Source organism: Microplitis demolitor, chromosome 4 (assembly GCF_026212275.2).
Source record: "Microplitis demolitor isolate Queensland-Clemson2020A chromosome 4, iyMicDemo2.1a, whole genome shotgun sequence".
NCBI lineage: Eukaryota > Metazoa > Arthropoda > Insecta > Hymenoptera > Braconidae > Microplitis > Microplitis demolitor.
The window spans coordinates 19,564,974-19,798,103 of record NC_068548.1 but is presented as its reverse complement, the minus strand read 5'-3'; the positions used below and the strand labels follow the sequence as shown (position 1 = coordinate 19,798,103).

Here is a 233,130-nt window from a genome sequence, read left to right as displayed (position 1 = left end):
CTGTTTAATTATAATAATTTAAAAAATGTCTGAAAACGCGTTTAAAATTTTCGGTAACAATAATAATAATTATTAAATGAACTGCCGGAATAAATTATTTAACAGACGTGAGAGCTAGTTCGTAATTTTAATTATTTACTTTTTTTTTATATTATTTTGATAAAATATATAAAAATTTTCAACTCTAAGTGATCTTCAATATTAATCAAGTGTTATTAATATGTAATATATATTTAAATACGAAAAAAAAGTATTAAATTATTTAAAATAAAAATGAGAATTACGACAACGCGAACTCGAGCGGTCTAAATAGAGCGAAGTGAAGTCAGCGCGGAACAGCTCTGGTAATTTACTATCGATTATCGCTATCGATTACTTTTAAACTTGCGTTAAGCTGCGACTTCATAGTATACCAGCAACAGAATCGTTTGGCTAATTTCGTTAGATGGTGATTAAATTTTTAAATAAATCTAATAAATCTTTAAATATTCATTAATATTAATCGTTAAAAATCTTAATTAATCATGATAATGAAGTCAACTGACGTCTCATAATATTGGAATTTTTTTTTAACACGATAAATTACAAAAAAAAAACATTTTGAAAAATTGCACTCGTAGTTTTTTTAATTTTCTACATGTGCAATTTTTTATTTATTTTTTTAAAATCAAATTGTCGAAAAATAAATTCGAAAATTAATTGGCTGTTAATTTTAGGATCGTAATTAATTTACATGACTCTAGTTAGCAGACAATTAAGAATTTTTGGATTTTTGTTTTAACAAATCAATAGAAATCATATAGAAAATTTTAAAAACTACAGGTGCAATCATTTGAAATATATTTTTTTTTATCATTTATAATTTAAAGAAATCCAAAAATTATTATACATCGGGTAACTTCAGTTTCATTTAATTTACATGTGCAGTTCGTAACAATAAAAAGTTTTAAAATAAAAAAGTTTGTGGTAATTAACAGTGTGTGAAGTGATTTAGTGGGTTCTGAGTAATCATCAGTACAACACGTAAGTTTTTTTCAATTTTTATTAAATTTATACATGATTATAAAATTAAAGCAATTAAATTACATATTTAAAACCATTAGTGATAAGCAACAAAATTTTTTTATGCCCGTTTCAAAATTCAAATATCAATAACAGTAAAATATTAAGAAAACAATTCTTTGAATTATTTTTGACTGATTAACAAAAAGAATGAAAATACATTCCGTATCAAACAAATTTATTTATTAATTAAATTATAAACAGAAATAATACATTTAATTGTTGATAACTCGGTTAAAAAATTTTAAATTTTAATATACATTATATTAATAATTTAAATTTACAGTTTAATTTATTAAAAAGACTAGAAGTAATAAGAAATTCATTTAATTTGGGTAGAAAATATTAAAATGGCCTTCAATAACTACCAAATACGTATATAATAATAATAACAATAATAATAATAGTATCAATATCGAGAAAAAAAAATTAATTCTTATTCTTATTACTTACTATTAAGAAATACTGATTGATCAAAAATATAACTCTATAACTATGAGTCTAAAATTGTTCCAAAAATTAATTTTTTTTATCTCTTCAATAAATACTATGTGTACATACATAAATATATACACATAAATGATTAAATATTAAAATATCTATAAAAAAATATCATTCAAACAGCCATAGGTATACGATATTATTATCATCATAATTTCACTGTAACAAATCCAAAGAGCTAGCAGCTCTAACTACTCCACCACTACCACCCCCACCCCCACCACCACCACCACCACCAGCAACAGCAGCAGCATTAAATGGATCATCAGGATTAATAAAAAAATCTTCTGGTGATAGAACTTCAGAGGCAATTGGTGATGTCGTTAATGCTGTTGTATTTGTTGATTGGCTTGTTGATTGTCGTTTGCCTTTACGGTTCGGTGATTTCGGATTGTCTCCTTCAAGTTCACCACGTCTTGCTGGACACTCAAAGTGGACACAATGAAATACTTCATTAGCCGTATTATGCGTACCGACAATACGTATAAATACAACACGCCGTGGTGGACTGAATCGCAATGTTTGCCATGACCGGCAATTTTCTTCACTCTTATCAATAACACGCTCCCAATTTCTTGAGTTTCCTGATACTTCGATGTAGTATGAGTACGATCGGTCGTCGCAGTCCCATAATAATAATCTGTAATAATTATTTGATAAATTTATTTAATTTTACTTTAAATAAATAAATTAAATTAATTACCGCATTGAGTCAATGATGTAGGGCTGTCCTAGTTGAACTAAAATAACTCCAGATCCTATCTGATGACACGTGTAACCAATATCCCAATCGTAGTTTGAAGTTTGACCATTTAATAATGCATTACGTGAACGACTTACTCCTTCAATCACACAAGCGCTCCGATCCATTGTGGCAACATTTAGAGTGGGAATTATAAAACCCATTGATAAATTTTCTGTATGATTTGTGTAATAAGCTTCAAAGCTTACTACGTGAAATACCTATTTAATCAATTGATAATACTTCAGTTTATTGAAAAAAAATGATAAATTAAAATATTTAATTTTAAATAAAGAACGAGATTTAAATCATAGTTTTAAAGCCCATGTAAAAAAATTCGATGAGAAAACGAGATTCCATATGGTCAATATATTTCTTACTGATAATTTGCTCAATAAATTCTTAAGAAAATATTTTTTAGTAGTAAAATCAATTGAATCAAGATATTAAAATTAAAAATTAAAATACTTGAAAGAATAAAACAATTTGAAAGATGTGGTGAAAAAAAAATAAAAACTTGAGAATATTTTTTAATTAGTAAAAGTAGATACTGATTCATGAAGTATTAATTAATGTAAATTGCAATTAATTACCTTATTTACAGTGTTATTGGTTCCAACAATACGAATAAAATATACAACTCGTGGTTCAAAATAAAGATACTGCCAGCTACGACAAAAATAATCCGAGTAGTCAATCAATTTTACCCAATCTTTTTGATCATTAGAAACCTGAAATGTTATAATATTTTTTTTAAAATAAAAACATAAATTTAAACATTTAAATAAATAATATAAATTTTAATTACTTCAATATAATAAGAGTATGAACGTAAGTCACGATCCCACAGTAACATTTTAATATGATTAATAATACTTGGTGTCCCTAATTTAATAACAATACCATGATCTTTCAAGTCAGTGATAACATGTCTCGTGTATCTAAAATTAAAATAAATTATTAAAATAATAGAACAATTATAAAAATTAAAATACAAAAAAAAATTGTAAAATACCCTTGCTCCATATCATAACTATGAGTATCACCGTCGAGAAGAAAACTTCTCATTTCTCCCTGCAACACATCAGCATCGTAATCAGGATGAGCAATATTTTCGTCAACCAACAATCGTCCGCGGTAATTGAGCTCTGAGTCGCGTGTGTGGGTACGTGCAGCTATCGCATCTAAAATAGCTTCAGGTGTAACAAGACCCGTAGGTCGTACGACATTTAATAAATCCGTGATTGATATCAAACACAATCTAACTTGCCCTAAACATCATTGTCTAATTAACGTCTATTATCTACACCATTTATTCACTTGACAAAAATTTTTAACAAACCTAAAACTTGGTTGACATCAACATCAGGATTTGCTTTAACCCATGACTGCACAGCAAGAAATATATCTATTTCAGGTGCATAAAATGAATCACGGGATATTAAATCATTTAGTGCACCAGCACTTAATTGAAGAAAACTGTCATGTTTTATAATATCTATTGCATGGGTATCCATGTATTCATAACAAACCTATAAAATTTTTATTATTGTTACTATTATGATCTTAAGGATATTCTTAGACAGTGCCCCCACTTTTTAAAAATTTTCAATGACTTTCGATTGTCATAACCGTATTAAAATTAATTCAATTAATTAAAATTTTAATTGAAAAACGGACAACTTCCCGGGTAGTACAGTCGAACTTTATTAACTCGGACAGTTCGTCTACGGAGAAACAGAAATTTCTTGGAAACTTCGACTTATCAAATGTCACTTTTTCTTTAAAGAGTAAACTACAACCCATGTGCTCTTACATCACATATATAATGAATATATAAATACACACATACAGTCGAGTCTCGTTATGAACCCGCATAAAGGGGTGTAGGGGAATATAATTCTAAGAATTTGTGTACCCCCACTCTGTCAGCGCAGGCGACAGTCGTGAGTTGAACTTCCTCACTTTTTAAGCGTGTGAGTGTGTACGTGATTGTTTCCAGTATCTCGTTATGAGTCCGTTTAACTTGAGTGTTATGTTTCTTATATGTAAATAGGAGTAATATGATTAATAAACTCTTAATTTCTTTTCATGAATATACGGTCTCATATCGAGACTCTGAAATTAATTTTTTTTTCACGTTGTGGAGGGGGAAGGTCTTCCGTGGAAATCCTGGTTCACGGACTCATAACGAGCGGACTCATAACGAGACTCGACTGTACATACAAATGTACAGCACTCGGTAGGAGACAGCGTAACTCGTAGTGGGGGTCAAGATTAAGAAGAAGTTCTGAGATAATAGACTCCTAGTTATAGTGTTCGACTGTAGTAATTTCGCCGATATAAAATTTTTAAAGAATCACTTACAGCAGCTATCAATTAGGGGTTAAACAAAATTTCTTGAATAAATTTTAGCCTATAAAATTTTTAAATTGTAATTGTGAAACTAACATGAAGATTTTACTGAAATTTATTTTCCAAATTTCGTTCAACTCCCAACTGATATCAATTTCAAGTAATTTTTTTAAAAATCTATACCTCGGCAAAATTACTTCTACCTTGTCCTTTTTTAATAAAGGTTTTAAATTTTTTTTAATCAACTGATAAAATTTTGATGCTTGTGACAATTGGAAGTCATTTTAAATTTTTAAAAAGAGGCTCAATGAAGTATTTAAAAATGACCTCCACTGAAATTACCCAGGGACATAAAATTTGTCTAAACATTTCAGTAAAAATTATAAGATATCCGAGACTTTATTGACTACATAAATTACATTGTCGAAAAGGTAAAAATCACCGTACAGTAGGCTAAAAAAATTATTTAACAATAATAAATTAAAAATAAAAACTTACTTTAGTTAACCTACTGAGCTGATATAAACGAGTAGCATCAAAAATAAGACATACATTTTTAATATCTAAAATTTCTTTAAGATAATCAGATATTGCCATTTCTAAATCAACGAATCCATATTGATGAGCTAGACTTAAAATATCTAAAATAGTCTGCAAAAATAATTTATAAGAAATTACAACTGAGTGATATGAAATTTTGTAATATTAAATACCTCTTCGCGTTGATTGACAAGAGACAAATGTCCGGTATAAATATACTTGAGAAGTTCTTTGAAAGCTGGTAAAGTTGTTTCTTTTAACTCAATCTCAGTTTGCTCAGATTCACGTAAACCTCCGTACAAAAGTGCACGGAAATACTGGCTACGAGCAGCAAGAATTAGCTTGTGACCATTAAATCTTTGACCAGCAACGATTAATGTAACGTCAAAGTAGTCATCGGACAGATAGAGAGATCCAATGTTCTCGGACAGTTGATTGATATGTACAACCTCCCCTGAAGGAGGATTTAAATGGTGATGTGAGCTCATTTGCAGGTGAAGCAACGTTTTTATTTTTTATGATGACGATTCTATATTAGGTGACAACAGACTAAGTCAATAAATTGTAACGTGTTGTTGAGAGATGTTGACATGTGGATCTGTTTGCGTAATAAACATTGACTGACAACTTAGATCCTAACAATAGTCTGGTGAAAAATGTCTGTATGTACGTATGAACGGATAATTTAATGGTAAAATACAATTTATATGGATTATTTATAATTTGAGCACTTACGAATAAGGTTGTTGTTGAGTATTATTACTCAAAATTTATGGAGATTGTTCACAAGATTGGGATATTATTATCGGAGCGATGAAGAAGCAACCATGATGGAGATGAATGCAAATAAATATAGTCGCTAGATAACGTCTGCTCGAGAGATCAATTAAACCAGTGAGAGTTTCTAGCTTATCATCAACTGGTAACAAAAATAGCTACGCAACGATCAGTTAGATATCAACAATATCAATGCGCAATATGATATATATATATAATATAAAATATGATATTGATGAATGTTTATTCAATTTTGAAATTGGCAGCATACTGACTAATAACGAAATTTTCATAGTATATTAATTGGTGATCAGCTGATAAGAGTTTCGGGGTTCCGATAGTTTTGAAGACCTGAAGTCCTAAAGCCGGAAATTGATAAATCGAATTATTTACAGTATTTTTGGGGAATAGAGCGAATCCTATAGCTTTTCATAGTTTCTCCTAAAAATACATGGACCACCCTCTTAGATTCTTCCTTATCCTCCCTTCTCAGATACTCCGTCATACTTCGAAAAAATAATTTTTCTTAGGACTTTTTAGAGTTTTTCCTACTAGAGGACATCATAATGAACAAAAAATATTTATATTGTACAAAGTTGTCCCCAACAGAAAAAAGTTACAGGCCACTCTTCGTAGAAAGACATGGACAATGTCATCCATCCTCATTTATCCTCATATAGGTCTGGAATCAAAAAATAAATTTTTCTCAGGACTTGTTGGAATTTTCCTTATTATATAGAGGACATCGAAATGACCTAAAAACGTTTGTATTATGTGGAGTTATTCCCAACAGGGACAAAGTTAAGGCTATTTTATATATTTTTCTTTGTTTTCAAGGATCTTATTAATTGGAAAAAATTTTTAGACTTCGTAATGTTTTTTTTTTTAATCACTCCAAAATTTTATTTAATTATTTTAATCCAATTACATAGCATACAGTTTAGTGTTACATTTTAATATATATTAATGACGAATAATAATCATTATTGTGTGCTTTATTATTATGAACTAATAGAAATATCTCAAGGACAGATTGTGGTACGACTGGGTACCTTGAAAATTTTATAATTGTGCAATCACTTTTATCGTTGAGTTTTTACCACATACTTCATAAATATGAAAGCGATTCGAGTAACACAGGCTACTAAAAACTTTCCATAAAACAGGAAATAATTGTTTGGAGTACCCGTTTTTCGTAAGGAAAAGAAATCTTCTGATTAATTATATTGAAGTTAATCATAAATGCATTTAATATATGTATTATAAATTTATGTGCGGTGATTAAAATCAGCAGAAAAACATTACAAAGTTAAAAAAATGTTTGTTATATTTTTTTTTACTTGGTACCCTGTCGTGTCCTGGTCTCTCCTTTGTACGGTTTTCGACTATTATATATCAATGAAAACACTTTAAAATCAATTAATCACTTAAATGTAATAATATTACTATTATCTCATCATTTGTCTAAGTATATAGTTCATTATTTGACGCCACTTAAAAATAATAATTCCAGTAGGTATTAAAATTGAACTCATTTCAAGTGTTCGTATCATCCTTCTTTTAGTTCTGTAAATAACGATAATTTTTTGAATGGTTATTTCAATAATGAAGCAAACGATTGAGCAGAATAATCCAATAGCCAAAAGTTTAAAAGCAAACTTTAAATCATTAATAATCAAAGGACGATAATAGTTGTTTAATTCATCTTTCTTCATTTGTATTTTTTTATTTATTCGTCGATTAAATATTTCATACCATTTCATCAAAATACCGGACTGTGCTAAAGACATAATAATTTTGTCAATACGTGATGCCAATTGCCATTCATGACGATATAAAAATCCAGCGTATCTAGTAAGCAGAGGATTTTTGGAAACATGTAAATCGTATGCGTAACTAGCCTCAAGCATATTCATATCAATCGCAATACAAGCATTAGAAGTACTGTTGTGAATAAAATCTCGACAATATTCATCACTGAAAACCATTTTATTTATCAACAATGGATCGTTTATGTATTCTTTCAGTGCATTATGAGCATAAACTTTTGGGTAACGTGGATCTAGAAGATCATCAAGTGTCTCGGCATTTTTACGATACACAGGTTTCGTTAAAAATGAGGCTAAATGGCCGGAAAATGTCGCTTGTATTATTAGAAAATAAAGAAATATAACAGAAAAAAATATTCTCACTGCCGGCTTGTCCATGCACATGTGAAGCGAATGATTTATCAACAAACGTAAACATTCAAAAATTGCAAATGATAATTTTTTATTTCCATTATTTTCAGTATTTTTCATACAGTAGATTAAACAAAACGTTAACAACAAAATTATAATTGTTGAAGAAATGATCAAATAACCGTAATAATCATACATTTTCTCTAGTGGTGTTTCTAATCCACGATTATGCGTCACTATAACGTCTGTTAAATATCTTAGAGGGTATGATACATGGACTAAAGTTGACTTCATATTCTTTTCAAATGTAATCAGAACTGAATTTGCAATCATATCTATATCTTTTCCAAAAATCAAGCTGTCAATAATGTCCAAATTATTTTGGATTCTATCTGATGTTGGTATATATACTATAATTATTTTCAAATTTAATGCTTTTGAAATGGCACGTAATACCTTCATGGGTACAAATTCAACTGAGTCAATCGCATCGACATCACTTGTATCTACGAAATCGGAACTTGTTCGAATTTTCAACGCTGTTCTTATTTTATAACCATCAAGTTTTCTAGTACGATCAAAATCAAAATTATAGCATATACTTTCTGTGTGATACCATGAAAAAATAATAATATATATCAATAGAATTAACAAAAAACAATTTAACCGTCGTTCCCTATTTATGAGTCTTCCCATTTATTTAAAATTTTCATCTAGGATAACTATGTTAGTTTTTTAAATTTCTTTTTACAGTTATTTTTGAACACCAAGTATAATGAAAAACGAAAATCTGAACGATCATATTTTGGAATACTAAAACCATTTTGATTTTCGAAAATTCTTTTTAACTAAGTATATTTATATACCCTGGACCGAAAACAAAAATACGGAACGAGGGTTACGTTATTACATTATTGTTTTTTTTACTCTACTCACCTTCAGTATAATTACGAAAAAAAATTTCTATGGGTGAAAAACGAGGATTTGTCGGTTTAAATTTTATAATTGCAGACCATGGTGGTGGTGCGTAATTCATGTACATATTATAAGTATATACTTTATAAATTTGATCAAACTGAATAAAATTGTAATCAAAGCAAATAAGATATGCTGAATTTATATTCATGCGTAATGTAGTGAAAAAAAATTTCATCATATTAACATTGCATTGTTTCTTTTCCTCAAATATTATAATCATCGTTTTTATCTTTATTACTGAATTTGAAGTCCAATCGCTCGAAATAAATAAACTAGATGCTATTAACTCGGAAGGAATTATGATAAGTAAATCTATTTCTTTGTATGTATCTAATTCATTTGTAATATTTTTGTTACAATTTATAAGTAAAGTATGATTTTGTAATTCAATCAATGATCTTATTATATCTTCGCCATTGCAACTATAAATTAATATAGTTTTCATTTCTGGATAACAATTTTTCACAATATTTACCTACAATTTGAAAATGTTACGAGTGTATTTCCGTGTAAATTTAAAATAATTCTAAATTATTTAAATATAAAAGTATATTTTCAACTTACCATTATCTCGCTCTGAGTATTGATGTTTTCAGAATTCGATATTAAACTATTTTTTCCCATTGTTGAGTAAATTAATAAAAATAATACTAGTATTATGGTATTCAGTTTTTTAAATACAGCCATGAAATTTTTAGTTTTTTTCCAAATTTTTTTTTATTTCTATCTACGCAAGCTTTTAGGTACGGAGCTAAAATTTAAATGCGTTTAGCCCATAAGTACTTTCGGGTTTTATATTAACGTAGGGTGTTATCTGAGTACTCTTGCATTATTATAATGACTTACTGTCAAATTTTGTCAACTAAATAATGAGCATTGGATAAAATACTTGTGTTGACGTTGTCTCATACTTGACGATATTTATAGATATTTATTGTCAGAAAAACGAAAATAATTATTTGCTTTTAACTCAAGTTGACGAAAAGAATTTAAGACTAAGGGTGCATAATACATTACTAAGGTATATAAAATAAAGAAAATTTAATCCTTTTGTGAACAAATTTTTTTATTATAAATTTACTCAAATAATTCAAAGGCTTAGTAATTAAAAAAAAAAATTTATTTATTTATTTATGACAGGTATTTCAGTCACGCATAAAAAAAATGCAATCAAAAATATCTTTATTATTTTATAGTAAAAAAGGGTTCCTTGATAAAATAATTCTGTCAGTAGCAATAAAAAAATATATATTTTTAAACTAAACTCATTATTAGATCAATGACTTTAACACATACTCATCTTTATATTACATCAGTTAAAGAAAAAAAAAACTGTATACAAAAATAAAAATACTTTCAATAAATCCACCTATTTCGCTTCCAAGACCCAAGTTTAAGTATTTCTTCACTTAACTCCGTGTTATATATTTAGCCAATGAAAAATGTATAAGCACGTTTAGAAGCTCTCGAATATCATCAGATCAGTGAATCAACTGAATATATCTTTCAACACATAATACACGCAATGTTGAGTCTAAATTTTTGACACATCTCTTTGAGAAGTATCGAAAAAAAAATAAAAAAATTTTAAACTAAAATCTATATATCCATAGGCAATATAATTTAAATATGAGCTTTCGAAAATGAATAAAAGTATACCATTAGCAAAATTATATTAAATACAACATGACAGATCATAGTATCCAATACTTGTACTAGAATCAGTACTTAAAACTTTAAGATAAAAATTTCCAAAACGTCGACACCGCAGCTGTGTAACGAACCGTTGGCACGTGCCTCAGTTTGTCTAATTAACACTCAAAGATTTTAAAATCTACAACCTTCTCACATGATTAATGAATATCTTTACTTAATAATTAAATGAATAAAACAAACAAAATATATCTGTAACGTTTGTCAAAAAATTATCATACATTTAAAATGATTAATTATCAAACAATTAATTATAATTGTTTTTCATTTTTTCCATAAAGCTTTTCTGTTTAAATTTGGAAACATTAAGTAGTATGGCTCAGTGCCTACGAATCAACGACCATGACGTCCGATAATACTTAGAGACGAGCATAATTCTAAGTTATATTTATATATGACAGTTAAAATTTCTCTATAATATTAAGTTTATATAATTTACGATTGCTACTTTATTTAATTATAATATTTTTATTTAAATATTATTATTAAAAATAAAAGTTTATATTTCGCGTATACTAACAATAACAACAAATATACTAAATATAATATCAATGTTTATATAATAGTATTAAATATAAAACATAAGCAGTAGACATTGACAATCAATTACTTAAAATTTTTCACTTGTACGTGACAATCTCGGACTATTGTTTGTTTTCATAATTGAGTATAACATAAATCATATTCTTTATATATACATATATTCATACATCGAAATAGTAGTAGCAGCTGCAGTAGAAGTAGTATAATATATGTTTATAAAGTGTAGGTGGATATAGAGATTTAACTTTGCCAATCAAATGTCATAACTATCAAGACGAGTGTCGTCACGCCCAAACATGAAACATTAACTCAGCTCATGTCCACATACATTATATATATATAAAATATGAGAAGTAGAAAGCGAGCCAACTGCAAATGTTCACGCGCGAAAGCAAAGTTTATCTTGACAACTTGATATTGTATGATAATTTACTATTTTTTGTTTTTTTATTTAAATAATTAGTTATTAATATGTTCAAAAGCAAGAAAATTTATTTTTGATTCCAGAAAAACGAGAAAGGAGTTTCCTGGACTTGTACGCAATTTATCAGCATACCGTACATACTGCAAGTTGTTTATGAGGTAACTATATTCTGTTTTAATTATTTTTAATTTTATTACCACGATTTGGTTTATTTTATTTTTCTGTAAGCTTCCAAAAGAACATTTGATTTAAATTCGCGTCGGCGTACATAGACATTATATTATTGTAACACGGTTGTGGAACGTGTTTCTTAAAGCGAGGGCGGCTAAAACACAGTACAGCGTCTACTGACACTCAAACGTGTGACGGAAATACCCCGAATACGAAGTCGGGAATAGGCCGTTAATCCTAACGACGATAGGTTCTCTCGAAGGCTCTCATATGCATCCATTTATATATATATATATATATATATATATTTAAACTAAGCCATTTTGATACATCTCTACCTCCTTAACACTAATTCTTAACGGTATTAAAATTAATAATAGTTCTTCGTGTCTTTTACTTTACACCCAAAATTCTAATTAAAATTAATTTCATTTATTTATACCCAATTATTCTCATAATTTCCAATTAAAATTAAATACCCAAATATTTTATAAATTTAAAATATACTTATCTATTTATAACTATTTTTTATTCATGTAATTTATGGATTGATATTAAATTGGTAGTCAAGTAGAAGAAGATCGGCCTGTTCCCCTTTGCTGGCGAACTCAAATTTCAGCGGCAGCAAAGCGGAAAAAGACAAATCCTCATCAACCTTTTTAGTTACAACAACTTCTTTTAACTTTGAATTTATTATTAATAATAACAATGATAATTTTATGTGGCCACATTATTTTCACGTGAGACGTTATTATATTTACACATCACATGTAATCACCATAAAATATTATGAGTGAAGGCTAGAATAATTATTCCAAGATTTACAGCACATTTCAAACGGTAACAGCTATGTTTCTTTTTGGACGACGCTCAGTCTAACAATTCAAATGTTCAAACGTACATGCTTGCAGTTTCTACGAAAACATTAGCACTACAAATTAGACCACCTGGTCGGATCAAAATTCTTACTTTGTAATTTAAATTTGAATAATTGCCTATTATTGCGAATGATTTATTTTATAAATGTATAAACAATGCACTAGTATCTATATAAAGATATTTGGGACAAAATGGATCAAAAAATTTTATTTACAAAAAAAATAACTTTAAACTCAACGAGAGCTTAAAAGTTTTTTAAATACTTATAATTTTGGACCAGTTTTTTTATTCATTAATATACTGATTACTTACCGTTGCACAATAAATTAAATTTATTTAATGACTAGTCTTATCTAGTATTTGGTTCGTTCAAAGAAATAGAAATTTAACACTTCCGATACGTTAATTTTATGGGTACGTCAAAACGCACAGGATATACATAACTATATTTAGATTTAGCTTTTCTAGTAAAAGTTTATGTATGTACGTAAAGTAATGCAACTGCCCTAGAAATTTAATGTGCATTTTCATTCAGTACATTTACAATAAAAAAAAGAAAATTCAAAATAATTAAAATAATAAAAATCCTTATGAATTATAAATTTTTAAAAATTATCTTCACATTAAATGAAATAATTTTCCAATTAATAAACATGAGTACTATTAAATTTCGATAAAACTGTATATATATATATATATATATATATATATATATATATATATATATATTTATATATATATATATATATATATATATATATATATATATATTTATACCCTTGCCTGAAAAACTTGGTCTACTTTTGCGTGCTTTCTTAAATTCAATTGTTTATCCTCAGCGCGGTTCTGGCTTGACTCTTAAATTACATTACTTCCAGAAATGTTTTATTTGTTTGGATTGGCAGTCGACACGTAGACGGCGAAATTCCTCACGCCCGCTACGTCGTGTCCAACTCACATCCCCAACGATTATCTGCTGTTGAACGCAAAAAGCTCACTACGCATTTCTCAGTACTCTACTTTTCTCATTTTCCCTCATTATTTTCTATTCATTCTCTTCTCGTACTTATAATTCCTTGTACTCTCCTTTATTTTTTCTTACATTTATTTGTTCCATCTTTCCATTCTGTTATGATCAGCATCAAGTCACATTTCGGTGGTCTGCTTGTCGACTAGATGAAATTATCTGGAACCGACTGTCACTGACTAACTATATGGCGCCTCTTTTTTTAAAAAACATTTTTTTTTCTTTAAATAAATATCATCTATCAAATATTTAACTGTCATAGTTAAGTTCTATAGTTAATTTACTCATTAATATTTATTATTTTAATAATTACAGCAAATCTATTATTAATTAAAAACATCTATTAATTTTCTAAAAATCTTAACATTACATTATTAACTATTACCATTTTTTTTTATTAATTCGTGCAATTAATAAATAAATAATTAATCTCGGTTTTTAAAATTTAATGTCAATCAATAAATATCATTAAATACATTAATCATGTTAATTATTAGTTGATTTATAAATTAAATTGAAAATTTAAGAAGGATAAAATAATTAGTCAATTAGATTTGTCAATTAAATTGTCATTTATTTATAAAAGTTATTGATCATAATAGTAAAAGCAAATTATTATTTAATGTTAGCATAAGTAAAAAATGACTCATTACCCCAGATGAAGAAAAAAAAAACATTATCTTCTGTACAAACTTTTTCTTGATGTAAAAAAGTATTTTCGATGTTGTGAACTCTCTTCGAGTAGAGGAAATATTATTAGATACTGAAGAAATTTCGAGAGAGCAAAACTCAAAGACGAATGCCAGCTGCGTACTGACTGTTTCTCAAACTTCATTCACGAAGACATGCGGGTGTGTTAGATCGAGCTTTCGAGCGTTTACGCAAGCGCGATTGTGCTTTTAAATTTGTATACACATATATAGATTCATTTTGTCCCATTGGGCTCTCACGGACGTGCTTAACCCCCTCACGATTTATTTCGATTCATTGAAATATCTTCTCAACTGTTATTAATAGGACGCGCTGTTACTTTTCCGTTTCCGGATAAAAAGAAAAATTTTAAGTGCCTACGTATATTTTTAATATTTCATATTCATTTTTAACGGTTAAAATCATTAAATTTTATTTTTAATTAAGAATTTTGCACGACTCATGATGCGAAGCATCAGAGAGTGCTTTACGATCAAAAAATTTTTTTCGCCTCACTTCGGCAACTATTATTCTCCTACAATTGAATTTAAACAATTAAGTGAAAAAAAAAAAAAAATAATAATAAGGTAGACCTAGTACTCGAACAGGGAAATAGTACCCGATTACCCCATGCATTAGTATATCTATATTTAGTAAAATTTAGTAAATATAGATATACGAGTACATGAGTGATCGGGTACTAGTTTCCTAATCGGACATTAGGTCTCTTACCTTAAATAAATACCTTGCCCTCATTCAGAAAAACGTTTCGAAACGATTTGCAATGTTGAGTGCCCATAAAAAGGGTGATTCAAAAGTATTCAAAAGCATTAAAAAGTATTTAAAATTTTTTTTTTCTACCGTTTTAAATCGTCTCTTTTAATAAGGGTGGCTATTTTAAAGTAATGATTTGACGAAAACTTTCTATTGTAAAATTATTTTCATTAGACAGATATTTTGACGTTTGTAAGCACTAAGAGGAATCTTTTGGCATGAATCCAGGTTCACTTGTACCATTCTTGTATAAATATTATTCCACTTTAAGGAAATACATACTATTTTTTAATATCATTTTTTTTTAATTTTATCTTTGAAATTATTATCTACTCAATCTCAAAAGGTTCGATAATTGATTAATGATAGATCGTAAATATTTAAATGAATAAATATTATGATTTTATTCCCGCAAAAATAAATAAAAATATTTTTTCATCATTTTTATTGTCGTAACCAGACTAAAAATAAATTTAATATCTTTTACTGTATGATCAAGCAAAAATTTTCAAACAATCTATAGTATTTTGAATAATAACTAAATCTCAATTAGATTAATAGCATATTCTGATAAATTAATAAGCAAATACGAAAAAAAAATTATAACCAGACGTCCGACATGAATTTTGTCAAAAAGTCTAGTAAATCTTGAAATGTCATCAGTCTTATAAAGAAAAATTTTTGGTAATTTTTAGTCTTGATATTACTTTGATGTTGAGAAGAGAAGTAAATTGAATTATCTAATTAACTTTTAGGTGACGAAATTATTTAGTAGATTTATAAGTGTGAAATATAATGAAAATGAAATATTCGCGCCGTTTGCTTTTTAAATGGTCCATGAATTAACTTAATTGTCTAATAATGTAATGACAGTTATTATTATATAAAAGTATGAACAAACATGAAAGAAATATACTTAAAATATTAAAAATATATAATGAAACGTAGAGTGAATGGATTAATTAATAAAATAATTAATTACTGTGGGATGAAAAAAAAAAAAAAAAAAAAAAAAATGTATCAAGAATACGTCGGATAATGATCCGATTTTACCGGTAAGCGCAGCAAAATTTGACGAGGGGGCGGTATCTATTCCGGGTGCGTGTACTTCCAAAATTAAACGACGCAAAACGAGACGCCACCCGCCATTTTAACATAACCGTAGGCAGAACATCTTCTTTCTCTTTTTCTCCTACTCATAGTGATACTTATTTCTTGGATATATATTATCCTCCTCTCTTACGCTCCTTAAACACGACGTATTCTCTATATACACCGTTTCCTGTGTTTCGCGACTTACTCTGCCATCACGCAGATCAGTTCATTAGCTGCGACACGGTTTGAGTTACTAAAAAAAATAAATAAAAATCAACATCTAACGGTTACTACGAATAAAGTGCTTAGGAAATTTAAGAGGTCAGGAAGATATGCTGAATTATGGAGACCGAGCTGTTGCAGAATTACACACCGGAAGGCAAAAAATCTTTAATAGTTTAGTTGCTAGACACACAATAATGTCAACTTATTCGGGAAAGTTGACTTTTTATACTTTAACCGTACACATCGAAAGGAAGCCTCGAACCCTCGTGAGGGGAGTTCAAAAGTTCTTGCAATACTCTGGCACAAGCTGGCGCAAATTGATGGAGTAAAAATCTGGAGCAATAATTGTTCAATACTTTTGCGAGTATCACGTCCGTCCACATACTGAGAGGACCTTCGGGGTCTTTCCTCTGGATTTTCGAGAATCCTGAGGCCTGATGGTGTAATTTTTACGTAAACAATCAAATTTTGATTCATATACCTAACAATCAGCTGTAGTCAATATTAAAAACTAAATAATCAAATCAAAAGCAATTTTTCGTTTAATTGTCAGGGATTTCAAGTAAATTTAAATCTAAAATGATTATTGACTTTTCCTAGCCATTAATGTTTTTCGAAATTGCGTAAATAAAAATCCTATAAGTCCCCAATAAATTTTATCTGAAAAAATGACATTTATTTACTTGACCTATAGATCAATGTACCCATTGTAAATTAATTATTTTTATTTCTCAAGAAATAATAGAAATATAAACTTTCATATATTATTTTCATCCTTCTTTTTGTCCAATCCATCGCAGTGTTGACTATCACAATTTATCCACAATTTGCTCGCGGCCGTTTATGGATTACTACATATATAAATACAATCATAGATCTTAGCCGGTGACTCGGACATAAACACGATCATAATTCAGTTGGATGGATAGCAGTCTTGGATACAGCGATTGTTACGTTTATCACGTAGCCTCAGGCCTCGGAAATCTCCAGTGCAATATAACTATGACGTATTTTAATCTAATTCAAATAAATAAAATGTTTATTTTTTATCTCTACTCCCATATTTATTAACATTTAATTTTTTTTTTTTTCATTTACATGGCTATGCACTGAATTTTACTCAATGCAAAATAACGCCCTCGGGATCAGAGATCTCGTATCAAATGACACTTAAGAATTCTTTCTAGCGTAATTGGCACACATGACAAGACACTCACCAGTAATAGTTTTGTTTGGTCATTAATGATTAGACTGGTATTGTAGGTCCTTACATATCTAATAGCTCGTCAGCTTAATCACAAAGAATGAGAGATATGTCATGTAATGAAAGGAAGTACTGTCGCAAAAGATTGTAAAGAACTATAAGGATTTACTGGATACATTATACTTGATAAAAAAAAAAATTTCATCAAGCATATATATATATATATATATATATATATATATATATATATATATATATATATATATATATATATATATATTTTATGATGTTTACGTAACTGTCCAATGATATTTGTAACAGTGAAAGTACATGTATAAATTTTATTTGGAGACATGTGAAATTCAAGATGCGTACAAGGAAATTATTGTTCCAGTCTAGTACGGATTAAATTTTATCATAGATAACTTATATTATTTTTTTATTATTTTTTTACCTTTCATTTTTAATATTATTTTATATTTGAGTATTTACTATAAATAAATCACAGCAAAACTATAACGAAATACAGAAAAAAAATAAACTTTGAAAATTAGTGTTCTAAGGAGGGTCTGTAGAATTTTTTTGCTCAAGCTTTGCTGACTTGAGTGCGATAGAGACCAAAGTTCAGACCTCTCTTATTATAATTCTAAATTATGGTTTAAATATAGGGAATTTTGAAATTTTGAACAAAACATTTTATATGTACAATACATCAGTCACAAAAAAAAATAAAATTATGCACATGTAGAAAATTAAAAAAACTATATGTGCAATTTTTTCAAATATTTTTTTTTTTTTTTCAATTTATCGTTTTGAATTAAAAGTCAAAATTATTAGGCGGCTAATTTCAGTATCATTAAAAAAAAACTTTAAAAATTAGTGTTTTAAAATATAACCCGGAACTTGGGTGTCAATATAGGGAATTTTTAAATTCCAAACAACAAATTTCATAAATTTTTTAAGTTTAATTTACGACTTTTAAAGTTCAAATATTAATTTTTCCTATATAGACAATAATTTTGAATATTTATCTTATAATTATTTACGTTTTAATTATAAATTAAAAAATTACTATTTATAATGACAGTATTTATTGATTACTTTATCATTATATCACTTGTCGTTTCTCAACTTTTCTAGTTGATTTTTTTCCGTACAATAAAGAATAAGAGTTTATCTTACCCAATGTAATTGCTCCCCTTCTATTATCTAGTGATAGACAATAGATCATCGATTGATTGATCCCAAATGAAGGTTTTTTCGTGACGAGTGAGTTTTTAAAAAATAGTAATTTAGAAAGGCTCATAATATGACACAGTAAATATAAATATTACATTGTTATATTTTGTACTATTAGTAACAGTGCAATAATCTCTGTAGTGTTATTGACAATCGCACGGTATGTAAGTGAATTTTGTTTCTCTCACGATTCACATCGTTGTCTTTACTACAGACTCGATTTCGTCACATAATCTATCCCCCGCATGAAAAGTCTAGACAACTTTAGTATAAAAGGGGTGTGTCTAGACTATTTCTGCATCAGTTTAGACCCAGCTATCATTTGTGTAAGCGTCGTTTGATAAAATCAATCTTTATCTCTCATACCATGAATACTCTGGTAAGTAAATTTTTAATTAATAAAATTATTGTACAACAAATTTAAACTTAATTATTTGATTGGTAATAGGCAATTATCATGCTCTTTGCTCTTGCTTCGCCTATTTTTGGTGAGGATGCTGTAGAGCCGAAAAAACAAGAGAAACGTGGAGTTATTGGTCTAGGATATCCAGGATACTCTGGACATTATGTCGGTGGCCATGCTTATGGATACAACGGTAATTTTAATTTTTCTATCTTTAAAACCTAAATGAATTTAGAAAAATTTTCGCTATTAAAATTATGATTTTTAAAAATATCAAATTTCAAATAATCATACACAGAAAAAAATTAATTAACCTGGGTATAAATATAGGGAATTTTTTAAATTCCAAACAATAAATTTTGTAATAAATGTCATAAATTTTTAATGTTTAAATTTCGATTTTTTAGACAATTAATTTTAATAATTATTCTATAATTATTTACATTTTAATTATAAATAAAAGAATTACTATTTAGAATTAGAGTTCATTTTTTTCCATGAATAATTATTTTTAAATAAATTGTTGATTTTAATAGCCTCCAAATCTCGAACTTATTATTTACGACTATTATATAATTAATTAATTATCAAGATCAATTAGATTTTTTTACTGAACCACACATTAAAATAAAAAAGTGACCAATTAATGACTTTGTATTTCTATAGGACTTGGACATGGTTATGTACATTCTCCTTACTACCCAGCATTGAGTCACGGAGCAGTATCACCATTATTAAGTCACTCAGCCTATACAGCTCCTGTAGCACCTGTTGCATCTGTAGCTCCCGTACACGGCTACAATGGTTACCATTCACCTTTGTACACTTCTCCACTTCGTCTTGGTTACCACGGATTAGGACACGGTTTAGGATACTACAACAACTGGTAATTGGTTCCACATTATTTGGCCAGAAGAAGACAAATCTTCATTTTTCCGGATCACTTCTTCTCACTTCTGCTGGCTCTTGGTCTACTGAAGGCCAGGTGTCACCAGTTTTCGAATGATTATAATTTAATTAAAATCTATTAAAAAGAAATGAATTATTTATTTTTATTTTTTCTTATATTAATTAACAAATTTGAAATTGTAAATTTTCATTCGTTAATCATTTACTTTAAACTGATGACTTTTATCGAATAAATTGTTTTCTGATACTTCAAAATGAAATACTGTCTATGTATTTTTAAGTTCTGCTCTTATAACTTATAATTTAAAATTTTGTATCTCAGTTACTTTCCAGTACAAATTAATAAGAACGATAGTTAAATTCAAAGTTTTTTAAATTTAAAAATGCGCAACTCAAACGATTGTCTCATAATTTAAAAATAATCAGATACATGTGAAATACAGCGTCGATATTATTGAAGATTAGAAAATCTGATCATTTAAATGTGAGAGAGTAGACTCATTTGAGCTCTGGAAAATTCTATTTTCCAGATGTAAGACAACAAATCTGTTTTTTCTTTATTTTTCCTCCTTCATTCTCTAAGAAGAAATATTTTTAAAAAATTAATGATTAGAATTTTTATTTCTAGCCCCCGGGAACATATAAACCATTTCAGTATCATATTTATAAAATTAAGAACACACGAAAATATTAAAATTATTTATCTAATAAAAAGTATAATAAATATAATTTTTATAAGTTTTATTATTAAAACGGGGCTGCGCTCAAATCGTCTAAATAAATATATACACATAATCTAGCGAATAGTTTGATGATGAGTGAATTGTGTAATTAAATTCAATGGCCATTCAGGTTGATCAGTGAGTACCAAGTGCCCCGAATTCCGAACAAGTACTTCAATTAGATTATGTACAATTTTTACGTAATCAGCAACTTGGCCATTAACTCTCCAAATATTACGTTGAGCTTTTTCATAATCATCGGTTCCAGGCCACTGTAATTTTTTTATGAAATTTACCAGAAATAAATAAGGAATAATGATATCAACTTGCCCACTCTAAAAAAGAACTTTATAGTGCGGAAGCAAAGCAGTGACTGTATGAGCATGTGATTCTGAGAATTCGTGTCTCAAATAATTTCCTACTATTTTATTCGAAAATGCAGACGGGACACTGCCAACGTGTATCGCACGTCGGAAATCAATTTGCTGCATTCACTCGGTCAGCCTATTGAGGTCATGACTTTTTTCGATTAAGTAATTTAAAAGAAAGCTTAATCCAGTTAAATTCGTAAGCAATGATGGCGACTTTACAAAAAGCTCGTCAAGTATATCAACAGAATTGTTGTGTTCATTTTTATTCATAAAAGCTATTGCTTTTTTTTTCATACTCATAGAATTTCTCTCTGCCATTAAAATCTACCACCCAGCTCCCTCAAGTTGGCGTGGGGAATTCAATTTTTGGCAAATTTTTTCTAGCAATTCGTATGTTTGTTGATTGTTCGTCAATGTTCGCTATAAATAATTATTTGTTCGTTTTTTATTTTTTTAAAATAAATTTTTAAAAATTAATTTGAAGTTAGCGGTGACTATACTCATTTTCTATTCTTTTTATTATTTTTTCCGTTCATCTTGATTTGTTTGTTAATACTTCACCAAAAATAGCGTTTGTTCGTTTGTTTTTATATTTATAATTAATTATTGATATTTTAATTATTCCCGTTTATCTAATAGTAGTGTTGCGCATGCGCAAGTGTCGGCTCTAGGTTTAAAATTTTTTATTGTTTTCAGTATTATTTATGTTTTAATTAAATGAGTAATTTTATCAAGTAAGTTTCAAATCCTGTTGATCATTTTAAACGTAAAGAAGGATCTGGACTACTACTGCCGTTGTCGATGATACTGGCTGCCGCTATCGAACCGTCAGTTAATACAAAGCAATCGATTTTGCGATTTCTCGACCACCCCCATACAGCGAATACAGCGACACGCAGTAGCGCCAATCCTTTAAAAATGATAAATTTAATGAGTATGAATGTAGCAGAGATCAGGAAAATTTAAAATTATGAATAAGTAGAGTAAATAATTAAAAAAATAATATTTATAAAAAATGCACTTGTTAATTTTTTAATTTTTTAAATGCTCATTTTTTTTAAATTTTAAAAATTCGTTAATTGTCTGCTAACTTCAGAATCATTGACCTTGAGCTGACACTTGAAAATTTTCGAATTTATTTTTTTCAACAAATCAATTACAACAAAAATCTAAAAATCTGCGCATGCAGAAAGTTAAAAGAGCTATAAGCGCATGTTTTTAAATATTTTTTTTTGTATAATTTATTACTTTTAAAAAAATTCAAAAATTATTAGACGTCAGCCAACTTCAGTATTATTTAAAATATTTATAATTTTTAAAAATTTTGAGAGTTGAGAGAAAATAATAAAATAAAAAAGTGTCAATAATTTGTACTCTGTCAACAATTGGGTCAATGACCTTAACTTGCAATTCAAATTTACTGAATGATTGAAAAATCGATGGTTTTAAAAACATCAAATATTAGAATAAGATAAATAAATATTAAACAGGTCGATAATAAAGAAAACACGTGTTATTTAAAGTTTAAATTTCAAAATGGCCGATTGTGTATATTTCTCTTATGTATATTTACTGATTACTCCGTTACAATTCACAATAATTTTAACATCACATGTAGACCTTTAATATTTAAACTAAAATAAAATATCCTAGCTTTAAATAATAGACATTTTCATAATTAATATGTGAAAATAAATAAAAATAATTGCTAATTACGTATCATCAAAAGTTATTTTTATTTTTTTTTATACTTAATAAATCAATTAAATGGATTACGAGTGTAAATATAACCACAAAGACGCCACAATGTAGACAATATGGTTTTTTTTTCATTATTATTTATTTAGCAGCATACTCAAATAATTTTTTAATGAATGGGCAGTTGGTATTTTAAATTTATTAATTAAATTAGTAAGCAATTAATTGATAATGGTCAGGATGGATTTTAAAAATTTTTGGAATAAATATTTTGTTTGCCGGGAAAGTTAACCTTTAGTAGGTATGTATTTTATGAATAACAATGTAACAGATGAGATTTTATGAATTTTAAATAAATGTATAAATAAATTAAAATAATGAAATTTTAAAAAATGCGCGCACGGATTTTTCATTCATCTAAATACGAATTTTAAAATTTTTATTCTACTTGAATTTTATTTATTTATTTAAAAATTTGAAAAATTTCCACTTGTCAGTTATACACACTCATATATATTTTATATATTTATATATTTGTCTGCTTTTATTTATTTCAGCTGAAAATTTAAACTGAAGATAAGTTTAAAAAATTGCAATGATGTCAGAAGATATGACAGTTGACACATCATATTTAACATATGAAATAAATGGATCGCAGTTTGTATTTCAAACATCTCCGTCGACACTCGTTGACGTTGGGTCACTCGATGTAAATAATAAAGACGTCAACGTTAATTTTATTTCTAAAAATCAATTAAATGATGTTAATCATGTTGACAATCATGACGGTGATGATTTAGAGCCGGTTATAAATAGTAATGATGGTGAGGAAGAATCAATTCCTATTGTTTGTGTTGACGGAGTCATTTATGCGCTACAGGATGGACAGCTGCAGGAATTAGACCTGTCAAGATTGCAGAGTAATGGTAACATTGATGATCAAGTGTTTATGGTACCTAAGGCTGATAATCAATCAATTGATTTCAAAGAAGAACCGGAAATAAATTTAGATAATTATTCTCTGCATGATGGAATAAACGTTGACGTAAATAATCGTAGTGTTGAAGATGATTTTAAATTAGACAGAGAGTATGGTGATGACACACTGAATGCTAATGATTTTGTTGAAGTTGTCGCTGCTTTTAAATGTAAAATATGTCCATTTACTACCCAAGATCGCGGGCAATTGTTGAAACACTTTCAGACCGTTCATGCTAATCCTGCGTCTCTCAAAGTTGAAGAGGAACCTGGTAAAACTGATGATGTTAAATTGGTTTACATGTGTGGAGAATGTTCGAATTGTTTTCCGTCTATGGAGAATTGCCGCGAGCACATGATTAAGGATCATCAGTTGACTGATGGCGCAGTTGATACCGAGCATGAGAGTGCTAAGCAAGAAATTAAAAGTTTTGATGACTTGCTGAGTAAAAAAGTTAATGGGAAGGTCAGTAGGCAGGTTAATAATAAAGTTAACAAAATTACCACGAGTACGGATGATGAGTACACTAATAATAAGAAAAAATTAGAAATAAAAGAACGTAATGTTAAGTGTAATTATCGGGGATGTATTCATAAGTTCAGTACTGAGGAGCTGATGCAGAAGCACGCGGTCTGTCATATCGAATCGCAAAATCCAAATGTATTTAAGTGCAACGTATGTACGGACTTGATGTTCGCCAAGTGGCGGACGTGTTGCATGCACTTGTGGAAGAAACACAGCATTGATATTGATTTGTTGTGCTGCAGCATCTGCAAAAACTACAAGAGCGTTTCCAGCGTCAAGTTGTTGACGCACATGCGGGTGCACAGCGAGAATAGAGACTACGAGTGCCCGGACTGCGGAAAATGTTTCAAACAGTCGAGTCAGTTGAGAAACCATCGGGTAATGCATCTAGACCGTAAGTCTGTTGAAGTACCGCGTTGGTACACTTCCAAGACCTGCGAAATGTGCGGCAAGACTTACGCAGACTCAAAATGTCTGAAGAATCATATGCAAGCAGTTCATTCCAAGTTGAGACCGTACGTTTGCACTGTCTGCGGACACTCGAGTGCTCGAAAAGCTATGCTACAAATGCACTTACGTCAGCACACTGGAGATAAACCTTTTAATTGCGACAAATGTCCTTTCAAAACTGGCGACCATAATTCTCTGAGGCGGCATATCATGAGACACACCGGAGTCCGTCCGTATAAGTGCCCTCACTGTTCTTATTCTGCTATTCAGAGCAGCGCTTACAAGAATCATTTGCGGGCTAAACATCCCAAATTATCAGGATTGTTTACTTGTGAAATTTGTCCTTTTAAAACTGTTAAGAAAGAAAGTTATATGGAACATGTTGGCAATCATGAGAAAGGAATTATCAAGACGACTAATCAGAAAAATGGTACTCTCATTTACAATTACTTTTTTTTTTTCATTTCACCTGCATTTAAACTGCGAATTTAAATGTCTGTTCAAGTCGAAATCTCACTTCTAAATAATTATATAATTTTAGTTTTAAAATTGGTCTTAAACTATCTCATTTTGACAGGCCCCAGACAATTAAATTTAAAGTTTTATTGCAAGTAATTATGGCACAGGATAAAACACGATTTCAGACTGGGTGATTATTAATATGACGTCTGAAATTATTGTGTGTAATTTCTTGCGATAAAATAGTATTTAATTTTTGAAAATGATTATTTGTTGGTATGGTTTCAGATGCAAATAACGTTGAAGTATTTCCTGGTAATATGGCTGCGGCTCAACTAATTTATAGTTGTCTAGGCGCGTTTTCAAAAGAAGAAAAAGAAATTGAAGCAAGTTTGATGTCATCGTCGACATCAGCTGATGGAACATCACAAACGATAACGATACAAATACCCTCAACACATTTAGAAAACACTCTGCCTATTGGTGATAACGCTATTAAAAATAATATAAGTATAAATAATAATATTAATAATGGTAATTCGACGATTGAGCAAGAGGATGACGAAACAATGCACTGTTTTTTAAAAATCCCTCACGAGGAAGAAGAAAATATTGATACTGGCGGTATCACTATTCCAGCCGATCCTGAAGATATTGAACCAACGATTCTAAATGTTGAATCTTAAAGTGATATTAATTTTAATATATAAATATAAAAATATTATATTTTATTTTGAATAATGAAAAGAAAAAAAAAAATTCACTGACTATTTTAATTATTAAAGTAACTAGTCAGGCAGTTTTTGAAAGTCAGTGGTTTTTCTAAAAAAAAAAAAAAAAAAAAAAAAAAAAAAAAAAAAAAAAAAAAATCATGATTTTAGTTTAACGTAATTTATAATAACTAGTACGTTTTGGTGATTAATTTATTTATAATATAATAAAACGATACAAGTTTACAATAAAAACTTAAAATAATTGTTTTGGAAGCCGTTGAAAGTATTTTTTTTTTTAAATGTTTGTGTGATGGAATACTTACGTCGGTGTAAATTAAAAGCATATTGTACAATTTTGAGGACATTGAAAGATTTTACAAGCTATCATTAGATTAGATCACTTGTAGTTTTTTTTCGTTGATATATTAACACTGAGATTAATTAATTAATTAATTATTGATATTCATTAACAGTCCCTGAGAAGTTCACCAAAATATGCAGTCAGAGCAACGAGTTTTCGATCCAGAAAATTTTGCTCAACTTCTACACCACCTCCAGGCCCTGCTAAAATGGCGAGCTGAAATTTTAAAAAATTAATTGATTAATTAATTAACTATATATTATTAGGGTGTCATTTTAGGGTAGCTTTTTAATTTTACCACCAGTTTCTATACTTGCAGGAAGGTAAAAAATGTTCTGATCGATTTTAAAAGTTTGACACTAAAATGAAAATAACAACGAAATTATGCGGAATTTTAAAAAACTTTATCAGAGATAATTTGTAGGAAATAAAACTGTCTACAAAAAAGATTCTATAAAATTTTGTGATAAATCTGATAGTTTCGATAGAAAAGTAAAAAGATCTTAAAATTTACTTTAAATTTGACTTCAAGCTCCGATAACTTTTGAACAGATGGATTTATCAAAAAATGATAAGAGACTTTTTTTGTAGAGCATTCAATTCCCTACTGAAGTGTATCCTGGACTTATTTGTACAGTACGTCAAAATTCCAAACTTATTATTTTTTTTTCCCATGGTATTTAAATGGAAAATAGAAAATCGTGATGAGCCAGCTGTTAATATTGAAATCAAGAGCTCTGATTTTACTTTCCTGCAAGTATAAAAGCTAATGGTGCGTTAAAAAAAAAGTTGCCCTAAAATGACACACCCTAATAATTATAGATTTTTAAAAATTACCTGTATCGTATCAATGTTTCGTGGTAAAAAGTAAGAAATATTTGGTGAAATTTTTTGAGCTACACTAAACAACTTGGAACCACCAGTAGGACTTAGAATATTATTCAAATTAAAAGTTTCATCGTGTGCGTACTTGGGGCCACCCCAAGGCGGACTTAGAAAAACAACATCGGCGATCAATTTATCAGCCAACTTAAAAAAATCACCGACGATGAACTCAATTCTGTCTTCAACGCCATAAACACGGGCGTTATTGCGCGCCAATTGAATTTTACTTTCATCAATATCAATGGCGATAACGCGCTCGCAGGTCAACGCAAATTGTATAGCGTTCCCACCAGCGCCGCAGAAGGCATCTACGATAGTATCACAGCGACAGCGCTCAGCAATGTGCATCGCTATTTTTTCAGGAGTAACTGAGAACCAGCTCTCGCGATCTAATTTAATACCCTGATCAAATTTACTAAACAAACGATAACGTTTTACCCAGTACTTCATCAGTTCGCGATCATTATCCACCTCGATCGGAAGACTTATGTTTCTTTTAACTTGCTTTCTACGCCGTTTTTTCAGAGACTTTCTTACGCTATCATCGTCGTTTGTCGGTTTATAGTTTATCACATCAGTCTGACCCTGTTCTTTAATTAAATTATTGGTCGTTTGAGCTGGATCGGTAACTGGTTTATCATCTATAATAACGAAATCATCGTCAATGCTCGTTTTAATATCACATTTATTATCGATCTCTGTCTCGAACTGAACAACTTCGCTCTCGAAAACGTCATCTGTATTTTCGCAACTGTCGAAGGTTGCGTTCACATCAGGTGGCGTTTCCATAGAGCTTGTGCTGGGCTTGCTGAAGACGAGACGCTTTGCGTTCAGCTTAGCAGTATTGATACCAGTATCACATTCTTCGTCCGAGCTCGAGGTAAACTGGACTTTGGTATAGGAGCCTTTGTCATTCGGCTGCAGCTCCATTTCTGCGGGAAGAGTTATCGGGCAAAAGGACAGATATTGCTTGACTTTGTCAATAGTGTCTGTTATTTCGAAACCGTTTTCATCAAAGTATGTGTGCTTGTTAGCCAGCTTTGAGCGGTTTAATTTCATTTTAAGCTGTCGGTTGGGTAATCTCACATGTTTTTTGCGATAAATAACTTCTCCTTGTAATTTTAAATTTTTATTGTAATCACTAAATGTGTAACCCATCACTGAAAAGGCCTTTTTAATTGTCTCTAAGCCTTCTTCAGTTTCTTCGACATCTAGAGCGTGGGAGCGTTTTAGTGCAGTGGGTTTATTTTCGTGAGGTTTATCGCCGTCATCATCATCATTGTCGTTTAATTTTATAAAAGTTGAAATAGACGCTGCTGAAGGGCGATTTGTAGTGTCATCTTGATGAGACGATGATGAATCCTTTGGTTTCTCTCCCTGAGTTTTGTCTAACACAGATTCGCTTTCAATTATCTCTGTATCAGGATCCGATGACTTCATAGTTAAATTTCGCATCAGTACACCAACAGAATCGATTATTTTTTTCTTGGAATCCAATCGTCGTTTTGACATTGATTTTCTGGTCCCAGTTTTACTTTCAGTTTTGTGCGATTGATTTTTAATTGGTGTTTTTAATTCATTTGTATCAATGATAATAATGTCGCCATCATCGTCATTGTTATCGTCATCATTATCATTGTCATCAAATGAATTATTTTGATGTTGATATTGTTGAGGTTGTTGAAGTTGATGTTGAGCATAATGATGATGATTATCACCATGGTTATCAGTCATTGATGAATTATTAACGCTATTTCTATATTTTTCAAAACGTAATACAAAATTATCATAATGTTTTTCATACATAACTTGAAAATTCATTTTCCAAAGATACTGCCAGTATTTGTCGTTGTCTGTCGATGGTAATTCGTTGTCTTGATCCAAACTACTGTTGGTCGTGGCATTGCTCTCAGTAGAACTAGTCACTGAGCTGACGAGACTCAAAGACCGCGCTGAGTTTGAATCAAAACTTGACTCAGACAAAGTCATTTTAGTCACGTTGGTCATAGAGTCAGACATGGTCGCGTACGTTTTTGCGATTGACCCATTGGTTGAGTCGCAACGTGACATTGCTATTAGTCTTTCATCCTCAGCGTTTGACGTTTGATTGTAACTGTCCTCGACGCTGTAAGGACTCAGCGGGTTCCAGCCGTCTCCAGTTATTTCACCCTCATCGTAACTGCCTATTCTTTTACGATTTTCTTCAGCGTCTTTGTCGTTAATCATCTCCTGGACATCAGTTTCAAATGAAAAACTCACGCTGTTTCTACTTCTTCCGCCCGAGTCACTTGACTTTGTTTTCAAAAATATCCCTTCGAAATTCGAACGTTCTGAAGCGCAATTTTTGTGCGCTTGGCTTGGAAAACACGTATTCTGTTCGCTGAATTTTTCGATAGAATCACTTCGTGACTGTTTGCTTTCAATCGCCGCTGCTGTTGCCGGGTCAATATTTATATCTTTTAAATATTCCGGATTTATATAATCCGCGTACTTGGAAATCCATGATGCCCAAATTAATTGCTCGCCATTTTCAGCCCAAAATTTTTCCCACGATACTTCTACGAGACTTTTTTCTCCATTACCATACATTATATCGACATTTAAGTAGGGATCATAAATATCTGAGTCAATGTCACACGTGATATTAAATTCGCTATAATTATTCAGCCATTTATTATTTAACTCACGTGTCTTAGCAGTAACTATTGGCTGAAGGGCTTTTGGTGACTTTGATTTATCACACATTGTTGATGCTGATGTTGTCGTATGTGTAGAAGTATTTTTAGATTCATACTGTTCATGGTACTCAGATAAATCAGCTCCTGAATCAGACTGATGTAGTCCCAATTTGTGGGTAAAATTCTGTGCTGTTGATCTTTGGACAGAATCACGAACTGAGTCATACTCATCTGTTGAATAATTATTGTCCGTATGCGATGCACTGCAATAGCAACTTACTGGTTCTTCCTAAAATAATACAATTAAATCAGCAAATAAAAATATACATAAAAATTATGTGTCTTTGTCAGAATTGTGAGGCTTTGAAATACTTTTTCAAACAATTCCAATAACACAAATTAATTATAATAAATTATCTAAAGATAATAATTTAAATCCTACATCATGTTTTTCAGTTATTTGGGCTTCAACTAAATTTTGCTTATGACTATCGAGCATTTCTGGTAAACAATCATTTTCATTTTGATTTTCATCTCCAGCTTCATCATCTTGAACTACTGTATAAACCTCGGGATTTCTATTAAACAAAAATTATTTAAATTAATAAGCAACAAAACAAAGTACACAGGATAATAAATAAATGCCAGTGAACAAATCAATAAGTACAGTATTATACAGTACATTACATAAAGGACAAATTTTACATTAGAAATAAATAATAAATAACAATTATCAAGCATTACATAAACGACCCTTGACATTTATTAACTTGTTACTGATGTCACGAGCCCACATAATAATAGTTCAACTTAATCATGTGTTCACATTACAAATCGATACCGCATCAAAAATAAACTACTTTTTTTTATCGATACTCGAGATATTAATTTATTTATTTTTTTTCCTGAAATAAATGAATGAATAATAAAAATTTAAATTACCTGATGAAGACACGACTACAAAGACAGTATGTGTAATTATCTTCATTGAGAAATAGTGACTTCTCGGCTATATAAACGTCTGCAAGCGGTTCCCAGTAAGGCTCACACATGTTATTGAACTATGAATGCTCTTTGGTTTCACACACTTTTAAATTTTAGTTGCTGACTATAATTATTATCGGAGGGTTAAATTGACACCATTTTTGGAAAAACTTTAAACTGATTATTCATGTAAAAATTATTAAAACATTTAATAACTAATACTGATACTGATAATTGATGGAAGGACATGAAACAATGTATTGATATGTGCTAATACTGTGCTGAGTTGTGGAGCTGGGAGCTTTTATTATGGTTGCTTCTATCGACTCAAGTTAAAGTCGATGTATCGATATATATGTATATATATATATATATACATATAGCTATAGAACTCGGGCTATTGTCCCGAAGACTAAAATCCCGAATAGCACAGTGCTTAGAAATGTCCATCAACTTCGGGCTTTTCCGTTTTTGCTGACAATTTGTAATGATCTTGAAGTTAGCAGATAATTATTAATTTTCGAATTTTTTTTTAAACTAATAAATTACAAAAAATCAAAAAGTAAAAATATACAGGTGTTGAAAATTTTAAAAACTGCAAGTGCAATTTTTCAAATATTTTTTTTTATAATTTATTGTTAAAAAAAAATCCAGAAATTATTGGACGTCGGCTAGCTAGTATCATCAATTTGTATACAACTTGCTATACAATTTGACGTAAATTTACTACGCGAATTAAAATGAAAATTCACTTCAAAAGTTGTATATGATTTATTGCTGTCAAAAACGGAAATGCACAAATTTGACGGACATTTGACGAAAAATTAACCGCAAATTTTTATTTACAACTTTTGCTATCAAATTGTCGGCAGCAAATTTCGGTAATTTCAAATGTCAAATTATGCTGTCAATTTGAAGCTAAAGTGGCTGTCACGGGTAATAGGTGGAAATGTGATGCTCATTTAAAAAAAAAGAAGAAGTAAACCGCCCTGGTAGCCAAAGTTAGTCTACATGAGTTGCGATCAACTTAACGTCAAGTTATCAGCAACTTTCAGCTTTTGTAACTGTTGGCTACAGATTACCGCTAACTTTCAAAGAAAATTGGCGCCAGTGAGCAGCCATAAGTTGACAGCAGGTTTTTAAGAAAATTGAAGACAACTTTCCATCAATTTATGGAATTGCACACTTTTGCCGCCAAATTTCTTAGAAAATTGTCACCATAGAAATGCAAATTTTTGCCAACTTCAGGGGAGGAAATTTGAAAAAAAGGATCTGGCTATTGTTGATAATCAAGTTTTCTTCATAAATTTATATAAATAAATAGAAAATTTGTATCTACACCAGGAAAAATAGGTTGGATGTTAATATATTTTCCATAAAAAATAAATCCATGATTTCATACAATGATAATTTATAATAAATAAACTTTAGTATTTATTTTTAACATACGAGGGCATGAAAAAATGTTTCGTAGCATCATCTGGAGTTGATTGTGTGGCAACCGGCACGTGCGGTACTTGGATTGGTCATTGTCATCAATGAACATTTAATAATTGTTCACCATTTAATAAACATTATAAAAAAACGTAATTCAAATATTTATAATAACCATTATTACCACTTACTAAATGAATTACAATCCATTAAAATATATAATAAGTTAAAACAATAATTATAAATACTAAGACAGTAATTAATTATATTTTGACTGACTGTTGTGGTTTGATTGTTTATAAATCTCATTAATTTATTTTTTTTAAAATTACAGATGTGGTACTTTCGTATCATTTGTTTGCTACTAATATCATCTTGCATAGCAATCGTTGATAAAAAACATAATAAATATGTTACGACACTAATTAATGGAAAATGGAAAGATACTCCGATTGTTTTAGAAGTCGCTGAATATCTTAATGATGAAAACACAAATTTGTTTTGGAGTTTCGTTGACTTAATTTCTAAGCAAGATGATGATTTTATTACCAAGGGTAAGAATTATTATTTTTATAATTAAAAAACAAGACATTAACTCTGCTGTCCTATAATTTTTTTCAAAATGACAAATTATTTTAAAAATTGTATCTGTTGTTCATTTAATTTTTAGTTTTTTGTAATTTGCTTAAAAAAAATACGGAATTTTTTAATTGTCTACTGACTGGAGTTAGCAGATAATTAACAACTTTCGAGTTTTTTTTTTAAAATTTAATTATTTACTCTATTAATAATTTTAAATTTGTCTAATGTCTGCTACATTCAGTCATTCAGAATCACGATTTCAGACTGCAGGTGATGTCAGCCAACTTAACCCTGCTCTGAAATTGTTTTGTTTCATCCCTTGTCACACAATACATTTTTTATCTTATAATTTATAATAAAAATAAATAACTTTTGAATGTGTAGGTACTGATAAAGAAATTTATGACAAAGTAATGTCACTAGCCGAAAACTTTGTAACACCAACTGGTTTGGCGGTTCTCAAGTTGTCTTTGTCTTTGAGAATTTACTCAGCTCGCGTTGAAATGTTTTCTCAAATGGCTGAGAACAAAGAAAAAATTCCAGATTGTAATAATTTTATTGACGTGGGTGGTAGTAAATTTACGTGCTCTGCTGATCAAGTTGAAGAATTAATTAAAAATTCAAAAGAAAACTTAGATACTTACTCAGTAGACCATCAGTATCCTGGATCTTCGAAAGTTAATAAAAATGTAATACTCTATGGGCAAATGGGATCGACGGGATTCAATCAACTCCATAACAAACTTAAATCTATAGCCGATTCCGGTAAAATAACATACGTTCTTCGTCATTACGTAAAAGACAGACCGGATAATAATTTACGACTGTCGGGTTATGGAGTTGAGCTGCAAATGAAGTCAACAGAATACAAAGCAACTGACGATGCTGATATCAAAGATAGTTCTGGAAAAGAATCAGAAGAAAATAATGAAGGAGTTGAAGAAATTGACGGAATTAATTTCGGTGTATTAAAAAAATTATATCCCGAAAAAAAGTCACAGCTTGATGAATTGTTGACTCACTTGTTGGACACGAGTGATGAAGTCAGTGCATTAAAAGTTTGGCAGTTTCAAGAATTGAGTCATCAAGCTGCTGAAAGAATCATGAAATCACCGCCGTCGGAGGCTGTCAAAGTATTTACAGACATCGCTCAGAATTTCCCAATGCAGGCTAAATCATTGATAAGAACCAAAGTAAGTAATGAAATGAAGAAAGAAATGAAGCGTAATCAAGAAATATTTTTCGGTAATCTCCATATACAACCAACAGAAACAGTATTATTTATAAACGGTTTATATTTCGACATTGATGTGATTGATATCTTAGCATTACTCGAAGCACTGCGAGCCGAATTACGCGTAATGGAGGCATTACTAAAAATTGGATTTAGCAATAAAAAAATGGATAAACTTGTCGCGTTAGATTTGTCCAGTAATTTAGATAATCAAGATTTTGCAATTGACATCAGAGACTCAGCAATCATGTGGATAAATGATTTAGAGACGGACAAACGTTATCAAAAATGGTCATCAGCATTAACATTATTAATAAAACCAATGTATCCTGGTACATTACGTCAAATACGTCGTAACTTTTATAACTTGGTACTAATAATAGACCCGCTTAGTGATAAAATAAAACATTTATTAAATACAGTTGATACATTGAATAAACATACGGCCCCAATTCGTGTGGGTTTCGTTTTTGTAACGAATTTTAATACATCAGTAACTGGATTTACTGATCCAAGTGTTGCTGTCAATAATGCGTTCCACTATTTGATGGAAGAAAGAAATTCAATGGAGGCATTCAAATTTTTGTTGACGCTACAGAATTATATAAGCGGTGACAGCATTGATGTGTCGGATGTCAAAAAAGCTCTGCGTATACGCGATCCCTCGGCAGATATTGATGACATATTTGGTGAAGAATCTCAGTATGATGTGGGACGTCATCTAGCCATGGATTTCGTCCGGCGAACTGGGTTTAAAAGTTTTCCCCAAGTTCTTTTGAACGGAGCGCCACTGGGAAATATTGATGATGCGGATGCTTTTGAAGAAACTGTTCTTACGACAATAATGACCCAGACTCCGATGTTGCAGAAAGCTGTTTACAAGGGCGAGGTTGTAGAGTCTGATGATATTGTTGATTTTATGATGAGCCAGCCCAATGTCATGTCAAGATTAAACGACAGGATTCTCCAGCCAGAAAATAGTAAGTGGCTTAATTTGATTGGTGATTTGCCGAAAAATGATGAAGTATCGAGCTGGAGCCAGCAGGATACCGCCACTTGGCTGATGAAAAATTCAAATTATTTGGTTATGCCGCGACGAGTTGCTAAGCAACATCTCTATTCTTATTGGATCGCGGTAGATCTCGAGGATAAAAAAGGACGAGAATTATTACGCGATGCTATTAAATATTTAGACTCAAATGCTGATGTCAGGATAACAATTATCGTTAACAGCGCTGATAAATCGGGTGATACAGATTCAGATGTCAATATTAATACGATTGTTTTAGCGGCAATGGAAGCACTGTCTCAACAAAAAGTCGTTAAATATATCGATAATATTTTGCAAGAAGACAATGTCGCTTTGATAAAAGACCGTAAATTTGATTTAAATGACGACAGTGTAAAGGAAAAATTAAATAACCAAGAATTTAAGCTAAAAGTACACAAACATTATGCTAAGACTGCATTGAAATTAGTCCCTGGAGATCGGGCAGTGGTTTGCAATGGCCGAGTTCTTGGACCTCTTGATAAAGATGAAGATTTTACACGTGATGACTTTTCTCTGCTCGAACGTTTTAGTCACAATACTTATGGTGAAAAATTGGTAAAAAATTTACAAACACTTCAGTCAGCTGATGACGATGATGATGATACTGAAATTTCTGATGACGTTATCATGCAAATAACGTCACTACTTGTATTGCGTCCACAAACATTAAACCGCTATGACGTTCCATACAGTGGAGATGAGCACAGTGTAATTAAAGTACCAGCAGCAAGACCTAATGAAGCTGCATTTAATTTGATAGCAATTGTCGATCCAGTTTCACGCGGTGCCCAAAAACTCGGTGCAATTTTGAGTACATTACAGCAATCATTGAATTGTAATATTAAAATATTCTTAAATTGTGTTGATAAAAATAGCGATATGCCTTTGAAGAGTTTCTACAGGTTCGTTTTTGAACCAGAGTTACAATTTAATGCTGATGGACAACTGATGGGTGCGCAAGCCAGATTTACTAAATTACCAACGTCGTCTTTGCTGACCCAGTACATGCACACTCCCGAGAACTGGCTCGTCGAAGTCGTCAAAAGTGTTTATGATCTGGACAACATCAAGCTGGACAACGTCGCGATGGGAGTTCACAGCGAATTTGAACTGGAACATTTATTGTTAGAGGGTCATTGCTTTGAAGCTTCAATGGGAAATCCACCAAGAGGATTACAGATAACTCTTGGTACTGAAAAACAACCTGTTATGGTCGACACCATCGTGATGGCTAACTTGGGATACTTCCAACTGAAAGCTAATCCTGGAGAATGGTTACTCCGATTACGTCAAGGAAGATCTGCTGATATTTATGACATTCACTCGGTCACTGGCCAGGATGTTATCCAAGATAACAACGAAGTTAAGGTTCTTATCAGTTCTTTGAAGAGTCACGTGTTGAAACTTAAAGTCTCGAAGAAACCTGATAAATTGCACACAGATCTACTTGCTGATGATGATATACAGTCGGGCATTTGGAATTCTATTTCTAGGTAAATTTATTTAGCAGTATTATTTATTTTTATTTAATGTTTTTTGTACTAGATAGTTTAGCGTCGACTCAATAATATTTTATAGAAAATTTATGTTCATATTTAAAATTTGTTCTAGCTTTTCCGATTATTGGTAAGCTTTTTACGCGTATTTAGGTATAAATTATAGCAATTAGTTTGATAATAATAATAATTTATATTTGGAATATACTGTAAAAAGAGCGGTGTTAAAATACCGGTGTTAAATCGGTGTAAAAAAATTCAACTTATAAAAATTAGAAAAAAAAAGTGTATTAGATATAAAAAAATATAAAAATTTAATTAATCAGTAATTGAGTAAGTAAAAATATTCACAAAGTAAAACATTTTAACACCGGCGTGGTGTTGAACTTTAACACCTACACCATGGACTTACCCCGGTTTCTTTTACAGTGTAAAAAATATAAAATTTGCTTTAAATGTATATTTAAAAATAAAAAAATACTTGTAAATATTTTTTTTATGTTGTCTAGGACATTTGGCTCAGATGACACTGAAGATAAGGATGAAAAAATAAATATATTTTCTCTAGCATCCGGTCATCTTTATGAAAGATTTTTAAAAATAATGATGGTGAGTGTTATAAAGCACACAAAGTCACCCGTTAAATTTTGGTTCTTGAAAAATTATCTGTCGCCGACATTGAAAGACTTCTTACCGCACATGGCCAAAGAGTACGGCTTTGAATATGAACTAGTGCAGTACAAATGGCCAAGATGGCTGCATCAGCAAACAGAAAAACAACGAACCATTTGGGGATACAAAATTTTATTTTTGGATGTACTGTTTCCATTGGATGTTAAGAAAATAATATTCGTTGATGCTGATCAGGTTGTCAGAGCAGATTTAAAAGAACTCGTTAACTTAGATCTCGAAGGCGCTCCGTATGCTTACACGCCGTTCTGTGATAGCAGGAAAGAAATGGAAGGATTTAGATTTTGGAAACAGGGATACTGGAGAAATCATTTGCAAGGACGTTCTTATCATATTAGTGCGCTGTATGTTGTTGATTTGAAACGTTTTAGACGCATTGCTGCTGGTGATAGACTGAGAGGTCAATATCAAGCTCTCAGTTCAGATCCCAACAGTCTGTCAAATTTGGATCAAGATCTACCCAACAATATGATCCATCAAGTTGCTATTAAAACCCTACCTCAAGAATGGCTTTGGTGCGAAACTTGGTGCAGTGATGGGTCAAAAAAAAGTGCTAAGACTATTGATTTAGTGAGTATTTATTTATTTACTTCTTATCTTTATTTATTTATTGTGATTTTAATTCATTTTTTTTAAATTTAGTGTAATAATCCAATGACTAAAGAAGCTAAACTACAAGCGGCGATGCGCATTTTACCCGAATGGGTTGGATATGATGAAGAAATAAAAGCTTTGCAACTGAGGATAGAAAATGAAAATAAACAACTTGAAAGAGAAGAAAAAGATGAGCATGGTAAATAAATGATTTTTTTTTTATCAATTAGCTGGTAATTAATTTTATCCAAGTAAAATAATTATTTTAATTTTTTATCTGTCGGATTTTGATTACGTTCTCATAAATAAAAAAAAATTGCTTTCAACTCCACACTTAAAAAAAAATTACTTTATATTGACTTCCTACAGATAGTGGGAATGTGCGAAATTTTTATTTTTAATTTCAGTCATTCAAATTTTCGGGAGATAAATTTTTTATCATAAGGAAATTGACACCTTTTAGAATTAAACAAAATATTTATACATAAATATTACACATGTTTAAATATTTTATTTAAATATTTAAACATGTATTAAAACACTTGAACAAATATTTAAAGTCGAAGAAAATTATTTAGAAACTTTTGCTTCCGCGAAATTTTTAAAAATTGAATCGCAAGATTTTTTACTGATAGATATCAGTAAATATTTCATGCAATAATTTATTGATCAATTAACTCATTATTATTTTTATTTTTTTTTTTTTTTTCAGTTTCAGAAGATCATTCTAAACATGAAGAGTTGTAAATTATAATAATTTAAATACAATTAAAAGAATAGAATAAAAAGCCATAAAAAGTTGTACAAACTTAAAATTTTTACATCCCGATTTAAAAAGTTACTACAGTGGGTCGGGAATTGTCATTGACTGATTTAAACAGCAGCATTTATAGACCGCAGCGAGTGTGATTCAAGGTAATAAGAGTATTAAAAAAAAAAAAAAAATGTTCATAAATCAATAAAAATACTCTGTTCTAATTTTTTGTAATTTTAATCAATTTAGATAAAAAATCATTGTTAATTTTGACGATGTTTTATTTTCGTCACATCGCATTGTACAATATACGCTTTAGTTTTATAATAATTAAAATAAACAAACACGATTCTTACCAATAGAAAAAAAAAACTCATACTCAGTTTGTTTATTCTCATCAACTGCACTTACAATAATTACAACTAATCTCTATATTAATACTAATGGATTGTTTTCATCAAACAACACGGATTTATTTTGCTATTGATAATATAAACCGGAAATAAAATATAAACTTAGTTCGTGTCATTGTTAATCTAGACATCGTGTGATTCACGTGTGTGATTTTATTCTATCAGCGTACAATTTGTATTACATTAGATAAAATAATTTTCAATTAGTGTCACTAATTATGGATACGTCGTATTCAGATCTGGAGTCGCTTGAGGACAGTCCTAGAGAAACGTAAGAAATTATTAATAGCCTTATTATCAAACAAATTCACTGATTAATTGATCATATGTCAATAATACTATCATCATATTTATTTATCTCCTAAGCGTCTGTATGTTTTACTTTATTTTTTTTTTTTTTAATCAAATCAACGTCACTAATCAATTGTGTTTTTTTCTGCCTGTTACTTTTTTTTTCCATAGGCATAAAAATATTGTTCGCATAAATTTTTGTACTATCGGACTTATATTATCATCTTTAATTATTATGTCTATAATACATTCCAATTTTATCGCTTGAACACATTAAAAAAAAAGACAATAAACTTGATTGTTATCAGTTTACTTAAAACGCAGATTGTTCTTATGGACAAAAATTATAATTGTAAAGAAGTTTTAAAAAAATCGTTTGCTCACACCGTGATATTGGAGCTAAGGTCTTTAATAAATAAAAAACATATATATTTTTATAGAATGAAAATAAAAAAAAAGTTATCAAAAATACTATCCCACTTATCGTGGCGGTAATTAAACGTATAGGTCATGGGAAACAAAAATATTTAAAAGACTCGTTAGTTAACATTAAGACATTACTATCCAGTATAATTATTACAGTATATCGATGATATTTCCATAATAAAGTTTATTCGACGACAATATTCACGCAATTTAAATCGTGCTATTTATACTCAGCGATTAAATTTTCTCAAGTCAGTTAAGCAAACGCTTTCCAACAAGACGTTGCGCGCGGTTTTAATAACAACTTTTATCTATTTAATTAACGTTACTTAAACGTTTATTTTTTTTATAACATAAAACTTATATAAATTAAATCAATTATTTTATTTTCATAAATAATTAAAATTTTTAAATTTTAAAAATAATTATTTTATGAAAAACATAATAATTACGTGCGATTGATGTTCTTAATAATTAAGTAATGTCATAGTGTTTTATATATTATACATATAGGAAATAAAACATGGAAAATAATAATGGGTATGTATATTATTAATTATACGATAAATAACGCTTGCTTTGAATAAATTGATTGATTAATTGATCGATTTAAAAACTACAATAGATTATTCTGATGTTGATTATTCAAAGGTCTACTGAATAATATAAATTAATTTAAATAAATATTTAATTTTATAATTAATTAAATAGTTAAGGAGGATTGATTTTTAGAAGATTTCATTGAAATCTAACTTGTATTTGTCCTCGAGAAGCAACTTTCAAAAATTTTTATCATTTTTGTCTCAGATAGTCAAGTAGGTTCCAAAAATATCATTGGTTCAAAAGTTTGTATATGTATTTATATGTATGTTAGAAAAAAAAAAGTTATCTATTTATTTATCCATATAAATAGATAGTGACTTTCAGCAATTGTTGGATTTATACTTTAAATCCTAGGATGTATTTAAAATGATACTGAAGTTAGCCGAGGTCCAATAATTTTTGGATTTTTTTTAAAAACGATAAATGATAAAAAAAATATCTGAAAAAATTTCATCTATAGTTTTTTAAATTTTCTACATGTGCATATTTTCGGTTTTTGTTTTCTTGTAATTGATTTGTTGAAAAAAAATTTGAAAATTTTTAATTGTCTGATAACTTGAGGGTCATATTTAAAAACTCGAACTATTGATATAAATTTTTCATAAACTATCAATTTTATAAGAATATCCAATAAATAATTTTTTTTAGAGAATTTAATTATAGAATTGTACCAAATATTCCACGTGTATATTAATATGTAGTTTAATAGCCTTCAAAATTTTTGAGAATGAAAAAAAATTTGAAAATCGCCTTACTCAGCCCTAAAACTTCTCGCTATTTTTGAGCTCTTGAGCTTAAAGGTTACAGAATATTTACACTCGGACATCACCTTGAAATAGTCAGAATATCTTCCTAAGACTTCAAAACATCGAGATCTGATAGAAATTCGATTTTTGAAAATCCGACTGAAACCAACAACTTCCTTTTTTTTTAATTTTAAATTTTCTTAGCGGGAAGTTAACAATTTTTTTCAATAATAAATTTTTTTTTTTTTGAAAATAAGTAACAAGAAATCCACTTCGATTTCGGATGCCAATGGTCTCTTTAAATTTACTTTCAATGAGAAGATAAAATTTTATTATTTATTTTTGATTTTATTTACTTTCATGGCTAAACCCAAGGAGTAAAATAAATCAGGAAAAATATAATATTTATTTTTGGAGTGACGGATGAGTACTATCATCCTTACTGATCAAATATCGACAATCAGTTCTGGTAAATGATAACTCCACAGAATTAGATTGGTCGAGAGTAAAGATTATGATGTAAAGAAAACAATGAGGGGAACTAGTATAAAATAAAAAGTGTCAACTTAACATCCAAATTAATATCATACATTTGACTGAGTACTTGCTTAGGTGACTGACTCGACAATTATTATTATTATTTATTTATTTTTTTTTTATCTTATTACAACAAATCATTGGTCATTCATTGAAGAAAAAGACGAGAGAGTAATATGTCTTCGTTGGATTTTATTTATCATTTAAGTGACGTGTGCACTCATCCTCACCTTACAATTCAAAACGATTGTATCGAGAACTCACTTGAGAAAGAACGGTCACATTTAGGTATTGTGTTGATTCCTTATTTTAGAAATATAACCGATACTATGGATACTGAAAAAATTAGCCTGTAAGTTACCAAATAATTATTTAAATAATTTAATACAACTAATTAATATCAATGTTCCATACCTGTAATGTCTTGATTATCTTCTTGTAAAATTAATTTTTTATCTTCATTAATTTGACTCATCATTTGTTAATTATTCACCTGTAATTTTACATAACGGATAATAAAAAATTATAAGTCATTTTTTTTTATTGGTAAATCTGCAGAAGTTGAGTTTGATAGCAGGTATACATAAAAAAATTACAAGGTGAAATGATGAGTCGCGTGGGAGTTGAGTAGTTTTCTGGTTGAAAAAAAAATTGTGGGGATTTGAAGCAAGTCCTCTCGGGTCCTCTCTGTCCTCCTGACCCCTTCTAACTGAGTATTATAAGTGAATGCCAACTGGTAAGTCCGCATGCAATAGCTGAGTTTAAAACTTTCCATATCGTGATGTGCTACTGTAGCTAAGGCTGTTAAACTTTCTCGGGTTAATAAATTATTTAAATCAACCTGATTAAAATTAAATAAATAAAACAAACATTAATTAGTCGTTTTAAAATTATAACATATAATTTAACGTGATATATAATTATTTTAATTGTAAGTATGTGCTGATGGAGATAATTAACTTGGTATGATGACACAGGAAGCTATAGAAAGATAAAAGCCTCGGAAGAAAGGGAAGGCCACTGAGGAGGCGTATAGACGAGTTTTAAATTATACTTTAGTGTAATGTGTGTCTAAAAAATTAGAAAAGAACAAGTAATTAGTTGGTAAATAAATATAATTATCACGGTTGTGTTTACTTACGTAATATAAAAATGCCTGGATACTCAAGACTTGATGTGGATGTTAGTGAAAATGAATCGAGATCGCGGAAGATCAACAAACTGGATAGTGTGAAAAATCAAGAAAAACCGATCCATATGGCGTTGGTATTTTCTTCATATTATTTTATACTTTAAAATTCATACATCGCTTGCAAACTATATCTGAAGAATACTAAAAAATTTTATTACATCAATGACATTTAATATCAATAACGATCTCGTAATAAAAAATTCAAAGACATGCGTGACTATTATTTTAAATACTAACAATTGTTATTATTATTTTTATTTAATAAAACTTATGATAACTTTTTTTTTACCTCTAATTTCTTGGCAGCCTTGATACTGTCCTTGAAACTGTGGCTATTAGACCGTAATGCTGATTTATTTTAAATATATATTTAACTCCCGTAATGATGATCTGTTGATTTTAAATTAATAAGTAGTTAGAATTATTTTTTTTTTTATTATTATAATTGTTTAAATTGTCAGGTAAAACAACTTACTCATATTTTATTATTATCACAACATTCTGGTTCTGATTCTACATATTTATATTATTACGTGAATATACTTAAAACTCTCAGGTAAAAGAAGAAAAAAAAAATGATAAACGGACGGTACCATCAACTCATTTAAATTAAATCTATTATCCATTTCCTCTGCTATTATTTTTGTTTTTAATTCTGTCTTTTTCATAAACTAATTTATGATAATTCATATATATTTATATATGTAAAAAATATGTTTGTTTTATACTTGCCTACTAGAATTAAGTAATTAAAGAAAAAAAATCTTTAACAAATTAAAACCAAGGCCGCAGTATTCGCTACCGTTATCTTTATCGTAAGATGAAGAAAAAAAAATTAAAATAAATAAATAATGAAAACAGACGATCATAATTTAGTGTTTGTTACACAAACTCATTTGTAAACATAAAATATTGCCGTCTGTTGTTTATATTTTTTTTTAATTAATTAATTAAAACATAAATATTTAAAATATTTCATTTCCTGTACATTTTATTATAAATAATTTATTATAGATTAATACTTATGACAATTGATTATTTATAATTATAAAGTATCGTGAATGGTAATTGATCAATTACAATGATCGTATGTTAATGTGCAGCTTTGAGTTATTTTAATTAAACATAAAAACGTTATTTAAATTACATAACTTTGAAAAACTGATATTGATTTTTTAAATAAAATAAAAACTTGATAAATTTTTATTTGAACTATTTTTTCATTGAAAATTTTAATATATTTCTTGTTACATATCTGCGATAAAGTTAATGTTTATTGTCATTATTTGAAACTACGTGCGATAACTTTTTTCTGCTGATAACAATGAATAATTTGAAATTACATGAACGCTAATTAAATTATTTAGTTTTTTATTGAAGACAATTATAATATTTTTATCTTCAGATACCAATAGCGAAAAAGCTAGGGAATTTTTAATTTTTAAAAAATTATTTAGTCGCAAAATATGATCCTGAAGTTAGTAGACAATTAGTAATTTTTGAATTTGTTCTTCAAAAATTTATTTAAAAAAAAACTAAAAGTATGCACATGTAGAAAATTTAAAAAACTACAGATGAAATTTTTTCAAATATTTTTTTTTATAATTTATTTTTAAAAAAAAAGTCTAAAAGTTATAAGACGTCGGATAATTTTGGTATCATTACAAAATAATAAAATATTTAATTTTAATAAACGTAAATATATATGAGGAATTTATGAAAAATTATTAAAAGTATACAAAAATTAGTAATAATTTTTAAAAAATTTTTTAAAAAAATCAGTAGCAGGTCAGTTTTATCAAAAGAAATAATTTTTGTCCCGCGATTGGTATCATTATGCTAGAGATTATTATTTAATAATGTCCTTATTTATTTTTATCAATGGATAGTAAAAAATAATAATGATAAAAAAATGAATTATATTTATTTTTATTGGGTACAGATTCAGAGACCAAGCAGTCTTCGGATATGGAACAAGTATCCCACCTAACAATGAATCAATTTCGACTGATGCGTCAAGTAAAAGAGTTATTTTTTGCGTCCATGGAAAATTATCTGGATGCTGTACAGTAATAAAAAACGCCGATGATGAAGTATCTTCAATTGACTACCAAAATCATGCACAAGGTAGGAAAAATAATTAACTCAATATGACATCAAAAATTATTATTTTTTTTTTTAATAATGGGGTAATTGAATACTTTCAGTGGAAGATCATTGTCACAGGGAAAGAGACGAAGCTATTGACAAGAAAGCTAGACGTAAATTAATAATTGCATGTGTACTGTGTGTGATATTTATGATAACTGAAATAGTTGGTGGAATATTGTCAAACAGTTTAGCAATAGCAACTGACGCTGCTCATTTACTTACTGACTTTGCGTCATTTTTGATATCATTATTGTCACTATGGATTGCAAGTCGACCTCCAACGAGGAAAATGCCATTTGGCTGGTACAGAGCTGAAGTAAGTAGTATTTATTAGTAATAAAATTAATTGAGCATAAAAAAAGTTTTTGCAAATAAATATTTTTAATTATCCACGTAAAGTACTTGGCTTTGTGACATCTATAAGATAGACGTTTTGAGGCTGTTATTTGACATCGATAAAGTACCAAAATGTTGGCAAGACAATCAGAAATTTTTCAGCAAAAAAATATCTCGTTAAAAGACTTGACACAATTGACAACAAAAAGTAAATTACAAATAATTGTCAAATAAGTCATCTAAACGATTTTTTAATTGAAATGACTTTTTTAAAAAGGGAAAAAAAAGATAAATTTTCTATGACTCCTAGGACCAACATCTGTACCTTTCATTTATTTAACAAAACTTGACTTTGAGACAAAATAAGATTAGTCTTGTTTTTTTCAAAGAGATCTTTATGACATCTTAAGTTGTCTCTGTGCTACTCGGGACATTCAAATAAATATTTTCTCCTTAGAACAAAATTGATGCAAATTTAAATAAACAAAAGAATGATGATTTCAAATTTTAGTATTCGATTATTTTTAACTGTAAAATAATTTTTTGAATATAAAAAAAATAGCGAGACAAAAGTATGTTTTGTTGAGAATCATCAAGAAAGTAAATTCTTGGGTCAAAAAATATTATCTTGTTGAAAATTTTTTTCGCTCAGTGTAGTAATGAAATTAAAAAATATAATTTTTTTTAGATCATTGGAGCGCTTACCTCGGTCTTATTGATCTGGGTAGTAACTGGAATACTTTTTTACCTCGCTGTTGAAAGAATTATCAACAAAGACTTTCAACTGGATGCTGAAATGATGTTGATAACTTCTGTGATTGGTGTAGCAGTAAATCTCGTGTCAGTTCTACTTAAAATTAAAATTCAATAATATACAACTAAATGTTTATTAATTTTTTTAGTCATATCAAGTAAAAACAGTTTCTTATGTTTTTTTTTTTTTTTTTACTATTTTTTGTAGAATGGGATTGACACTCCATCAACATGGCCACAGTCATGGACACGGCCATGGACACGAGCACGGACATAGCCACAACCATGAAAAAGATCAGAATATTAATGTCAGAGCTGCTTATATTCATGTTGTTGGTGATTTTATTCAAAGTACTGGTGTTTTTGTTGCTGCTATGATTATTTATTTCAAGGTAAACCTTTTTTTTACTGAATAAAATAATAACTTATAATTATCAATAATAAAGTTTATTATTTATTATTATTTTTCTTTTTAGCCAAGTTGGAATATTGTTGATCCTATTTGTACATTTTTATTTTCTATACTCGTATTATTCACAACAATTGCTATTATAAAAGATGTTATGAATGTACTGATGGAAGGAATACCCAAAGGTTTTGAATATTCTGAAGTTGAAAGTATTTTTATGCAAATTGAAGGAGTTGTCAAAGTTCATAATCTCAGAATTTGGGCTTTGTCACTTGACAAAACCGCACTGTCTGCTCATCTTGCCATAAGTAAGTTATTATTAATTAAAGGCACTTTCAAGCAGTGCCCTCCACTTTTATAAAATGTTCAATAACTTCCAACTGTAATGACCGTACTCAAATTTTGATAATTTATTAAAAAAAGTTGAAGCATTAATTGAAAACAGGATAATGCAGTTACACTTTTCCCGAGACATAGATTTTAAAATAAACTTTTTACAGTTGATTTTTTTGAAATTAATTATCAAAATTTTAATACTCTTGTGAGATTTCAAGATCATTTAATATTTTTAAAAAGTGAGAGGCACTGTCTAAGAATGCCTTTAAACTAAACTATTTTTTTACAAATAGTTCTATAAAATATTTATCTTTTTTTAAAGATCCTGGTGCTAGTCCGCAACAAATTCTTCGTACAGCCACAAGAAATATTCACAACCGGTATAATTTCTTTGAGATGACGTTGCAAATTGAAGAATTCAATGAAAAAATGGAAAATTGTAAGCAGTGTAAATCTCTACCCCACTAGTATCATTATTTTACTGTAAATTATAAAAATAATTGTAAATTTTTGGTAATCGTTAAATTCTTACAATTGTAATATAAATAATTTAATTAATAACGGATATATTAAAGTGCTGAAAAAAAATTTAATGAATGTAATGCATGAATGTAAGATAAATATGTGATGATATTTAATCCAAAGTTTGGATTTACATATTAAGTTTTTTGCTCAATGCCCAGTTTAAATTTGGGCAGTATTTACAAATAGATATATTTATATAAATATAAGATAGACCAATTTCTTCTTCTTTACTTTCTTTATACTCTTACGATTACGATAATTGCTAAAATCATAATAAATATAATACACTTTATTTAAAATAATTAATTATTTAATTATTAAATAAAATTTATACAATTTATAATTATATTTACTATATATTATACAATATATGTATGATACAGTTAACGTGCAGTATTTTTGGTCATATTAAATATAATTATATTTTAAATTACCACACTGTTAATTTTTATCTTTACCGGAAGTCCCACATTCTTTATCGTCTATTTTTAATTCACTTATTTCATAAATTTCATCTTTTTTTTTTGCTTCTTCTTTTTCTTCTTCTTCTTCTTCATCAGATTCACTGCTTTCTTCACTCGGCGGAAAATCAGGCATCGCTTAATTTATAAAAAATATAAATTAATTATTATCAATAACTTATTATATTATAAATTAAAAAAAAAAATTACCTAGACGATCTAGTCGTTCTTGTCTCGCATCAGCCAAAAATTTATCCTGAGCAGCAATTATTTCTTCGCTGTTTTTACACGCGGCATAAGCAGTAAGTAATTCTGAGTTAAGTTCTATAAACGCGTGACCCCATGAAAATTTTCCGAGATAAAAATCAGCTTCTTCGGGGAAACCGGTTATTATTAATGTTGCTGCAATAGCTTCTACGCAACTCAGTTGACATGGTTTTCCATAATTAATAGGATTCGCTGCAACTAAAAATGGAAGTAATCGTGGATTTGGACTCTTCATTCTACTAAAAGGTGTATCGTCTAATTTTGCCCAACTGCAATCTACGACTGCACATCCATTGTCTTTAACTATTTCTCGATCCGTAGGTGAAACACACTTGAGAAAAAAAAATTCAATTGTTTCAAATTAAGTAATACTTGATTCTTTTTTTTATTATATAAATATATATGTAATTAATTATTAATTATATATATGTATACATTAGAGTGATTCAAAAAAATTGTCTATAAAACGCTCTACAGAAAAGTTTCTTATAATTTTTTTTTATTCATCTATTCAAAAGTTATTGGAACTTGAAGTTAAATTTATCGTAAATTTCGAAATCTTTTGACTTTTCTAATGAAACTATTAGACTTATCACTAAATGCTATTAGACTTTTTTTGTAGAAAATTTTATTTCTTACAAATTATTTCTGATAAAAATTTTTAAAATTCCGCATTGTTTTCTAGTTATTTTAATTTTAAAGTCAAGCTCTTAAAAAAAAGGGTCCTGATCGATTTCAAATTCTTGACATTAAATTAAAAATAACACAAGTCTAGTATACATACTTTTTTTCCAACTGGAGTTAAAACTAATCCTGGAAATCTAGCATTGAGTTTTAGAGTTTTGATAAGACCGTGTCTTGATAATTTTCTTCCAGAACATTTTTTTGGGTCGCAATGTTCTAAATCCCACATTGCAACTGGAAAAGGTATTGGTGACTCAACTTCTTCTGAAAATAAATTATCTATTTAAATAAAAAACAATCTAATAATTAATTAAATATTCTTAATTAATTTTTAAAAAATTAATTCATAGCTTGAGATTAAAAAATTTCAGACAGACTCCCACTTTAAATATCAATTATTAAAAATAATACAAGATAAATCAATATGTTTATCTACACAGCAAGAATGTCTGCTATTATTTTAAAAATAATTCTTATCGTAACTAAACAAAATTTAATAGTAATTACTAGTCATAAATTATAATTTATAAATAGATTTCATATAAATCAAATTACTGTTTTTTCTCATGGCGCCATTTTCAAAAAATTTGAATTTAATAAATTTTTTCAATGCAAAACATTAATGAAATTTTACTTTAATCGATTGATCTTTAATTGAATATCTATCAGATGATTAATTATTTTACCTTTTATATATTTTATAGTTTATTAAAATATATACCGCAGAATATTTTTCTGTTTATTTTAGTCTCTAAATTTTACATTTTAAATTCGACTCCATTATAAAATTATTATTTATTATTCATCAATTTCTTTTCAAACTATTACATTAACTTTTAAAAAAAACTACAGCTGTCTGATTTTTTTTTCGTCTTTGAAATGACATCAATATTCAAAGATTAAAAGTATAGCTCAAATTTTCTATTCTATTTCAACGACCTTCTTTAAAAAATAAAATAAACATGTTATGTCAACAAATATTTTTATATAATGGATACATAAATTTTATATGTGCATATTTAAATATATATATAATAGAATAGGTAATTGATAAAACTAACCTGTCTGTTCATCTTCATGATCAGATTTATCCCTTTCCTGTCTATATCTCTCTTCTTTTCCAACGACATGACGTTTACGTTTCTCAAGGATTTTATCCCGATTTTTTTTCTTACTTGACATTGTCAATAAATAAATATATATATAAAAAATAAATCTAGTTATTACAGTCCTATTGATATATTTTCGAATTGATGACTAAGAACTCTACTCTCACTTTGCATTAAATTGAAGGTTATGAAATTTTAACAATTAATAATAATCACAATTACAAATCACGTGTTATTATCTAATATTACAATTACAAATAAAATTATATACATTGTTTAATATTATTTATTACTGAAAAATACATATATATATTTATAAAATAGTATAAATATTTGTTCTATAAGAAAAATAATATCAATTTAAAATTTCTATGATACTGAAATCAGCTGACGTCTAATAATTTTTTGAAAAAACGATAAATTAAAAAAAAAAAAAATATTTAAAAAAATTGCACTTGTAGTTTTTTTAATTTTCTACATGTGCATATTTTTAGTTTTTTTTTTTTTTTTAAATTAAATTGTCGAAAAATAAAATTCGAAAATTTTAAATTGTCTGCTGACTTCAGGATCTTAAATGTCAAAAGTTTTTTTAAATAAAAATTTAAAAAATTGCGGCATAAAAATTGAAAAAACAAGTGTTTAAATTTTCATATATTCAAAATTTATAAAAAAATAACTTTTATTAAAACTTATAAATTGGCAGTTGTCACATTTTATATCAATTTTGAATTTTCATGAATTTAAAAAAAGCCGCGCAAAGCGCATGTGTGTTTATTAAAATTGTGTAACACGTGTGACATTTAGCGAATGTTGTGTAAGTGAAAAACCACTTGTAGAACATGTTTTTCATATATGTATTAAACCAGTAACGTATATTTAATTTACCATACCCTCGTTGATAATTAATTCCTCACTTATCATTATTTTAATTATCCAAGTGACTTAAATGATTTGACAGGACATTTACTGAAAAATTCTTATCAATAATAATAGAGTAAATTTTTTTCTTTGCATAACGATAACTAAAAATATATATGTAAATAACTTAACAAATGTCACTAAAAATTACGCGTGTGTCAAAACCTTCATTGATGTGGGGGAAATTTAACAAGTGGCTGTTCCAGTCTCTCAATAACTTTGCGCACATACAAGTCATTTGGATCACATCATATACATATTGTTTTTTTTTACCATTTATTAACTAATAAATAAACAATTTTTCAATCATCAACCAGACAATTTTATTGGCGACAATCAATTATTATTATTATTAAGGTAAGACAATTAATCACTCGTTGCTTAAATAATATTAATTAATTTATTGATTGAAGTAAATTAAAAATTTTTTTTTCATACCAAGGCAATATGAATAATAAGTAAGACAATTGTTTGTCCTACATGACTTTTGTATGTTAATCCGTGTAATTTTAAAATGAACCTTTTTTTTTTTCTTTTTTTACGAAATTCAAATGTTTATGCGGCACAGGATATGATAGATCCAGGTACATTATTATTAATGAAAGGATATTAAACTATTAGGACTAAATGTTTACGCCTGTTACTTTTACTTTAACTAATCACAATGTCAATTATTTGTTATTTATTATTTTCAGAGTACTATTATACTTTTGCACTGCACAATCTTCGTAATCCGATAAATATCTTTACTATCCTATTAGAAAAGAAAAAAATCTATATCGTATTTGTGAGCATTTATACTGTAGTTATGAATATTAAACTTTTAATTTGAATTTATAATGAAATTATTTGTGTCAATTTTTTTTTTTATGATACTGAAATAAACTGACGTCGAATAATTTTTGAATTTTTTTGAAAACGGTAAATTTAAAAAAAAAATTGCACCCATAATTTTTTTAATTTTCTACATGTGCATTTTTTTTTTTTATATTAAATCATTTTTTTTATCTTTAAATTTAATTTATTTCATGACAAATAATTTAAAAAAATTCAAATTTCATTTACGAGATAAAAAAAATTTTAATTAAAAATATAAATGTGTGTTGCTTTGATTTTATGTTTAGATTTTTTATGTACTGTTTAAAATTTTATTTTAATAATTAATTTTAATTAAAGTATTATTATTATTATTTTTTTTTTTTTAGAAAACGTTGGTAAAGAGGCAATAATAAGAGTAACAGACTGGTTAAGAGGAATCTGGGAGATGAGAAGGAACGGCGGACCAGTGCAGCAATGGGTTGACTCCATTCCATCTCCGACAAAATCTTCAATTGACATCCACGTTGAGTCTCATGAAAGTTCATCGTCATTAGTACCTGAGGACCATCACTTTAAAAAAGTGTCATCACTTAAAAATCCAATCATGACTTTATCAGCACCAAGCTCACCAGCAATTACAATGTCAGGCATTCCAAGGTTTGTTATTATTACAATACACAAATATTTTAAATATTTTTTTTTTAAATCATTACTCATTAAGAAGTAATTCATGATAAATTAATAATTAAGGTATCATAAATAAACTTTTTTCACGCAGTAGATTAGTACGAGATCCAAGTCTACAATCTGACAGCAGCCACTGTAGCAGCGTGGAAAGTCTTCTGGAGTTACGTAAACCGGATCCGGAAGCTATTCTTCTGGGTCTAGGATTCGGTGGTTGTTACAATAATGCCCAACCTGATGGACCACTTTCGCGAATCCCAAAAAGATTTTTGCAGCCTTCTAAGCTCCGGGGTATTGTTATAGATGACTTCGTAAGACAGCAGCAAGAGACCAATGAGTCAATCGATACTGCATCGTTGGGATACCGCGGACTCACTGGTAATTTTATTTAAAATTATCTAAATAACTTATCGCGTAGACTTAAAAGTTAAATTAAGTATAACCTTGAGATGCAATAAAAAATAATTAAGTGTAGGTCTAAAAATAAATATACGATTAATAAATTTTGAACGGAAGTGACGAATAGGCTTTGGGCTATTGGTCTGTATTTGTAAGCTTATGGTGATTTTGTAGGTAGCAACGACACGCTGAGCGTGCCAAAACGCGTGCAACGTCGTAGGTACTCTGGACCTAATGATTTAGTAAGTCTCTTTAATGATGTTGGACGTCACAATATTTATAAAATAAATATTTTATTCTCTTTCAATGTCATTATCTTTTTTTTATTTCTATTTATTTATTTTTTATTTCGCTTTATGATTGATGAAAATCTCATCATCATTATTTATTTTTAAATCACTTAATTTTTATTTTTTTGACCTTACATTTATTTATTAATATTTTTTTTTACGCCCAACATATGAGAGATAAACTATAATCTTTATTTTATTTAGCTATCGATTTATAGTTTTTAAAATGTCTGATTCATTTTTATTTACTTTATTTTGCTTCAACTATTGATAAGTTTTTTTTTCCTGTTAAATTTATTCTGTTGTGTGCTTTGGCTTTAGCATGTGATTTTTAATTTATTTATAAATATAAATGGAATTTTCCTTCAATAGTTTTATGTGGAATAAATTGTAATTTTATTATTATTTTAATTTAGGATCACCATATGTAGCGCCATCAGAAATAGTTCAAAAAATCATGGAGCGTTTACGGGAACACGAGAGTCATGAATTGGACCTACAAACAAGTTACAATAATAATAGCAACAATCAAAATAATGATAGCAATGCAGAGTCATACAATTCTCATGCAATGCCGGAAGTTCGACTCTCTGTACTGTCACCCAACAATAGACAATTTCTTAATAGAGAACGTTCACGAAGTCCTGACATGCGAAACAAACGTATGATCATAGGTAAAGTTTGATTTTAAACAATGACATTCAAGTAGAATAACAAGTTTGATTAAAGTTTTTAAACTATTTGTATTATTTTAATTCAAATGAATAACTTTATATGCATGTAATATTGGCATTATGACAAGTCGCTCAGAATCTCTCTATGCAGGGGCTTCATAGCGTTTCTTTATCGTAAAACTATTCTTGAATTTATTTTTCCGACATCTTTACCCAAAGCAATTCTCTTCAAGCGCGAATTCTACTTAGAAACTTCTATTTAATGACAAGACTGTCCGAAATAGCACTCCATTATTGGATGACTCATCAAGTCGCTTTTGAACCCGGGATTATTAGCGACTATAAACTGTTGGGACTTAAGGATTTTGAAAGATCGACGTTAGACCGAATCTCAGAAAAACGATTTTTCGATCAACACTGAGATTAAAACCCATGTCAGGCCAGTTACTGAGTTCGAAGCAAGCCTACTTACCCCTCGGTTATTGTGACTGGTTGTCTTGTCATTTAATAGAGAAGTTTTTTAGTACTGAGTTGTCTGCATAAAGAGGTTCTGTAGTGACTTGTCATGCTGTCAAATTAATCGTAAACTTTGAATGAGTTATCATTGAAAGGTCAGTTGAAAATAAAATTTAAAAAATAATAAATAAGTTAAGGATTTTTAAATATTTTAGGACAAAAATCATTTGCTTTTAATGGAGACGGTGAACTTATAGAAATAATAAAACCTGATAATCACCAGGATTGTGTACCAAGTGACAACTCGACTGACTCTAAAACTGACATAAAAAATTCCTATAGATCAAGCTCAATTACTGATAATAAAGAATTTATTTGTCAGACACATGATAATAAATCATCAGAAAAATTAAAAAGAAAAATAATAAAACAAAAATTTATTGATGATACTTTTGATTCATTATCTGGATCGGGTCTAAGTACAATTGAATCTAAATCAACCGCAGATGATTTAAATTCAAGTAGTAATATAAATATATCAGTAAAAAATAGTGGAAGGAATTGTAGTTTAAATTCAAGACAATCACGTAAACTTACACGGGATAATAGACATCAACAAGAATGTGATGTGACGTCAAATAGCTTTCGAAGAGCCAGTGATGGTTCGCATTATTTTGATGATAAACATTCAAGCCACAGTAGCGAGGAAGGTCGGCGGTTCAGTGACGGAGTTATAAAACAGGCTTCTGATAGAAGACGGAGTTTTCGTCGTCAAGCAAGAATTAATGACGTCGAAGCTGCGTCTTATGAGAATGAAATCGATGTTCCAGTTGACCAAGAAAGTATAAAATTACCATCTATAACTATCAGTTCGAGTGAACGTTTAGAGCCAGAGCTTAAGTCTGACACTTGTAATTCAGAACGTAGTGAGCTTTGCTGTACAAGTGACCAGTCGGAACAATTATGTAGACATGATGCTGATTCTCCAGGCTGCTGTTATCATGCCAGCAGCACTAGTTGTTGGAGAAAAATGCGGAAAATAATGAAGAAAAATCAAAAACTGGAGAACATGGTTGCCAAAAATAGACAAGAAATGGCTGAGATTCGAGGGATGCTCAGCAACGTCTTATCTGTGAGAATGGAACCTGGATTTTGATTGCTCAGATAATCAAAAAAAATAATTATTTAATCAAGTGCCAAGAGTTCTTAATTATAGCGCCAATTTAATTTTTTAAGTATCTATATACGTAATTAGTTAAATTTGAAGCCTAAATACATAATTAATTAAACAAAGACCTCATTTGCCTTAAATATTTTGGCTGTTTATAAGTAATCTTGTTACTTTATACAAAGTTTACTTACAATCACGTAATTGTTTTAAATAAACTCGTTATCGTCTGGTTAAAGAAACTGATATCAGTAAATTAAGGAGGTTCGACCGACACTAGTAATTCATTACTTTAATTTATAATAACATAACGAATTCATAAATTAATATTTATTACTTATTTGATTAAAGAAAGTAATTAAATGACTTGGTTATTTTTGACTACATAGATAAAGTACTTCTTTACATGTACACTAAGTTTCAAATCTTAAAGTTGGAAAATCCTTCCTACCTTACATTCAGTCGAACCTCCTTAACAAGAGAAAAGTTTGATAATAAAATGGAAAGAAAAAATTAAGTGATAGTCTTCCAATAATTAAAAAGTAGTTTCTTTGATTCCATTTGTTTTTATTTTTTGTTATCAGACAGAAAATTAAAATAGTGCCTAAAAAAAAAAAAAAAAAAAAAAAAAAAGAAATGATTGAATATATTTATTTTATTAGAAATTCAAAAATATTTTTTAGGAAATTTAATAATAGAAAAAAAAAATATGATACTGACATTAGCCGACGTCTGATAATTTTTGGATTTTTTTAAAAATGATTAATAAAAAAAAAAATTTCAGATAATCGCACATGCAGTTTTTAAAATTTTCTACATGTGTATATTCTTAGTTTTTTTTTTTTTTTTTTTTTTTTTTTTAAATTAAGGCCATTCTCAGACAGTGTCCCTCACTTTTTAAAAATATTCAATGACTAAATCGTAATGACCTAATTAAAATTTTATTGGTGAATTGCAAGAAAATTAAAAAAGTGCAATGCAGTCACACTTTTGCCGAGGCATAGATTTAAAAAAAATTATTTACAGTTGATATCAATCATGAGTTAAACAAAATTTGGAAAATAAATTTAAGTAAAATCTTCATGTCAAAATTATTATTCGAAATGTCAAATTTTTTAGAAAATTTATTTACTAAATTCCGTTCAACTCATAACTGATAACAACTGTCAGTAATTTTTTAAAAACTATCTGAAAATCCCTTTAAATTTTTGAAAAAAAAAAATCAGAAAATTGTTTACTGTCTGCTAACCAAGATCATATTATCGGTCTAATATTTTTTCTTGACTGAATATATAACGATCAAGTTTGTTGAATCTCTTGGAATAATTTATAAGAAAAAAAAATTATCCAATTAAATACATATCATATCTTATTCTACTTACCATAGATACTTACAACAAACTATATATATTTTAAAATTAATTTAATTTGTTACTTACCTTTTATAGATTTAAATTTATAAAATAAAATTACCGTAATTCATAATACTTTACTTAGACTTTAAAACTTCGACCATAAATTTATCTTGTAAAAGAAATAAATCAAAAACCTACTGGAATTTTACCAAAAACTTTGTCACAATAAAGTATAATTAAAAAAAAAAAAAAATAAATAAATTTTATTCCTCTGATATAAGCAACAGCTGATAATTCTGCTCAATAAATAATTAAAATATCGTATTGATATTTCCTAATAGGATTAAATTTAAACTTTAATGTATTAATTATGAGAAATTAAATACATACGTATCAATTGTTTTGTTTTAAAGATCGCAATTCAAGGTTACTTATAATTAAATCATAAATCAATGCATGTTAAGTCGCCATAATTTTATTTAAATAACCATTATCATAATGAACGACAAAAAAATTTGAAGACCACACTTTTTTTTTTCTTCTTTTTTATCTTTTTGCACTTACACATTATAATTACAAAATTTTATCAGGATTTCATTACATTTAACTAACGTAATTTTGTTTTATAATTATACATTAGAACACGTTGCATTACAGATTAATAATTATCGAATTTTTTTTTTAATGATAAATAGTATATGTATATGTATATATATTTATTTATTTATATGTTAAGTTAATGTTTAAAAAAATTTTTACTTATAATTTTGCAAGTATTTTTTTTTCTTTTCTTTTCTTTTTTTTTTTTTTCAATTAATAATTTGGAAATTATTTACCCACTAAATTAATGACTATCGTCAGCATGGTCTTCATGTTTACATTTTTATTTGTTTAAATAATAACGATTTTAAAACTTATAATTTTACGACAGATATTTTATTGACAGAATAGCAAAGACCGGGTCGATAAATGCATGAAAACTTTAATTTTTTAATTAAACTTCAATTAACTATGTAACATTAAATCCGTTTTTTTCTTTTTAATGATAAAGTAAAATAAATTTTTGCCGTAGAGTTTTGAATAATTAAAATTTTTTAATCGATAATTTAAATTTAAATTAGAAATAAAGAATTATAATAGCTGGAGAAAAGTATAAGTTTAAATTATTTAATAGACATATCGATAATTATGATTATTTTAATAATTACGAGCCTCATGTTCTCTCATAAATTACGATTGCTATAAATATGGTAATTGTTGCATTGGTAAAACTTATAACAAAGAAAATACCAGTCTACAATCTGGAAATATTCATTCCTTTGCTGTATTAGCGGTCGAAAAAAAAAAATAAATAAAAAAAAATCCAAAACAGAACGTCATGTTATGTTTTAGTCAATATAATTATTGATACAGAGAGACAGAGGACTGTTGATGATGATAATTATTAATTATAGAGCTTACTTTACAACTTCTTGATGTTGTTGCTCGTCGAGATGAAGCTCGACGATTACTTCATTTTTGTTTTGCACCTTGAAGGTAACCTGGGCAGCTAAGTATTTGTCTTTATTACTTGCTGACCATCCCGAGTACTAAAAAAAAAATTTTATTAGAGATACAATATGAATTATAAAAACAAACAGCGTGTAAAATAAATGGATTTTTTTCAAAGATTTAGGTATTCTTACCGTGGATGTGCTTTTGTACAAAGTTTTGCCTTCTTCTTTAAATGGTAAATATTTTTGCAACAAAGCTTTGCCGTCTATCCTCCATAAAGTTGGATCATTGCTACCACCAACATCAGCTTTAGCAACAACAAATGCCCCTGACTATAATTAAAAATAAATAATTAAATAATAATAATGACTCGATGAGAAACTTTTCAAATTATTCGTAAATTTTACAATTATCCAAAAGTTTTTAACTTTTAACAAAAAATAATTCTTTCGTATATTCGTGTCTGAGCTCTTTTTACTTCTGACAAAAATTTGAATTAATAGAAAATTTATTACAATTTCAAATCATTGAAAATAAAATATATGAATTCCAAGTAACAAATTTGACTTTGTGCAATCTATAAGATGTCAGTTTTTAGACACACTGATAAGCACAAAAATGTTGACAAAACGATCAGACACTTGTCAGCGAAAAAATATCTATTTAAAAGACTTGATACAAGTGACGACAAAAAGTAAATTACAGTTAATTGTCAAATTAATCATCAAACAATTTTTTAACTGAAATTGCTTTTTTAAAAAGAGAAAAAGAAGACAAATTTCTTATGACTTCGAGGAGCAACATCTGTACGTCTTATTTACATAAAAAAAAACTTAACTTTGATACAAAAAAAAATTTGTCTTGTTCTTTTAAAAGACATTTTGAAGTTGCCTTTGTGCTACTTGAGTCATTCAAAAATTCAAATTATTTGATTCGAAGTTCGAATCGATTCGTAAGTTTACCCCTAAATAATAATAATAATAATAATTAATTAATATGAAATAAACATACTGTGTAGTCCTTTGGTGGTATACCAGACGACTCATGGAAACTATTGTCATCAGAGTCTTCATATTCATCCTCTTCTTTTTTAGAACGTCGTCTCTTTTTAGATTTTGTCGGTGAATCAGAGTCAGAGTCCTCATCCTCATCTTCTTCTCCTTCATTATCCTCGTCATCTTCATCTTCTTCTTCCTCATCTTCAGAGTGCTGTCTCTTCTTGTTAGCAGCAGCTCTTCTTGGCCTCTTTTTAGCTCCACCCTTAAGTAATTTATATTTTTTATAAGTACATATATACATACATATACACATATATAAAGTAATAGCTCAATAACAATTAATTAAATTTACGCCAATGGGTGACACGACGCATTAAGATTATTAGTTATCACACAAGTTATCAATTATTCGTTAATTTCAGTCATAACAAATGAAATGTATTAATTATTATTAAAGGAGTTAATAAAACTTAGTAAGATTAATATATTAAATAAATATATTTAAATGTATCAGTGGCGCTACTGTGCTGCCGGCAACCCCATCTTGCCGCTAAACTTTAGTTGTGCGAAAGAAAAGTAATAATCGCTCTATACTACAAAATATGCATTAACTAACACAAGATACCAAGCATTCCTGCCTTTATAATCTATCAATACATCTAGAAATGAAGCCTTCGCCATTTATCATCAGACTTAAAACTTATAAACAATATATATATTTATTTAAAACGTTCGTTCCACTAAGATTTATAGTAGCCCCATATTTTTTCAAAAATTACATTAATTCAACTCAATATATCAAACAATAACCTGACAAATAATTTAAATAAATAATCAATAATTGTCAGCGAGACAATATAAGTGCGTATTGATTGATACTATCATAAATATTGATGCTAGTATCAAGTATTTTAAAATTTCAATACCCAAGCGACCATAAATTTTTAAAAATTGAAAAACCTGCTTCTAAATAAAATAAGAATTTAAAAAATTTTTTAATTTAAAAATGTTATTAATTTTTTTTAAATTATTGATAGCGATGATAAGTAAATGGCATAATAATTTTAATAAAAGCGTCAGTACCTCTGCCCCTTCTAAATCTTCATCAGATGCTTCTTCACCCACTTCTTCTGGGTCATCCGCTGAATATTCGTCCTCGTCGGACACTTCTTTGTTTTTCTTCATATTATTGCCTTTGCGCGAAATTTTTGCGATTTTAAAATAAACAATATGAGGATATTTGTATTTATATTATTGATGCTTTGCTGTGTAAAAAAAACACGACGTGCGTTAATCACTGCAAACAATATGGCGGTCAGAAGGCGCCGAACGCGGCGGCTCGTGATCTTACCTGTGCGCAACAGTTATTGCGCATTTGCCGCGCCTGCGCGCGAATATTTTTCAATTTTTAAAACCGGGAGTTTTGAATTTTTTTTTTAATTATTTATTCTGTAATAAATTACTTTTGTTTCAATAATTAACTTATTACTTTTAATTGTCATTTTATTTTCTTACTAAAAATAAATTATGATTTTAATCGAAGATTTAAAAATTTATTCCTTGAATATTTTATAAACTTTTTTTATTAAAAAAAAATACTTTTATTAGATAAATAAATAAATTGAGTGGAAGGACGACAATTATTATAACTAAAAGTTAATTATAAATTTTTATGCTGTAATTTGAATAATTTAACAAAAATTTGCAGTCGACTAGAAGATTGAATTTCAAAGTTTTTAATTTATAGTTTTTTTTTTCTTTTTTTGTTAAATGATCAATATATACATGGGCCAGGCGCTTGCGTGGATAATACATTCTTGCAGGATATAATAAACGCGGTTTTAGTATTTAGAGGGTTGTTGGAAGATCGACACCAGAGGAAGTGGTAGATAAAGTGAAAGACAGGGGAGAGAGTAAAGACAGGGGAGGAGAGTGAGATAAATAGAATAAGAGAGAAAGTTAAAAGCAATTTCACTTTTAAAATAGCTAAGCCATAAGACAATGTTTGAACTGTATGGGGTGAGCAGAGATGGTATGGTTTTTCACTCCCCACCTCCTAGACGAAAAGACGTTGACATACTTGAAGTAAGTACTGCTGCCGAATTTAAAATCACAGTAACTGAAAAAAATATTATTAGTTTTATTCAGACCCTTATTCTATATATAAATGATTTTTCAGAGGATGTTATAGGATCAGGTGAATCAGTTAATATTTATTACTCTTTCACGCGACGTTTCGCAATAATTTACTGCTTCAGGCGTTATACAAAAAATAATTAATATTTTAACATGAACTGACAATTATACACATAAAATTATCATACATACCATCGAATATCATGTTAACATTATCAATGTATAACAATGCTCTGCTAGGAAAAAAAATAAACTATATAAATTGAAAACAACAAGTAATTTAATGACAATTTGATCAGCAAATGCTATCATTTTAAATAGTAATCTTTTCATTTATATAATTTAAATGTGAATAATTAGAGGATAAGTATGAAAATTTATGAGAGTGTGAATGTAGCAGACATCAGACAAATTTAAAATTACAAATAAATAGAGTAAATAATTAAAAAATAATATTTACAAACAATGCGCATTTAAAAAATTAAAAAATTAATAAGTGCATTTTTTAAAAATATTTTTTTTTTAATTATTTACTCTATTTATTTGTAATTTTAAATTTGTCTGTCTGCTACATTCACACTTATAAATTTATTGTCTAGGCAAAAAAAAATTATTATTTAAACTTTAAAATCGTAACGGATACTTAAAAAATTGACGACACGTATTATGAAATTTATTATTTGAAATTTTAAAATTTTCCATAATGACACCCAAGTTCTGGGTTGTAACTTAAAACAATAATTTTTAAAGTTTATTTTTTTCCGGGTACATGTCATGATAAATATTTTTCACAGCAATCTATTATTTGAAACAACTTTGTAAACAAAATACTTTTTTAAATATGTAGTAAATCATATTCACAAGACTACTGAAACTAAAAATACTAAAAAATTAATTTTTTTAAATTTTTCCCTTATGTTTTGAAATTGGGCAGCCGAGATGGAAAATTTGAATTTGTAAATGATTAAAAAAAAAATGTTTTGTTTATAAAATTAAAAATTATTCAGTTGTGTTGTAAAGCAAAAAAGTATTTAAATAAAATTTTTTATTGCAGACATGTCTTCAATTATCTTCACCGGAATTAATGAGAAAATTGCCAAACGGTGACGCTTTGCATCATCTTAAAAATAATTCACGAGTCTCTACGTTAGTTGCTGATAAAGACAAAGAACCAGCGCGAGAACGAGGTAATTTGAATGTAATTTTAATAAATAAAATTTAAATTGATAAATTTTATCAATAATTAAATTATTTATTGTATTTTTTGTTACTTACATCACACAGTTATTATTCCATTTACTTTCCACTTGTTATTTATGCAATAAATAAAATTTACTTTCGAGATTAGCAAAAAAATAATTTATTCAATTGTTAAAGACAAAATTTTCCGCAAGTTTGCATTATGTTCATTGACCACTAACTTACATAAAGTAAAGCGTGACACCGCGATGAACTTAAGATTTTCATGGATTTCTTTTTACGGATGATTAAATTGTAATTTATTCCGGTAGAACTGTCATTGATACCAAAGTTATTTCCTTTAGTTATACTAAATCTATTAACAATAATTTGAAAATAATTATTACAAAAAAAAATAACTATTATTTGACTGTTAATAAGATGCTCTAATTATTTTTCAGGCCGTAGTACAGGAAGACGGTGGCTCGTAATGTGCGGAGTATTTTTTCTAGGCTGTGCTTTGGTAGCTGGAGTAGGTTTACCTTTAGCCTTAGAGTTACGTAGCTCTCATTTACTTGAAGCAAGACTCCAAGTTGTCAAAAGAATACTCAGCGAAACTCCTCTGATAGATGGACGGAATGATTTCGCTTGGAATCTTCGAAAGCACCGGGGTACTCATTTACGGGATTTCCCATTCGATAAAGACTTATCATTGAATGCTAGTTTTGATAACTATTGGCAGACTGATCTTGTGAGACTTGATCATGGGAACATGGGCGCACAGTTTTGGTCAGCTTACGTTCCATGCGAATCACAATTTTTGGATGCCGTTCAATTAACTTTGGAACAAATAGACATTGTGAGAAGACTGACAGCTAAGTATCCATCAAGAATGAGACTCGTTACTTCGAGTAAGGAATTGGAAAAAGCTCACAAAGATGGTGTGCTTGCAAGTCTTGTTGGTATTGAAGGTGGCCACAGCATTGGAGCATCAATGGCTGTATTACGGAGCTTCCATTTACTTGGCGCGCGATATATGACATTGACACATAAATGTAACACACCGTGGTAAGAAAAATATACTTATATTTTACTATTATTTACAAGGTTTTATAGAAATTATAATTTACTCTACTGGCCTTCTTTTTCTTCTTTTACTTCGGGGTAGAATTATTAGTTTCTGGACACTAAGTACCTGTTTTTGACAGTTTGATAATTTTGATAAGATAATTTATACAATAGGCAAAAATATCACAAATCTTTCTCACATAATCAAGGATAATTCAATTACACATATTGTCGTGGTAAATTTTTATATTCTTTGTATGAAAATAAAACATCGTGTCGACAAATGGTGTCGTGTCCAAAACTGGTTCTTCTACTCTATAAATTTCAAAAAATTTTGGCTCAATTCAGAAAAAAAGTAAACTGTAAAAAAGTAATGACATCTTCATGACTTTTTTACTGTTTCAAATATTAATAGGGCGGCAAAATAGCCATCAAGATTTACTTATGGTAAAAAATGAAATGTTAAAATTTACAGGGCTGATTCCTCTTCAGTAGAAGATCCAAATGAAGACGCACCGCTAGACTTTCACAGTGACGGTCTATCTACTTTTGGTAAATCAGTTGTGAAAGAATTAAATCGATTAGGAATGCTTGTAGATCTTTCTCATGTTTCTATTCGTACGATGAAAGACACGCTGTCGATGACTAAAGCTCCGGTAATATTTTCTCACAGTGCTGCTCGTGCACTTTGCAATTCATCCAGTAACGTTCCTGACGATATACTCAGATACTTGGTAAAAGTTTTAATACTAAAAAAATATAATACACTGTAAAAAATTTGAAATGATAACGGATTTTATTCACATCCGAAATCACTTGGAGTTTTGGAGTTTTTTTCAAAATTCTGTCCGCATACGGAGTAAATTCGGAGCTTATTTTTCAGCGGAGTGATCTGGACTTTTTAAAATCCGCATTCACTCCAAATTTAACCCGCGTTCACTCCGAAAATTTTTTACAGTAAAAATAATGATTAAAATTTTTTTTACTCAACTAAGATTTAATTTTTTAGTCACTGAACGGTGGCCTGGTGATGATCAGCTTCGACAGCGCTCATCTTAGCTGTGGAGACGCAGCTTCTATGCATGATGTAATCGGTGAGAGAAAGATATTTACTTAAAAAAAAATAAAAATAACTAGACAATACTTTTTAAAATTTTTTCCAATTTATTTTTTCATCCGTTTTCAGCGCACATAAATCATATAAGAAAAACCGCAGGGGTTAATCATGTAGGTCTTGGTGCTGGATATGACGGTATAATGAGGTCAGTTAAATTCAATGAAACAAAGAAACCACAAACAAATGTTTGTTTCAAGTATTGCAATATAATTATTTTTTATTTTTATTTTCTCTTAAATTATCATAGGCAATTAGTATTCAAGCAGTAGCTTTTCTTTATACATATTTTTAAAAATTAGTAAAACAAAGGAGATTCCATATCTATTTTATATTTAAATATGTCCTCCAGTCCACCAACAGAACTTCCTGATGTCTCTGGTTATCCTTTATTATTGGCTGAATTAACGCGAGATCGTCAATGGTCTGCATCAGACATAAAGAAACTCGTGGGTGGAAATTTGATTAGAATAATGAAAGAAGTTGAAAATCACGCCGCTTCTTTGTCCAATCAGTCACCAAATGAGGAATGGATACCTCAAGAACTTATCGAGGACACGTCTTATTGTCGTTATCACGATGAATAATTTTTTAAAAATTTTTACTCATCAATTGCAATGTAAAAAAATTAGTTTAGTTGAACTGTTTACTATTTTATAATAAAAATAAAAAATTATTTACTTTAAAAAAAAAAATACTAATGATAATAATTAAAATTTTAATTATTTCCTTCCATATATATTTATATATATTTTTAGATACCCGATTATTGAGATACTCTCGATAAATCTCATACAATATAATCGGTATCAATTTAAACATTCAAGCGACTCGGGTACGCTCTAGTGAATTGAATCGATCTTATAAATAGAGTATTAAACTTGCAAACTAGACTCGGAATAATGAGGTGATGAGTTTGTTTTTAAAGTCGATTAGTAGCGACTTTAAAATATCAGTATTTGTTATTTTATTTTTTAAATTTGAATTATAATACTTTACATCTATTATTTATCAGTAGATTAAATATCTTTGCAAGATATTTGGCATTATTCCAGTTTAAAATAGTCTACTTTCTTCTGACAATTTACGCGTGACTCGTGAACGTTCGAGAAAGCCCCAACCGTATCATTGAATTTAATAATTGATGTTAAAGTACACGCGCATAGCAAATAAATATTTATCTAATAGTTGTAAAAAATTTGTTCAAATTTAAAAGTCGAATAAACAAATTGATGTTTATTCATAAGTGTTACAGCTTTAAGACATTATTAAGTAATCAAATTGTGTGTAATTATTTGGCATTTTTAATTAATTAGTTGATTAATTTTGTTGATTGATTTTTTGTACGAAAGCTTGTAATGATGATTGAAAGATTTATATAGAGGATGTTAAATCGGGTAATGTTAACACGAATTATTAAATTAATCAAGTACTTTGGACGAATTGTTTCTTGGTAGTCTCAGACAGTTAATAAGTTTGAGAGATGAAAGCCGAAAACCCACACATTATTAATAAATATATTGGACAAAGAAAAATAATAGTCGGTATTTTTTTTTTATTATAAAAAAAAATTATTAGTGAGGGTAGTGAAAATGAATGATTTCCTCTAATATATATAAATATATATATATATATATATTAGGGTGATCCTAAAAAAACAACCTATGAAATTTATGGCTTACAAATGACCTATATACTGAGAAAAAAATTCTACTAGGAAAAGTTTTTAGCTCAATTTTAAAAAGTATCCGTAGCGATTTGAATTTTCTCATTTAAATAACGCGCCAATTTTTTTTTTTTTTTTTTTTTTTTTTTTTTTTCATTAAAAATATTGTAACTTCTGGATCGTTTGAGATAAAAATCTGCTCTAGAATATTCTTGTAGGGCATTAAATTTAATCCCAAAAATTTTTTGTAGTGATATTTTTAATAATAGAGCCTTAAACTATAATTCCGTTACTCTAGATTTTGATGGCCTATAAGTATACGAAACATCGAGTTTGGAAATTTGACTACCAGGACTTTTTTTTGGAAATTTAATACTCTACAAGAATATTCTAGAATCAAATTTTTATCTCCAACGGTTCAAAAGTTATAATATTTTAAATGAAAAAATTAAAAATGGCTACCGACACTTTTTAAAATTTTTCCAACAGGATAATTTTTTTTTCGGTACGTAGATCTTTTATAAACCATGAATTCGATAAATTGATTTTTTTTGGATCACCCTAATATATGTATACTATTATTATATATTATTTACCTGTATAGTGGGTAATTTCCTATTGTTACAATCCCGGGATGAAATTAAAAGCTGCGCAGAACCGAGCGCGTTATTTGAGTGTCAGAAGGGGGTGTGAAAGTTGAGGCGGGAGTATAATGAAGTGGGGGCTTTTTAAGATTACAGACTCTTTATTCCTCTGCACATACGAACTTTATTGCAGTTGACAACCGGTCCATCGGACCGCGGTCTTCTACACGTGCGCGCTGTAGTCTCAATCTCATTTTAAAATCCGCGTTTATTTTTTAAAAACAATATTAATCTTCTTTCGTATTACAGCAACATGTACTAATCACTCATCAGCTCTTACAACTTTTTTCACGATGGTAAAAATAAGCCAAGTTAACAACAACCAAAAGAAATGTGATCGTTAATTTTTCACATAGTTTTTTTTTACTTTAATTTTTCAAGTTAAAAAAATTTTAAGTGAAAGTTTATTAATTTATCATAAATATTTAAAATATTCATCATATTTCTGTTGACTGTTGATTGAAAACAAAATAAATAGTTGCTATCAGACATTGCAATTGTAATTTAAAATTCAAAATAAAATTTGCTGGTACTGAAAACGTAAGTCGATAGTTTCTCTTCTTTAATCACGATAAAACTTGATCTTATTTGCACTTTTGTATTTTATTTCATGCACCGACGAAGTCTCCATGGAAAGTGTATGTGATAAACTATATATCACATCACTTCATTTAGTTTTATTTAATTGTTAATAAAAAATAAAAGTTAATTCAAAGTAACACATCAGTTTTGTAGATACTACCGATAAATAAATTAATATCAGCCGGTTTTTCCATGCAATGCAATTTATTATTTCTGTCCTATCATTCGATCTTACTGACACACTTATAACCAAATGTATGTTTTTTTACAAAATAAAATCACATATATATATATATATATATATATATATATATATATATATATATATATATATATATATATATATGTATATACATATACATGTAAATACATGAATATGTCTATTACAAGTTGGCATTATTATTAGCATTTAAAAGTCCAGCGTGTTGATGCTTTCGAGAGCAAAACTCATCGGGATGCGCGTCGTTGATTATGATCCTCATACTCATCAGTAAAGTGAAATCCTATAGACTAGACTGTTGTTATTTATTTTAAAAAGTACAACCGTTTAAAATTTAATAGAAACACTGATTAAACATATTAATGACGTAGCAAATTACATTTTTTTATTAATAATATTTTTATTTTAAATAATTAATAGCTTCCGTATAAATTTCTCCATAAAGTCTTCAATAATTAAACCCGCTAATTTGCCCTCATTTAATTTATTACCTGCAATAATATATAATAGAATAATTAATAATAGTGACAGATGATTAAATAGAATAAATAATTATTGACTATTGGTTATTAATTTTTTAATTAATTAATGAACGAATGGATAAAAAAATAAAATAAAAATTTGGACGATACCTCGAATTTTTGAATCGTGTATCTGTTGCCTATTGTAATGATTAGATGCTAAATAAATTAATGCGTGATTCAGCGTAAGAGAACCCATCGTATAGTAATATAATAAAATTAAAGGCTTATGTATACACATTAAATGTAATTGTACTTGGTAAAGTTTAGCGGTGTGCAGTCTCCTAGCTAATAAATGTGTACTTGCTTTTGTTCTAGACAAGTGATTTGCACATTACTAGTTGCAGATAATACAAGCACAACAGTACGGTTGAATTTAAATTGAGATTGAGAGACAACATTCGAACACAAAGATGCGATACAAGGTGAGTAATACATTATTGTCATTATTTATTCATCTTTCGTGTGTAATATCTTCTTAAGATCTTGAATGTAATTTTTAAAATTAGATCAATTCTATGTGTCAATACTCTCAGGTAACTGGAATCCACATAATTCTAGTCATCTACAATTAAATTATACAAGCATACATTTACTATTGAGAAGACAATATTCATTTTTGTGTCATCACCATGTGGACTTTGTAATGACGTAAATTATGGACTTTTTTTTTTTTAATTTTTTTATAGACGTCGTACCTTAATGTCTAAGTCATCTCACAGCTCATGATATATTTACATGCAAATCTACACAGTAAAAGAAATTTATAAAATTAATTAACACAAAAAAACTGTTAATATGTACACGGAACAAAATGATGCTCAAAAATTTAATAGTTTGTAGTTTATTTTCGACTTAAAATTAGTATATTCGATACTAATATCAAGCAAGGATCATTATATATATTACAAAATGGCTATTATTTATTTTAAAATTTGATACACATGGAAATCGAAATTTGTAATTTCGTTTATTAAAATTAATATGAAAGAGTATCGATAAATTGGTATCTACAGTTATTACTATTCAAATAAACATAACAAAATTTTTAAAATGAGCAACCGAAAAATTAGTAAACGTACATATTAATATATAAAGATCTAGTATACGAATTTTTCATTTTATTATTTATCACTTATTCGATATATGTATATAATAAATTAATTTATAATAACGAATAAATAAGATTTTATATTAATTATTAGTCAATTGGATAGAATTTATAAAATAAGAGTTTAAAATTTTCGGTATTTTTATGAGCAAAAAATCAATATCTAGTATACTAATTTTTCATTTTATTATTTACCACTTATATGATTTATGTATATTGTAAATTAATTTATAATGATGAATAAATGATATTTTAAGCTAATAATTGATCAGTGATATCGAATTTATAAAATAAAAGTTTGTAACTTTTGGAATTTTCGGCTGGAAAAATCAGTATCTAAGATAGCAGTTGTTAATTTGACCAATCATTACTTTTAAATAGATTATGCCATAAATTAATTAACTTTCACTAATAAGTCACGTATTATACCTAAAAGTAATAATATTTAGTTACTTTTTGAAATAATTGATAGTAGTTTTTAGGAATCTACAAAAATTAGTAAACTACTTTGCATTAAGCACATAATAGTACTAATTATTGATAACAGATTTGAATTTTTACTATTATTTATGAATTTTTAATATTTACAAATATTTCATATTTGCAATACGAAAATTTTTTTTTCGTATTGCAAATTATAAAATATATAAATAATAAAATATAAATTATCAAGTACAAAAAGTTGTACTTTGTCTTATCCGAAAACATGATCCTGTTACCCTTGATAAAATTTTATTAAAATATCGTTATAAGTGTGAATCATTTTATATGCGTTTAATGTATAAATTGAAATTGACCAGTTGTTATGTTTAGTACAACGTACAACTAAACTGGTACGTCTACCCCGATATATGAGTGACGAGTAGGAAGTAGAGTAGATGTATCAGAGAAGAGGTTTATGATTAGTATAGTAAAGAGAGATGAGACAATGAGAGATGCAGTTGTGCAGATATGCACGCAACACCTCGATCCAAGGGTTCATCTAACGAGAATTACGTTATCAGAGGCATTGACTCTGATTGTCATTCTACTGATGTGTTAAAAGTTTATACTTTTAGAATTGACACACAACTGAAGTTTAAGCAAATAATATTTTTTCTTTCTCCTCACGTTCTTGCTTTTGTGTAGATATGTATCAGCATACATACATAAATATATACATATATATTTAAATTTTTCCTATATTTCATCAGTCTTACTCTTTTAACAAAATTTTATTTTATCTATCCCAATCTCGTGTTCTTGATACTTAAAACCTCCGCCTAATATTATCATCTCGCCTCAGTAATTCACAGGAAGTCATCTAGGCAGTACTTCTCTCTAAGAGGAAAAGAGTATAATTCATCTCTGTCTCTTACAAATTCTACAACTAATTTTAAATTATTCATTTTTCATTTCCTACTTTGTTTATTTTACTTTTTTTTAAACTTTGATAAAATATTTTTAAACTAAAATTATATCTGCTGTTTTTAAAATTCCCGCACTTTTTTTTTTCTTTCATTTGAATAATTTATTTTTCTCTGCAATTGAAAATGAAAAAAAAAATTAATTTAAATGTCTACACTTTAATTTATGCATAAGTAAATAAAGACAGAGTTAATGTATATAAATTAATTTAATTAAGGGGAAAAAAATAATTAAATAAAAAATATCAACGTTGATAAGTTATAATTTTTGACAGATAATAAAATTACATGTATGTTTAAAAAAAAATAAATAAAAATAAAAAAACCGCACGTATTTTTAGAGTTAAGATAAAACAATCAATACACGGATGATACGTCGCCACACGGAAATAAATCAGCGATTGAATTATTCATTTAACTTTGTCAGTCACGTATATATATATACATAGATATATATTTATATTTATATATAATTCACCTTGACTAGTGAAGTCTCGACAGGAACTGAATGTTCCGATAGTAAGATTATATTTATTAGTAATTGATAGCAAATAATTATCAACAATAGAGTCCAATTATCCTGGAACAATTAATATTAATTATAAATCATGATTATATATATTGTAAATAATTATAAATAATTTTATTTAATAAGTTTCATATAGACGTCAGAGATTTATGATAAAAAAGAAAATATGAAAAATCATTAAAATTCTTTCTCACGGACAAGAAAAACAGACGGCGCATAAAAAATATCTTCAGTAGATTTTTTTAGACCTACACTTTTGGATGAGTTCATCAGCAAGAAGTTCTTCCGTTAAGGCAACGTCAAATAAAAACAAAACTATAGAGATAAAATATGAGATATCTGAGCACTTGTCAGAAGTCAAGTCTCAGAGAGCTGGTGGTATTTAGAGATGAGACTAAATTAGAAAAAATAACAATCAATATTTATTTCCATATATATAAAATATCACTCCAAGGTTTGAGTTATAATTTATAAGAAAAATTAATTGCCTTCTGTAGTTGGCATTGACAATTCATATATTTAATATTTTCTTGATGATGACAACATATTGAGAGATTTATAATTTAGTAGTGGCTCATTGACATGGTCCTTCATTTCATTATTATCATCATCATCATCATCTTCTTTAGCGTAGAGATAATTTTATCATTACTTATCTTTTTTCTATTCTAATTTTCTTTCTCTCTTACGTACACTTACCCGTCATCATCATCTTCTATCACAATGGAATTATTGTCTAGGGACTAGTACAGGATATTGAGGGCAATGGTTAGTTGTAGTTGATGACATCGTGATGATTCCAGGGCGAGGTGAAGCCTTCGATCATCGTTCTAAATACACTTTGACCCTGGTCTACATATTTTATTTATTATTTTTTTTTTCTTACTCATACACACAGGAAATTGATACACTGCACCTACAATTATATAATTGCAATGATTATTCAGCAACAATTAATTAATGTATTGCCCATTTCATTTATCGTTACTGTTAAATATTTGCGGAGTGAACCTGGGTCAAATCTGGAGTGAATCTCAATCGCGTGAAGTTTATTTATTTAGTCCCTGAGTGAAGTTCACTCTGAAGAAGAATTTATTTTAATCCTGACTGGAGTTAGCAGATAATTAACAATTTTCAAATTTTTATTTCAACTCAATTTTAAAAAAAAAAACCTAAAAATATGCACATGTAGAAAATTTAAAAAGCTACAGGTGCAATTTTTTCAAATATTTTTTTTTTTATAATTTATTGTTTAAAAAAAAGTCCAAAAGTTATGAGACGTCGGGTAATTTAAATATCATATTTTAATATGGAAAAAAACTCCGTATGCAGAGTGAATTTAAAAAAAACTCCAGAACTCCGAGTGAATTTGAATTTAAATAAAATCCATAATTACTCCGAATTTGCTCCCAATTTTTTAGTGTACCGTTGCTACTAAATTAATAATTACTTATTTTTATTTTTATTGTAATATTTATTAACTTTATTCTATCGCTTCACTTGTATACCAATTGCCGAATGTTAATTTAAATATTAATGTGATTTACCGATAGGTAAACGACCCAGAGAACAATGAAAGGAGTCCCGAGGAAGTGAAACAGTCGGATGTTCCTTGGTATGTCGCCTGATAAAATTTTTAACTGTAATTTATTTAACTACTGAATAAATAAATATATTATTTAACTGATTACAAGAAAACTAATAAGTTTTTTTTTCAGGTACACATGGGATGAAAAAAAAACGAGAAAAGAAACCCGACTAGTAATTGTGGTAGGCTTGTTGGCTGTTGCTGTGATTGCATTAGTTGCTACACTGACCTTGCAAATGGCTGTTTTCCGTAAAGAAGAATATAAAGAGATGTGTCAGAGTGATGAGTGCATAAAAACAGGTAACGATTCATTAACTTTATTTAATCGACGTGTTAAAAATTAACGACCGTTATCATGTAATCTTGTCTTGGTATAATCTTACTCTTGTTAAGTAACGAAATCCTTAAGACAGATGATTTTTTTTTAAATTAAACAGTAAGGAATAAATTACAATTTTATTATGAAATAAATCCTTGAATTTTATAATTACTTTATTTTACAGCCGCAAGGATAATTGAGTCAATAAATAAAACAATAGATCCGTGTGATGATTTTTATAAGTTTGCTTGCGGGGGATGGATTTCACGTAATCCTATTCCGCAAAGTCAGACTTCTTGGGATCAGTTGAGTCTTCTTCGAGAAGATTTGCTTGAAAACTTGAGGGTACTTCTTGAAGAGCCTGATCAGGACAATGATTTACGGCCAATTAAACTCGCAAGATCACTTTATAAAACGTGCATGGATACTGGTATTTTTTTAAAAATAATAACTATCTCTCACTATAAAAAATGTCGGAGTGAATGCGGGTTAAATACGGAGGTAAATAAACTCAAAATTTACTCCGTAAGCGAGTGATTTTTTTTAAAACTCTGAAATTTGGATTTAAATAAAATCCGTTCTCCGAATTCACTCATAATTTTTTAGAGTGCATATATATTTTATTGATGAAAGTTCAATAATATAGAGTTTATATTTAAAAAATGTACAGATATGTATTGAATAAATTATTTGAACAATTTAATTTTAGCAAAGGTCGAGAGTCTAGGATTAACACCAATATATAAAGTTTTAAAAAAACTAGGTCTTCCTAAAGAGCCAATATTTGATGATGAATTAATAGACCTTGATTTATCAACAATTGCTGGTTCAGCACAACGACACTTGGGTCTTAATATATTTTTAAATTTCTACATCAGTGAAGATGTAAGAAATACATCGCGGAATCGTATGATGATGGAACAAGTATCTCCAGGATTTAGCGAACGTTACTTGCTGGACCCAGTCAGATTCAACTCAGAGCTGACTGAATATAAACACTACGTTAAATCTATGGTCGAGTTAGCAGGAGTCAGTGATAAAAGTGCTGACTTTGCTGATGAAATACTAAACACAAGTACTAAAATCGCTAAGATAATGGAGACACCGGAAGAAAGGAGAAGTTCAAATCATTTGCTCCATGATGTAAATATCGATGAGCTTCAACAGTTGACGGATCTTCATGCAGTGAAGGTAAAAAGTTTTTACTATGGCAGCATAGGAAATTCCCCTTGTGAACATAAGAAAAATTATCATTTTTTTGTCCATGTACTTAAAAGATTTATTGCGTAATTTTATGTTATTTTTTTCTATTCAAGTGGAATTGGACGAGATATGTTGATGCAGTTTTTGAGAACACAGATGTTGTTATTGACCCCAAAGAGGATCGTGTTATCGTAATGGATCTTCTGTACTTGCAGCAGCTCCCGCAGCTTTTAGCAGACACACCTCCTTCGACTATTGGTTAATATCAATGGAAATTTTATTTATTTATTATAAACTTATATAAAATAATAGAGATAAAGAGAAATAATAGAGCACGTGATTAAATTTCTCTTTATTTGTCTATCACTATCATTAGTAAGTTTTAAAAATATTATGCTACAATCAAGGGGTCACATGGGTCATCAAAAGCTATCTAATATTCATTTTCGCTGCGTATATTTAATGTTAATTTATTATTGCCATGGTTTTATGACCGAGTTTATTTTTTTTTTTTAATAATCCAGCTCGCTTTGTTTGGTGGACCGTTTACTCAACAGTCGCTCCTCTGACATTACAAAAATTTCGTGATCTTGGTTTTCAATTTTCACAAAAAGTATTTGGATTGAAAGAAAAAACATCTAGATGGAAAGGATGTACGGGAAACGTAAATTCTAATTTTGGAATGGCTCTCACTTATCTATATGTGCAAAGACATTTCAATGAACAAGCTAAAGAAAAGGTCCCTATTCACTTGAATAAATAAATACTTAATTAACTATAAAATAACAAATTAAAAAAATTCATAAATTTTTTAACAGGCATTAGAGATGTTACTAGACATCCGAGCGGCGTTTGACGAAATGGTTACAGAATTAGAGTGGATGGATATTGGAACGCGACAAAGAGCTCATAAAAAACTAAATGCAATGAGACCTTTCGTCGGATTTCCCGAGTGGATAATGGACCCTGAAAAATTAGATGAATTTTACGATGGGGTAATTTGATCAGATTATTTAAAATACAATAAATATTGTGTTCAATTAACAGCACATTTTATTTTTTTCAGGCCGAAGTTATTGAAGGACAATTATTTGACACATTTTTAAGACTCACGGACGTGGGAACTAATAAAACACTCAATAGTTTAAGAGAAAAACCCGATAAAGACCGTTGGATATCTACTGGGACAACTGTTAATGCATTTTACAGCGCTATTTTGAATTCCGTCAGTAAGTATTTATTTTTTTTTAAATATATATATTTTTTAGTTTAATTAGGGACAAGAGTTTGCCTTAATTTCGAAATGAATGATGTAAATTTTGGATATTACGGCGAAAATATTGGTCTTATAGAAAAAGTTTTCAAACAAAAGTTGTAGGAAATTTAATTTTCATTAATTATAAGAAATTTAATTTTGAAATTACGGTTTTTTTATTAGTCTTACGAAAAAATTGTAAGAGACATTTTTTTTAGAAAATTAAATTTCCTACAACTTTTATTTGAAAAATTTTTTCATACGACCAATATTTTCGGCGTAATTTAAAAAATTTCACACCATTAATTGTTATTTTTAAATTAAGACAAAAATTCTGTCCTTTGCTCATAATAATAAATATTTTATTAACTAAAAATAATATTTATAGCGTTCCCGGCGGGTATCCTGCATCCACCTTTTTATGGAAACGGATTAGAGTAATACATATTTATATAACAATATTTCAATGTTATTTACACATAAATATATGTTTTTTTTTTTTTTTTTTTTTTTTTTTAACAGATCTATCAATTACGGAGCGATGGGGGCGATAATGGGTCACGAACTAACGCACGGATTCGACGATCAAGGTTTACTCTAATAATAATATTAAAATATATATACATATGTATATACTACTGACTATTTTAGTGAGTAAATTATCGTAAATGCTAATAATATACTTTGCGTTAATACACCAGGCCGCAGATACGACGAGAACGGCAATCTACGTCAATGGTGGAGTGATGAGACATTACAACATTACCACGAGAAAGTTGAGTGTATCATTAAACAATATAGTAACTATCATTTACCAGAGCTCAGTAATAATTTTACGGTAACAAGACACTACTGTCATTTGATAAAAGCCTTGATTTAAGATGTCAAGAGTATAAATAATTTTATTGTTTATTTTTTTTTTAAGGTCAATGGGATAAACACTCAGAGTGAGAACATTGCTGACAATGGAGGGATTCGCGAAGCCTATCGAGCTTACCAGAGATTGAAAGCCAGAAATTCAAGCCCGCAAGCTCTGCCAGGGCTGGCTGAGTACACGCAAGATCAGTTGTTCTTTCTTGGATTCGCTCAAGTTTGGTGCGGAAATTATACGAACGGCGCTTTGAAGTCTAAACTTATTGAGGGGGCACATGCACCCAATCATTTTCGTGTGATTGGGACTCTGTCAAATAATTTAGACTTTTCAAAAGCATGGAAATGTCCTCTAGGAAGCCCAATGAATCCTCCCCACAAGTGTATACTGTGGTAATTGTGCTCTACAAATTATTGATCGTAAGGACCAATTGTACATAAACGTAAAATTATTTAAACTGTAAATATTTTATGATTAATAAATAATTATGTAGATAGAAATTTTTAGATAAAAATTTGTATTATATAAATAATGTCGTACATTTACGATGTAAAATTATTATCTAATAAAGTAATTATTAAAATTATATCAAAGTCATGCAAGTTATTCTCGCATCGCACGTTGCCTTAGTCAAAAATTTCAACTTTTGCTTTACATATTTCCAGAGTTTAACCTCTCCAGAGCTCGAAGCTGAAACAATATATTTTCCTCTATGGCCAAGACACTTAACACGTGCGTCGTGACCTATAGTTGATAAGAGTTCCGTCACTTGCTCTATGTCCCAAATTTTAAGTGTACCATTTTCCTGCCCGATAACGATAACATTGTCACTGATAAATTCAACGCAAACAATTTTCGAGTCAAGTGTAATCTCAGCACAAAGACCAGCATTTTCTACTGTGTAAGCGTCCAGCTGATTGTTCGCCGCCATCAAATATTTCATACCGTCTGGACTCCATCGTAAGACCGTTATGTTTTTGGCATTAAGTTTCAACCTGGGTACCAAGTTCGTCGCGTAAGCTTGTCGTCCTTTTACTAGGTTCCAAGTACGCAATACTCCGTCAGTACCAACTGATAGCGCTAATTTACCAGTAGGGTGCACTGCTAATGTATTTACCTCAGAGTTCTTGTGAGCTGACGTCCAATTTTTTTCCAATTGCCAATTTCCACATCTTACCACTCCAATATTGCCATCGCTGCTGCAACTGAGGAGATGAGTTGCATCTGGTGTGAATGTTACACAATTTACTGTACCTAGGAACGGAGTTTAAATATATATTCCACAATAAAATATATAATTAAATAAATAAATTACCATTGTGATGGATCAATTTTCCAGATTCTGTACGACTTTTCATATCATAAAGATTTATGCAATCATCCGCAGCTCCTGATGCCAAATAATTTTTTCTAGATGATACTGTCCTGATACTTGCAGTATGATCTTTTGTGGCAAAACTACGTTCTAGTTTATATTTCTGTAAATAAAAATTTATTAAATTTCATTTATTCAATGTTACTCATAAATAATATATAAACTTAACCTATTACTTAATTACTTTGTAATTACTATTGATATAAAACAACACTTACTTTTTCCTCCTTGTGAATTTTATAACCCAGCAAAAATTGCTCGTAAGTTCCAACAATAATTTCAAAATCTTCTGTCATTTTTTCTTTAAATATTTAGTATTTAACTCAAAAAAACAATATTAGAATATGCACGTGGTGAAAATATGCATTTCAATCAATCATATGATCTAGTAATTTATTGCAGGTTGTAAAACTTTTTTTTTAAATTTACTAGTTACTTAATATTTTTTACTAGGCAGTTGCCGGGTCGTCTTGTGAATTATTTAATAAACTTATAGAAATAATTCCGATAAAATGGTAAATATTATTGATTAATAAATGAAGACATACTTTTAATTTACTTTAATAATTATTGTTACTTATTTTTAATTGATTTAAATGTATGGAGATATTATTTATTTATTTAACCACATGTTTATTTAAATTATCATGTAGAAAACTAGGTTATGTTCCCGTAAATTTATCCTCATGGTTAAGCATTTTTTATTTTTTTAATTTACTTCACCTTTTATTTATTATTTAAAAATAGTTATCTAATTTTAAATTAATAAAATAATATTTTTGTAAAAATTATTTTTTAAGGAATTATTGATTTATATTATAAGTATTTTTTTAATTTAATTTCTTTAAAAAACATGATGAAATTTAATGATCCAAGCTAGCAGAAAATAAAAAATTTTTGAATTTTTTTCAACTAATTAATTACAAAAAAAAATTAAAAATATGTAAATGAAAAAAATTAAAAAAACTATGGGTGCAATTATTTGAAATATATTTTTAATAATTTATTATTTTGAAAAAATTTTATGAGTGAATGTAACTGGCAAGTGAACATTTTTTAAATTTTTGAATTAATATTTATTTTGAATTGAATTTATTTATTTTAAATTTATGAGTTGTCACATGTCTGTTGAATTCACACTCGTTCATAATTTAATAATCTTAAAGTTAACATATAATTAAAAATTTCTGAATTTTTTTTTAACTAATTAATTACAAAAAAACGAAAAAAATGCAGGTGCAGAAAATTAAAACAACTATGAGTGCAATTATTTGAATTATTTTTTTTTAAATTTATTGTTTTGAAAATTATTAGACGTCAGCTAACTTTAATATAATTTAAATTTATTGTAATGTCTTGGTAATAATAATAAATATAAATTTATTACAGTTTCGGAATCTCACAGCATGCAGATCCAGTATTGCAGGTCTTGCAAAAGCAACACAAAGAAGAAAAAAAATTTATTATGGTTTCAAAGAATGTTCATTGATAGGACGACCTGAAGAAAAAATGCCATGTGTAGTAGATGCGACTTTTCAATTAAGACATTACTCGAGTCAGGGAAGAAAGCCGTCTTTTTTTTCTAAATTTATTGATAACATAAAACAAGAAATGCAAAAAAATAAAGAAATGAAAGAGTCACTTAAAAAATTCCGCGAAGAAGCTGATAAACTGGAGCAGTCAGACGCGCTTAAGTCAGCGAGACAAAAATTTCAGTCTGTTGAGTCCGAAGCTTCAAAGGGCTCGGAAGTATTGAAAGAAAAACTAGACGTACTTAAGGAAAAAGTTCAAGGAGTGCTGGATGAGGCCAGCAAAACAGAACTGGGTAAGAAAGCAGGACAGTTGGGTGAAGAAATAACAAGATCAGCGAAAGGTGCCGCCGAATCTATATCAGAAAAAAGTCAAGCTATCGGTAAAAGTAGCGCTTTTCAAACAATATCGCAGACTGCTGAAGTTGTGCGCAAAGAATTAGATAATAATACTATTCGTGATCATGTCTATGAGCCGTTGAAACAGTTGAGGAAACGTAAGCAAGTCTTGGAGAGAGAAGATAGAGAAGTCGAAGCTAATTTCGAAGCAACTGGTGTTGAGTTACACAAAGACTCAAAGTTTTATCAGTCATGGCAAAACTTTAAGGTATTTAAATTTATTTATTATTCAAATCAGTTTTTTAAATTTCATAAATAATTTATCTATTTTTTAGGACAATAATCCTTACGTCAATAAAGTATTAGACTGGAAAATAAAATACGACGAGTCAGATAATCCAGTAATTCGTGCGTCAAGGTTACTAACAGATAAAGTAACGGATTTGATGGGCGGTTTGTTCCAAAAAACGGAACTTTCGGAAACACTAACGGAACTCTGTAAACTAGATCCGAGTTTTGATAAAATAAAATTTATAAGAGAGTGTGAAACTGATATTATACCCAACATATTGGAAGCTATGATTCGTGGAGACTTGGAGATATTAAAAGACTGGTGTCACGAAGCTCCATATAATTTAATTTCCCAGCCTTTGACTCAGGCTAAAAAACTAGGCTATCGAATGGACAATAAAATTCTTGGTAATTAAATTCATTATTGATTATTAATTTATATTTGCAATTAATTTTAAAAAATTATATTTTCAAATAATTAGATATCGATAATGTGGATCTCGTGATGGGAAAAATGATGGAGCAAGGCCCGGTACTAGTGATAAGCTTTCAGACACAACAAATAATGTGCATAAGAGACGCTAATGATAATGTAGTGGAAGGAGATCCTGAAAAAGTCATGCGAGTTAATTATATTTGGGTTCTGTGTCGTGATCCAAGTGAAATTAATCCATCATCAGCTTGGCGATTACTTGAACTGAGTGCAAATAGTAGCGAACAATTTGTCTAGCGAAAATTAATTTATCATTTATTTGTTTTTAAAACATAATAAATAATTATCCGATTTAAAGAAACAGAACTTTCTTAGAGTATCGCGCGTTGTAAATTATTATTGAGTTTTCCGTAGAGTTTAAAATTTACGACAATTTAGATGACATTATTGTTCCGTTGACATGTAAAAGATTAATTAAAGTTTATGAGTTTTTCTTTGTTGCCATGCATAAGTTTAGCACGATACTTATATTTTAATTGGTTGAAAAACCAAAAAAACTTTTCTTTTGTATTTAAAATGACAACAATTTTTACAGCCGGGTATTTTTTTATAAATTAAATATCGCGTATATTATATGTAAAATATATACATATATATTTAAATAACACACTTCCTCTGTATATAAGAAAATGATTGATCAACCGTATTAGCGTAATTAATTTTATAATGTACAAAGTAAATTAAGATAAAAATAAATGTTCATTAGAACGAGTTTATACTTTTTGTTTTTATTTATATGCACTTCTAGTTTTCTGTGAAGGAAGATGACAGATATATTTTTATTTCAATTTAACGATTTTTTAATTGAAATGACTTTTTTAAAAGGGAAAAAGAAAACAAATTTTCTATGACTCCTCGGACCAATATCTCTACGTCTTATTTATTTAACAAAACTTGACTTTGAGACAAAATAAGATTAGTCTTGTCCTTTTCAAAGAGATCTTTATGACATCTTAAGTTGTCTCTGTGCTACTCGGGACATTCAAATAAATATTTTCTTCTTAGAACAAAATTGATGCAAATTTAAATAAACAAAAGAATGATGATTTCAAATTTTAGTATTCGATTATTTTTAACTGTAAAATAATTTTTTGAATATAAAAAAAATAGCGAGACAAAAGTATGTTTTGTTGACGATCATCAAAAAAATAAATTTTTGGGTCAAAAAATATCATCTTGTTGAAAATTTTTTTCGCTCAGTGTAGTAATGAAATTAAAAAATATAATTTTTTTTTAGATTATCGGAGCGCTTACCCCGGTCTTGTTGATCTGGGTAGTAACTGGAATACTTTTTTACCTCGCTGTTGAAAGAATTATCAACAAAGACTTTCAACTGGATGCTGAAATGATGTTGATAACTTCTGTGATTGGTGGCGCAGTAAATCTCGTGTCAGTTCTACTTAAAATTAAAATTCAATAATATACAACTAAATGTTTATTAATTTTTTTAGTCATATCAAGTAAAAACAATTTCTTACGTTTTTCTTTTAACTATTTATTTGTAGAATAGGATTGACACTCCAGCAACATGACGAAGATGGCTCAGATAAAATAAAATTTGTCTTATCCAGGACAAGTTATCTTTCAAGGCCATCTCTATGACATCTTAATGTTGTCTCTGCTACTCAGGTCTTGTTTTTCTTTTATTTAATAATCACAAGTACCAGTAACTCATTTAAACACCCGCCATTTTTAAAAATGACCAAGTAGCTCTCTCTGGCGGTAAAAAAATTTAATTTCAAAATCAACGAATGAGAGCGTGTTTAAAGGACCGTTACAAGTTGCGGCGTGGTTGGGTTTGTGACAACAAAGGAATCGCCGGCGAGATTTCAGTGAAACCCAGTTTCGATTCATTTTATCATCGTACACACGCTAAGACACATCATCTTATTCTTCTGTACCACCAATAAATTTATCAAAACTCACACCAGTACCAATTAAATACCAACTTATTCATCAATTAAATATCACCCGCGATGGAAGACACTACTGACACAAAGACAACTACGCATCAATCAGACGACGCACTGGCATTTCGTGCGACAATTAAAAGTATCATGAAAAACATCAGCGAGTCTGTTAGGTGAGTAATTAAATTTTTTAAATTTCATTTTAAATAAAATATATATTCAATGCTATTTTAAGTCATATCATTTTTATGTATCAATGTGAGCTTTTGTCGAGATAAATCCAACGGGACGCGTAGTGTCATTTGATGTCATTGGCCTTCGTGGTTTGCATACTAATGTGTCCTATAAGTTAACGCTTGTTCACTCACGTGGTCGGCATCAGAATTTTAAAAACAATTCATAATTAATTTTTTTTTATTATACGCAGCATCATCATTAAATTACATATATACATATTCGTGATAAAACAATTTATATGTAGTTGTATAAATTGTTTTATAAATGTGTAAATGTATATCGTAATTTGTCTGGGTTGAGACTACTGCGTTTCCGTCGTTCACGCCTCACCGCATTCTTATTCTTCCGCTCGGTTTAAGTTTGGCCCATTGTCCAATCTCAAGGGACACGCGAACCTTTACATTAGTTGGTTCTTATGTATTGTGTTAGTATATATATATATATATATATAAACGAAGAACCAACCAACCAACCTAAAACCTTCACTCTCCCCATGCCACTGGTACACGGACGGATCTTTTGACTACTGTGTCGGGAACTCAGGACAAAGAATCCAGTTGGCCAGAGTAGAGGCTCTCAAGCACGTTCGTGGTTTTGAATTTTAGGTCTGGTCTCACGATCATCAACAGAAGAGAGTCGGTTAGTTGGATATGGTACAGTAGCTGATGCTGCTACAATATAATGGGAGAGATATGGAAATAATAAGTGAAGAAAGAAGAAATAAAATAACCGGAGCCAAGAAGACTCATCGGTGGTTATCAAACGGGTTTAAACTTGCTCCGTTACTTGGATGCCCGGAAATTAAATATATACATTTATTATATATTTTTTAACTTGAACTGTACTCTTCCTACGCAATCAATTGATTTATAATCATCCATGTCTGCTTACATTACATTATGTTACATTACATTAGAATGGATCGAGAAACGGTAAATTTGAATCTGCAAGAGGAAGAGAGAAGAAGAGACACTTGACGTGGTTTTATTACAATATACATACATGTATAAGTATGTATACATATATATCGGAAAAACATATATACATACGAGGTCTTCGGCCTCCTTCGACCGTGTAAACGTGCTCGATTAGGTCTGGATATATGCAATAGTGTTGTTTTATATCACATTGCACCTGTCCCGGCCTGATCGCGCGCACACATTCATCTAAATTCTTTATATATGTATATTTTTCATATAACTGAGGATGGCTTCGTCAACGTCTTGTTTAAATTAACATCCAGATGCATTGCAATAGAGAGTAACTATTTAGTAGATCGGGAAAATGGAAAAGAAATGAAATTCCGATAAAAAAAAAAAGCTGCTGCTTTCAAGCTTGAAGCCATGAGTTTTGTTGGTTGACTGAGAGAGTGTGTAGTCGAAACCGACGTTCTTTGTTTGTATTTGGGACAAAGAAAAATTCGATCCCGGCGATTATGTTACAGAACAGACATATTGAACTCAATAGAAGAGAGAATGAATAACAAAAGAATATCACGATACAATCTGCGACCATTTTTTTATCTTATTTATTTTATTTTATTCCTTCGATAGTAATTCTATGAAATATATTTACTTTTTTGCTCTATAATGAATACAGATTGATTGCATTCTTTATTACGTTGATAAGTATCCGGATTTGATTACAGAAAAATATTTTATTACTTTGTAATATTGATTTTTATTCAAGTTTTATTATTTATTATTTACTGTACTAATTTATTTATTTATTTGTCTGTAAATGTATGAAATTTTTTTTCTATTTAAGTGAGGAGGAATTCGCGCAATGTCTCACGTACTTAAACTCAAAACCCCTGACAGTAAGAAAATTACACAAAGCCATGGCAAAAGATTTATACGAGAGTATGGATTACGACTTGGAGGAAATATTAGCGGAGGCAAACTTAGCTGAGGGACTTGGCAAAGTGAAGGAGTTGGTAGCAGAGACATTGCAAAGTCCAGATAAAATTGCATGGTAGTTATTTTTTTTTATTACAACCAATAGCAGAATTTATTTTTCCGTAGTTGGTGGATTTTTATTTTAACTGGTTATTTTTATAGGAGACCTCCTGGAAATGTAATAGAACATTTAAGAACTCCTGATGCAATGAAAATCAAAGCAGAGCAGGAGAGACTGGAAAAGATATTGAGTAATTTAGAAGCTGAAAACACTTTATTGCTTGAACGAGTTGAAGAAAAAAGAAGTTTAGCTCATAAAGTTGAAGATCGAGTGACTCGGGCACTAAAGTCCGGTTCTCTTTCACTTTCACATATGGAAAAAACATCCGAGTCCATGCAAAATTATTTACAAATGCTTGGAAACTAATAAAATTATTGTTATTTAAAAAATGTAGATACTAGTTTCTAAATGTATCATAAATATTTAATTAATTTATTGTATTTTATCCATCAGTGAGATTTTTTTGTACAGTATTACTAGATTATAAATTACAATTTGATATATGTTTCGTTACATAAATTTTTGGTGTTATTAAATAACTTTTGAATCCCGCTTACGCAGATTTAAATTCTTCGAGCTTAGATAATATTTCTTCACTGCATACTTCTAATTTATTGAATTTATTCTTGAGTTGCCAGAGAGCTTCTTTTTTCTTTTGCTAAAAAATAAATTACGTTTCAATATACAGTTGTAAACAAAAAAAAATGACTTTACTTACTAAGTCAGTGACTGAATATTTTATTTTATTAAATTCACTTTCATAATTAATTTTATCTTCCATTAAATTTCCAACTTTCCCAAGTAAATTATCAACAGATTCATTAACTTTAGTATCAGAAATAAATTTGCTCATAATTTTATAATCCTCATCAATATCACGAGTTCTTATCCAATAGTCTTCATTTTTTTTATTGTTACTTTCAATAATTCTCGTTGCTTTCTCAATCAACATTTCAATTTCACAAATCGATTGTTCGATTTTCAAACGTTTTCTTTGATTTTCTTTAATTTGAACATTATATAAATCAATATCTTTATCCATTGATTCAATAGCTTTTTTAAAATATAAACTTTCAGCGTCCATATTTATTTTTTAAATAAAATATCCTGAAATTAGCAGACAATTGGCAATTTTCGGACTTTTTTTTTCAACAAATCAATTACATAAAAAAAAAAAAAAACTAAAAATATGCACATGTAGAAAATTTAAAAAACTATAAGTGCAATTTTTTTAAATACTTTTTTTTTAAATTTGTCGTTGTTAAAAAAAAAATACAAAAAGTATTATAAAAACTAATAAGTGTATTTTTTATAAATATATTTTTAATTATTTACTTTATTTATAATTTTAAATTTGTCTGATGTCTGCTACATTCACACTCGTAAAAAAATTCAAAAATTAATTGCCAAGAATTTAAAAAAGAGGGCTCTGAAGTCGAACAATTTATCCCGCGCAAAGGACCAAATTATCTGATTGGTTAAAATAAAATCCAATGAAACTCTTCATACAAATATAACGAAGAAAAAAACCGGTAGATGGCCTCAGTGTGTCCGTAGTGGCGCAGTGCTACAACGCATTAAATGACTCGCCATTGCGCCGTCGTTGCTGTAGTTGAAGTTTTCGTGTTTTTGTGAGTGAGAATTATCCCGAAATCATTGAGCTTCAACTTTCAACGAATATCATACGTAAGTATTAATTGATTTTATAATCACTTATTATATAATAAAATGACTAAACTTTATTTAAATATTTAAAAAATAGCAATAAATTTACTGCGCAATTTAATGGTGATGTGTTTAGGGGTTAGTTTTATCGCGCTTGACCGGCCCTCTTTCGTACGCGTGGTAAAATTGCTATTTAGATGCCACTGCCCTTGCAGCTATTCTCGTTTCATTTATTATTGCTTCTTTTTTTTCTTTTACTTTTTTCTCCGCACATTATTCTCTAGAGACCGAGCTGAAGTTTCCACATCAACCTGTTTGCCATAGTTTTTTTCACGACATTTTTAAATTTTAAATGAGTCGCAGTCTTGGTAATGATTTGAAATGAGTAATATTTTATATTTTGTACGCAAGAAAATTTTCTAGTATTTTCATCCTGAAATTGCCGGGCATCGTGTCGGATATACATGGCAGCCTGGAAATATCAGTCTCTGTAATATCGGGACTCTTCTGAGCAACTCAATTCAATATACGACTGAGTGGAGCAGAAATGATTGTTCGTTAACATTCGTTCTCCCTCGGTTCGCTAAAATGTGTGGAGCAGGAGGACGCTTTATTTTCTAGCACTACATAACAATGTCGTTCGACGCGTTATCGAACCGATAACGCTCCGTTTGCTCACAGACGCAAAGCGTTGGGCGAATCACTATGGATTATCCAAGATAAGCTTTGTTAGATAACGGCAATTTACTTACGCTCATTTACCAATCAGCATTTATTTTATTTATTATTTATATTTAGATTTTAAAAGAAAATAATAAATCTGTTGACGTAAACTCGATTATTTTAATATGATACTGGTTAGTCGACGTTTAATAATTTTTTGATTTAAAAAAATATTTAGAAAAATTGCACTTATAGATTTTTCAATTTTCTACATGTGCATATTTTTTTTTTTTTTAATTGAATCGTTGAAAAAAAAATTCGATGATTGTTAATTGTCTGTTAACTTTGATGATACTGAAGTTAGCCAACGTCTAATCTTTTTTTAAATTTATTGAAAACGATAAATTATAAAAAAAAAAAAAAAATATTTTAAAAAATTGCATTTATAGATTTTTAAATTTTCTACATATGCATTTTTTTTTTCTTTTTTTTTTTTTAATAAATAAATAAATTGTTGAAAAAAAAAATTCGATAATTGTTATGAGTGTGAACGTAGCAGATGGACAGATGTAAAATTATAAATAAATAGAGTAAATAATTAAAAAAATAAAATTTAAAAAAATGCGCATTTAAAAAATTTTGAAATTAATCAGTGCATTTTTTATAAATATTATTTTTTAAATTATTTATTCTATTTATTTATAATTTTACATTTGTCTGTCTGCTACATTCACACTCATATTTCAGGATCATATTTTAGCGATACTGAAGTCAGCAGACTTTTTTTTTTTTTAATTTCTTGAAAAAAAATCTCTGAAAATTATTGATTGTCTGTCAATTTCAGGATCTTATTTGAATAATTTTTTTTCCAAGCTGTTATTTATTTTATGCTTATTTACGAGGAATTTTTATCAGTCTACGCTAAATAAGAAATAACGGAAGTATTAAATAGATTGTTAGCTTGTATAAACATCCTTTAGTAAACGACAATTAATCATGAGTCAACACGAAGCTTTAGTGACAGAAGTTACACCTCAATAAGATGATTTTAGCGGTAAACTATCTCACGTACTCAGTAATTTCATTATTCATTTATTAATGACACCCGAATTTCAATTAAAAAAAAAAAAAAAGAATTAAAATTTCTCATTCAATTCGATCGTAATAAATCTTTGAAATGAAATCTTCCGTCATAGTTTGTGGATTTAAGTAAATTAAATATATTGAATTGAAAGATGAGGGAAATGTTGAGACAATTATCTTGACAACTGCACTTAGCTATTACTCCACCTCTTTTCATTCTTCACCTCCTTCCTTCTCTTCTGTCTCTTTTCATATATATCTCTTTGTTCGACGTTTTACGTCGCGACGGCACAACAAAGCGTTGCCAGGACGACAAAATAGCACGCGGTTGCCATCACAAAACTTTGAACTTGCGCTAAAACCAACACATACTACCGGGCATTGCATCTATGCAAGGAGCTAAGTGACGCTATATTACGCCCATTGAACACGCGACCTGGTCCTCGACTTTTTCTTTATCCCCAAAATCTTCATCTTTCGATTTTCCAAAAATTCTAAAAACTTATCACTTTTTTTAAAATTAATGCCTCAGTATCACTTCATACTGGCAAGAAAATGAATCCATTCATACTTAAATATCAATAAAATTCAAGATAATATTTATTTTCATATTTATTGGCTTCTGAGTAATTAATTATCTCCTTTATCGGTAAAATGAAAGTTAATAAATAATAATTAAAGATGTCGCAAATCGTTTACAATTGAAATTTATGTCAGTAGTTTGTGTTGGCAGCAGCAGCACGTGGATAATATGCACATAACTTTACCTTTTTTGTCATTCACTTATATTACATTAGTGACTTTGAGCACGTGTGTGCAATCGCTTCTTTCATTTTCCAACCCACACTATTTTCATCAACTTCATATATATGCACATACTCAAATTTATGTTTCTATATACATATATGTATATTTACATATGTATAGTGTATAAAATAATTGAATAATAATACATCTAATGTAACATAAGTAAGCTTGAGATCTTAAGAGACAGTCAGAGTATGTCGCACTTATAATTGAAAAAGAGATCAAGAAATCCTTAAGAACGCGCAAGGTCATATAAGAAATCATTAATGCTATTGCACAAGGTAATTGCAACAGCTGTGGTCTCTTTTGCTTCATTCCACAGATATATATCCAACATCATTTTTTTTTATAATTATTATTGCTCTATTTTATTGTCCTGCGTGTTTATTAATTTCGTTTTTAAATTTAATTATTATTTTACCGCGTTTATGATAGCAGTCTTTGGTATAATACCGCGAGAGCGTCTTTGGGTTAGAGTTTAAAAGTTAGAAATGCAACTCGCGGTTCATCCGCGTGCAGAACTTGTCCACCTGCTTGGGAAATTAATCTTCGAGTCACGTAATCGCAAAACCACTTTTCCAACATTCTTTATCTTCTTGGCAGTCATTAGGAGTAGACGTTACTTTTGAAAAACCTAAAATAAGAGACAAATTTATTGGTCGCAGTAAAGTAGACGATTGAACGTTGAGATATGCTGATGGTGATCTAAACTGAGACTTGATTGTTAGTGTGTATAAATGTACGGACTTTTTTTTTGTATTACGTGTAGAAAAATATTTCAAAGAGGCTATCAACTTTTTTGTTTACGTAATAGATACATTCCAATCTCCGGCTGTATTATACTTGATGCATACTAAGCAAACAATTTACGAAATCCTGTTAAGGTAAATGCATTATTGATGGATGCACGCTTTAAATTAGCTAAGTAATTTAGCCAGTTATCTTAAATTTACATAGTAATACTTTTTCTAATAACTTGATTGAGTTTATTTTTTTTTTTAATTAATGATCCTTGATATAATTACACACAATTACATAACAAATCCAGTTTAGGTTTTTTTACGGTGAAAATTAAATTTATTTTTGAAATCAAAATTATTTCAAATCATTTTGATGTTTAGATGACCCCAAATTAGAAGATTATTAATAATTTTTGGATTTGTTTTTTTAATAAGTTAAAGAAAAACTGAAAATATGTACATGTAGAAAATTTAAAAAATTATAAGTGCAATTTTTTTAAATATATATTTTTTTATAATTTATCGTTTTTAAAAAAAATCTAAAAATTAGTAGACGTCGGCTAATCTCGGTATCATATTTTTAGACATTCGTATTCATAACAATTGTCGATATTCAGAGTAATATAAATGAATATGCAAACCAAATTTAGTCTCCTATCTTTTAAATCAATTGGCTGAGTCGTACAGTTTTTTTTTGAGGGGGAGGGTAATCTGGTTATACTTGAATATCAATTGGTTAATTAGTTTGCTTTTTTTATCTATGATGCCTGTGAATTTTTTTCAGAAATTACGGCTAAGTATAAATCGATTGTTGTTAATGGTTTATTTTTTTTTTACAATAACTCGTGAATTTTTACTATGATCGACCTCAAACCCAAGCGATTTAATAGTTTTTTATGAGTCATTTTCGTTGCAGTATGATTTATTCAGATCGATTAATTAATTCAAGACATCATAAAAAGTCAGATGAAAAAATTTTTGTTTTTTTGCTTCTGATTTTTTGATATTCTTATTATTTATTTATTTTTTATTGTTGACTGCGGGAAATTACATACTTTTCTTGACTTAATCAATTTTAACACCTTTAATTAATAAAAATAATTACTAGTAAATCAAATTCTATACTTTCTAAGTCATTTTAATAAATTATTAGCACGAACATTTTTTAAAATTTTAATTAATAAATTTCTTCTCGTAGAAAATTAATTGGTTTTGTGTATAATTGAAAAAGGAGGGGGGGGGGGGTAGTCAATTTTAAAAGTAAAGTAAAATCATTTTATTTTTACATCAATACTCAGTTGGATTTTTCATTTATTAAATTAAAAACATTAAACTTTTTTTTCGCGCCAAATTTAATATTTAAATATTTTATACTGCATTAATTACCGATGCATCAAAAATTTATTTTCTCTTTCATTAAATAACATCCAATTATTAAAAAAACAATTACACCTAAAAAATTTTCGTGTTGCCACAATGGATTACAATAATAAATTAGAGCAATTAAAAAATTGAACACAAATAGATATTCCAATTAATAATATTCTGTAATAACGAGTACTGATTATTTCATCAGCTTATTACGATTCCAATTGATCGGTTATTTTTTTGACATTGTCCGAAGCAATTGAGGATAATTGTTTGATATAACCTTGCTCTCTATACCACCAAGCATCAATCTAAGTATCTTATCACAGATTCCAAAAGACAAATCAATAAATAATCTTGAGTTAAAAATACATCAATAAAAAAATATCCAAGTACGTAGAAGATAAAGGTTAGAAGCCGATGCCCTGAAACCACAACGACCACCTGTGAATAATTCGTGGTGAAGACGACATGCTGGGGTTGTGAGGGTTGGATTCCAATCGACACACGCGATCTTGGCACATTGACCACGTCAATTGATTTTACCCTTAAATTTAATTAATTTATTTTTTTTCATCCACAAAAAAATATGCGACATTTTTTCCCATCAGAAATTCTCTCCCACACTTTTTCTCTTATTCATTTCCTGTAACATTACCAAAATACCAGACTTTTCATGTCTTCTTTTCTTCGACTCGATTTTTTTTTCCTTTTCATCGTGACTGTCTTTTATAACAAACCTTTGTACTAAGTCATTTTAGGTATCATCCTATTGTGTTTCGATACACCAAAGGTTATTGACATTTGTCGTTTATATAGAAATATATAAAATAAAGACAAAGAAAATTGCCAGTAACGTCAATGCGTAGGTGATATTCTATAGACAATTACTGTTATATTATATAGAGAAAACTTTTAAAGCATATGCAAGGAAATAGCTGTTTCAATTTTTACCTTTACCTTTATCGGGAAATGTAATAACAGTCTTGCTGTGACCTAGCCGTACTATACCGTACGTATATATACATATATAAATACGGGGTCTATAAGATAGATCCATGAATGAATTATTGAGTATAGCGTGCGGTATAAAGGCTATATGTGCTGTATAGCATATAGTTTAATGTACAGCTGTATAGAGAATATGCTCGCGAGGTATAAGAATACAATAATACACGATAGGGTAGAATAAAATTCAAGTTTCCACTGTGAGAAGGGATGATGTCGCATCGGCGACAGCACGATTTGAAAGCAGCGCCACTACGTCTGCTATTTCCACATGTCTGACACTGTGTGTGTTCATGTGTTTCCCCTAAGTTTATAAACCTGCAATTTTACGCGGGACGCTCAAAACTTTTATCCATTTTATAACGTTTTTTCCTTACAGCCTTTAAATAATAAATTACTTTTTTTTTAGTTTCCATTGTTGTCTAATGCAGGCTATCTAATTGAGGTTGTCATATAAACTTTTTTTTTTTAATAATTATGTTACACGTCTGAAAGTTTTGCTTCACAAGGCTGAGACGTAGTTGTAAGACGTTAAATTATTATCAAGTACAATCGATTAAATGCAGCTCATTTAATTTTAAAACATAAGTCCGCGGTTTTTTTTTTTAAATAAAAAAAAACTAAATGGTATTCTCAACATATCACTTAAAGTATATTGTAAGTCGAAGCTACTATTTAATGCTTTTTTTATCCAGACTATAAAGAAACTCATTATTTATTTACAAATGGTATCATTTAATTTTTTTTAGTTCATTTTAGACGTTTTAAATATTTAATTAAACTATAGGAAAATTATTTCAGAAAGCGAGAAATTGTTTTGATTTTTTTTCTTCATTAAATAAAATGATGACAAAAATAGACATTAATTTTTCCATTACTGGATGTCAATTATAAATTTTTTTCTTAATTTAGTTACAAGAAATTTAATAAACTTAAAGTTGTTTAGGATAATAACTTTAATTATAATGTAAATAAGTATTACGTTGGAATTTTGACAGGTATTTTAATTGGAAAAAGTTTTTAATAAATTTAAAAACTTAAGACATGTATCAGCAATATGTTAATCAATTGGTAATATAGTTACAAAGTCGGATTTTAAATTTAATTTTTACTCTAATTTTCTTTCTCCTCAATTTTTCCATTAAGATTTCTTTTTAATGATGAAGAATTTTTATTTATAAATATCAACTATTTAAAATTCATAAGTAAATTTAAAAGTTTTAGTTACGGGCTTTAATAATAAACGAATGGAAAAGTTTTTTTTTTCATGTCGAGGTCTTATTTAAAATTATATAATAATATTCCGTAAAGTGAAATAAGGAATAGAGAACAATAGAAGCTAGAGACTCTAGGTGGGTTTATAGACCCGAGCAACAACTTCAGGTTTCGCTACACCAGCAATCAAATATGCTTGGACAGATGCGTTGTCCCCACAGTAGTTTGCTATTCTCTCGCGAAGCGGTGCTTCCTCTGACGTTTTTCCCCCTTGGTCTTATATATGCTGGTTTACCGGTCTCTACATACTACCTATGGCTCCACTCTTGTCTCAACCGGCGTCCTTCTTCGCGCCGGTCGCCACGTAATTGTAGAGAGCAACCCCCGCGCAAAGTTTCCACCCTCAACAACTGTCAAGCTTTCTCTTTTTCTTCCCCTTTTTTCTTTTTTCCGTATATTTTTTATTTTTATCTTTCCATATGTCTGTGGTTACTACTTATACAAGTACTCCAAGCGCTTTCATCACCGCCGAGTTGCTTTGTCCTTTCAATTCTTTTTTTTGCCCTCAATCTTTTTTACTTCAGTCTAAAAAAGATGAGGTGTAAAATTTCAACAATTTTTTAAATTCATGCATTTTTTTTAATAATAAAGTACTTGGATTTTTTAATAAATGCTGATTGAGTAATATCATATTTAAAAAATATATATGTATGCAAAGTAGGGTCGAATAAAGTAAAGGGAGTTCATTAAAAAATTTTTAATATTGAGGTAGATATTGATATTTTATAATTTTATTTTTATTAGCTTGTGAGTAAACAAGAAAATTTTTTTTTAACACTGACAGTCGATTTGTCTGAAAATTTCATATTTTTCGAGCAATCAAAGGTTCTTAAAAAAAAAAAAACGAAATCATCTAGCTAATGGTAACATCCGAAAAAAGTTATAAAAAAATAATTTTTACAAGTTTTGCAAAATGAAAAAAACTGATGTAACTTGAATGCTTAAGAGGTAGTTGGAGGCAGCCTGAAATTTTCGGCTGACATTTCTTTTTCTTTTTTTATTTTCGTTGCATGAAAAACATTCCGATTTTCAGGTACATACAGAATAGGTATCCCAAAAATTTTCCATTTTTTTTTTTTTTTCCAATGATGAATTTTCAAAAATGAAACTCATACATTTTTCTGTAATATAATTTTATTTATTTATTTATTTATTTATGATAGACATTATTTTTTAATTTAAAAAATTAATCATTTATATTTTAAGTATTTGTAATAACAAATATCGGACATTTTTTTTTTATATTTTGCGTACAAGAAATACAAATTTTTTTTTGGTAAATCTCTTTTTGGCCGTCGTTTTGCTCTTTTTTTCTTTTCAATGACGAGGTCATATAAATATGACATCGTTATTTGCCGACTAGAAAGAAGTAAAATAGTTAAAAAAAAAAAAAAAAAACATCAATCAGGAAATTTCCTCAGGGAACTCATTTTTAGTCCCTCGTTTCCAATAAAAATTTTTTATCGTTGTCTAATATTTTTTCAGAAAAATATATAAATAACATTTTATTTTAATCGCGGTCAAAGAGATGTTACTCGCTGTGCTAAACCACGTATACCGACCATAAAACATTAATTATGCAACTAATACCCACGATCGATTCATGGTCGAATGAATCTTCGTGAAATATTGATAGTACCGCACAATTTACAGTCCTCTATATATATCTTGATACAAATTGCTTTGACATATATCATTTTTTACATTTAAAAAAATGAACATATTTTATTTTGATTTTTTATTCCAAAGCGGGCGTTATATTTTTAGAAAATTTTACAATATTATCAATAATGATAATAATAATAATAATTATAATTTTATTATACAGTACAGAGCATAGAAGGTCATTTCCCTTCTAAGAATCGGAAGACACCGGCAGAGACCATTGTCCGGTTGCGCGGCATCTTAGCAGCCAGCCGGTTTTGCTGCCGCGGAAAAAATTTAAACCGCGTGTGTTAGGGCCGGTCTAATATAAGTAAGAGTAGTATAGTACACAGAGTGTTGTGGTATCATACAATAAGGAATAAAGGGTTACTATAGAGTAAGTGAGAGAGAAAGTAGATGCGCGGAAAACGAAGAAGGAAGATTACGCATGGAGACTTTGTGATCGAGAATAGAAGTATGTACCAAGTGAAAGGAGAGAGTAAATGATAAAATAAGTTGAGAAGAAGGAGATAAACAAGAGCTGGATCTTCTCACGAGGGCGTTCAAACCACAGGATGTATTTTATTTTTTCCTTCTTCCTTCTGGTAATCCGTTCGTTCACCCTTTTCTGTAACATCCTTTTGCTTTTCTATTATCTGTCATTTTCATTGACTTGAGTCTGCCTGGCTCTTTAATTCATAAGAGTATTTTTATTTTGGTTTTTGAATTTTGAAAAGTCTTGGATATTTTTAATTTAAAAGACAAGGAAAATATCGTACCCCCACTGGGGTTTTACCGGGGCACAAAGTATAGCATAAAAACAGCTAATGTTGAGTAAAACAAGTACAATAATATCGACCGTGTTAGATTGTTGATGCAAATGGTAACCCAGGGTGATAGTAAGTTCGTCCAATCAAAACCCTTGGGGTGGCCGTAACCTGACCAATAGGCGTTCATTCTGCTGTCGGTTTTTTGATTGGGCGATCTAAGGGATAAGAGACGAGTTCGAGGCCATCAAGACCCACAAACGGGCCGCGGATCACGTCAAGTGAACAACTCGAGGCAAAGTACTCACTTTACTCGCGACTTCTTCTTGTACTCTCTCACTGCTGTTCTTCTTCTTGTACTTCTCGTACAAATCTGAGGACTCAGCTTTGGTGACCGGCGTGTTACCTCGTGTACAAACTTTCTTCCTGTAAGAAATTTTTTATTTTTTTATTACATCGAGTGCACTATTTTTTACTATTTATTATGAGACATTCAAACTTTACTCTGTACTTGACTATAAGAAAAAAAATTTCTTTTGAAAAACAAAAATAAAGTAAAGTGAATTATGTCAAGATTCAAGTTCAATTGTAGTAAGATTTCTACTTACACTTGCCAACGAAGCATTTAAATTTCTCACACTCGGCTAATGTAAGAGATGACAATACTCGCGTACTATAATTTACTCTTTTACTTACGTATTTACTTTAGTATTCTTTGCGACATGCAATAGTAACGAGGTTAATTTATTCCGTTGTCGCGGTTATTTGTGACGGCGACTTTTTAAAAAAATTAAACGCATGCAAAAAGTGCTTCTGACTTACATTCACTTTAAACCATAAATTACATTTTTTTTATTTTTTTCATTGAAATATATATAAACATATATATATTTAAATTGCAAAGGTATTTTAGAAAAATGAAAAAGTTTATATACAATAATTTATAACGATAAAAAATTATCATAATTCATTAAAAATAAATAGATAAATTATATAAAATAATTTGTAAATAAAAAACAAAATATTTATGAATTTATTTTATTAAAAATACTTGAAATATTTTTTGTTGATAATTAAAAAAAAAAAATGTTTTCTTTTAATTATCAGTATTATCACGAATTATGTAGTACTTAAATGCGGAAGGTGTAATAGTTGGTTAGAAAGTGCAACGAAAAAAACATTTCTAACGGATTTTGCGGGTCGTTTGTTTGCAGGAGTAAAATTAGCTGAAAACACGCGTGATACTGAAGAGGTGGAGGAGAACGCGTCTACTTCGAAAGAAGAAAACAACCATTGAAGAAAATAAAAAAGTAAGAATCAACAAACCAACAAGAATAGAGTAGAGGTTATCCTTCGACTAAAGAATTACACTTCCTTCCGAGTTGGTAAGTTGATGCACATAAATTCCATTTTAGCTGCTTTCCCTCTTATTCTTTTACGAAATTTTTATATTTTTTCATCTCCATCCGTTTCGAGTTAAACGCCTCACTCAATTCATACGGAATTTTCGTTATGCATCGGCTCAAGTGTGCATATATTTTGATAAACGTATAAATGCATTTATGCCAAGTATTACATTAAGATATTTTCTTTTATTATTCGCGTGTTTGCATAATTATCTAGAAATTAAATCTCACAGTCGCCGACAAATTATTCATTTTTATCTGACACTGCAAAAATTTATTTTACAGTAATTCCTTTTTTCACATTTATTTATTTATGATCCTGAAGTCAAAAAACAATTGACAATTTTTCGATCGTTTTTTTTTTAAACAAATCAATTTAGAAAAAATAAATAGAATATAGAAAATTTAAAAAACTATCAGTGCAATTTTTTGCAATTTTTTTTTAAAAATAATTTATCGTGAAAAAATTCAAAAATAAAATTATCTACAGCTCACGTTGCATTCACCCACAAAACCACAAATATAAATATTCTTATCTATCTCAGCTCGTATTCATGGCCTGTTACGAGTCATCATTTTTATTTAATATTATAATAACTAAAAGACAATTCTTTCGTTCAAGTACCACACACACAATAACTTCGTTTCGTGTACACCGTTATCTAAATATTTATCTCTCGAATACTAATTTACCTATTGACTATTTCCCAATACTTGAACATTTTATTTTTAAAATTATCATTTTAAAAAGTAAGCTAAGTAAACAATTTTATTTAAAATATTTTTATAAGAATTCACTGTCAAATAAAATGACTTACTCCGAAATATTTTAGTATATGAGATAAAAGTTTTTAAAAAAGTATATTAAATTGAATCTATAAATTAATGAAACAAGCTTACAAGTACATTGTAGCTATCAAATCGATTTGATCTTTCATCCTTTAATATCCTTGTCTATTGGTAAAGTATAGACCGTAACATCCAAGTGAATCTCCTGAAAATTTCGTTTACTCAAGGGATCTCTGTATCCTCAGTTAAATTTGGTTATATATAACCCCCAAACCCCTAGAGTAAGAAAAGAAATTTTCTCAATCTTTATTCTCTACTTTTTTTTTTTTTGCAACAACTTCTTTAATTTTTTTTTTTTTAAATCTTACGATTGGAGTAAGCAAGTGGGTAAGAGAGAGAACGATTAAGTGTATGTGCATGAAAGAGTACAGTAGACCGTAGAAGTAAAGTAAGATAAACAATAAAATAAAGGATAAAAAAAACTGACAAGACGAGTGAGCATTTTACAACGAGGTCGGGAAATATCGGGTAAAGAAGTTACGCGCACGCGCTTTTATATAACAATAAGGGGTGAATTCCACGAAGTGGTTCAGTATCCACCCGACCATCAGCTGATCAATATACCCGCCGGCACGACACGCGCGCGTCACATATTGTCACGCATTACCGATTGTGTTGAGATTAAAGTCGTGTTCATTTTATTATTTCTCTTTGCGTTATTATTTTTTTTTTTATCGTTAGTCTGTCAAACAATTACAGAAACAGGAGTTTTTATTTTTTTTTTTTAATTACAATCTATCAATTCATCTGACTCGTTGCAACATTTCAGGTATGTTACAAATAAATTTCACTGAAAACTTTAAATTTTAAATAAATTCCTACTGTTTTAACTATACGCTGTAAAAAATTTTCGCAGTGGGGACTCGATGATTTTTTATTTATTTAGTCTCCTTAAAGTGAAATTTACTCCAAAAGAGGGTTTATTTTAATATTGAAACTCCGAATCGGAGTAAATGCAGATTTAAATAAAATCTAGACCACTCCGAAATCACTTCGCTGACGACAAAGTCTATTTACTCCAGAAACTTCAAAACTCCAATTGACGGAGTAGATTCGAATTTAAATAAAGTCAGAATTGACTCCAGGTTTTTTACAGTGTAATGATATGTATGATAGTGATACATTGTAATTAAATAGAAAAAAATGGTTAATATTTTAGTAATTTAGTTGATGGAAAAAAAGTAATTCGTCATGTCAGCAAATTAGAGATGAGATCCCTCAGGTAGACTGATACTTGGTCGTACCATTGTCACCGCACTGCGGTAATCCGACCACGAGGTTTTATCGCAGGGAATATTCTCACTCGTTTTTACATTTTTTTATTTTTTAGCACTAACCGAGAATCCTATGTAAAAATGTGTTAAACATTAAATCTTTATTCATCACTCTTGCTGTGATTCACAGCTATTTATTTTTATTTTTATTACTTTTTCTTATTTTTTACGAGTCTTTTTAATTTTTATCTTCAAAATCTTTTTTTATTTATTTATCCTTTTTTCTTGGGAGTGGTCAAAGTTGTTGAGTTAAAAAATTATTTCTAGAACAAATTATGTAATTCCTTTTTATATTTAGTTTTTTTAAAAAATATATATTTGAATATTTAAATAAAATAAATTAACATTTGTTACAATTGAATAATTTTAAGCCGAGTGCTTTGACGTCTCTTATTTTTTTTTCTTTTTTGTTTAAATATTTAAAATGAATAAATTAATTAGTGACAAGTGGATACTTTTGAATAAAGAAATATGGTGTGAAATAATTATTTCGTGCTGATAAACTCAATACCCACTGAAATTTTAAGTACATATATATATATATAATAGTCTGAATAAAAATAAAAAAAAATATTTGTATGATAGTATAACGCGAAATAAGCACGCACTCGGTTTGTTCCCAGTTCACAAACATACGTGCTTACGCTTGAACTCTTTTATTGCCCCCTCTGTTTCTCAGTCTTGGTTGTTCCCCTCATCTCCGTACATATTTCTCTACCATTACACACTACAACTATACTATATACTCCTTCCATTTCGCTTACATTACATTGCATTAGCTTGAGCTCTATCCATTCCATGTTGTGTTGAAGCTCGTCGCGTCGGATCTCGCGGGGCCGCGAGTTATGTTAGCGCTCGGGTATGGAGGGAGCGCGGAATAAACAGAGACCGTCAGAGAAAAAGGAGGAAAGTTGAGTCGAGTTGACTTGAGTTGAGGAAGAGAAGAGAGAGCCTCAAGCTGGATGAAGGCAACCCAAGTAAAGTGACTTTACTCTGTCTTGGCGTTCGACTTGGACTCAACTCGAGTCAAGTTCAGTTCTTCTTAAACTTTTAACGCTTCGTGTGTATTTACAGTTTTATCGATAATAATAATAATAACTTAATTATAATTACATTCTGTAATCTCATTGTTTAATTTCATCTACTTAATTTACTACACCGTAAACTTTTTTTTTTTTTTTTTTTTTCATTATTGCATTAGCTACGTTTTTTATAAATTTATTTTTAGTTTAAATTTACGGCGCGTTTTCTTAAAATTTAATTTAAAAGATTATACTTGTGTCGTCGACTGCACGAACTATATGTTCAGGAAGTTTTACAGGAAATATAGTAAATTGTGTATGTAGATACTCCCACGACGAATGATGACGATATTCTTGCACTTGAGTTTATGTAGTTTAATTTGAGTTACATTCGGATGCGCAGTGACCTACCGCACAAACATTACACGTGTATATGATTTTTTTTTTCTCAGTGTTTGCATCGAGATACTTACATGTGATGTGTGTTGTTTTTAAAAATAAATAACTAAATCGTTACATAGTTTTTTAAAATTTTTTAACGTGGGTATTAAGAACCTGTAGGTGTAGAATTTATTGCACCGTTTAAATTAATAGGGTAAACACCTGGTCACAGTTTGTTGCTTCTTTAAATTCCGAATCATCTTGATGTAACAGTACAACTTTAAGACGCGTAAACGAAAGTAATGCTCACTAATATTGTGTAGTATATAGTTTTACAGTTTTTATACTCCCTCTTTCTTGAATTTTTTCATTTTAACCCATAGTTTTTTTTTTATATATATAAAAGAAAATATTTTTATTAATACATGACTTTTAGTGTTGCGTCAAGCTGGTTTTTGATGACTCGTGTGAACTTATACGACCTCGTGACCTCACTTGTCTAGTAGACTCCAAGTTACTCCTTTTGCCAATTCAATAGTGAAAATAATATTCGTGCGCTTGTGTATAATGTCATTTGATATATCTCTGTATAATAATAATAATAATAATAATTATGTTGTAGTATTAATGTTAGACCATTAAAATATAACAGTGAGAAAATCTTCTGGAATTTAATTAAAATAACTTGAATTTAAATATTATTTAATATAATAATTTAACTTTATTGTTTATTAGTTTTAATTTTTAGTTATTATTACTATTAAAAATGACAATTAAATAATTATTATGACACTGAAACCGGTCTTGAAAAACGTGTTTCTCTAGAACGGCTCTACGTTAGTAAACATCTGGATTTTTGTATATTTTTTTTACTCATTTATTTAAATTTAACTTTTTATTGTAGTTATCACAATTTCATGTGAATGTAATTTATAATTTAATGACTGAATAATTAAAATAATTGTAAATTAAATTTTTTATTTTTTTTTTTCAGGGTGTGTAGTCCATCCCGGAGGTTAGAGAAACGCGAGCACCATTACTGGTAAGTAAAAGCCCCCTTTTTTAAAACACTCCAAATAAGAATAATGTACTTGCCCGGGAATGTGTGAGTTTTCTCTTCCGACAAATTTCCTCCTGCATTTACTTGTTTGTTGTATCATGAGAGTAGACGTAAAAACGAGGCAGAAGAGATGGAGAGTTGTTTGCACTTTTTTTTTTATTATTTATTATTATAAATTATTTTCACTTGAGTATAAATTCATATATATAAATATGTCAGAAAAGATTATTTTCACAAATCATGAAATTTAACATCTATGTTATTTCCTCAATAAATATTGAGAGTTTAATATCTCATAAATATTTATACGTTTGGAAAAAAAAAATGATAAGAATATATTTTATAGATAAATATATTTTTAGTAATTATTCAAAAACATTTTTATCGTTCGTTTAATTAAATGAAGATTTATTATTTAATTTTTTTATTTATTTATCGTATAGTTAAATATTTTTGTCATTTAGTAGCTTTCATGTCTTGAATTAAGCAATAAAAATTATTTATCAATGTTTAAAAATAATGAATTTTTAAAAAATTATCCAAGACACGGAATTTATTATTTCATAAATCGAATTTTTGTTGAAATGAAATATTGTGAAATATTTAAAAACTGAATTAATATTATAATCTATATGTCAATAGTAATTTATAATTTATAATAAAAAAAAAAAAATTAGATATCAATTTAAAAATAAAACTCGATAAAACATAAATTGAATTATTAGACAGATTTAAATAAACTAATCAGGTCCATTGATTCTGCGGCTATTAATAAAATGAAACTAGCAAAGCTGGGCGGATATTACAAGTATTCTAAGAATGAAATCCAAATAGAAGCTACGAACGGTGTATTATTGCCAAGTTTAAAATACAGAGTAACTGAGAAAATTTAAATGAATGAATTTACTTTAACGACTCGCGTGTAAACTCTGTGCCAAGTAAATTTTACATTTATTTTATTACTATTACCATGTTGCTTAAAAGATTGATTTAATCTCACGCACTAGTCACTGATTATAATATTTCGACTCAGATAAAAATTACTAAAAATTATAAATATCAACTTTGACTATTTATCAATATAAATTTTATTTTTTATCTTCCTCAACTTAATAATAACGTAATTTACCTTTATGATCATCTCAAAACATCACAAGATACCTTCACTCGGCCATTCACTTCTCGAGGGATAATAAATCTCCATTTTGCTTACAGCAATCTAGCTAATTTTTTTTTTTATTTTATTCATTTATTTACTCCAAGGTATCTTGACTTAATTGCATCAATCTTCAAGTTTCAAATGCTAATAGCTTTCAACTATTTGTACCGTAATATTAAAGCTTCTGACGTAAACAAAAAAAAATGAAATTCTTTTATTTTAAATTTTCAATTATTGCTGATAATTTTGTATATTTATATACTCTATTTTTATCTCGATTTAATCTTATTATTAAATCGATAATCGACTGGTATGTACACCTGTTCAATCATCAGACATCGAAGTAACTTGTCAGATATTCATAGAACTGGTTTTATCCAGGCTTTTCGAGTCTGTTATCGATTCTATTTAAAGAACCCACTAGTTCTGGCATTAAACTCAGCGTAAATATTATATAATCTACTTCCCATTTTTATTCATAAGTACTCAGGATGAATTATTTAAAAAATTTATTTTAGACGACCGTTTTATTCACTTGCTAGATTAATAAATACAAATAATGGATAACTCAATACTTGACAAGAACATAAAACGTTAAATTAATTTTTTTTATTTATTTTTATTAGCTCGAAGGAAATTCTGTTTTAAAAAAATAAATTTTGCATTAAAAAATCTGGGCATTTTTCATATCAAACGTCACGTGTTAAATTTCTTGGTTCTTAAAGTAGTTTTTATGTATATAATTTTTATTCTCACTTGACAGAAACATTTTTCCCTAGTTATGCTACATAACATGCGGACAGAGTTAGCGTAGTGGAGTAAAATAAGAGAAGATAGTTTACAAGTTCGCGTGACTCAAAAGGGTACTGTATACATTATATTCGCGGTAACTTGATAACGATGTTTACCCATTGCTTTTAAAAATAAATTGTTAAATAAATATTGCTCGGCACATAAATGAATTCCTCGTATCTAAATATTTTTTTATCATTTTTTTCCTTGTTCAAATGTAAACAAATTAATTTATGTAAATTTTTTAATTATACTCTGTAAAAAATTGGGAGTTAATTCGATCCGAATTCCCTCTGTCACTTGGAGTCATAAAAAATCACTCTGCATTCGGAGTAAATAAGAATTTTTTTTTGAACGGAGTGATATGGATTTCATTTGAATCCGCATTCACTCAAACCCAGAATTTCAATATTAAATTAAACTCGGAGTAAATTTAACTCCGAGGGGATTAAATAAATAGTCATTTACTTCAAATTTACTCCGCTAATTTATTAGAGTATACTCATATATTCAAATTAATATATTTACATCGTTCATTTCAAAATTTAAAATTCACATAAATATTTATCAAAATTTTTTTTTTAAACTAAATTTAAATTCATCTTCAACACACGAAATTTTTTACTTTTATTTATTAAATTTACTTAATTATTTGCATAACATTTGACCTTTTAAAGAAAATATTTAATATTAATTCTAAATATTACATATTTTATCAAAATTTCATATTTATTTTTAAAAATCGTTGAAATATGGACTCAATAATTTAAACAAAAAAAAATACGAAAAAAGTTGATTCAGCAGTTGCTTAATAAAAACAGTATTGATAAAAATTATAAAAAATTAAATATTGATTGATTAATAATTGCACTATAGGTATGCATTGCATGTGCCGCCACATACCCTGTCTTTTTTCCTGTAGCTATGGCGGACTTGATGGCGCCTCACGCTTTTTCCCCGAGACTTGTTGGCAACCCCTTTCCTCATTTCACTCTCTCGTACTATTTTCGCGTTTTCTTCTCTTTCTATTGCTCTACATTTAGCTATTATCATTATTATTATTATTATTATTTTTTCTGGTTTTAACTCATTGGCTGTCGCAATTCGTTGTCCAAGCTCACCCCCAATCTCCCTTAATACACTCATCGTAGACACGCCACCTTCATATCACGCACGATAACAATTGCGCATGCAATAAAAAAATATTTTATTTTTCATGTTTAATTACTTTGTCACAACCTAAAATTACATTTAATTACATATTTTGTGCGCCGAGCTGATAACAAAAAAAAAAAAAAGATTTCTATTCACGCGGTATTTTTCTGAAAATTCCAGTAACAGAAAAAAAATGATATTTTTTATTTACTCCTTGTGTGGAATCGTCATGACCTTTAGAGCGGTCAATTAAAACTAATTGCTGTACCCATATTCGTATTTAATATTATTTTTTTTTACTCATTGCCATAGTGTCGTTGACATCCTTAATGAGTCGACCTAGTTTATTTTATTTAATATAAATAAAACAAAAATTACTCATTTATTAAGTAAAAAAAAAATTCAAATAATTATATTTTATTGCAAAAATAAATCGTCATTTAAATAAAAGAGTCAATTAATAACTTTTATCAATTGCAAATGAATACTTCATAATTAATAATAATGAATGTTGTAAAGCTTACGAGCCAGTCAATATTAAATATTGAAAAATAAAATAAAATTAATGAATAAGAGAAATGTGCATAGTAACATGCTTGCAATGCAGACACTAGTTTATTCAGTACAGTAAAAAAAAATAAAAGTAAAAAAAAATCACGTGACTCGGTGATGACGAGACTCCCGGATAATTTAGTCTTTAAGCAAATCCAGTTCACGATTCTCTGATGCTTGATAATGTCATACAATACCACACTAGTAAATACTTGATTCTATACACTGAAACAATTATTTATACAGTAGATGATGACGCGTACAGAATGCAATTGTCCTCGTGCATAAACATATCCATACATTGTCTTCTCATTTGTACATAAATTTAACGTCTATCGTTGTATTGGGTTGCGATCTACTGTACACTGAACTACTATAGCTGACTAGATTTCCCGATACAAAATTGCGTATGCTACTCGTGCTGTTCTGATTTCTATGCTAAACACGAATTGATACTATATTCTACCGACTATACTATATATCCAACTACATGCATCAATTTCCGTTTTATATACTCTATTATCTTCATTCGTTATCCGGTATTAAATATTTTTAAATGATACATTTAACAGTTCATTAAGCCGTTTCACGCATTTTAATTATCTATATAAATTATTTCAACTTAATGATCATTAATATATTTATTTTCTCATACATCACACGGACAAAATTAATATTTTTAATTAAAAAAACTATTTATTGATTGAAAAAGTTGATTTCTTGGTAATTATAAAAAATTAATTGATATTAGACACTTGATCGGACTTCGGGTTTCATTTAAATTTGAATTCATTCGAAGTTCCGGAGTTTTTAAAAAATTCACTTTGTATACGGCGTAAATTTGGAGTTTGTTTTTCAACAGAGTGATCTGGATTTTTTCTAAATTCGCATTTACTCCAATTCGAAATTTCCATATTAAAATATGATACCGAAATTACCCAACGTCTAATAATTTTTGGATTTGTTTAAAAATAACAAATTAAAAAAAAAATATTTTAAAAACTTGCACTTATAGATTTTTTAATTTTCTACATATGCATCATTTTTTTTTCACGTTGTCCAAAATTTTTTTACAGTGTCACGTATAAAATTGTGAGTGAATTCGGAGTGATTAAGAATTTTATTCAAATCCGAATTGACTTCGCTACTTGAAGTTCCGGGATTGAAAAAAAAATCACACTGCAAACGGAACTGTTCGGTAATTTTTAACAGTATGCAGTTCATTTTTAACATTATCGAGCCTGTACAGCAATAATTTATTTATACCAGTGCGCAAATTATATTTAAATTAACATACATACTCAGAAAATTATTCGCGGTATTCAATCATATAAATTTAAAATTAGCGAATAGATTTCAATTAGAGTTAATTTTCTCACGAGTAAATTAATCAATTATTTAGTTTTATGTTTTTTAAATGATGTTTGCTAATATTTCCTCAAGAAATCGTGAGAACTGATAGCCTTTCCGGTGAACGTTGAAATAGTCGTAAATATAAAATAGCTTGTATTAATTTTTTTATGTATGTTAATTCACTGCATTAAATTTTATTTATTTATATTTTTATTATTGAATTTACGGATGTAAAAATATTTAAAAAATCCTGGCAATTTTTTTTTCCATTAAAAAAATACTTAAAATATCGAATGACACGAATTCCGTAGGAAGTAGTAGTTTTTCATGATCCATTGAGAAATTGGTCTGGAAATAACGTTGAATAGCGTCTTTCTGAGCTCGTAAAAGACCACTCGGTTGTAAGTAGTGAGAAAGGAAGTAAGAATGCACTGCGATAAGGCGAGTGAAAAAAATATAATAAAGTAAAGTATAAAAAAAAATGAAACATCTTAAATGATTGCAAGGTACTTTTAAAACTTTCGAAGACTCAACGTTTCGTATTCCTGTTCATACCGATGCAAAGCAGAAAAGTATAGAGTAGAGAGATTACTCGAGTTAAGGTATATCTTCTTACAATAAATCGCACAGTGACTTGTATAATAGACGAGAAGGCGCGCGCTCGTTACGCGATCAATGCTTCCGTTTATTCAAATACCCACTTGTCTTTTTCGTCTTCTCCTTCTGGCTCTTCTTCACCTCCTAGCCTCGGTACTCTCAACCATCATACAGATTAAGTATGCAATTACCCTCATTAACGGTGTGTATACTCTTCTCTTATATCGACAGCCATTCATGGTGTTTCATCTCTTAATTATTACTTCGGAATACTCAACTAAAATCACTCTGTCAATATAACTTTATAATTATACACTTACACTCTAAAAAATCGGGAGTGATCCCGGAGCTCCCCTTCGGAGTAAAATTCACTCCAAGGAAATTAAATAAATAAAAAATCGTCTACTCCACGTTCACTCCGCAAATTTTTTTAAACAGACTCTAAAGTTATTTAATAATTATAATTTAATTATTTTTATCAGTATTTAAAAAAGCAAATTTTTTTTCGCAAAATCTATTAATTAAAAAAAAAATATATAGTGATCATCAAGTTATTAAATGTGATATAATAATTAATTGTTACAGACATAATGAAGAGGGAGGCAGACACGATGGGCGGTCAAGGGGGTCCGATGACCCCTCACAAGCGATACCGTCAAGGAGATGACGAGTTACGACTCCTTATTCCAAGCAAGGTGCGTCATTTGAAGTTAATCATCCAACAAAAAAAATCACGAGCTGTAACTTAGAATGATTTGCTCTGGTTCACTCAACGTTCTCGATGCTCAAGGTTGATCGTAGATCACCCGCGAGCCTGACGTGAGAGCGTGTAAAGTGACACGTCACTTTTATGTATCCACCTAGTGCAGTATATTTATATATAAATACATAGCATCACAATAACGCAAATCTACGCGCTAAGTACACGTAGGACGTATTAAAAGAAGGAGGAAAATAGTTCATTTAAATGAGCCCTCGATTACTATTTCTTGCAAAACACTTATAACCTCGTCGATATTCAGTTATATTAGCAATAGCTTTAGGCAGCAGCTAAACAGGGACACGACATTCCAATGCACATGTAAATTACATATATATATGTATGCATTTATCAGCATATATTTAGTGTGATGAGAGTCTACTGACTTTTGCTATTGATGATTTTATTTAATAGATACCTATTTGTATACATAACAGATAATGTCTGCATGCTTGATACGATCAATGAAGATCACTTGGATTTAAATCGTGAGAGAAATTTTAGCCCTTCACTTGCTACAGAGACCTTTCGAACCACCTCACAATATATCTCCAATCTCTTTATATATATATATTGTTTAGGAAGATGAGGAGTGGCTTGTTTTGATGCAAGAATCATCGGATGAAATGAACGATAGTACAATGCCTGGTTTGTTTTGTAATGCAACTAATCGAGTCATCAATTACATTTTTATATAACGGCCATTGTTTAAATTTTTATAATTTTGTTTTAATGAAAAATTGTACGGAGCTGAAATAAAGAATCGGCATTAGGTTTCTTAAGAAATAAGTTATTGTAAATTATCGACGTATTGTATTAATAGTTTAATAGTCGTTGTGAGTATAAGAGTTGTGGGATAAAGTTATGTGAGTCGGATGTCTCTACAGCAAATTGCGTGTTCAATGAGCCACCAAGCTCTTCTTCCTCCTTCTTTGGGTCATTGTGTTGTTGATACTACAAAAAACACCCATCCGGTTTTATTTTATTTTTTTTTTTACACAAAATAGTTTTAGTAATTGTGATTTTTTTTACCCGTAGGTTGCTGGCTCTATAATTGGAAAGGGCGGACAGAATATCACAAAACTCCGTAGTCAGGTGAGTTTTTCACGCTTTTAAAATTTATTTTAGTAATTAATAAATATAAATATATATATTTTTTTTTTAAATTCAAAACTTCTAGTCTTTGAAATTTTTATACTGAATATTAAAGATTTTAAATTTATTTTTTTAAATTTATTTATACTTTTAATTCAAAGTCGAGCTCCAATTAATTTTTTTTATTGAAATTTTTATAACTTCGATTAATGATAAATTAAAATTATTTATAATCAGTTTACTAGTGAAATATTTAAATAAAAAAGTAAATAAATTAGAATGGATAGAGCCTTGAAAAATGAGTAACATTTATAATTAAATATTGAAAGCTCAATTTTTTGTTCTTTTATATTTATATTAAAAAAAAAAAAAAAATTACTTGCTCGTGTGTCAACTAGGCTACACAAATAATAGAGAATAACTCCGTTATTACTCGGTGTATACCCTATAGCCGATGTTGTTATTTATATTTAAAAATAAAATAAAAAATATATAATTATATACAGCACAGTAGAATCATAATAGCAGTAAAGCAAAAAATATTGATATCCATGTATATACATATATATCATACATATATACAAAAGCTGCATAGGAGAAAATGTGGCATAAGATAATTTAAAAAAGCAATCGCCTCGATATTTTATTTCTTTAATAAAGAAATTTAATTATTTTGAATACAATTATAATTTTTTATCATATTAAATATTAAATAATTTTTTCAACGTTAATTAAAAAAAAGGAAATAAAAATACGAGGCGATACGTATATATGGTGGTCGTCGTCGTCGCCGTCGTTGTCATCATCGTCGTCGCGACGTCGTGGCCCTAGAGAATAAGGGTATTTTAAATATTGTAGAGAAAAAATGATAAATAAAAAAAAAATATATATTTATAAATGTAAATATAAATATCGAGATTCGTCTCGATATTAAAATATATTTAAAAAAAAAAAAAAAAAAAAAAAAACATATGAGGTCTAACTTGGTTGATGGTTTGTGCCCTGGCCCCGCCCCGACCCCGGCGTTGCCCCTTTGGTGTTGCCCCGGCGTTATCCTGTGCGTCGTTGCCCTGCCGGTTGCCCTGCCCGGAACGACGGACCCCGACGCGCGATCGGCAATTGTGTGGACCACCAACCCCACCAACAATCGACAACAATCAACCACCAATGAACCACCAACTACCATGGCCCAACAGTACAAAGCCTCAATCATTGTACCCGATTGCCCCGGACCCGAACGGTAATGCCAAACACCAACTACTTAATGTCTTAATTCTCTCTTCTTTGTCTCTAATTAATATACGATACCATACAATATCAGGGTTTTCTAACTCATTCATTCATCCTACTTATTTTAAATCATATATTTTTTAGTTTCATTTATTTACTTGTTAACAACTCTGTCTATTTTTTCTTGGTTTTTTTTTATTTATTTGTACTTAATATATTATTAATATCTTTCATGCTCGTTAATGTCTTTTTCATCATATCCACTATTTATTTTTATTTATTTTATTAACATCCCTATCATAGCTTTTAATAACAACATAAATAATACTTGTAATATTAATATTAATAATAGTAATAATAATAATTATAATTATACAAACTTGTGACAGACGGATTTTGAATGCTCTCTGAGATTTTATGTTTAGTTTATTATTTATAAAGTTTCAAGTCATTTATTTTTATTTAATTACGCCCGGATTTCCTGGTTATCGTAAACTAAAGTCGTAAATATTTTTTTTTTATTTTGTTTTTTTATTCTATTCATCCGCTGGATTTTAATTAATTAAAGTGAATTTTTTTTTCTCGTTTTATTCAATTGCCTTTGAATTTTTTCATTAAAACTGTTTGCTATTCATAAATATTATTTCATAATTCCTGCATTCTTTTTCACTATCTCTATTGCTATGATCTGTTAAATTTTTTTTTGTTTATTATTCTGCTTTAATTTTTATTTATTAATTTATTTATTTTTTTTACATCTTAATTCCCCGTTTAAAGATTAAATAATACCAGTAATCAAGTCATCTCACCACTATTAATTTAATTATTTGTCATTATATTTTTTAAAATTTTTTTATAAAATTAATTTGAAAAGAAAAAAAAAATATCGCGTAGAGAAAAATTTTTTTTCAGATTCTTAAAGCAGAAATGACATCGTCCATCCGCAACAGGACCCAGCTAAAATACACCAATTACTAACACACAATAAATTAATACAGAAAAAATAAAGCAAATATTGATCAAGACTCCAGGAATGGATTAATCATTATTAATTAGACTGGTGTCTTTGTACATCTTCAACCGTAACGAGACTGTGATAACTCGACACTGAGTTTTAAATTTAAAAATTTGTCGTTTCAGCGGATTATTTAACTGAGTGACAGAAAGAGTGAGACATCCAGCAGTTTCATCAGCGATATTTATTTTTTAATTTAAATAATTGTTTTAAAAAAAAGTAAATTTTTTACAGTAGATGCCCTTTGTTCGAGATAAGTCAACAGTAAAATAAAAATAAAATAAAATTCATTTAAGAAAAAGTATTTCCACTTCTGTTCTAGATAGTCGAGATGAGCAATGACAAGTTTGTCATTCATTTTGCCACGATGCTCATATATTTCCTCGCTTTATTGCTTGAGAACGAGCGACCTCATTTACAATTTTGAACCATTATTCAATGAACATACTGTAGCAGTCTGTTACAGTTAATTTTCACTTTCACAATCAAATTAAACTCATTTTAATTTTATTTCAAATTCATTTTTATTTATCGAAAAAATTGTTTTTATTCTCAATTTAAAAAAAAAACCGCGAAAATTATTTTTATTTTCCATCATGAGATTGACAAAATAAGGTACGGATGTAGAAAAAGTAATGTAGGATTTTTTTTGTCGAGTACTTAAATTTTAGTATTTGTAATTGATAGGTATCATTAAATATTAGTAATTTGTTGAGGTAATAAATTCCTACAGTCCACTTTGATAGTATATATTGTATAGACCTTAAACTGTATAAAAAATACCGTAATAAGTAAAAATAAAGATAATAATCGGTGGACTTGTTGATTTTGTTTAATATTATTTTTCATTTGCATTTTCCTCTCAGTCGGTATGAGCACAAAGACCGTAAAGTTAAAAGCAATGGCTAGTTTTCACAAGCAAAGGTAGAGCCTGGCTTATTTTTTATTTTTATTTTTATTATTATCATTTTTTTTTTTTATTTAATAATTTTTCCACGACTGTCTGATGCATTCCCTTCTAATATGGAAAGGTTTTAAATTTATAATTAAAATAACAGAAATGTTGGGGATGGCTGTCTAGAAATATTAATTAAGGATATTTAATGAATGTAATTGTAATGTCTTGTACTTGTTTATATATTTTTTTTTAACTTGCCATTAAAAATTTTAATAACTCGTTACTCTTTGATTATAGAGTCCTGACTATCAGTTCGGATTTGGATACAGTACTCCAGGTTCTTAATAAAGTTGTACCTAATCTTGAAGAGGTAAATTCGATTTATTTATTGTTATCATTAAAAAAACATAAACAATATTTTCTATGATCCTGAAGTTAACAGACTTAAAAATTTTCAGATTTTTTTTTCTACAACTCAATAGCAAATAATCAAAAACTAAAAATATGCACATGTAGAAAATTAAAAAAACTACAAGTGCAATTTTTTCAAATATTTTTTTTTTATAATTTATCGTTTTAAAAACAATCCAAAAATTATTAGACATCTGTTAACTTCAGTATCGTTATTTTCTTTATCCTAAAACACAAATAAAAAATGAATTATTTATTATATAATAACAATGAAAATATATTTTCCGTGTAATTGATTATTGAAATAACAGAAACTAATTGAATAAACATTTATTTCAGAATGGAACAAAACACGGAAGTGATGAAATCGATATTCGCATGCTTGTCCATCAAAGCCAAGCCGGTTGTGTCATCGGCAAGGGTGGACTCAAGATAAAAGAGCTTCGTGAGGTGAGTGTTATTTATCTCAATAAAATTATTATAAAAAATTAGTAATCGTAACTTGAACCGAAGATTCGCGAAAAACAAAAAGAACCAATGACAAAAAATAACAATAAAAGCATACATTTTTCATTTACTTCTTTGAGATTCTATCTCAGCAGTTACGTCATGGCATCATGCCAACGTCTCGGGTATTTTTTATTGGTTGTACACTATAGGGTTTATCCAAACTTTAGGAAGCTAATAATTCATTATGACTCGCGGTTTTGCAGACACGCGACAAGTTAAGGCAATGAAAAAGATCCAGGACCTAGAAACTATTTGTCATTACTTACTTTTGTTTTTTATTTTTTTAACATTTTAAAAACTTGTATTTGACTTTTAAAAGATAAATTTCCTACAAACTGATTGATAAATCGTGTAATATCTGTTGAAAAATAATACGTAGATTTATTGATTGAAACGTAATGAAAGATGATACAGTAGTTGGAAAATTTTTTTAAAAATTGTGCTGTTGTATACAAATTTAAAGTGCTTTCAATCATGTTCACATTTTATATTATTTTTACTCTATTTTTTTTTAAATCAAATATACGAGTACGCAAGTTTTCTCGTAAACCCTTCAATTACGAGTAGTTAATCTATAGTTAGATTTTATTAAACCTCTGCTGCCATTTACACGTCACTAATAAAATCCAACTGTAGTCGAGCTTACGAACTTTCAGTGATATATGTGAGCATACACATATATATATTCACTCATTCACGTTACTCTCTTTATCTATGTATTCTCGGTACTTGGAAATATGCAACGTAGCCAAGTGGCTCGTTACAGTTCACCAGCAAGAGACAAAACCAAACGCGAGAACAGTCTCTTCAGGTTACGTTACTCTACTCTTTTATTATTCATCTTTACATGCCCCCATTGTTTCATTCTTCCACTAAAATTATTATAAAAAATTATTTTTCAACAGTTTTCTCATCTCTGAAAAGTTTTTAGTCTCACAAAAACCCTATCCTCTGTACAAATGAAAACCGTGTGATAATTTTCACTGTCTTGCAAGGTGTATTCATTAAAAGGAAGACAATAATTCCAGTGACATGGTCATGTTGTAAGAGGACGTTGAGGTTGGGATGGTACTTGTCTATCCTATCGACCTTTTTTTACCAGTGAATCCCAATTGCACGAGAGTAGCTGAGCAGGCACGTCAGCCAAGTAAGGGAGAGCTTTAAAATGGCAAGACGTGGCACCACCACTCAGCGACGTCGCCGAACCGCTTTATTTCGATTCGAGGTCGCGTCTCCAAGACTTTATTGATTCCCCTCACGATACTGTCGTTTCTTGCACTATTTTTATTCCCTATACTCCCTGTCCTCCCGCGAAATCGGATTCTATTTTCCGGCATGATCGAGATTCGTGACCCAACACCAACGACATACGAGGACTCACTCATCTGTCTTGTTGACAGCCGTATGTCATTGTTGAAGATATTTAAAGTTAACATGTTGCTGTTGAATATTCTATTTATTTATAAAACTTATCATCATCGTCATCATATTGCTCGTCGACTTTTGTCTTTCCTTCGAGTTTTGTCTTTAAATTTCTCAGGTAATTATGTACCCTTGAGTTTACACATGAACAATTATTTAAGTATTTGAAATTCATGAATGCCTGGAGCTGTAGAACTTTAAGTTTCACCTTAACTTCCAACAAGTTTGATTGATCTTCTCTATCCGTCTCAATTATAGCACATGTTATACATATGTATATATATATATATACGCTGATTAAATGTATTCCAGTTAATTACTATAGTAATATAATAACCATTAAACAAACATCATTAATTAACAATGCAAATTTATACATATTTATAAATTTTGAATTTCAAATTTAATTAAAATTTTACAAAGAGATTTGAAATAAATTTATTTCAATTGAAGTTGATTTGCTAGAAATTCCAGTGCTTTGGTGGCATTCATTGAAATTTTATCAAGCTCTATAACAAGAATTTGTTTTCAATTGAATTAAAAATTTACAGTTCAAGTATCAGTGACGATTGTTTTATTTTTTTTTATTTATATATCAAAATTATCAAAATCTGTTTTATTTTAATTCTCAAATAAAATATAATAACTCATTTAGAAGGTACATTCCAATTAAGCTTTTCGCGGTCAGAGTAATGAATTTCCTAATATTCATTTTGAATTATAAAGTTTATTGCTTCGGTATAGATAATTGCAACACAGATAATTTAAATTAAATACTAAATATATTAAAACAAAATATCAAACTTTGAATTTCGAAATATAAATAATTCGTTAAAAATATTACGAGCTATATAAAGTTAACATTTTTATTTAAAATTTCTAAGAGATGCTTTAGTAAAAAAGAAAATAAAGGAAAAAAAACAATAATAAAATAGAAATTAACTTCCTGTGGCGTTGACTTAAAATTTGCATCTGCCAATAATTTGATTCGTCACTCATGGGAAAAAAAAATAACGATCTTCTGTTGTCCATTGACAAGACACATGTCATGTTCATTTTTGTATTCGTGTATTGTTCCCATATACGCCCCTAAGGTCCGATCACTGACATATGCATCACCCTCAATTATAATCCATACACGCAATATAAAATTAACTACAACACGTTTACATTTTCATATTTTTATTTAACGTTTTCATATTATGTAAAGTTTTATCTTCAATTGTTACTTATTAATTATATTTTCCCCCGTAAATGGGAAACGAGTTACGTTTAAACATTTTAGTAAACGGCGGGAACGCGAATTTCATTTAAACTGTTATTAAAACTATTTTTTTTTTTTTTACACAAAGTAAAAGTTAAAAAAAAAATAATAAACAAAGAGAGTTACAGCTCGCAAATAACCCAAGCTTCATTATATTTCAATTAGTAAGAGTGGAGTTTCCCAAGCGCAGTGTTGAAACCTCTCGGACACGAGGGTAAACTCGTTGGAGAGATCGGAAAAAATGTACCTAATGTACTAGACAAGTGTTGGATGTACAGTAGGTTTTCATACATCCACAATATGTGGTACATATACAAATATGTATATATATGTGTGTACTACATACAGACGATCCTCGGCATCCTCGAAAATTTAAACTCTAAAACTTGGCGAAGGGAAGCCGTTCGAGCTTATAACCCGGGAGGCATAAAGGGAACGAAACCTCCGGCTTCCGGTCGGCCGTAAAATCCGGTTAGGTGACTGCAGAATGTTCTTCGGTCATACCATCTCTGTCTTTCTCACTCTCATCCAATTACTTTATCGTCCAAGGTAACATCCAAGTTTAAAAAATATATCTTTTAAATACGTATCAGAAAATGGAATAAATTTCTCAGCGATTTTACCTTAAATTTAAATGCTGTCATTATTAAATGAAGCAGATTCGGTATTTCAACCATGGACGTAAATATGTGTATTAAGTTTATGCAGCCGAGATAAGATGAAGGGAATAGGTCGTGGGTTGGATCAATATCGACAGCCATAACTAATACCGCAACTTGCGCGCACAACCCATTCCAAATATTCGCCATTACGTTGTCATGACTCCACATATTTATATTTTAGATCTATTACCTCTATAACAATATATCTTATACAATAAAGTGTAAATAATAATAACAATAAATTAATTTAATTTAATAATAAATATAAAAGTATGAAATAGATTTGTTGAAATTGCTTTGTAGGATATACTGTGAATGATTGTAAAATTGATCCCACTTGTATATATATATATAGATTTACCAAGATAAAACTACTGCAATCTCATGGGATTTTATTTTTCTTGAACTTTACTCTCCGGATCGGCGAGCTAACTTCCCTTCTTACTCAGTTAAATTTTCTTAAAAGTTTGTTCGATAAAAAATTTTAAATCTCACCACGTACACCTTGTTCTTAATTTTTTATTATTCTTTTTCATTATTTTTACATAATTATTTTTTTTACATTTTCTCAATTATTAATTTCTTTCCTCTTAAACTCAACAACATAAAAACAATTTTAAAAAATGATAAAATTAAAATTACGTTAATGGTTTTTTAAAATTTATTTTTTTTTTTTTTTCATAAGCTAACATCAAAGCCCGCGTTCATTTTTTTTGTATTCATAAAAGAATCATTTACGTCTATTTAACTCATATTTTTCTCTCGACGATTTACTAAAAAATATGTATATTTTTTTCTTTGTCTATTTTATATTTTTCCCTTGATGTTATTCGCGAGTGGAGTAGATGCGGCCGTTTTCTTCGCCTGGTATAAAAATTTATATAGTAATGAAAAGAAGGAAGACGAGAGACGTATGATGGTAGATGATGTAGATGGGAGTGTAAAGTCAAAAGCTGGCTAGTGTAATGTAATGTAGTCTTGTATGTACATTAGTATGTCGGGATAAATGTGAAGATAAAGAAATAACGTAAAAAAAGTATATTAAAGTTTGTATAATTCTCTCAGTGGAGTATGTAGGCGAGGGAGGCCACTGAATTTCTCTTTGGTGACATGTGTTGCTATGGGGGTTCGAGTTGTAAGACACGCAACCTCAAACAGGTGCTAGACCAGGTAACGGACGTCCATAAACAGCTGCTACACCAGGTGCATTAATGTCTGCTCTCTTTGGCTCAGGCAAAGTCTTCTTTTAAGTAAAATGAGAACCTTTGGCTTTACCATTACTTCTTCTCGAGGTTTTATTCCTTCACCTTTTCACAGCTATACACTTTTTATGACTTTTACTTTTATTCCATTTAAATAAAAAAAAAAAAAGGTTGATACTACCCGCGGATAATAATCATTTTTTTTCTTTTCTTTATTAACAATAAGAAAAAAAAGAAATATTTGAATTATGAAATTTTTAAACGCACAGCTGATGTTCGTCCATTTAGTATTTTTCCTTCTTTTTTCATCCCCTCCATATCACCGGAAATACGAGCTAGAGAGGAAAAGAGAGAGAGAGATGGACGTCAAAAAAAATAAGGTCCCAAGGGTGCATTCAGGGCGCGCACGAGACATCCAGTCAGTTGACACTGAACCATTCGAGCGAACGGTTCACCCGCGAATTATTATATTTTTTTATTTATATATTTTATATTAAATATGTCGTACATTGCGTCAATTAAACTCTCGTATCTGATATTTAATAATTTCATTAAATATATCGAGTGAGATAAATAATTTTATTTAGTGGCCATGTATTTAATTGCGAGGTGAGTGGTTTTAATTAAATTATTTACGTCATTTAGGTCGTTATTTATGCCATTTTGGGATCGTTTATAATTTATTTATAGTTTATTTTTTTTGCTTCTGTATAATAGCAGTAAATATTTTTTTATCATATTTATTTGCTCGTGAAATTATACTGAGGTAAAACACGCGAGTGTTGATTATTTAAAAATAACTACAGGGTGTGTATACGTAGATGAGTCACGAAGATCGAATTCCCTATTGGAAATAAGTATTCAAATGGGAATTGGATGATGTCGAAGGGATTCCGTAAAACTTGATAAAATTCACAAATAATCGTTTGAATACCTGACAACTCATGAAAGTCTTGAAAACTTTTTATTACAAATATATATATTAAAATTTTGTATAGTTGGATTTTCATCATTATTATTATACATTTTTTACTTTTAAATTATCAGTTGATATCTGATAGTGAAGATATTCCATGATTATTATTATCACTATTATATATTTGGAAAATACACTAGACGTTTTTCGCTCTCTTATTCTATATTTCAATATTTTTTGTATGAATTTCACTCCCTACTCAGTGAAAGTACCAACTAGTGTGTGGATTGTTAAATTCTCTCGCTCCAGTTGTCTGACGCAAATCGTCACCAACCCAAGTTTCTCTGCTCTGGCCAACGACTCACTCACTCAATCAGTAATTAGTGCCCGAACTAATTTACAAGTTTTTAAAATTTTTATTTAAATAGATAAAATTTAAATATTATTATTTAAGTACAGAAATAATTATTTTTACAAATTCATTTTTATTTTTTAGTGCTTACAATAAAATTTTTCCCTTAATTTTATTTATTAATTGAAGCTGTAATTAGGTATATTTTATACAACAAATTATTATAAAATAAATTCAAAAAATTATTTTTATTCGATGTTGAAAATTTATCTTTTAATAGACTGTAGTTTTTTTTTGTCAGTTTTTTGGTTTTACTCATTCGCGGGTGTAAGAAGTAGGCGCTTTTTTTGCAATAGCAAATTAATATAAAGTCTAATATTATTATTATTATTATTATTATTATTATTATTATTATTATTATTATTATTATTATTATTATTATTAATATTATTCTTATTATTATTATTAAAAAAATTATTCACCGAGTTGGAAATACCAAGCAGCGATTAAGAAAGATAAGAAACCTCCCGTAATCATATAAAAAAGAAGTGGAGGTCCTTCAACTTCTTGTTTTGTTTTATTTTTTTGTCCAGTAGTCCAGCCTTTTTTTGGCGCACTATTTGTCCGTTCCTCTTTGACTAGTTCTCCAATCATATATTTTTTCATCAATTCTTGAGCATCAGCTGAGTGACCGACATCATCAAAGTCCTCAGATGCATCTACACCTTTGTGGTCAAGTAGAACTTCTTCACCACCCGGATGTTCATTGAGAAATTGCGTGACATCATAAACTTTGTCATGAATTATAATCCTCGTCAATTTACGGTCTGTCTCTGAAATTTGAGCTCTTGTAAATTGCTTTAATTCCGTCATTTCTTCTGACAAACTCCAAAAATTCGATCTGAAATTATTATATTGTTATTATTTTCACTTATTCACTTGTAGCTTACCAACTATCAGAACAAAATTTTTTTATCTTAAACCCTTTTTTTTTAACCGGAATTTTCCAATAGTCCTAAGCACCAATAAAATTTAAAGCTGACAATAGTAATAAATAAATACATTTTTTTATTTTCCATGATTAATTTAAATTGTCAAGATATTAGCGCACTCGAGTGGTTTTATTGTCAACTAAAAAAAATATAAATCATAATTGATGCGTACATCAATTACGTAACTATTTTACCAGCCGTAATTAAATTCTATCAATAGATTTTATTATTTTTTATTAACTTCCGTATTTATTACAAATTTATATTTCTCAATATTTATGATTTTGTAGCTGTCACACATAATCTACTTTTTACATTCCAAAGTTTCAAAAAACTCCACATTTTCAAAATTTATTAAAAATAATTAATAAGTAAAATCCCATATTTAATTTGAAAAATTTTAATTTAAAAATTAAAAATTGCCATTTTTTTTTCTGTATAATTTTTATAATTACCCATGATTGGATGATTAATGTAATTGACATTAATTTATTTATTTATAATTCAACATTAATAATAATGAATACGATGATTTTTTTTCCGATCGCACTATTTCGTAACAACATGGCGTTGAGAATATTCGCGAAGGAATAAATAGTATGTACGTCATCCACTTGTAAGATAAATAGTAAAACTTTTATTTAGTTATATATTTCATTTAAATAAATAATTTATCCTTATAAATATTTAAAAAATTAAAGCTAAAATAATAATAATAATATATTTTATTCGTTTGATGTAATAAATTAAAGGGAAAGAGAAGAGGAAGAGGAAGAGAGAAAAATTTGTCGACTCACCTCAGTTTCAAGAGTCTTGTCTTCAACTATTTCTCTCTTTCTCTTTACTTGTGCATTAAACCACGTGATTTTTTTTTTTTTTTCTATTTTATTTTTTATTTTTCACGCAAATTTACGTTTTATGAATATTCATTAACATCAACCCTGATCTCACTGGCTCTCTATTTATATACCCGTTAATCTGTTCACTCACCAATGATTACCGAGACGAGACGTCAGCGTTAGTTAAAAATGAATTTATAATAATAGTTATAATAATTATTATTATTTTTAATTATGGTAATAATAAAAGTAGTATATAAATATATTTGTTAACAATAAAATAATAAAAAAACACAATTAATTTAAAGTTAAATGGAAAAAATAAAATAATATAAATTATTACACTGGATGACGTTACTTTAACGATCAACTGTCGTACTTGTTACAATCACCACAATATTTATTCATTCCCTCTCTACTTTAACAACTCACGTGTCCCCACTTTCATGACATCGTATTCTCATTTTTTTATTTCATTATTATTATTATTTTTTTTTTTTTATATTTTTTATTCTTATTCTTATGAATGTACTCGACAGTTGACCTTATCTATCTTTTATAAATCGTATAGTAGGTAAAAACGGCCTGAATAAAATCGAAATGGTAAAACTCTAGATGCTAAAATGTGATTTGCTATTTTAAACTAAAAAAAAAAAAATATATATATATATATATACGTGTATGTATATATCTTTGTGGAGAAGACACGAGAAATGAAATTTGAAAATAAAATACGCACACTATGTATGTATTTCTTTTATTCCAGTTGAACTTTGATCCATTCTGATAATAAAAGAAAAAAAATGTGTTTTAATATTCACTATAAATATATGATAAGTTTTTAAAACTTATTTATTTAAAATAATTATATAAATGAATAAAATATTTATGAGTTGTAAAAGAAATTATTTTAAAAATATGTCATATATTCTATAGATTAAATTTATCAGTGAATGCACTTTCAATTTACAACTCATAGCTCTTCTATCTTTCTCTCTGGCTATCACTGCTGGTACAAGAGCTCGCTTCCTATCACAGACGTATTTAATATCGCAGAAACGAGTAGTCCCCGTTCAGATATGAAATAGATGAGATAAAAATACATAAAACGAAAATTTAGGCGTGACTTCTTCCATGGGAATAACTTTTTTTTCTTATATCATCGCAAAATAAATCTACTGACATCAATCCTCATTATATCTATCATTCATTTTTCATTTTGTAACTTAGTACTATAAGAATACCTTAGTCATTCTGTTATTTACGTAATTGAAGGCTATTTTTTTATTTTTATACTTGATACTTTTTGCAAGTATAACAATAATGATAAGATAATTCTTGATATCATTTAATCACTTATATTTATAACTACTCATTTTATTTAAAGACTTACTTTTATTACATCAATTACCAATTTATAATTTTAATTTAATATACCAGTCATTTAAATCAACTTATTGTCTAAAATATTTAAAAAAAAACTCTGATAAATTACGATTGATGTCATTTATCATTATTTTATTTATCTATTATTTTACAATTCAATATCCACAATATTTTCCACAAAACATAAATATGTATACATATATATTATTTATAACAATATAACATATAATGAAACTGAATATTTATTATTTTAAAAAATTCATGAGTAAATTTAATAGTAATAAGTATTTATAAAATATATTTATATATAAGTGCATAAACAAGTACGAGTATACCAATGAAAATATAAGCTGTAGTAGATGACTCTTTTTTTGGTTCTTGATATTCCCAATCATCATCATCAACAGTCGGTGAGTTTTTACTTGACCCGATTGATGATTTTGATACTCCGGTACCACCTTCGGCAACAACTCCTATTTTTAATGTCTCTCTTAACTGCACAGCTTCTGCTGTGTGTCCCATTTCGTCAAAGCACTCAGTGCCATCTTGCCCAGCGAGATTTAGCAGAACTTCCTCACCTCCAGGATGCTCTTGCAAAAATTTAGTCAGATTATAAACTCCACCGTGGATTATCATCCATAGATCTTTTTCATTATCATGACTTGCAACTTCATCAGCTGAATATACTGTCGTCATTACTAACAATAATTATTTTTATTATTTTACCACTTGTTCTTGTATCACTTTAATTAAATTTATTTTTTTTTTATTTTCTCCAAGACCTGAAACCATTAAAATAAATTTATTATTCATAGGTGCGGGGGCAAAACGGTATCCCTAAAATTATAAAAAAATTTTTTTTAAAAATCGAGTGTCAGTCAAAAAATATCAATGACTTGTTTTATGATATAAAAACTATTCAAAATTTTTTTTTGAACTTTTTTAGGGGGTACCCATTTTGCCCACAAAATAATTTTTTTTTTTAACGTCAACTAAAAACTTTTTCTATTTACTTTGAATATCATTAAAAAAAAAAAGATTGAGCAAATTTGAGTCTTCGAAAATTTTGTATGTTCTTAAGTACCCCGTTTTACCCCTTCTCTCCCCTACATATTTACTTTATTTAACACTAATAATATTAATGTCTATATGCTAACATTTAACCCGACAATATCGTTACCATATTAATAAACGAATATATGTGACGATTATGAATAAGAATCGCGGATTCAAATTTAAATGACAATATCTACGTATTTAAAACTATGGATACTGATTATTATTCCATAACAACGAGGTACCGAGGGACAATTACAAGCAGAAATTTAATCGACACTACTATAAACAGCAACACAACAACATATCCATATTACACGTTACTGTAATGACTATCCAATAATTTATAATTTTCCTACTAGATAATACAGCACATTATATTTAATATTTACTATCTCGTTAATATTCAAATTTAATTAATTGCTAAAACGATACTATGTTGATAAGACGTTTTTGATTATTTATTTATAGTACTACTGAAAATATATATTACTTTTTAACCAAGAAATTGAACTTGAGTGAAAGTGAAATGAATTAATGTACTGTCACATGCCAGTCTTACAACTGGTTTTATATTTAATTTCACTTTTTAGTTTATACACAACTGTACAATCCCACTCGTCAAACAGATTTAACTTGACTGACTCTCACAGTTTGATAATTCAGTCTTTAACAATAAAAAGAAATCATTATTGAGTATTGGTCACATTTATATATATTTAAAATTCATTAAGTCCTCATTAACATTGAATAGACATGACGACATTAGCGGAAATATAAATTAATGTGGGAAAATTTATCTATTGATTAGATTTATTATGGATATGGATTGAAAATATTAATAGAAATTTTTATTTATAATTAATTAACGAATTGTTAATAATTGTAACATATGACCCGATTCATGACATGATGCATAGTGGCTGTTATTGAACTGTAAAAAATTGGGAGTCAATTCAGAGTGATTACGGATTTTATTTAAATTCAAATTCACTGTCATACAGAATTCTGAAGTAAAAAAAGTCACTTTGCATACGAAGTATATTCGGAATTAGTTTTTTTAGAGGAGTGATTTCGGAATAGTCTGGATTTTATTTAAAACCACTTTTACTCCGATTCAGACTTTTAATATTTAAATAAACTCTTCGAAGTGAATTTTACTCCGAGGGGATTAAATAAATAAACAGTAATCCGCTTCATATTTACTCCGCTATTTTGTTACAGTCTGTATTGGTATACATTTTTATTTATATTGAAACTTTGCTATATAAATTTATTTTGAATAAGAAATTTACCAGTTAAATAACATGAAGTCATGATACTGAAATGAACTGACGTCTAATAATTTTTGAATTGTTTTTTAAAACAGTAAATGATAAAAAAAAAATATTTGAAAAAATTGCACCTATAGTTTATTAAATTTTCTGCATGTGCATTTTTTTAATTTTTATTTTTTTGTAATTCATTTGATGAAAAAAAAATCCGAAAATTTTTAATTGTCTGTTAACTTATGATCCAGAAATTGACAGACAATTAAAAATTTTAGGATTTTATTTTAATCACATGAATGACAAAAAAATTAAAAATAAAAATATGCACATGTAGAAAATTTAAAAAATTATACATACAATTTTTTTAAATATTTTTTTTTATGATTTGCTTTTTTAAAAAACAATTCAAAAATTATTAGACGTCGGCTGTTTTCAGTATCATATTAGCTTCAGGATCATGAAAAGTCAGTACCATAAAAACGTGAATTAATTAACAGAAAAATTAATAAAAATGTATTTAAAGTTTATACTTGATCATAAGATCAAGCTATTTTAGTTGTTATTAATATTCATTCTTTGCACGAATGAAAATAATTACGTGTGCTTGTTAGTTACTATTCACCTGTTTTATCTAGATAGCTATGTTACAAAAAAAAAAAAAATTACTGGTTTCTCAGGTCTCTTATACATTATAAGCGATTGTCCTCACGCGATCTACCGATTGGCGTCGAAAAAATAACCCAGTCGCGGTCACTTTTCGCTGGTTGTCGCGTCAACTTTGATAAACATGGATAAACTGTAATACGATAAAAAAGAAAAAAAAAAAACTAAAAATGAGAAACATAAAGTAAAGATTGTAGAACATGATAGTTGTCCGTAAAAAGTAAAAATAGTCTTTAAAAAAATTTAAAATAAAAAAAGGCCAAAGGAATAATAAAAAAAAAAACTACTTTGAATGCTTGTTACCTCAACTTGTAAAAGTCTAGTACAACAACAGTTGCCAGAATACTTTGCAAGATCTAATGGAAATGTTTGTGTTTGCATTGCAGAAAACGGGTGCGAGGATCAAGATTTACTCAAACTGTTGTCCCCACAGTACTGATCGTGTCATCAGCATTTGCGGCAAGTCTGCGACATGTATGGACTGCATTAGAGAATTGGTTGCCACCATAAAAACAGTAAGTCATTTATTTATTATATTTTTTTAAAATTTATTTATTTATTCATTAAAAAAAAAAAAAAAAAATTGTGTGTATGTTGGAATTTAAGAGCGTGTGTAGAATAAATTTAATAACGTAATTTTAATATTTTTCAGTCACCATTGAAGGGTATAAATAACCCGTACGATCCGCATAACTACGATGATTACTATGCCGATGAGTATGGTGGTTATGGAAGCGGAGACGGTCAAGGTAAACCCGGATTCCCCGGAGGACGTGGAGGCGGCGGGGGTGGTGGTGGTGGCGGTGGTGGTGGAATGCCACCCCGTCGTGACAACCGAGGCGGCGGCCCACCAGATATGAATCGAGGATTCCCTCCACCACCTCGCGGAGGTCCCCGAGGGGGCGGCGGCAGTATGTCAGGACCACCTGACCGTGGATATGGTGGCAATGCCCGAGGTGGCGGCTACGACGGAGGCAGAGGAGGCGGTGGCGGTGGTGGAGGCGGAGGTGGAGGCTACGCTGGAAACAGGGGCGGCCCTCCGCCTTTCGGTGGAGGAAATTACAATGGTAAGCAAACTCATGCTTTTATATAAAAAAAAAAAAAAAAAGTACCTCGCATCTTTCGAGATTAACTATTGATCTGTTTGCCAACTGAGTTATTTTGCCGTAAGCGAAAAGCTTATTTGGACAATTTTATTCTTAATTTTTTTTTCTTCTGTTGATTCGAATTCTTTTACTGGTTTTGTTTTAAATTGATTTATTGTTTACAGATAATGGATGGGGAATGCAAGGAAATGCTCCGAATGGACTTGGCGGCGGTGGTGGTGGAGGCGGAGGTGGCGGTGGCGGCGGTGGTAATTCTGGTATGGGTGGCCCACCAATGGGAGGAAATAATCAGGGTAACCAGGGTAATATGGGTGGAAATAAAACCAGCACTCAAGTTACCATTCCAAAAGATGTAAGCACACAATATAGTATTAAATTCCAACCACAAAAATTTAATATCATGTTACTAGGAATTTAAATTTAAAAATTTAATTAACGTCATATCACATAATTTTTAAATACGTCACTAGCTCGAAAATTTTTCAAATTCAGTCTGTTGACTTTAGACTTATAAATTTTTTTTTTAATGGGAAATAAAATTGCATACAATAAAAATTTTTTACAATTTCCTGCATGAACTTTGAAATTAAATTCTTACATCAACAGCTTTATAATTTTATTGATACTTAAATTTTTTAATCAATAAAAATAATTATTAATAACAGCTGTAATGAATTATTTTCGTTATCAAACGAATTATAAATTTAATTATTTCTGCGTAACTGAATAAAATTTTTGTTTTTAATTAAAATTTTTTCTTACCACAATTAATTTAATTTACAGCTTGCGGGAGCTATCATTGGCAAAGGCGGTGCAAGAATCAGAAAAATTCGATCTGACAGTGGAGCCTCTATCACAATAGATTTACCACTACCCGGAAGTAATGATCGCATAATAACAATATCCGGAGTACCAAATCAAATTCAAATGGCCCAGTATCTGCTGCAACAAAGGTAATTATTTTATTTAACAAATTTTTTACGCTTTGTCATTTAATTCATCAATTATACAACTAATTAATTACCGTTTTACCAAAATAATTAAAAAAAATAATAACCATTTATTAACCTTTCAAAGGCATATTGTTAATATATATATATATATACTTATTAATTACATATAATTTACTAATATAAATTCATCGCTTGTAACTAACATACGCATCAATTATCCGTGCGAATGGAAGTAATAGTAAATAAAGGTGAGATTTATATTGTAATAAATAAAAAGAGAAAAAAAAACAGTGTACATATTTATTGAAATAAAAAATATGAGAAAGCTTGGAATCAACTTGAAGAGAAGCAAAATATTTAAGTCATCCGTCGTGAATGAATGGAGCTCTGTTGTATGGAAGACTAGTGATTTTGTTGTTCTACTGTATAGGTAACAAGGAATCACTAATCATCCTACAAAGGTGCTCATAATCGTCGACTCCTGTCTGCTTTGGAACTAACACCAATCCTGCTGTCGTTAAATCATTAACCATCGCTTTTATGTTTACATTATTACTATTATTTATTAAATAAAACAATATTATTAAATTTATTTATTGATCATAAAACATATCATGTACTTGTAGATATTTAATTTTATAATTAATATTTTTATATAAATATTTATAATTATTTAAATTTATGTTACAGTGTACAAGAGAATGCGGATCATTATTAAATTACATGGACTGATACGCTAACGGGGAGCCAAAGATGCGTCTGAACGTTTTTCTTTTTCATTCATTGCTCTTTTTTTTTCTTTTTTTTTTTTTTTTAATATTATAAAAAATGCATCGACATCAACAACATTATTAATTAATAATTATTAATAAATAAATAAAAGAAATCGAGTATAGTTACGTAGAAAATGCATTAATTAGAATATTTCCATATAGTAACAGCACCTCGTAATACTGATGTACTCCGGAGTAAATACACGATAACAATCAATCGCATGTGAAAAAATATATTAAGCAAATTTATTAAGTAATAACATGATCGAGTGTTGCTACTTTTTCACTTAGATATTTTTCCAATAATTATTTTCATTATGATATTCAATAATATGTAGAATATTTAAACTAATGCCTTTTAATTTTTATTGGGGCTCTTAATTATAATAATAATAATAATAATAATAATAATAATAATAATCTACAAACATTTATGACAGTTTGATTTTATAATTACTTTTTTTTCTGCGAAGACTAAAATAAGTTTCTTAAGGGGGAAAAGGTCTAACAAAAAAAAAGAGCATACTTTTGTGATATTTTTTTTTCAGAGTACCTTCTTTATTAAAATTCCTAAAACTTTGGACGTTTTTAAGTATCATTTCAAGAATATCCTGCTAAATTTTCAATAAAAAATATTGAAAAATAAGCCAGTGGTAGTGGGGAGAGACAAGTCACGTCAAAAAAAGTCTCCAGGTCGTAGACAAGATAACTCATGACTGCTGCTTCAATTAAAATTAAAAAACCAAAAAAATTTCTTGAGTACATAAGTTTATGTTGGATTTGAACGGAGGATTTTTTGATTGTATCTTTACCAAAAATTCAAAACTGAATATTTTGATTATTCCTTCCTTCAAATCCAAGATAAACTTATGTACTAAAGAAATCTTCAAGGTTTTTTAATTTCAAATGAAACAGTCACGAGTAATCCTGCGTACCGCATAGAGACTGTTTTTAAGGAGACACGGCTCTCCCCACTACCACTGGCTTATTTTTCAAAATTTTTTTATGAAAATTTAGCAGAATATTCTTGAAATGATGCTAAATAATGTCACAAATTTTAAGAATTTTGGAACAGAATGTTCTCTGAAAAATAAAATCACAAAACATGCCCTTTTTTTTTATCTCAGTCTCCTTTCCCCCCTTTAATAGTTTTCATTTTTATAAAACTTTTTCGCATACGTTAACATTTTTCTAATGTATATTTTTTTTTTTTGAATTTTCTGTTTATCATTTGATGTAAATAAGTAATAACTTAAATATTCTATAAAATTATTATAGAACTAGCTATTGTTTAATTACAACAATCATTATTATTATTCTTATAATCAATATTATAATTAATATAATTATAATTATCATATTTACATATATCAATTACAATATATCTTTAATTTTTCTTTCTTTTTTTTTAAATAATTTTTTTTTCTATTAATGACAGTCTTCAGGCTGATTTGAGCACCGTTAAATAGTACGAACTCTTGAAGTTTGTCATAATAATTATAATTATTCAAATAATGACAATTATAATAACAGACACACAAATTGTATGAGAAAAAAAATCCAAGAAAAACAATAATTGTAATAAATCAAAAAACGAATCGCTATTATTGATACAATAGTCATTTTTAATGGCCTAAAGTTTTTGAATAATCGATGACAAAAAAAATAATTATCATATATGACATAATAAAATATAACAACTTTTCTTACATCCTTAATATTAATTTAAATAAAATACAATAAAGTAAAATAGTGACGATGCTTTTGGAGAAAAATCATGTACATAATTAACATTTTTTTCTCAAATATTCAAATTTTAAAAACGTCAATCAATAGATAAAAAAAAAACTTAGAAATTATTCATTCATTTTGTAATAAGTTTATTAAATTTAAATAGTTATGGATCTTTGAGCTGCAACAGACGCTTAGCATCTTTATTATTAATAATAATAATAGTTATCATTATTATTACAATATATAACATTTATAAATCTAAATATATATCAATAATGTTGATTTAAAAAAATAAATCATCGATCGTTGAAGCTTGAGAGTTAAGATTCGTGATACTGAAGTTAGTCGAGGCTTTATAAGTTTTTGATTTTTTTTTTAAACCGACGAAGTATAAAAAAAAATTTTTCAAAAAAATTGCACATGTAGTTTTTTTAATTTTCTACATGCGCTTTTTTTTAGTTTTCTTTTTTTTTGCAATTTGTTGAAAAAAAAAATCAAAAATTCGTAACTGCCTGTTAACTTCAGGGTCTTGTGTATCGGTCGGAATAAATTACAATTGAATTATGACATAAAATTTATATTGACAAAAAAATGGCATACGATCACAAGTAATCGTAACTCTTAAAGTTTTTTTTTACTGTCGAATTATGTGGTATTTTGAATTCCTTATGTGTGTCTTAAAAATTTAGTACGACTTAAAATCAAAATGGAGAATAATTAAAGCGTATGAATATTTAAATTTTAAATGTCATATTTGTCATCAATATATTAATAAATACTGTTATTTGTATCCAATAAATTCAGCTTTAATTTTTTATCCTCAGGAAAATTTTACAAGGGCATTTGTAAATCAACAGCTGAATTTATCGAAAAAAAAAATCTTAATTTAATAAATGTACTGTCGTACCAATCATTGAAATTTTTCTCTAGTAGAGCTTGTAGTTGATAAGTCGTACACTAATCAATCATTAAATTTATTCAAACGCATCTATCGGTCAATAGACTCGTGCATTTTATCAACTAATTTCTTTTTTTTTCTACTATTATTATTATCATTAATTTAAAATAATTAATGTAATGTGTTTACGTAATTAAGTAATTACTTGATATGCGAGACACAAAATTATAAAAAGTGCGAATGATTTTGTAAACAATGTAAAAATATTCGTACAATTATTTGTGAGTGTAAAAAAAGTTAATAATAATATTGTTAATTAAAACAGTTAATGAGAAATAATAAAAAATATACAATTGTAATAAATCGGATGAAATAAAAAATATAAACACTTGCAAATGTTGTACGTTTTGACGTTTACATTAAACTCTATTATATTATTTGTAATGATTACTTATTTGTCATGAATAAAGTCTAGTACAAAAAATGTAAAAAAAAAAGAAAAAAATTTGATAAGTTTCAAGTAATTAACGAAAAAAAAAAAGTACCTTTTGTTAAAGTTCAGCCTACTGTCCTGCGTAATAGGGAGAGATCAACAGCACCGTGGAATTTCTTTTCATCTTTTTTACGGTACGTTTGATAATAAGGCTTTTGAGATACGGCTAGGATTGCAGACTCAGCACGAGGTTACAACAAAACGTTTTTGGGGCTTCATATTATGCTCAGCATCCTGTGGAATCGAAATTTTTCTCAAGAATAAATACCATAGAAGACTGAGTAGTCTTTTACTTTTAAAGGAGACTGAGTTTATGGAGAAAACTTTTTTTTTACCTTGATTTTTATTATTGCAGTTATTTTTTTTTTTAAACTTAAAGTCGACTTTATTCTTTTTTTGTCCGAACGAATGTCCAGTGAAAATAATTTATTGGAGGAGATAATTGATAGTGCACTTGCAGTACATGCCAAATGAGTTGGAATTTTGCCAACTACGGAAGTTGTTTCCAAGTACTTGGTGTCACATTTTACCTGATTATCCTGCTTAAAAATAATTGTTTTTATTTAATGTGTAATTAGTAAATTTCATGTAAATTTAAATATTAATGATATGTAGTTGAGAGGAAATTAATTATCCCGAAATTAACAGACGATTTTAAATAAATCGATTACAAAAAAAGTAACTAAAAATATGCATGTATAGAAAATAAAAAAAACTATAGGTGCAATTTTTTGATACATTTTTTTTATAATTTGTCGTTCTGAAAAAATCAAAAAATTACTAAACGTCGGCTAAGTTCAGTATCATGACTTAACATAACAATTTTCGGGTTTTTTTTCTCTAACAAATTATTTACAAAAGAAAAAACTAAAAATATGCATGTGTAGAAAATTGAAAAATCTGTATGTGCAATTTTCTTTTTTTTATAATTTATCGTTTCTAAAAAAAAATTTAAAACGTCGGCTGACTTCAGTATCATTAACTAGTAGATGTAATTATAAAAAGTGCGCTATAATAATACAACTTTAAGAAATTTTTTTTTTTATTTGTTGAGAAGGATCTTGTAGAAAGTTACGCGTCATCATTATCAAGAGCACTGATGAAGTTTATCGGATTTTAAGAAAATTGTTACTTTTATTTCGATTAAATTTTAATTAAATAAATTCAGTTTAAAAATGGCGGGTATTTAAAATTCGAAAAGATAACCTAGAAATTTTAATTTAATGGCTTCTCTTGTGGCTTTTTAATGAAGAGACAGCTTGATTATGTAGAAGAAAATTAAATCTGATAAACTAAATTTCGAATTAATATTTGTGATTTTTAATTTACGATAACTTTTATCAATTACGCGGACATTGAAAACTTCAAAATAGTAAAAATTCTATTTCTATGGTTTCTTTTTCTTAAAACTTTTTAATGAAGAGACTCAGCTGGATGCCGTAAAAAGTAAGTAAATTTAAAAAAATATTTAATTTCACTTTTTAAAATTATTATTAATTTACGGTAGTTAGAAATTTTGAAAAAATTTAATCTCATTGATGTTTTTATTTAAAGTCTATAGTTACGCAAATTATAAATTCATAAAATTTTAATTCAAATAACTTCTATAAATTATAAAATAAAATTTACGTAATCAATATTAATCATATTATATGATTATAACTATAAAATAACATGATTATTTATTTTATAGCTATCAAATAACTTTATAATGAAATTAAAATTTAATCTGATTATCCAGATTAACTTCCAATAGTTTGTAAAAAAAGTTAATTATTTATTGAGTCATGATAAATATTTTTAATACAAGCGTGTCATCAATCATCTTGGTTGGACTGACACATAAAAGATAAAAGAATAATAAAGATATTTAATTTATTTGATTAAACTTGACAATTGCTTCTACCCAAGCAATTTTTAAATTTCCACCCTTATGACAATGTTTCCATCATCATCATTATCACTATCATCTTCATCGTATTTTTTTTTATCTATTTTTATCAAACTCATTTTTAATTAAAAAAAAATTATATTCATTTGTTTTCGAATTTTAAATTCAAAGAAAATTCATAAAAAATTTGAATAAATTGATATTGATTGTAAATTTTTAATGATTCATAAAAAAAAAATCATTGAGATATGACATCATTTTAGTTTTACTTTAAACGCTTAAATTAAACCAACATGTCACATATAAGTTTCTGATAATGATAACGTACAACTTGTTCTATTGATATATATATATATATATATATATATATATATATATATATATATATATATATATATATATTGTGGTATCAAAAGCGATAAACCAATTATCGCAAACTCAATGCGTTTAATCTTGAGGGGGGAAAAGAGACTGAGATACAAAAAAAGGGCATATTTTGTGATTTTTTTTTTCAGAGTACCTTCTTTATTAAAATTCTTAAAACTTGAGACATTATTAAGCACCATTTCAAGAATATTCTGCTAAATTTTCATTAAAAAATACTGAAAAATAAGCCAATGGTAGTGGGGAGAGACGAGTCACCTCAAAAAAGTCTCCATGTCGTAGGCAGGATAACTCATGACTGCCTCATTTGAACTTAAATAATCAAAAAAATTTCTTGAGTACACAAGTTTATGTTGGATTTGAACGAAGGATTTTATGATTGTATCTTTACCAAAAACTAAAAATTGAATATTTCGATTATTCTTTCATTCAAATCCAAGATAGATTTATGTACTTGAGAAATCTTTTTTGTTTTTTAATTTCAAATGAAGCAGTCATGAGTAATCCTGCCTACCACATAGATACTTTTTTTAAGGAGACTCGGCTCTCCCCACTACCACTGGCTTATTTTTCAAAATTTTTTTATGAAAATTTAGCAGAATATTCTTGGAATAATGCTTAATAATGCCACAAATTTTTAAAATTTTAATAAAGAAACTACTCAAAAAAAAGAATCACAAAAATCTGCTTTTTTTGTTGTATCTCAGACCCCTTTCCCCTCTTAAATCAAAGTTATTTAAAAACTTTTTTAATCATCTTTGATCAATAAATGAATTTAAAACTTGTCCCTTTTACACAAATTAACCTTCGATCATTATAAAACTTTTTTTATGTAATTCATTAGTTATTCATTGGAGAAAAAGCCATTCTCCAATGGCATTTAAAAAAAAAAGAGTTATTTATCGATTACGTTAAATTTAAAAGGACTCGTTAAGCTTTTTGAATTTAAAAATCGTCAAAGTTTTCATTACGTTTCTTTGGTTTTTATTTTTTTTTATTATCAGTATTTTTCTTTTTTAAATTGACGACTCTTAGTCTTTAATTATACCTTTAATTTTTAATAGTAGGGATCATTTAAATAAAAAATGGCTGGTCAATCGTGTAGTTATACTACTCGTTGAATAACAATATATATATATATATAAATATATGTGTATTTATATTTATATACACGTTGATGAATAAAATAATTGGCTTCTCGAATTCAAAATAAATATTTCAATCTCGTTGAGATAAAATTTAAATTTATTACTTCGATTAATAAGAACAAAAAAAAAAACATGAATGTGTCGATATTTTTATCCAACCGTTTAACCTCGATAGCCGAGATATCCTTTCATAAATGAACAAAATTTTATTATTATTATACTTTTTATATTTGAATCATAAAATTCAATTTATAAATATAAAAATTTAATTACAGTCTGAATTTTGTAATTTTTATATTGAAAACTAAAAATAATTATTTTCAAGTTCAAAAAAAATATGGATTCAAATATTTACTTTAAGTTTTCGCGCCAAAAAATTTAAACATTTTAAGCATCTCCGTAATAGAACACTTATAAGTTGTATATTTGTTTGAGTTTTTAAATTTAAAGATAAATAAATTTACTAATTAATATGGACACATTTTAATTTTGAACCGCGAAAAAAATTTTTAAATCAAATCTATTTGTAACTTTTATAAAAAAAAAAAAATAATAATGAATCAGGATAGGAAGCATGTAATAGTTAATAATAAAAATAAAATACTCTTATTATATCACGTTAATAAATACTTAAAAGTAATTCGTAATCATAAAATATTGTAATATCACATATTAGAGTCAATGACCTGGTATATTTTAATCAGTTAGCGCATTTTATACTCCGATGAGTAACACGCCACAAAATAATGATGATAATAATAATAATAATTAGTGGGAAACTTGAGGATCGATTGAGAGCAGTGTACTCTTAATAAGTATATGCCCTGATGTAACTATATACATATTGTAGAAAGTGGTAGTTATGTCGAACGTCACGCGAGCTTTCACGCAAGTAATCTTATATTTATGACATCCCCCGGCTATTTCCACCCTTTTACTATCACCAGCTCAGCCGGCGTAATGGCGAAAACAAATAAACTATCGGCATTGATTTTTGTGCGATATTTATTTTTATGATGTACAATTTTTTGAATATTTTTTTAGTCGTGACATTGTCAAAAATAATTTTTGAAAAATTGTAGGGTACGTAAACCAGTAAATGGATAGTCAGGTTATTTTTCGTGTTTTTTTTTTTAAATAATTAGGAGCGCGGGAATAGTTTGAATTTACGAATTATTCGTATCGAATCATACACTGTAATAAATTTTGAATCCGCAGTGTGGTGTGAACTATTTGGTATTAAAATTTTCAACAATCGGGGACCATTTTCACACCAAAAATTTTTTACAGCCTATCGAATTATCAAATTCTAACTTCAAGTCAAATACCCAGGTAGCACACTTGCCTTTGTGACATCTGTAAGATGTCAGTTTTTGGGCTACTTTTTGACTTGTCGATAAGGCATTAATATGTTGACAAAACGATCAGAAATTAAAGTTACCGAAAAAATACCTACTTAAAAGACTTAACACAAGTGACGACAAAAAGTAAATTACAAATAATGGTAGAATAAGTCATCTAAACGACTTTTCAATTGACATGAGACAGGAAAAACAACACAAATCATCTCTGTTTCCGGAACCAACATTTGCATGTCGTATTCATACCAAAAGAGATGATTTTGAGACAAAAAAAAATTAGTCTTGTCCTTTTAAAAGACATCTTAAAGTTGACTCTGTGCTACTTGGTATAATTTAAATTTTCAAATTTTTCAAATTATGCGTAATCTTTCGAATGACAAAATTATGATATTTTTTCCAATAATTCGAATTTTTGTCAGAGGTAAATAGAATTTAGATACGAATCTATGAGATAATTACTCTGATTACGTTAATAAAAGTCGCTATTAAATGAGAATAGAATTTTTGAAATCTGACTTAAATTTTCGGATTCGAATCGAATAATTAAAAAAAGTCAAAGTAATTTAAAATCCTTCGGCAATTGAATAATTTAAAACGTTTCAAATTTGATTTAAAGTTTTTTTATTCGAATCAATCAGAAATTGGCGCCGGTAATTCGTTACTTTTTCAAAATAATTTATGATATTCTCTCATCAATACATTAATCAGAATATTTTCCATCCAATTATTAGGAGTCATACATTGGTCGAATGTCCGTAAATAGATTTATTCAGTTATTGCAATTCAAAATATACTAATCCTAATTACATAACTTGTTTTTCTTTTTTCTTCCTCCCTTGATCTCGTTGTCGCATCGATACCATAATCGAATTATATGAAGGTGATGCGGACTCATCGATCGCCACATGGGAGCCCTATAAGTTGATTATAATCTGTTTGTTAACTAAACGTGTGACCACTAATTGAACGCATCAAAATATAATTAAATAATAAATAAATGGAAAAATTGATTAAAGTGAAAATTAATTTTTTCACACATTCACTTTTACTAATACAATAATTAGTTTTACAACTACATTAATTTTTTAAATACATAACTTTTTTTTTATTTATAATATAATTTTATTTTCAGCTAAATTCAAATTACGCTAAAATCACCTTGACCTTAATTACATAATATCAAAATTTTCTCGAGGATTATAATTAGAAAAAAAAAAAGTCATTCATAGACCATGATACTTTTACTTAAATAATTGTATCTATATCAAGTAAATATAAATTTAAAATATTATAAAAATTAAAAAATCAAAAATTAATTATCTCAATTACTAGTAATTTAAAAAATTATCAATTGTCAAATAAATTTGTTCCCGATAATTTATCAAATTTTATAAAAATTTTAAAATCATCAAATATTTGAATATTTAAAATTATTATTTGAAAAGAAAAAAAAACTTATCACTGGTAATTATTAAATAATTAAAAAATATACTTCCATTAATATAACATAATAAATGATTAATATAGCTCATGAAATTTTAACAAACCCCTCAAAGCCGTGTATATATAACATACGAGTGTATAATCTATCATTTTATCTATTTCCCAGTATCAAAAGTATTTATAGTAATAATTTATATAAGAACGTAATGCGTGGTCTGAGCTTTTTGCAGTGAGCCGATAAAAGCTCGCTCACATATGGTCATCCATTTATTTTCACCGATCTTTACTGGTAATCTAAACTCTATATACTTTTATTATTTTTTTTTTTCCATAAAAAAAAAAAATAAAATGTCTCCTTAAGTAACTTATATATCATAAATTTTAATAGACATATGTTTATGTCTCCATATAATATATATATATTAATTGTAGATATATCAATGATATAATTTGACAGGTATGTCTGTCTATACTTCGCTCTGGTTCTTTGTACTTTTCATCCCTTATACCAGGAATCAGCGAGTAAGATTGAGAGACACGCGTGCGCGAATCTACAAGGTATACATTGGTATATGTCCATATGTATATAGAACTCACCTATCTACAAACTCTGAACCCTCTGTATTTTCAACCCCCAATGAGAAGGAAAAAAGACAGAAACTAAAACCGAGAGAAAGAGAGAGAGGGCTTGGAAAAGAGAGTGAGTAACGAGTATCAACAACCACGCGAGCTCGAGATTCAGTTTTCCGCTGGAAGTGTTGCGCGACGTATCCGTTTGTATTTTCATCATATAATTTATTATAATTAGCTTAAACTAATTAATTATTAAAATAAAAATAACATATCTACTTTTATTATCTACTTGAAATTTTTCATTTTTATTTAAAAATTAATAACGTGACACTATAAATTTACATATAGCTTGAAATATAACAAATGATTATACATTAAATTTATATATTTGTTTTATACTCATGACTTATAAATAATAAAATCCTTTTTTCGCGTCTTGGTCGCTTAGAAACGCATCGAGCGTGGGTCGCTGAGTGGTTTAAACCTAGGGGATTATTTTGTTATCAGAAAATACTATTCTTAGTAGATTTCTATATACATATATATCATATGCAGTCTATTTACTTGATACAGTTACCCTGTTTAGAAGTGTAAAAGAAAATCTTTCAATTATCGGTATATGTTTTGGTGAACAGACGTCATATGAAGTGCAATTAAATAAATTAGTCGTATATAATGAACATTACGAGGATTTTTATGTCATTATGGCAACGTCTACGGTAACGAGATACCATCAGGGTAATGAACGATCATCCCGTCCATGTAATACACGTCCAAATGTGGTACAATCGTCCTTGACCACCACATGCCCACCAAGCAGTTTTCCCGACAAATTTCAAGATTTTTTTGCTACACTTAACGAGGACACTGATGATTTATCTAACATGTTGGAAGACAAACTTATCCCCAGGTAATTTTTAACACAAACATTTTATTTTTTTGTTTTTCTTGGAGTCTTGATTCTCCGCGAGAACATTGTAAATATACATCGTTAAATATAAATATAAATCTTTTTTTTTATAAATTATTTATGATACTGAAGTTAGCTAACGTCTAATAATTTTTTTAAAAACCATAAATTATAAAAAAAAAATATTTTAAAAAATTGCACCTATAGCTTTTTTTATTTTCTACATGTGCATATTTTTTTTTAATCGATTTGTTAAAAATAAATCGGAATATTGTTAATTGTCTACTAACGTCAGAATCGTAATTATTTTACGTATAATTTAAAAATCTCTGATAAATTATTTTTAAAATTTAGTTCAATAGACTGTTAGGATTTTTCGTCGGTAAAATAAAAAAAAAAATAAAAGATGAATTTTAATAAAATTTTTAATGTTATTTTTTTTTCATGTAACAAAATATAACTGAGAAAACAGAAGCGCATAAATGATTATAGCTTACTTTGTCTTTATCATAGATGAAAATTGAAATTTATGGTAGTTTATGTGTACAGTGGTGTATTGTATTTACGTACCAACAGTATCAATTTATCAAATAATTTAATTTTGCAGAAAGACGGATAATACCGAGACAAAAGGTAACAGTAGACGATGGACAAAACGTACATTTCAACGCCGCAGTAGTGAAATAGAGGTACGGCTACACCGAACCTCGGTTTCCACTAATGGACAATCAGACAGAATGGGTATTGAAACTGGTCCTAAGTCACCAACTCCTTCACGAAGACGAAGCTCTAGTATTGCCGTTGCCCGACCTACACCTGATTTACACAGGTAATCTATTTTTAATTGCTTCCCTTGGTAATGATCTTAAAAAAAAAATTTACTATCAGCGACATTTGGTTGCCATTAAAATTATTTAAATGGAATATTTTTTTGTATAAGGAAATAAATCATCTGAAATTATTTTTGGAATATTTATAAATACATATATTAAAATATCATATGAATGTCCACGTTAAATTTTAAAAATAAAAAGTTTTTGAGACACTGCGAAAACATTAGTGTCTGACGATTAAAAATAGAAATTTTAACAACTAATTGGATATTCAATTTTCAGACTTTATTTGTTTATTTTTTATTTTTACACATAAATGTTGAGTGTAAATCAAAAACATAAGGATTTATATACAGTGCGGATGATCAGTATAAAGATTTTAAAATGAGCAAATTAACTACTGGATTAGAATATTTGGAACTATTTTTTTTTCTCTAAATTAGTTGAAAATTTGATTGTTTTTACAGTTATACTAAAATCTTTGAACACTAATATATATATAAAGAAGGTCTTAGGCAAATATATGCAGAAAAAAAAAATTTTTTTAGTGCAAAAAATTTTTACTCGCCCCAATAAATTTTTTGCATTATAAATTAAAACAAATATTTTCTTGGGACGAGAAATTTTGTTTAATCCTAAAAAAATTTTTTCTTCAATTTATAATGCAATATTTCCTGCGTCAAGAAATTATTTTTTTCTGTCCTAAATTTAGATCAGTAAACGGTTAACAAATATTCTGAAAATCAAAATTATTTTGGTGGTACTTTTAATGGCTTTAAATCATTAGTAAAATCTCTCCTGTCACAATAAAGATGTCAACCCAGTTATTAATACTACTTATTTACTGTATAATTTTTTCCATTACTTTCTTAAGTTTATGCCACAATTAACCAATGCATCTATATTAATTTTTGTAAACTGAAGAAACGCGTAAATAAATAAATAAATAAATAAATATTTATTATTTAGAAGGAAAAAAAATGTCCTTAAGTCAGTTACCTCTCATATTTTCGGCGAACACGTTCTTTAGCTGAAGATTGAATATAAAAAATTTAGGAAGATAAAACGTGGCCTTTAATTTAAAAAAAAAAAATGCTCAGGTGGCCGACTTTTGGCACAGGCCAAGTTTATGAGTGTCTTATACTTGTTTTATTTAATAAATATTTTTTAAAATTTTGTTAGAAGCATTACCTCGTTTCTTGTCTAAACAAAAAGTTGATCTATACTTTGTTAGACAAACAATTTTTTATCTTGAATAAAATTTATTAAAAATAGTAAATATTTACTCGAGTAATGAAAAAATTTTATAGTAAAACTGTGAAAATATAAAACTAATTATTATTTTTTAATTTTTTAATGAAAATATTTGAGAAGTATAAATTTTCGTATAGATTATTATCACTACCGTCTATAAAACGAGTAATAAATGATCATAAAGAGTATACTCGGGGAAAGCTGTAGCTTTTAACGATGCGTTATATCACTGAGTTGAGTTTTAAGGTATATCGTATTCGCAGAAGAAGCAAAGCACGGTGTTATGTAGTGTATAGTAATAAAGTCCAAACCATCAAGCTCATAGAAGTACGCGTTTTATGCGTCACAGTGGATTCACTTTAACGAGTAGACTAGACGCAATATTGCAAGTGCTGGACGATAACTTTTAACTGACGTTTGTGTTCGTTTCAGATTTCTGCAGACAGAAGCTGGTCCCTGGGGCCATTTATCACCGTCACCACGTAGTCCGACACGTCCGACAAGTGCACTAAGTCCTGGTGGTACGTCATCGACATCTCAACATCTCAGTCCAAGTCCTACAAGTCCCGCTGGGCCGGGAACGATTTCACGAACTCAACGAACTGATCGACAGCAGCATCGTGGGAGGACAAGTAGCATGCCAGCAGTTCCACGACATCGGGTAAATTCAATTTCAACCTTAATTGTTTTTTTTTTTATTTTTTCTATTTAATTAATTAATGTCATTAGAGCGTATTGCAATTAAATATTCTGCTTAAAATCATAAATGTCATCAGTCATCATGCTAATTTTATTTTTAAATTGGTAAATTAAATCGATAAATATTGATTGTTTAATTATGATTTAATTTCATTTTTAAAAGTAAAAGGTCGTACATTGACATGGACTTTTTTTTTAATTTAACGGTATGATATTTAGCGATGTCATTAGACATAGAAAGTATAGAAAATTCGTCAAAAAAAATTCAAGGATCATTTTTTTTTCTGTTTTTTTTTTTTTTTTTTTTTTTTACTACAAAAATTGTAAATGAATAATTTTGAAGTCTTAAGTAGTTTAGTAGAGAAACAAAAATTCTTTGGAAAGTTCTGTCATAAATTAACGGCAAAAAAAATTACGAAATTTAGTTTCTGTTTTTAGTCTGATACTAAAAAAAAATCGCAATTCAAATTTGGTTGTCGCGCTAAAAAGGTGAATATAAACCTTAAGAGGCTAGTGAGCTTTCATGCATTTTTTTTACTTAAGAACTTTTCAGATAAAAAAAAAATCAAGTATAATTTTGCATAAAAAGTGACTTATGGACAAAATAATGTAATAAATACGATTTTGAATAGTAATTCTAGTATTATAATTTTTAATACTTCATAATAAAGTTAAATGGTAAAATTTTAATTTAAATAGTAAATTGCGCTAATAATTTTAATGAATTATAAAAAATTCTATTCCAAATGTCAAAACGTCTCAAATGAACTCCTGGGTTCTGACTCATTACTATTCTGAACAGTAATTTTCAAAGTTTACTTCTTTCCGTAAAGATAAAAATGTGCACTTACCGAACCTGAAAGCTCTAAAAAGTTTTTTTTTTCATACGACCTTTTTCACAGATGTCAGTTGTATAGAATATTTATAGAAAAACAAAAAAGATTTAACGACAAGTTTTAGGGCAGATTTGAAAAATTATCTAATTTTCAAAAATCATTTATTTTTATCTGTTCTAAAAAAATTACACAGCAAAGTATGCGCTAAAAAAATTTTTCCTCCCGACAACAATACAATTTATTTATTTAATTTTTTTGCTTTTACCTCTATATACTACAGACAAATATATATTGAACGGAGAATAATAAACAGATTCAATTTAAACGATTGAACGGAATGGAAATCGACAATTGTTTTATTCCATTTAAATATACATATTACATACAAGTATATATTTACTATGTACCAGTGTTGCGAACAATAACAAAAAGACAGAATAATTTAGAGACCTTTAATGATATAGACAAATAGATTTTATTTAGCAAAAATTCAAATATCTCTATATGAATTAAGGCTCTACTTGAGTTAAGAGTAATATATACGCTGACACAAGCGAGAAAGACAGAGTGGATGATAAAAAAGTAGTATAAAGAGGATACGAAAGAAAGGAGGTCGACAATCTTATAGTGACAAACTTGTTATTCATTTTAGATCGACGTGCCATAAGGTAATAAATTTTATAACGCTCAACTTTTGGACTTATTGTCATAAAATGAATAAAATATTATAATTTATTGTCACTATAAATTTCCTCTTATAAAGGGAGCCCGTGTAAAATAAGACACCATTTTTAAGGTAAAAAACATTTTTTTTAGCAGAGAAGGCTGAGGCAAATTGATACCCTTAGAGGGGGGGGGGGGGGTAAAACTTTTAGTAAACAAAATTTTTTTTACAACCAGTCCATTTTACGTCAGCCAGCATTTTCTAGTTCCTAACAAACTCGCAAAAAAAAATTATTTAAAATTTCAAATTACCCGCCGCCCGAGCTGATCAACTTGCGCTAATATTTTTTACAAATAGCAGCTAAGGATTTTTAAATAAACAAAAAGTTTTTTTTTATCTCAGTGATGTCTAATTTCGCTCCTGGTTCCCCTATATTTGTAAAGTGATATAAGTTACTATTTTTATTAATACGAAATAAGAACAATGTGTGTAACTTTATTGATAATTCTGATAAATCGCTTGCGTGACATAAAATATAAATATTCGCGTGTGTATAAAATATTGAGCGTAAAGTGACAATAAAAAATAAGTTTTTCAACAAGATAATGGAGCCAATGCGTCTGCGATAAAATAAAAAAAAAATAGCGAACGAATTGTCAAATGATTATAAAAAAAATCAATCTAAAATAAAATAGCAGATGAACAGTAGAAAGGGATAAATTAAATGTCTCGATGAAAATCCATTGAGTGAGTTTAACTTTTATACTTCTTTTTCACTCAAGATGTCGAGAGGATAAAAGAGACAACGGTGTTCTAAAAATAAAAGCAGCAATAAAAAGTTAGTTAAGTAAATTCATGGAATTAATTATCTGAATGACTTATCGATAATTTTTTTTATTTATTATTCTTGCTGAAGAAGCTGTCTGATTGGTTTAAAAAAACTGCAGACGTTTCAACAATCTTTCATAAACAATCATGATCTTAATCTCTTTGTCCACTTTTTTTTCTCACGTTTTTTAAATTTCAACAGCTTCTTAAATTCTAAAGAAAAAGTAGAAAAGAAATCAGGCCACAAGATTAAGTTAAAAAAAAAATACTTAGTGCTTATCGTGTTTTTTTTTTTTGCATAAAGATAATTAATGTTATCGCTGTTATTATCACCATCACGTGTTAATGTCAACTAGTTATGTATATAGTAGTTAAGTTTGTACAATAACTACGACAGGATAGTAGACAAGCTGACTTTATATAGTTATGTGTATATGTATAATGTATATACATGGCTACAGATCAATTCCCAGGACCCCAAGTTTCTCATAGTTACAAAGTTAAATCTTCTTCTACACCTACACCTACACCTACACCTACACCGACACCTTCCTCAGTTACCGTGTAATTTCGTGTACAGGATGTACAATAAATGGCTTATTGAGAGCTCATACTCTATTGCGACTCTTTGTCAACCTGCTTTAGACATTTAAGTCTCGCAAATTCTCCGTCTTCAATAAATTTTCATCCCGTTCAATCTTTAACACCATCTGTTGCTGTCAGTTTGATTTTTTTAATTTATTTTATATTGCATTCAAATTTTTTGACAACTGAGTCGACAGAAAGTTCAAGATTTTTATTCACTAAACATGAAAAAAAAAAAAAAAAAATTTATATATGAGTATTTTGCTTCGCGACAACTAAAAAGTAATTGGATATTTCTCTGGTGGATTATACTTATGATAAATTACAGTAATTTATGATGAAATACGGCATTTTATAGTACAGTACGGTAATTTCCGAAAAACGCGTGGCAGCAATACGGTAATTTTGCCGCCAATTTGCAGGAAAGGAGCGGTAATTTACCGCAAAATTGCGGCAAGCTTGTAGTATTTTACTGTAAAATAATGTCTTGCACTGTAAAAATAAAAAAGTATACGGTGCTTACGGTAAGAATTCCACAAATTACGACAAATTGCCGTATTATACCGCACACTATTGTAAATTACCGTAAAATGCGGTAATTTACCGTAATTCCGATCCGAGGTCGAATCCATTTTTGAATGAAAGGAAATAAATGTGATAGAGTAAAATGAAACTTTTTAGCATTTAAAAGTACAAAAAAACTGTATAATAAATTATTATTATTCGCAAAGTTTAATTAATAATCTTGTATTAGATATTCACTTGAATTAATAATTAGTTATTTTTAAATTTGTTTCTTATGAATAAGTTACCGTCTTTTGTGAGCTTTGAATGAATATTTAAATTGAAAACTAGTTTTCACAAAAAATATTGAATATGATGTTTGTCTCTGATAAAAAATATATTTATAAATTTTCCATGTGGTAAAAGAGATTTAAGCTGTCAAAGTGCTCAATAGTCGCTTTTAAATGTTACAGTGTACTATAAAAAAATATTTTTTTTTTTTAATTCAAACAAAAAATCTTTTCCAAGGATTCTTCAATTATTTATTTTTTATCTGAAAATGTGAAATAAAAATTTTAAACACATTTTCTACAGTAAACTTCTTTTCAGTAGAAAAATACAATTGTAATGAATTATGAATTTCAACTTGTGTGCATTGAATCTAGGAATATGAAATAAATGTTTTCATTAAAATTCTTATTATCTTGCATATCATAAATTTATCAGGAGATTTTTTAAGCCATAATTGTGTTTGCTTTCGTATTGAAAAAAAACTATCTCATTATTTGGTTATGTTATATTCATTCTAATACCCTAAGAACATACACTAAAGCCAACGAAAAATTTCATTCTAAAAACACAGGACAGAATTTTTTTTTACTTCTATGAATAAATATAAATAATTGAGTAGTTACTTTAATCATAAAAAAGTAAAACGAACTCATGGGTCAACTCATATTTGTTGAATATATAATAAAATATTGTACAAATAGTAAACCGCAGGAAACGCCGGTGAATTTAAATGTAAACGTATTAAAATTTAAATTTAAATACAGTCATGATATAATTATTATGTACTGTTATTTTAACTGAAATTAATTATTGCCTCGGTGTTTACATTAATCCCCATGTTTAAATATAAAATATTTATTTTTCATGAGTAATTACATCAGTCAGAATTTGAAATATAATTTACCCTTTAATTTACAAAATGTATTCATTTCATTTCGCGTATATAAATTGCCAGTTACTTGATCCAATATTATGACGTTTATTAAATATTTAATCGTTAATTTATCACATATGGGTGTCATAAATGTAACACGCAGTACTTGACACCTTGTAATTTGCGACCTGACCATAATTTATGGCTATGAAAGGTAATTCTTTCATAACTATCTTATTTCTCACTAAGGACTTTTTCTTCAGCTTTAAATTCAACTCTATCATCTTAAATAAAGTCCCTCTTTTACCACACATTTATTACTTCAAATGACCTAAAAAATAAAGCAGGAAACGACATCCCTAAAAAAAATTTTCGAAAAAAAAAATTACTCTTTTTATTGCACTGTAAAAAGAGGGGTATTAAAAATAGACTAAATTTAATCCCGCATGGTGTTGAAATTAAATAACACCGGTGTAATTTGCCGCTGTTAAAATACCGGTGTTAAATCGGTGTAAAAAAAATATCAACTTATAGAAATTATAAAGAAATGTTTTTAACACTGATAAATAATATTTATACTGGCGGTGGTGTTATTTTAACACCGCTTTCAGTTTTGAAATTTAACATAAAAAATTTTAACACCTACACCAACTGGACTTACCCTAGTTTTTTTTACAGTGTATAATATTTTATATTTATTTAATATAAGTTAACTTGTTAACTACAACCTTTGGCACTTGAAAAAGTTAGTTTTTAGTACTTGGACTTAAAAAAAAATATTATAATTTAAACACGGGTGAGATATTTTCTGTGACAATACAGAGTACTTTAAATTTAATTTTATTACATTTAATTGCATTCCATAAACCATAAGCGTGTACTTGGAATTAAAACTTTAAATGAATTGCTTGAAATGAAATGTTACAGTAGTTAAAACAATAAATGAATACATAGATGTATTTATACTTATGTAATATGGTAAGTATGTTGGGGAGAGTTTTATTTAATGTAAATAATAAAAACAAACCCGAGGAAAGATAATTTTTTTTTTCAAGAATGTGTTTAATGTAGATATTAAAGAAAAACTTTAATAATAAATAGTAAAAAGTTGTACAATAACATTTCTACTTGTTAAATGTATATATAATATATAAACTCATTACCACGTTGCGATCCATTAATATAAAAGTTAGATACTACCACTTGACACAGTTAAAGTTGATATCCACAAGAGGATTCTTCCAAACATGTATCTTGCTTTTTCTTTCCTAGGTCAAAAAAAAAAATATATATATATATATATAATATCACGTAATATTACGTGCAGAGCACATAATATTGTGAAAATGTGTATTTAAAATGTTTATAAAAAGTTATATAAATATAGGAATATATACACTGTAAAAAATCGGAAGTGAATTCGGAGTAGATACGAATTCTATTTCCATTAGAATTTACTCCTCCAGGAGTTAAAAAAAATCACTCTGCATACGGAGTAAATAGGGAATATTTTTTCAGCGAGCTGATTTTATGTCAATCCGTATTCACTCTGATTCAGAATTTTAATATTAAAATGAATCTCCTTAAGGAGTGAATTTCACGAGATTAAATAAATACAGTCACCTGCTCCACATTCACTTCGAAAATTTTTTACAAAGGGTAGAGATACCATTTTTTTGATCATCTTAGGCCATTTACTCCAAAGGGGAGTTTATTTTAATAATAAAACTTCAATTTTGAGTGAAATAGAATCCAGGCCACTTCGAAATCATTCTTCTGAAAAAACAAACTCTCTACTTACTTCATATGCGGAGTGATTTTGTTTACCCCAGAACTCTGAGTGTCGGGGTGAATACAAATTTAAATAAAATCTATAACACCTTCGAATTCACTCCCGATTTTTTACAGCGTTGGAATATTATTTTCTACTTTTTATTAATTAAAATAAATTATTAAATGTCAAAAAAACGGAGTAGTGGCCGCAAACGCGACTTCTACCATTTTCTTTACTTTCACTGCATGAAGATCCGTCAACTGTTGAAACTCATCAATACTTACATCACGAAGCAAATGATTTAAACTTGTTCTTTCTTCCGATATCTCCAATATTTTAGCAACTTATATATATATATATATATATACTTATATACATTTATTTCGAAAAATATTTTGAATTAATAATAAAATAATTAGTTAATTTAAAAATTTTGAACAGCCTATGCTAGCGGAAACTAAACGAAGTGGAATAACCGGATGTGAAGACGGTGAAACTGAAGATGGGGTCGAGTACTATCGACTAAGATCCTTCTCTATAACAGCGAATGGTGTGTTCAATCTTGGAGACTCGCTTAAAAGCCGTCGTAGTCGTAGTATCAACAGCGTCACGTCCTCTGGAACGAGCTGCAGCAGTACCAGAGATGCGCGCCTACTCAGGTATGTTATGATGAGAATCCTAAAAAAAAATCATATGTTTTTATATTTTTCCTGAGCTCTCTTTCTCTCTATATCTGTATATTGAGCTTATACCAGAATCCATTATTTTTATTTGAATACGTACAGAAAATTCATACGATTAAATCCCACCAGAGTTTATTTTTATAGTCCCATGTATGTACTAAGAACGTGAAATAAAAATATAAATACGAATGAAAATTATTGATCAGAACTAAAAAGTTTAGTACGTGAACAAAATTATGCGCAAGCTCGTAAATAAATTTATATACTCTTGTGTGGGAATTAAAATCTCTGATATTCGTTCATTTATCATAGCTATTGTTATTTTTATTATATTTTAAGTTTAATAGTACGTTTTAAATAGTTTTATTATATTTTCATGAGTAATAATTATTTTTCTGAACTAAATTATGCAAGTTACATAAACTATTGACATTGGAATGACTTTGAATAATTTACCGGAATTTCGTTCGCTAGCAAATCACGGAGTGTATACATGTCTGAAGCCATAGAACTCTCAGGAATCCTTGCCTTTCATCTGCGTAATTTAACATTTAACTTACGCAAAAAATATAAATATGCCAGCTATTTCTACTAATAATTATTTCAATTATTTATTTATTTTCTTTTAACAAACACTATTACCAATATATTACTACTATAAATATACAATACTTTGGTTGATGGTTTTTATTATAATTTTAAATTATTTAAATAATTGATAACCAAGTCTTGTTTATTTTTCGAACAACTACAGGCGTCATTTAAACTATAAAATATAAAACCAATATGTATATAATATATAGCGACTTTTCAGAACATAAAAATTTAATTTAAAACAATTATTGATTTTTCAAGTGATTGGAAATTTTATTCTATAAAATAAATAATTTAAAAAAACAAAAATTAAAATTTATTTTAATGAAAAATTAAAAAAAATTTAAAAATACCCCAAGTTCTCTAATTTTCATTAATTAAAACTACGACCATTCTACTATCAAGAATTGAAAATAATTTAAATTAAATAGGAAAAATTTCTGCTACATAAAAAATAAAAATTTTCACGTCTTTGATCTTAAAGACCTACAGGCTTAAGACTCGAAATATTTATTACCAACACTACGAAAAAATCAATGGTGTATTTTTTTTTATTAAACTGAATGTTATGGGACAAGCCGGGTTATTAAAAATTGACTCTGTACTACGTTATTACCACTTACAACTTTTCTTTTTGCATAGAAAGGTACCGGAGAATAAGAATATTTATGGATGTTCGAACGGTTAATGCTATGATATTGATATTAATAATAAAATATACCCTCTAAAAATGAATTAGTGAAATTCATGCGAATCAGTGGATAGCCACTATTTCTACAGCCATAAGTGTACCACTAATTCAACCAATGGTATACTTATAGTTGGTTGCCAGTGAATATTCACTAATTCGAAGTGAATTTCACTGATTCATTTTTAGAGAGTATAGTCATTTATTACAAAATTTCCGGTTCAGCGGGCTGGTAACAGCTAGTATGTATATATATATATATATATATATATATATATGTGTGTGTGTGTATAATCCGTTTTTTTTTTTCATTTTTTACTTTACCTGCCTCTACTCGAAATTTTCGTCTGAATACAAAATGATCAACCATTCAAGCTCAAGAATAAAATAAATTTTACATGTATTAGAATTATTATTTCTCCTCGATTTTCTTCAACCTTTTTTCTGTATTTCCCTTTACACTATCCTACAATATACGTGCTGGTTTATAGCTAAAGCATTTATCTTTTTCAGTTAAATGACTTGAGATAAATTTACGCGAGAGATTGTCTTCGCAAAATATCTTTGCTTGTACGTCAAACAAGTAAAACAAAGCTAAAAAAAAAAAAAATAAAATAAAAATGTTACGCCATAGACTGGAATCGCTTAATTTTCTGGATCATTTCAACGCAACGTACTATTTTCTCGTAATTTATACCATTGCGTGAAATTCTTTAAATTTTTCATTATCTTCTCTGTCTTCAGCTAAAAAATTATCCGGCTATTTACTTGATTTATTTTTCACTTGAGTATTTTTTTATTTATTGTAAAATTTATTTTTTGTATTATTATTATTGTAATTTTTTTTTTTGCAGCTCTGCATCGCAGCACTCTTGTATTGAGAGCGAAGATGCTGAGAACTCAGGACAAGTGGCCACTTACAAAGTAGGAATGCTTGGCGCCGCAGGAGTTGGCAAGACAGCACTCACGGCGCAATTCACTACCAGCGAATACATTTGCGCCTACGACGCTTCTTTAGGTAACTGACAAATTTCATTGATTAGCTTTATCAGCTGACAGACTGTTTTTTAATTTTCCTATTGAAGGATCGGGTCTTTTTTCGCGATCACTTTCAAGTGGATGAACGATACCATCCTTGTTTCACTTGAACAGTAAAGGGAAAATGTTCATGTTTTTCTGTCGAGCAAATGGAAAATAAAAAAAAATTAAAACGTAAACTGCTGGGTTATCGAGTAATGCATCGAACCTCGCTCTTAATTTTACGGTTAAATCCTAGAGAAATCCTAGACAAATTCTAGACAAATTTTTTTCCTTTACTTTTATGTGTTCGAGTTATTATAGAAGACGTCTTAATAAAAGCTCGAAGAGCTGGAAAATGTATTGACAGCAACGCTTTCGAGCTCAAAGAACTCGAAAACGGCGGGAAGTTTTGGGGCTGGCTCGCAGGGTCAACCGATAGACAGATATTTTTTTAAACGATTACGCGTTAAAGAATTTTAGGAAACATATTTCTATAGACCGATTGTAATAAAATTTTACTACTAGTTTGCTTTAAACCAAAAAATAATCAGGAACTTTATCTTTATTTCATTATTTACTATTTATTACTTTCAAAATTATTTTTTTAATTTAAAAGATACCGAAAAATTGATTTAAAAATTTTTTTTTAACTTTTAAATAAATTTTTACGATTTATAAATTTTCAGACAAATAACAATGTTCGGATTTTTTTTCAGCAAGTAAATTACAAAAAAAAAAAATTTTTTAATTACACACGTAAAAAATTGAAAAATCTATGAGTGCAATTTTTTGAAATATTTTTTTTTCACCATGAGCAAAAAATTTTTAAAAATAAATAAAAAAACGAGTTTTCTTTAAATATAAATGAAAAGTATGAAATCCAGGGTATTAGCGCTTACAACAATACTTCAGTTCCTTATCATCCCCTTTTTTACGCGGCCCTCCCCTAAATATAAATATATAGAAGGGATTCATATTCGTTATTTTATTACATTATTTCCTTTTTTTTATCTTTTATTTTTATTTCTTCGTCACTATTATTATTATCTCGCTGAAGTTAATAAACTATTTATATTTTTATTAATCTTTTTTAATTCTCTATTATAAAAATTCAAAACACATCGGAAATTAATATCATACAAAAGTTTTCTTTAAAATGAAAATAAATAAAATACTCGGAGTCAAACAAAATCATATTAAAATTTTTATATTCTGAACATAAGCAAAAGAACTATGCCAAGTAATAAAACATTGCATGTCTGTAAAAGAAATATACCTGTATTAAAGTAGTGAATTTTTCACCCACTTTTATACTTCTTCAATACTTTGTGCCACGTGGCAGATTTAACTATTCAAACTTATCTTTCCAGGCACCCGCTTCCTATACGACGTATTAAATTTTTTATTTAACTTATTGTCATTTCATTTCTATTAAATTTACAAAAAATAGAACGTGAATTTTAAATATGCCAAAGAAAAATAATATTTTAAAATTTTTAAATTTTAAATTACAATTTATTTTTATTAAATAAAATATTTATTCTACCTCCACTGAAAGCTTAAATTCCTGCTTTGTTTAGAGGAAAAAAAGTCATTCTTTTTTATTATGGCAAATGAAAAATGAGCGCAAGCTTTTTCTTCTTTTAAACAGAAGCAAAAATTCAAACTTTCAGGTGGAAATCTGGTGAAAAATCATTTACACCCGGAGGAAAGTAAGACGTCCCAATCCGCGTGTTTGCTACCGTCGCCTTCAGCTGGGGTAGGCAATTACACGAGTTGGAATGTCCTGCTTTCTTTTCTAGATATGTAATATACTTAAACCTACGCTAATTATTTTTTCACCACACCTGCATCGAAAGTTTAAATTTCTGCTTTGTTTCATTCGCGTTATCACAGTGCAAATAACAAAAAAAATAATAATAATAAATATGAACAGTAGAACAGTTTAATTATTGGCTTTAGTTTTCACTCTATTTTCCATTTCCACTCAAATGCATTTAGAGACCCACTAAAAAAATTTACCGATTTTGAGTAGTCATCTAATTTAAAAATTATATTTCTGTGACCGTTTTATGAGAAGACAAATGATGAAAATTAGCGCATGCTCCATTCTTTCCACAGAGGCAAAAATTTAAACTTTCAGGTGTAGGTCTAGTGAAAAATAGTATACACACCACGGAGGTAGGGCGTTCCAACCTGCGTGTTGGCCACCCTCGTTCCTTGGCTCGACTAGGCAATTACGCCGGTTGGAATGTCCTTATTTCCTTCCTTGGTTCGGAATATATTATTTTATTTGATCCTGTCTATTATTTATCTGCATGTGTATAATAATTGATTTACTCGCTCATCCACGTCATATATATCAGTGATAATATCCCTTACTTTCAAAGCCTACTTATCACTCTTTAATATTCCAGTACTTGAAATTTTTATCTCAAGTAATTAACAGTACTTGGAATTTTTCAGTTCTGACACTTTCGTCAAAAAATTTTTTTTTCCCTTGAATTATTTATTCTTCATTGTCTTTATCACTTCTTTTATCAGTCCCTATAATACTTGTCTCTTACTTTTAATTCAAGACGACGAATACGGACAAAAAAGCGTATCAGTGATGATTGATGGTCAAGAAGCTGAGCTAGAGATTGTTGATCATCCAGCATCAGAAATGGCAGTAAGTTTATTTAATTTTTAGTTAATGATTAAATTTAAATAATAAATTTTCGCGGGCTAAATATGATTGACTAGTTTAAGTACAAATTTACATGCATATATTTCCGTGGAAAGTACATACTGTACACGAGCAACAGCTTTAATATATCCCGTCAAAAGGGCCTTGTGTCTATTGGATCAACATTGGCTGAAAGCCCCCGCAAAGTAATGCGAACATCCTCTGTAATTGTTGTTGGCTGCCAATGACATCCAGTTTACTCTAGTCAAACGTTCGGAAAAAAAAATTTAATTTAACGGAATTTTTTTTATATTTAAAAGTCAATAAATCTCCAGTTTTTTTTTCCTTTTTTTTACAACGAAATTAATATTTTTGTTAAAGGTTGAAAGCTTTTGCGCAACATACAACCCCGATGTTTATGTCGTCGTGTACTCAGTAGTAGATCGACCGAGCTTCAAAGTAGCTGAAGAAATTCTTCATTATTTGTGGGAAAGTGACTACATGGCTACCCACGGTGTTATTCTTGTCGGTAACAAGGTCGACCTCGAAAGGAAACGTGAAGTGACAACTCTTGGTAAGAATTTAATCAAACAGATATATATACATATATATATATATATATTGTATGTATTCACTAGATATATATATACTTTGTTTTGATAATCGATTATTACCATTAATTTTGTTATTGACTTGGAATCAAATTAATTTGTCGCATAATAGTTCGGTTGATTGGACACTGAACGTACTATTGATATATCATTTAACAACTCGGTTCTTATCATTTATCTTCTTCTATTCAATACTATTATGTTCAGTCATAAAACCATTGATTAATAATTTAAGTTAAATACAGTAGGGAGAAGACTTGCCAATAGCTGCGGTTGCAAGTTTATCGAAACGTCTTCCGGGCTCGCTCATCATGTCGATGAGTTACTTGTTGGAATATTGGCTCAAATAAAATTGAATCCACAGCGGGATAGAGATCAAGTTACTAGACGCAGAAGAAGTAAACATCGTAGAAGAATTCTCAAACATTTATTAGGCTTCAAAAGAAAAACTAAAAGTTGCGAAAATTTGTTTACGTTATGATTTTTTTTACTCTAGTATTTTATCATTTTTTTTTTTATTACCATTTTCATTTTTTGCTGATGTAGTCGCAGTCATTATTATCACACTTATTGATTTATTTATTTTTTATTTTTGGATGAAAGTGATGAGATTAAAAAAAAATTACTTTTTTTTTTTATCGTAATTATATTGAGTGAGTGAAAAAGCGAATTTTAATTATAATATTGATCGGAAATTTATAGATAGTTAAATTTTCATCTTTATGTATGTATGTAACCGACTTAAAAAATTGGTTTATATTCATATATACTACATATATATACAAAGTTAATATAAAAAAAAATTAAAAGTGTAAATTTACCAATAAAATTTCCATAAAAAAAATATAAAATAAATAAATAAATTCTTTGAAGGTACAACTAAAATATCGTATCGATTTATTATATCAAATAATAATAATAATAATAATAATAATAATAATAATAATAATAATAATAATAATAATATTAATAACAAAGAAAAATAAAATAAAACTACTAACGAATATAAAAGCAAACAAACTCAATACTACAGAGTTAAATTATACTGCCTTTCCGTAAAAGGATCAAATTCATTTAAATAAATAAATAACGATTCGTAGTATTGACGATATTCAATTAATAAGAAAAAAAAATGATAACTATTATATTACTTTTGTTGATTCATAAACTTACAGCGTATCGATAAATCAAAATACAAATTATTTTAAATAACAAGTCATTAGTATATTTATTTATTAAACTTTTTAGCATTGGAAAGCTAAATTTACATTCAAACTTACCTAGTTTCTTTAGTATTTTTTGTTTAAAGTAAAACGCGAGCTATTGGTTTAAAAGTTTGTAATTTAAAAATAAGGAAATTAGTTTTAAAAATAAGCAACAGCATAATATAATAATTAATGAGTATGGTATAATATAAATATGTATTAAGGAGTGAGAATGTCTGAAATATTTTAATTGTAAGAAAACTTGTGTAGTCTACATGCCAAAGTTTACAAGTTGAGACTTTGTTACCATTATCTTGAGATTTTCTTCCTATTGTGTGTGGCCAGTGAACCGCGTCATCGCTTCCGAAGAGGCTTTTGTCTACAGTCCACTTGACCTCTTAGTTTTTCCTCCTCATCATTCCTGTCCTTTTACTTGTTCTTACCCTTAAGGCTGTAACACCCCTTTTAAATATATATATATATATATATATATATATATATATATATATATATATATATATATATATATATATATATATATATATATATATACTATTGTGGACTGCGTTTTACGAATAAAACCTTGGTCGGAATTTTTCATAAAAAGAAAAAAATTATAAACTAACATCCAACTTACCCCTATCATTCAGTAGAAAAATATATCTTTTTGAAATGACTGGTCTTAAATATATATCAATTATTATATGTAATTCTAGAAAATATTTTTGAATACCAAAATAAAAATTAAAAAATATTGTATCAATTTATTTGATAAATCTTTTAAATAATTAATATATTAAATTAAAATTTTATTATCAGCATCAAGAATTAATGGTACTACGACTAGAGGTAGATTTATTTTCTGGATTCCAAGAGATAGGTTTCGTGTATTGGAAAATCCATTTGTCTTTAGGGATATTGATGATCATGAGGACAACAAGGTCTTGGTATACTTGTTAAACAAGTGCGTTGTGGAGATATCGAAGGACATGGAAATGGCGATGACACTGCTAGTATTGGAAGCTCTTTGATTCGAGGAGGTAATTTGATCAAGGGCGATAGCAAAGTTGAAGAGACGTAAGGACACTTACTGTAAATAAAATATCATTTTTTTGTTCATTTATTTTCAATTAATTATTAATTACTGATGAGTTTATAAAATAACCGTACGAGCAATCTATAGAGTTGATGAGATATTTTAATTCTTCCATATCATTCCAGCATGAGTTGCTTTTTTTTTTAATCTTATCACAATCATTTACGTGACACATTTTTATTTTTTTTAAAATATGTTTCTTTGTGACGTCAAATGTCTTGATAATTTCAAAATTATTTAATTTATAATAAATAAGTTCATTTTATTTTAAAAATCAATTTTAAATTAAACTCTTTGTGAATAAACTGGATAATTTATAATATTAAAATTGTAAAAAAATTGAATTTCAGGAATGACGATAAAAAAAATTATCTCGGCTATATTCACTCTTTACAATAATAATTGAATTAATAAAAAAAGGCCAATTGGCAGGTGAAATGGAAGTAGATTTAATATCTATATGTATATGTATCTATATCTATATGTATAAATAAATATATATAAAAATTGCACAGCCAGAACTCGAGGCATTGGAAAAGCCACAAAAAAGTTTTTTTGAATATCATCAAAAATTAATGCAACAACAAAATTTCATTTAATGAGTAGTAATATAAGTAATTTATTTGGTCTAGGCATGAAAATTAAAGTTTATTTAAAGAGCTTCCAGATGCATTTTAAAGGAATTCGATAAATTGTCTCATTCAAAAGTTATTGAAGAAAGAATCAGTGAAACTATGAATTTTTGACATTTTGAAAATTTTTAAATGCTGTAACTTCTAAACTAATTTTATTGAGTTTTATTGAAATTAGTTAAGAGTTGTGGCCGCTATCGTCGTGACAAGCCGCGTTCTATCGTATAAATATATATATTTAAATACATACATACATATATAAACTTTTGAACCATATGTACTTCCTGACAGCTCGTCCAGAGGTAGCAAAATTTTTCGAAAATTCCGTCATGAAGACAATGCAGTAGTTAGATTTCTATGAAATCTATTAAAATATATGCGACCAAATCAATATATTTTAATTATTGGCGTGACGTTTTTTTTTATTCAACTATTAATTTTTTTTTTATTAAATCGAATTTACAAAGACAAAGACTATTTTGTTTTTTAATTTTTTTATCCAGTACTCGTTGCAATCATTTTTATTAATTGTCCAGAGGCAAAAATCTTGCCGTTTTAAATTGCAAGACAAATTTCGTAATTACAGAGCACCTAGTCTACATCTCGCGTCTGAATTCCGTGTCTGGACAGCAATTAATTGCATGTAATTAAATAACTATTAAGAATAATGTTGAATTTTAATTGTGTATGTATGAATTTTTATAAATTATTCCAAGAAATTTAAATTTGTGTTTAATGCGTTTGTAAGTAATAAATAATTACATGTAATTTAATTGAAGCGGTTATGTATGAATTAAATTAAAGAAAACCCTCAACTTGAGTTACTGAATTTACAAAATAAAGTGACTTAGTTATGTATTATAAAAATTCAAATTTATTTGATTTATAATAAAATTCTCCTTGACATACAAACATATAAAAGAGTTTAGTTATATCTATTTAACTGTAATACTAATTATTCTTATATCGTCATAAGGTTTATCCGTCTTCGGATTAGTTTTAACTTGACTTATATTTTGTACAACTTCCATTCCTTTAATCACTCGACCAAATACCGTATGTTTGTTGTCCAGCCAAGGCTAAAATAATAAAAGAAAAATAGTAAATATTAAAAAAATTTATATATATTATATAGCAGGAATGTGAAAATATCACGTGACGTTTCCGTCAGGTTTCTTATTAAAAAAAAAAATATATAAAAAATTAATTTTTTAGTAAAATATAACGAAACTTTGGTCACTGATCTAAGTCACTCTTTCCTCAATACCGATAATTTTACTAGTTATACATCTTAAGGTCCATAGCCTCTGACGTTAGGAGTTAACCCAGACTGTGAAGGTTCACTCCCACTAGAGGACATTTGAAGACATGAAGAAAAATTTCTCAATAGAGTAACTAAAGCAGATGAGCGATTTGCGTAATCATCGTCGAGGCCCGTAGTCAAAACTCATGGTGAGACCCGGGCCTCGACGACATTCGCTGAGGTGATGTCAAACGATTAATGATTTTGTATTTTTTTTGTGCTGGATCTGCGGATAAAGACCCTGAATGTCTGGTGACCGACTGACTAATTTTAATGTTTCATTTAAAAACTATATTTTAATTTTTTTCTATTTGTAGCATTGAATTTAAAACCCTTCAAATAAAACTAAAAAATAGCAAGAGTCGATCAGCAGACTATCGACTTTCCAAGATCTCCATCTGGGAAATTAATTAAATTTTCATCAAGTTGGAATTTAAATCTAGTAGTAGAGCTGCAAGCTACTGTCTACCGGTAGAATTAATGAATTAGTGTTTTAAAAATGTTATCCACGTTCCTGCTGTGTACTATATATATTTACTACAATAGATGAAAACGAATAATGTTTAATTTAAATGAAAAAAATAAAGTATTATTTACCGTTGGAGTCAAAGTAATAAAGAATTGACTGCCGTTGGTGTTAGCTCCAGCATTAGCCATACTCAGTGTGTAAGGTCTATCATGTTTTAAATGAGGTTTGAATTCATCTTCGAATTCTCCACCCCATATAGATTCACCACCTGTTCCTGTACCAGTAGGATCACCCGTTTGAATCATGAATCCTTTTATAACACGATGAAATATGTGACTATTGTAGTATCCATTTTTCGAATGTACGCAAAAATTTTCAACCGTCTTGGGAACGTCTTTACCAAATAACGATATGTGAATATCACCAAGTGCTGTGTGAATAATAGCCGTATCATAAATCTTCTGCATTATGCTTGCTTCTGTTGAAGATATAATATCTTCTTTAGAGGGTTTTTCATTGAAGACATCTCTGTCACTCTCTTGGCCTTCTATTTCTTGAGGTTCTCGTCGTGAAAATAAATAAAATCGATTTTTCTTATGCGCTGTGCAAAAAAGTGTTGGGTCGGGTTTTATTAAATCTAGGGTTGGATTATCTGCAGCTTGCATTTCAACGGTTACAGCTGCTCCTGTTTGTCGTGTTTTACCCTTTAAAAAAATTTTTAAAAATATGTAATAATTACTATGAAAAATAAACATTGTAATGATGATAGTAAAAATATATATTTATATTAATGAATAATTAAATACCTGAAATAATGCTAATTGCATTGGACGAATATTTTCTGGTTTTCCTAATATTCTAATACAACGATTTGTATATATATTTACTAATTTTATTCCCAACATTGTACTATACATTATTATATAACCTGATTCGTCGAAAATAATATTTCCTAAATTAGTTTTCGTTTTATCTAATTCACGTTCAACTGCCATTCTGAAAAAAATATAAATTAATATTTTAAATATATATAATTATTAAACAGTTGATTGAAATTTCATTTGAGGTAGAAAATTAACAGCGAGTTGATCTCTGATGCTTTTACTCTTTGTACAGTTAATTAATATGGTATAAATTAATAAAATGATCAGTAAACTTATTAAATATTCACTGCTTTGATTGAAGTTTATAATAAAGATAATTATAATTAATAAAAATTTCAAAGGATATACATGACCTAGTAACTATTAACATGAAATTAATTTTATAAATTATTAAATATATTATGTTTTATAATAAGTTATAATTATTAAATTTATTTTCTGTTTTTAATAAATTAAATTTTGACTTTGTGAAATCCATAAAATGTGAGTTTTAGACTGCTTTTTGACATTTAAATAAGGCACCAAAATGATGACAAAATGATTAGAAATTTGTCATCGAAAAAATATCTGATTATCAGACGACACAAGTGATGACAAAAAGTAAATTACAAATAAGTGTCAAATGTCATCTAAATGATTTTTTAATTAAAATGATTTTTTTTAGAAAAAAAAAGACAAATTTTCTGTAACTCCTAAGACTAACATCTATGCGTCTTATTTATATAAAAAAAGAAAAAATTGTCTTGTCTTTTTAAATGACATCTTAGTTGCCTCTGTGCTAATTCCCTGATTAAAAAAAAATTGTTATGTAATTATACATAAAAAATGATGAAATTTGAATTCTTTTCAATACTTCTGAATACTTTTCATTTCCTTCTCTTATAGAGCTTTATTATTGTAGATTATTTCCAATTCTTTTTTTTAATCTGAGTTGGGAAGTTGATGATAACCAGAAATTTTAAAAAAAAATTATAATCCCAACAAAGTTTGAATAGAATAATAAAAATGGTAATTTAAAATTTATAATTCTATAATTAATATTTAATTATATTCTCCGTAAAATTTTACTAATTTAATTATTTAATAATAAATTTTATATATTACCTTCGACCGAACTCCATATTTGGAAGTTGTTGTGTCATTTGATGAAGTTCACTGAACTTTTGTAAAGATTCATCAAACACTCGGTACAATTTACCAGTAATGAAATTAAATATTCTTATTTTACGATCGCCACTCAGTGTCGCAAAACGTTTACCATCCATAGAAATGGCTAAGCCGCACGGGCAAGTTTTATTTTTAGCAAATTCAAATAGATCAGTGTCTAATTTTGATTCAAAGGACACTTTTTTTGGAAATTTATACTGCGTTTTTGGTCCGGTCCAGTACTCCAATATTCCAGCTTGATCAATTGATATACAAGTATCGTAAGCTACATTAAACTGTAATACTAAACATATTAGATATGTTTACTCATTTAATTATGAAAATGAATAAATTTAAAGATAAATTCTTTACATATTTACAATACCTTCATAACAATGACCGGCTTGAGATGTAATGATTCAAATACATGAAGAATTTGGCTGGTTTCTTGTCCATTGTAAACATATATTTTTGGTGAATTTTGATCGGCGACAGCTATTGCTGGTATTGCGTCACCAGATGAATACACCCATTCAACACACGAAGGTTCGTACAGTAAATCAATTATATTATTCATATCTATAAAAAAAATTAATCAATCAATTATTTATTTAAAAATCTCCACCATTAAACCAATAAGACGGCGGCAAGATGTGCACAGAAAAAAATGTCACTTGACGCAAGAAAATTTTATGAGTAATTTTTTTATAAGTAAAAAATTATATAGTTTAAAAAATACATGTACTGAATTTTGAATTTTCAAAACATTAATTTTTGAATTTTTATTTTATAAACATTTTGATTTATTATTTAGAAGTTTAAAAATTGTGAGATGTCCGCTGACTTTACTATTATGAAAATTTTTATTTTCTATTTAAAATATAAAAATTTCTTGGGGCAAGTATAAATTTTTCGCGCCAAGTTAAAATTTAATAATAATCTAATAGATAACTCACCAAAATTAGTGACATCATAAATTTTTAATACTTTATCAAGACCAACAGTAGCAGCAAAAACTCCATCATAGCTCGTCGCTAGACCTTTGATAGCTTTCGTATGGCTTTTATAATTTTTAACAAACTCTATTGACTCATCCTGCTTTTTCCAAAATTTTACAGCACCGTCACTGCTTGCAGTCATCAAAAAATTCGTTCTATTGTAATTAAATAAAAACAAAAAAGTTTAATCAATTTAAAAAGTCAGTAAGTAGTTGGTTAAATAATTAAAAATTTGAATTAATACTTACTTCGTAACAAGTATATGTGTCACAACATCTTTGTGCATGTAAGACTTTTCATAACACTCGCATGAAGGTAAATTATTTATGTAAACTTGTTCGTACTCCAAAACTAAAAAGAAACAATTCAAATTTAAATATTTTTAAATTTTAATTTATAACTATTTTATAAAATTAATTCAAGTATAAAAAAAGTAAATAACGAGGTTACAAAGTACCTTTTTGTTTTTTTACTGGAGCAGCTTCACTAGGTGTTGGACCAACCCATTCATTGTCACTATTACTGTCTTCCAATTCTCTTTTTTCTGACATTTTAAATTACAAACCAAAAATTATCTTCAATAATAAAAATAAAAATTTTAATTTCCTGTCGTAAATAAATATCCTGATGTTTTGAAAGAATTGTTTTCAAAGTCTACCGCAAAGTTAAAAAAAAATTGTCGCTCCACTTCCGTAATATATTTTATGTAATTTTGCTGAATCTTCATGTTAAATTATCAACGACGGAAGTTTCCTACCATTTCATTTAATTTCTCTCTAAAAATTGCAACCACCCCCAAATTAACATTCAATATAAATTAAATAATTACTAATCAATTTATTCTTACTTTCATCAGCTGAAATAATAGGCAAATAAAATTTAAAAAATTAAAATAAATAATAATTAAAAATGTTTAATTATAAATTTAAATAAATTTTATACTCCAATAGCCATCCGCAATGTTGCCAAGTGATCCTGCGCACTGCGCGCTACCATCTGCGCATCTATTTGGCAACCTCGTGACCCCCGAGGCCGGTACACCGACATTATTTCAACTCACCCGGTATTTCTGTCAGCCAATGAAAAAGTTACAAAAGTCAAACTCCAAAAATTTAAATACTTCAAAATCAATAATCTTTCTGTCAATAATCCCTAGCTGTCAAAAAATTGAAATTTAAAATTTAAATAAATTAATTGCTACCAGTAACTAGTATTTATTGCCGGCAAATAAATAAAAAAACGTAAATAAATGGTTAGTATTTTGAATTTTGTGGTGATAAAGAAGGGAAAATGGTGGCGTTCGTGTCTTGAGTAAGAGGTTTGGCGGGTAGCCAGCGCGCCGATTGGCCGGTCTCGTTCCCATAGTCGATGGTAGCCGTAGTCGTCCGGTCTAGCATCGGTTGTATTTTTACACGAAAACATTGTTAATCTCGTCATCGTTGCCACAAGTTGTGTCGTCTGTTGTAACTCGTGAGGAAAGATAGCACGTTTATTCACCTTCATTACCAGGTAATTTTTAAAAACTATTTAACTGCTAACTAACTGATAACAATTATATTAACAATCGTCCAGCGGTATCATATATACCGTGCATATATATCTATATCTATATATATCTATATCTATATCTATCTGGACATATATATACATATATATATATATATATATATATGTAAATCTCTACATACATATATGTTTAATATAAAATCGCTGCGAGCCTCGTATTACCGGATAATCATGGCCCGCTCTGTGTAACTCCACACGTGGTCTACGAAAGGTCGTTACCAGACGTATGTAATATTATAAATAGTGCTTAACTTTTGTTAATTCATTAATTGTCGGTGATATTTTTAAATTTCAGGTGTGTATTTTATTTAATTATTAGTTATTTATAAATGTGCGGTGACACTAAATATCAACGGTCCAAGTCAAAAAAAAAAAAAAGTTCCAACTACGGCGTCACTCGGTTGCCATTTTCGCGCCGTGGCGTATGTGCGTGGTTATTCGCAAAGTGGGGGCGCAAGCCACGTTGCTTAAAACTTTAACAGTTATTTAAATAATTATTAACAATTGCAAACAGTATCTTCATTGTTTAATTTTAAATTAAATATTATTGGGGTATAATTTTTATTTGGTTTTTTAATATATTAAAACTGAGTATTACTTTTTTTTTTTGTAATAATATTAGTTTCTTTTTTTTCTATATCGCAAAGGCGACACCATGTTCTATTCCGTGTGTAGAACGATGCGCAGTTGACAATAAGACGCCCTACTAAACACGTGTACCCTTCATACCCCGGGGATATCCTTGCTTAGTAGAGATGCCATTTTATTTACCTCGAGAACGTTACCGACTCACAGTTTTCGGTTCATGAGAGAAAGAAAATAAAACTAGTATAACGAGAGAGAAAGTTCTAATAATCATTGTATGTGTTGTTGCTCGAGTCAAACGGTGGCGCAACCGAATCGAGAAGAGAAAGAATAGAATACGCGTAAAGAAGTAAAGAGAAAAAATAAAGAAAGAAACGTTGAAAAATAAAAGAGCGAGAGAGAAGGACTGTATCGGACCTCCCCATTTGTGTAGCAGCGATGGCGGTGTTGGTGGTGCCGACAAGAACATTCTCCCTTCGTCTTGCACTCCCAGAGCTCTCCCCTCGCGAGTGATATATTTTAAGAATGGAGTAGACTTTTTAAATGCCATGAAAATTAAAAAAAATATGTATAATCAACCGTCAGTTCGTTCGTCGCAGTCCTGGCATCCTTATCAATTAAGTAAATTATCGAAACGCGCATTCATTTTACTCGTAGTGTCTTTATTGTGAATTACAGCTCCATTTTTTTTTTCTAACTTCTCTTGTTTTTATAAATTTTACTGAATTTTAATTTACTACTAATTTTTGTAGTGAATTAATAATGTGGAGTTTTTAAATTTTACTAAACTTTACTTGATTACTAATTTTTTTTTTTTTTTTTTTTTCTTTATAGAGATTAACAATCGACGAAAGATGAGTTCGAGTACTTGTTATAAATGCCACCGAATGGGTCACTTCGCGCGGGAATGCCCCCAGGGTAATACCGGCGGACCAAGAGGAGATCGTGGTGGACGCGGTGACAGAGACGGCGGATTTGTACGAGGCCGTGAAAAGTGCTTCAAGTGTAACCAATTTGGCCACTTTGCCCGTGATTGTAAAGAAGATCAAGAACTCTGTTACCGTTGCAGTGGTGTAGGACACATCGCAAAAGATTGCCAACAGGTAAAAAAATAAATAACAATAAAAAACATCTTCAGCAAATAATCAGATAGCACACTACTGATACTTGGATCTGTTCCAACAGTGATTAGCAACAAAAAAAAAAAGATCACGGAATAATAAAGTATTTTTTTTTTTAATTATTCAGGGACCCGATCTAAACTGTTACATTTGCAACAAACAAGGTCATATGGCCCGTAGTTGCCCAGAGGGTGGCAATGATTCCGGACGTTTTGCTCAGAATTGCTACAACTGCAATAAAGTAGGACACATTGCACGTAATTGTACCGAAGGAGGCGGAAAAATTTGCTACATTTGTGGCAAAAGCGGTCACATAAGCCGTGAATGTGACCAAGATGACAGAAAGTAGGAGACAACAGTAATCACTGGCGCTCGCTTAACGATTGCGATTGGCCGTTTAGCGTGGTGCACAACGCCTACATCGAGAATTGTATCTAGGTAGAGGATAATTCTGTTGAAACAATTTTATAATGTCAGCTACAGTTAAAGCGATTTGATTATGCGTAAATAATAAGTCTTTTTTTTTATATATATACACATTGTTTCGTAGCAATTAATCTCTACTGATGCGTCAAGTCTCGGTTGTCCAATACACCACAATAATCTCCTATTATAATCCCACTCCTAAAATTATTCCTTGACTCCTCAATAAATATTCCTCTCTGTTTCCTTTTTTATTCAAATTCGATTCCCTTTTATAAATTATACCCGGAGTTGTTCTCTTCGTTAAAAAAATAAAAAGAGGCTTAACATTTTTTTTTGACAATGATGCTTCGAAGTTTTTAATTGTTACACCGATCACTTGCGCCTGCGCGCAACGACATGGACACTTATTATTAATATTATAATTATATACTTGTGAGGATGAAGAAAGTTTGATGATGATGATGATAATGATGATGATACTGAAGATTATGGCACTCGAGACGAAAGATAAAATATTTAACTAAAACTAACAACATACAGACACACAACACTAATATTTAAATGTAATAATAATAATAACATACAAAAAAAAAAGAACGAAAGAATACGAACATTTGGTTGATCAAATAACGCGTAGGTATGAATCCTCAACTCCTATTTTTACCTTCAGACTGTCTCGTAATCGCATATAGTTGCGATGCAAGGTGTATGGATTTTTTTTTTCGTGTTGACCACAATTTCAAAGTGAAAAGTTGAAGAAAACGAATGAAAAATTGATGAGATAAAAAAAAAATTACTGATAATTGTATTGTACATTAATTATTATTATTATTATTATTATATCATAAAAAGGTTTTTTTTTTATTGTAAACCGAGAATATTATATTCACGGTCGATCATGAATATTTTTTTGTTTTAATTTAATGGTGATTATATGGTTGGAACATAAAAAAATTTTTTCTTGTATAAAATGAAGACTGAATTGAACAGGCTTTTAATTTTCTTTTTCTTAAGTAAATGAGAGTTACAAATGGGTAAATAGTTGTTGTTATTGATGATTTATATTTCTCTTTCCGATATCCACACATCTTGTATCTGGTCCTCCCTTTCGAGCTCTCCCTAATTTAATCAAAGGTTATTGATTAATAAATAAATATTAATAATTATCATTTCCGCGCCCAAGTAATAATTATTAAATTACGAATTGAAAAAATTTTAATAAAAAAAGAAAAAGTTGAGAGCATTTAAGCTCTGAACGCATACAAGGGAAAATTAGTAGCGTTTGTACGCACAATGCGTGAGGATATAATGATTTTATTTATAAATATTTTTTATTTGCTTTACTGATCAATAATTTTAACATTTTGATAAATATTTTTTTATATAATCTATCAATAAACGGTTACAAAAACCACAATTATATCGTACAACTATTTGTATCTATTAATTAAATTAATAATAATTAGAATCAACAACAAAAAATTAAAATTTTTAAATAAAATATATCTATAAAAATACAAGTCCTCATACATTGAGTTAATACGTTACTAGATATATGTGTATATAATACCGTGTACGTGTATATACATATATGTACACATGCATGTCAACAGGAGCTGTATTTTGTACTGTAAAAAGCTAAGTATACTCTGGTCGTTGCTGGTGACTAATTTAAACGATATTTGTAAATCGCGGACATATTAATTGTATACATAAATTTAAAAAAAAATTATATGATAATTCAGTAATCATTAAAAAATTTTTTTTTCATAAATTGCGTAATTGTAATTATAATTCATCTAGGCTCAGTCATTAGAAATGATTTTGAAGTTAACAGACAATTAACAATTTTTAGATTTTTTTTTCAACGAGTCATTTACATAAAAAAAAAAAAACTAAAAATATGCACATGTAAAAAATTTAAAAAACTACAGGTGTATTTTTTTCAAATATTTTTTTTGTAATTTGTCGTTTTTAAAAAAATCTTAAAATTATTAGTCGGTTAACTTCAGTATCATAGTGAGAAAACTATTTTTTGAGTGTATGAAAAAAAGAAAAAAAAATATGATCAGTAGACGAAAAAAAAATTTATATGACTCAAATGTTTTTATTTATCATAAACACTAGACTAGTGTGATAATTGATAATAAATATATTTGTCCAATAATATTTAATAAAATATATAAACAGTGGGATAATTTGATCGGTCTAGATATGCGTGATAATAAATTTAAAGAAAAACAATGAGTACACGTGATTAAGTAATAAAGTAATTGTTATTTGAGATTAATAGTTAAGATTTTTAAAATCTATAATCAAGTAATTATTTTTGCGTAAATCGTGCAAATGTTTATTTAAAATTTTTCTTTATTATTCGAATAGTAATTTTTAAACGAGTGTATTTTTTAGTTCGTATGAAAATGTGATGGCATAAATTTGTAAATTAATACACGATTTACAAAAACAGTTATAATAATAGTAAGGAAGAAAAATGATGATACATAGTAATGAATATGGAGAATAGACTACACTACAATAATTAACAATTTTCTGATTGTTTTTTCTACAAACCAATTACAAAAAAAAGAAAACTAAAAATATGCACATGTAGAAAATTGAAAATACTGTACGTTTTTTTTTTTAATATTTTTTTTTTTTTATAACTTATCATTTTTAAAAAAATCCAAAAATTATTAAACGTCTACTGACTTCAGTATCAAAAATTTTCACTATAAAATGAAAACAAAAATTTTTTTAGGCCTGGAAAAAATTTCTTGGTATTAAAAAATTTTTCTTTCCTCAAGAAAATTTTTTCTCGCCCCATGAAAATTTTCGTTTTCAATTAATGATACAAGGAATTTATATAATACTGAAATTAGCCATCTAATAATTTTTGGATTTTTTATAGAAGGATAAATAATAAAAAAAAAATATTTTAAAAAATTGCACCTATAGTTTTTAAAATTTTCTACACATGCATACTTAAAATTTTTTTTTTTAAATTAAATTGTTGCAAGAAAAATTAGAAAATTGTTAATTGTCTAGTAACTTCAGGATCATGAATTTATTGAGTCGATTAAGAATTTTTTGTACCGAACTCCAGTCTCCGAAGTAATGATGAAACATAAGACTTAAAATAGTTATACCAGCAGCGACATGTGTATTTATTATCAACAGCCAGGCGTGCCTGAGTTGGTGGAACTGAAGTGTCACGTGTATTTATAATTAAGTAATAGTTGAGATGTCAGGTATCCTGACAAACAATTAATTTTTATATACACTAAACTCTTTGGGACTGAATCCGATTTCAAGCGTTATATCGTGTAGAATTTTTAGTGCGCTAGTGCGTCTGACGAGATTTGGAGGATCAAAAATAATAAGAAGAGATAAATTTTATTTCGTTATTTAATACTGATGTAATAATGATGGTCTTTGATATTAATCCCATTTCTTATACCTAATATTAAAGAATAATTACTTAATTAAAAAGCTATAAATTTAATAATAACACTCTTAGTGATGTTTATGATGATGTAGAACTTATTTTATAAATTTAAATAAAAATTATGGGAGGATGTGAGTTTGTAACATCAATTCTTTTATTATTATTATTATTTTTTTTAATATTCATAAATATGCAGCACAGGTTTTTTACTTACTTACAGAATCTGTTCCATTGATGAATTTGAATAGTCTGCTTTCAGGTCAAGTGTTTGTAGAAATGGAGTTTTAAATTAATCTGACATTTCTATGACAGCGATAAACTTTTACAATTATTATGGCATGCCATATAAAAATAGGTCATTAAGACAACTATGATTTTGTCTATTGACTAAAGAAAACCATAGAAATTATGAGTGATAAGAAAAATTAAGTCCAGTGGCTTCGACCCTCAAAACTTTTGATAAAATCTTTCCTATGTACTATAGATTATATTGATACTTGAGAGGATAAAAGAGGGAAAAAAAAGATAAAATTAAAATACTTGATGTTAAATTTAAAATAATTTTTGAATCGAAAACCAAAACATAATTTTGTATAGTTTTTTTATCTATTATAAATCCTTTTGTATCCCTTTTGCAACATATATCATCAAAAATCCATTATATATTCATATAAATATTAATAACTTGTTTAAAAAAACAATAAATTGTGCAGTCAATTTTAAATTAACCCTGTATTTTTAAATTTCATTGCAAGAGAGATAAATTGTTTACTAATTTAAATAAACTAGCGCTCATTTTATTTTTACATTTAATATCCTAGTAAACAAAAGTACAAACATTTTTTTAACGATTAATTGTAAGTTTTTAAATAATTTTTATCTCTACACAAATCGCGATGCGATGGCTATTAATTTAGTGTAGTCAGCACCTTTTGAATGAGTTTTCTGTTTAAGGATTGTTCTTAGAATATGTGGTATTGGTACATGAATGCGTGTACCAAGTGGGGTTCCATTATCATCAATCAGTACTACGTTATTACTATCAAATTTAGGCACTTTTGGATTTTGTACCTGTCTTAATCCAACTAAAATTCCTTTCTTCATTTCACCTCTGATTGCCACCAAGACACGATCACCTGTACAATAAATATAATTAAAATATTAATTTTACAATACAATTGATTACGAGTTAATTAATTGAATTACTAAATCTGTACCTATGAATCCAATGCCTTTTTTATTGTAAATATGAATACATTTTGGTGGTTTACCTTCAAGCATAGCTCTCTTACCGATATCGCTGTTGTCTACAACTCTTAATCGTGTTAATTTACGTATTTCATTATTTACTGCTGTCATATGAATATTACGGGTAATTGTAAACCCACGTAATGCCATTGTTTATAATTTACTTGTAAAAGTTTACAACAAATTCATTTATTCAATTATTTTTAATTCCTGTCAATAAAAGATGCCAATTAATATAAATTTCATTTATTATTTTTTAAATATTCAATTACAATTTTACGCGGTAATTAGTACCAACTTACCTCAATAATTATTATAAATAATTGAATTTCAATGACAATTGAAACAGATTTTGGAGTACATGAGGTTATCAATGGGTTCTTTATTTGGTCAGCTTTCTTTGAAAAAAAAATTTCGTGTGCGCAGATGTAAATGCGCACTGTTTCTACGCGCATTCATATTAAGCGCGAGTACTTAAAAAATTTAATGGTCTGTTCGGATTCTCCGCTCGGCGCACTGGGGCACTTGCAATATACCCGGGAAAATTTTAATTCATAATTAAATTTAATTAGTAGAAAAAAAGTGAATTACCAACTAAAAAAAAATTGTATTAATTATCAGTGAATTGATTAAAGTGAAATTTAAGTGAAACAAATCGCAGTATTTCAAATCGATCATTGATTGATAGAAATTAATGCTAATTTCGTGTGCGGAAAAAGCGTCAAAGTACCCTGGGTGGCGGGCCCGAACACACCAATAGAAATAAAACAACAAAATATATATAAATAATGAATTATTTTAAATATATATGTATACATATGTAATACTGCGATTTGTTTCACTTAAGTTTCACTTTAACCAATTCACTGATAATTAATACATTTTTTTTTTTTTAGTTGGTAATTCACTTTTTTTCTACTAATTAAATTTAATTATGGATTTAAATTTTCCCGAGTATATTGCAAGTGCCTCAGTGCGCCGAGCGGAGAATCCGAACAGACCATAAAAAATTTCGTGTATATTTTTTAATCAAATTAATATAATTCTCGACGCAAATGAATTTAAATAAAATTATTAAATTTTAATTTCAAATTTCGCGCTAAATTGGCGCTACTGCTCGTTGCTGTATTCAACGTTCAAATTTTCGCTTAAGTGGGGGTAGTCGATGAATCGAAAACACTATTGCTTTGTATCAACTGGCGGTCCAATAGCGTCAGTCAGTATCATCGACAACGGCACTACTAGTCCAGATCCTTCTTTACGTTTAAATAAAAACACAGTTTTGCAGTTAATTCACGGAATCATCCATAAAATTTATTTTTCGAAGTCTATGTTTAATTGACATGTGCAGTGTTTGCAAAATTTAATATGAGCAAAGTGTCTGTGGTGTAGTTAAGTGTCGAGTGTTCAGTGCTAGTGTAAAGTGTTGCTGATGGCTGATGCTGATATCTTCCAAGTTCCTAAGCAAAATCATCTGGCATCGTCTGGTGGGAAATAGCAGTTAAGTGACGATTGTTTAGCTGCAATACACTTGGAGCAATTCAATTCGATTCTCCAAGTGCATTAGGACACCCTTCTGCACATTATTTCCCCACCAAGGTTTGTTCAAACACTTGCGTGTTTTTTTTTTTGAATATTTCAAATATTTCTTTCATATTCTGCCGCCATTCTATTTTGACATACAATTTTAAATTTTTTCTCTATTTTTGATAATTTATTTTTCAAATATTTAAATTTAGTGGGCAAGTAATAAAAATAATTAATAAGAGTGCATTCCGAAAAGTGCTACGGTACAGCTGTTCGCAGCGAATTTTGGAATGCTTTCATAAAGATGTCTACTACAGTTCAATTCAAATATGAGACAGGTGCCGGTTAATCGTCACACGTTATTAGGAATACCAAAATTCCGTCTGAATGAAGCGCTTACCGTCAGTGAAAATCAAAGATGAAGTTAATAAATCCGGCAACAGATTGCAGTGTATGAATCTATTAGGAAGTTGGAAGTTGTCATTATACATTTAAAAAATGGCCTTGATATTCACGAAAATTAAAAGTGCCCAAGTGCCATAGAGACAACTTTAGAATGTTGTAATGATGACGTAACAAAAAAAACAAGAAAAATTTTATTTTGTATCAAAGCCAAATTCTTCTATACTTAAGACGTACAGATGTTGGTCCTCGGAGTCGTCGGAATTTTGTATTCTCTTTTCCGTCAGAAAAAAGTAATTCTATTGACATGTCGTTCTGACTTATTTAATTATTATTTCTAATTTACTTTTTATTATGATTCTGAAGTTAGCCGACGTCTTATAATTTTTGAATTTTTTTTTAGACAACAAATTATAAAAGAAAAAAAATTTGAAAACATTGCACCTACAGTTTTTCAAATTTCCTACATGTGCATATTTTTATTTTTTGTAATTGATTTGTTGAAAAAAAAAAATCTGAAAACCGAAGCAAGTTCTTTTTTTCTCTGTATTTTCTCGAGAAAGATTTAAAGGAAAAGGAACAAGGCCAGGAAATTTATCTCTAGTCTTCTCGAGCATTCGGAACGATAATTAGATCATAATAATACGATACAAAACGAAAAAAAATTATTTTTTACCGTCACGTAATTTCTGGTTTGCTTTTCCCTTAAAAAGTGATACTGTAAAATATAATCAATCTTTTTTCAATTAAGAAAAGGTATCTAGAACAATACACAGTCATAATATACTTCTATTATTTACCAACAATCATTTCTAAATCCGGTCGTTAGTAAATAACCAATAAATATTAAATAACTGTACAAAGTATATAAATCCAGGGTTCTTCATTTCTATCCTTCAGTTAAAATCTGTCATACATCAATCAACAATGCGAATTTTCATGATCCTCACAATCTTCCTAGCAGTCGTGTATTCAAATCACTTGGATAGTAAAGAAAAATTTTTTAAAAAATATCTCGACTCAAGAGCACGATCAGAAAGTCTAGGACGTCTTCTTAATCATATTTTCCATGAATATTTCACCGGCTGCATTGTAATTACGATATTCGACGATAAAGTAAATACCAACTATCCAGGATTAGTGAATAATTTAAATGGAGATTTATCAGACGTTTCATTCGTTCGTAGCCATTTAAATAATACTCTAGATCAATCACCTCTAAAATGTCAAAATAAATGCTATCATTACTTGATGTTTTTGAATAATATTTATGATATAAGTAATGTTTTATCTAAAAAATCAACAAACAAAGTGGTAATTGTGTCGCAATCAACACCGTGGATCGTAAAAGAATTTTTAAAAAGTATTTCATCTAGATCTTACACTAATTTACTAGTAATAACTCACAGCATGAGCGAAAGGACAGAGGTAATGCTGAATAATCTCAAATTAATGTCTCAATCCGGGTCAAAAAAATGACTTGACTTCGACTTAATCAACTCGATTTTGTCTGCTATAATTTTTTTGACTCGCATTTGACTCAATTAACTTGATTTTGGCTACGCTTACTTTTTTAACTCCACACGGGAAAAAAATAGATGGTGCAACAGGATTTTTCTTGTGGAATCAATAGAATAATGAACAAGTTTCAAAAAATTTTAATTTTGAACGAAAATTCCAACGGTGAAAAAAGAAATTAACTTTGAAAAAAAATTTTAATTTTTTTCCAAACTGAATTTTTTTTTAAATTTTTAAATTTTATTATACGGACAAAAAAAATTAGTACATAAAACTTGTTCCTTATTCTATTGAATCCACAGGATTTTTTCCTGTTGCAGCTCCTATTTTTTTTTCCGTGCAATATGACTTTTTTAATTTAAAAATTTAAGTCAATTAAGTCAAATCCAAGTCCAACTTGGCTTGAATATGACTGCGTTGGGGTAAATCAGTTTTTGTAAGCCAACTTATTCAAAAGCAAGTCAAAACCAAATGAGTTCTCATATTTTAAATTATTTTTTTTCATTTACTAAAAAAATAAATTTGAACTTGACGTGCTTTTGTCTTACTAGACTCCCAAGTAGCACAGAGACAACTTTAGGATGTCACTTTATCTTTTAAATATATTATATATATTTAAAAAATATTTTTCGGTGACATCAATTTCTGATCATTTTGTCAACACTTTGGTGTCTTATCCAGGTCAAAAGGCAGCCTGAAAACTGACATCTTATAGATGTTACAAAGTGAATTTTTAAAATTACGCCAAAATCAAGTTATGTTTTTCACCCGATAAATTTATTGAATTACCTTTAACTTTTTGTTATTAAATATATTTAAGTAGCAAGGTTCATATTTATTGTATACCCATAAACTTTATGTCGACGGAAGCGGTGCAAGTCTTCCATTTCTCTTGACTTCATGGATTGGAGATCATATGACACAAAAGGCAATCGATCTCTTTCCCAAGAAACTCAGCGGCGGTTTCAAGGGCCACAGATTACTCATTGCGACCGCCCACCAGCCTCCTTTTGCCATTAGAACGTAAGTTATTTATCATCAATCAAACACAAGAGTATGTACTTATTGTATTTCTTTACAATACTTATAAATTATTGAATCACCATCGTCATTCTATTATTAACAAGTATCATATTGATTTAGGAATGTAATAACTGGGAGTAAAATCGATTGGGACGGAATCGACATACGTATGATACAATTGCTCAGCAAAACTTTGAATTTTACCGCCGACTTTCGTGATCCCGTTACAATTAACAGGTTTACATTTACATAAACAACAACTCATTCAACTTATTATTTTTATCTACATGTTTATTTATACATTAGCTCGTCTATTGACATTTATCATCCAATCAATTAATTATAATTTATGATGTCTAGTCCAGTTTACGCTGCCACAACGGATGTTATCACCGGAAAAGCATCTGTAGCAGCCGGCGGTATTTACAAAACAACCAATATTACATCAGTCTTAGATACATCCGTGTCTCACATGGAAGATTGCGCTGCATTTATTTCTTCATCATCGTTAGCATTGCCCAAGTATCGAGCTGTCATGGGACCCTTTCAACCAGGTGTCTGGGTTCTCATATGCATTGTTTACTTTATTGCCATTATCCCATTGACAATCAACACTGATTACAGTCTGAGCTCATTGATAACTCGTCCTAGCAGATTTATACACATGTTTTGGTTTGTTTTCAGTACATTTACCAACAGTTTTGTTGTTAAGAATCCTTTGACTACTAATGGATTTGCTAAAAATTCGACGGCTCTTCTTATTGGTACAAAAATAAATTCAATTATTTTTTTATTTCATCATATAATTTTCAAGGACGGACTTTCAACAATTTTAGCAGGGTCAAAAAAAACGCCTGTGGAAATTATCAACATTTACTTCCTGATTGCAATTTTTTATTTTCCATTGAAATAACATGGGGAATTTTTTTTAATTTTGGAATTTCATAACTTACTAACGAAAATGTATATCGGAAATATCAATGCTTATATTTGTATAAAATTAAATGCTCTACAAAAAAAGTCTCTTATCATTTTTTAATAAATTGAGTATTTGAAAAGTTATTCGGGGTCAAAGTTGAATTTATAGAATTTTTATGATTTTTCGACTTTTCTGGAGAAACTATCAAACTTATGACAAAATGTCATAGAATCTTTTTTGTAGACCGTTTCATTTCCAACAAATTATCTATCAAAAATTTTTCAAAATTTCTAAATGTTTTTCAGTTATTCGCATTTAAAAGCAATAAGCTCCAAAAGTCGTATTACGGCTGATTTCAATTATAATGCAAATAACTGAAGAGTATTCAGAAATTTTGAAAAGTTTTCAAATGAAAATTTGTTGGAAATAAAACGGTCTTCAAAAAAGGTCCTATGACATTTTGTGATAAGTCTGATAGTTTCACAAGAAAAGTCGAAAAATATTAAAAATTCTATAAATTCAACTTTGACCTCAAATAACTTTTGAAATACTGAATTTTTCAAAAAATGATGTCTTTTTTTGTAGAGCATTTAATTCTCTACAAAATTATGTATTGATCTTGCCGGTATACATATTCGTCGGTGAGTTATAAAATTCCAAATTTTTTAAATTTTTTTCCATGTTATTTAAACCGGAAATGACAAATCGTAATCAAGAAGTATTCACTGTTGATATTAATAGCTTTAATTTCCACAGGCGTTTTTTTCTTACCCTACGAAAACTTTTGAAAACGAGTCTGTGAAAAAGAAAAAAATTGATTTTTTGAATCAATCTAATAAATATATGATATACTTTCAATAAGGTGTTTACTGGGCATTTACAATAATTATTACATCTTGTTACACTGGATCAATAATGGCATTTATTACAGTACCAATGTTTCCAGAATCAATAGATACTATTGATCAACTTATAAATGAAGGTTACGATGTTGCAACTTTAGGTAGCAATTAAAAATTTCATAGCTCTTTAATTTCTTGTTTCAAAATTAATCAAAACCGATTAATAATTATTACTTAGACCATGATGGTTGGGAAAAATGGTTCAATTGGACAACAATTGAAGATCCAGTTGCCGTTAAATTATTGAAATCTCTCGAATATGTACCAACAGTTACCGAAGGAGTAAAAAATGCAAGTAATTCGTTCTTTTGGTCTTACACATTTCTCGGGTCTAAAATTGTTCTTGACTATCACGTACAGGCAGAATATACTCCCAAGTAATTTGAGTAATAAGAGATTGGAAATATTGATAGCTTAACAAGATCATTATTTATGACTTTAATTGCAGCTGGTCGACGAGAAGATCAGCTATGCATATCAGCAAAGAATGTTTGGTGAACTTTGGAGTTACTTTGGTATTACCCAAGGACTCAGTATACACTCATCCTTTTAATACGGTAATAATGCGAGTCCGACAATCTGGTTTGAGTCAGAAAATAATACGTGATGTTGAATGGGATATTCAGAGAACAGCCGAAGGAACTCGACTTCCAGTAAATATGTTTTCTACTTATTACTTATTATTTTATATTTAAAAAATAAATTTATGTAATAATAAAGTTGTTATGAAATTATAATAAAGATCTCAGAAGATTATAAACGACGAAAAGTAATTATAGAAGAGAGACAACTTGCTCTGGATGACACGCAGGGAATGTTCCTCGTTCTTGGAGCAGGAATCCTCATTGCTAGTCTAGTACTTTTAATTGAGTGCTGTGTTGATGGTTTTAAAAAAAAAGACACTGTTGCTGATACCACAACTTTTACGTCACTCGCTACTACACCACGTATGAGTTTTCTGACAGTTCCAAAGCCTTGGGATATTGAAAGTTCAAACTGCCCGCCGAGACCTCGAAGATTCATGAGAGGTAGCATTTAGATAAAAGTTAAAAATTTATTATTACAACAAATCAAGTGGACTGGTATTTTTTATTAACTTTATACCTTTCATTACTTGTCAATATGTTCTTTCCCTATCTATATATTTATTTATGTTTAAAATAACTCTTATGTCAGTCATATTGTGGGAAGATTTAAATAACTTTTCATCTTGGTATTAAAAGTATGGAAATGTGGTTTACTGTTGACCTTTTATGTCATCATACTAATATTAGTTTTCAAAGGAAAATTATTTAAAATTTTTTTGTTTACTTGAATTATATTTATTTTTTTCGCGTCTATTATCTAATAATAATTGGCCATTAAAAATTTAATACTTTTATTTTTTGTATGAAAAATTAAATTTAAAAAAAAAAGGAAATAAATTTTAAAAATTCAGAAAAATATCTTTTTAATTTTAGAAAAAACGTTCATTTTTTTAAAAGTAAGTTTCTATTTTTTATTTTAAATTACCTAAAAAATCGCAATTAAAATATTTCTATAATTTTTAAAAATTACTAAAAAAAAATTTTAAAACTAAACTGCAATGAAAAAATATTTTAATACCAATAAAAAGTATTTAAAAAACATAATCAGGTAGCATAGAAAATAAATAAAAATATTTCGTAAATAAAATTACATTTTATAGTCAATAAAACCAAAGTAAAATAAAATAACTGCCCAGTAAATTTTTATGATCGTTAATTTTTTATGCAGTGCAGCAGTTGTCTAACGATCAAATCATTTAGAAAAGTTAGCTGATAAATTTTATTGTTTTTAACTCAATTTAATGCCACCGCATATCCGTAAATTTTTTATTCATTTCTCAATAATTAATTTTTACAAAACAATAAAATAATTTACTCTCAAAATTGAGCAGATTTTCAAATATTTATATTAATCTGTAAAAAAGTACCATAGTTCTGTAATTTATTTAACCATAAATAATACGATTCTTAAACTTTCTACTATTTTATCCACAATTACATTTAAATGCAACCCAATACAACTGATGTGTCAAAGACATTCTTAATAATAATTATTTTTCCAAGAAATTAAAGTTAATATTAATAAAATAAAATGTCAGAATGACATTTATTTATTTTAGCATTAACGGAAATAAAAATAAATTTATCTATACTCGAAGGTAATAATATTTATCTAACATTAAAGGGAAGGGAAATAATAAAGGAAGTTTATTATCATATAAAAGAGGTAAAAATATCAACTAAATAATAACCACATTTTTTATTTATTTATTAATTAATTATTTTATTTATTTAAATACACTTTAAAAAATTTACGGAGTGAGCGCGGATTAAATCCGGAGTAAATGCGGAGTGGATTTAATCTCCTCGGAGTAAAATTAACTCCAAAGGGAAATATATTTTTATATTTAAACTCCAGATACGAGTAAATGTGGATTCAAATAAAATCCAGTAATTTTTTTTCGAACTCTGGAACTCCGAGTAAAATCCGAATTCACTCCGAAATTTTTACAGTCTAATTAATTTATTATTCGAATTATTTTAGCAGACCTTAAAGTGTTGAGTTAGTCATCCGGATTCACACGCACTTGATACATGTGTTATTTTTATAATAAAAACCACAATGATTCCTCATCGTTTTATGTCCTTGTCACAATTCTCATAAGCCGCTGGGAAAGTAATGAAAGATGCATCAAAGATATTTTAAAAAGTGCATTTATGTGCGTGTGACAGCAATTACCAGGTCTACATTTCACTTTCAATTATCATTCCTATGTTTTATTTATAACAATAACACTTTTAAGACAGCTTATGTCAAGTAGAACTGCCGATAACATACAAAGACATCCGTAATCCAGGATAATAGCTGACCACAAGGTAAATGCTATGCTGAATGTCAGGGTAACTAGATTCAGTTATTTATATTTTTTATATTTCCATCATACACTTATAATTACTGGTATCTCTTCATCTCTTCGACACATTGGATGTCCTCGAGGCGGGTCTGCTAGTGTCCTCCGAACAGGATTTTTTATCCAAACTTACGAGACATTAACAATAAAATTATATAAATAATATTTATCTGATATATTTATATGTAAATAAGAATTTGAGCTAAACCAACTTACCCATTACTTTTAGAAGAACTTCTTTTAAACATAGCACTTAATTTTTTCTTCAAATTTTTCTTCTCGACTTTAGTTTCATCTATACTTGCTTCTGATCCCGAAGTCTAAATAAAAATATATAAATAAATCATCAAATTCCACGCATAGAGCGGTGCAGGCGGTGTAATTTTGCGGTGTTAAAATACTGGTGTTAAGTCGGTGTAAAAAAATTCCACGTATAGAAATTAGAATAAAAAATGCATTACATATAAAAAAATATAAAAATTTAATGGATATTATCTGAAGGACATTTAAATTTTGCTATGTACTTATTTAAATACTTATTTATGTTATATGTAATTTATTTAAAAATTACAAAATTTTACGCCCACTATTTCAATCACCAATAATTTAATTAATTAATAAAAACTTTGTTTAACTGTAGTGATCGAGTAAGTAAAAATATTGACAAAGTTAAATATTTTAACACCTGGAAATTTTTTTAACACCGGTAAAGAATAATTATACTGGCGGCGGTGTTATTTTAATACCAAATTTAGTATTGAAATTTAACACCGAAAATTTTAACACCTACACGGCCTGGACTTACCCCGTTTTTTTTTTTTTACAGTATTTATAACGACAAAAATTATTTTTATTAATTTAATTACCTGTATAGAAAAATCAAAAGAACTGTTGGGGTCATCAACACTCGCAGACTTAGTCAGTTTGGTTGTTATTTTTCTAATTATATTTTTATTATATTTTTTATCCCGCTGAATCATTTCGCTCTTCGTTGATCCTCCAGACAGCCGGCTAAAAATATCATTTATTTTATTTATATCACAAAAAAAATATTTAATATATAAACACCCGGATACATTTACCTGTCAATACTCGAGTCTCTTTGAAGACTAAAATGTCGAGTATCAACTTCCGAATCTAATGACTGTATGCTCGAAACGTTGCTATCAGTTCCCCAAATCGATTGGTCGTTTTTCCCAGAGGTCTGTTCTAAAGATAAACTCTTACGCTTGAGAGTCGGTTTGGAGCGAGTTGACGTCGAAGAGCCGCGTCCGCTGTCATCATCAATAGAGCTAGATCTAAAATTTAATTCACATTTATTATTTTTTATAGATTCAACCAGCTGAATAAATAAATAAGTAATACCTCTTAGTGAGTTTTTTCTTCGATGAAACATCACTTCCAGCCAATACCTTCTTCGATTCTTGTAATTCTTTAGCTACTTCCATTAATTTACTGATCGTGTACTCAAGTTTTTCTGTCTTGCCGCTCAAATTTATCGTAGCTAAAAAGAACATTAATCCACTCATCAATAATTCAATCGCAGATCAATAATTCCTCTACTACATCAACTTATAAAAAAGTGAAACCTTTAATGTCTTCTTTAGACTCGAGCATCGGTGAAGATTCGCGTGACTTTGGTCCCTTGGTTCTTCTTGGCGGTGTCGGAGTATAATTATCCGGAGTTTTAGCGGCATCAATTTTGCCACTGAGCTCCGGGAACAGTTTCATCAAATCATCGACTTGTCTCAACAAAATATTCATATTTTTCGCTTCTATTTGCTCCATACGTCTTTTACTCATAATCAAATCTTTAAGTTCCTCTCTTTCTCTCTCGTGTCTCTCCTTCTCGCGTCTCATTTTCTCGTTACTTGTCCTAAGCTTCGCGTGGGCATCCCTCAGCTCCAGAAGGTCACATTGCAACTACACCAGTAAATAAACATCAAAAGTGACACAATAATTACAACTCCAAGCGTTAAATGAATTGATTGATAAAAAAATAATAATGACAATAAAGTAAATAATGAACCTCGATCAATTTCTTCTTGTTCTCGTCCTTCTCTTCATCGAATATCTTCTTCATTTGATCCTGGCGACGCTTGTTCTCCAGACGCTCCTTGTCACGCTCCCGCTCGACCTTTAACGAGAGACGAGTTGATAAATGTACGCCCACATGCAGACATACTCGGGCACTATCCACAACCCGATCCAACAACAAAGCTTCCAATACGATACGTACTATTTATACTTTTATTATTATTACTCTTGTTGGAGTTGTTGTTACCGTAGTTATTACTGTTGCTTTTGTTGTTTTAACAAACCTCACTACACGTTACTTGTTACTTACCTCGTACAATGTCTGGCGTAAATCCCTGGCAAGAGTTGCGGTCTCTTGTAACAGCCTCTGTTGTTCTTCTCGCTCTTTCTGCCAGGCAAGCTCGATCCGTGCCTTCAAACCTGGAATCTTGGTTCTACCGCTTGCTAAAATTCGCTCCTCCTCCAGCTGTAACTCAATATTTACTTATCATTTTTAAATATTTATTACAACAAAGCTAAATTATTTATTTTGCATTAAAAACTATTACCCATTCATTTAATATTTCATTTTGAATTTTTTTACCGCATGATTACTTAATTATAAATTTAATAATGATGATAATAATAATGAATGCTACCTCATTTATTCTTGACTGCATTTCAGACATTTTAATCTGCCAGCCAGATCGCTCAGACACTAATTCAGTCTTGAGCTTTGAAGCTTCCAATTTACTTTCTGATAGCTCGTCTTCCATCATACTGATCTGCTGCTCCAATGTAGAGACATTTGTACCGGTCGACTCTTCGTCCTGTCGATAATAAATAAAAATACTTATAATGCGACAATTAATACATTTATTTACTGCTAAATAAATAAATAATAAATAGAGAATGACACAGAGGGAAGTGACCTCATCTGATTTCCCAGTTGATGTCGTAGACGGTCGTCGTTGACGAGTTGCCTTGAGCTCGGCGATAGTCTTCTGCGCGCCTTCCATCATGTGCTTGTAAGTGTCCCTTTCACGTTTATAACGCGACAATTGATTTTGTATTGACTGTATTTCGTCATTTATTGCTTTTATTCTGTGCTCATAACGCATTTTGCACTGTGCAAGATCTGTCTTTCGAGCCTTCTCCGCGTCGGCGAGCAAACTCTTGGTCTTTCGTAACTCGGCGTCGAGCGCTGAAGTGTCGGCTGATAAATTTCGTTGAAACTTATTCACGGCATTGTAATCATTTAATTTACTTGTCAAGTCATCGTTCTGAAACATTTTGTTTTTTATTTTTTTACTATTTATATAAATGCACGTTATTGTTATTATTATAATAATTACTATAAGTACTCACTATTCTTCTTACGTCCTCTAATTGAATTCTCAAAGATTCATTTTCTTTTACTATCCGACTAACTTCTTCTTTGGATTCTTCTAATTGTCCATTATTTGTCGACGACCTCTCACGTTCTCGGAGCATTTCCTGAAGTTACATGTTAACAACAACTTAATTAATAAATTATTTATTTAGCCAGTATTATTATTTTACTTAAGACCATTCTCAGACAGTGTCCCCACTTTTTAAAAATGTTCAATGACTTTCGACTGTCAAGTATTTAAATTTTATAAATTAATTTAAAAAAAAATTAAAGCAATAATAAAAAAAAGGACAATGTACACAGAAAAAAAAAATTGCGGTGCAAAAAATTTTTACTTGTTCCAAAAAATTTTTCGTACTGTAAAAACTAAATATTTCTTGAAGCGAGAAAAAAAAAAACATTTTGAACCAAGAAATTTTTTTTTCTGTGTCGTTGCATTTTCACTGAGATATAGATTTTTAAAAATTACTTACAATTGACATCAATTAGGATTCAAACGAAATTTGGAAAATAAATTTCAATAAAATCATGTCAATTTTAAATTTCGAATTTTCAAATTTGTAGGCTCAAATTTATTCAACAAATTTTAACTCCTAATTGATAACAATTGTAAATAATTTTTTTTAAATTCTACATCTCGGCGAAATTGTCCTTTTTTCAATTAATACTTAAAATTTTTTTTAATTAATTGATAAAATTTTGATACTTATGACAGTTGAGTCATTGAAAATTTTTAAAAAGAGAACACTATCTGAAAATGACGGTAATATTTAATTACGTACCTCCAATCGAGATTTTTCTTTCGTCCAAGAGATTTCTTTAAGGCGATTTGCTTCCTCGAGATATCTTACTCGTTCGACAGTATTTTCTAATTGATTTTTATAGTCTACCAATTGACTAAAATAAATAAAAAATGTTTTTTAAAAATTACCATCCCAAGTTTACTGAACTCCACCATATATTTTGCAAAACAATTTATTGTTTACCTATTTAAAATCTCAACTTGATTCTCCAGCTGTCGTTTCGCATCTTGCAAAGCTGCATGTTTCGTATGCAAGTCATCAAATAACTCCTGACCTTTTTTAATCTCTTCTTCTAAGACTGCAACCCGAAAACAAATGTCACAATAAACTAAAAGCTTGACACAAGGTAAAATATATAAAAAAATAAATAAATAAAAAAAGCACAAACTTGTAATTTTTTCAGTGTACGTTTGCTTAAGCTCAGTCATTTTTTTAGCATTAGCACCAGCTTTCTCCAAAGCTGAAATTTTTTTCTTCAAATTACTGAGTTCATTGTCTTTAGCCAGTTTATCTTCTTCAAGCTGTGTTTTAAATTTATCTCTCTCTTTCTTAACTTCGGCTAATTCAGCGGTCGCTTTGGCCACTTTCATTGACGTTGAAGATTTAATAGTTTCAAATTCCGTTTTCAATTTCTTTAACTCACTTTCTACTAATGACTTTGATTGCTCCAGCTGAATAAAAGTTTAAAAAAAGAAATTTTAAAGGTCAGTTAAAAAATAAAAATTTAATTATTATCAATTGAAAAATAAAAATTTTTTTTTTTTAATTCTTATTAAATATTAAAAATTATAATAATAAATTACTTTGGCAGCATTCTTTAACATTCGACTTTCTTTTTCAGTTGACGTTGTTAAATCGTCTTGTAACTTCTTACATCGTTCTCTCTCAGTATTTAATTCTTTTCTTAATTCATTTACAGTTACTTCCATCTTAGCGTTATTTTTCTCCGATGACGTTGCTGTTTCTAAATCCTTTTTCAACTGTAAAACTTCATTATAAACCTTAAGCTTTTCGGCAGACAGTGATAGTAATTTTGATTTAAGTTTCTCTTTTTCATCTTGTAATTTTAATTTCTCCGCATCCCAAATTTTACGATCTGACTCTCTGCCCGCTGTCATTTCGTTTAATTTTTTTCTCACTAAAAACATTAAATCCCATCATTACCCTCATTTACTTCATACTCAAAATCACCTAATTAATTTTTAAAATTTAAAAAACTCACAACTTTGTGGGTCACTTTTAGTTTCCGATTTATTTAATTCTTTCTCTTTGGCTAAATCGCGCAACGCATTATCTAATTTCTGTTGCAATAGTTCATTTTCTTTTACTAATTTATCGAGTTTTAACGAACTGTCATGTCCTCTTGCAGAAGGTGAATCGATACATAGATTAATTATGTCACCAAAAACAGTATAAACTTCTCCTAGAAAAAAAAGAATAAAATTTGTTTGTCATCACAATATTAAAAAAAAAAAATATTAAATTAATACCTAATTCTTTTTCCACGTCCTCCAGCATCTTTCGTAACTGTACTTTAGATGGATGGTCATTGGACTTAGACCCTCTGTTTTTAAATTCACCGCCGAGTTTTTTGAGGACCTCTTCAACTTTTCTGATCTAAAATAAAACAAATCATTTTCTAATTAAGGTAAAGGGCCTTGTTTCTGACACTTTAAGAGTGACAACTGAGGTTATTCTACAAGAACTAATTTAAAATTCTATTTTAAGAAACAGTAGTTAATATCCCTGATTTAAAAAAATTATTTGAAATGATTCGAAACAATTTGAAATGATTTAAAATAATTTGAATCGACTAATATATAGATATACACTTAGCAGGATTAAATCATTATTCTTAATAAGGATAATAAACAAGTTTTGAATTTTTAAATAAGGACATGAGTGAAAAATAATTATTTAGAGCTTATTAATAATTTAAATTAATTTTTCAAAAAGTTTGAAGACCTAGTTTCTAACACTTGGGAATTCTCAGACATTTCCTCTCACTTTTTAAAAATTTTCAATTGTCATAAGCGTATCACAATTTTATCAATTAATTAAAAAAAAAAAATTACTTTTATTTGATGTCAATTAGGAGTTAGACAAAATTTTTTGAATAAATTTTAGCCTAAAAAGACAGTATCAATAACTGGGCCCTTCATTTTAATGATACAAATTAAAAAGAATCGATAAAATTAATAAAGACATAAAACCTCATCGTGTTTGTTTTCTAATTCACTTTTTTCGGCCTCTAACTGCTCAGTCTTGCGCTCCAGCTTTCGTAATTTGAAGGAAAGAATTCGGCAGTTTTTATTTGACTGCTCTAGAGTCTTCCTCAACCCCGTGTACTCGTCGGCTTGTTCTTCTCTACAATATTAATAGCAGCGATTTGTTAAAAAAAAACGAAAGTAATTACTTAAAATGATTTGTGGAGGTAATAAATATAAATATCAATAAAACGTTTTTTTTTTTTTTTTTTGAAAAGTAAAAGTATAAAAATAACCTAAAGTTATCCTGCATCTCATAAATTTCCTCTTCCAATTCCCGTATTTCTTTCTTCATGTCCTCATTCTCATCCATAAGACTCTCGCAAAGAGTTTCTGCGGCCTTGAGCTTCGACTTGAGCTCCTCAGTGGCCTTTTCTCTCTCGCTCTTGCCACCTTTAGATTCACTGCCTTTTTCAATATTTTTAAGCCGCGCAAGGAGAGTCATCTTTTCCTCATTCAAGGCTACATAAATAAACAAAAAAATGTATATACAATTTATCATTTTCATAATAATTTTCATCATTTAATTTTGAATTAAATTAATACTTAATTTCAAACCTTCATTCTTTGATTGCAGTTCTTGAAGTGATTTTTGTAGCCTCGACATTTCAGTACTCTTTGGCGTTTTAGCAGAATCCATAGTCGCTAGTCTTCGTAAGAGTATTTCACTTTTTTCCCTTTCAACCCTCTCGCATCGTGCCTTCATATCACTTAGCTGAGCCTTGAGACTTTCCAATTCGTTTATTTCACGACTATTATTATTATCTTTACTATTTTTATCTAAATCCCTTTTAAAGTCCGCCTTTCTCACCTAGATATCCAACATTAATAATAATAAATCATAATCTATTTCTACATTAATAATAATTATTAATAATTAAACATCACTCGTTAATAATAAATAATCATTACAGTCGGCTACCCGCCATAAGCTTGCCTGTTATAAGCCGCTTCCCCTCAATCAGCAGGAACTGAGTCCAAACAGTCCCCACTTAACCACTTTTTTGAATTTCGTACCAGACATCCCGTTATAAGCCTTCGTTAAAATTCTCTAAATTATAAACTAACAATAGGAACAAAATATCAAAATTAATGATGAAAATTTACTATCGATCTTTCGCGGATAATAATTTAATCAATATTAAGTAAAATATAATTTATTGTTGATAATAGTAATCATTAATTACAATTAAAGCTTCTGTTACAATTTAAAAGTTTTATTGAGCATTATGTTGATCAATAACAATTATTATTATTATTACTGTAATTAATATCGTTGTCATTGTAATTTTTTCCATTAAAATAATTATTAGTGTAAAAAGATAAGTATTTATTTTAACGTTATAAGCACTAGAAAAATCGGGACACTGACGTATGTAACAAACCGTAAATATGACGTTTGAAATCCCATAAAATAAAGCAGGCTTATAACGAGTAGTCGAGAACAAAACTAAACACACGGTAGTGGGAGATTGAAATTTCAAGAAAAATTTCTCCTATGTCTTCTAGACCAGGCTTATGACGGATAGTCGACTGTATTATGAAATAAAAAAAAAATAGTAACCATAAGAAACTACATAAAATCACCTACTTTTAGCTCTACTTCTACGGGGTGTGCAAACAATTAATAAATTAAATATCGAGACACACCTGAATAATAAACTCTACATCGTTTTCAGAATTACTAGAAGTCTTATCAATGACCTGCTTGATCTGGAGCTTCGCGGGTTGCCGGTCGTTGTTCTGGAGCGCCGTCTCATCAATGGAGTGACGTCGAAATGTGTAGCTGTCGGCTTTGCTCCCGGTGAAGCTTTTAGGTCGCGTTGGCTGCTTGTCCGACTCCCAGGTCGGATTGGAGGACTCGACCAGACTGGGAAGATCCATTGCCGAGCTCCATTCTGCTGACACTGACGTTGTCGCTGGAGTTTTTGATTGATTTTCGTCTTTTATTAAATTTGACGTCGATGCCCAAGTTCTTCTAGACTCGGGACTTTCACTTGATCTATTTGGTGACGGTTCCCATCGTGACAAACTTGGTGTCGATGATGTATCTGTTTTTAAACTTGTTCTTTTTCCAGAGTGATCTTTGTAATCTCTGAATTTTTTTATCAAAATTTATCAGTTATTTTTTATGTTTACAATCATGCACTGTAAAAAATTTACAGAGTAAACGCGAATTAAATTTTGAGTGAATGTGAATCTAAATAAAATCACTTCGCTGAAAAATAATTTCCTAATTTATCCCATATGCGAAGTGAATTTTTTAAAAACTCCGGTACTGGATTTTATTCAAATCCAAATTTATTCAAAATTTTTTACAGTAAAAGTTAAAAATAGTAAATATATATATTTTTATTAAATTAATAAACACCTGAGACATCTTTTGCAGCGAGTTGGCCATCGTACATGTGGATGGAAACCAAGTGGACACATAGAATCCCCCTTAACGCTCCCAAACGAATGATGCATTTTTATTTTAAATATTTAACTTATTATTGAATAATTATAATAATAATAATACCTATTATTATTATTAGTATTATTATTATTATTATTATTATTATTATTATTATTATTATTATTATTATTATTATTATTATTATTATTAATAATTCCAATTAATTGAATAATTGCAATCAGACTGCACAAACTCGCCATTGATTTAGGACTTAAACCCAGACTTCTATTTTCTATGACGCACCTCGTTAAAACAAAGTCTATCTTTAGATCTATCATAGAGACATTTTGAACACGCGCATAAGACTACATTAACTAATTAAAATATGTTCAAAACAATTTATCAATAAGCCGGATGTTATTTTTCAAACTTCAAATTTATTCACTCACATTATCTATATATTTTTATAAATAAAATAACTCAACAATTTTTTATCACATTTTAAACCATTTACTTTTTTATTTCCGTATCAAGTGTTTTTTTTTACCTTCATACATAATTATTTAAACCATTATTTAAAACCGCGTATTTATTAATACTAATCCTACCATTAAATCCAAGATAAATGAATATATAAATTAACGGGATTACGTAACTTTCATAAGCGCACCAACATATTATTTGAAATTAGTTTCAATCACTTAAATTGACTATAAAAAAAATTTTCTCGAGTATCTTAATCACTTTAGTTTTTAAAAATTCAAATACAATTTATAATCTCACATAAATTTATTTCAGTGTCATTAGTATATATATTATATATATGTATAACGTAAACAAATTTTAGAAAAGAGAATATGATAAAAATTCTTAAAATAATTCAAACTTAAAAAAATTTAAAAAACAAAATTTAAATTATTTTAATTTATTAAAAATTTATTATCGTACTGAGACAGACGAGACATTTATTTTTTAATACTACGGATTATTAAATTTATTAAATGATTTAGTTTAAGTTATATATTGTATTAAGTTAAATACTGTATAAAAATAATGTAATAATAATAATATATGATATTATAATGTAAGAGTAATTCCGCGTGTCCCGCCATCAAGTAAGCGTGGTTGAACTGACGGGGGTTGCTATTACGGGCAACAGCTTACAGCTCAGCATCAGCAACTCAGATACTACGGACCACTGCACACATTACACATCACACATAACACATATACTAAATAAAAGCCAAAGCTTAAGCTCAAACTGAAACTCTCAGCTGTGTGGATCATTGGACTCGTGCCAAACTATATATTTATCCTCTAGGATATATATAGGTCAGCCGTATTCCCGCAAATTTTGTTAAATACTCACTCACGGGCCCATTTCTACGGTCTAAGCTATTAATTATAGACACGCGACCTAATTATTTTAATTGTAAATTATTAAATCATCATAAATTACCACTAATTGACGCGAGTGTCAATGTACCAGATAGGAGACAATTTATGAATTTTAAATAAATAAATAAATTAATTATGGCGTGTTCGGGTGCCTGTTCTTGGCTGCTTAGAGCACAGCCGATTAATACCGAAATAATACGATTGTCAATTTAAAAATCAAATTATTTTATTTGGAAAATTTATTGACGAATAAAGTTTTTTTTTCTTATATTCATACACAGAAAAAAATAATTTTTTACCTCAAAAAATTTTTACTCACCCCAAAAAAATTCTTGCGCCAAAAAGTCCTTTTTTTCTGTGTATGTAGCGCTCAAAAATCCTATAATTTGTTACAATGACCAAGTCATCGTTATCCATAAATTATTTTTAATTAATCTATTGAAAAATTTCATATTTTTGACTAAATGATTTATGATTTTGATAAATATGTCAATTAGCTTATTATTCATGCGGCAACTATTCAAATTATATAGATATGTAGTATTCGAAGAATCTCGTTGACTTTCAAAATTTTTCCAAGCAGCCCAGAACAAGCAACCGAACACGCCATTAATTAAAACAATGAAATTTAAAAAAATCCGCGTACTGATTTTTCATTTATCTAAATACGCATTTTTAAATTTTTATCATTTTATTCAAACATTCAAAAAAATCCTAAACGTCAGGTAAATTCACACTCATCTACATGATATATTTAAAAATAAACACACTAATTACCCAAAAATTTTTAAATTAAATTTTTACTGTTCAAATGTCATAATAATTATTTTTAAAATTCAACAATTAATTTAAAAAGTCATAACTTTTTTGTCACTATTAAAAAACTTTTTCACATCCGGTTATTCGAGAAAAATTTCCACAATTAGCCGGCGGTATTTTTAAAATTTTGTCAGTTACAACATCGGGTAATTCTTATCCTCAAAAGATAAACTGACAAATGATTAGCATCCATCAGTAGTAACAGTCAATAATAATAAAAGTAGAGTTGAGTTATGAAAATAAATAATAACAATAATAAGATATGTTATAAATAATGAGCAATAATAAATGTTAAGACGGATATAAAGAAGTATAAAAGCCGGTAGTATCCGGCTTTTATCGTGTCCATGTACATTGGTATGGCCAAAGAACAACAAGAAAATAAAGTAAAGTCCTGCTCCAGGAGTACAGCAACATCAACATCACCAGCAACAGCAACAGGAACAGCAAGTAACTACATATAAGCATGGTATGGGTTCGGTATATATGGAATGGCACAGCATGGCATGCAATACGGATATATACTGAGATACCAAACATAAAGGTAAAGGTAAAATAAAAAAGTAAAATGAAAATCCACCGTTTAAACGCCGCAACAAGACAACAGTTCACTGGCCCTCTCCCTCTCACTCAGCTTCGCCAAAGGCCACTAACTAAGCGCCTTGTCCTATTTCTGACGTCACAACTCCTCGACAGCAAGTCGTGGTCGTAGTCATCGTAGTCGTAGTTTAAGTCCTAGTTGATATGAAGTTTAAGTCATAGTACTCGTGGTTGGTTTCATTACAATCGCGAATAGAACAACCGAACATTGCCGAGTGTGAGTATAGGTATCATATTGGTTTGTAATGTATATGTATATACAAGTAGTATAAACTTGTTCTTAACAGTATTGTATATTATAGATATATACGGGAGCAAGTAGTGGTGATGATGATGGTGATGGTGATGCCGATGATTGTGGAGGTGGTGGTAGAGGAAAGGCGCGAATAAACCAAATAGAAGGAGAAAATATTTTGTTGCGCATGCGTAATTTAAACTCAAGATGGTGAACGTCTTTAGGACTCTCACTGACGGTTAAACTGTCCGCGGTGGTCCATTAGACGGTCGGTCATGTCTTTATTTTAATTTATTATACATTTTATTTATAGTGACCATCTAGATTTTATATACTTTGTATACAAATACATTTTTTTATATATTTATTTCGAGTATTGAGCCAGTGATTGCTCAGTGACAGTGCCAGCTTAAATATTTTTGTGTTTCGCGGGTTTTTTATTTCAAATTTATTTTTGTTTATTTTATTTAATGTGAGGTGATTATAATTTTCTAACACCAATAATTATTTTTATTTTATATTATATTATAAATAAGTCCAAGGATTATGGACGAAATTTGTGCATGTGCGTGGAGATATAAATTTTGTTAATTTATTTTTGAATTTCGTGATTCCAGTTCCTGTCAATTTATTGGTACGTTTTTATTCTGATTTAATAATTATACCGATGATGATGATGATGATGAGAATTTAAAGGGAGGGTTAATTTGATAGTGTTTAAAATTAGTATGAATAGATATTATTTTTTTTTGGCAAAAAGAGTTTGTCGACCCGGGTGGTGGGTCAAATAACCAGTTTCTTCCAGTCGTTGAAATCTCCAACGAGATACCAACTCAGTATATAGAAAATATCCACCAGCAACATCGATAAAAGGTAGTTTTGTCCATATGGACATTGCGGATTAACTTTTAAAGAAATTATCTTTGCAAATATGGTATTTTTAAAGTCGCAACCAAGTGAAAGCCTGGAAATAATACAAAATCAGGGGACTATATAAGGATAATCTATATATCTTTACACTGCAAAAAGTCATTGCTCTTTTATCCGCATATACCACTAGCAGCATTTATATCTACTTATCTATATATTTTTTTCTTATTCTCATTCTCTCTGTATATATATATATTTATTTATTCTCATTTGCATCAGGCTATTTTTAGCGCGCATTACAATTTAGTCTTATCGTTCAACACGAGTACGAGTCCTTGCGGATAAGAACAACGCCGAGGAAGTTGAATAAATAGAATAAGATTAAGGACGAGACAAGACAAGCAAAGACAAGGACTAAAGAAAGAGCACAAAAGTTTACCGAAAAAGAGGTTTAAAAAAACAAAATAAATATAAAAAGTCGAGTTTGTTGCACTGGGAGTTCGAGGCGTGGCGGAGAGCTGCTTGAGAGGCTGTTGCTCGTCCTCGACAGCCTTCGCATTCTTCGTGCAAGTGAAAGCACCCGGACTTGGAGAGATGAGACGCCTGGTGTTGTCGTATTCACTTCTACTAGCGTGAGAAGACAGTCATTTCTCGTCATTATTATTATTATCACCATCATTATTATTTTTCATTAGTTTTCTACATAAAAAGACTATGAATTATTTTATTACTCTTTATATTCATTACAGTAGTAGTTTTTTATCTTGTAAATATAAATTATAGCCCCACCATCTAAACATAAATATCATGGACATGATAAACTTATACTGCCCGAAACTCTTTGCCTAGAAACGAGTCATCAACTTTTTGGGAATTAACTTCTGACGTTTTGCATCCGCGTGCCTTATTCCTGTCGTTATTTGCTTATTTTTTAACATGTAAACTTATATATGATATATTCTTGATCCCCTCTTGTGTAAAAAACTTTTAGCTGTCTTGAAACAAACTACGTGCCCGATTCCCGTCTCTTTCTCCGTTCACAGCCCGCTATTACGAAATTCGCAAGTTATATAAAAAGCCTCGGGTGTCTCGCGTGTCTTTCTCTCGTTCTTTCTCTTTGTTTGTTATTCAAGCCCGTTTATTAATTACAACAGACTAGAATCACACTTATAAACACACATATCTATATCTATATCTATATACATATATCTTGAAACAGCAACAAGAACTGAAAGAAAAAATTTCCCGCGTAAAAAGGGAAATTTAAAAACTAGATAAACGGATAAAAATGTCCAAGCGTGTTAGTAGTTTATTATGGCAGTCGGAAAAAATATATATATCGGGCAACGGTGAAAAGTAATTGACGAACGGGGAAAAATAACACAGGTTTATGAGTATGCATGTGTGTGGTACTCGTCTGAAGTCGGGCAACTTTTCCACTCTCTAAAGATAATAAATGCATACGGTATATAATGACCAGCCCTGGTTTATGCTAGACTCGCGGCCTTCGTGGAATGCCACGCTCCAAGAGATCTTTCCCGGCACACTTTTGCTACTTATATATATACATATATATTTTTTATTATTATATATACTATTTTCCTACATATGTTATCATCGCAAGTTGTCGTGGTCGTGGTCGCGGTCGTTTCAAAATATATACCTTAGTATTTATTAACCATATATATTTTCATATATATAAACGGATTCAAAAGACGAGAGAAGATGATATTTCCATCGATTGAAAAGGTCAGATGAGTAAATTCCGTCATTTTAAATGTGATGGAAGATTGAAAGAGGGGGAATGGATTGGAAACTTTGACTGTGATGTCGTGATTACCAATTACGAAATTATTTTATCTAGGTTATTAAAAAAATTATAATATTTAATATTATTTATTTTCACTTGTAGACTATTTGTCTATCGTTATTAATTGATATATAAATAAATAATTCAAACAAACGAGAGCAAGAGAAAAACAAAAATACTTTCGTTTGTCTGTTATTCAGAGCGGATGTAATTGGATACAATAAGATTTTTAAAAATGGAAAAAAATTATTGTATTGCGTTAAGTAGACAGATCGGTAGCTGTTCAATGGATATCCTTATCGAATAGTTTTGTTTATAGCAATCGGTAGTGTATACATGTGTAAACTAGCAAGTAAGTTAGTAAGTAGCTGAGATAACTGACTAACTAAGTAAGTGTATATACTTTTATATATATATATATATATATATATATATATATATATATATATGTATATTTATGTATATGTGTAGAAGAAATACGTAAGAGTGCGAAGGAGGCTTTTAGATGAAAGAGAACGGGGAATATATAGACAATGACTTTCGCGACACCGATTCGAGTAAAGGAAAAATGCACGCGAGACGGACACACAAACGAGCAAAGAGAAGATAAGAATAAGAACGTTCGCTACGAGGAAAAGTGTAGCAACCGGTAATTCCTTTCTTGAGGCTAATTATGCAAGGCATAAGGACTAGAATAGAAATGAGAATTTATATACTCTAGTCACAAGTCTACTTACTTGTATATATATGTATGTATGCTGTGTTTAATATACATACTTTAATTTATTTGGAAATATATTTCATACCATAAATGATTCAATTTTTTTCATGGCAATATTTTAATTTCTTTGTAATCACATTGCCCAATTTTCTAATCCATTTATAGTTGTAGCTAATCAATTTGAATTAAAAATTATTCAAAGACATTGGGTGTTGAGTAATTTATCTAGTGACATATGTTAATTATTTATATGCTAATGTTTATTGTATAAATAATTTAACTACTAGCAACAAATGTTTTTAGTAATTATATTATTTAATCTTAAAAATTAAAATTCAATTAAAAAATTTTTTCTTCCCCCCAAAAAAATTTATGATACTAAAATTAATGATCTTGAAGTCAACAGACAATTAACAATTTTTTTTTTTTAGCAAATTAATTACAAAAAAAAAATCTAAAAATATGCACTTGTAGAAAATTTAAAAAACTTTAAGTGCAATTTTTTTATTTATTTTTTTTTTTATTATTTATCGTTTCTAAAAAACTCCAAAAATTATTAGTCGTCAGTATCATTAAAATTAGCTGACGTCTAATAATTTTTGGATTATTTTAAAAACGCTAATTTAAAAAAAAAAAAAAATTTCAAAAAATTGCACCCATAGTTTTTTAAATTTTCTTCATATGCATATTTTTATTTTTTTTTTTTATTCAATTAAATTATTGAAAAAAATTGTTAATTGTCTGCTAACTTCTGCATCATAAAAATTTTTTGTTTTCAATTCTTGATGAAAAAAATTTCTAGGAGCAAATAAAAATTTTTTGTGCAAAAAAATGATTATTTTTATGAGTAATAAAATAATATAAATTGTCCCGAGTAAATTATCGGTAATATGATAAATTTTTCCATATTAAGATGATTAGAAATAGTTGCATTATAAATAATTCGAGTTGCAGTATATAAGTACTTTGTAGATTGTCGCCTCAAGTGAGAACTCGGGACTGCACAAGTGCAAAGTGAGAGGCAGTTATTATTATAAATAATAAGACTAAAAGGAATTAAAGAACATAAATATATATACGGCAGTCGATAGATAGATATTTATATATTTATACACATATACCTATTTACAATATGTACTTATATATACACCGCGGTACTGCGGGCGTGACCAACGAGAAATTCTTTTGATCGTTACGTTAAACTAGAAAGTTTGACTTTCATGCTCGAACGATCATCGATCGCGTCCATCGATCCGTTTTACTTTTTTTAAAATTCATTTACAAATTTCGTATTACCATTACTACTTTTATACAAATTAATCCATCAACATATCCACATATATACATACACATTAATATAAATAATACATCTCAATACTTAATCCATGCAATTATATTATTTATTCCGAGTAAACGGTACACTGAGCAATTTAATCCACATGATAGTCGAGATTTCTAAGCCACTATCGCGGAACAAATTTATCATTCGTGTGTTGTTTAGAAAAAAAGGAAAAATAAAAAAGAAAATATAAGAAATAACTTCTTAACCCACTTTTTATAATCTAACAACATATATATTTCTTAGATATATTTTTAATATAAATACCAAACATCCGTTGTCCTTTTTTTTATTCATAACAGCTTACAATATTTTTTATTCTTCTCATTCTTCCTTTCTTTTATCGTGTTAGTTATATTTATATACAATCACTGACGATACACAGATATAAACACTCATTCAAAAATGCATACTGCATGATACACAACTATTGTTGCGACGTTATAGCGGTACTTTTAAATTTTTTACGACTCTGTCCGCCTTGGGCCGTTAAACGCCACTAAATTTGTCTATACATACTATTATTTTTATTTTAAATCCCCAATCATTCTCATCACTATTATTAAACCCTCATCATCATCATCATCATCATCACCATCATCATCATCATCATCATCATCATCATCATCATTACCATCCTAATCCTAATCAACAAATTAGCGCTTAGTAATTTTTTATTCAAACATTTCGTCACAATTTAACCCATTACATAATTCCAATAAAAATATACAGAACAGTGGGGCAAAATGGGCCTCAAGAAAAAAGGGCTGATATGTAATATAAATATACCCCCTCCCCCTAATAAAAAGTGTCTAATTCAACTAATTCAACTAAATTGAGAACCTCTGGGAAGAAAACAGCGTAGGCTACATTACGTTACTCGAGGCGTAATTTCTGGCCATACATACATATATATGTATATATAATAAAAATTTTTAAGTTGTGTAGTCTATAGAGATCGACAACTCGCGGTGTTAACAGTAGTGTGTTAGCACACACAACATACCCACAGTTTGCTGAAAAAAAAAAGTACCAATTTTATTAGTATTAGTACATTCTATTTATCCATGTATTTATTCATATATATGTATATATGACACTAACAACTGTGAAGCATATAAAGTTCTTGAGTATGGTAACGAGTGTTGTGTAGTGTGTGCTAACCCAGGTAACTTGCCAAGTAGTCACTGCATGCCGTGTTTCTTGCGCAGCCATTGCCCAAGGAAACTCTTAGGTTGTATAAATACATATATATTGTATATATTTATATATATATATATATATATATATATATCTTACACTCTCTGTTACACTCACAACCAGCCTTCGCATTTTATTACGAGTGAAAGTCGACGTTTTAGGTGCAGGCTTACCATTAAATATGCCGCTGTTACTGACTACGAGACAGCATCGATGTGTATCCTTGCTCTTATTACCTCACCGATATATTTTGTTGAGACTTTTAACTTTATACACTTACGGTAGATTACATTACATATTTTTTATTTTATAATACACATTTTTATGTCGAATTTTTAAGTCACCGTATAGGTTTTTCCACGCTTTTTTTACGGCTACTTCGTCATGACAATTCGCAGTAGATACGGATCTGTAGAATCAGCCTCTAGGGGCTTTGATATTTTATTTTATGGGACTGTCGTCATATATATGATAGATGAATTTTGAGTTTAATTAACAAGAAAGTTTATGAAATAATTGCAAAATAAATGACAAAATGACACACAATAAATTTAAATCATCAGACATACCGCGGTTGAGTTCCGAGGTTACACTTTCCAGTCTTGATTCCAGTTTCCCGCCAAGGGCATATCCAGTGCAAAACCTAACAATTCGTATCTTTTATTTTCATATTATAATTATACCATGGATATATATATATATATATATATAAATAAATATGGATTAAATTACTTATGAATCTTAATACGTATGAGTTATGAGTTATGTGGTGTAATTATTGTAGGAGAGAGTAAAAACAAGTATGTTTTAATAAAACATACTATTTATTTACATAAATATTTTAAATTATTTGATTGAGTAATTAAATTCACGTTCTTAAAGTTCAAATAGTTATAAAAATATTAAGATTTAAGATAATCTTTAAATGTTACTAGAAAAATACATAAAGTTGATATTGATGGGAATATAAATATATATTTTTAAATTGAATGGTAAATTTTTAAATAGGATCGGTATTATTTTGAATGGAACAGAAAAAATAATTTCTAGGCTCGAGAAATTTTTTTCATTTTGAATTAAAAATTTTAAAAAATTTTTTAAAACTAGTAAAAATTTTTTTTCTGTGTATACTTTACCTAGTAATTAAGTTATAAGTATATATGAATATTTATATATTTATACAACGAATTAGTGTTTAATTAGTCTTCCTTTCTCTTTCTCACATTTATAAATCCAATCATCGTTGTCATATTTGTCATAGTTATTTTATAAATCTCCTCAGAATGATTGATCTCAAAATATAATATTAAATACGAAATAAAGGTCATGTGAGCTTGATTCATCTGTAGGACTGTAGACATCCGGTCTAATCATCCGGTGAAGAAATCATATGTATAAAAAAAAATATATAAAGACAATTGCGAAAGCGTCCTTATAAAGATTCGTCAGAGTTTAAACTTTTGATAGTTGACTTGAGACACAACTGATCTTTCTCTCTATATATTTTTTTTTTATTTTATTTTCGTATGAGTGGATGGAAATGTCGAGGCCGAGATCATTTAATATGATTAAAAAAATCGATGTATTATCCTGGGGAGTGCACGGCTCAAAAATTCCTCTCGGTTGTTAAGAATTTAAAAAATAAATGAATAAAAGTCGCTAAGAGTTAAAACTGGGTATCTGCATACAAATAAAAAAAAGCAAAAAAAAAAAAATAAGGGGCAATTCAAACTGACCAGTTCTCTGAATGATTTTTAGAGTTTCTCGACATTGGCAGAGAAGGAGCAAGAGGAAGAGGAGTGGAGAGAATAAGATGGTGTCGAGGCGAAAAATTCTCTCTCGCTCGCGGGACAACCTCGCTGATTCCCAGTACGATGATCAGGAAGAGGAGGACGTTTGGTATAATTTAGATAAGTTGTACAAGGTGAGTCTCTTACACGCCTTCGACCTTAAACTTTTATTTTTATTTTAAAACACAACACTTTTATACTTTTAAAATTAACTTAACTACAGGATCACATACAAGAAGTCCTGGACAAGTGGAACCAGATAGACGACGAAATATGGGCTAAAGTAATTGTCTTCGAAAGAAACAGACGAGTAGCAAAAGCCTATGCAAGAGCACCCGTTCTCACGGTCAACGGCTCCAACGACGGCTTCGACGGTTTTAGGTAAAAAAAAAAAAAAAAAACAAAGCTACATATTTTTATAATATTTTTTTCGCGAATTTCGATTGCCTGGAGACTAAAAATAGAGACGATTTAAACTGAACACCGAATAAAATATAAATAAAATTGTAATTTAACGTTATTCGACCTAGTTTTTAATTATTTAATCAAATTTAGAGTCACGTAGATCACGTCTAGACATTCGTGATAAGAATTTTTTTTGAGACACACTTTTCCTCAGGGCAAATTACCAATTCCACAGCGCACACATTATTCAACATAGAAACACTTTAATTTAATTAGCACACAGAAAACATTACAGCTTTCGATAGTAATTTTTTAAAAATTTATCACTTACAGGATAGGCCTCTGCGGCTTCGACAATCCCATGAGGGATCCTAAGACAGAAGAGGCCAAGAGACACATAAACCAGGGGGTAAAAATAAAAATGGACGATCAGGGAAATATCCTTATCAAGAGACTGTGCAAAAGCAACGTTTACATAAAGACTACACACCCCGAAGACAATGCCGTGGGCGCGGAGATACTAAGAAATTCTCAAGGCGCACTGGAGCATGAAAAGCCTGGAAAAATATTTGATATGAACAAATATCAGACAAATTTGTCACGTGAAACAAGACGCGCGTATCCAGATCGTAAAAGACTTGAAAAACAGTGTCTCAGTGCGATTGTATTCGTCAGAACTGAACCTGATTTACTGCAGTGTCCTGTTTGGGTTTTGATTGTCAATGTTGTTGGTCTGGATATGCTCAAGTCTAAATTACCCCCAAGTAATATATTTTTATTTTTTTTTGTATTTTTACGTCGATTAAATCTCTGGAGGCCACCTTGGGTTAGTCTGAAGTGGTCACTGATCAGTATTCTGCCTAAGGCATTTTTCGTTAAAAAAAAAAAGTCTTCCCGCTATTAAATCAAAGCTCGAGCTAGATGTGTTTTTAAATACTCATTTTTTTGCATACAAACATTTAAAATAATTATTTTAATATTTATTGGCTCGTAAAAATTATAGGCTGCACCCAAGGTCCGGTTGAAAAAAAAAATAATCGTCTCCAGTGGATTAATATCTAATTAAAAAATATTTATAATAATAATAATGATAATAATTGTTTTAATTATCAGTACTAGCACTGCAGAGGCCCGTGGACATAAAGAACCGCCCGAGAATCCCAATACCTGATGAAGATCCTTACAGTGTCGCTGGCGTGGCATCATCTTCTGGACCAGGAGAATCACGGGACGCCGTCAGAGATCCACGACACGAACAAATTTACGGTCAGTCATCGGGTTATCATCCGCGACGTGCTGAAAAACCGCCGAAACTTCCTCCACGTGAGAATCTCTACGGCCAAAGCATTCCTAAGGTATTATAAAATAAAATGACAAATTTTTTACTCATTGATCACAAGTCCCCCCACCAATCCGGACACCGATGACCTCAGAATTTATTGAATTCTTGTGCCTACTATCCATTATTATTATAAATAAAATTAACTGTTACAGCCTGACTATGACGACATTGAAGACGATTACGGCAGCAATGTTGTCAGACCGCTGATAGTTACCGAGGATGCTAAAAAAAATAAAAAGAACGACAGTAAAAAGTACGACGATCCTTATTACTGTGGTTTGAGAGCACGTGTACCAAATTTTGTTAAAATGGCTAAAAACAGCCAAGTAAAAATACTTCCGGCTTATGGAACAGGCAGACCGCAACCGGCACCAGCCTCTGCGTACGTCGGTTACAACAGTAGTCAGTCACAGTCCTCACATATTTATGCGAGTCACGCACAAAACAAACGACCACCTATTATGTATCACGCCCGAAGCTTCGAGAGTGGCTTAGGTACGTAGTTTTTAAGCCGTACATTAACAGTAACCAGCATTCAGCTTGAAAGAAAATATGTATTTTTATTACAGTCGACTATCCGTCATAAGCCTGGTCTAGGAGACGTAGGGGAAATTTTTCTTGGAATTTCAATCTCCCACTACCGTGTGTTTAGTTTTGTTCTCGACTACTCGTTATAAGCCTGCTTTATTTTATGAGATTTCAAACGTTATATTTGCAGTTTGTTACATACGTCAGTATGTCGATTTTTCTAGTGCTTAAAGCGCTAAAATAAACACTTGTCTTTTTACACTAATAATTATTTTAATGGAAAAAATTACAATGACAACGGTATTAATTACAGTAATAATAATAATAATAATTGTTATTGATCAATATAATGCTCAATAAAACTTTTAAATTGTAACAGAAGCTTTAATTGTAATTAATCATTACAATTATCAACAATAAATTATATTTTAGTTAATATTGATTAAATTATTATCCGCGAAAGATCGATAGTAAATTTTCATCATAAATTTTGATATTTTGTTCTTACTGTTAGTTTATAATTTAGAGAATTTTAACGGAGGCTTATAACGGGATGTCTGGTAGGAAATTCAAAAAAGTGGTTAAGTGGGGGCTGTTTGGACTCAGTACCTGCCGATTGAGGGGAAGAGGCTTATAACGGGCAGGCTTATGGCGGGTAGTCATTACAGTGACTTTAAAATTTTTTATGTTTTTTTTTTCTATATAGATAATTATGATTAGTTTATAAGTCGAGATAAATTTTAAGTGATTGAACCTTTTTGGTGCTTTCAGACTCAGACGATCGAATAGACTCGCCTTATAATCACATTTACGGACGTTTACCCATTCCAACACGCGGTGTTATACCACCAACACCCCGCGGTATGTACATCGGCGAGTGGGATTAAATTATTTAACTAATAACTATTAAGTACATCTCTCTACACCGTTATATCTTTTTTTTTTTTCTTTTTTTTTTGTACCTACAATCTTGTATATTGTTCATATACCACATAAATACTCATATTTTTTATGCCACCTTAATTGTTTATTAATTCCCGGTTTAAATCCAATTTACTCAACTATTAATTATTAATTAATTTAGTTAATTATTATTATTATTTTAATATTAATAAATAAATATATTAAAAAAATATACAGATAATAACAAAAGACTTATATTTGTGCATTTTAATCTGTATTCACCATGACTTATTTTTTATCATCGTTCAACGTTATAAAAATTCACATGTATATATATTTAGTATTGATGAAAATACATAGCACGTATTTAATACGAGTAATCTGTACGAATGATAAAAAATTCCTGAGGCCTTAAATATGATAATAAATGCATCTAAAGACCGGAACGTTTTTCGCGCAAAGAAAATTCAAAAATTTATGTAATTTGACAGCTTAAAGAGTAGGTCCGGAAGATGGGAGTGGCCGAGGATTTTCGGCTGACATGCCAGCATCTACATGCGAAATATTTTAGAAATTTCGCCATCTAGTAGATTTTTTCACTTTCTAATTTCTTTCGTTGCACGGAAAACGTTCCGATCTTCAGATCCATGATAATAAAATATAATAAAAAATGTTATGTATATTATTGGAATTTCATTGGAAATGGATTTGATTATTAATAATAATATTTTTAAAAAAATTAAAATATCTTTTAAATGTGAAAATTGTGTAAAGAATATGATCATGATCACTGTTACTTTAAGTTTGAAGTAATTAGATGAATAAAAAAAATAAAATTTATTATGAGATATCTAATATCCTCTATTCTTTAAGTCTTTAACTTTGTAAATGCGCACGAGCCAGTGCTCTGTTGTGTAGGCCTCTTCTAATGTTTCTAACTCAAAGTCTTTGTTTCCGATTTCCATATTTCTGACCCTGTCGTACCCGGATGGTTTACCTGAAAATGAATAATTCATTATGTATTTATTTTTTTTTATTCTTAAACGAGAGATCTGATAGCACTGAGAATGTATCTAAGTATTTTTTAATAATAAAATATATTAAACTTAATTTGTATTTATGATTTAAATCCTCTCTCACTTGTCTTGTATCCCTTATTTTTTATTTTTATTTATTTATTTTTTTTTTATATTTCAATTTTTAAAAAATTTTATTTGTAGTTTAGCGGCTCTGCGTGTTTTGACCATAAAAAATATTTCTTTCAAGTTTTTAATTTTTTTTTTTTAATTTTTATTCACGCGTCTACAGATTGATAGAAATTTCAGACCCTCCTGAAATCTCAATATCACCAACAAGTTTTGTGTTCTAAACAACTCATTTTCATCAACCGACAGATAAGTAAAAATGATTTTTTTTTTAATTTAATCTGACAGAATAGAAAGTTGACATAAAAAAATTTTGAACATTTTAAAAATTTAGAACTTCAATAAAATCAATAAGAACTAACATAATATGAAATTATTTAAAATTTTATTAAACTCACGTACTTTTAACCGAATCTAGTCGTCGCTTCATTAGAAAGTTTTAAGAGAAAGAAATTATGAAAGTAAAGTTTGTAAATATTAAAAAAAATTAAAAATGCGCATTATTATTTAAGTAATAAATCGATTTCGTTTATCTTCGAATTTTAATTAAAATAAAGTATAGATATAAAATAAATTAATTTTCTAACCAATGATATTTTTGAAACCTACTCAATAGAAAAAAAAAAATTACGAAAAGTATCCGCTATCTTATACTAGAACTTAATAATTATCAGTTCAAGACCATTCTTAGACAGTACCCCCTCCCCCTACTTTTTAAAAATTTTCAATGACTCAACTGTCATAAGCATATTAAAATTTTTTTAATTAGTAAAAAAAAATATCTAAGTATTAATTGAAAAAAGACAATTTCGCCGCGATAAAGATTTAGAAAAAAAATTATTTAGAATTGACATCAATCGAGAGTTGAACGAAATTTGGAAAATAAATTTCAGTAAAATTTTAATGTCAATTTTATAATTTTGTAGGGTAAAATTTATTCAAAAAATTTCGTTCAACTAATTGATAAAAACTGTAATTAATTTTTTAAAAATGATCTATCTCGACGAAATTGCAACTACGTGTCCTTTTTTTACTTAATTAATGCAATTTTAATCCGCTAATAGTTTAAAGTCATTGCATATTTTTAAAAAGTGGAGACACTGTCTGAGAATTCTCTTAATAAAAAAAAACTTACCTCCTTCAGTATAAACTTGTCCAAAACGATAATAACACATCTTGTACATCAAGCAGTTAAGTAAAGTCGGCGATCCATCTTTGTCAACTCTGAATTCACCTGAAGGATTATAATAATCCCACTCGGTAATCGATTTTCCTTCCTCGGTACTGCCACCAATGCGGACCATCCACAAGAACTTGTTAATATCTTCACACAAAAAAAAAAAAGAAAAATGCACGTTCATAAATTATGTAAATTACATAAGTTGTGTGTAAAAAAAAAAAAATTATTATTTTTACGATTATAAAGTCTATATTTGTAAAAAGTAAACTCACCATCAGACGAGTATCCCGTTAGTCCGCCAAAAATGACAAGTACATAATTAACATCTAGTTCGCGCATAATTTGATACGCCTTCTCTTCAGAACTAGCCATCGCTTGACCAACACGCGATATGTGAGTATTATTCCACGTATTATTGTCAACTAAAATAGTCCGATTAGCCATTGCAGTTATCTGATAGCCGTAATCCCACCATGACATAACTTTAGCGTCTTCTGGTGTATTCATACGTAACCAGTAGTAAGCCTCCCGGAAATCATCGAAGATCATGCGCCCACCGTCTGGAGATCGTGCTGATAAAACGATACTCGGTGAACTGTAGGCTTCAGCGGTGACCCACGTGCAGTGTAATGTGTATGAGAAAAATAGCATTCCTACTATCGCAATAAATAACATCGCTACTTCTCCTCGCAGTACATAATTATTTTCAAACTTGCGTGATTTTTTCTCAACTACTTTATTACTTTCAAGCTGCTTCATGTACGTTAATAGTAACGATGATACACCGATTCCACCTAAGATACACATCACAGGAGCAAGTACCAGCATCAAACGGACCATAACACCCGCGAAATAGAGACTAGTTACACCATAGAGTATAAGAAATATGTTTGAGTCTGTGAGTTTTGAAAAACAAATATATAAACCAGCTGGGAACAGAAATACGAGTACTTGGAGATCGAAGTAAAATGAACTCCATGACGTCGGCTGATGCTCGGACACTGATGCGATTATGGGGATATGATTTTTAGCGTATGATGGGTCTAAAAGTGAGTAAAATCTACCCGTCCATGGTGAAATTTTACCTGAAATAATTTGATTATTTATTAATTAATAAAATTATTAATGATACTGAAAATAGCCGACAGCTAATCATTTTCGGATTTTTTTAAAAGTGATAAAATATAAAAAAAAAAAATATTTGAAAAAAATGCACATGTAGTTTTTTAAATTTTCTACAGATGCATATTTTTAGTTTATTTTATTTTGTAACTGATTTGTGGACAAAAAAAAAATTCGAAAATTTTTAATTGTCTGCTAACTTCAGGATCATGATTATTATTTTTGAATAATAATTGTACCTGTTATTGTCAAAATACCACCGATTACACAAGAGATAGTCAACATTGAAGCAATAAGACCGCGGAATAATAATTCAAAGTCATTTTCAGATAATTTGCTACGCAAATAATCAACGAATGCGTGGATTTGGCACAACCCAAAAACTCCAAGTGCCTAAAAAATAATAAATGATAATTTATGAGCTGATAAATGTGTAATTGATGTAGCGAAAATAACTTACGAGCATGTGTTCAGAACTTTGAACCGGCTGGAAACCAACGAACGCAATCTGCATTGACAAAATGGTACCAATACAATAAAGAATACTGTACGCGGTATAAATTCGGTGGGAAAACCGTCCAGTGACCATGAGAGTCAGTACGTGAAGTGGAATAAGATTGATAAGGAAGACATAACCACCCCAGGACGAGACCATGTAAAAGTAAGCGAGGGCTGCACATGTTGACCAAAATATCGCTCCAGTTTTTACGGCTTTTATCCACATGTAGTAAGTGAACAGCATGCAAAATATAGCTATTCCTTCATTGTCATAAGATCCGGCTACAGATCGTGATATGTATCCTGGTACGATAGCAATCATGCAGGCAGCAAATAATCCAGATGATGAATCTTTCAATTCTTTAGTTAGTAAATATGTTACTATTGTTGTGAAGCTCGAGAATAGCGGAGCGAGAAATACGCAGACATTACGAATGTCTATTGGGATGTTTAACATTTGGGCAAGACGGTACAGCGTCGCTGATGTTACCATCAATCCTGGGTAAATTGTCCCTATAATATATTTTGATTAGTCAGTGATTACTAATAAGTTGTAAAATTTATATTTATTAAATTTTTAGTTTAATCAATAGGTGTTATGTGGTAGGAGATGAAACAAAACGATTTTAGACCAAAGTGAAGTTGGCTGACATTAGCAGCAGTCTGAAATCGTGTTTCATCCTGAATTACACACTAGATTTTTTATGATTACCTGCATTGGAACTTGAAGTTTCAGTGTCAACAGCCAGTCATAAACAAGTTAATTTAATATCAATGGTGTGATCAACCAGTAGAAACTACCAATAGTATTTATTATTCACATGAATTTTTATAAAACTTAATCACCAAGTCAGAACTGTCATTTACGTAAATAAAATTGATGGTCTAAAATCAATATTAAACGAATGACAAGTATCAGAGTTTAAATTGCGAAAGCCTTCAGTTAGCGGTTAGAAACATTATTTCTCACCATACCTGCGTTGAAAGTTCAAATTTCTGCCCTGCTTAGAAGGAAGAAAGTCGTTCTTTTCTTGCATGAGAAAACAAATGATAAAAATTAGCGTATGCGCCATTCTTTCTACAGAGCCAAAAATTTAAACTTTCGGGTGCAGATTTAGTGAAAAATTGTATTCACGCCACGGAGAAAAGCAGAACGTCCTAATCTGCGTTTCCACTCTCGTCTTCGGCTTTGGTAGGCAATCATACACGCGGGTTGGAATGTTCTACTTTCCTTCCCAGGTGTGTAATATTCTGTTTCTTCCCAAGGAATAAAACAAGTTCGTTTCTGCCCGCTTATTAAAGGCATTCACAATTTACGCGTTCGCTAATATTCATTCGCGGCATTGGACTGAAATCAGCTTTTTTCGGCTCGCTGTAGAGACACTGGAACTCCAAGTTTCGATGCTGGTATCATAAAAATATACTTTTTAGACTGTGAAATAAAAAGTGAATGTTCTTGTTATTAGTCCTGTTTAAATATCTGACAGTACGCTGTCAGTTATTGTCTTTTGGCTTAATTTTTAACAAAAACGGCATTAACTATTTTTAAAATATCAATTGGGGCATAAAAATAAAAATCAATATCACAAAAATCTACCTCCGATAATTCTTCCAAGTGGATACCATACTCGATCATCAAACCAATTATGAAAACTATAAAAGCCCTCTTCCGCAAGGTACTTTGTCGTCCTGTAATTGAAGTAAGGATCAAACTCATGGATGACACTTTCGTATCTCAATACTGAGAACAAACGTGTCGCAAAAGCTGTAAATATTTTTAAAAATGAATTAATTGTTCATAAATAACTAAAAAAAAATTTTTTTTATTTCTTAATACTTACATAAAACAGCAGCTAATGATAAAATAGTTAATTTTAAAAGTGTCTCGTGTTTTTGTGCTGAAAAACGTAAATCCTTAACTTTCACAAAGGCCCCCATTTTTATTTACTTATTTATTTATCTGAAAATAAAATATAATAATAATTGATTTTTAATATAAATTATCAAAATTGTTGATTTAAAAATTAAAATATATAAGAAGAGGTTAATGTGCTAAGTTAATTACAAACTGTCAAAATAATTTAAAATATAAAAATTAAATAAGTTTATTGATTTTTAAGTAAATTCACATTGATGATCGCTAATTATTAAAAAAATATTTGAGTTTGATTAATTAATAATGGTAACCAAATGTTTGAATAAGCGACACGTACACAAAACCGGCCGGCATAATTGTTATGTGTACACTTTTATGCAATAGCGAATTATTTTTTTGCAAAAGATATTTTTAGTGCGAAAAAATTATAGATTAAAGTAAATTTATTTATAGCTTTTTTTACACTTACAATTATTAATTATTTAAATTTAAATTGTTAATAATACATTAAATTACATATATAATATCACTATATAAAATATTGTGTAAAAAGATAAAACATGAACACCACGAGCGTGGCATTCGTTGACGTGTTAACTTTACGTCAAGTTACATAGAGGGTGCTGGTATACAATTTAAAAATAAATAGGTTTCTTCTTTTAAAAATTTGTTGATCCCCAAGCGGCACAAAAAAAAATTGTTGAATTTAGATTAACAAATAGTTATACTATAACAAATTGTTGCCTTAACTTTAACAAAAAGTCAACAACTCTTTTTGTGCTGCTTGGCTTACAATCCAAATCTCATCGAAGTCCATCAGTACTCGGAATTTGAAACTTTGACAGTTGAAGAAAACTCGACGTGAGAAAAATCAAACCAAGTTAATAATTTCCCTTTTATTTTATTTAAAATTTTTATATCGGAAAGTTAGGAAATAAACTCTGAGTAATTATTTATGATAATTATATTTTAAACACGATTTTTGCGCAAAACACTTGCGTGTTTTTTTTTCTTTTAATTATTTGAAATATTTCTATCATATTCTGCCACCATTTCATTATGATTTACAATTTTTAATTTTTCTCCAATTTCTAATGATTTATTTTTCACATATTTAAATTTACCGCGCAAGTAATAAGAATAATTAATAAATTATTAATTTTTTAATATAATTATCGACACAAACGAATTTTAATAAAATTATTAAATTGCAATTTTGAAATTTCGTGCTGAATTGGCACTACTGCGCGTTGCTGTATTCAACGTGCTAATTTTCGTTTATGTGGGGATGGTTGATGAATCAAAAAATCGATTGCTTTGTATCAACTGACGGTCCAATAGCGTCAGTCAGTATCACCGACAACGGCAGTACTAGTCCAGATTCTTCTTTGTTCTTTACGTTTGAATTGAGACACAGTAGTGCAGTTAATTCACGGAATTATCCATAAAATTTAGTGCTCATAGTAATTGTTTAATTAAAATGTGCAGTGTTTGTAAAATTTAAATTGTTCAAATTGGCTGTGGTGTAGATAAGTGTTGAGTGTTCAGTGCTAGTGTAAAGTGTTGCTGATGGCTGATGCTGATATCTTCCAAGTTCCTGAGCAAAATCATCTGGCATCGTCTGGTGGGAAATAGCAGTCAAGTGACGTTTTTTTAGCTGCAATGCACTTGGAGAAATTTAATTTAAATCTCCAAGTGTATTAGGACACCCTTCTGCATAATATTTCTCCACCAAGGTTTGTTCAAACACTCAAGTGTTTTTTTTTTAATTTTGTGAAAATTATTATTCTTAAGGTACAAAACATTTAGTGCTGCCCAAAGCATTACCGTCATGACGTTAATATGAAAATTATATTTATATTAATATATAATTAACATATCTCATTAATTATTTAATTCAACGTTTAAAAATAATTTAAATAATGATAAATTGAATATAATAATTTCATTAATGAAAATATGAAGAGTATTTAATTTTAAAAAATCTTACAAAAAATTCTTATTTAGTTACATACAAAAAAAGTCAGTAATTTATACTTAAATACTTTAATTTTTTGAATTTTCAATTACAAAGTTCATTCGGCACTGGCTTAGCCCGATTTACGCTGTTTTTAATTCCATATGTAAAATAGATAATGAGACCTAAAAGGAAGGAAAAAAATTGAATAAAATATTTATTAATTAATACAATAAAAAAAAACATATTAATAGTTTACTGACCAATTATCATCCACCCGGCAAATTGTATCCAAGTTATAGAACTCAAACCCCACATTAGAAGAAAGTTGACAAGAATACTTGTTGCGGGTAAAAATGGAACAAGTGGTACCTGTAATAATGAACAAAAAATTATTTAATTTTATTATCTATGGATTGATAGCCATGTAATAATTTAAAAAATTACTATTGACAACTTACTGAAAATGGAATTTTTTTATCAGATGTCGGCTGACAATAAATAAATACAAGTACAGTAATCATTGTAATAATTAGTGTACTAAGTAGTAAAACTGCCCATGCTTCCATATCGATAACGTGTTTTAAAAATTTGATAATAAATCCCGCACACAGAAAACTAACGACAACTATAAATTTAAAAAAAAATTAAATATGTATCAGTAAATTGAAATCTTAATAAAAATATGTGTATTATTGGTAATTATAAATACCGTAAATTGTAACAAGACAAGATACTATTTGAGATGTAAGTTTTGTTGAAAATACTAAATTATTAGCATTTATCAATTGCTTTGCAATATATTTTATTGTCCTGGGCTCTTTAGTTTGTTGTCTTTTGTCAAATATTTCATTTTCTTTGTACCTGTGGTTAGAAATTATCCAATTAAAAAAATACAAACGATAATATACACAATTAATAATTACCGTAAAATGAGAACACATGCGGCAACAATTGAGTATGAAAATAAAGTTCCAAGACTCATCATCTGAGATAAATGTTCCAAGTCAAATATTGCTGAGATAGCTCCTGAATAATTTTTTATGAATATTAAAATTTAAACTCTTAATACTTAAATTATTAATGAAAATGTTGTTACCAGTAAAAAGTCCTGCTAATAAAGTTCCCGTCATTGGAGTATGGAATCGCGAATTTATTTGTCCTAACCATTTGTACAACAATCCATCTTGTGCCATTGCATAAATAATTCTTGGCAAAGGAAACAATGCACCAACCAAACTAAATAATAATAATAATAATAATAATTATATTAATTACTAAGAGTTTAAATTTAAATAGTATATTGTGTGACAAGTGAAACAAAATCGTTTCGATGCTGGTATCATGAAAATAAATTAACGTGTGTGTTCAATTTACCTCGTAGTCAGTCCGCAAAATGCGCCGACACCAACAATATACGTGGCCCAATTCCAGCCGACAGAATCGAACATATAAATGAAAGGAGCTTTATCATTTTGGTCATAATAAGGCAAAACTGTGGTCAGCACCATCGAAATTCCAAAATACGCCAGAAAAACAATAGTCAATGAAGCAACAATAGCTATTGGTAAAGATTTCTTAGGATTTTTTGCTTCTTCTCCAGCAGTTGCTATACAATCAAATCCAATGAATCCATAAAAACATCTCCCAGCCCCTGATATAATACCCAACAAACCAAATGGTGCAAATCCACCATTACCATAATTAACACCATTTTTCTTTGGCAAATTATCAACATTTAGTTTCCAATTCGTTATATCAGCTATTTTTTATTGAAAAAAATTAAATATTAATTTATAAATTCGTAGATAAAATTAGTTAAATCTATTATTAAAAATACCTTTGAATGATCCAGCAATAATAACAAATAATACAATTGCTAAATTAATTAGCGTACAAATATTATTCGTAAGTGAAGACTCTTTCGCGCCAAATGCCAGAGCCACTAGAATAAAAATAAAAATTTAAATTTATATTTAAAGAATTGAACGTAAATAAATTTTCCTGAAATTTTTCTTCAAAGATCTGAATAAATCTGAAAAAGTTTTAAAATAGTTGCTCAATTTCAATTAGAATAAGAGTTTTTATGGCTAATGAAAAATTTTTCATAATTATTTATACTGTTTTAGAATTTTTCAGACAAAAAAAAGTTTCATAACTTTTTTTTTTTCAATACCATCAGAGTAAAAATTGGGAGTGAATTCGGAGTGATTACGGATTTTATTTAAATCCAAATTCATTCTGATACTCGAACTTCCGGAGTTTTTTTTAAATTTACTCCGCATACAGAGTGAATAGGAAGTTTTTTTTCAGCTGAGTAATTTCAGAGTGATCTGGATTTTATTCCAGTCTGCATTCACTTTAATTCAGAGTTTTAATATTGAAACAAACTCCGTTTAGGAGTGAATTTCACTCCGAAACAGATTTTTAATATTAAAATAAATTTCTCTTGGGAGTGAATTTAACTCTAAAATTTACTCCGCTAATTTTTTACAGTGTATTCATAATTTTATCGGAAGAATATTCCCTCAAGAGGAAATAAATTACCTGAAAATGTAACTGTTATTCCAAAAGCAAGAAAATCCAGGTAAGGTGACAAATAATTAATATCAATTTTAGCAAATGATCTGAACGCATTGCTGATAGTCTGCTGGGTAAATTCATCAATATGTCCACTGAGTGCTTTTACAACACTCGCAGCACCAATAACATATTCAAGAATTAATGCCCAGCCGATGATGAAGGCCAGAAATTCCCCAATGGTTACATATGTGTAGACATAAGATGATCCTGCCTTAGGAACTCTGGTACCAAACTCAGCAAAACATAGTCCTAATTAATAATAATCCATTAGCATCAACAGAGTTTGTAAATTTATATTTTTACAATAAAATTATTAAAAAAATTACCAGCGAATATTGATGCTATCGCTGCAACAATAAAAGATATTATTCCAGCAGGACCAGCGTAATCTTTAGCAACTTCTCCTGCAAGAACATAAACACCAACACCAAGAGTTGATCCAATACTCAAAGCTGTTAAGTCTAAAGTTGATAAGCACTTGAGTAATTTTGATTCAGGAGCAGAAGCATCTATCGTTTTTTTTCTTGTCAACGCATTTTTTAATCCCCGCCATCTCAAACTATTTGTTGACTCCGACATCTGAATAATTATATTTTTAATCTAATAATTATGTGGTTAAATTTATTTAAATAGACTAGTAATTTCAAGTTTTTTAAAAGTAATACTTTAAAAATTTTTTCAAACAGATAATAGCAGCACGAATCACTTTAAACTATTTAGTATTTACTCTACGAAGCTTTTCAATCATCTGATAAATTAAGTGTGTGCTAACCGGCGCATTATATTTAATAAATCCAATCTAATTGATCAAATAATTCTTCTCATAGCAAGTTCAACCACTCAGACACTTTCTATTAATATCTTTAATATACATACATTTTTTTTAAATCGCTTATTATTATTATTATTATTATTATTATTATTATTTAAAAAATATAATAGTTATGTTATAACAAAACATACCTTTGGATAATTATGATAAATATTTGAATTTTGAAATTTTAAGTAAAATTATTTTACTTATTGTTAACAATCACAGTCTGTACACACTCGGAGGATATTTTAAAGTGAACATAATTCGTTGGCTTTAAATTAATAGCATGTAGATAAAGAATTAAGAATACTTAAGGTATTACATCAGACTCTTTGGTATTTATTTGGGCGGCAGGAGTGAATAGAAATTTCAAAGAATACACTTTCAAAAATGATAAAGTAAATTTCATACCACAAATCGATAATGTATTAATTACCTGATACCGTTATTTTAAAAAATTATACACTGTAAAAAGAGTGGTGTTAAAATTAAATAACACTCGTGTAAACAGTGTTAAAATATCGGTATAAAAAAAATATAAAATTTAATGAATATTGTCTAGAAAAAATTTTAATTTTGCTATGTATTTATTTAAATGATTAGTTATGTTATATGTAATTTATTTAAAAACTACACAATTTTATGTTCATCATTTCAATCACTAATAATTTAATTCATTAATGAAAACTCTGTTTAACTGTAGTGATCGAGTAAGTAATAATATTGACAAAGTTAAATATTTTCACCACCGAAAAATATTTTAACCGCGGGAAATTTTTTTAACACCGGTAAAGAATGTTTACACCGGCGGTGGTATTAAAATTTAACACCTACACCCTGGACTTACCCTGGTATTTTTTTACAGTGTATATTTTAAACCAACATTTTATTTTTATAATAAATATCATGTTATTTTCTATATTACTATTATCATTATTAAATATAAAATATTTTAGTTTATAAATTTGAACGTTATATTTTTTTCAATAATTCCAAACAATGGAAAAAAAATTGTCATCATTTTTTTTATCAATTTAATGTTTTATGAAGCTATAATTAGTATATTACATTAATTTAGTTGATAAGAAAAAATTTTATTTATGTGCATGTACAAAAATTTTTGAAATTTGATACAGCAGAATTGTAAAATAAAATTTAATTATTTATTTTAATTTTCTACAAGTATTTACTAATATAATTTTTTTTTTTGTTTTTATAAAATTTCGATAATTATTAATTTTATTTGGTAGTTCTTAATAAATGAAAAAAAAATTATATCAAATGTATCTATAAATATAACAGAATGTAACGTTAGGTATAGATTGGTTAAAAAGTAATTAAACTTTATCACAAGTTAATTAAAAAAAATACATAAAAAACAATTTATATGAACAAACTTCAGTTAGTTTCATCTAAAAATATTCAGCATTACTTATTTGAACTGAAACTTTAGTCAACGTAAGCAGTTTTACGTCATTTATTCGTAATAAAAAACAAATTTTTTTGAAATAGAAATATTTCATAACTTGCTTTGAAAGTAAATTGAAGTAAAATATTTAAATAACGAAAACGATTTTTTTTTAAGGATAATTGTTCATAACTTTGATAAAAAATGATTTCGAAAACTTTATTGACTTTTTTCCTTGGATTATTTGTTATAACAGCAATTATGGGTAATATTACTCATCCTCAATGCCGTTCTACTAGTGATATTGTACGTACATATATTAATAACTAATTATTTTATTAAATTATAAATTTAATGTATCATAAAATTAGGGCAGAGCGGGGCTAGTTGATCATAGAAGCAAGTTGTGCAATCGAAATATCTCGAAAACTAAGCAACTTACAACGACAGTTTAAGTGGTGAAAAGAAAGGATTACGGGAGAAGAACATATTGCATGATTATCAATTGCCATCCGGTGCTCAAACTAATTAACAGAATTCTAATTTAAAAATATTAATTGAAAAGAATTAAAAATGATGAAATTCGAATTCTTTTCAATAATGTCAATTCTTTTGTTTGTATATATAGATATACCGTTTGCATAGAGTGACCGCTTCTCAATTCTTTTTAATCAGTATTTTTAACCAGGGAAAACTTTAACGCAAAAAAAAAAACAGGTTTTCAGAATTTTTCTGCTATAGTCGTATAAAAGTACTTTTTCGTAAACGTAAATATTCAAAAATAACTTAATTATTGCTCTTTCAATAATATATGATCATTTATCTTTAACTCTTATCATCTTTTTATAATTTAACTTTAACTTTGTTGCCTCATTTGGGGCTAGTTGAGCAATGCGCACTGAATGCATTAAATGCGTACCGAGCGTTGGTCTAACCTATATGATTGTCTACATGCAATTGTGATAGTGACAAGAATGATTTAATAATTTGGGATTATTAATCATTTAGCAAAATTTTTGCTTTCATAATTAGTCACTACTTTAATTTAATATTTATTTACTTAATAAGTATCCTTCAATATATAATTTTAAATACAAAAAGTGTAATAATAATCCAAAGATTGGGAAATTTTTATTTTATTTGATTTTATTTTAAGTATCAGAGTTAGAATAATAATATGAGTATGCAACAATCATAACAAATTGTATTCAAATGATTTTATACAGTAATTCCGTTTATTTTAGCCATTGCACAACTAGCCTCATACTATGTTCAACTAGCCCCACTAGTGAGCTATTTGGACCCTTTTTACTCTAGGGAGCTTCTTAAAAAAAAATTTTGAACGCCGAGAGGGCGCATGGCTTAAATCATATGCGCCCTTTTGGCCTTAAAAAATTTTTTTTCAATTTCATGTATAAAAGTCTCCAAAACGATTTGTGAAAAGAGTTTCGATTGAAGACCAGCTTTAAATTACTCGAGGATACCTTATAAGCACACCCTAAGTACACTAAATTCTATGGTTTAAAATAATTTTAGAAAATTAAAAAAATTTATATTATAAATTTTACATATTCCGTAGTATATATTTATAAATTTAAAATATTATTTTATTTTTTAGTGTAAATTTGATCACGAATGCTGTTTGCCAAATAAGTGTACATCGTACTCAATATGGAAATTTTGCTACGATAAAGTGCTTGTTATTGATGAACGTCATTAACATACAGAGAATAAATAAAATATAAACAAATAATCAAAGACTCTTATAAATTGTTTATCTTTGATGTTAATAAAAGTTTTACTCCCCAAAAAATACCAAGATTTCTAATTATTGTTAAAAAAAGTATTTCAAAAATCGCACCTGTAGATAATTCAATTTTCTATCCGTGCATATTTTTAGTTCACTCTGTTATTAGAATTTCGGAGTTTTAAAAAAAAATCACTCCTCATACGGAGTAAAAGAAAGTTTGTTTTTTTTTTATCAAAGGGACTTTTTTATCTGGACTTTATTTTACTCCGATTCGTAGTTTTAATATTAAAATAAACTCCTCTTCGGAGTAATTTCACTCCGAGAGGATTAAAGAAATAGTCACCCGCTCCGCATTCACTCCAAATTTAATCCGCGTTCACTTTCCAATTTTTTTTCAGTGTGTATTTAGTTTATTCTAAATAAAAAGGAACTTTGCAATCAGTGTCCTGGCCAAAGACTTACGATAGAATTTTTCACTTCGGAATTAACTGATTTATAGAAGAGTTCAAAAGCAGTAATACGTTTTGATGTATAGGAGAATTTTATTAAAACTTTTTTTAAAAATTCCAATAATTTTATAGAAACATTTTATTACAAGTAACTTTAATTAAATTGATTTTTGCTTCCGTGATCATAAATAATTTTAACTAGGACAACCCGCCGTTCGGATATGACCCCATTCTTTCAAAAATAATATTTATTACAAGTAATTGATTAAATGAAAAACCATTCGAATAGAGATAAAAATGTCTTTATTAATTTTTTTGTTTGTCATCGAAGTATATAAATATAAGCGAATAAAAATAACCACAATATAATATTATTTTACACGAAATATTTCTTAATTATATAAAAAAAAATATAAGACACAAATGTCACAGTTAAATAAATTAAAATACATATCACTTTATTAATAATCGATTCTTTTTCTTTCTTTCATAAAATGTCAAAAAAAAAAAAGAATTTTCCATAGTAAAGAGTTTTCCAGAATAAAAAAATCAATTAATTATACACAATTATTTACAATTTATTATGATTTCCGGTGGGACGATGTTTAAGTTAACCAGAATTTATTTTTCATGTGATGATTAATGATTTAATTTTTTTATAAATCAATAAAAAAAAAAAAAAACAATAATTAAATTAATTTATACAGTCTTTGAATTTTTAAACTTATTAAAATTTTAATTATCCTGATTACATTATTTTATATCGACGAATAATATCGATGACCATAAAAAATAATTTCAAAAATTTTATGGCAGTTATGCATTATTATTTTTTTTTATCTGTCAACTACGATTGTTCTGTTTTCATTTTGCATCTAAATAATATTATTTTTATGATACCAGCATCGAAACTTGAAGTTCCAGTGTCTCTACAGCGAGCCGAAAAAAGCTGATTTCAGTCCAATGCCGCGAATGAATATTAGCGAACGCGTAAATTGTGAATGCCTTTAATAAGCGGGCAGAAACGAACTTGTTTCATTCCTTGGGAAGAAACAGAATATTACACACCTGGGAAGGAAAGTAGGACATTCCAACCCGCGTGTATGATTGCCTACTAAAGCCGAAGACGAGAGTGGAAACGCAGATTAGGACGTTCTGCTTTTCTCCGTGGCGTGAATACAATTTTTCACTAAATCTGCACCCGAAAGTTTAAATTTTTGGCTCTGTAGAAAGAATGGCGCATACGCTAATTTTTATCATTTGTTTTCTCATGCAAGAAAAGAACGACTTTCTTCCCTCTAAGCAGGGCAGAAATTTGAACTTTCAACGCAGGTATGGTGAGAAATAATGTTTCTAACCGCTAACTGAAGGCTTTCGCAATTTAAACTCTGATACTTGTCATTCGTTTAATATTGATTTTAGACCATCAATTTTATTTACGTAAATGACAGTTCTGACTTGGTGATTAAGTTTTATAAAAATTCATGTGAATAATAAATATTATGTATTGTTTCTGCTTAATTATAAATTGCAAATGATAATTTAATAGTGGATGACTCCATTGGTCTTAAGTTAACTTGTGTACGACTAGCTGCTGACACTGAAATTTCGAGTTCCAATGCAGGTAATCATGAAAAATCTAGTGTGTAACTCAAGATAAAACACGATTTCAGACTGCGGCTAATGTCAGCCAACTTCACTCTGGTCTGAAATCGTTTTGTTTCATCCCTTGTCACACAATATACTATTTAAATGGCAGCCAATATTAGCATAAAATATAACGATTATTATTATTATTATTTAATAATAATGTATCTATGCAAAAAAAATTTTAAATAAATTACATTCCATTAATTCGTTGTGCATTCAGGCCCCTAATTATAATAATATATTCATTTTAATTTTATCGTAGTGATTTAATCTCAAAAAATTAAAAATTACTGAATAAATAAATTAAAAAATTAATAGATTTTTATATAAAATAAAAGCACTAAATAAAATATTAATTACATATTTATATATATATATATATAAAAGTTTATAATTTCTAATAAATATTTTTCCGGTACTGATATAATTTTTTAAAATATCCAGTATATTAATTTTATAAAAAAAAAAAAAAATGAATAAAATCTATAAAAAGAATGACTTTAAAATATATATAGTAATAATTCTACGTGACTATATATAATCAGCTCGTAATACAGAAAATACTTAAACTCGTTGCATAGGAGTAATTTTACACGACGTATGGAAAAACTACCTGGGAATTTCTATGATATATATCACTGGTATATAATTCACATTAAATACCAACACATTAATTGTCTACTTTATAATAATAAAGATCCATCAAAATTACCTCACTGATGTAAAGATACTTACATATATTTCTATATGTATGACTAAAAAAAAAATCAGTAAAAAATATAATAATAGAACAAAATAAATAAATAAAATAAACATCTTAAGACGGATGTCGATGTCGTCGGGATACTTTGTCAGCCGAATACTTCCAATTGGTCTGCCAACTTCTACTCCGCCGGTTCCACGAACTAATTTAAATAAACAAACAATTAGCTGTCAAAATAATTATCTTAAGACGTTATTACAAAACAGTTAATTGCTTTAAATATTATGTAAGCTTACTTTGAAACTTTTTTACGTCTCTTATTACTTCCCAGTTCGCTTTCGCGAATTATTTGCAATGCCGATGGTATGAACATGTCTTCTGTTAAAAAAAAAAAAAAAATTCTTGTAATCATCATTTTTAAATATTTAAAATATTTTAATAAGCAGTAAAATTTCCAGTCCTCAGTTTCGTTTAAAAAACTAGAACAATTTTTCTTTCAATTCTTAATGTAAAAAATTTTTTGCGCCAAAAAATTTGTTGTTTCTGTGTGGAAACTCTACTCTTATTTATTAATATTTAAAAATAAAATAATTTACCAAAAGAATTGCTGTACTTTCGTTTAGTTAAAAATCGTTGTTGCTGAATAGTATTAGTTGCAATGGCTTCCTTCGCACTGCCAACAGTACAATCCCTCGTTCCTTTGCACCCTTTCAAATGTTCCAATTGATCATGTAAATACGATCGTTCGGCAGGGGTCAAAGAGCCCAATCTATTCCATTGCTCAAACGGATCAATTCTCAAATTATAAAACGTCGCAAAACCCGTCGTAAATTCACAGTAAAGAAAATTATGCGTTACATTAATAGTACGGACACATGAGTATGTATTATTATTGGCATTCATACAAAAACAGAACGGTCCAGCGTCCCACAGAGGTGCTGTACGCCAATGATCATTATCATGCTCAAAACAATTCATTTTTTCCGTAAGACATTCTTTCTCAAGCTTTGCTTTCTTTTTTAATTTACGTTCTTTTTTACGTAACCGCTCCTCCTTCAGTCTTCTTCTCTCCTCTTTGGCAATCTCCTTCTCGTCTTTCTTTGGCTGGTTGTCCGGCTCGCAGTAGCACTTATGACGTGACTCTAGCGGATTATTCAGTAACGGTGGAAGACGTCCGTTATTGCTCGTTGACGTAATGCCGCTTAGTTTGTGTTTACGATCAGGTGGCTCTAAAATAGTCACGTCGATTCTCGCTGGACCTAAACCAGTGCGATTTCTAATAATCTTCAGTGGTTTCTTAGTTGTCGTTGTCGTTGTTGGTGTAGTTGTTGTAGCAGCTGTTGTTGTTGTTATTGTCGTCGGAGTAGCAGTAGTAGAAGCTGTAGTAGGTGTCGGAGTAGTGGAAACCGATTGTCTGGTAGTTGTTGTAAAATCTTTGACCTGATTCTTCAAAACATCCATCGTTGATTCCTTGTCCTCAGCAATTGGCCAATTTTCTTGCGAGACATTTAAATTAATATTCAAAGTATTGTCATTAATACTATTTGTCAAAAGAGTATTATTATTAATACTTATTTTATTTATTTTGTGATGATGAATTTTTCTTCGCCGCGGTTTCTCTTCTTCATCTACATGTACATCAACATTATCTTTATTTATCTTTTGCCTCCGTGAACTTTTTTTAGTTTTAATAGCCGTCGGGATCGTAGTCGTTCTCGGTAACTCGGTCGTTGTAATTTTCCCCAGAGTCGATGATTCATACGATCGATCAAGTCCCTCGGGTACTGGAGTCTCGGTGCTCTCGTCACTTGTAGAGCTAGATGTTGAAGTAAAACTAGTTGTACTAGAATAATAAACTTGTGTTGATGAGCCAGTAGTTGACACGGGTAGTTTGTCGTGTTTTTTATGATGCCGTGTATGGTTCTTATTATGGTGATGATGATGCCCATTATGATGATGATTATTGTTATTATGTGAATGGTGTTCGTGTGGATGTAAATCATCAACTTCAGCATAATCATCATCTTCTGGTATGAAATGCGGACGTTTATTCATTAAATGCCGTCGTATCTCTTTTAAACTTTCCAACTGCATTCTCATTTCCTTTATCTGTTTTTCAATGGCACGTCGCGACAGCTTCCATTCATTTGGATCTTGATAAACAGACGTCGTACAATTAACACCACCCTTTGGTAATACCAAGCACTTTGGTGAGCTTACTTCTGACCCATTTGACTGGCGTACTTGACTCTGTTTTAAATCATCCAGCTCCTCTTCAATGCTCTCCATAATTTTTGTCACATGCTCGATAGTGTCTTTCTTCGTAACACTTCTCCTGACTCTTCGGTGTCTTTTAAGAAGATCATCAACGTTTACAAATCCTTTAACTACTTTATTTAAGCTCGTAAAGTCAAAGTCGCTGACACTATAGTCAGTTTTTACATCATCGTCATCATCATCATCATAATTATCATCATCATCATCAGCTGTTGTCTCTCCATTGTTTTCGTTAATGCTATTATTAAAATTGTAGTTCGCATACCCGACAAACTTATCACCCATTAAATTTACCTCACGTTTATTTCGCTCGAGCATCCATTCCCGGTTAAGAAGTCTCAGCTCTTCAATAAAGTTTTCATCATCCTCTTCATCAATAGCTCGCCGGTCCCGTAAGTCTATATCCCCATCCTCATCACAACCATCTGATTTATATTCATACTCTGCATCATGTTTTATTTTTTCTTCCTCGACAATACTTCTCTTGCCACGTCTGCCGTTGAAAAATCTCTCAGCGTCGTCATAAAGTCCAGCACGATTTTCACGAGGAAAGTCATTAGACTCGAGTCTCGTGTACACAACGCCGTTTGGTGTAAAGCAAGCACACTTTTTAGAAGATTTATGTACCGTAGAAGTGGTAATTGATGATGCTGTTGTCGTATACTTGCATTTGTGACGTCGCCAACGATGTCCTTCTTTCTCACATCGCCACTTTTGACCAGGAAGACAATTAGTTTGTGCCTCAGGTCTTGAACATTCGTATGCAAGACGCTCGTGCTTTGAATTTAAATTCAATGAAGGATTTACTCCATTATCTAGATGAACATCACCATCTGTAACAAAATCGTTAGCGTTATTTTTATCGGCAATGTAAGACATTCGTGCGAATGCATTCGCAGGTTTATATAAATACGGTCTATGAATAAATATATAATGTATGGATGATATGTATATAAAGTCAGACAGTTGATGTAGATGTGATATATGCATTTATAATGTATTCCCTCGCGTCTAGATATGCGTAACATCTGGCGTGACAGCTCGAGTCAACGCTAGAATGTATACCATCTACATGAGAGTTCGTCGAACAGCATCTGTTACACTCAATCAATCGAACTCTCAACTCTCAGCCTAACTCATACCATCCATTCGCTGGCTATATACTCTCTATCATCGCTCTATTCCATTACACATCCAACTGTTTGAATGTGTCGAACCAATAAAGATTTAATCAACTGAAACAACAGTAGCAACAATACCACCATCGCATACTACAGCAACAACAGTAACTACTACGTACTAGATTCGTCAGTAATTGAATCCTCTAAATCCTCATCATCGGAAATATCTTGATCACTTCCTGTATCATTCTCCAATATACGATCGGCCTCAAATTCAGTATCAGTATCAAGAGCCAGGTCATCTGTGGTTGATTCCAACATTTGTTTTGCCAGGGTCGCGTTCTGTCTTCTTGCTTCACGTGCTTTTGCTTCGGCTATCGACTCTGGAGTTTCCCGGCGGCCAGATGATTCAATCAAAAATGTATCGGGCCATTTGAATTTAGTCCTCCTACCGTGTTTATTTCTAAAATAAAATAAATTTTTGTAGAGTAATTTCGTCATTTTTACTACTGTTTATAGTCTAAATTTGTAAATAAAAAATAGTGTAGTTACGTGAGGAAAAGTTTTTTGAAAGACCTCCCATCCATTTGAGGCGGCGTATCCACTCCGGCGATATCCAAAAAAGTTGGCGCCATATCGATATTCAAAACAATTTCGTCGACTCTGAAAAGTCATTAAATTTTATCTCTATTCATTGAATACTTGTGACTTTTATCGTTATTATTTATTTTCATTTAACTTTTCGGCACACGGGCTGCTTTTTCTTAAAAGGTGAGCACCCATTTCTTTTTTTTCTTATAAAAAGTTAATGCGCGGATAATTTCGCTTGAGGAAATCTTATATAGTTAGATATATATATATATATATATATATATATATATATATATATATATATATATATATTTACATCCTGTATAAATATATATTATTTTTTTATAATCGTCTTTACTCTTTCTAGATAACGTTGAAGGCTTCGCGACGGCACTCTGCCAGAGGAAAGATAAATGGAGAGAGTGCTAGTAGAGAAGCAAGCGGTAGTATTAAAAGTAGACATAGAAGAAGGATATTCTAAAAGCCGGTTTAAAGCGAAGTATAAAATTCGTCTGCCAAAATTCATTTACTTTTTATATTTATTTTATTTGAGCTTTTTTTTTTTTAATCTTCTTTGCGTTCAATTCAGGAAACGTTGCCGTAGATTAAATTTTGTGTACGGATTCTTTATATAAAAAGAACCGTAAGATGAACTTTGAATCATATGAAAAGGGTTTCTTCATTGGTTAAGTATTTATTTTTATAACCATCTAAATAAATGTTTATCTTCATCGTTGAACTATTTCAGCAAATCTTTACAAATTGTTGCGAGTTTTTACAAGAGATAGCTCTATATAGCCAATTAAAAAATAACAAACGAGTTTAACAGAGAAAGAAATAAAAAATTTTTTAAAAATAAAACAATACCATAAAACTAGATAGTTAGGAGTTTTGGATTGTTCCAATTAGTACGGCTAGAGTGAAGTACAAGTAAAACTTTTATTTCTGAAACAGTGAAATGGGAGTTTTGAGGGTAAAGAGCGAGGAGAGAAAGCAACTGGGTAGAGAGTCATATATATGTATGGATGTATGGGTGAAAATTAAATAGAATAGAGATATATATGAAATGGATGAAGAAAGAAAGAGCGAGAATGAATAATCTGGCTGGTTGATTTTCGACGAGTAGCACGAGCGCGTACATTTCTCTTCCTCTATCTACAAGCTACAAACGAGAGAGCAGCTGGTAAATTAATTTGGCTAAATTTAGCTGCCAAACTCGGTGCGGAAACTACGTTATATTAGAGTTGATGTATCTCTCTTATAAAACAGGAAATAATATTTTGTTTCATGAACTGACATTCCTAAAATCTCATATGCGTAATAAGTATACATCTTGTGATATTATGTAATATACATATGCAGGCGGGGGAGGGGGGGGGGGGGGGGGGCAAACGGGTAATTAAAGAAAGTATTTCTCAAATTATCCAGGACTCAAATACGCGAAATCTTTTTTTTTTACTCATATTCAAAGTAAATAGAAACAAATTTCAGTTGTCGAAAAAAAAAAAATTTAATTTTTGCGAGCAAAATGGGTACCCTCGAAAAGGTGAAAAAAAAAGAAATTTCTGGATGAAATGAATTTGATTAAATTAAATTTTTTTGTAAGTAATTTACATAAAGAAAATTTTTTATAAAATTTTGGAGTACTCCGTTTTGCCCTCCCTATATATGTGCAATGTTTTAAATACTCACACAGATCCAGGTGCAATTCCAGGTCCGCGAATAAGACACGGAACACGTACATCAAATTCGAATGGAAAACTTTTTCCTTTAATAAGCCCGAATTGACCCAAATGATAACCGTGATCGGATGTATAAATGATATATGTGTTATCGAGTTCCCCGAGATCCTTGAGCTCTTGGTAAATCTATAAAGTCAAGAGGTCATTGAATATCTTCTAAACATGCAGATGATTTATAATTCAAAGATGTATAACACAAAAGAAAAAAAAAGTAGATATAAAAAATAAACAAACCCTCTCAACTGCCGCGTCAACACTCTGAAGTGTTTGCAGCCTCTTTGTCATCAGCAAATCAGTGAATTGTTTATGAATCGGCTGCATCTTCTGGGTCACTTGCAAAATCCACTGCTTGTCCAAATTTGGAGCATAATCATAAGCTGGAGTGCTAAAAAAATAATGAAATAATAAAATTAATATGAAAGCTGAAACAATGAAAAGTTTGTTTGTACAGAAAATTCAACAACGGAATTAAATAAGCTCTACATTTTCCCAGTAGTTTCATAATTTTTTTTTTTAAGCAACTTTTTTACGAGGGCACTTTATCTAGAGACTGGACAGGCTGTCTAGCTTCGCCACAAAGCTCTTTGTCTACTTCGTCGTATCGTGGCTTATATTCTCACTTGCTCTTGACGCACATCACACCCCAGAAACAAAGCCACATATACAATACGTACAATAAAAGCAATGATTGTTATGTGAGTATTGGTAGTATAGTCTAAGGGAAAACTAGGGAGGAGTAGCGTAGGAGTAAGACTGAGACCGACAGAGATGGAGCGAGAAATGAAATGTAATTCAACACTCACTGATGGGTTGTGACATTGAAGAAGAGTTGGGAAAATTGCGGTGCCGAGTCTTCAGGTCCATGGGGTGCTGGAAAGCTCGCCACAAGCATAACGGGTTTTCGTGCAAAATTGTGCTTGCTCTGACGTAAAAATGCCACGCTGTCATTTGCTATCAAATCCGGATAATAGTCCTTGCTGTACTCAAACCCGTGCTTTATCTTCTTTCCGTTCATATTGACGCTGTAGTTGTAGTACCGTGAGTTCATTATGAGGCCACCCCATTCACGCCAACCCGGAGGGATATACGAGCCATTATACTTGTTCAGATATTTACCGAAGTATCCTGGAACATATAATGCGAACAAAAAAATTTATATAAAGGAGAATCGTTGTTACTAAACTTTTTTTATTTTTTTTCTTATGTACCAAAATATATTCAATTCTTGAGGTGATACTTCGTCAGACACATCTCAAGACTTTTAAATTTCAATGGACCGTGGCGATGAAGGCCAACAAAGGCCACACACATAAATTTATCCACACATACATGTATACATAAATATATATAATATATATAGGGAGACTTTGGCTCTCTGTTGCTGTAATATAACGAGAGCTACAAACTCGGGTCATATATATTTTCTCTCCTTCTCACTAAACTTTTATTCTTCCTACAGCTCACAGTGTGCAGTAGATTTTTATCACGCCTCCTTTTTTCCTCATGTTGTTGCTTACCCTACGGCCAATTTCACCCAACACACTCTCCTCGTTGTCGTCATCATTCTCCTCGTCGTCGTAGTTCTTTGTTAATTTGTCTCACTTTAACCACTCGAGACGAGACTTTTGACACTTTTACTTTGGCGCCAGTACAAAACGTCACGCGATATTAATTAAACTATTTAATTAACTTTTAACTAATTAATTTACTTTTCGGGGTAGAAACAAACAAGAAAAAATATATTTTACATCAAACCCAAAGTAAGTCCATTTAATTATCATAACCCTTTAATTAAATACCTTAAATTAATTAATTAGAGTAATTAATTAAGTAAAATAAAAGACAAACCTGTGCGATATCCAGCGTTGCTTAAGTAAGTAGCGAATGAATGGGGCTCGTGATCTCGTTGCCACTGTGGACTGCTACAATTGTCATTATTAGTAAAGACTTGATGATTATGAACATAACGACCAGTTAAAAGAGAACTTCTGCTGGGACAACACATGGGTGTTGTAACATAAGCATGCCGTAACTCAGCTCCTTCATCTCTTATACGTCTTAAGGTATTCGGCATAAAATTAAGTGACCCTATTTAAATAAAACCATAAATAATAATACACTAGAAAAAATTTACGGAGTGAACCTGGATTAACTCCGGAGTGAATGACTGTTTATTTATTTAATTCTCTCGGAATGAAATTTACTCTGAAAGAGATCTGGAACTTAAGTATTTACTTATTCAAATAAAATCCAGATCACTCTGAATTTACTCCCAATTTTATTTAAATTTAAATTTACTTCGTCACTCAGAGTTCCAGAGTTTTAGAAAAAAATTCCTCCGCATACGGAATAAACAGGAAATTTTTTTTAGGAGAGTGATTTTGGAGTGATCTGAATTTAATTTCAATGCGCACTCACTCTGATCCAGACTTTTTATATTGAAATAAACTTCCCTTAGAGTGAATTTCACTCCTATAAAAAAAACAGTCATGCGCTTTGTATTTACTCTAAATTTACTCCGCAAATTTTTACAGTGTTATAATAAATTATAATTCCAATACATACCGAGTTCAACATCTTGATCATCGGTGAGTATTAATACGATATTAGGTTTTCTTTCACGTTGATAACTTGGTAAAAATGCTGAATTGTGTTGCTGTTGAGTATTGTAATTAAAATTTGAATTTGAATTAATATTTAAATTACCGCGGCTTCGTTGACCGCCGAAAACATCTTCGTTTAATAATTCATCGCGCCTGGCGTTTGATCCAACCACTACCGCGAGCAGCAGCAGCTCAATTGCCTGAAGCAATACCTCCATTCTGCTAATACCAATGATGATTGATTTTTACCTCATATTATTATTTTTAAATTCTGCAATCAAATTATAAATACCGAGTTATTTACGCTGATAAAAAATTTGTCATTTTTTTTTTACTCAGACTAAATTAGTTTTTACTTTCGTGGACTTTGATAAAAACAATTACGATCGCGTTTATTGAATAACGCATCAGTTGAATATTGCATTAAATTACTGCAGTCGAAAAAATAAATAAAGTTTTAAGTACTAAAATTATTACGGTATTAAAATAAATGGATATTTTTTCGAGTTAAATAAAATAAATAAAATTTAAAAGTAATTTAACTTTAAAATTATTATAAGCACGTTTTATCTTAACATTAATATACATATTTTAAAAATAATTTAACGCTTTAATGAGAAAATTACACCAAGAAAATGTCTCTCTTATTTATCATAAAACTTTTAAAACTCATATTTAAATTATTTTTAAAATACTTTACGTAACTTTTTTTTTAAATAAAAATAAAAAAATTATCTAAACAATAATTTGCATAAACAAAAAATATCACAAAAGGATCGAAGATCGTTTTGACAGAGAAAATGACGAAGCGTAAGAAAATAAAATATTCACACCAACAATGAAATTAAAAGGAACCTGACGACTCTATACATATACCAAAGTCCACTTTTAAAAATTAATACAAAAGGATTCATTCAACAACAAGTGGCAAGGTACTAAATCCACTATATAGTAGAATGAGTCGGCAAAAAAAATATTGGAAATCGGATTGCTGAAAATGGCATTGAAGGGACGGGACGTACGTCCGTGGCGGTCTGACGGTGTATCCAAGCTCTTCCTCCCGACGATTCAGCGATGTCAGGTAAGGTACTTACGGGGAACAAGAGGTATACGAACCGGTCGTCGGTTGGCCAAGACAGACAAGAGAAAAAAAATTAGAGTGAAAGACCAAAGTGGGTATATAAGAAAAAGCTTAAGAGCGAAAGAGATAAATAGACAGATATAGACAGAGATAGCTGCCATATCCTATATATATATATATATATATACATTTTACAAAAGCATCGGTATAGTGATACTGATGCCGCAGCATAGCATTCCACGTGCCTTGTTCTCTGTACTTGTTTTTACCAAATTGCAATTTGATCATGTTCCAAAGTACCAAGTGGACTTGTATTAATCAACGTGATGATACGCGATGAAATTTTTATCTACTCCAATACGCTATCAGTAAAAAATATTAAACACCAATAGTCCATAGTGGAGTGCAAAGGTTTGCCATAAATAAAAAAAAAGTTTCCTGCTCCGGTATATAATGTCAAGATCTATAAATAACAATTGTTATAGACCAATGAGCATAACGACAAATGGTTTAATATTATGTAGCAGCAGTTACGAGTTAACGATACACGTAAACGCGGCAAACATTAATATGAGTGCAAGAGTAACTTAACAACAGAGCTATTGTTTCGATCATTCAGGTCATGCTTAAACGTTTATACTATATGTACTAACATTCCAGTACACAAGAGATAACACGTCATATCATGGTTTAAATAACGGTTTTACATGACACTGTGTTATATATATAATACATAGTCCGGTGGTTATTGACTTGACTTGACTTAACTTAACTTAACTTAAAGTTTATGCGCTTTAGTTTTATTTTTGTTGCACGCCGGTTTTACCGCATGAATAATCAAACTCGTAATGATTAATTATACATAAAAAAAAGTGGGCATTAATGTATTGTATTGCACAAAATACATTATGCGTAATGTACTATTGCGCAGAGTATTACAAAGATGTATAGATAATAGTGTAATGGAAAATTGAATACAAAAGATGAATGGCCTTTTAGATGTCAATTGTTGAGAAAGTCGTTGGCCCAATGTCGCATTGCAGCCATCATATAAACGCTCGTTCAAATACTCCTGCTATGTTACTTATGTTGAAGGAAAATAAAGAAAAAAAAAATTGTTTTATTTATATGTCTATATCTATATATATGTGAATCGTTTTGGATGAGTGAGCGTAAAAATCAATGCGACATATCCTGCTAAATTATTATTATATATATTTATATTCTATATATAAATTTTAAAAGATAAAATAAACCGGACTCGGTTATTCAACTGACACTTTATTTTAAATCCGAAATATTATTAAATGCAAATCTGTGTTTATTTTTTATCTCTAGATCTGTATATATATATATATATATATATTAGGATTACAATTATACATTTTATGTGATAAAAAAAATATGACACTCATCGGGATTTACTGGAGAATTAATAAAGTGTTACGGTAAGACTACCGTGTAAAGATTAAAATGAATGTACGCGATATATGTAAACAATGTGGAGTCCATATATATAAATGTATGCATATATGTATATGTATATTTAAATATATACATATATAGGTATGCTGGATTTCCATTTCATGGCCAATTGACTTTGCATGCGAGCGGTTTGAATGACCCAATTCTACTTATCGTAAAATCTACTATTACCAAAATAATATATAAGTATTTTTAGAGATAATAAATTAAATTTAAATTTATGACACATGTTTTATGTTTTATGAATATTGTATTTCTTAAAACATATATTTTTTTTTATTTTGTTTTGTTTTGTTTAGATTTTTCGCGGTAACTTTTTTTAAAAGACCAACACCTCGTGCGTCAAATATAATCTTGATGCTGACATTTTAATATTGTAAAAACATGGTTACAAATAGAAAAAAAAATATATATATAAAACATACGGGTAGACACTCACCCACAAATGTTCGCTCAGGGACAAGTTTTTTTTCGTTAGTTGCTTTTATCTCGATAAATTGATGTGGGAGCGCGAGAATTGACACTTTACACTTAACTAATTTACAAAAAAAAAAAAAAACTTAATTTATTTTTTAAATATTGCGTCTATTATTTTTACTTATGTATTTTTTTAAAAATGTTATCAATATCACGATAATGGAGCGAAAAATTGAAATTAGTAAATTGGAGCAGCGAAAAAAAAGTTAAATTTTTTGAATTCTAAAGTTCGGATTTTAAAAATTTGAATTGGAGTTAATGTTAAATTGTTGTTATTTATTATTTTATTTAAAAACACGTGGATAATTTAAAAATGGACCTAGCAACGCTAGGCTACGATGTGGCCTCGTCGATGGTCGCGACGAAACTAAAGCGTGAAGCCAAAGCCAAAGTTCCTGAGTTGACTCCGAGTCGAGAGTCGTGAGTATCTGATCTCTGAGAATGGAGTAAAGAAGAGAGAAAAGTGTATAATGGAAGAGGATGATGTTTAACGCAAGTATATACTCTCCTGCAAGTACATATTCAAAATATTTACGGGTATATATGTATGTTTGCATGTGTGATGATGGTAAAAAGAGAACTGGTATAGAAGGTATGAAATGGAAACAGCTGCTCAATCGTCTCGCAAACTATAAACTTCACATATATATATTATTATATTTAACTATATACATAATATAATAGTGTATATAAGTAATTGTATAAGTACAAGTATTTAATATTACATGTTAAGCTTATAAATACTATGCACATATATATTATACCGGCGGGAAATAAATTTTTACTTAATAAAAAATCTAGCGTTTATATATGTCTACATATATTTTATATAAGCATGGATGGATCTTGGATGTATAAAAGAATTTTTGCACTTCATCACCTGCAAAGGTTCTTGTATTATATAGCGGAAGAACAACTATTTGAGAGAGTAGAATAATCAGACGTTAAAGCATTTTATAAAAGTTAACACCTGGAAAAAAAAAGAATACCATTTTTTTTTAATTCTTTTTTTTTTTATTTGTTTGATGTATATTGTAAAAAATCGGGAGTAAATTCGGATTTTATTTGAATCCGAATTCACTCCGTCACATGATACTGAAATTAACTGACGTCTAATAATTTTTTGACTTTATTCAAAACGATAAATTATAAAAAAAAAAGATATTTTAAAAAATTGCATCTGTACTTTTTTGAGTTTTCTAAAGGTACATATTTTTAGTTTATTTTTTTTGTAATTGATTGGTTGGAAAAAAAAAAATTCCAGAAAAAAAGATAATCCTGTAGTAGACAATTAACAATTTTCGGATTTTTTTTTAACAAATCAATTACAAAAAAAAAAAAAAAAAAAAAAAAAATATGCACATGTAGAAAATTTAAAAAACTATAAGTGCAATTTTTCAAAATATTTTTTTTTTTTTTTTAATTTATCTTTTTGAAAAAAATCCAAACATTATAAGACGTCGGTGAACTTTGAGATCATTCCGTCACTCGGAGTTCCGGAGTTTTTTTAAAAATCACTCCATATAAGGAGTAAATATGGAGTTTATTTTTCCAGCGGAGTGATTTGGATTTTAATTAAATTCGCATTTACTCCGATTCGAAGTTTCAGTATAAAAATAAACTACCCTTGGAGTGAATTTAACTCCAAGGGGATTGAATAA

The 233,130-nt window shown here is 28.9% G+C and overlaps 28 protein-coding genes and 2 long non-coding RNA genes across 62 annotated transcripts; 15 read left to right on the top strand and 15 right to left on the bottom strand.

Annotated features, from left to right (window-relative positions):
* The first annotated feature begins 413 nt into the window (after positions 1–413).
* LOC103568165 (cuticle protein 64-like) lies at positions 414–20,486 on the top strand. Of its 3 annotated transcripts, XM_053738470.1 has the most exons (5): positions 414–448; positions 928–1,023; positions 11,899–11,973; positions 19,568–19,715; positions 20,189–20,486. In XM_053738470.1, exons 4-5 carry the CDS (start codon positions 19,577–19,579, stop codon positions 20,410–20,412), a joined length of 363 nt encoding a protein of 120 aa, XP_053594445.1. In that variant the 5' UTR covers positions 414–448; positions 928–1,023; positions 11,899–11,973; positions 19,568–19,576; the 3' UTR covers positions 20,413–20,486. The 3 variants fall into 3 exon arrangements, with proteins under 3 accessions (XP_053594445.1, XP_053594446.1, XP_008543115.1); XM_053738471.1 differs by lacking the exons at positions 414–448; positions 928–1,023 and having other exon boundaries at positions 11,362–11,973; XM_008544893.2 differs by lacking the exons at positions 414–448; positions 928–1,023; positions 11,899–11,973 and adding an exon at positions 19,266–19,498.
* Positions 1,264–6,040, bottom strand: LOC103568163 (BTB/POZ domain-containing protein 9). Of its 3 annotated transcripts, none has more exons than XM_008544892.3 (9): positions 5,936–6,040; positions 5,374–5,729; positions 5,159–5,311; positions 3,648–3,837; positions 3,321–3,576; positions 3,114–3,246; positions 2,899–3,036; positions 2,267–2,526; positions 1,264–2,203 (listed from the first exon to the last, which is right to left on the bottom strand). In XM_008544892.3, the coding sequence occupies exons 2-9, from the start codon at positions 5,686–5,688 to the stop codon at positions 1,720–1,722; spliced, it is 1,929 nt and encodes a 642-aa protein (XP_008543114.1). In that variant the 5' UTR covers positions 5,689–5,729; positions 5,936–6,040; the 3' UTR covers positions 1,264–1,719. The 3 variants fall into 3 exon arrangements, with proteins under 3 accessions (XP_008543114.1, XP_008543112.1, XP_008543113.1); XM_008544890.3 differs by having other exon boundaries at positions 1,274–2,203; positions 5,374–5,860; XM_008544891.3 differs by having other exon boundaries at positions 1,274–2,203; positions 5,374–5,846.
* A 2,597-nt stretch (positions 20,487–23,083) lies between the features above and the next one.
* On the top strand, positions 23,084–26,428 carry LOC103568166 (zinc finger protein 28 homolog). The gene is made up of 3 exons (XM_008544894.2): positions 23,084–23,523; positions 23,780–25,606; positions 25,924–26,428. The coding sequence occupies exons 2-3, from the start codon at positions 23,818–23,820 to the stop codon at positions 26,319–26,321; spliced, it is 2,187 nt and encodes a 728-aa protein (XP_008543116.1). The 5' UTR covers positions 23,084–23,523; positions 23,780–23,817; the 3' UTR covers positions 26,322–26,428.
* A 126-nt stretch (positions 26,429–26,554) lies between these two features.
* LOC103568167 (trimethylguanosine synthase) lies at positions 26,555–31,582 on the bottom strand. Its single transcript, XM_014440872.2, has 4 exons — positions 31,215–31,582; positions 30,715–30,850; positions 27,547–30,561; positions 26,555–26,925 (listed from the first exon to the last, which is right to left on the bottom strand). Exons 1-4 carry the CDS (start codon positions 31,322–31,324, stop codon positions 26,815–26,817), a joined length of 3,372 nt encoding a protein of 1,123 aa, XP_014296358.1. The 5' UTR covers positions 31,325–31,582; the 3' UTR covers positions 26,555–26,814.
* Positions 31,583–32,731: 1,149 nt separating this feature from the next.
* LOC106693390 (UDP-glucose:glycoprotein glucosyltransferase) lies at positions 32,732–39,283 on the top strand. Of its 2 annotated transcripts, none has more exons than XM_014440868.2 (6): positions 32,732–32,842; positions 33,025–33,244; positions 33,657–37,050; positions 37,563–38,313; positions 38,386–38,536; positions 39,050–39,283. In XM_014440868.2, the coding sequence occupies exons 2-6, from the start codon at positions 33,025–33,027 to the stop codon at positions 39,082–39,084; spliced, it is 4,551 nt and encodes a 1,516-aa protein (XP_014296354.1). In that variant the 5' UTR covers positions 32,732–32,842; the 3' UTR covers positions 39,085–39,283. The 2 variants fall into 2 exon arrangements, with proteins under 2 accessions (XP_014296354.1, XP_014296357.1); XM_014440871.2 differs by lacking the exon at positions 32,732–32,842 and adding an exon at positions 32,849–32,945.
* Positions 39,284–39,563: 280 nt separating this feature from the next.
* On the top strand, positions 39,564–48,012 carry LOC103568346 (proton-coupled zinc antiporter SLC30A2). Of its 5 annotated transcripts, XM_014440878.2 has the most exons (8): positions 39,977–40,199; positions 40,735–40,761; positions 45,242–45,426; positions 45,507–45,766; positions 46,475–46,626; positions 46,748–46,931; positions 47,016–47,256; positions 47,607–47,896. In XM_014440878.2, exons 2-8 carry the CDS (start codon positions 40,745–40,747, stop codon positions 47,750–47,752), a joined length of 1,185 nt encoding a protein of 394 aa, XP_014296364.2. In that variant the 5' UTR covers positions 39,977–40,199; positions 40,735–40,744; the 3' UTR covers positions 47,753–47,896. The 5 variants fall into 5 exon arrangements, with proteins under 5 accessions (XP_014296363.2, XP_014296364.2, XP_053594660.1 ...); XM_014440877.2 differs by lacking the exons at positions 39,977–40,199; positions 40,735–40,761 and adding an exon at positions 39,564–39,775 and having other exon boundaries at positions 47,607–47,899; XM_053738685.1 differs by having other exon boundaries at positions 39,977–40,761.
* Positions 42,369–42,783, bottom strand: LOC106693391 (uncharacterized). 2 transcript variants are annotated; one of them, XR_008403601.1, is made up of 3 exons: positions 42,704–42,783; positions 42,522–42,600; positions 42,369–42,443 (listed from the first exon to the last, which is right to left on the bottom strand). It is a non-coding gene; the product is annotated as an uncharacterized LOC106693391 (long non-coding RNA). The 2 variants fall into 2 exon arrangements; XR_001345126.1 differs by having other exon boundaries at positions 42,385–42,457.
* Positions 48,013–48,157: 145 nt separating the features above from the next.
* Positions 48,158–50,528, bottom strand: LOC103568168 (18S rRNA aminocarboxypropyltransferase). 2 transcript variants are annotated; one of them, XM_008544898.2, is made up of 4 exons: positions 50,283–50,528; positions 49,322–49,482; positions 48,481–48,868; positions 48,158–48,408 (listed from the first exon to the last, which is right to left on the bottom strand). In XM_008544898.2, exons 1-4 carry the CDS (start codon positions 50,401–50,403, stop codon positions 48,251–48,253), a joined length of 828 nt encoding a protein of 275 aa, XP_008543120.1. In that variant the 5' UTR covers positions 50,404–50,528; the 3' UTR covers positions 48,158–48,250. The 2 variants fall into 2 exon arrangements, with proteins under 2 accessions (XP_008543120.1, XP_008543119.1); XM_008544897.2 differs by having other exon boundaries at positions 49,322–49,485; positions 50,283–50,527.
* A 579-nt stretch (positions 50,529–51,107) lies between these two features.
* On the top strand, positions 51,108–56,573 carry LOC103568169 (probable serine/threonine-protein kinase DDB_G0283337). 2 transcript variants are annotated; one of them, XM_053738684.1, is made up of 5 exons: positions 51,108–51,605; positions 52,454–52,724; positions 52,849–53,129; positions 53,857–54,114; positions 54,786–56,573. In XM_053738684.1, the coding sequence occupies exons 2-5, from the start codon at positions 52,513–52,515 to the stop codon at positions 55,724–55,726; spliced, it is 1,692 nt and encodes a 563-aa protein (XP_053594659.1). In that variant the 5' UTR covers positions 51,108–51,605; positions 52,454–52,512; the 3' UTR covers positions 55,727–56,573. The 2 variants fall into 2 exon arrangements, with proteins under 2 accessions (XP_053594659.1, XP_014296367.1); XM_014440881.2 differs by having other exon boundaries at positions 51,111–51,605; positions 52,846–53,129; positions 54,786–56,572.
* Positions 56,574–58,474: 1,901 nt separating this feature from the next.
* LOC103568170 (nucleolin) lies at positions 58,475–60,923 on the bottom strand. Its single transcript, XM_008544900.3, has 4 exons — positions 60,669–60,923; positions 59,599–59,847; positions 58,779–58,919; positions 58,475–58,682 (listed from the first exon to the last, which is right to left on the bottom strand). The coding sequence occupies exons 1-4, from the start codon at positions 60,768–60,770 to the stop codon at positions 58,551–58,553; spliced, it is 624 nt and encodes a 207-aa protein (XP_008543122.1). The 5' UTR covers positions 60,771–60,923; the 3' UTR covers positions 58,475–58,550.
* A 529-nt stretch (positions 60,924–61,452) lies between these two features.
* LOC103568347 (dipeptidase 1) lies at positions 61,453–65,669 on the top strand. The gene is made up of 7 exons (XM_008545182.1): positions 61,453–61,670; positions 62,776–62,908; positions 63,362–63,968; positions 64,444–64,702; positions 64,978–65,062; positions 65,155–65,230; positions 65,435–65,669. The coding sequence occupies exons 1-7, from the start codon at positions 61,587–61,589 to the stop codon at positions 65,667–65,669; spliced, it is 1,479 nt and encodes a 492-aa protein (XP_008543404.1). The 5' UTR covers positions 61,453–61,586.
* A 1,856-nt stretch (positions 65,670–67,525) lies between these two features.
* LOC103568171 (neprilysin-4) lies at positions 67,526–77,483 on the top strand. Of its 2 annotated transcripts, none has more exons than XM_053738270.1 (14): positions 67,526–67,688; positions 69,034–69,140; positions 73,315–73,376; positions 73,480–73,649; positions 73,853–74,098; positions 74,378–74,859; positions 74,985–75,129; positions 75,396–75,610; positions 75,690–75,866; positions 75,938–76,100; positions 76,515–76,563; positions 76,649–76,716; positions 76,828–76,964; positions 77,052–77,483. In XM_053738270.1, the coding sequence occupies exons 2-14, from the start codon at positions 69,129–69,131 to the stop codon at positions 77,391–77,393; spliced, it is 2,268 nt and encodes a 755-aa protein (XP_053594245.1). In that variant the 5' UTR covers positions 67,526–67,688; positions 69,034–69,128; the 3' UTR covers positions 77,394–77,483. The 2 variants fall into 2 exon arrangements, with proteins under 2 accessions (XP_053594245.1, XP_014296414.1); XM_014440928.2 differs by having other exon boundaries at positions 67,526–67,932.
* A 14-nt stretch (positions 77,484–77,497) lies between these two features.
* On the bottom strand, positions 77,498–78,753 carry LOC103568172 (p21-activated protein kinase-interacting protein 1-like). The gene is made up of 3 exons (XM_008544903.2): positions 78,591–78,753; positions 78,313–78,475; positions 77,498–78,251 (listed from the first exon to the last, which is right to left on the bottom strand). The coding sequence occupies exons 1-3, from the start codon at positions 78,666–78,668 to the stop codon at positions 77,581–77,583; spliced, it is 912 nt and encodes a 303-aa protein (XP_008543125.1). The 5' UTR covers positions 78,669–78,753; the 3' UTR covers positions 77,498–77,580.
* A 48-nt stretch (positions 78,754–78,801) lies between these two features.
* On the top strand, positions 78,802–81,677 carry LOC103568174 (mitochondrial import inner membrane translocase subunit TIM44). The gene is made up of 4 exons (XM_008544904.3): positions 78,802–78,887; positions 79,762–80,508; positions 80,576–80,939; positions 81,014–81,677. Exons 1-4 carry the CDS (start codon positions 78,885–78,887, stop codon positions 81,259–81,261), a joined length of 1,362 nt encoding a protein of 453 aa, XP_008543126.1. The 5' UTR covers positions 78,802–78,884; the 3' UTR covers positions 81,262–81,677.
* Positions 81,678–82,778: 1,101 nt separating this feature from the next.
* Positions 82,779–85,601, top strand: LOC103568175 (uncharacterized). Its single transcript, XM_008544905.3, has 3 exons — positions 82,779–83,107; positions 84,939–85,145; positions 85,232–85,601. The coding sequence occupies exons 1-3, from the start codon at positions 83,001–83,003 to the stop codon at positions 85,494–85,496; spliced, it is 579 nt and encodes a 192-aa protein (XP_008543127.1). The 5' UTR covers positions 82,779–83,000; the 3' UTR covers positions 85,497–85,601.
* Positions 85,602–85,683: 82 nt separating this feature from the next.
* Positions 85,684–86,228, bottom strand: LOC103568176 (uncharacterized). Its single transcript, XM_008544906.2, has 2 exons — positions 85,849–86,228; positions 85,684–85,788 (listed from the first exon to the last, which is right to left on the bottom strand). Exons 1-2 carry the CDS (start codon positions 86,212–86,214, stop codon positions 85,684–85,686), a joined length of 471 nt encoding a protein of 156 aa, XP_008543128.1. The 5' UTR covers positions 86,215–86,228.
* A 456-nt stretch (positions 86,229–86,684) lies between these two features.
* On the top strand, positions 86,685–131,611 carry LOC103568179 (heterogeneous nuclear ribonucleoprotein K). 4 transcript variants are annotated; one of them, XM_008544914.3, is made up of 13 exons: positions 86,685–86,816; positions 97,365–97,535; positions 102,077–102,124; positions 108,336–108,445; positions 109,549–109,605; positions 110,802–110,845; positions 113,046–113,118; positions 113,499–113,609; positions 126,081–126,209; positions 126,347–126,761; positions 126,965–127,152; positions 127,584–127,753; positions 128,444–131,611. In XM_008544914.3, the coding sequence occupies exons 4-13, from the start codon at positions 108,341–108,343 to the stop codon at positions 128,469–128,471; spliced, it is 1,320 nt and encodes a 439-aa protein (XP_008543136.1). In that variant the 5' UTR covers positions 86,685–86,816; positions 97,365–97,535; positions 102,077–102,124; positions 108,336–108,340; the 3' UTR covers positions 128,472–131,611. The 4 variants fall into 4 exon arrangements, with proteins under 4 accessions (XP_008543136.1, XP_008543140.1, XP_008543138.1 ...); XM_008544918.3 differs by lacking the exons at positions 86,685–86,816; positions 97,365–97,535 and adding an exon at positions 99,153–99,174; XM_008544916.3 differs by lacking the exons at positions 86,685–86,816; positions 97,365–97,535 and adding an exon at positions 100,557–100,739.
* Positions 119,165–120,595, bottom strand: LOC103568178 (cytochrome b5). The gene is made up of 2 exons (XM_008544909.3): positions 120,550–120,595; positions 119,165–120,388 (listed from the first exon to the last, which is right to left on the bottom strand). Exons 1-2 carry the CDS (start codon positions 120,564–120,566, stop codon positions 119,962–119,964), a joined length of 444 nt encoding a protein of 147 aa, XP_008543131.1. The 5' UTR covers positions 120,567–120,595; the 3' UTR covers positions 119,165–119,961.
* On the bottom strand, positions 122,859–124,411 carry LOC103568177 (cytochrome b5-like). 2 transcript variants are annotated; one of them, XM_008544908.2, is made up of 2 exons: positions 124,254–124,411; positions 122,859–123,486 (listed from the first exon to the last, which is right to left on the bottom strand). In XM_008544908.2, the coding sequence occupies exon 2, from the start codon at positions 123,398–123,400 to the stop codon at positions 122,993–122,995; it is 408 nt and encodes a 135-aa protein (XP_008543130.1). In that variant the 5' UTR covers positions 123,401–123,486; positions 124,254–124,411; the 3' UTR covers positions 122,859–122,992. The 2 variants fall into 2 exon arrangements, with proteins under 2 accessions (XP_008543130.1, XP_053594855.1); XM_053738880.1 differs by lacking the exon at positions 124,254–124,411 and adding an exon at positions 123,718–123,894.
* A 1,036-nt stretch (positions 131,612–132,647) lies between the features above and the next one.
* On the top strand, positions 132,648–155,429 carry LOC103568182 (GTP-binding protein RAD). 6 transcript variants are annotated; one of them, XM_014440954.2, is made up of 10 exons: positions 132,648–133,097; positions 138,336–138,578; positions 139,025–139,361; positions 139,969–140,190; positions 141,881–142,109; positions 148,945–149,162; positions 151,323–151,486; positions 154,068–154,159; positions 154,538–154,730; positions 155,013–155,429. In XM_014440954.2, the coding sequence occupies exons 2-10, from the start codon at positions 138,338–138,340 to the stop codon at positions 155,246–155,248; spliced, it is 1,932 nt and encodes a 643-aa protein (XP_014296440.1). In that variant the 5' UTR covers positions 132,648–133,097; positions 138,336–138,337; the 3' UTR covers positions 155,249–155,429. The 6 variants fall into 6 exon arrangements, with proteins under 6 accessions (XP_014296440.1, XP_014296445.1, XP_014296444.1 ...); XM_008544919.2 differs by lacking the exon at positions 132,648–133,097 and adding an exon at positions 137,973–138,167 and having other exon boundaries at positions 138,311–138,578; XM_014440955.2 differs by lacking the exon at positions 132,648–133,097 and adding an exon at positions 137,973–138,167 and having other exon boundaries at positions 138,311–138,578; positions 155,003–155,133.
* A 2,782-nt stretch (positions 155,430–158,211) lies between these two features.
* On the bottom strand, positions 158,212–163,498 carry LOC103568183 (peptidylprolyl isomerase domain and WD repeat-containing protein 1). Its single transcript, XM_008544922.3, has 9 exons — positions 163,348–163,498; positions 162,958–163,276; positions 162,749–162,851; positions 162,459–162,655; positions 161,888–162,081; positions 161,461–161,798; positions 160,279–160,468; positions 159,601–160,176; positions 158,212–158,779 (listed from the first exon to the last, which is right to left on the bottom strand). Exons 2-9 carry the CDS (start codon positions 163,049–163,051, stop codon positions 158,636–158,638), a joined length of 1,836 nt encoding a protein of 611 aa, XP_008543144.1. The 5' UTR covers positions 163,052–163,276; positions 163,348–163,498; the 3' UTR covers positions 158,212–158,635.
* Positions 163,499–163,840: 342 nt separating this feature from the next.
* LOC103568184 (CCHC-type zinc finger nucleic acid binding protein) lies at positions 163,841–169,792 on the top strand. 4 transcript variants are annotated; one of them, XM_008544924.2, is made up of 3 exons: positions 163,841–164,009; positions 165,486–165,754; positions 165,900–169,792. In XM_008544924.2, exons 2-3 carry the CDS (start codon positions 165,506–165,508, stop codon positions 166,119–166,121), a joined length of 471 nt encoding a protein of 156 aa, XP_008543146.1. In that variant the 5' UTR covers positions 163,841–164,009; positions 165,486–165,505; the 3' UTR covers positions 166,122–169,792. The 4 variants fall into 4 exon arrangements, with proteins under 4 accessions (XP_008543146.1, XP_008543147.1, XP_053594504.1 ...); XM_008544925.3 differs by lacking the exon at positions 163,841–164,009 and adding an exon at positions 164,250–164,361; XM_053738529.1 differs by lacking the exon at positions 163,841–164,009 and adding an exon at positions 164,524–164,618.
* LOC103568348 (ionotropic receptor 21a) lies at positions 167,618–178,221 on the top strand (the record flags this gene model as incomplete). The annotated part of the gene is made up of 9 exons (XM_053737942.1): positions 167,618–167,665; positions 173,721–174,264; positions 175,169–175,361; positions 175,482–175,598; positions 175,722–176,125; positions 177,143–177,283; positions 177,361–177,559; positions 177,631–177,835; positions 177,925–178,221. Coding segments are annotated over 9 exons (2,148 nt in total), but the record flags the coding sequence as incomplete, so codon positions are not given.
* On the bottom strand, positions 170,357–171,309 carry LOC103568185 (39S ribosomal protein L14, mitochondrial). The gene is made up of 3 exons (XM_008544926.3): positions 171,194–171,309; positions 170,861–171,101; positions 170,357–170,779 (listed from the first exon to the last, which is right to left on the bottom strand). The coding sequence occupies exons 2-3, from the start codon at positions 171,039–171,041 to the stop codon at positions 170,526–170,528; spliced, it is 435 nt and encodes a 144-aa protein (XP_008543148.1). The 5' UTR covers positions 171,042–171,101; positions 171,194–171,309; the 3' UTR covers positions 170,357–170,525.
* A 1,255-nt stretch (positions 178,222–179,476) lies between the features above and the next one.
* Positions 179,477–189,137, bottom strand: LOC103568186 (trichohyalin). 2 transcript variants are annotated; one of them, XM_053738527.1, is made up of 22 exons: positions 188,971–189,137; positions 188,250–188,694; positions 187,158–187,410; positions 186,836–187,061; positions 186,546–186,699; positions 185,823–185,949; positions 185,555–185,755; positions 185,136–185,470; positions 184,721–185,003; positions 184,516–184,630; positions 184,312–184,426; positions 183,505–183,633; positions 183,069–183,419; positions 182,796–182,966; positions 182,468–182,623; positions 182,150–182,257; positions 181,710–182,043; positions 181,486–181,624; positions 181,203–181,418; positions 180,987–181,131; positions 180,337–180,440; positions 179,477–180,248 (listed from the first exon to the last, which is right to left on the bottom strand). In XM_053738527.1, the coding sequence occupies exons 1-22, from the start codon at positions 189,066–189,068 to the stop codon at positions 180,176–180,178; spliced, it is 4,278 nt and encodes a 1,425-aa protein (XP_053594502.1). In that variant the 5' UTR covers positions 189,069–189,137; the 3' UTR covers positions 179,477–180,175. The 2 variants fall into 2 exon arrangements, with proteins under 2 accessions (XP_053594502.1, XP_053594503.1); XM_053738528.1 differs by having other exon boundaries at positions 188,304–188,694.
* A 3,133-nt stretch (positions 189,138–192,270) lies between these two features.
* Positions 192,271–203,797, top strand: LOC103568189 (uncharacterized). 2 transcript variants are annotated; one of them, XM_008544932.2, is made up of 7 exons: positions 192,271–192,526; positions 199,748–199,913; positions 200,003–200,160; positions 200,518–200,948; positions 201,298–201,539; positions 201,679–202,021; positions 202,826–203,797. In XM_008544932.2, exons 2-7 carry the CDS (start codon positions 199,803–199,805, stop codon positions 202,939–202,941), a joined length of 1,401 nt encoding a protein of 466 aa, XP_008543154.1. In that variant the 5' UTR covers positions 192,271–192,526; positions 199,748–199,802; the 3' UTR covers positions 202,942–203,797. The 2 variants fall into 2 exon arrangements, with proteins under 2 accessions (XP_008543154.1, XP_008543153.1); XM_008544931.2 differs by having other exon boundaries at positions 192,271–192,683.
* On the bottom strand, positions 203,190–209,367 carry LOC103568187 (dolichyl-diphosphooligosaccharide--protein glycosyltransferase subunit STT3A). 3 transcript variants are annotated; one of them, XM_008544929.1, is made up of 8 exons: positions 209,248–209,367; positions 208,744–208,862; positions 208,500–208,667; positions 206,865–207,415; positions 206,644–206,797; positions 205,555–206,367; positions 205,238–205,426; positions 203,190–203,954 (listed from the first exon to the last, which is right to left on the bottom strand). In XM_008544929.1, exons 2-8 carry the CDS (start codon positions 208,838–208,840, stop codon positions 203,809–203,811), a joined length of 2,118 nt encoding a protein of 705 aa, XP_008543151.1. In that variant the 5' UTR covers positions 208,841–208,862; positions 209,248–209,367; the 3' UTR covers positions 203,190–203,808. The 3 variants fall into 3 exon arrangements, with proteins under 3 accessions (XP_008543151.1, XP_008543152.1, XP_053594501.1); XM_008544930.2 differs by lacking the exon at positions 209,248–209,367 and adding an exon at positions 209,116–209,207; XM_053738526.1 differs by lacking the exon at positions 209,248–209,367 and adding an exon at positions 208,968–209,060.
* Positions 209,368–210,759: 1,392 nt separating this feature from the next.
* LOC103568190 (cationic amino acid transporter 2) lies at positions 210,760–215,042 on the bottom strand. Of its 3 annotated transcripts, XM_008544934.3 has the most exons (12): positions 214,980–215,042; positions 214,282–214,568; positions 213,645–213,897; positions 213,283–213,567; positions 212,576–212,680; positions 212,113–212,497; positions 211,835–211,974; positions 211,662–211,764; positions 211,448–211,599; positions 211,197–211,363; positions 210,999–211,107; positions 210,761–210,920 (listed from the first exon to the last, which is right to left on the bottom strand). In XM_008544934.3, the coding sequence occupies exons 3-12, from the start codon at positions 213,895–213,897 to the stop codon at positions 210,841–210,843; spliced, it is 1,779 nt and encodes a 592-aa protein (XP_008543156.1). In that variant the 5' UTR covers positions 214,282–214,568; positions 214,980–215,042; the 3' UTR covers positions 210,761–210,840. The 3 variants fall into 3 exon arrangements, with proteins under 3 accessions (XP_008543158.1, XP_008543157.1, XP_008543156.1); XM_008544936.3 differs by lacking the exons at positions 214,282–214,568; positions 214,980–215,042 and adding an exon at positions 213,984–214,161 and having other exon boundaries at positions 210,760–210,920; positions 213,645–213,918; XM_008544935.3 differs by lacking the exons at positions 214,282–214,568; positions 214,980–215,042 and adding an exon at positions 213,984–214,161 and having other exon boundaries at positions 210,760–210,920.
* A 450-nt stretch (positions 215,043–215,492) lies between these two features.
* Positions 215,493–217,366, top strand: LOC103568191 (uncharacterized). Of its 2 annotated transcripts, none has more exons than XR_548852.2 (3): positions 215,493–215,590; positions 215,718–215,846; positions 217,159–217,365. It is a non-coding gene; the product is annotated as an uncharacterized LOC103568191 (long non-coding RNA). The 2 variants fall into 2 exon arrangements; XR_548853.2 differs by having other exon boundaries at positions 215,549–215,615; positions 217,159–217,366.
* A 1,069-nt stretch (positions 217,367–218,435) lies between these two features.
* Positions 218,436–231,822, bottom strand: LOC103568192 (extracellular sulfatase SULF-1 homolog). The gene is made up of 11 exons (XM_008544937.2): positions 231,432–231,822; positions 228,389–228,697; positions 227,672–227,911; positions 226,627–226,948; positions 226,058–226,208; positions 225,774–225,949; positions 224,043–224,153; positions 223,670–223,953; positions 220,689–223,202; positions 220,389–220,470; positions 218,436–220,294 (listed from the first exon to the last, which is right to left on the bottom strand). Exons 2-11 carry the CDS (start codon positions 228,642–228,644, stop codon positions 220,207–220,209), a joined length of 4,224 nt encoding a protein of 1,407 aa, XP_008543159.1. The 5' UTR covers positions 228,645–228,697; positions 231,432–231,822; the 3' UTR covers positions 218,436–220,206.
* Between the last annotated feature and the right edge of the window lie 1,308 nt (positions 231,823–233,130).

Excerpts from the sequence above, each read along its gene's own strand:
- LOC103568190 (XM_008544934.3), bottom strand. The coding sequence starts at position 213,897 with ATGTCGGAGTCAACAAATAGTTTGAGATGGCGGGGATTAAAAAATGCG. Across the intron at positions 212,681-213,282 it reads AATAACAGTTACATTTTCAG|TGGCTCTGGCATTTGGCGCG; the intron begins GTAATTTATTTC and ends TTTTTATTCTAG. Across the intron at positions 210,921-210,998 it reads TGCCGGGTGGATGATAATTG|GTCTCATTATCTATTTTACA; the intron begins GTCAGTAAACTA and ends CCTTCCTTTTAG.
- LOC103568167 (XM_014440872.2), bottom strand. The coding sequence starts at position 31,324 with ATGTGTGAGCCTTACTGGGAACCGCTTGCAGACGTTTATATAGCCGAG. Across the intron at positions 30,851-31,214 it reads TGTAGTCGTGTCTTCATCAG|AAATCCCGAGGTTTATACAG; the intron begins GTAATTTAAATT and ends TTTGTTTAATAG. Across the intron at positions 26,926-27,546 it reads GAAACATTGATACGATACAG|CTCGCCATTTTAGCAGGGCC; the intron begins GTAATTTTTAAA and ends TTAAAATTTCAG.
- LOC103568187 (XM_008544929.1), bottom strand. The coding sequence starts at position 208,840 with ATGGGGGCCTTTGTGAAAGTTAAGGATTTACGTTTTTCAGCACAAAAA. Across the intron at positions 206,798-206,864 it reads AAAGTTCTGAACACATGCTC|GCACTTGGAGTTTTTGGGTT; the intron begins GTAAGTTATTTT and ends ATTATTTTTTAG. Across the intron at positions 205,427-205,554 it reads AACGGGATACTCGTCTGATG|ATATTAACAAGTTCTTGTGG; the intron begins GTGAGTTTACTT and ends TTTTGTGTGAAG.
- LOC103568186 (XM_053738527.1), bottom strand. The coding sequence starts at position 189,068 with ATGCATCATTCGTTTGGGAGCGTTAAGGGGGATTCTATGTGTCCACTT. Across the intron at positions 182,624-182,795 it reads TGCAGTCAAGAATAAATGAG|CTGGAGGAGGAGCGAATTTT; the intron begins GTAGCATTCATT and ends ATTGAGTTACAG. Across the intron at positions 181,132-181,202 it reads AGAGACTCGAGTATTGACAG|CCGGCTGTCTGGAGGATCAA; the intron begins GTAAATGTATCC and ends TGATATTTTTAG.
- LOC103568184 (XM_008544923.3), top strand. The coding sequence starts at position 165,200 with ATGAAAATTAAAAAAAATATGTATAATCAACCGTCAGTTCGTTCGTCG. Across the intron at positions 165,273-165,485 it reads CTGGCATCCTTATCAATTAA|AGATTAACAATCGACGAAAG; the intron begins GTAAATTATCGA and ends TTTTCTTTATAG. Across the intron at positions 165,755-165,899 it reads TCGCAAAAGATTGCCAACAG|GGACCCGATCTAAACTGTTA; the intron begins GTAAAAAAATAA and ends TTAATTATTCAG.
- LOC103568185 (XM_008544926.3), bottom strand. The coding sequence starts at position 171,041 with ATGGCATTACGTGGGTTTACAATTACCCGTAATATTCATATGACAGCA. Across the intron at positions 170,780-170,860 it reads AAAAGGCATTGGATTCATAG|GTGATCGTGTCTTGGTGGCA; the intron begins GTACAGATTTAG and ends TTTATTGTACAG.
- LOC106693390 (XM_014440868.2), top strand. The coding sequence starts at position 33,025 with ATGTGGTACTTTCGTATCATTTGTTTGCTACTAATATCATCTTGCATA. Across the intron at positions 33,245-33,656 it reads TGATGATTTTATTACCAAGG|GTACTGATAAAGAAATTTAT; the intron begins GTAAGAATTATT and ends TTGAATGTGTAG. Across the intron at positions 37,051-37,562 it reads ATTTGGAATTCTATTTCTAG|GACATTTGGCTCAGATGACA; the intron begins GTAAATTTATTT and ends TATGTTGTCTAG.
- LOC103568170 (XM_008544900.3), bottom strand. The coding sequence starts at position 60,770 with ATGAAGAAAAACAAAGAAGTGTCCGACGAGGACGAATATTCAGCGGAT. Across the intron at positions 59,848-60,668 it reads AAGATTTAGAAGGGGCAGAG|GGTGGAGCTAAAAAGAGGCC; the intron begins GTACTGACGCTT and ends AAATTACTTAAG. Across the intron at positions 58,920-59,598 it reads TACCACCAAAGGACTACACA|TCAGGGGCATTTGTTGTTGC; the intron begins GTATGTTTATTT and ends TTTTAATTATAG.
- LOC103568163 (XM_008544892.3), bottom strand. The coding sequence starts at position 5,688 with ATGAGCTCACATCACCATTTAAATCCTCCTTCAGGGGAGGTTGTACAT. Across the intron at positions 2,527-2,898 it reads CCAATAACACTGTAAATAAG|GTATTTCACGTAGTAAGCTT; the intron begins GTAATTAATTGC and ends TTGATTAAATAG. Across the intron at positions 2,204-2,266 it reads TACATCATTGACTCAATGCG|ATTATTATTATGGGACTGCG; the intron begins GTAATTAATTTA and ends TAATTATTACAG.
- LOC103568169 (XM_014440881.2), top strand. The coding sequence starts at position 52,513 with ATGAGAAGGAACGGCGGACCAGTGCAGCAATGGGTTGACTCCATTCCA. Across the intron at positions 52,725-52,845 it reads ACAATGTCAGGCATTCCAAG|TAGATTAGTACGAGATCCAA; the intron begins GTTTGTTATTAT and ends TTTTTCACGCAG. Across the intron at positions 54,115-54,785 it reads AAACAAACGTATGATCATAG|GACAAAAATCATTTGCTTTT; the intron begins GTAAAGTTTGAT and ends TAAATATTTTAG.
- LOC103568182 (XM_014440954.2), top strand. The coding sequence starts at position 138,338 with ATGTCTGTCTATACTTCGCTCTGGTTCTTTGTACTTTTCATCCCTTAT. Across the intron at positions 138,579-139,024 it reads GAGAGGGCTTGGAAAAGAGA|TTACCCTGTTTAGAAGTGTA; the intron begins GTGAGTAACGAG and ends TACTTGATACAG. Across the intron at positions 139,362-139,968 it reads GAAGACAAACTTATCCCCAG|AAAGACGGATAATACCGAGA; the intron begins GTAATTTTTAAC and ends TTAATTTTGCAG.
- LOC103568176 (XM_008544906.2), bottom strand. The coding sequence starts at position 86,214 with ATGGACGCTGAAAGTTTATATTTTAAAAAAGCTATTGAATCAATGGAT. Across the intron at positions 85,789-85,848 it reads AATATTCAGTCACTGACTTA|CAAAAGAAAAAAGAAGCTCT; the intron begins GTAAGTAAAGTC and ends TTTATTTTTTAG.
- LOC103568347 (XM_008545182.1), top strand. The coding sequence starts at position 61,587 with ATGTTTGAACTGTATGGGGTGAGCAGAGATGGTATGGTTTTTCACTCC. Across the intron at positions 62,909-63,361 it reads AGAACCAGCGCGAGAACGAG|GCCGTAGTACAGGAAGACGG; the intron begins GTAATTTGAATG and ends ATTATTTTTCAG. Across the intron at positions 63,969-64,443 it reads CATAAATGTAACACACCGTG|GGCTGATTCCTCTTCAGTAG; the intron begins GTAAGAAAAATA and ends TAAAATTTACAG.
- LOC103568171 (XM_053738270.1), top strand. Across the intron at positions 75,130-75,395 it reads CACACCTCCTTCGACTATTG|CTCGCTTTGTTTGGTGGACC; the intron begins GTTAATATCAAT and ends TTAATAATCCAG. Across the intron at positions 75,611-75,689 it reads ATGAACAAGCTAAAGAAAAG|GCATTAGAGATGTTACTAGA; the intron begins GTCCCTATTCAC and ends ATTTTTTAACAG.
- LOC103568165 (XM_008544893.2), top strand. Across the intron at positions 19,716-20,188 it reads CCATGCTTATGGATACAACG|GACTTGGACATGGTTATGTA; the intron begins GTAATTTTAATT and ends GTATTTCTATAG.
- LOC103568172 (XM_008544903.2), bottom strand. The coding sequence starts at position 78,668 with ATGACAGAAGATTTTGAAATTATTGTTGGAACTTACGAGCAATTTTTG. Across the intron at positions 78,476-78,590 it reads AAATTCACAAGGAGGAAAAA|AAATATAAACTAGAACGTAG; the intron begins GTAAGTGTTGTT and ends TTTTATTTACAG. Across the intron at positions 78,252-78,312 it reads AAAATTGATCCATCACAATG|GTACAGTAAATTGTGTAACA; the intron begins GTAATTTATTTA and ends CTCCGTTCCTAG.
- LOC103568346 (XM_014440874.2), top strand. The coding sequence starts at position 42,284 with ATGTCTTCGTTGGATTTTATTTATCATTTAAGTGACGTGTGCACTCAT. Across the intron at positions 46,932-47,015 it reads CTATGATTATTTATTTCAAG|CCAAGTTGGAATATTGTTGA; the intron begins GTAAACCTTTTT and ends TTTTCTTTTTAG. Across the intron at positions 47,257-47,606 it reads GTCTGCTCATCTTGCCATAA|ATCCTGGTGCTAGTCCGCAA; the intron begins GTAAGTTATTAT and ends CTTTTTTTAAAG.
- LOC103568183 (XM_008544922.3), bottom strand. The coding sequence starts at position 163,051 with ATGTCAGAAAAAAGAGAATTGGAAGACAGTAATAGTGACAATGAATGG. Across the intron at positions 162,656-162,748 it reads ACACATATACTTGTTACGAA|AACGAATTTTTTGATGACTG; the intron begins GTAAGTATTAAT and ends TAATTACAATAG. Across the intron at positions 162,082-162,458 it reads TTATGATGTCACTAATTTTG|ATATGAATAATATAATTGAT; the intron begins GTGAGTTATCTA and ends TTTTTTTTATAG.
- LOC103568189 (XM_008544932.2), top strand. The coding sequence starts at position 199,803 with ATGGTGTCGAGGCGAAAAATTCTCTCTCGCTCGCGGGACAACCTCGCT. Across the intron at positions 200,161-200,517 it reads GACGGCTTCGACGGTTTTAG|GATAGGCCTCTGCGGCTTCG; the intron begins GTAAAAAAAAAA and ends TATCACTTACAG. Across the intron at positions 201,540-201,678 it reads ACGGCCAAAGCATTCCTAAG|CCTGACTATGACGACATTGA; the intron begins GTATTATAAAAT and ends TAACTGTTACAG.
- LOC103568192 (XM_008544937.2), bottom strand. The coding sequence starts at position 228,644 with ATGGAGGTATTGCTTCAGGCAATTGAGCTGCTGCTGCTCGCGGTAGTG. Across the intron at positions 227,912-228,388 it reads TGATCAAGATGTTGAACTCG|GGTCACTTAATTTTATGCCG; the intron begins GTATGTATTGGA and ends TTATTTAAATAG. Across the intron at positions 226,209-226,626 it reads TTCAATGTCACAACCCATCA|CACTCCAGCTTATGATTATG; the intron begins GTGAGTGTTGAA and ends TTATTTTTTTAG.
- LOC103568177 (XM_008544908.2), bottom strand. The coding sequence starts at position 123,400 with ATGACGACAGTATATTCAGCTGATGAAGTTGCAAGTCATGATAATGAA.
- LOC103568179 (XM_008544914.3), top strand. The coding sequence starts at position 108,341 with ATGAAGAGGGAGGCAGACACGATGGGCGGTCAAGGGGGTCCGATGACC. Across the intron at positions 113,119-113,498 it reads TTGTACCTAATCTTGAAGAG|AATGGAACAAAACACGGAAG; the intron begins GTAAATTCGATT and ends CATTTATTTCAG. Across the intron at positions 126,210-126,346 it reads TGGTTGCCACCATAAAAACA|TCACCATTGAAGGGTATAAA; the intron begins GTAAGTCATTTA and ends AATATTTTTCAG.
- LOC103568168 (XM_008544897.2), bottom strand. The coding sequence starts at position 50,403 with ATGTCAAGTAAGAAAAAAAATCGGGATAAAATCCTTGAGAAACGTAAA. Across the intron at positions 49,486-50,282 it reads TCATGAAGATGAACAGACAG|AAGAAGTTGAGTCACCAATA; the intron begins GTTAGTTTTATC and ends ATTTATTTTCAG. Across the intron at positions 48,869-49,321 it reads TAACTCCAGTTGGAAAAAAA|TGTGTTTCACCTACGGATCG; the intron begins GTATGTATACTA and ends TTTTTTCTCAAG.
- LOC103568166 (XM_008544894.2), top strand. The coding sequence starts at position 23,818 with ATGATGTCAGAAGATATGACAGTTGACACATCATATTTAACATATGAA. Across the intron at positions 25,607-25,923 it reads GACGACTAATCAGAAAAATG|ATGCAAATAACGTTGAAGTA; the intron begins GTACTCTCATTT and ends GTATGGTTTCAG.
- LOC103568174 (XM_008544904.3), top strand. Across the intron at positions 80,509-80,575 it reads AGTCATGGCAAAACTTTAAG|GACAATAATCCTTACGTCAA; the intron begins GTATTTAAATTT and ends TCTATTTTTTAG. Across the intron at positions 80,940-81,013 it reads AATGGACAATAAAATTCTTG|ATATCGATAATGTGGATCTC; the intron begins GTAATTAAATTC and ends TCAAATAATTAG.
- LOC103568175 (XM_008544905.3), top strand. The coding sequence starts at position 83,001 with ATGGAAGACACTACTGACACAAAGACAACTACGCATCAATCAGACGAC. Across the intron at positions 83,108-84,938 it reads AACATCAGCGAGTCTGTTAG|TGAGGAGGAATTCGCGCAAT; the intron begins GTGAGTAATTAA and ends TTTCTATTTAAG. Across the intron at positions 85,146-85,231 it reads AGTCCAGATAAAATTGCATG|GAGACCTCCTGGAAATGTAA; the intron begins GTAGTTATTTTT and ends TTATTTTTATAG.